The 204,490-nt window shown below is 50.8% G+C and overlaps 12 protein-coding genes and 2 long non-coding RNA genes across 89 annotated transcripts; 6 read left to right on the top strand and 8 right to left on the bottom strand.

Annotated features, from left to right (window-relative positions):
* Positions 1-5,816: 5,816 nt before the first annotated feature.
* On the top strand, positions 5,817-9,184 carry TUFM (Tu translation elongation factor, mitochondrial). The gene is made up of 10 exons (XM_003124515.5): positions 5,817-5,933; positions 6,037-6,231; positions 6,705-6,871; positions 7,084-7,188; positions 7,275-7,439; positions 7,558-7,690; positions 7,773-7,877; positions 7,985-8,136; positions 8,230-8,349; positions 8,820-9,184. Exons 1-10 carry the CDS (start codon positions 5,891-5,893, stop codon positions 8,991-8,993), a joined length of 1,359 nt encoding a protein of 452 aa, XP_003124563.3. The 5' UTR covers positions 5,817-5,890; the 3' UTR covers positions 8,994-9,184.
* A 2,052-nt stretch (positions 9,185-11,236) lies between these two features.
* On the bottom strand, positions 11,237-23,967 carry ATXN2L (ataxin 2 like). 50 transcript variants are annotated; one of them, XM_085017064.1, is made up of 25 exons: positions 22,775-22,884; positions 22,067-22,197; positions 21,876-21,912; positions 21,604-21,660; positions 21,452-21,523; positions 20,488-20,638; positions 20,020-20,144; positions 19,088-19,179; positions 18,529-18,729; positions 17,318-17,493; positions 17,040-17,147; positions 16,025-16,219; positions 15,867-15,938; positions 15,503-15,573; positions 15,016-15,311; positions 14,861-14,930; positions 14,192-14,338; positions 14,011-14,083; positions 13,730-13,917; positions 13,253-13,382; positions 13,037-13,158; positions 12,670-12,882; positions 12,337-12,526; positions 11,974-12,010; positions 11,237-11,861 (listed from the first exon to the last, which is right to left on the bottom strand). In XM_085017064.1, exons 4-24 carry the CDS (start codon positions 21,628-21,630, stop codon positions 11,979-11,981), a joined length of 2,751 nt encoding a protein of 916 aa, XP_084873190.1. In that variant the 5' UTR covers positions 21,631-21,660; positions 21,876-21,912; positions 22,067-22,197; positions 22,775-22,884; the 3' UTR covers positions 11,237-11,861; positions 11,974-11,978. The 50 variants fall into 50 exon arrangements, with proteins under 50 accessions (XP_084873190.1, XP_084873194.1, XP_084873171.1 ...); XM_085017068.1 differs by having other exon boundaries at positions 11,237-11,731; XM_085017045.1 differs by lacking the exon at positions 22,775-22,884 and adding an exon at positions 22,427-22,517 and having other exon boundaries at positions 11,237-11,731; positions 11,974-12,133.
* Positions 23,968-40,865: 16,898 nt separating this feature from the next.
* On the bottom strand, positions 40,866-62,786 carry LOC110260088 (eukaryotic translation initiation factor 3 subunit C). Of its 2 annotated transcripts, none has more exons than XM_021088039.2 (21): positions 62,677-62,786; positions 62,450-62,589; positions 60,363-60,428; positions 60,077-60,266; positions 59,264-59,389; positions 59,018-59,072; positions 58,799-58,908; positions 58,294-58,421; positions 52,468-52,627; positions 51,994-52,097; positions 51,409-51,550; positions 51,095-51,220; positions 50,883-50,976; positions 49,887-50,077; positions 49,448-49,672; positions 44,101-44,464; positions 41,744-41,903; positions 41,578-41,643; positions 41,402-41,489; positions 41,147-41,309; positions 40,866-41,050 (listed from the first exon to the last, which is right to left on the bottom strand). In XM_021088039.2, the coding sequence occupies exons 2-21, from the start codon at positions 62,548-62,550 to the stop codon at positions 40,968-40,970; spliced, it is 2,742 nt and encodes a 913-aa protein (XP_020943698.1). In that variant the 5' UTR covers positions 62,551-62,589; positions 62,677-62,786; the 3' UTR covers positions 40,866-40,967. The 2 variants fall into 2 exon arrangements, with proteins under 2 accessions (XP_020943698.1, XP_020943699.1); XM_021088040.2 differs by having other exon boundaries at positions 62,726-62,786.
* An 18,468-nt stretch (positions 62,787-81,254) lies between these two features.
* Positions 81,255-96,013, bottom strand: CLN3 (CLN3 lysosomal/endosomal transmembrane protein, battenin). Of its 12 annotated transcripts, none has more exons than XM_021085541.2 (16): positions 95,967-96,013; positions 95,657-95,779; positions 95,420-95,498; positions 93,482-93,578; positions 91,342-91,413; positions 90,605-90,684; positions 90,362-90,447; positions 89,252-89,324; positions 89,028-89,171; positions 86,656-86,768; positions 84,996-85,042; positions 84,843-84,911; positions 84,687-84,742; positions 84,460-84,553; positions 81,742-81,882; positions 81,255-81,635 (listed from the first exon to the last, which is right to left on the bottom strand). In XM_021085541.2, the coding sequence occupies exons 2-16, from the start codon at positions 95,700-95,702 to the stop codon at positions 81,516-81,518; spliced, it is 1,317 nt and encodes a 438-aa protein (XP_020941200.2). In that variant the 5' UTR covers positions 95,703-95,779; positions 95,967-96,013; the 3' UTR covers positions 81,255-81,515.
* Positions 96,014-97,661: 1,648 nt separating this feature from the next.
* Positions 97,662-103,703, top strand: APOBR (apolipoprotein B receptor). The gene is made up of 4 exons (XM_021088037.2): positions 97,662-97,767; positions 98,092-101,847; positions 102,535-102,800; positions 102,889-103,703. The coding sequence occupies exons 1-4, from the start codon at positions 97,711-97,713 to the stop codon at positions 102,956-102,958; spliced, it is 4,149 nt and encodes a 1,382-aa protein (XP_020943696.2). The 5' UTR covers positions 97,662-97,710; the 3' UTR covers positions 102,959-103,703.
* On the bottom strand, positions 103,566-109,424 carry IL27 (interleukin 27). Of its 2 annotated transcripts, none has more exons than XM_021085893.2 (5): positions 109,339-109,424; positions 107,104-107,252; positions 106,889-106,987; positions 105,600-105,758; positions 103,566-104,110 (listed from the first exon to the last, which is right to left on the bottom strand). In XM_021085893.2, the coding sequence occupies exons 1-5, from the start codon at positions 109,367-109,369 to the stop codon at positions 103,853-103,855; spliced, it is 696 nt and encodes a 231-aa protein (XP_020941552.2). In that variant the 5' UTR covers positions 109,370-109,424; the 3' UTR covers positions 103,566-103,852.
* A 221-nt stretch (positions 109,425-109,645) lies between these two features.
* Positions 109,646-132,402, top strand: LOC110260087 (uncharacterized). Its single transcript, XR_014840434.1, has 2 exons — positions 109,646-109,778; positions 130,476-132,402. It is a non-coding gene; the product is annotated as an uncharacterized LOC110260087 (long non-coding RNA).
* Positions 127,052-128,519, bottom strand: NUPR1 (nuclear protein 1, transcriptional regulator). The gene is made up of 3 exons (XM_021088038.2): positions 128,265-128,519; positions 127,691-127,840; positions 127,052-127,356 (listed from the first exon to the last, which is right to left on the bottom strand). The coding sequence occupies exons 1-2, from the start codon at positions 128,410-128,412 to the stop codon at positions 127,704-127,706; spliced, it is 285 nt and encodes a 94-aa protein (XP_020943697.1). The 5' UTR covers positions 128,413-128,519; the 3' UTR covers positions 127,052-127,356; positions 127,691-127,703.
* Positions 132,403-143,737: 11,335 nt separating the features above from the next.
* SGF29 (SAGA complex associated factor 29) lies at positions 143,738-176,819 on the top strand. 10 transcript variants are annotated; one of them, XM_021088033.2, is made up of 13 exons: positions 143,738-143,869; positions 147,354-147,587; positions 150,890-150,910; positions 151,021-151,069; positions 162,191-162,280; positions 167,349-167,424; positions 168,093-168,165; positions 174,115-174,179; positions 175,039-175,168; positions 175,243-175,389; positions 175,625-175,660; positions 175,766-175,928; positions 176,614-176,819. In XM_021088033.2, exons 5-13 carry the CDS (start codon positions 162,206-162,208, stop codon positions 176,728-176,730), a joined length of 882 nt encoding a protein of 293 aa, XP_020943692.1. In that variant the 5' UTR covers positions 143,738-143,869; positions 147,354-147,587; positions 150,890-150,910; positions 151,021-151,069; positions 162,191-162,205; the 3' UTR covers positions 176,731-176,819. The 10 variants fall into 10 exon arrangements, with proteins under 10 accessions (XP_020943692.1, XP_084873272.1, XP_084873276.1 ...); XM_085017146.1 differs by lacking the exon at positions 147,354-147,587; XM_085017150.1 differs by lacking the exon at positions 147,354-147,587 and having other exon boundaries at positions 168,093-170,137; positions 171,958-174,179.
* Positions 176,820-176,965: 146 nt separating this feature from the next.
* Positions 176,966-180,445, bottom strand: SULT1A3 (sulfotransferase family 1A member 3). 2 transcript variants are annotated; one of them, NM_213765.1, is given in 8 exon segments: positions 176,966-177,266; positions 177,366-177,546; positions 177,969-178,063; positions 178,173-178,299; positions 179,087-179,184; positions 179,271-179,396; positions 179,482-179,651; positions 180,369-180,445. In NM_213765.1, coding segments are annotated over 7 exon segments (888 nt in total). In that variant the 5' UTR covers positions 179,630-179,651; positions 180,369-180,445; the 3' UTR covers positions 176,966-177,153.
* Positions 180,446-182,145: 1,700 nt separating this feature from the next.
* On the bottom strand, positions 182,146-185,136 carry SLX1A (structure-specific endonuclease subunit SLX1A). 4 transcript variants are annotated; one of them, XR_002342910.2, is made up of 6 exons: positions 184,633-185,136; positions 184,044-184,095; positions 183,595-183,939; positions 182,613-182,740; positions 182,363-182,508; positions 182,146-182,279 (listed from the first exon to the last, which is right to left on the bottom strand). XR_002342910.2 is itself a non-coding variant. In XM_021088035.2 (6 exons), the coding sequence occupies exons 1-6, from the start codon at positions 184,818-184,820 to the stop codon at positions 182,250-182,252; spliced, it is 828 nt and encodes a 275-aa protein (XP_020943694.2). In that variant the 5' UTR covers positions 184,821-185,136; the 3' UTR covers positions 182,146-182,249. The 4 variants fall into 4 exon arrangements, 2 of the variants coding, with proteins under 2 accessions (XP_020943694.2, XP_084873277.1); XR_014840418.1 differs by lacking the exon at positions 184,633-185,136 and adding an exon at positions 184,423-184,538; XM_021088035.2 differs by having other exon boundaries at positions 182,363-182,447.
* Positions 185,137-185,195: 59 nt separating this feature from the next.
* BOLA2B (bolA family member 2B) lies at positions 185,196-185,957 on the top strand. The gene is given in 3 exon segments (NM_001435342.1): positions 185,196-185,339; positions 185,429-185,526; positions 185,816-185,957. Coding segments are annotated over 3 exon segments (261 nt in total). The 5' UTR covers positions 185,196-185,276; the 3' UTR covers positions 185,916-185,957.
* Positions 185,958-189,289: 3,332 nt separating this feature from the next.
* CORO1A (coronin 1A) lies at positions 189,290-194,772 on the bottom strand. Its single transcript, XM_021088028.2, has 11 exons — positions 194,662-194,772; positions 192,851-193,049; positions 191,564-191,686; positions 191,335-191,464; positions 191,063-191,247; positions 190,786-190,905; positions 190,477-190,581; positions 190,219-190,364; positions 190,057-190,114; positions 189,747-189,962; positions 189,290-189,498 (listed from the first exon to the last, which is right to left on the bottom strand). Exons 2-11 carry the CDS (start codon positions 193,046-193,048, stop codon positions 189,394-189,396), a joined length of 1,386 nt encoding a protein of 461 aa, XP_020943687.1. The 5' UTR covers position 193,049; positions 194,662-194,772; the 3' UTR covers positions 189,290-189,393.
* Positions 191,118-197,506, top strand: LOC146404449 (uncharacterized). The gene is made up of 2 exons (XR_014840435.1): positions 191,118-191,300; positions 196,494-197,506. It is a non-coding gene; the product is annotated as an uncharacterized LOC146404449 (long non-coding RNA).
* Positions 197,507-204,490: the final 6,984 nt, after the last annotated feature.

Genomic DNA, 204,490 nt, shown 5'->3' with positions numbered 1-204,490 from the left:
GCGGCTCAGGTCCCAAGCTGCTGTGGCTGTGGCTGGCAGCTATAGCTCCAATGGGACCCCTAGCCTGGGAACTTCCATGTGCCGTGGGTGTGGCCCTAAAAGACAAAACTAACCCTGAATGGACAATGATGACTGTGATGGATAGATTAGGCTGATTGCTAAACACTGGATTGCGGACCCATCCTCTGAGGTTGGGATGCGCTGAGCATGGCAGGTTTCCTTCAAAGGAAAACCCAGGTCTCTGACGGAAGGGTTGCACGTGGGATTCTCTTTCTAGAGATCATCTGGAGCCTCCACCGCCCCAAGATTTGGAGATTCCCTAATTTTGTCCTCTTTTCTGGGAGGTCAAATTCATCCCTTGGTGCTCTGGCCACACCTCCTGCCCCTCTCAATCACGCTTCCCTCCATCATCGCTCAGTCAGAACACCGGCAGCTAAAGTACTCCACCTTCACCAAGGTGCTGCCTGACTCGACACACACCTCCTTCCCCGAGTCTGCCAATCTTCCTCCCTCTGGTTTCAGGCTTCAAAGTGTAGCCTGTTGTAGGAAGCCATGTGTGGCCAATGCACGTAGGCTGCCTCTCAACTGCCTTTTACTTCGTACCTTTTTTGGGTTTTTTTTTTTTTGCTTTTTTAGGGCTGCATTCACGGCACATGGAGGTTCCCAGGCTAGGGGTTGAATCGGAGCTACAGCTGCTGGCCTGCACCACAGCCACAGCAAGAAAAAAGAAATCAAGGAGGACCACTGAGAAGAGGGTGATGGGGAGTTCCCATCGTGGCTCAGTGGTTAATGAATCTGACTAGGAACCATGAGGTTGCGGGTTCGATCCCTGGCCTTGCTCAGTGGGTTAAGGATCTGGTGTTGCTGTGAGCTGTGGTGTAGGTTGCAGACACGGCTCGGACCCCGAGTTGCTGTGGCTCTGGCGTAGGCTGGTGGCTACAGCTCCGATTCGACCCCTAGCCTGGGAACCTCCATATGCTGTGGGAGTGGCCCTAGAAAAGGCAAAAAAAAAAAAAAAAAAAAAAAGAGGGTGATAGAAGAGGTGACGTCTGAGGTGGGACCAGAAAGATGAGAAGGAACAAGCCTGGGGAAAGCTCCAGGGAAGCGCATTCCAGGGAGAAGGAAGAACACCTGCAAAGACCCTGAGGTACAACAGTGAGGCTGGGAGAGAAGGGAGGAGAAGCATCCTCGATGAGGGCCAAGGAGGTAGGCAGGGGCCAGGTCTTTGCGGGCCACAGGGAGGCGTTTGGATTCTTTTTTTGTCTTTTTTTGGGGGGGCGGGGGAGTGCCCTGGTGGTCTATGGACATTCCCAGGCTGGGGGTCGAGTCGGAGCTGTACCTGCCAGCCTACACCACAGCTGCAGGAACTCGGGATCCCCAACCCACTGAGCAAGGCCAGGGATGGAACCCACATCCTCATGGATACTAGTCAGGTCCATTACCACTCTCCTACCCTGGGAACTCCTGGATTATCTTTTCTTTCTTTTCTTTTCTTTTTTTTTGCCTTTTAGGGCTGCACCTGTGGCATATGGAGGTTCCCAGGCTAGGGGTCCAATTGGAGCTGTAGCTGCCGGCCTACACCACAGCCACAGCAACACCAGATCCCAGCCACGTCTTCGACCTACACTGCAGCTCATGGCAATGCTGTGTTGTTTCTGTTTTTATTTTATTTTTTTTCTGATCCACATTTTAAGGATTGATCTGGGAGTTCCCGTCATGGTGCAGCGGAAATGAGTCTGACTAGGAACCGTGAGGTTTCGGGTTCCATCCCTGGCCTCGCTCAGTGGGTTAAGGATCCAGTGTTGCCATGCGCTGTGGTGTAGGTCAAAGATATGGCTCCGATCCGGCACTGCTGTGCCTGTGGCGTAGGCCGGCAGCTACAGCTCCAATTCGACTCCTAGCCTGGGAACCTCCACATGCCGTGCGTGTGGCCCTAAAAAGATTGATCTGGCTGCTGTATGGAGAAAGGATGCGACAGTTAATGAGAATAAGGACAGAAGCCAGGAGACCCATTGGAGAGGTGGTGAGTGAGAATCCAGCTTGGAGCCACAGTGTTGACAGTGGAGAGAGAAGTGGTCCCACTGAGATGAACTTGGAGAGAGAACCAGTGGGACTGGGTAATGGATGATGCGGGGGGAGGGGAAAGGAGGAAGGTGGTGCCATTTACTTGGAGGTGTAAGGACAGTGTGGGAGAAACAGAGGGTCCTGTTTTGGATACATTAGGTTCACAGCATCTCAGAGGTAGCACTTTCCTGTTTGGAAGGCTCATTAATAGTTCAAGTATAAACATGCAGAGTGGCCTCCTGTGGCCAGGCACAGTGTATCCGGAGATAAAAGAAGCCCGGTCCTTGCCCTACTCAAGTCACTTAGTCTCAGACAAGTGAAACCAAGAAGTATATCAGGGTACCGAGTGCTGTAAGACAGATTTATCTGTTAGGATGTATTTGGCCGTAAGCAACAGACAAGTCTGACACAGTCTGGCTTAAACAATGAAGACATTTGTCAGAGTTCCCGTCCTGCTTCGGAGGTTAATGAACCTGACTAGTATCGACGAGGACTCAGTTCGATCCCTGGCCTCGCTCAGTGGGTTAAGGATCCCGCGTTGCCAGGAGCTGTGGTGTAGATTGCAGACATGGCTCGGATCTGGTGTTGCTGCAGCTGTGGTGTAGGCCGGCAGCGGTAGCTCTTATTAGCCTGGGAAACTCCATATGCCGCGGGAGCGGCCCTAAAAAACAAACAAAAAACCCCACACACTGCAATTGTCATTTCACACTGCAAGGAAACCAGGCTTCTGAGATCCTTTTTGATTCGCCCTCTTGTGGATTTTGGCTTCATTCTGGACTGAGAGCATGATGGGCACGGTAGGTCCAGGCTTCCCATCCAGACCCAGCAAGTGCAGAGTTAGAAGGAGGGCCATCTTGTCAGCGTCTCCTGCTCCACAGTGAGGAATCCGTTCCTGGAAGCCCTCTCAAGGCAGATCTCCTCTTACCAATCACAAGCCCCAAAGGAACCACACACTTAACCCTAAACAAACCCCCTGGCAAGGAGAATGGGAGCACCAGCAGTGGACTCTCCCTGTCAGGACTGATTCGTGGAACTGGGAAAAGGGCCACTTGAATAAAACTGAGGCCCCAACTACAGGAAGATGGAAAAATGGCTGCTAAGCAGGAGCTCAGTCATGGAGCAGAACGAACATGGATGGCTGGGGAGACCCAGAAGGTCATTTGGTTTCAAAAGCATCTTTTTTTTTTTTTACTTTTTAGGGGAGCACTCACGGCATATGGAGGTTCCCAGGCTAGGGATCAAATTGGACCTGTGCTGCAGGCCTACACCAGAGCCACAGCAACGCAGGATCTGAGCTGTATCTGTGACCTACACCACAGCTCCCGGCAATGTTGGATCTCAAACCCACTGAGCAAGGCCAGGGATAAAACCTCATCCTCATGGATGCTAGTCAGATTCGTTAACCACTGAGCTACGACAGCAACTCCCAGAGCATCTTTTTTTTTGGGGGGGGGGGTGGAAGTTCCTGGACCAGAGATCAAACCCGAACCACGGCAGTGACCTGAGCCACAGCAATGACAATGCTAGATCCTAAACTGCTATGCCACCAGGGAATACCTCAAGAGCATCTTTTAAAATTTTTTATTGCTTCTTAGGGCCACAACTGCAGCATATGAAAGTTCCCAGGCTAGGGGTTGAATCAGAGCTGCAACTGCTGGCCTACACCACAGCCATGGCAACACTGGATCCTTAACCCACTGAGTGAAGGCCAGAGCTCAAACTTGCATCCTCATGGATACTAGTCGGGTTCTTTTGGGAACTCCTAATTGATTCATTTTTTTAAGCTATTTGCCATACCAGTCTTTCCTTCAAACTAATACACATTAAAATAAACATGGCGCTGGAATTCCCGTCATGGCTCAGTGGAAACGTATCTGACTAGCATCCATGAGGATGCAGGTTCGATCACTGGCCTTGCTCAGTGGGTTCAGGATCCAGCGTTGTCGTGAGCTGTGGTGTAGGTTGAAGATGTGGTTCAGATCCTGCGTTGTAGACCGGCAGCTGCAGCTCCAGTTCAACCCCTAGCCTGGGAACCTCCATGTGCCGTGAGTGCGGCCCTAAAAACACAATATTAAAATTAAAAACAACAACAACATAGCACTAGAATAGAAAGCATTAGTTCAAGTACCATTCCTAAAAATCTCACATCCTGGTAGTGGCCAACAGTGTCTTAGGATAAATTCCCAGGAGCATAGTGACTGAGGTACGGGCTGGGAACCCTTTTAATACTGTACCAGCCCTTCTTAAGGAGAGCTGATGGGTTTGGAAGGACAGGAGGACAAACATCTTGGCATGTTTCTCATTATAAAAATGACAGTTAAATTACAGAATAGTACATTGGCTAAGTGCACACTTTCTTGGAGTTTAGTTCGGCTGGGTTCCTCAATCATCCTGATGCCAGTTTTCTCACTGGTAAAACAGAGGAAATAATATTCCCACAGAATAACATTTGGCACTTTGAATGTGAACCAATATGAAGCATTTTCACAGTGCCTGATCCATAAAAAAGCTCTAGATCTGAATTTTCCAACCTCCCCTAAGCCTAAGAAGGGTGTATATATGTATTATGAATAAATATAGCTTTCTTGTCTGTGCCCAGACACTACTGAATCATAATCTCCAAGGAGGAATTAAGGAATCTATTTGAAACAGACACCGTAAATTGAGTCTTGGGATCTGATGAGTTTCAGAAACATTAATCAAGGTTAAGCAGCTGCTATTATCCTTGCAAGGTGATGAGATGATGGATGTGAAAGTTAAAGGTCATTTGCTATCCTTGCACTCATTCATTCAGTCAACAGACATTTATTGAGCACTCACTGAGTGCCCCGCCCAGTGGTAGGTGCCAGGGACACAGCCGGAACAAGACAGGCTCAGGCTGCCCTCAAAGGCACCAGAGGCTGGTCCCTTACCTGGTCATCTATAAAACTGGGTGGCTGGGGGGGACGACGATCAAGGGAATTACTCCCTGGGCTGCTGAGAGGCAACAGGGGTGGACGGCAAACTGTCTCCGCAGGCTGCGAGCCAGGAGCGAGGGTCAAAGACCGTGGGACCTGGAGCCTTCTGGACCCCGTTCCCGCCTCCTACCTAGCTCCCTTCCTTTCAGACCCAGACGCCAGGATCTCTCTATGAAGCAGATACTACTACTTCCATTTTATAGATGAGAAAACAAAGAGTCAGCGGAGAGAAGGATCACACTAGAGCCCCAACCCCGAAAGACTCCCAGGATCGTCTTCCCCCTCAGAGTTGCAGGGCCTGGTCCTACCTCCAGCTGCGAGATCTGGCCACCAGATGAGTCGCCAGACACGCGCAGTGGGTGGGACTCCACGGGGTTCGGGGCCAGGACGTTCCTGGGTCAGCCACATCCGGGCCGCCGCCTCTGCCTCAAAGAGGGTCGAGACCGTCCTTACGTACCCAGCCTCGGTCTCCCTAACTCTCACGCTAAGTGCCCGCACAGCCTGTCGCCCTGGGAACTACAACTCCCATGAGCCTCCGGGGCGCAGGTGTGCTTTGCGGCGCTCATCGCCCCCCGGCGCCACCAGAGAGAACTGCGTGGCCCCTGAACCCGCGAAGGCCAGGGGCGCCTGGGAAACTTTCTTCATCCTTCCCCACCCCAGAGGCACCAGCGTCTTCCTGGACGTCTTCGGTCCCGAGCCCGGAAGTTGACAGGGAGGGTCATAGAGACTCGGGGCTAGAAGTGCCCAAACTTGCCCTCTCGGCCCTCACTTCCGCCGGAAGCCGCTTCCAGCCTCAATTGCCCTTTGCTTGGTGCACGCGCCGGGGTCCGTGCGCCGTACCCACTGTTCCCGGCGCTCGTAAGACCACAATGGCGGCCGCCACCCTGCTGCGCGCGACGCCCCTCTTCAGCGGTGAGGGGGCGGGGAGGGCGATGGCGGCCCGGGAGTACACGGGGATCGTCGGGAGCGGCCAGGCTCAGACCCGCGCCCTGACGCCAAGCTTCTGCCCCGGCAGGTCTCGGCGCTGGCCCAACATCACTGTTGCAGGGTCTGTTGCGGCCGCTGAAGGCCCCGGCACTGCCCCTCTTGTGCCGCGGCCTGGCCGTGGAGGCCAAGAAGACCTATGTGCGCGACAAGCCCCATGTGAACGTGGGTACCATCGGCCATGTGGACCACGGCAAGACCACACTGACCGCAGCCATCACGAAAAGTAAGCGGATTTGGGGCGGGGGGGTCGGGCATTCGGCAGCGCCCGCTCTGCAGGCGGGACGTGGCGCCGGGGAGGTGGGGCCCGCCGGAACGCTGCTGGAGGTGTTTAGCATGGGCCCCAGGAGCCTCACCTTGGGTGGGCGGTAGATTGCAAGACTGGGGAGACAAGACTTCCCGTCGAAATGAAGAACTTTGTGATGCATAAATGGGGGGACCCCGAATAGCCTCCCTCCAGCCCGGAGGAGTGCCCCGTAAAGCAGAAGCGTTACCTTAGAGACGTCCCAGGGCTGACCCTTGACGCCCTAAAAGGTGAAGTTATTTCCGTTCCCAGGAGTCGAAGACGAAGGTCTTGGAAGCTTGCTTTCTCCCAGGCTGTCTCCCGTTTGGGTGGGAGGGGCCCAGAGGTGTGGTCTGAGCCCTGCCTCTCCCTCCAGATCAGATCCTTAGCTGAGAGGTGTGTTCTCCTCCCGTTAGTTTTAGCCGAGGGAGGCGGGGCCAAGTTTAAGAAGTACGAGGAGATCGACAACGCCCCAGAGGAGCGAGCCCGAGGGATCACCATCAATGCGGCCCACGTGGAGTACAGCACTGCCAACCGCCACTATGCCCACACAGACTGCCCCGGTCACGCAGATTACGTTAAGGTGAGAGAGCTGCTGGGGGCAGGCCCTGGAACTGCTCCCCCGCGCACCCCCCCCCCCATCGGGAACAATGTTAGGCTTGTGGGGAGGAGGTTAAGAGAGCCAAGATGTGTGGGTTTGAGATCATGGATTTGGGGGCCTGGCCAGTGGAGGTGGCAGGGGGAGGTGGGACCCGAAGTCACTGAACTACAGTTTTCTCTCCTTTCCTCACCCAGAATATGATCACAGGTACTGCCCCGCTGGACGGCTGCATCCTGGTGGTAGCAGCCAACGACGGCCCCATGCCCCAGACCCGAGAACACTTACTACTGGCCAAGCAGGTACCCAGAGCCAGGGTATGCGCGGAAGGAGGAAGGAGGGGCAGAGCCCTCACTCAGAACCCCGCTGCTCCCTCTCCCGCCTGCAGATTGGAGTGGAGCACGTGGTGGTGTATGTGAATAAGGCGGACGCTGTCCAGGACTCTGAGATGGTGGAGCTGGTCGAGCTGGAGATCAGGGAACTGCTCACAGAGTTTGGCTACAAAGGGGAGGAGACTCCGATCATCGTGGGCTCTGCCCTCTGTGCCCTTGAGGTGAAGGCGGGGTCAGGCCGGGCATCCCGAGCTCTGCTCTGAGTCTGGGGAGTGGCTCTCGGCAAGTTAAGGGGAGCAGAATGGAAGTTTCAGGGTCCTGTCTACCTCTCGCCCGTAGCAACGTGACCCTGAGTTAGGCCTGAAGTCTGTGCAGAAGCTGCTGGATGCTGTGGACACTTATATCCCAGTGCCCACCCGGGACCTGGAGAAGCCTTTCCTGCTGCCTGTGGAGTCTGTGTACTCTATCCCTGGTGAGGACTCTGCTCGCTCACATTCCTTCTTCTCGCAGAAGCTTGCCCAGGGTCCCTGATGTCCTCTCCTGTCCCCTCCCAGGCCGAGGCACGGTGGTGACAGGCACGCTCGAGCGTGGTATTTTGAAGAAGGGAGACGAGTGCGAGTTCCTGGGACATAGCAAGAATATTCGCACTGTGGTGACAGGTACAGGAGGCCTTGGGCCCCTGGGGCTCCAGGCTGCCCTCTCCCCTTGTGGGCCACTTGCTCCTTCCTTCTGCCCCACACCCTCCCTCGTCTCTCCTCCCTCCTAGGCATTGAGATGTTCCACAAGAGCCTGGAGAGGGCGGAGGCCGGCGACAACCTGGGGGCCCTGGTCCGAGGCTTGAAGCGGGAGGACCTGAGGCGTGGCCTGGTCATGGCCAAGCCGGGTTCCATCCAGACCCACCAGAAGGTGGAAGCGCAGGTGAGGGCTCCGGGCGGGGCGGGGATGGGCCGGGCACCGTGGGCAGATGTGGTGCTTCCAGCCAAGCCCAGCTGCTCCCTCATTCTCTCACAGGTTTACATCCTCAGCAAGGAGGAGGGTGGCCGCCACAAGCCCTTTGTGTCCCATTTCATGCCTGTCATGTTCTCCCTGACTTGGGACATGGCCTGTCGGATCATCTTGCCACAGGGGAAGGTAGGGCACATGTGAATGTGGGTGACTTTTCCCTGGTGAAGAAAGGCTGGATGACCATGCAGGTGGCATTGGTGATAGAAAGGTCTGGATCAGTGGATTGAGGGGGAACGCGTCCTGATCCATCATTCACCCACCCGCAGAGATTTCCCAGGGAAAGAGTTCCCGTTGTCGGGAGTTCCTCTGTATTGTACCTAAGGGCTCAGTGAAGCCGTGTGAGCAAAGAACCTGTATGACCCCAAATCTCCTAAACATTTTTTTCTTGAGAATGTACCCGAGGACTTCTCATCACCAACGCATTTCTGCCTTTGCATATGCTGTTTGCATGTGCCTGAGAGCTGGGATGAAGGTCTCCCCAGAAAGAATCATCACCCCGCCGCACTTGCCCATAGCCTTTAACCTCCTTGGTAGCAAACAAACGGGGCAGGGAGGCGCCCTGAAGACCACGCCTGGTCCTTGTCTCTGCCCTCCAGGAGCTCGCCATGCCCGGGGAGGACCTGAAGCTCACCCTCATCTTGCGGCAGCCAATGATCTTAGAAAAAGGCCAGCGTTTCACCCTGAGGGACGGCAACCGGACCATTGGCACTGGCCTTGTCACCGACACGCCGGCCATGACCGAGGAGGACAAGAACATCAAATGGAGTTGAGTCGGGACCTCCGCCAGGGCTCTCTTGTGTTCCGGGCTGCACTGGCCCATGTTCTCTCCTACCTCTCTGGCGCCCCGGTCCCAGGGCAGAGGCTGCAGCCCAGCAGAGTTACAGCTAGACTGACACTTCCCCTGGCCAGAGGGCCACACGGCTGGCCAGGTGAGGTAGGTCAATAAACTGTTCTGTAAATAGCTGGCCTGTGTGTGTCTTGTGTCCTTTGTACACATTGGAGAGGATAGAGTGGGAAATACAAAATCCGAGGTGAAGCCCAGGACAGGTGAGCTTGTGAGATCCCTGAGCCGTCTGAACTGAGTTCAGCTCTCTATCTAGCCTCAAGAGGTCACTGCTGGTACAGGATGGAAAAAGCTCCAGCCTTCTTAACACCCCCAGCACTGCTGGAATAACTTGAAAAAGCTAAAGAAATCGAAAACCCGTCTAGTGAGTTTTGTAGGATTGCCTAGCAAAATGCTATATTTGACAGGCTCTGTGCTGGATATCCTGCCGGGAGGTCCAGGGAAAGTATTTGCTTATAGCCTGGGCCCAGTTCAGGTGCCAAACCCCACCCAGTTTCCTCTTTGAGTAGTTACTAGGCTGTTGCCACCTAGCCGTCCTCGCAGCTAGGTGACACTAGGGACTGTACCTCTAGATGCAGCACGCAAAAGGTACTTGATACATTTAAGAGTCTGTATGCTTGAAAGCTTATCAGTACATCACTGATTCCAAACAGGAGTGAGAAACTGTAGAATGTAGATTTCACCTTCAATGTCAGTACTGAGGCTTAAGGTCTGTTGAACACAGGAAGTAAAACACTGAAACTTTTCAAGACATTGAAATGACTGATCAGGATGCCCAAACGTAACATTTAGCAGGGGTTTCCCTTTCAAACGTGGATCCTGATACATGAGTATGTCCTGAATACCTACTGACAAGCAACTCAAAGAGAAGGGAGCTCTTGGGTGCAACCTGGGGGCTGTTTTGAGAAACAGCCTGATTGGTGACTGCAGAGCAGGAGTAAAAGGGCGGGCTTGAGGGGAGGACAGGAACTGTCATGAAAAAATGTCCTGTTCAAAGGTAAAGGGTAGGGTGAGCTCACTTGCTTTAGCCTCTTAAGTGCCCAAAGCGAGGCTGAAAGTTTTCACAGGGGGATTATACTCATCCATTGGGCTACTCAGTACCACCAGCAGTTACACCTCAGTACTGCAGAAACCCGTCTCCATCTGCATGCAAACCTCTGCTGTCAAAGGCTTTGTCCTGCTCCTGCTTCTTCCGTAGCTGCCTCTCAACTCCCACTGACCCCCTTTCATAGAGCTGTCCCTTGGGACCCCAAACCTGCCCAGCTTCTAACAGCCAATTGGCTGTTACAGACAATTCCCTCTTCCCCCTGCCTCTTTCAATGCTTCGGATGCTTTCTCCCTCACCTCCCCCAACATCTAACTTCCTGCCCTGGTCTCTGCAGATTTTCTCTATCTTCGGTCAGAGCTGGAATTCCCTGGCCTATTGCTGGACCCCAGTCCCACCCTCAGTCCTCTGTGGCTGAAATCATCTTCATTTTACAAAGACACCAAGGCCAGGTCAAGGATAGGAAGTCCAAACTCTGGAAATAAAAATAAGAAAACCCCACAAAACAGAATACCTGAAGCCTGTAATTTCTCCATCCCATCCTTGGCTCTTCTCTTCCCTGCTCCTCTCAACCTGGCCCAAGCCAGCCACCTCCCCACTATCTCTGTTTTTTAAAACCGTCGTTGACTTACGATGCTGTGCCATCTCCCCACTTCCGAGAGCAGCTCCATCTTTACAGCTCTCACTCACACCTAAGATCTCAGCTGTGCACCAGTCAGGCCTTCACTTCCAGGGGCCCAAAACACTAACGTACTTTTTAGTGTACAGAGGTGTAGACATAATTCATGAAGTTGCTTACATAAGACAATGCAAACTTCAGGAGTTCCCACTGTGGTGCAATGGGTTGAGGACCCAGCAGCGCTGCAGCTGCAGCTGCAGCTCAGATTCAAGTCCCTGGGCTGGGAACTTCTGTCGAGGATGAGACCAAAAAAAAGAAAAAAAAACCAAACAAACCTTCCCATCATGCTTCATGACAAAGCCAGACAAGGCCAATCCTGAGGTGAGGAAACAGCTCCTGAGACGCTGGCGACCTGTGTGGGCAACAGTCAGAGCCAGAAAGGCATCGGGCTGTAAAACGGACAGCCATGACCTCGCTACCCTCCAAAGAGGCAACTACAGGCAGGTTAAGTTAGTTTAAAATTTTATTTTTTTTAATTTTTTTAAATATTTTTATGTAATAAAAAGTAAAAGTCCTTGTTCAACCATCTGTCTGTCTGTCACGCAGATCACTCAAGTTAATGGGGAAGAAAGAACAGGGGGCCCAAGTCTGAGGTTATAAATAATAGAAAATAAAAGATCTTCTGTCTCCAGCGGGGGGATAGGTGAGAGGCTGGGAGGGCAAGATGGGGTGGGGATGGGCGGGGCAGAGCAGGAACCCCCCACCCCGCTGGACCCTGGCCCTGCCCACTCAGAGGCCCTTCCCATTCAAGGTGCTTGGCAGGAATTCCCCAGCTCCCGCGGGGGGAAAGGGGGGACGGGGGCTGGGACTGGTCCGAGCTGCTGGGGGAAGAGACATAGATCACTCTTCCCTCCACTCATGGAGGTCTCAGGTCGCGGCCAGGACAATCTTCAGTTCCCCGGGGGGTGGAAGGGGAGCTGCTGGGAGGGATGAGATTGAACTGGTTGGAGGGGAAAGAGAAGAGAGCAGGAGCATTAGAACCCAAGCAGCTGTCCCTTCATCCAATGCCGTCCAGTGTGGGGTGTGGGGGGAGTGTTGGCAGGAGCGGCCTCCTCAAGGTGTCTCATGGGCTGTCAGAAGCACAGATCAATAGCCGTTTCCCAGTGAGCCAGAGCCCTCACTCATGTGCCCAGCTCAGCCCCCCACACCCCAGCCTGGCCCTGTCTGCTGCGCTGACCTTACCTCGGCTAAGTCAGGAGACAGTCGGGGTCACTGAGAGCTGGGGAGGCAGTGGGGAGGGGGGCTGCTGGATCACAACTGAGCGAGGACGGAGGGAAGCAAAGGACAGAGCCAGGAGCAAGCCCCTGGCGGCGGCGACTGTGGCTTCTGCCCACCCTACATACTTCACAGACAGGTGCAGGTCGGCAGGCGCCCTGTGGGACAGCCCTGCCTCCAAGACCCCTCACTCCCCACCCAGAACCCGTGCATCCTGCCCCACCTGCAGCCCCTCAGCTCTTCCATGCCAAATTCCCCCAGCTAACGAGAACTCACGAATCCTGTCATCGGCTCCTCCTGGAAATCCAGGCGCCTGGCCAGGCTGCTCACCTTGGGGGTGTCCGATGTAGGGGTAGGGTGAGGGTGTGGAAGCTGAGAGTGCAGGCACCCCGCTCTGGGGCACCGCGCCTTGGGGGGGGCCCCCATGGCTCTGGGGTGGGTGCAGCAGCATCACCTGGGGCGGGTGGGGAGCCCCAGGGTGAGGGGGCGGGGCTGCTGTGATTCCAGTTTGGACATGGGCCTGCAAAGAACAAATAAAAGGAGCTGGGAGCACCACGGGAGCTTGTCGCGGGCTCTGCGGATCCTAGCGTCAGGAGCAGAGTGAAGAGGTGCCCAAGGATGCGGGATGGGGCAGCCCCCCGTTCGGGTGGAGTGGGCTCCTACCTGGGTAACATGGGCCATGTTGGTGAAGCCGTGGGGCAGCTGCTGGTGGGCATGGATGGCATACACGGCGGCTGGTTGGGGGAAGCTGCTCTGAGGGGACTGGGCAGAAGGTCCCGGTGGCAGAGAAGGCGGCGTGCCTGTCAGGGCCCCTGGGTGGTACAGGTTCTGCTGTGGCTGTCCACTGCCCAGGTGTGGGGCCTGCCCCGCCTGGTGCTGTCAGGGGGAGGTGAAAGGTCAGTGCCACTCCCTCCTCTGGGAGCCCTGGGGCCTCCCTGCCGGGGAACGAGCAGAGCCCGAGGCTTCTCCTTCCTTCTAGCTACCCATTCCCGTACCCCCACTCTCAACCTGGACCCCCCACGGCAGGCACCTGGACGGGACTGGGGGCCGCATGCTGGGACTGCGGCTGGCTCCCAGTAGGCGTGGTGGCCGGCTGCGGCTGGTGGGCATGGAGCTGCGTGGCATGGTGTGGATAGGACTGGTGGACAGTGGCTAGAGCAGGAGACGGAGAGAATCAGTGCCGAGCACATGGGAGAGGGCTGAGGAGCACAGCTGGGGGCGGGGGGGGGGGCAGTAGGGAACTCACCATAAAGGGCTTGGGGGGTGGGCTGCTCTGCAGAAGGGTACTGAGGGGTAGAGGATGACACAATGGCCTGGGGATGGCTCCCGGACGTCAGCATGCGTGGGTTGCTTTGCAGCATGGGGGCAAACACCGGCTGCATGAGGAGAGACGCGGTCGGCACGGGGGAGGGCTTGGAGGCACATCCTGCTGCCCAACAAGCTGCCCGCAGCACTGCTCAGGTCTCGTCACGACCCTCTGGCTTTACACTCACAATAACCCTGCCAGGTAGATGCGATCTTATCCCCAATTTTACAGGGAAAAAAACCTAAAGCTCAGGGTCTACCGCCTTGCTACAGGTCCCGCCAGAGCCAGGACTGAAGCCCATCGGACACGACCACCTGACCTCGGCCCACCTCTCTCACCATCCACTGAGTCTGGGAGGTGGAGAAGACCTGCTCTCATCCGGGGCTCCGCACCCCCCGCCTCCCGGGCCACAGTCACCTGCGAGGGGTAGTGGGCCATGGGCTGCATCATGGCCGGCTGGCCTGGGAACTGCTGGGGGTTGTAGGGGATGTAGGAAGAATACGGTGTGGCAGCCACCAGAGGTGGGCCGGCGGCGGCGGCGGCCTGCATCATCGGAGGGGCTGAGGCTGGCTGGTGTTGGTCCGAGCGCTGGGGAGGCAGGGAGCCTAAAGGTGGGGGGAAAATAGTGCAGAGCTCCAGCTCCATCTGCCAGGGAGCACTGGGCAGCCCTGCTGCCGGCCCCTCCTGACCCTGCTCACCTTTTGCTCCCCGGTACTTGCCCTGCTGTCCGGGCACGGAGTTGGACACGGGGTACGGATACATCTGAGGCGCCTGGGGACAGAGCACGGGCGAGGCCCAACGACCTGCTTACCAACGCTCAGAACAGGCGTGACATGGTCCCTCAGGCAGCCCAACCAAACCTGTGACCCCAGGGCTCACCTGGACAGCTGGTCCCATGTGGATCTGAGGTATGTAGGAAATGTACTGGGGGCTATACAGCCCGCTCTGGCCTGCCGTCAGCACCGGGATGGAGGGCGTTGAATGAGTCCGGGGCCCAGGAGAAGTTGGAGTACTGGTGGATTTATTCTGTAAGAGACAGAGAACGCATAGGAGCTATCCTGATGACCTCTGTACCCCACCCCAGCCCCACCGACAGCCCCGAGGGCTGTGCAACAAACACATCCTACACCTTTCCTTGGTTAAGCCTCCCATCGAGCCCTATGAGACGAGGACATGAGCGCTCCCAGCTCTACATGAGGAGACTGAGGCAGACAGGTGAGGCGGCTCGCCCAAGATCACAAAGCTGACGAGTACAGAGGGGCGAGAGCCAAGTCAGTGGCCCAAAAGAAGGCCAAGCTCCTAACCACCAGACTCAGATCCCCCTGAACCAAAGGCTACATACATCACAGGGAGAAACCCACAAAATAATCTGTCAGATGCATCGGGAACCCCTGCCACCCGCTGCCGAGACCTGCTGCGGTCCCTACACGCTCTTGTGACGTCTCCTCTCACGGCCTGACAGTTGGGCGCCTCCCTCCAGTGCTGAAGACCCTGCTCCCACGCCTCCCTCGTGGAAACCAAAGCCCACATTCCCGCCTCCCATCTCACCACAGAGAGCAGAGGCTTAGTGGGATTGAACTCCTTGGCATTGGGGTTCAACGTTGACTTCTTCACTTGTCTACGAGAGAAAAAAATCAAGTCAATTCCCACGGCTTGGCCCACATCACCCCCCAGAGCCACCCAGCTCCTCCCCCCTGACTCACTCAGCAACGGGGCCCTCGTCCTTGTCATCTCCCTTGAGGAGGCCCACTGGGGGGCTGCCGGTTTGGCTGGGGCAAGGTGGTGAGGGCTGATCTGGCCCCTCGGTGCCTCCTGCTGCTGGCAGGGGTGGTTTGTCCTCCTTATCCGATACGGATTCTGCCTTGGAGGAAACGGGGGACCCCATGGGCTCTGAAGCCAAAAGACCATCAACTTCCTTCTCCTTCCCTTTGGCCTCCTCCTTCAAGATTCGAGGAGGAAAAGGATCCAGGCTGGTCTCAGGAGAGCTACTGGGCTGAAGCTGGAAGGAGAAAAACACATAACACAACATACAGGGTACTGTCCAGTCCAGAGCCCAGGCTCAGCTTCCCTCCTACCCCCCTTGCTTGCTCTCACCTCCTGATGCCACCCAGAGCCTCTTCCATAAGTCTCCCCCAGCCCCCTTCACCTCCATCCTGCCAACGTCCCAGCTCATGCTCACACTTTTCTTACCTTAAATTGGGCCCCAAACTTTCTCAGTTCTTCCAGTTGAAAGCGTTTCTGTTCGTTCTGAAGGCCAGGGACTACGAGAAATAGCAAAAAAAAAAAAAAAAAAAAAAGGAAAAATACATATTTCTTTCCCTGAAGGTGGCTACACAATACTGACCTCCCAAAAGACAAAGCAACCAACAACAACAAAAAAAAGAGCTGTTCAGAATATTTAAAATCCTTTAGTTTCTGGAAGTTCCCCTGTAGCACAGTGGGTTAAAGATTCAGTGTTGCTGCAGCTATAGCACAGGTTCAATCCCTGGCCCAGGAACTTCCACATGGTCCAGGCACAGAAAACAAACAAAACCCACAAAAAAACCCACCTTACCTTTCCCAGCTATCCGGGACAGCTCCTGGGACTCCAGAGGTCTCCCGGGTTCCTTGGCCGGGAGTTCTTTTACTGAGCAAGAAAGAGGAGAGGCCTGAAGGCCCTTCTGTCCAGAACCACACAACACTGTCCACAGCCCTCAACCGCGTGGCTCTTACCATCTGTGGGGGTCAGTGAGATCTTTGGAGAAGCTGGTGAGATGGAGCCTACTCCAGGATCCCCAACTGTTGATGTCACGGGGATGGAAGCTGAAGAGGTTGGTACTGCTGAGCCAATGGGAGGCTCAGGACAGGAAGCTGAGATTGGGGCAGGGGCAGCAGACTTGGGGGAGCGTGGAGGGTACATCCGGCCCACTAAAAGAAAAGGAAAACGTATGTGACGGTCACTGCTGGTCAATGAGCAATAGGTGCTGGGGACCCACTAGAAACACCAAGAAATGCTTATCTGCAAAGTCACAAACCTAAATGCATAGAAGGGCAAGGCAAGTAAGGGAAGCAGCTAAAATGGCCTCATGGGTACCAAGAAAGCCTGGAATGCCGAAAGGGACAGTCACGACTCAGCTCCAGCCAAGCAGAGCTATGTGGCAAGGCAGGTTCAGTGTCAGCAGCAGAACTTTCTGCATCTTGAAAGAAGTTAGAAATTTTCTATGATTTCTCCTGTCATACAATGTTGGCAACTAATTAAAACAAAAGACATCTGCTAGCCAGACACAGCCCGTGGACTGCCACGTTGGAATTTCTGCACTAGAGAAACTGAAAACTTCTTTCCTTAAAAGCATCAATCTGGAGTTCCCGTTGTGGCACAGGGAAACAAATCCAACTAGGAACCATGAGGTTGCAGGTTCGATCCCTGGCCTTGCTCAGTGGGTTAAGGATCCAGTGTTGCCGTGAGCTGTGGTGTAGGTTGCAGACGTGGCTCAGATCCCACGTTGCTGTGGCTGTGGCATAGGCAGACGGCTACGGCTCTGATTAGACCCCTATCCTGGGAACCTCCATACGCCGTGGGTACGGCCCTAGGGAAGGCAAAAAGACAAAAAAAAAGGATTTATCCAAGCCTCCAAAACACCTTACAAATCTTGAAACTGTCTCCCATCCAAGCATTCCGTCAGCTGACGTATTTCCGTCCCTTACACATTTCTATCCACTTCTCCATACAGCACTGCTGGAATCTTACCTGCGGAAGGTGGAACAGAAGCTTCTCCAGAAGGCCTGCTGCTGGGGGAAGACAGAGTCTTGGCACCTCTCAGAGGCCGCTGTGCCTTAGGGGACATGCGGGAAGGGCCTATTTTTTTTTTTTTTTTTTTTTTTAAAGTGGGGAAAAAAAGGGCAGAGTTTCTGCTGTTACATTACCATCAACGCACCTTCCTTCCAACCCATCTAAACCCTTTTTTAAGTATCTTTCCCACCTTCTTACCACCCCCACCCCCCACAAAAGTCCGCTTCCTAACTCACCTCCATTGATACCACGTGTCTCAGAACCTGGGCCAGGGCTGCTACTGTCAAGATGGTGAGGGCCGCGAGGTGGCAGAGAGCTCAGGCCAGGCCGGCCGCCTCGAGAACTACTGCACCGAACTCCTCCCCGGGGACCTTCCCGCACTCGCTGGGGTAGAGGTATATACTTTCCCTCCCTGGGGAGAGTTCAAAAAACATCATGTAGCCACAAAACATACATTTCAGAGCCCTCTTTCTAAGGTCCACCCTTTTCTTCTCTTTTTTTAAATGGCTACACCCACAGCACATGGAAGTCCCTGGGCCAGGGTCCAAAACCGAGCCACAGCTGTGGCAACACCAGATCCTTAACCCACTGTGCAGGCTGGGCATCAAACCCTAGCCTCTGCAGTGACCCAATCCACCGTAGCCAGATTCTCAATCTACTACATCACAGTAGGAACTCCCTAAGGTCCACCTCTTGTGCACACACACACGACTGGCTTCAGCTTTCTGCACTATTTCATTTGAAGAACTATCCTGGTTACATGTTCTGTGGCTCCAGGATCATGACCCCGCGCTGCATCAAGCTCTGATGCGACCAACCCAGCCAGTGCTCCATAATCCTATCCCTCCTGACCTAGAAGGTAGTACCACACCGCGGCTTAAGGTACAGCTTTTCACATGCAACACACTTTGATTTCATTTTCACAAAGAGCAAGATATACATGTGAGTGAATAAGAGAAAATAAGAATATGTATCAAAAAGCTGGGAGGAAAAAAACCCCTGCCTTTGAATCTTTAAGCTTTAGCCTTGTTGTCCCTGGAAAATAAATGAACAGTTCTAGGCTTCAACCTCCTAAACCTAAAAACTGAGAATAATTATGTTGTAACCTATAGGATTCTAAGGCTTCAACAAGAGCACATCAAGTTCTCGGCCCAGGAGTTCCCATCGTGGCTCATTGGTTAACGAATCCGACTAAGAACCATGAGGTTGCGGGTTTGATCCCTGGCCTTGCTCCGTGGGTTAAGGATCCGGCGTTGCCGTGAGCTGTGGTGTAGGCCGGCAGCTATAGCTCTGATTAGACCCCTAGCCTGGGAACCTCCATGTGCCGCGGGAGCAGCCCTAAAAAAGGCAAAAAGACAAGGGGAAAAAAAAAAAAAAAAAAGTTCTTGGCTCAGGCCCTGGCCCATACAGCGATCCCGACACAGAGCAGCCCCCCGCCAGAAATCACCTAGACGCCAGGCTGGGGCTCTCCCGCCCTGACCCCTGTCGCTGAACTGCACTGTGCTTCTCCTCCTCGGTGCGCCCGTCATCGTTCTCCATGGCGATCCGCAGGCGGTACTGGGGGCTCGATTCAATCTCTCGAGCCAACTGGGCTGCACGCAGCTCCCGCTGACGAAATTCTTCCGAGTTGTCCTTCTCTAGGGGCACCCTGAGAGGACCACCGCCATCCCAGTGCCCCAGGACAAGAGCGGGGGCAAAAAGAAAGATATTTCCATTAGTCCTACCACCTAGGTTTGTGGGCGTTTAAACCCTTCGACAGCTCAGCATATAGTGCACTGGCCTCTAACAGGGTCCAGGGCAGAGCAGCAAGGGACCGGGTGAACCCGAGGGACACTCGAGACGCCTCGGAGGAAGCAGTTCACAAAGCGGATGAGGAGTGGGGAGAGGACAACGTGGACACCCAGAAAAGCGTGAACAAAAGCTCTGTTCCCCCAAGAGACCCCGCCTTCTGTTGGTGACCCCACACCACAAGCTGCACCGTGTGAGAACTACCGAAAAACACTCACGTGTAGGAAGAGAGACTGCTGTCATAGGTGGTCTTCACGCCGTAGTTCTCCTCGTTAAACTTGAACATTTCGTTGGGGTCCCATCCATTGGACTAAGGGAGGAGGGAAAACGTTTCAAAGTCCAGCAAGGAAAGCAACCACCTCCTGTCCCTCGCCTCTATCAGGTTGAAAGATTAAACATCTGACCAAATCCAGAGGGGAAACATGGAAACATGGCAGGTGGGAACATCGACGAGGAAGGACTACTGACTGCAAATCAGCAAGAGGCCAGGAAAGAAAAAGGTCTTAAGACATAACATCCACTCTCAGGTTTCTCTCCCAGAGTAATTCTGGCCTATGTGCATGGGGATACACGTTCAAAAAGTTCAACAAGGTATCATTTCTCGTACCTGAGTGGCAAAAAAATACCATTCACTAAGGAAAGAGATTACTACCATTTGTTCTGTGCACATATAAAACTATATGTACATGTTTATACAATAGAACAATACACAATAGGTAAAAGCAATGACTACACCCATGTACCAACACGAAAAATTCAAAAACAAGCAAGAAAGAAAATTTAGATATGGTAATGTAGTGAAACTTCTAATGACGAATTTTAAAGGACTCAAGGCCCTTGTTTTGTGGGAGGGAGATGGGCCTACACAGTACTCAATCTCATCCATACCTGCCCTTATTAAGACTAGAAAAAAATCGACCTAAAGCACATGTTAATAGTTGACAGTCACAGATGGTGGAAGAACAGGTATTTTTGCTGTCTTCTGTCCCTTTCCATTGGAATCCAACTGGAGTCCATAGGGAAAAGTAAAGGATGCTTCCCCTGGCCCACCCCATTCACTGTGGGTTCTAAGGATGATGTCACTGACAACCACCCACATTCTGGCAGCAGAGCGCCCCAGCTCTCAGGCTCTGGGGGAAGAAGACTGTACCATGTCAGACTCGAGGTCGTAGTCATCGCTGTTGCTGTCGCCCCCCTCCCAGCGCTGCAGCACCTTCTCTTTGTGCTCCCCATTCACCTTGGAATTCATGGCAATGGCTGAATCAGTGAACTTGTCTGTTGGAGCAGATTGAAGATCAAGAGTCAGGTGATATTTCATAGCCTTTCCTCCAACACCCCTCACACCGCCCCATCCGAGCAAAAAGTTTGTATGTGTCAAGAGTCTGGAAGGTGGTCTGCAAACAAGGCAAGGGAAGTACAAAGAACCACAACACAGGCTGGAATTCATTCCACTGTATCTTAAAACGTCAAGACACACCCTCGAGAAGAAACCCTAGCCATCTTCCTGAGAAATAAAGGAAGGGGATACAGAGGAACAGGGAGAAGATTCACCGTGTAACTGTTCTCTGCTCTTTACCCAAGAAATGGATCTGACCTAACAGTCTGGCCCAATAAATACCTTTAGTAGCATAATTGAAGTCGACATTTCGGAAGTGGACAAGCATGACATCACTTGGCTTAAACACCATGGTGTCCACAATGTCTTCCCGACGAGGGCCACCTGCTGGCTCAGATGCTTTCCGGTGCACAGCGTCTACTGCCAGTTCAAACTATAAAAGTTCCATTCACCAACACACATGAGTCAGTATCAAGAAATGTAAAGGCAAAAATAGGACTACTTTTATCTTATCCTTTTTAAACTTTCCCCCACACACCTTCTCACAGGAACTGTCTTCTCGACATCAGCCATGGAACTTATTCAGCAAAAATCTTTACAAAGTCACATTTTAAAAATTTGAGCATTTTAATATCCAAGAATACCAGCCCTCAGAGTTCCCACTGTGGCTCAGTGGTAATGAACCCAACCAATACCCATGAGGACAGGGGTTTGTCCCTGGCCTCCCTCAGTGGGTTAAGGATCCGGCGTTGCTGTGAGTTGTGGTGTAGGTGGAAGATGAGGCTCCGATCTGGCATTGCTGTGGCCAACAGCTATAGCTCAGATATGACACCTGGCCTGGGAACTTCCAAGTGCTGCAGGTGTGACCCTAAAAAGACACCACCCCCAAATTTCAAACCCATGTCTTTTTTTTTTTTTTTTTTTTTTTGGGCCATGCCTGCAGCATCTGGAAGTTCCTGGGCCAAGGATCGAACTCTTGCCACTGCAGTGACAATGCCAGATCCTTAACTGTTAGGCCACCCGGGAACTCCTTGAACCCATGCCTTTTAATTCCATGTAGCACTATTCTGCAACAGGCACAAAGTTGGCCAACCCCACTCATTTTACATCTTCAATGAGCCTATTTCATTCTCCTCCTCTTCCTCCCATGCCAACTCTAAAAAGAAACTAACTCGACACTCCCAGGTGGTCTAGTGGTTAGCATTGGGCGTGCTCTCCAAAAATAAGCCAGTTTGAGTACACTGACCTTTGAGCTCAGTGTCTTGAAGATACCTTCATAGGTGGTACCATTCTTCACCTTTACATCACAAGTGGAGCCCTGAAAGAGCGGGAAAATAAGGACGAGTGCCTCCAGCAAACGGATGCATTACATTCCTAAGAGTTTAGGTACCCACTTACCACAACAGCTGTAAGGAAATGCAGCATTCTGGAATTGTTGTAGACACCCTCAAACACCTGTCAGTAACAAAGGAGAGACAAATAAAGGAACAGCCAGTCAACATCTCACCTTCCTTCTAAATGCCCACAGTCCACTAATATCCACCTTGTATGTGCTGGGCCCCCTGCTATTCCCAACCAATCTGACTACTGTTGCACCTTATCTGCCCTACATCCCCATCCGTGCATCTTTTAGGTCTCTGTGCCTTGGGTGAGGAGGAGAAGGCACTCACCGGTGACTGTGGGGGTCCCTTTCCTGTGCTTTGTCCTCTATAAGAAAAGGAAACAAGGAGCTAGTTATTTCATGCTCAATCCTTTTTGTACCATTGATTTCAAAGGACCTGGTATGTTAGAACCATATATCATGTAAAGATAATCACTTAGGCTACAAACCAATTAATCAACACTACTTTCAAGATCTCACCTTCAGAGCAAGAAGGACATTAAAAGCCATTTCCTCCAATTGCCAGCAAAACAGACCTCAGTCATCAAGGGTTGTCAAAAGCCAATTCAACACAACCGTTTCACTTTCTCCAAGAGGGCCAGGGCTGCATGCTTCCAACAGACAAATGCTATAATATTTGATAACTAACAGCCCACCCCAGATGTAAAGATAGAAGCTCACAGAGTGTAGATTTGCAACTACCTAGATCAGGCATGCATTTATTACCTCCCCAACAGAAAAGACCATCATTTCCCGTAGCCTTGCGCCCTAAACCCTGGCAGGAGGGGTACTCCCTCTACAATCCACCCTCTCGATCTCTTTACTCATTCAGCCTATTACCCACTCTGGAAGGGGTCACCAATCGCCTGGTAACCCTGCTCCTCGCTGGCTGATGTAACCGTCGGTTGAAGAGGACGATCAGGGGGCCGTTGGCGGGGCTGGGGGACAGCGCAGCCGCAAAAGCTCTCCACCGGGAGGCCTCGCCCGGTCTGCGCCTGCGCACTAAAGCCCTAGGGCCTCTTCAAAATCCCCCCTCCCGCGATCACAACCCACTGCGCCTGCGTGTACCTCCACTCTCAATTCTATAAACCCACAAACAGAAGAAACACAGTGGGGTGTCCACCACTCATCCAAGAACACCCGGCGAACCCGTCCAAGCACACTCACGGCAGCTGCCCTCTATGTTACCCGGGGCTCGAGAATGGCCGGGTCATAAGACTGAGCATCCGCGCGCACGTACGGGAAGCGCGCGCGCGCGCGCGCGCTGGAGGTTCCCGGCCCGCAGTCCTCCCAGTTTTGTCCCTCCTTCCGTCCCCCCCGCCCACTCTGCTCCATTCCTACTGGCCAGACTGGGAAGGGGGAGGTAGCAACTGGCTCCCAAGTCCCTCCCTCCCCATTGGCCAAACTGTGGGCCGCGCGCCCCCCTCCATTGGCTACGGCCAGGGACCCCTTCCCGCAGCTGACTCCCCATTGGCTGAAGCTCCGGACCGCGAGACCCTTCGTGGTAATGGAGCCGGGGACCCCTATCACCTCTTCACCCCCCCAACTCGTTCCGACGCCGCTGGCGGGATGCGCCCTGCCTGCCCTTAAGGCCCAAGCCCCGAGCAGTGACTGGTCGCTCAGAGCTGAGCGCGCACCCTCAATGTCCCGGTGGCTAGCCGCGGAGGCTTTCCTCCGACCTGTTAGAACCTGAAGGGCCCACCCCCAGCTCCACGGGATTTCCCCACTCCCCCTGGCGTCCCTCAAAGGTGGCCAGAGGCTAGAGGTCTGCCTCGCGCGGTGTACAGGTCTCGGCCACCTTGGCTCCGGCGCCCGGAAACCCACACGTTCTCACCTGGCGCTGCCGATAGCCGCTGCCCCTGGCCTCTCCTGATGTTGCTGCTGCGGCGGCGGCGGCTGTGGCGCCAAGATGCCCTCGGTTCCCCGGCGGAGTCCGCTCCCGGCAGCGGCTGCAGGCCCTAGGCAGGGGGAAGCGGCCGCGGGAGGCCCTGGGGGAGCCGAGGTGGAGGCCAGGGGCCCCGGGAGGCCGCCGTTGGGAGGGCTGGTGCCCCCAGGAGGCCGTCGGGCCACGGCCTGTTGCGTGGGGGGCGGCTGCTGGGGCTGGGAGGTCTGTTGTGGCGGCTGAGGCTTCAACATGATGGCAGCGTCCGGAAAGGGAATTAGGGGGAAGGGAGGGAGAGAGGAGGCCGGGGCTGGGGCCCCGCCGGAGAGCGCGGGAAGCGAGGTGGACTGGGAAGCTGGGGACCCGCCGTTGGCGGGCGGGGGCGAGCCCCGCGGTGTCGGGGGTGGATAGAGAAGACCGCGGCGCGAGGAAGCGCCGCGAGGCGGAAGGGGAGGGGGTCTCGCGGGCCGGAGGAAAGCGAGAGGGCGCGAGCCGGCTTGGCGCGCGTGCGCGTCGCCGGGGAAAAGGGAGGGGGAGGAGCGCCCGGGCGGGAGCTCCCGAAGGGGGAGGGGCGGGGAGGAGGGAGCGTCGGCGCGAGATGTCCGAGCGCACCGGGGCGGTTAGCTCCGGGCGACAGAGGAGGGAATAAAGAAAGGTGAATCTCGCGCCTCTAGCCTTTGGAGTGGGAGAGGAGCAGCGCGGGCGCTCACGCGCGCCAAGGATTTAGGGTCTCTAGATCTCAAGCAGCCCAGAAGACTGCCGGCCGCTGTCGCTTCACAATGAGCGTGTGAAGCGCTGGGGGAGGAGCCGAAGCAGCAGAGAGGAAGGAAGAGCCGGCCGCCCCGCCTACGCCGCCGGCGTAGCGTCGGGATGCCTCCGCAGTCTTGTGAGAAGTCACGACGTAGCGTGCAGTTCTTCCGCCATTCGGGGGCCTGTGGGCGGAGTCTTGAGTGCAAAAAAAAAAAATCCCGAGAGTAGACCCGGGACTTCGCTGAAGCTGGTGGTAGTTTCGTGGGGAGCTACTCTCGGAGCTTATCTGATTTACATAAAAGCCTGATAGGCGTTAAAGATAGCAGTTTGGAGATAAATATCTGCCTAATTCTAAATTATATTATATGGTTTTCAATATAGTAATTTCTCCACGCCCTGGAACGGGACTCTTAAACTAGCAGCAAAGAGACTGTCTGAAGGCCAAAGTTCCTAGAGTCTAGTTCAAAATCCTCCACCCCACTCGACAAGGAAGGTAGCCTTCATTCATTCAAATTAGTTGGTCATTAGGACATTAGGCTAGGTGTTTTCGATATAACTGTAATGAAATTACTTCCTGCCCTTGTCAAGGAGTTTAAACTAGTGGTAGATTCAGACAATTAGATCTCTTAGGTGAAGCACGGGGCACTAAGAGTAGATAGGAATGACATCTAATTCAGCACTGGGTGATGGGTTTCTAGGCAGGGGGCATAGGATGTGACAAGTTAGGAAAACTTCAGCATGTCTGGAGTATGAAATTAAAGAGGGAGGAGGTTGAAAAAGGAAACTGGAAAATTAAGTAACGTGGGACCAGATATTAAGGAGACATGAGCATAATCCTCAAAGCAGTGGCCACAGCAACACCAGGCCAGAGCCACATCTGTGAGCTACAACACTGCTTGCAGCAACGCCAAGTTCTCTAACCCACTGAGTGAGGCCGGGGATTGAACCAGCATCCTCATGGATACTAGTCGGGTTTGTTAACTGCTGAGCCAAGATGGGAACTCCCACTAGTTGGATTTTTAACCTGTTGAATCACAAGAACTCCCAGATTTACATTTTTTTAATGAACTTTATTTTTTTTTTAACGGCCACACCTGCAGCATATGGGATCAAATCCTAGCCACAGCTGCAGCCTACGCCACAGCTGAGGCAACGCCATATCCTTAATCCACTGTACTGGGCCGGGGATAGAACCGGTTCAATTTTTAAAAGATTACCCTTTGCAGTGTGGAAAATAGAGTGGAGGAGTGATGAGTCTGTGGTTTCAATCCCAGATAAACTTCCAGTGTCTTTCTCTCTCTTCACTCCAGACATCAGCATTGGGACTCTTGCAGCTTTCATTTCTCCCCTAAACAGGCACACACTTCACTCAAAGTCTGCCTTGCTCTTTGGGTAGTGTTCCTTCATCCCGCCTGACTCCTAGCTTTGAGAGTGTTAGGTTCCCTTCCTGTGTGTTTGCCCAGCAATTTTCCCAGCTTCATTCTATGAGTGGTTTTCATTCTGTCTTCCTGCTGGTGTCAGCTCCTAACAATTGGAATCTTGCTCTTATTCACAGCTCCTTCTGCAAGACCTAGCACCATGCAGGCAGTCAATTAAATACCTGTGAGGTGAATGGATCCAGGACTATGTCTCCTGGATGTCTAAATAACACAGTCCAGGAGTTCCTGTCTTGGCTCAGCAGAAACGAATCTGGCTAGCATCCATGAGGACAAAGGTTTGATCCCTGGCCTCGCTCAGTGGGTTAAGGATCCGCATTGCCATAAGCTGTGGTGTAGGTCACAGATGTAGCTGGGATCTGGCGTTGCTGTGGCTGTGGTGTAGGCCAGAGGCTAAGCTCCAATTGGACCCCTAGCCTGGGAACCTCCATATGCTGTGGGTGCGACCCTAAAAAGACTTAACTAAATAACACAGTCCAGTTTTTTCCTGACATGACCTATACCACCTGATGCTATGCCACCTCTCCAGCTGGCCTCGTTATGGGCACTTCTGTCTCGCCCACCTCATCCTGCTCCCAAACTCTGCTAAGTTTCAGCCTCGTTAAACTCTCATTTATACAACATACCTTGACTTTATTCAACTCTGCCTTTATACGTGCTATTTCTTCACTTAATCCTCATTGTTCAAGCTCAGGTGTCAGGCCTTTGGAACTTCTTGTTATTGACTTCCTACTTCGGGCTCCCAGAGCACTGTGATAGTTTATTTCTGGTTTTTTTTTTTTTTTTTTTTTCTTTTTAAGTCTTTTTAGGGCCACACCCATGGCACATGGAGGTTCCCAGGCTAGGGGTTGAATCAGAGCTGCAGCTGCTGGCCTATACCATAGCCACAGCAACTCAGAATTCAATCACATCTGCAAATTACACCACAGCTCACAGCAATTCTGGCTCCTTAACCCACTGATCAAAGCTAGGGATCAAACCTGTGTCCTCATGGATACTAGTTGGGTTTGTTACTGCTGAGCCACGTCAGGAACTCCATGTTTTCTGTTTTTTTTTTATTTGTTTGTTTTTTGTATGGCTTCCCTTTCCCTTGGAGCCTGAGGTCAATAAAGTCAGGGACTATATTTTACTCATTTCCCTAACCTTCTTGTATAGCTCAGTGGCTGGCACACAGTCGCTCAATAAATTAATAAATGAATGAAATGTTGTCTTATTATATGCAACTTAGAAATTACATTACTTTGATTTGCTAAGGAGTGATTTCCAGATATATTGTTAAATGAAGAAAGCAACGTTCAAGAGTATAAACTGTGTTACCTTTTGTGCAAGGACGAAGGGGGAATAGGAAAACAGAAATGTATCTGTAAATTCTTGCAAAGAAAAACACAAGAAGGATAAAGCGAAAACTCATAAAAATGGTCACCTGTGAGGGGCAGGGGAAAATGAAGGGTCCTTGGTTTTGGGGTTAATTTATTTATTAATGGCCTTTAATTTATTTTTTAATGGCCTTACTTATGGCATATGGAAGTTCCCAGGCCAAGGAATTAATCTGAGCCACAGCTGCAACCTACACAGCAGTTTTCAGCAACACCAAATCCACTGTGCCGGGATGGGGATCGAACCCAGGCCTCCACTGCAACTCCAGTGGCTGTTGCAGTGGATTCTTAACCCGCCGTGCCACAGCAGGAACTCCAGATTACATCCTTCTTTTATTTATTTTGCTTATAGGGCCACACCCACACCATGGAAGTTCCCAGGCTAGGGGTCCAATCAGAGCCACAGTGGCTGGCCTGCACCACAGCCACAGCAACGCAGGATCTGAGCCACGTCTTGGACCTACACCACAGCTCATAGCAACGCCAGATCCTTAACCCACTGATTGAGGCCAAGGATCGAACCCGAATCCTCATGGATCCTAGTCGGGCTCATTAACTGCTGAGCCACGAAGGGAATGCTGCAAACCTTGAATTCATAAGCCAGTTAGCCCTAGTGGTAAGGGCATGGCAATTCTGAAACTATTTAGGATTGAGAATATGAGTAAACAGGTAGGCATGGTTGAAGTCCTGTCATGGCTCAGCAGTAGCAAACCTCACTAGTATCCATAAGGATGCGAGTTCAATCCCTGGCCTCGCTCAGTGGGTTAAGTGTCCGGTGTTGCAGTGACCTATGGTGTAGGTTGAAGACGTGGCTTGGATCTAGCGTTGCTGTGGCTGTGGTGTGGGCTGGCGGCTATAGCTCAGATTCCACCTTTAGCCTGGGAACTTCCATGTGCCACAGGTGTGGCCCTAGGGGGGAAAAAACCCACTGGGGATTGAAATGGAAAGCATCAATATAAAATTTATGGGGGAAAAATCAGATAGATTTCTATATACCTAGTTCCTAGATCCGGCTTTCTAAATACTCCAGAAAGAAACCAGGGCTCCTTGAAGAAACGGCTGACTCCATTTTGGGCAAGAGCAAGGAAGGTACTAGATGAGCCTGGGACATTTTGTTGTGCCAGAAAATAAGTGCTAAAAAACTTTATAAGGGTATCAAAGAAATACAGATGCCAGTTTGAAAAGGCTCTAACTCAACTCCTAGCCTGGGAACCTCCATATGCCACGGGAGCAGCCCAAGAAATGGCAAAAAGACAAAAATAAAATAAAATAACAAAATAAGCCTGATTAATTGTGATGCCACTCATGGATTACTAACATCTCCTTATCTCCCACTTTCAAGGAACTTGGCATAGCGCTCAAACCCAATGCCATGACCAAGCCAGTGCCAAGATTCCATCTTTGTGGATACATCTCCTGGAACCCCTCTTGGTACTAACTCTAAATTTGTCAGGATCCGATCATGAGGCAGAAGCCACACCAGTAATATAAACAGGTAAGCTTATGTCTTTGGCCGCACCTGTGGCATACAAAAGCTCCCAAGCCAGGGATCTAACCCACGCCACGGCTGTGACCTGAAACACTGGATCCTTAACCCACTAGACCACTAGGGAACTCCATAACAGGTAAGTTTTTGTTTTTGTTTTGTCTTTTTTAGGGCTGTGTTCATGGCATGTGGAAGTTCCCAGGCTTGGGGTTGAATGGGAGCTGCAACTGCCACCCTACACCGCAGCTCACGGTAACACCAGATCCTTAACCCACTGATCGGGGCCAGGGATCAGACCTGGGTCCTCATGGATACTAGTTGGGTTCATTACCAATGAGAACTCACTAAGAAAGTTTTAACACAATGAATGAAGAGCTATTTTCAGAGGATTAGTATTAAGTGTGAATAATAACTTAGTTATTTTTTAAATAACTAAGGCAGAGTTCCCTGTGGTGGAATGGGATCAGTGGCATCTTGGGAGATTGGGATGAAGGTCTGATCCCTGGCCCAGCCCAGCCCCGTGGGTTAAGGATCCGGCAGAGGTCACAACTGCAGCTTGGATCTGATCCCTGGCCTGGGAACTCCATATGCCGTGGGGCAGCCAAAAAAGATAAATAAGTAAATAACTAAATAAATTCCAAGAAAGATAAGTAAGTAAATAAATTCCAAAAAAGATAAATAAGTAAATAAATAAAGTAAAATAAAATAAAAAATGCCTAAGGCGGTAAAGGAAACAAACTTGAAAGAGGGTTGCCTTCCCCAAGGCTGGGTTTCAGATGGCATTGGAGAGATGTGGCTGCAGCCCAGTGGATGGTGGAGAAGTCTGCTAGGTTGCCTGCTGCCAGAGCTGGTCCACAGCCAGCTGGCTGAGGCTGGGGGCTAGGGAATCAGAAGCAGGACACCCTCCCAGGGCGGAGCCAGTGTGCAAAGGCTGTCAGGCTGGGATTCATGCACTGGGACTGGCCAGCTGGAAATTGAATGCCACTTGGTGTCCTGCGGGGAGCTGTCTGCCACAGTCAGCAGGGAGAAAATCCACAGGGGAGATAAGGAAAGCCCCTTCTTTCTGCAGCGTCTCCCCAGCGCCCTCTACTGGCAATGAAGAAATGTTTACCAGTTCCAACTCGGGTAGCTGAGACACAATACACTGCTAACTGGCACACACTGTGCTCTTCTTCAGGACACTTTGAAGAAAAAAAAAAAAGTCAATTTCACTTTAAAACGTCCTTTTTGAAGCAGTAAAAATGATCAGTTTTATGAAATCTTAACCCTTGAAGACATATCTTTTAAATATTCTGCATCTCAAAATGGGAAGTTCCCGGTGTGGCTCAGTGAACTGCAAACCTGACTAGTATTCATGAGGATGCAGGTTCGATCCCTGGCCTTGCTCAGTGGGTTAAGGATCCGGCGTTGCCGCGAGCTGCAATGTAGGTTCCAGATGCGGCTTGGATCTGGCTGTTGTGGCTGTGGTGTAGGCTGGCAGCTGCAGCTCTGATTAGACCCCTTGCCTGGGAACTTCCATGTGCTGCAGGCGCAGCCATACAAAGAAAAAAAAATGGGAAGCACAGATAAAGCACATATGATACATAACCAACTACAATGGATATACTGAGGAAAGGCACTTGTGAGATGGAATTGCGAGCTGAACCAGCCATTTTTTTAAAACAATACCATTTTTACTTAAGACTTATCTTTATGCACCAGTGGAAGAATTGAAAATAGGCAGCAACAGCTCCGATTAGACCCCTAGCCTGGGAACGTCCATATGCTGCAGGTGCAGTCCTAAAAAGACAAAAAAAAAAAAAAAAAAAAAAAAAAGGAATTGAAAATAGAATAGTTGTTGTCTTGGAGCATCTCATCCAAACTTTCTCAAATATTATCTCTTGGAGTTCCCAGTCGTGACTCAGCAGAAACGAGTCTGACAAGTATCCATGAGGACGCAGGTTCAATCCCTGGCTTCACTCACTGGGTTAAGGATCCGGCATTGCTGTGAGCTGTGGAGTAGGTTGCAGACATGGCTTGGATCCCAAGTTTCTGTCACTGCGGCATAGGCCAGCAGTTACACCTCGGATTCAACCCCTAGCCTGGGGAACCTCCATATGCAGCGGATGTGGCCCTAAAAAGACGAAAAAAAAAAAATCTCTTGTCTCCCACCTTTCCACTTGCTGCAACTTCCCTGAACTCTTCACTAACTTTTCCGTGTGGTTTTTTACCACCCTGCAGTGTCTGTGAACTGCTTTGTACCGTCTCTGAATTTCAAACACAGTATCTGCTGCAGGAGATGCTCCAGGGCTGAGTGGATCACGTGACAGGTAGCGTCAGCCCCTTGATCTTAGGGCTGCAGTATCGGGCTTAGAACCGCCCCAGGACAAAGGTGCCTTCCAAGCCTGTTTGGGGAATCCAGCGCTGACCACTCCCGAGTGTTCCTTCTCATCCCACAGCTACCAGGTCTGAAGGCCTCCTACTGCATAGAAACCTTTGGAGTGGTACAGAAGAATGGTATTCTCTCGGGTCTGGGAGCAAGGAGTTGGGGTGGGAAGCTGGAAGGAATGTGAAAAGGGAAAGAAGGCTTTTTTTTTTTTTGCTTTTTAGGGGCGCACCTGTGACATATGGAAGTTCCCAGGCTAGGGGTCCAATTGGAGCTACAGCTGCCAGCTTGCACCACAGCCACAGCAACATCAGATCCGAGCCAAGTCTGCAACCTACACCACAGCTCACGCCAACGCCAGATCCTTAACCCACTGAGCAAGGCCAGGGATTGAACCCGCAACCTCACGGTTTCTAGATGGATTCCTTTCCACTGTGCCATGATAGGAACTCCCAAGATGGCTTTTTATTATAAACAATTCATCCATTCCTTTGGGACCTTCTATCTAAGATGCAAACAACTCAGGGAGAGGCAGAATTTTGTAGAAATTGAGAGCAGGGAAGAGAGGGACCTAAAAGCTTGGGATTGGTCAGCCCCAGGAAATACCTCATCTTGGGCACAAGGTGGGTTGGAAAGATGGAGACTTCGGCTCTACTTAAGAAGACTCAGGGAGTTCCTGTCACGGCTTAACTGTAGCAAACCTGACTAGGATCCTAGAGGATGCGGTTCGATCCCTGGCCTCGCTCAGTGAGTTAAGGATCCGGCATTGCCGTGAGCTGTGGTATAGGTTGCAGATGTGGCTCAGATCCTGAGTTGCTGTGGCTGTGGTGTAGGTCTCAGACACAGCTTGGTTGTGACTGTGGCGCAGGCCAGCAGCTGCAGCTCCAATTTGACCTCTAGCCTGGGAACTTCCATATGCCCCAGGTGCTGCCCTTAGAAGACAAAAAAAAAAAAAAAAGAAGGCTCAGAGAAAGGGAAAAGAAACCAGAGGGATTATGCGAATAGAGGGAAGCCTTCTAGTGACCCAGAGAGGGTCTCGAAGAGCTGCTCCTCGGGTTAGAGCCCATGGAATTCTTTGACTGAATTCTGGGTTTCAATAGGGAATATTCGCCTGAAATAGAACTTGAAGGGGAGGCCTAACTACTTTTAGGATTTTTTTTTTTTTAGGGCTGCACCCATGGCATATGGAAGTTTCCAGGCTAGGGGTCCAACTGGAGCTACAGCTACCAGCCTATACCACAGCCACAGCAACATGGGATTCAAGCCGCATCTATGATCTACACTGCAGCTCATGGCAACACTGGATCCTTAACCCACTGAGCAAGGCTAGGGATCCAGCCCTCATCCTCATGGATACTAGTCAGATTCCTTTCTGCTGCGCTGCAATGGGAACTCCCTTTTTAGTCTTTCTTGCAGGCAGAAATTGTCTATTTTGTATGAGAAAATCATTTACTTTTGAAGGATAATTTCACTGGATACAGAATTATAGGATTTTCTGTCAGTGTTTAAAATATTTTATTCCAGAGTTCCCGTCGTGGCTCAGTGGTTAACGAATCCAACTAGGAACCATGGGGTTGCAGGTTCGATCCCTGGCCTCGCTCCGTGGGTTAAGGATCCGGCGTTGCCATGAACTGTGGTGTAGGTCGCAGATGCAGCTTGATCCCACGTTGCTGTGGCTGTGGTGTAGGCCGGTGGCTACAGCTCTGATTGGACCCCTAGCCTGGGAACCTCCATATGCCGCCGGAGCGGCCCAAGAAATAGCAAAAAGACAAAAAATAAATAAATAAAAAATAAAATATTTTATTCCACTTTGTGCTTGTATGATTGTGAAGAAAAAGTCATGTAATTCTTATATTTGTTCGTCTATATGTATATGGAAGGTGTTCTGTTTCCTCTGTTTTTCAGTTTATTTGTTTTTTATGGCCCTATCCGTGGCATATGGGAGTTTCCTGGGCCAGGGATTGAATCCAAGCTGCAGCTGTGACCCCAGCCACTGCAGTCAGGTTCTTAACCCACAATGCCATGGTGGGAACTCCTTTTTTTTTTTTTAACCATCTTAATCATTTTTAATTGTACTGTTTAGTATTAAGTACATTCACATTGTTGTGCAACTATCACCACCATCCATCTCCAGAACCCCTTTCATCCTGAAAAACTGAAACTCTGTACCCATTAGGGCCGCACTTGTGGCACATGGAGGTTCCCAGGCTAGGGGTCCAATCAGAGCTGTAGCCGCCAGCCTACACCACAGCCACAACAATGGAGGATCCGAGCTGCATCTGCAACCTACACCACAGCTCATGGAAACGCTGGATCCTTAACCCACTGAGCGAGGCCAGGGATCGAACCTGTGTCCTCATGGATCCTGGTCAGATTTCTTTCTGCTGAGCCATAATGGGAACTCCAGTATTTGTCTTTTTATGTCCGGCTTATTTCATTTAGCAAAGTGTCCTCAAGGTTCATCCGTTTTGCAGCATCTATCAGAATTCTATTCATTTTTCTGGCTGAATAATATTCCTCCATCTTTTTTTTTTTTTTTGTCTTTTGTCTTTTTTGTTGTTGTTGTTGTTGTTGCTATTTCTTGGGCCGCTCCTGCGGCATATGGAGGTTCCCAGGCTAGGGGTCGAATCGGAGCTGTAGCCACTGGCCTACACCAGAGCCACAGCAACGCAGGATCCGAGCTGCGTCTGCAACCTATACCACAGCTCACGGCAACGCCGGATCGTTAACCCACTGAGCAAGGGCAGGGACCGAACCCGCAACCTCATGGTTCCTGGTCGGATTCGTTAACCACTGCGCCACGACGGGAATTTTGCTCCTCCATCTTATATAATACATTTCATTTACCCATTCATCTCCCTGTGGTCACTTGGAATGTTTCCACATTTTGGCTCCTCTGAATAATGACGCTATGAACATGGAAACACAAACATCTCTTTGAGACCTGACTTTTGTTGGGGGGCATATTCTTAGAAATGGAATTGCTAGATTATATGGTAATTCTGTGTTTAACTTTTGGAGGAACTGCCATACTGTTTTCTGCAGTGGCTCCACCATTTAATCTTCCCACTAGCAATGCATTTTACCAACGCACTGTTCCAAGTTCTCCACATCCTGTCCAACATTCGTTACTTTCTGGGTTTTTTGTTTGTTTTATCCCTTTATTTATTTATTTATTTTGGTCTTTTTGCTATTTCTTGGGCCGCTCCCGAGGCATATGGAGGTTCCCAGGCTAGGGGTCTAATAGGAGCTGTTGCTGCCAGCCTAAGCCAGAGCCACAGCAACACTGGATCCAAGCCGTGTCTGCAACCTACACCACAGCTCACGGCAACGCCAGATCGTTAACCTACTGAGCAAGGGCAGGGACCAAACCCGCAACCTCATGGTTCCTAGTCGGATTCTTTAACCCCTGCACCACAACGGGAACTCCTGTTTTATTTTTAAATGAGTCATCCTCATGGGCATGAGGTAGTATCTCACTGTGGTTTTGACTTGCATTTCCTTAATGATTAGTGATACTGAGTGGCTTTTTATGTGCTTATTGATTTTTGTCTTTGGAGAAATATCTACTCAAGTTCTTTGCTGATTTTTATTTTTATTTTTTGAATGCTTGGCTTTTCACTAGAACATTTTCTGGAAATTTTATTATTTGGCTGTGCACACTGCATGTGAAAGTTCCTGGGCGAGGGATAGCAGCAACCTGACCCACTGCAGTGACAATGCCAGATCCTTAACCTACCGAACCAGATGAGAATTCCTTCTTTGCCCATTTTTAACTACAAAAAAAAAATTTTTTTTTTGAGCTGCATATATGGCATATGGAAGTTCCCAGGCTAAGGGTCGAATTGTAGCTGCTGCTGCCAACCTATACCACAGTCACAGCAATGCTGGATCCTTAACCCACTGAGCGGGGCCAGGGGTTGAACTCACATACTCATGGGTATTAGATTCATCACCACTGAGCCACAACAGGAACTTCTTTGCCCCCCCCCCTTTTTTTTGTCTTTTTAGGGCCGCACCTGCAGTCAAATCAGAGCTATAGCTGCCAGCCTAGGCCACAGCCACAGGAACACAGGATCTGAGCCGAATCTGTAACATACACCACAGCTCACAGCAAAGCCAGATCCTTAACCCACAGAGCAAGGCCAGGGATTGAACCTGCAACCTCATGGTTCCTAGTTGCATTTGTTACTGCTGAGCCACAACAGGAACTCCTTTGCCCATTTTTATTATTTATTTATTTAATTATTTTTTGTCTTTTTGTCTTTTCTAGGGCCGCTCCCATGGCATATGGAGGTTCCCAGGCTAGGGGTCTAATCCAAGCCATAGCCACCAGACTACTCCAGAGCCATAGCAACTCAGGATCCGAGCCTCGTCTGCGACCTACACCACAGCTCACTGCAATGCCAGATCCTTAACCTACTGAGCAAGGCCAGGGATCTAACCCACAACCTCATGGTTCCTAGTCAGAGTCATTAACCACTGAGCCACGACGGGAACTCCTGCCCATTTTTAAAGGTAAACATTTATGCCTATAAATTTCCCCCTTAGCACTGCTTTCATCATGTCTCATAAATTTTAATATGTTGTGTTATCACTTCATTCATCGCTAAGTTTCCTAATCTCTCTAGTGATTTCTTATTTTACCCATTGGTTGTTTAGCAGTGCGTAAACTATTTCCAAAATTTTGTGAATTTTTCATTTTCCCTCTCTATTGATTTATAATTTTATCCTATTATGGTTGAAGAAGATACATTGTATGATATCCACCTTTTTTTTGGTTCTGCATGTAGCATGCAAAAGTTCCCTTAACCCACTGAGCCACCAGGGAACTCCTGATATCAACTGCTCTTTCTCATTCATCTTGTTTCCCTGTGTTATTTACTCATAACTGGTCCCTGGAGGCATTGTCTTGTGATCCCTAGATTAGAAGGAAGGGACATCTCTCCCTTAACCCCCAGTAAGATACTGGGAAGTGAAACATCATTCCTAAAGGTCTCAAGGGAACAATTCTTCTGTTAAAAAGAATGTGACTCATGGAGTTCCTGTGGTGGCTCAGTGGAAATGAACCTGACTAGTATCCTATCCATGAGGACACAGGTTCAATCCCTGGCCTTGCTCAGCTCAGTGGGTTAAAGATCAGGCGTTGCCATGAGCTGTGGTGTAGGTCATAGACACAGCTCAGATCCTGTGTTGCTGTGGCTGTGGTGTAGGCAGGCAGCTACAGCTCCGATTCAACCCCTAGCCTGGGAACCTCCATATGCTGCGGATGCAGCCCTAGAAAAGACAAAAAGACAAAAAAGAAAAGAAAAGAAAAGAAATTGCCCTGGAAAAGATCCACTGGCTGCTCCTCAGAGGTCAACCAAAGAGTCATGTGCCAAGTCCCTCCTGTTTGGTCCACCCCAATTGGAGAGTTATACAGGATGACCCCAATTGGTAATAAATTAATATACATACATCAGGAAAAAAGGCACTAAAGTGTTGTGTTTATTTCCTCTGTTTTTTTTTTTTTTTTTTCCTTTTTAGGGCCACACCCTCGGCACATGGAGATTCTCAGGTTAGGGGTTGAATTGGAGCTAAGGCTGGCGGCCTACACCAGAGCCACAGCAATGCAAGATCTGAGCCACGTCTGCAATCTACACCACAGTTCATGGCAACGCCGGATCCTTAACCCACTGAGCGAGGCCAGGGATCGAACCTGTAACCTCATGGTTTCTAGTTGGGTTCATGTCTGCTGCACCACGACGGGAATTCCCAGGAAAAAACTTTTTTGTTTGAATTACTGCTCGGGTTGCGTGTATGTGTTATTGGTGGGTCTCCTGCCACACCTCTAGACCACATGCCCCTTCCTATCATATTCCACACCTCCTGTGGGCCCAGAGCTTGGACTGACCCCAAGTGGGTTTGACATTTGTTTTTTCGTTTGTTTTTTAATTTATTTATTTTCCGCTGTATAGCATGGGCATCAAGTTACACATGTATACATACTTTTTCCTCCCATTTTTGTGTTGCGATGTAAGTATCTAAACATGGTTCTCGATGCTACACAGCAGGATCTCATTGTAAATCCATTCCAAGAGCAATAGTTTGCGTCCATTAACCCCAGGCTCCCAATCCCTCCCACTCCCTCCCTCTCCCCTCGGGCAGCCACAAGTCTTATTCTCCAAGTCTATGATTTTATTTTCTGTGGAAATATTCATTTGTGCTGTATATTAGATGCCAGTTATAAGTGATATCATATGGCATTTTTCTTTCTCTGACTTATTTCACTCAGTATTAGAGTCTCTAGTTCCATCCATGTTGCTGCAAATAGCATTATGTCGTTCTTTTTTATGGCTGAGTAGTATTCCATTGTGTAAGGGGTTTGACATTTCTTGGCAAAGTCCTTAGCTTAATGGTCACAGCCTTTCTCTCTGATTGACCTAGACACACCATGTGTTTTTTTTTGTTGTTGTTGCTTTTTAGTGCCGCACCCGAGGCATATGGAAGTTCCTAGGTTAGAGGTCTAACCAGAGCAGCAGCTGTTGGCCTGCACCACAGCCACAGCAACGCAGGATCCGAGCTGTGTCTGCAACCTACACCACAGCTCATGGCAGTGCCAGATCCTTGACCCAATGAGCGAGGCCAGGAATCAAACCCACATCGTTATGGATCCTAGTGTCGGGTTTGTTAGCCTCTGAGCCATGAAGGGAACTCCCGCCATGTGGTCTTTAGAGCAAAAGTCTAGGCTGTGAAGCCACTTCCTACCTCTTGTTTTCAGGATCCAGAATTTGTTTCTTAGGCTGAGATGCGTCAGTCTAAGAATTGAGATGGGACAAGGGCTAGGAAATCTTGTCCTGTTTGTCTTCTGGTGTGTGCCAGCCCAGGAATTGTGGCAGAGATTCTCGGAGAGGCATCTTTTTGTTTTTTGTTTTTTTTTGTCTTTTTTTTTTGTCTTTTTAGGGCTGCACCAGCAGCATATGAAGGTTCCAAGGCAAGGGGTTTAATCAGAATTGTAGCCGCCAGCCTACCTCAGAGTCCACAGCAATGCCAGATCTGAGCCGCATTTGCGATCTACACCACAGCTCACGGCAACGCCAGATCCCCAACCCCCTGAGTGAGGCCAGGGATTGAACTCGAAACCTCATGGTTCCTAGCTGGATTTGTTTCCGCTGCACCACAATGGCAACTCCCTTGGGGAAGACATCCTTAATGCTTGTAACAGGCTGAGTTTCTTTCCTACACTAGAAGGGAGACAGTCATGGAGTCAGCATTGCTGGGAGTCACAGGGGAATACAAAAACTCCTGGGAGGAGTTCACACTGTGGCTCAGTGGTAACAAATCCGACTAGTAACCATGAGGACGTGGGTTCGATCCCTGGCCCTGCTCAGTGGGTTAAGGATCTGGCCTTGCCATGAGCTGTGGCTGTGGCATAGGCCAGCAGCTGCAGCTCTGATTTGACTTCTAGACTGGGAACCTCCAGAAGCCTCAGGTGCAGCCCTTAAAAAAAAAAAAAAAAAGAAAGAAAGAAAGAATAAAATAACCTCCCCCCATCCCTCCCTATCTTGGGGAAATAACTTTCACTACATTTAATTTCCTCATTTGGCAAATGTGCACAGTTGACTAAAACACCTGAAAATCCCTTTAAGTTCTAGCATCATGCATTTCCTTTTCCCCATTTTGGGCCACTCCTTGGTATATGGAGTTCCTGGGCCAGGGATCGGATCCAAACAGCTGTGGCAACACTGGATCCTTAGCCTGCAGTCCCGGGGCTGGGACCGAAACTGTGTCCTGGCGCCGCAGAGACGCTGCAGATCCTGTTGTGCCACAGCAGGAACTGTCCTGTATTGTGTTATCATGCAAGGTCACTGTATTTTATTAAGTGCCTTTCCTGCATCAGTTGAGCTGTTCACATGTTTCTCTCTGCTCCATGAATGTCGTGTTATTACATTGAAGCCTCTTATGCCCGAACCACCCTAACATTTCTGCAGTGTCCATTCAGTCATGATGTATAACCCTAGTATGCTGATTCAGTTTGCTCATATTTTGATGAGGATCTGCTAAGAACTTCTTTCTCAAAGTTTTTTTTTTTTTTTTTTTTTTTTTTTGGCCAAGCGTGTGGCACACGGAAGTTCCCAGGCCAGGGATCTAACCCACACAAGTGACCCAAGATGCTGCAGCGACAATGCTGGATCCTTAACACATGGAGCAAGGCTAGGGATCAAACCCTGTGTATTTTGTTTCTGCAAGTCCGAAGCATTGAGACTTCATGAGATGGCCCTGGATTGAGTCTCTAGATGACCTCCTGCACATACTCCACAAACACTTTACATCAACCACACTATTCTTTTTTCCTTTCATGCTTCACACATGCTTTTTCTTTTGCCTACATTGATGCTTTGCAAATGTGGTAAAAGACCATTAAAAAGAATTTCAAATCTACTGTGGATGAATACTTTTTTTTTTTTTGTCTTTTTGCCTTTTCTAGGGCCGCTCCCGCAGCATATGAAGGTTTCCAGGCTAGGGGTCTAATCGGAGCTGCAGATGCCAGCCTACACCACAGCCACAGCAACTCGGGATCCGAGCCTCGTCTGCAACCTACACCACAGCTCACAGCCACGCCGGATCCTTAACCCACTGAGCAAGGCCAGGGATGGAACCCTCAACCTCATGGTTCCTAGTCGGATTTGTTAATCACTGAGCCACAACATAGATGAATACTTCTGAAAACACAACACACACAAATTACACAAGTTAGAAAAATGATCATGTGCTTATGTATCAGAGCAATGGCACAGCTTCTCAGGGCTTTTTTTTTTTTTTTTTTAAGGGCCACACTCATGACATATGGAGGTTCTCAGGCTAAGAGTTGAATAGGACCCATATCTGCTGACCTACACCACAGCCACAGCAACAGGGATCCAAGCCATGACTTTGACCTACACCAGAGCTCATGGCAATGCTGGATCCTTAACTCACCAAGCGAGGCCAGGGATCAAACCTGGATCCTAGCCAGATTTGATACTGCTGAGCCACAACAGGAACTCCAGGGCTTACTCTTAATCACGGTGCCTGTTTTGTTATAACACGCCAAGTGCGGATCCAAGGATGAAACGTCACACACATGGGTCTAGACTAACGCTCCCTGCCTGGTGCACCATCACCCATCCACTGCAGCGTCCATTGCTACCGCCTCCACTATGCCCTCCCTGACATTTTTTTTTTTTTTTTTTTTTTTTTGTCTTTTTTGCTATTTCTTGGGCTGCTCCCACAGCATATGGAGATTCCCAGGCTAGGAGTCTAATTGGAGCTGTAGCTGCCAGCCTACGCCAGAGCCACAGCAATGTGGGATCCGAGCAGCATCTGCGACCTACACCACAGGTCATGGCAACGCCGGATCGTTAACCCACTGAGCAAGGGCAGGGATCGAACCCACAACCTCATGGTTCCTAGTCGGATTCGTTAACCACTGAGCCACGACGGGAACTCCCCTCCCTAACATTTAAACCCCAGTCACATCCTGTTCAATATCATCGACCACCTTAAAAAACACATATTTGTTTTTTTGACATTTCTTGGGCTGTTCCCGTGGCATATGGAGGTTCCCAGGCTAGGGGTCGAATTGGAACTACACCCACTGGCCTACGCCAGAGCCACAGCAATGCAGGATCTGAGCTGCATCTGTGACCTATGCCACATCTCATGGCAATGCCGGATCCTTAACCCACTGGGTGAGGCCAGGTATCGAACCCAAAACCTCATGGTTCCTAGTCAGATTCGTTAACCACAGCGCCACGACAGGAACTCCAAAAATACCCCTCTTATAACTTATTGCATGTTATTACAATTTTCCTGTCAAATGTCACAGGGCAGCAGGCGCCTTGAAGTCAGGGAGACATGCAAGTCATCTTTGCATCCTGAGCCTTGTGCCTGTCAGGTGGTAGAAGCTTAGAAACCCAATTGGCAAAGAAATGCATCCAACACACATCTGGAGACGAGCAGAAATGTGGCAACTCTAAATAGACCTTTAATGACTGGGGCGTGGTTTGGGACCTAAAGGCAGAAGGGTCTAGGGCACTGGAGACGGAAGTCAAGCGACCAGGAGGATCAGTAGGCTGTCTGAGACTGCTGCTGGCGGTAGCCGCCCCGGCGCATGTAGCCCTCGTTTTTGCGGTAGCCGTCCTTCTGGTCTGGAGGAGAGAGGCGGGGAGGGCAGGGGTGAATGCCAGGGGAGAGGCAGAGGGGGAACAGGGCCCCGGAAGGGCAGAGGGGATGGAGGTGCTCACCTCGGAAGTAGCCGCCGTAGGTACCCTGCTTGTGGTCAAACACCCGCTCGTTATTTTCCACCAGGCTGCCCAGCTTCTCAGCCAGCTGCAGGGCCAGGTTCTGCTGGGCCGTGGGCTCCGTGCGGTGCATCACCACCGTCTGTGTCGGCTGGTCCAGCGAGGCCTACCGGAGTGAGGCGGAGGAAGGCACAGGTCAGACCCCTCCACTCCAAACTCCCCGAGAGTCCGCCGGCCGCGGCCCCGCCCGGCCCTCACCATCAGCTCCTCGTTGATGATCATCTTGCTGATGATGGAGTGCACGGTGGGCAGGTCCAGCTCGAACATGTCGGACAGCGTCTCCATGCTGCGGAGGAAGCAGGCCGAGAGCACGGGGCAGTCGGGACCCTTGTCCCCACAGCTGGGGCTCCTGTGCCGCCCCGGCCCCATCCTACCTGATGGAGTCGTAGACGCTGCTGTAGGTGAAGAGGTAGGTCCGCAGGGACTCCTCCTGGATCTTCCTGCGGGAGGAGGGAGGAAAGCAGGACATGTTCAGGGAAGCAGTCCCTGAAGGAAGGGGTCTCGTCTTCCCCACCCACCGGGGCCCCCCTCGCCGCTCACCTGACCAGCATGGTTCGGACTTTGTCGGCCTCCGGGAAAAGGTCCCACACTTTGCCATTCATCTTCTCGTTGATGATAAAACTATGGCAGGTCTTCCAGTCACCCATCTTCATGGCCTTGGAGGCAGCGACCACATGTTCCCTCATTGACTCGGGGGGACCTGAAAGGTGGGCAGTGAGGCAGGGCCTGGCAAAACCTGGGACGAGGGCTCCTGCCCCAGAGCGCTGTTGCAGGAGGAACCCAGGCCAGGAGAGCAGACAAGCAGACTGAGCCGCGCTGAGCTCGCTGTGAAGCGGCCAAGTGACTGTACAAGTCACTTAATGTTAGAACAAATCTATTTATGGAGTTCCCGTCGTGGCGCAGTGGTTAACGAATCCGACTAGGAACCATGAGGTTGCGGGTTCGGTCCCTGCCCTTGCTCAGTGGGTTGACGATCCGGCGTTGCCGTGAGCTGTGGTGTAGGTTGCAGACGCGGCTCGGATCCTGTGTTGCTGTGGCTCTGGCGTAGGCCAGTGGCTACAGCTCCGATTCGACCCCTAGCCTTGGAACCTCCATATGCCGCGGGAGTGGCCCAAGAAATAGCAAAAAGACAAAAAAAAAAAAAAAAAAAAAAAAAAAAGAATAAATCTGTTTACATTCAGACTAAACCAGTCCCATGATGTGCCGCAGGGGACTGGTGAACTGAAGACGTTGATAAAAGGCAGTGGGTACCTTTATGCCTATTTTCCTAGGAAAGGGTCCACAGCTCTTATTAGATTCTTACAAGGTTTACAGACCTACTTTTGGCTCCACTGCAGGCAGTAATAGAGAGAGGCAGGGAGGTGACCCAGAGAGTCCTAAGACATGCTGGATACACACATTTGCACTGGAAGTTTCCCAATTAAAACAAAAAGTAGGCTGTTCCCTTCATGGCTCAGTGGTTAATGAACCCGACTAGGATCCATGAGGATGCAGGTTCGATCCCTGGCCTCGCTCAGCGGGTTAAGGATCTGGCATTGCCATGAGCTGTGGTGTAGGTTACAGACGTGGCTCGGATCCTGCATTGCTGTGGTTGTGGCATAGGCCAGCAGCTACAGTTCCAATTGGAACCCTGGCTTGGGAACTTCCATAGGCCGCCCCTGAGAACGGCCCTAAAAAGCAAAAACAAACAAACACAAAAAATACCAAAAAGTAAAGCATCACTAACTACACAGCCCAAACAAAATTTGCCAAGAGTGTACCTGCACTTAACAGGACCACATACACACACACAACTGGCAGAGGACTAATGAGTGAGGGGATATGGCTGTAGACAGCAGGCTTTGCTCACTCGCCAAGTCCTTCTGTGCACCAGTCTCATAGGAAGGGCACAGTTCAAATTCTCTTCCTGGTGAAATCACAACTTAACGCACCTCTGGACTGAAGGTCCAGATCTTTCAAAAGGGATCAAAAGAACCACTGTTAGATTCTTGAACGCCAAAGGTCTAACTGGTTAGCAGAAAAATAATGTGTACGAAAGGGAAAAAGAGGAAAAATGTCAAAGAGGCACATATTAGCTGTGTTGTGTTAATCTCGGATAAAGTCACTTAACTTCTGCCCTTTCGTTCCTTAATCAGGAAAAAGGGGGTAGTAATAGTATTTGCATCTACTCCCGAAAAACAAATGCAATTTTATAAAACAATTATAACAGGCAGAAAAAAATACTATGAAGTTTCTATCAACTAAAAAAGGATTGTTGAGGAGTTCCCACTGTGGCTCAGTGGAAAAGAACCGGACTAGGATGCAGGTTCGATCCCTGCCCTTGCTCAGTGGGTTAAGGATCCAGCATTGCCGTGAGCTGTGGTGTAGGCTGCAGAGGCAGCTCAGATCCCGCGTTGCTACGGCTGTGGCGGCACCTATAGCTCTGATACGGCTCCTAGCCTGGGAACTTCCACATGCTGCAGGTGGGGCCCTAAAAATTCCTAGGAAAAAAACAAACAAACAAAAAAAACAACCAAAAAAAAAAAAACCCCCAAAAGTTGGAATCGGAGAGCCTAACTTCGTGACGAAGGAGGCTGGACTTTATTCAGTGAGGGACTTGTGAAGGTGCTGGGGGTGTTTAACATCCTACTCTTGGAAGATAATGCTGCCAACTACGGACTGAAGGAAAGAAGAAAGGACAGAAGGCAGGGAGCTTAACCTGAAAGCAAAGACAGCGTGTCCCATGGTCAGAGACTACGGAGACTACTGAGTAAAAACGAGGCTTTTACACCATACCTGGACATGCCAATAAATCAAATGGAGCCGTCTTGTGAGAAAGTGACCCCCCCTTAGCTTCTCAACCTTCAATCAAGGAACAAACAAGCAAAGTCGGCTGCACTCCAGAGCCCCACACTCACCCAGCAAGGGCTGTCGCTCGCCCACCCGCAGCTGGTGATGGAACTGCTTGCTGATCATGCGTCTGCGGGCATCGCTCTCGTGGGCGGCCATGTAGGGGATCTCCAGCAGCATGGCCGACACCAGGTACACGCACTCCAGCAGCTCCAGGTTTATGTGCAGGTGGAAGGGCACCTGCCGGCGCCGCTCCACCTTCTCCTGCTCCTGGTTTCGCTCCTGCAGGCTGCGCAGCAGCAGGCCCTGGCCTAGAAGCTCCTTGGCCCGGCCGCTTGACTGGATGTCCAGCAGGGCGTTGTGGGCATCCTTGGTCAGGCCCTGGCGGAAGGCACAGATGCCCAGCTGCACCATGGTGCGGTTGTACAGGATCTAGGGGCAAAAGGCAATGCAATCAGTGGTGACAGCCACGAGGCAGGTCTTTCATTCATTCAACAAAGAGACATTGAGCTCTAGAACAACACAGACCAAGTTCCCCCTTCTGTGCAGCTTACACTTTATGGACAGGGGTGTGGAGGACAAAACAACCGTAATATGTAGGTGGCAACTTATACTACAGAGAAAAGTAAAGCAGAACAAGGAGGAGGGAGTTTGTATGGTGCTGATGGTGGAGGAACTTGTAATTTTATGTTGGAGTACTACAGAAAGCCTCATTTTGAAGTTGTTGTTTTTTTTTTTTTTTTTTGTCTTTATGTCTTTTGTTGTTGTTGCTGTTGCTATTTCTTGGGCCGCTCCTGCAGCATATGGAGGTTCCCAGGCTAGGGGTTGAATCGGAGCTGTAGCCACCGGCCTACGCCAGAGCCACAGCAACACGGGATCCGAGCTGAGTCTGTAACCTACACCACAGCTCACGGCAACGCCGGATCGTTAACCCACTGAGCAAGGGCAGGGACCGAACCCGCAACCTCATGGTTCCTAGTCGGATTCGTTAACCACTGCGCCACGACGGGAACTCCTGTTTCTTTCTTTTTTTTAAAGGGCTGCATCTGCGGCATATGGAAGTTCCCAGGTTAGGGGCTGAAGCAGAGTTACAGCGCCAGCCTATGCCACATCCACAGCAACACCCAGAGTCAAGCCTTATCTGTAACCTATGCCACAGCTAGCGGCAACGCTGGATCCGTAACCCACTGAGTGAAGCCAGGGATCAAACCAGCATCCTCACGGCTTGTTTACACTGAGCCACAATGCAAACTCCTAAGGGGATGTTTAAAAGTAAATACCAAGAAATGGCAAAAAGGCCCCGGGGAAGAACTGTATTCAAGGAACAAGGAGCACAGTACGGCTAAAACTGGTAAAAGATGCCATCAGAAACTGGAGGCTGGGCAAGCACAGGGCCTTGTAAGCCACATTAAGGATTTTAAGGTGGGGAGTTCCTGTCGAGGCTCAGTGGTTAACGAATCCAACTAGGAACCATGAGGTTTTGGGTTTGATTCCTGGCCTCGCTCAGTGGGTTAAGGATCTGGTGTTGCTGTGAGCTGTGGTGCAGGTCGCAGACTTGGCTTGGATCCTGTGTTGCTGTGGCTCTGGTGTAGGCCGGCGGCTACAGCTCCGATTAGACCCCTAGCCTGGGAACCTCCATAAGCCACGGGAACGGCCCTAGAAAAGGCAAAAAGGCAAAAAGACAAAAAAAAAAAAAAAAAAAAAAAAAAAAAAAAAAAAAAAGGATTTTAAGATGGGAAACCAGGAGTTCCCATCGTGGCTCAGTGATTAACGAATCCGACTAGAAACCATGAGGTTGAGGGTTCGATCCCTGGCCTCGATCAGTGGGTTAAGGATCCGGCATTGCCGTAAGCTGTGGTGTAGGTTACAGACGAGGCTCGGATCCTGTGTTGCTGTGGCTCTGGTGTAGGCTGGCAGCTATGGCTCCGATTTGATCCCTAGCCTGGGAACCTCCATAAGCCCCCAGAGCGGCCCAAGAAATGGCAAAAAGACAAAAAAAAAAAAAAAAGGAAACCAGAGGAAGACTTTGATAAATAAGTGATATAAAGTGACTGTGTTAACAGAGTTACTCTGGCTGCTGTATTAAGAACAGCCTGAGGGATATGAGGGCAGAAGCAGAGAGAAACCAGGAAGATGGTGGCGGCTTAGACCAGAGAGTAGCAGTGGAAGTGATGTGGATTTTATTTTATTTTATTTTTTTAAGGGCCACACCCGTGGCATATGGAGGTTCCCAGGCTAGGGGTCCAAATGGAGCTGTAGCTGCTGGCCTAGGACACAGCCACACCAATGCCAGATCTGAGCCACATCTGTGACCTACACCCACAGCTCACAGCAACACCGGGTCCTTAACCCACTGAGCGAGGCCAGGGATCGAACCCGAAACCTCATGGTTCCTAGTCAGATTCGTTTCCACTGCACCACGACAGGAACTCCCAGATGTGGATTTGAAACACAAATGGCTAGGCAATCAGATGTGGTATGTGAGAGAAAAACAAGAATCAAGGACGACTCCAAGGCTCTGGTCTAGGCTAGGGAAAATCGGACTTGTCAATAACTAAGACAGGGAATATTGTAGGTACTGTGGATTTTGGTGAGGAAAAAAGACCAAGTCTTTACTGACAACAGAAATACAGAGGTCAGTGTCAGTCATGAACAAAGAGCCTTAAAAAATAATAGTAAGCAGAACCCAGCAATATATAAAAGAGTTAACACAGCATGACCAAGTAGGAGATATCTCAGGAATGAAAGGCTAGTATAAAAATCTAAAATTATGGTTATTCACCATATGAACAGAATAATGGGGTATTAACTGCATTATTTTAATAGATGCAGAAAAAGATTTTACAAAATTCAACATCTACTAAGGATAAAAATTCTCAGCCAACTAGCGTCAGAAGAGAACTTCATCAGTCTGAGAAAGTATACCTAGAAAAATACTACAGGTGACATTTTTTTGGTTTGTTTTTGGTTTTTTTGGGGGGCCACACCTACACCATAAGGAAGTTCCCAGGTTAGGGGCTGAATTCGAGCTGCAGCTGCCGGCCTACACCACAGCTCACAGCAACATCGGATCCTTAACCCAATGCGTGAGGCCAGGATCAAACCTGCGTCCTCATGGATGCTAATCAGATTCATTTCTGCTGAGCCATGATGAGAGCTCCACCAGTTAACATTCTTAATGGTGAAATGTTCACTGCTTCCCTGCTAAGACTGGGAACAAGGCAAGTCTGCCCTCACTACTATTCAACACCAAGTATTAGAGATTTGAGTCATCACAATATGGCAAGAAAGAATTTAAAAAATCATAAAGATTGGCATAGTAATAAAACTATGTGCAGATGATTAATTCAATAAAACATGTTAAGGCATCTATAAACACACTAGACCCAATAGAGTTGTGCTTGTGACCACTGGGGATTGGTTCCAGGACCCCCCCATGGACACCAGAGTCTGTATTTGCTCGAGCCTCTTACATGAAACAGTGTAGTATTTGTATGTAACCTACAGCGCATCCTTCCATATAGCAATCACCACTAGATTACTCATGACATCTCAAATGATATAGATACTAGGTAAATAGTTACCAGTCAAGGCAAATTTGTTTTTTGTTTTTTTTTTTTTGGGAACTTTAATTTTTGTCCCCCAAAATATCTTCAATCTGCAGTTTGCTGAATCTGTGAATATGGAGGGCCGGACTGTAAGCGAATTTAACAAATGAAGGATTCATGGACAATATAAAAAAATTAACTAGGGGAGCTCCTGTTGTGGCCTAGTGGAAACGAATCCAACTAGGAACCATGAGGTTTGCAGGTTTGATCCCTGGCCTCACTTGGTGGGTTAAGGATCCGGTGTTGCCATGAGCTATGGTATAGGTTGCAGATGCGGCTCGGATCCTGCGTTGCTGTGCCTGTGGTGTAGGCCAGCGGCTGCAGCTCTAATTTGACCCCTAGCCTGGGAACCTCCACGTGCCTCGGGTGTGGCCACCAAAAGCCAAAAAAAAAAAAAAAAAAAAAAAATTAACTGGGAGTTCCCGCTGTGGCACAGTGGGTTAAGGTCGCTGTGGAAGCATGGGTTCAATCCCTGGCCCAGCACAGTGGTTAAAAGGATCCAGCATTGCCATAGCTGTGGCTAGGGTTTAATCCCTGGCCCAGAACTTTCGTATGCCCTAGGTGTAGCCAAAAAATAAATTTTTTTTTTAAAATAGGAGAGGGGTAAAAGTTGTACAGACATGTCATGAAAAACACATACAAAGGGCCAATATTTTAAAAGTAGTCAATTTCAAAAATTACAGAAATACAAACTAACAGCAAAATGAGATACCACTAGACAACAATAAATATGGCAAATATTAAAACGACAAACAACTAAATATTCATAAGGAACACAAACATTATTAGTAAGAGTGTAAAATGGTATAATCACTTCTGAGTTTCTTACAAAACTCAACATACACCCACACTATGATGTAGCAACACCACTCTTAAGTAGCTGCCCAAGAGAAAACATACATCCACTCCGACTTGTATATTTATATATATGTGACCCCAACAGCTTCATTTATAACCCTCAACTGGCTGAGGTAGCTACCAAGAAGAAAACCATTTAAGAACAATGGAATAAAAAAGAACAAACAGTAATGCTATTCAAAAATCACCACTAGTGGAGTTCCTGTCGTGGCTCAGTGGTTAACGAATCTGACTAGGAACCGTGAGGTTGCGGGTTCCATCCCTGGCCTCGCTCAGTGGGTTAAGGATCCGGCATTGCCGTGAGCTGTGGTGTAGGTTGCAGACGCGGCTCTGATCCTGCGTTGCTGTGGCTCTGGTGTAGGCCGGCGGCTACAGCTCTGATTGGACCCCTAGCCTGGGAATCTCCATATGCCACAGGAGTGGCTCAAGAAAAGACAAAAAGAAAACAAAACAAGTCACCACCAGAGAGGCTCACTAAATGTTTTACACATAAATATCTCATAACTGTTTTAAACATGCATTTGCAGGATCTACTCTTAGACAGAGCTTGAATATTCCTCTATAAAAATGTGCTCGCAATACTGCCACATACAAAACTGTATGTCCCAACACACATCACACTGCCTCTGGGTCCCTGTCTCTCCTCTCAGTTTAAGTCTCTTAAAATGTCTTTTCAACTTTTTAAATAAGACAACCTCCTAATGCTCCTAACCAGACACACACAAGGTATAATACATAGCTAAACCCAAATCTCTGCCCCAGAGGATTCTGTTAACATGCAGAGGAACAAAGAATGCTGCTGGCATCTGGGAAGGACCAAGGGTCTCCCTATACTGCATTAGCCAGACAGATGGCTGATCTGATTGAGTCGCTTTGCCTCAACAGAGACAGGACAGGGGCCTGGCCCTCCCTTTACCACCAGGGCCAGAGCGCCTCCTTCCCGTCCTACCTGTACGGGCGGGTCCGAGTGCTGAATGTTGTCTTGGAGGTGGCTCATGAGCATGAGGTCCCGGGCCTGGTACCAGCGGGAGTGCAGGGCATGATGGTAGATGTGGCAGAGGATGGCGCACGTGCGGATGCGGTCCGTGCGGTCCTTGGCGTAGATGTATTTGCACAGTCTCTCCATCAGCACGGCTGAGTCCTCGCCCTCATTTTCGGCCTGGTCTTGCTCAGACTGGAGGGGCAGCAGGGGGTGAGGGTGGGAGCGCAAAGACAATGGTTCTAAGGGGCTCGGACTCCTTCCAGCCTCATTCTAGTCCCTCTGTGTTTGTCCTCCTGCCCTCAAGGTCCCCAGGGGTGAGAGATCTGCCAGCAGTCTTACAGACATGCAGGACTGATGGACACACCCCCTCGCCTCGGGCACAATGGCCCAGCAGCCAAGCACGCACCTTTGAGGAGCCCTCAGGCGGGGTAAGCTGCCGCTGATGGGCTTTGTAGTCAAACTTGTAGTAGGTGTGGAGAATGCGCCTCAGGTAGATGCGGCAGATCTCCTCGGTGGTGCCCTTCTCCTCCAGGTAGCGCTGCACACGCTCGATGATGGCGCACACCTGCGCCTCGTCCTTCAGGTGCTCCACGTACTCTGGGGGGCAGAGCACCCACTCTCCGCTCAGCCCCGCGCCCGGGCTCGCCCAAGCACACGCGTCTCATCAATCCAATTCCCTCTGTGTTTTCTGTACCCACCAGAGACGCTGACTCACTGCACCCTGAAAACATCCTCCTCTCCTGGGACTCGTCAGGCTCACTCTCTAGTCCCCCTCCGTCTGCCCCCGATGAACGCCCCCTTCAGCCCCCCTCACCCAATTCGGATTGAACCTCCAACAGGCCCAAGCCGCAGATGCCTTCTTTAACCATTATTGAAAGCGGCCACCACTCCAGTCACCCTGTCACAGGCCCCTATTTGCCCTTCTAATGCACACTTTACGTAATCTACAATTACTTTCTTCCTTTATTTGAACTTTCTCCCGCACCAAAAACGTAAACTCCCTGACTGTGAAGGCCCTAGGCGTCTTGTTCATCACTATGCCCTCGCCCTCAAGGCAGTGGGCACTCACATGACACTGCGCAAATGTCCTCTATTTCCCCAGCCTAATGCCTCTGATCCAAGCTCCACAAGCCAAGTGGACAGAGATCACATAATGACAGTTCTCAAAACAGCAGACAATAGCATCCCCTGGGAACATGTTAGAGATGCAAAATTTGGGGCCCCACCCAGACCTACTGAAACAGAAGCTATGGGAGTGGGACCCCGTATCTTAAAGAGGCCCTGAGGTGTGAATGCTGGGTAAGAAAGGGCTGGCTTTCCAAACATTCTCATTTAGTATAATACTTGGTCTGAATCCCTCACTGTTCCCCTCACTGATGCCCATGGTTTTGCTCGAGCTCACCTTGGGAATGAGGATCGGTATTTTGCATTATCTTGGTAAATTCTTCATCCATTCGTTCCACCAGAGTTAGGATACAGCCACGGACACGCAGCGGCTGAAGAAAAGGCAAAGGAGTACATCAGTTAGTCCAGATTTCAGCCCCAGACGTCGACCCTTCGTCTCCAAAGCAGGTACCAGAGACCTCCTATTAGCCTGCCAAACCCCTTCTTTACCTGGTCAGCATTATGCAGGTTCTCACTCTCTTCCAGAATGTTCTCTCCAACAAAGATATTGGGGTTTGCAAACAGGATGTCCATCAGCTCATTGATGCAGTCCAGGCACTTCTGCCACATCTCGGGCTGCCAAAAGATCAGAGGGCAGTCAGAGTTGTGAAGGTGCGACAAGCAGATGCCTCCAAAGAGTCCGTCACCAGGAATCCAAGGGCCTTCAACACCAAGACTGCTTTCACAGCCCTTGCGTTTTAAGACACCAGGCACCTTCCCCCGACCCACCAGCTCCACCCTGGGATGCCCATCACTGCCCTTACCTTCATGTACGTGGCCAGGTTGGGGTTGTAGTCATAGAGAGAGGCGATGATGTTGAACTTGATCTTGACGATGACCCCCTCCCCCAGGTTGTTTTCAGAAGCAATCTGAACCAGCAGCTGTAGCATCTCAATCTGCACTGCGCTGGAGGGGCACAGAGTTGGGTGAGGCATTGGAAACAAGCTGAGAAGCTTCTTCCTGTCTCCAGCACACCCTCTTCCTATGAGTAAGGCAGCCTCATTCCCGATACCCTCCCCTAGCCTCGCCACCTGTATACCGGCTTCTCCTTTATAAAGTCCAACAGAAACGACCCATAATGCTTAATACCATCCTCGCTAGTCACTGAATAACTAAAGATGAGAATTATTCCCATCTTACAAATGGGAAAACAGCCCCCAAAGGTTAAGTGACTGATTTAAGGTCAAAGAGAATGTAAATAGCAGGGCACGGACTGGTGTTCCAAGCACACCATTCTTCCTACTGTGGACCTCCCCAGACAGCTCTATTTCCCCACCAACCTCCACCCTGTGTCTCGAGAAAAAGAGCTTTCACTCTGTAATCCCACAGTCCAGGCCCAAGAATCTTACCGATCAGTTCCCTTCTTCCCTCTGGCCTGTAGGATCTCATTCAGTTTCTTGATGACAACAGCATGGGTGATCTCGGTTCCCTTGGCAAACATTTTTGGTTTCTCCTAAACAACAAACACCTTATCATGTGCAAGTCAACAAGGAACGCATTCTTTTTTTTTTTGTTTTGTTTTTGATAGGGCTGCACCCACAGCATATGGAGGGTCCCAGGCTAGGGGTTGAATCAGAGCTACAGCTGCCAGCTGACGCCACAGCCACGTAGGATCCAAGCCGTATCTGCCACCTACACCACAGCTCATGCCAATGCCAGATCCTTAACCTACTGAGCAAGGCCAGGGATGGAACCCGCAACCTCATGGTTCCTAGTCGGATTTATTTCTGCTGCGCCATGGCGGGAACTCCAAGGAACCCATTCTTGCTTTTAATTTTTTCCCCAAATTGTTTCCCAGTTCATTTGAATTCTCAAATCCTCACCTTAACCAGGGGCACTCCACCTCGGACCCTTTCCCACTCCCCGCCTTCATTGTCCTCCTCTTCCTCATCCAGGCGCTTGGATTTCCTATCGTGCTTCTTCTTGGCTTTGTCCTCCCGTTTCTTCTCGGCCGCCTTCTTGTCCTCCTCTGTGGTGGGGGCCCTGCCAGGAGACAGGGGAGATGATGAAAGATCAGCCCTCTCTCCACCTCTGAGGCCTTTTCCTCCTGTGAACTTCCTTTTTTCCTCCAACTAGTCCTGGGCCCAAGTCACACTCTACAAGAATGACCTATGGTTAACTATAACCATAACCAAAGCAAAGACTACTAAGCCAGACCACTTATCAAGGTCTGTCACTACACTACACTGAGACAGTCTTATGAAGGGAAAAGCATGGCCTGGTCTAATAAGATAGAGGTGCTGACTAGGCCACCGCAGACACAGAAAGAGCCTGTCATTTTGCTCCACAACTAAATTCTAAGGTTTTCCAGAGAATCAATAAGCAACATAATTGTTTAGTACTAGTTGCTCTGTCCAAACTAATCTTTTTCTTTTCTTTTTTTCGGCCACGATCATAGCACTCGAGAGTTCTCAGGCCCAGGATGGAACCCACAACACAGAAGTGACAACACTGGATCCTGAAAAGCTAGGCCACCAGGGAACTCCCAGACTAATCTTTTATCTTTTATTTTTTCAAGTACTGCTCTATTTTATTTGGCTGTGCCTGCGGCATATGGCAATTCTTGGGCCAGGGACTGAACCCATGCCACAAGCAGCAACCCAAGCCACTGCAGTGACAATGCCAGATCCTCAACTTGCTAAGCTACCAGGGAATTCCACAGACTAATCTTTTTATCGGCAACCAACCAATCTATTTAAAACCAGTATTTGGAAAAAAAAAAAAAAAAAAGCGGAAAAATTCTTTGTGTTCCTGAGGCTGGCTGCTTTCCTTCAACTTCCTCTCCTTTCTTAGGACAACTGATTAATATAAATTCTCACTTCATGAAATTCTAACTGAAAGACCTAAGACTTGGCTTGAACTCTGCCCCACAACAGATTATACCTGGTATATTCATTCACATATTAGAAATCATCAGAAAACTAATGTTTATGTCTTCTGCTATGGACCTGACAGATGCACACCTCTCTTCTAGAAGGACAACACCAGATACACCTCTACCTAAATACACAGCTAAGAAACTGAAGACACGAGGAGACACCAAGAGAAGTTAACCCTACAACTACGCCCTACCCCTCAACCACAACCACTGACCTACAGCCCCTAGACATCCACCTTGCTTTAGGATCCTAACAATGGACATCCAGCCCCACCAGAGATCCCTCCTGAGATTCAGTTCTAAAAAAGGCCTCCAGAAGCAGATAACTCTTAGAAGCAGATGGCATCTCTGCAAGATTCCATAGATCAAGCCCATCAGATATAGACAACTTCCTCCCCAAACCTTCCGATCAGGATTCATAATCCAGACAACCATGTGTTTTATTACGAGTATTCCTCCTCTTTTAACTTCTTTTAAATCAGTTAAACATTATCCAAGTTTCAAAACAAAAATCTTGGTTGCTCACTGTTAGAGGAGACTATCAAGAGAATGTGCCCACAGGCTGCCTTGAGAGCTGGTTGACTCAAGAGCTGGAGCTAGGGTACTGGAGGCTCCTTACTCCCTCCCCTCCTTGGTACACTGCAGCTCAACAATGCCACCTTAGGAGCCACTTCAAGGATGCAGCCTTGGGAGAGCAACATATTGAGACCATCTGGAGTTTCCATCGTGGCTCAATGGAAACGAATATGACTAGTATCCATGAGGACGCAGGTTCGATCCCTGGCCTCGCTCAGTGGGTTAAGGATCCAGCATGGCCATGACCTGTGGTGTAGGTTGCAGATGTGACTTGGATCTGGCATTGCTGTGGCTGTGGCGCAGGTCAGCAGCTACAGCTCCAATCTGACCCCTAGCCTGGGAACCTCCATAGGTCTCAGGTTTGGCCCTAAAAAAAAGCAACAAAAACAAACAAACAAACAAACAAAATACATGTTGAGACCATCTGGACTCAGTATGTGAACCAACCCCATTACAGCCTCTACACAAACTGTTAAGATTCTGGCAGATGGGTCTGGAGGCTACCCAAGACAAGTGAGTTCCCTTCTTATTACACCTGTCACCTACCAACCTGGAGTAGCCTGCCTCCTTCTTTGGTCTCTTCTCAGTGTATGGAGCCAGTTTCAGATTTTACTAGGGAGCTCCCAAGGTTGCAAACCAATCCTCCCATCTGATTAAGAGCCCAGCACAGTAACTTATCAAAAAGGGGTCCAAGATACTAGATTCCATTGGTTTGTACTTCAGAATTACTACCCCAACTACAAATTTAGAAACACAAATAACTGATCTATAATCTATCTCTAATATGGTCCAAATAACAAATAATTTAAACATTTTAGCTACAAACTAACATACATTCCTTATAAGAACCCAAAATAGAACTTACCTCCAATACTAGTCAGCCAAGGCTAATAAATAAATTGCACAATAAATAACATCTTATTGTACCTGGATAAATACTTTGGAAAAAACAAATCAATTAAGAACAAAGCCACTTGATTAAAAGTTCACTAAACTGATTCTTTTTTTTTTTTTTTTTTTTTTTTTGTCTTTTTGTTGTTGTTGTTGTTGTTGCTATTTCTTGGGCCGCTCCCGCGGCGGCATATGGAGGTTCCCAGGCTAGGGGTCCAATCGGAGCTGTAGCCACCGGCCTACGCCAGAGCCACAGCAACGCGGGATCCGAGCCGCGTCTGCAACCTACACCACAGCTCACGGCAACGCAGGATCGTTAACCCACTGAGCAAGGGCAGGGACCGAACCTGCAACCTCATGGTTCCTAGTCGGATTCGTTAACCACTGCGCCACGGCGGGAACTCCTAAACTGATTCTTAAAGACATTCTCCTAAATAGGCCGACCCTGATTAGAAGATTAAACCAAATAAAGATCCTAAATGGGAGTTCCCTAGTGGCCTAGCAATTAAGGAGATTAAGGATTCAGTGTGGCTACTGCTGTGCCTGGAGTTGATCCTTGGCCTGGGAGCTTTTTGTATGCTGTGGGCACAGCCAAAAACAAACAAAAAAACCCCTACAAAACCCTAAGTGTTTCTTATACCTGTGACTGTCCTCTATTTTCTGCCCAAACCCACGATATAATATCCAGGAGGTATAAAGTTGCTACACAACCTTATAATCCCACATCAAAGAGACTGAAGCTCTTGAGATTAAACTCATTCCTTCATGTGCCTGTTCTGACCAAAAGATCAAAGCTGAGAAATTCTGATGAGAGAAGGAGTACAGACTGGCTGAATATCCATATTAAGGATGAAAAAGGATGGAGATGGTAAAAAAGGAATACTGGCAGTCACTATAAGCCAGTCATAAACACACACCTGTCATGTTTCTAAATCCATTAACAACTGAAATTGCCCTGGCTGGCTTAGAAAGCTAATAAATTCACACACACAAATATGCAAACGGAACCCCATGTTCTCACCACTACCTGTGGTCTTCCCCTCTCCCTGCTTCTCTTACATAAACTCTCAATCTTCAAAACTTGTTATACAAGTAAAGTACCACTTCTAAATTATTCTTGACACTACAAGGCCATAAACTCTTAAGGTCAGTAAGGCCTTTGAGGATCCCACTGTTAACTCAACTCTTGACCTCTGAAATTTTAACTAAACCTAAGTTTAGATTTGGGGTTGGGAGTGTCAAGTGGGGTTAGGTATACGAAGTACAATTTCACAGATTAAAAAAATATATCAGGAGTTCCCATAGTGCCACAGTGTAAGCGAATCCCACTAGGAACCAGGAGGTTTTGGGTTTGATCCCTGGCCCTGCTCAGTGGGTTAAGGATGTGGCGTTGCCGTGTGCTGTGGTGTAGGTCGAAGACGCGGCTCGGATCTGGCATTGCTGTGGCTCTGGTGTAGGCTGGCAGCCATAGTTCCGATTGGACCCTCGCCTGGGAACCTCCATTAGCCTCGGGTGCAGCTCTAAAAAGCAAATAAAATAAAATATAAAAAATATATATCAAGTGCAATCTCTAAGATGAAAAATAATGAAGATAGGACTAACCTTAAAATAACAGTCCAAGTGGAAGAGAGCCAAAGCTCTCCCAACCAAATATATGAATCCATTTATATAAAATTCTAAAAAAGGCCAACTTAACTAGTGATAGAAGGAGTTAAAAAAAAAAAAAAAAAAAAAAAAAAAACCCAGTGAGGGAAAGCAAATCAGTGGCTACTGAGGGAAAGTGAGGCAGGAGGGAAGGTTTACAAAGGGGCATAAAGAAATTTTTAGGAGTGATGGATTTTATTTATTCTGATTGCAGTGATGGTTTCATAAGTGTAAACATGTCCCAACTTATCAAACTGCTAACTTTATTTCTTTAGGGCTGCACCCATGGCATATGGAAGTTGCCGGCCAGGCTAGGGGCTGAATCGGAACTATAACTGCCAGCCTACACCACAGCCACAGCAACTCCAGATCCAGGCCGTATCTTGGATCTACACCACAGCTCACAGCAACGCTGAGTGAGGCCAGGGATCAAATCCAAATTCTCATGGATACTAGTCAGGTTCGTTTTCCCTGTGCCACAACGGGAAACCCCCAAATTGCTAACTTTAAATATATATGCAGTTATTATGGCAATACCTCAATACAACTATTAAGAATTTTTAAACAAAAAGATAAATAGAAAGCATATTAATGAGATAGTAAGAACAAGACCAAATACATTAATAATCACAATAAATGTAAATGAACTAACCTGCATAGATTAAAAAGCCAAAGAGATCAAGTTTGGAGATGGGGTGATGGTCGCACAACCATGTGAGTGTACTGTGTACTTAAAAATGATTAAAATGGTAAATTTTATGTTATGTGTGGCACCATTAAAAAGAAAAAGTAGAAATGTTCGTGATTAAAAAGAAAAAAAAAAAAAAACCCAACTGTGTTTACAAGAGACACTCCTTTTCTTTTCTTTCTTTTTTCTTTTTTTGTCTTTTTCTAGGGCTGCACCTGCGGCATATGGAGGATGCCAGGCTAGCGGTCTAATCGGAGTTGTAGCCGCTGGCCTACACCAGAGCCACAGCAACTCGGGATCCGAGCCCCCATCTGCAACCTACACCACAGCTCACGGCCACGCCAGTATCCTTGATGACGGGCTCAAACACCACCCCATTTTACAGATGAGAAAACTGAAGGCTAGAAAGGTTAAGTAGCTTATCAAACATCACCGTTAATCAGCATCAAAGAGAGAAAAACACTTAGTCCACATGCAGGAAGTAATTTCATGGTTAAACATTTGGACACTGTAGCCTTCAAATCCCATCCTCAGGGCACATTAGCTGCAAGACCTTAGCCAACTAAGATACTTGACTCTGAGAGCCCTGGGTTGGCCTCCACAACCTAAAAAGACTGGGGCGGGGCAGGGGGAAGGGAGGAATAGGGGAATAAGAGATACAAACCACTAGATATAAGCTGAAAGGACAGCTTGTACACACAGCCACAAGGATAAGCCACAACATGAAGAATATAGCCAATATTTCATAATCTACAAACGAAGTATAACCTTTAAAAATTATGAATCACTATGTTGTATACTTAAAACATATATTGCACAGCAACTACAGTAAACAATTTTCAAATGCAAAAATAAATACTGAAGTGGAATACATAAATAAAAGGACTCCACGGAAGGAGCAACAACTTTCAAGATGATGAAAGGCTTCCTAACTCTTCCCACTGGAGCCCGAGACACCATTCCTTTCCTTACTTTTTAAGGAATCTGGAAGCCAGCACAGTCTGTTTCCCTTCTTCCTCCTCTGAGTCTGAATCAGAAGATGTGGAACCTGTGTCCCAATCTTCATCATCTTCTGAATCTTCGGAGTCCTCATCTTCATCCTTAGAGGGAAAAAGGTCAGGAGAGAGACGATGGGAAGACTGACTGGCTTTCTGCTCTTTCTGCTGACACAGGTTTCAGATATTCTCAGGGGCAGAATCAGGCTATGAGGAGCTGGACTGGGCCCCAAGACCCAGAGAGAAGTGGGGACCTGCTCCAGGGACACACAGTTCCCCGGGGGCAGAGCTGGGCTCAGACTAGTTCTTTAGATGCCAGGTCACTCAGTGCTCTCATCTAAGAGGCAATCTGTTCCCAGACCAGACTTGGCTAAACATGACCCCTGCCAACCACAGGGACCTGGGAGTCTTTTCTTCTCCCAGGAGACCCAAGAATGGTTCACAGCAAACAAACCAGCCCTCAGTCTAGCTCTGGCTCTTACCTCCATTTTTTTGAGGAACTTCCGACTCTCCCCAGAAGGAGCTTCTGATTTCTTCTTTAGGAAGGTGGCAGCACTGACCCCATCATCGTCCTCATCCTCATCCGAAGAGCCTGGTGGGAAAGGGGAAAGAAAAGGGTGAAGACCTGAATGGCCACCGAGGAAACCCCTAACCTTAGACATCCAAATCATCTGCAATGAAGGGTCTCCCCCCCCTCCTACCTTCTGAATCTTCCTCATTCTTCTCAGCATCCTCATCCGCAGACTGCTCAGGGTTCTTGACAAGAGAGAAACGAGAGAACGATTAAGGATGTCTGCCAACCAGTATCCCGTCTCATCCCCTCCGCCCCACCGAGCTTTGTCATGATTCTTTCTCCAGTCATGCCTCCCACTTGCAAATGCTTCTGATGTCTCAGCCATGCGATCTCAGCTCCCACACGTCAGCAAGTCGCTCTCCAGCACCCCCACCTGCTTGTAATTTGTAATATGGGACTCAAAATCCCGGTTGTATTTTCGGATCTTCTGGCGCAGGGTGCTCAGGGCCTTGGCGTTATTCTTGTTCATCTTCTTCTTCCCTTCCTTATCTTCCCACAGCTGAAGGAACGAACAGGAAAGAAAGGGCCAACAGGGACCTGAGATTAAGGAGTGTTCCTTGAACTTCAGGCTTCGCCATGACTCTTGAGTCTTGGTATCTATACACCATCTGTATCACTTACCACCAGCTCTACCTGTTAACTTATGTGGTGTTTTTTTTTTTTTTTTTTTTTTTTGGTCTTTTTGCCTTTCCTAGGGCCGCACCCGAGGCATATGGAGGTTCCCAGGCTAGGGGTCTAATTGGAGCTGTAGCCACCGGCCTACACCACAGCCACAGCAACGCGGGATCCAGGCCGCTTCTGCGACCCACACCACAGCTCACGGCCATGCCGGATCCTTCACCCACTGAGCAAGGCCAGGGATCAAACCTGCAACCTCATGGTTCCTAGTCAGATTCGTTAACCACTGAGCCACAACGGGAACTCCTAACTGTGTTTAATGATCCTTTATGTATACCACGAAAAGTACCAAACCACACAAGAGATATAATTCAGAAGTAAGCACAATTAAAATCCATAGCAGAAAAACAGTCCTTCTCCTCATTTTGTCCCCTGGTTTTTTAGGTCCTGGGAAACTCTATCTGGCAAACAACTCAGAGAAAGCATGATCTCCCGGTGTGGGATAAGAGAAAGCCCCAGGTCCACGATCCCCTTCTGGATCCCCACCCTGCACCCACTCAAATCACACCTCATTAAGGTAGTCCTCCAGGTCAGCCAAGATTCGGATATAGAACCGGGGGACACCTTCCTTGTCCACAATGCTCTTCGCTTTCCCATATGCTTTTCCCAGGAGCTCAAACTCTTCCAGGCACTTGGTGACATCCCGAATCTTCATGGCATTACGGATGGTCCGGATAAGGTTGGTCAGTTCCTCAAACCTGGTTTGAGAGCCCAGTACCACATTGGACTTGCCCACCATCAGCACTGTGTTTTCCAGAGAGACTCCCCATCACCCAGCTGCCCCACGGCCTCACCTCTTATCCTTGGCGCTTCGGACAACTCTCTTGGTATCTTCTTCATCTTCACTCAGCAACAACGGTCTGTTTGGAAGGAAGAGACACCATTAACTAGCATTCTTAGCTCCAATCTTCCCAAAAGATTTCTACTCCAAAAAAACAAAAAAAAAAAGGAGTTTCTATCATGGCACAGTGATTAACGAATCCAACTAGGAACCATGAGGTTGAGGGTTAGATCCCTGGCCTTGCTCAGTGAGTTAAGGATCTGGTGTTGCCATGAGCTGTGGTGTAGGTCGCAGACCCGGCTTGGATCCCACGTTGCTGTGGCTCTGGCGTAGGCCAGTGGCTATAGCTCTGATTAGAAGCCTAGCCTGGGAATCCCCATATGCCGCAGGTGTGGCCCTAGAAAAGACCAAAAAAAACAAAGACCAAATGATTTCTGTTACTCTTCTTGGATGGGGCAGGTAAAAGTGAATCACTCAGGCCCATTCCAACCACACTCACCTTGTTTTATTCTTCCTCTTCGTAGCTTCATTGTAGGGAACTAACAATCTTTTTTTTTGCTTTTTAGGAATGTGCCCGTGGCATATGGACGTTCCCAGGCTAGGGGTCCAATTGGAGCTGCAGCTGCTGGTCTACACCAGAGCCATAGCAAAGCAGGATCCGAGACAGCTCATGGCAATGCCAGATCCTTAACCCATGAGCAAGGCCAGGGATCGAACCTGTGTCCTCATGGATGCTAGTCAGAGTCATTAACGGCTGAGCCATCACGGGAACTCCGGAACTAACTCAATCTTTAAAGCACACTTCAAGTAAGGCCTTTTGTCAGCTGTTGTAATGCATACAAAATGACCATTTCCAGCCTCTCACACAAGCAGAGGTATTTACTATGTCAGAAAATTAACCATGTAAAGACACAAACCACTAAAAACTACTAAAAGAAGGTGAGGAAAAGGCTACAATGAAGGGAAAGGAAAGTGATATCTGAACTAAGTCCTAGGAAGCAGTATTTCCCAGACTGTGAACACCCATGAGTAAGAAAAGAGTCTCAATGGCTTTAACACCTCCATTGCTAGTATTTTTCCTTAATAAATAAACATCAGACCACAGACAGCATTCAACTGGCAACAATATCTTTTTTTGTCCGTCTTAGTAACTTTCCAATTATTTCCAATTTTGTAGCAAGTGAGGTTGGTTTTTCCACTTAAGACATGAAATCATATTCACATGGTACGTGTGTGTATCCTTTTTTTTCTTTTTAAAAAGTGAGTTTTATGCTGAAACAAGACTTTGAAGTGGTAGGAATAGGAATTCCCATTGTGGTCCAGTGGAAACAAATCCGACTAGGAACCATGAGGTTGCGGGTTTGATCCCTGGCCTTGCTCAGTGGCTTAAGGATCCGGCGTTGTCGTGAGCTGTGGTGTAGGTTGAAGATGCGGCTTGGATCTGGCATTGCTGTGACTCTGGCGTAGGCCTGCAGCTACAGCTCCGATTAGACCCCTAGCCTGGGTACCTCCATATGCCTCGGGTGCGGCCCTAAAAGGACAAAAGACAAAAAAATAAAATAAAAAATAAATAAAATAAATAAAAATGAAGTGATAGGAATATACATTCTTAATCACAGGTATGTGCCAAAAAAAACAAAAAAACAAAAAAAACTGAAGGTGGCATTTGTATGACACAAGTTTGAGAAGCAACATTCTACTGTTCCAAAAGGAGAAAAAAAGTAGTTTGCAGAGATGGGAGAAGGGTATGTAGGTGGAGGTAAACAACAGGGAACTACTAACAGATGTTTAAAAACTTAAGAGCCACATCAAAGAATTCTTAATATCTGAGGTTTCTTGCTAAATGCAACAGACCCAACCAGTGGGAAAACCTCTCCTCCAAGACTCTATCCTTTGCCCGGTGGGTGGATTCCCACAATTCACAGCACCCTAAGCCGTTAAGGTTGTCCCTCCAACACTGCTCCAGTCTCTTAAACTCTGAACATCCTTGGTACCCGCTCTCACCGCCACCACCTCCATTCCCCTCCCACATACACGGCCTTCCATAGCCTGCCGCACCCCCCCCCCCGAGTGGTTCCCATGCCGCAGGCCCCTACTCACTGTTTGCCGTAGTTACCCCCAACAGGTTTGGTGACAAGCTCCTCCCCGGACAGGGACGACTCGGACTCGCTGTCCGAACCGGTGGTAAAAAACCGCGACATGGCGACGGCGCTGAGAAGCTGCGGCGGACGCGGCTGGACCTACGGAAAAGCCCGAAAGTCACGGGCCACAACAACGGGCCCGGGCCGCCACTCCCCGACCCCGACCCACACCGTCCCAGCACGCACCCTGACTGAAGTTTCGCTCCTCCAAGCACGAGGCCCAAGAAATAGTTACCAGCTGAGCTCGCGAGTCACACCGCGGAGCCGGGACCGCGGAAACGCGCAGAGGAGAAGGCGGGACCCTTGCGTCACTTCCGGGGGACGCCGACGAACTGTACTGCTTGACTACAACTCCCAGATGCCCTCGCGCCACGCAAGGGGCGGGATTCGGCCTGATGTAACCTTGGCGGGGAGGACGCCACCTAGAGATTCTCCCAAGCGACCCGCTTTGCTGTCGGGTTTTATTGCTCACAGATGCCAACCATACCTCTGACCCATGGAGTAAGAATCTCAGGACCAGGAGTTTCCTTTTTTAACGTCCACGCGATGCTGATAAGATACAAGGTTTTGGAGCTAGGCTTCGAGCAAACTTTGAATCTGACTTTGTATTCAAATCCCATCTCTGGAGTTCCCTGTTGTGGCGCAGCGGAAATGAATCCGCCTAGCATCCATGAGGTTGCGGGTTCGATCCCTGGCCTTGCTCAGTGGGTTAAGGATCCGGCGTTGCCGTGAGCTGTGGTGTAGGTTGCAGACGCGGCTCGGATCTGATGTCGCTGTGGCTGCGGTATAGGCCAGCAGCTGTGGCTCCGATTTGACTGCTAGCCTGGGAACCTCCATATGCCGTGGGTGTGGCCCTAAAAAAAAAAACAAATCCCATCTCCAACACTAGTGTGTGACACTTAGGCAGATTTCCTAACCTCTGTATGATTCAGTCTCCCCAGATAAGGACCATAATAGGACCTACTTCGTAGAGTATTATGAAAATTAAGTGACTTAGTATATGTGAAGCGTTTAGAACAGCGCCTTGTACAATATAAGCATATAATAAATATAAAGCTAGTATCATTCATTATTCCACAAATGCTTATTTACTGAGCATTTGTTATGAACCAGAAATGTTCTAGGCACTGGACGCAGCAGCAAACAAAACAGAAAAAGTAGCTGATTTCACAAGGAAACTCCTAGGTTCTAGGAATAAGGAGAAAACCAGTGTACTATCAGCAAAGAGAGCAATGTATTAACAGTATAGAAGTAGATAACTCTAGATCATGAAGATACTTGGAGGCCTATGGATTTAAATCCAGGTGAGTTGGAGAAGCTATCAAGCAGTTTTATTGAGCTAGGACTGTTTTACATTTTTCTTTCTTTCTTTCTTTCTTTCTTTTTTTTTTTTTTAATCTTTTTGTCTTTTTGCCTTTTCTAGGGCTGCTCCCAAGGCATATGGAGGATCCCAAGCTAGGGGTCCAATGAGAGATTTAGCTGCTGGCCTACACCAGACCCACAGCAACGCCAGATCCAAGCTGCGTCTGCGACCTACACCACAGCTCATGGCAATGCCAGATCCTTAACCCACTGAGCAAGGCCAGGGATCAAACCCACAACCTTATGGTTCCTAGTCAGATTCATTAACCACTGAGCCATGACGGGAACTCCACATTTTTATTTCTTTATTAATTTTTTTACCGCTGCACCTGCATTATATGGAGGTTCCCAGGTTGGGGGTCGAATTGGAGCTGGAGCTGCCAGCATACATTACAGCCACAGCACGTCGGGATCCAAGCCATGTCTGCGACCTACACCCACAGCTCACAACAACATCAGATCCTTAACCCACCATGCAAGGCCAGGGATCAAACTGGAATCCTCATGGATCCAACCTGAATCCTCATGGATCCTAAGCGGGTTCGTTACCGCTGAGCTATGACAGGAACATCTTGTTTTACATTTTTAAATGTAGTTTCATTCATTCAGCACTTGTCTCATAATGTTGAGCATTGGAGGTACCACGCTCCTCTAAAAGAAAAGTAGGACTTAAAGAGACTGGGCAAAGAAGGAGGCCGTTTTATGTAGGTAGAGGAAACAGTATGAACAAAATCCTAGAGACAGAAAAATTCAGGGCACATTCAGCAGCTGGTATATTGGGGTTAGAACGTGGCAGGGCCTTTCCGCACATCCTGGACTGTCATCCCTCTCTTCCGTCTTCCCTGCTTTTCCTCTCTGTCTCTCTTTCTCTCGTCTCTCCTTCCCTTTCTCGCCACGGATCCACTTGAGGCTGACATCAACCTCATTATCTCCCAAAACAGAAAGGGATGCCCTGAAATTGCCAGGGGAGCTTGAGTAAAGGGTAAAGGAGGTTGAGTGATTTGCAGATCATTGTCACTGAAGATGAAGAAATGCAAATTCAGACTTAAGTTAAAATGACTGATTTTAGAGTGATTTCTCGTTACTCCCAAGACCCTGATCATTTGCAAAGGAAAAAATCATATCCAAACTCTTTATTTTTTACTAATCTTTGGCTAAGTCATTTTGAAAATTTTCGATTTAACAGGGAAGGGGCTTTTTCAGCAAACTTTTTATTGAACTGTAACGTAGAGTCACATGAGCGACAGATCAGTAGTGCACAGTTTGATGAGTTTCCACAAATCGAGCTTTAAGAAACAGAACATGGAGTTCCCGTCATGGTGCAGCAGAAACGAATCCATCTAGAAACCCTGAGGATGCACGTTCGATCCCTGGCCTTGCTCAGTGGGTTAAGGATCTAGCGTTGCTGTGAGCTGTGGTGCATAGGTCACAGAGGCGGCTCAGATCTGGTGTTGCGGTGGTTGTGGTGTAGGCCAGAAGCTGTAGATCTGATTCGACCACTAGCTTGGGAACATCTATATGTCTCAGGTGCAGTCCTAAAAACCAAAAAAAAAAAAAAAAAAAGAGAGAGAGAAAGAAAAAAAAAAAAGAATCAGAACATGCCCAGAACCCCCCACCCAAACTCCCTTTTTTTTTTTTTTTTGTCTTTTTGCTATTTCTTTGGGCTGCTCCTGCGGCATATGGAGGTTCCCAGGCTAGGGGTCCAATCGGAGCTGTAGCTGCCAGCCTACGCCAGAGCCACAGCAACGCGGGATCCGAGCCGCATCTGCAACCTACACCACAGCTCACGGCAATGCCGGATCGTCAACCCACTGAGCAAGGGCAGGGATTGAACCCGCAACCTCATGGTTCCTAGTCGGATTCGTTAACCACTGCGCCACGATGGGAACTCCCAAACTCCCTTCTTATATCCCCCTTCCTGTCACTACCCAGCAGGCTACTTACATTTTGTGAAAGATTCAGACACAGAGACAAGAACAGAGACATTTTAATGAACATCTATGGGAGTTCCTTTTGTGGCTCAATGGAGACAAATCTGACTCTAGCATCCATGAGGGCGCAGGTTGGATCCCTGGCCTTGCTCAGTGGGTTAAGGATCTGGCGTTGCCGTGAGCTGTGGTGTAGGTCACAGACATGACTCGGATCCCACATTGTAGGCCGGTGGCTACAGCTCCAATACACCCCCTAGCCTGGGATCATCCATATACCGAGGGTGTGGCCCTTAAAAAAAAAAACAAAAAATGAACATCTATGACCGATAATCCACCAAGCATTGTCAAAACTTAATATGATACTACATGTCACATTTTGCTGTGGCTTTTTTTTTTAAGAAAAATTTTATTTTATTTTATTTTATTTATATTTTTGGTAATACTCATAGCATATAGAAACTCTCAGGCCAGGGATCGAATCCAAGCTGCAACTGTAGCAATGTCAGATCCCCAATCTACTAGGCCAGGCCAGGGATTGAACATGTGCCTCCACAGCAACCCCATCCACTGCAGTCAGGTTCCCAACCTACTGTGCCACAATGGGAACTCCTACAGAAAAAATTTAAATATACTTGGGACATTCTAGGTAAAAGGAGATCTTTTTTTTACTTTTTTTTTTGCTTTTCATGGCATATGGAGGTTCCCAGGCTAGGGGTCCAATCAAAGCTGTAGCCACCAGACTACACCACAGCCATAGTAACACTGGATCCAGGCTGCTTCTGTAAACTACAACACAGCTCACAGCAATGCCGGATCCTTCACCCACTGAGCAAGGTCAGGGATCAAACCTGCATCCTCATGGACCCTAGTCGGGTTCGTTAACCCCTGAGCCACGAAGGGAACTCCAAAGGAGGTCTTAATGAACAAGTTTCACCAGACATCCACAAATATCATTAAAGCACCTACCGTGTGCCAGGCCCTTTCACGTGCTTCTCTCTTTATTTGAAAATAACACATGTACATGATTACAAAAATGTAAATGATACAAAAGAATATGCAGGAGTAAGTAGAAATAAATCTGACTAGTATCCATGAGGATGTGGGTTCGATCCCTGGCCTCGCTCAGTGGGTTGGGGATCCAGAGTTGCATGAGCTATGGTGTAGATCACAGACGCGGATCAGACCCCTTGTTGCTGTAGCTGTGGTGTAGGCCAGCAGCTGTAGCTCTGATTCAACCCTTGGCCTGGGAACCTCCATATGCCACAGGTGCGGCCCTAAAAAAAGAAAATAAGAGAACATACAGGGGTATGGAAATTCCTTAACTTCTCTCCTTAGGGGCAAATACAATGATCAGTTTATAGTGTAATCTTCCAACTACCAGTTTATAGTGTAATCTTCCAATCTGGAAGATGTGTCTTTATTATGTATGTATACCAAAACGTGATTGGATGTGGATATATGGGCGTATGTATGTATATAAGGATTATATAAAGCTCTATCTATGTATTGGCTGTCTATATGGGATATTGTACATCTCTCTTTATATATTCTTAACTATATAATTCTTTTTTTTTTTTGTCTTTTTAGGGCCGCACCCTAGACGTATGGAGGTTCCCAGGCTAGGGGTCCAGTCGGAGCTGTAGCCAACAGCCTACAACCACAGCCACAGCAACTCGGGATCCAAGCCTCATCTGCGACCTACACCACAGCTCCCAGCAAGGCCGGATCCTTAACCCACTGAGCAAGGCCAGGGTTCGAACCCGCAACCTCATGGTTTCTAGTCGGATTCGTTTCCGCTGCGCCATGACGGGAACTCCTTATCTATATAATTCTTAAACATGCACATACATCTATATCCTTTTACATAGCTATGTCTATGTATAAGGAAAGAGGTCAAAAGAGCTACCGATACCTATCTATAAACATCTATCTACTTACCTAGAGACAGATGGAATAGTGTGTGTGTGTATATATATATATATATATATATATATATATATATATATATATATATTTGTGTTCAGTGGCTGTGGTGTAGGCTGGCAGCTGCAGCTCCGATTGGACCCCATTATAGGTCATTACAAGATATTCAATATAGTTACTTGTGCTATACGGTAGGATCTTGTTGTTTATCTATGTATTTCTTTTATTTTTTACTGCCCCACCTGCAACGCATGGAAGTTCCTGGGCTAGGGGTCGAATCAGAGCTGCATCTTCGACCTATACCACAGCCTGTGGCAATGCCAGATCCTTAACCCACTGAGCAAGGCGGGGGTCAAAACCCACGTCCTGGAGTTCCCGTCATGGCGCAGTGGTTAACAAATCCGACTAGGAACCATGAGGTGGCAGGTTTGATCCCTGGCCTTGCTCAGTGGGTTAAGGATCCAGCATTGCCATGAGCTGTGGTGTAGGTGGAAGACACGGCTTGGATCCGGCGTTGCTGTGGCTCTGGCGTAGGCTGGTGGCTACAGCTCCAATTTGACCCCTAGCCTGGGAACCTCCATATGCCGCGAGAGCGGCCCGAGAAATGGCAAAAAGACCAAAAACAAAAACAAAAACAAAAAAAACCCACATCCTCATGGAGACTAGTCGGTTTCTTAACCTGCTGAACCACAAGGGAACTCCATTGTTATTTATGTATTTTATGTACAGTAGTGTGTACCTGTTAATCCCGAATTCCAAATTCAGCTCTCCTTCCTCCCCTTCATTATTTTTTTTTTTTTTTAGGGCCACACCTGCAGTATACGGAGGTTCCCAGGCTAGGGGTCTAATCAGAGCTACAGCTGCCAGCCTATACCACAGTCACAGCCACAGCAGAACCAAGCCACATCTTCGACCTACACCACAGCTCACGGCAATGCTGGATCCTTAACCCACTGAGTGAGGCCAGGGATCGAACCTGCAACGTCATGGTTCCTGGTCAGATTCGTTTCCCCTGCGCCACAATGGGAACTCCCACTTCATTCTTTTCTTTTTTTTGGTCTTTGTGTTTTTAGGCCTCATCTGGCGCATATGGAAATTTCCAGACAAGGGGTCAAATTGGAGCCCTAGCCGCTGGCCTATGCCACAGCCACAGCAATGCCCGTAGGAGTTCCCGTAGTGGCGCAGTGGTTAACGAATCCGACTAGGAACCATGAGGTTGCGGGTTCAGTCCCTGCCCTTGCTCAGTGGGTTAATGATCCGGCGTTGCCGTGAGCTGTGGTGTAGGTTGCAGATGCGGCTCGGATCTCACGTTGCTGTGGCTCTGGCGTAGGCCAGTAGCTACAGCTCTGATTAGACCCCTAGCCTGGGAACCTCCATATGCCGTGGGAGCGGCCCAAGAAGTAGCAAAAAGACAAAAAAAAAAAAAAAAAAAAAAGCAATGCCAGATGGGAGCCACACCCATGACCTACACCGCAGCTTGCAGCATTGGCGGATCCTTTAACCCACTGAGTGAGGCCAGCGATGGAACCCCGTGTCCTCATGGATACTAGTTGGATTCTTAGCCCACAGTGCCACAACTGGAACTCCAGGAATACCTCTTTTTTCTTTCTTTCTCTCTCTTTTTTTTTTTTTTAGATCTTTTTAAGACCACACCTATGGCATGGAGGGTTCCCAGGCTAGAGGTAGAATCAGAGCTGCAGCCTTCAGCCTACACCACAGCAAAACCACTGAGCCACGATGGGAACTCCCATGTCCCAACTTTAGAGAAGCGGATGTTGATGTCCTAAGAGACTAAGCAACTTGCCTAGGATCACATCGATAGCCTGTATTTTAACCCAAATTTATTTCACAGCCTTCTTGACGTCAAGAGAGTTGCTGTTTTAGAACGAGACACTAACAATTTTTTTTTTTTGTCTTTTTGTCATTTCTTGGGCCGCTCCTACAGCATATGGAGGTTCCCAGGCTAGGGCTCCAATACGCCAGAGCCACAGCAACGTGGGATCCAAGCCGAGTCTGCAACCTACACCACAGATCACGGCAACGCCAGATCCTTTAACCCACCGAGCAAGGCCAGGGACCGAACCCGCAACCTCATGGTTCTTAGTCGGATTCGTTAACCACTGAGCCATGACAGGAACTCCCCTAACAATTTTTGAGTTAAGACAACCTGGTGTTCTGAAGAGGATGAATGGCAATGATGCAGAAGAGTGAAAAAAAGCAAAATACAAAAACCCTAAGAATATCTTCCTTTGTGAGCATAATTAGGCTCCCTAACTGGAGCCAAGCAGAAGGTGGGTGTTTTTAATGGGTGACTTTTGTTAATGCCTAGATTTTGATGACTTGAGGGCCAGAAGCACACCCTGGAGGAACTTTGATCAGTTGGCATCCCCGGTTCCTGGGGGCGTCACATTACCCTTATCGGATTGCTTCTCTGTAATAATGCAACCAGCAAGCAGAAAGGTGATTATCATTACAGGCATTTGAAGAGCAATTTCAAATGCATAAAAGCATCTGAAGCTCATAACCAACTTGCAGGTAGGCAGGAAAAGCAACTATTAGTAACCTCATTTTGTAGATGAGAAAACCAAGACTCATAAAGGGCAGGCAATGGTCAAACTAGGGACAGAGTGAGGTCCTAAAATGAGGTCCTCTAATGGAGAGGCCACAGAAGACTCTACAGGATGTATTTTTATTTTATTTTATTTTATTTTATTTTTGTCTTTTTAGGGCCACACCTGTGGCATATGGAGGTTCCCAGGCTAGGGGGTCCAATCAGAGCTGCAGCCGCCGGCCTACGCCACAGCCATAGCAACACAGGATCCAAGACATGTCGGCGACCTACACCACAGTTCCCAGCAAGGCCGGATCCTTAACCCACTGAGTGGGGCCAGGGATCGAACCTGTGTCCCCATGGATACCAATAGGGTTCATTAACCACTGAGCAACAACGGGAACTCCTGTTTTATTTTCTAATATTGACCACAGTGGGATACATCATAATTTGGAAGGGGAGTGGACTGAAAGGAGGCAGAGAACAGAGCACAGGGGCAGGGGAGGAGGTGGCAGTGAGATTCCTCTCGGGGGAGTTCCCGCTGTCACTCAGTAGGTTAAGGACCTGATGCTGTCTCTGTGAGGATTCAGGCTCCATCCCTGGCCTCACTTGGTGGGTTAAGGATCTGGGATTGCTGCAAGCTGCAGTGTAGGTTGCAGATGCGGCTTAGATCTGGTGTCTCAATGGCTGTGGTGTATGCCTCAGCTGCAGCTCTGATTTGATCTCTAGCTCAGGAACTTCCATATGCCTCAGGTGCATGGATAAAAGAAAAAGGGTTCTTTTCATTATTATTATTGAAAGACAACATACATACAGCTGAGTGCACCAACTGTCTTGACTTCTACCATCATCTATTAGTTTTGCCTATTCTTGAGTTTCATATAAAAATAGGAGTTCCCTGGTGGCTCAGCAGGTTAGGGATCCGATATTCTCACTACTGTGACTTGGGTTTGATCCCTGGCCCTGGAACTTCTCGGCAGCCAAAAAATAAATAAATAAGATATGTCCTCTTTTTTGTCTGGCTGCTTTCACTTGTATAAGCTGATCGCATATTTTGAAATTAAGCCCTTGTTGGTGGGTCGCATCATTTGCAAATATCTTCTCCCATTCTAGTCCCATTCCCGTCTGGTCTTTTTTGTTTTTGTCTTTTTAGGGCTGCATCCACAGCATATGGAGGCTTCCAGGCTAGGTATGCAGCTGCCACAGCAACACCAGATGCAAGCCATGTCTGCAACCTACACCACAGCTCATGGCAACACCAGATCCTTAACCCACTAAGCAGGGCCAGGGATCGAACCTGAGTCCTCTTGGATACTGGTCAGATTCGTTTCCTCTGAGCCACAATGGGAACTCATAGACTGTCTTTTTATTTCTTTTATGGTTTGGCTTGCTTTCAGAAGCCTATGAGGTTTCATCCATGTTGTTCCTGAACCAGAAGTTCCTTCTTTTTGATTATTGAATAATCTTCAATTTCATGACTACATCAAACAATGTATTAATTTTCCTGTTGATATGGATTGTTTCCAGTGTGGGGCTATTATGAATAAAGCTTTTTTTTTTTTTTTGGTCTTTTTGCCTTTTCTAGGACCACTTGCACGGCATATGGAGGTTCCCAGGCTGGGGGTCGAATCGGAGCCGTAGCCACCGGCCTACGCCAAAGCCACAGCAACAAGGGATCTGAGCCTTGTCTGCGACCTACACCACAGCTCACGGCAACGCTGGATCCTTAACCCACTGAGCAAGGCCAGGGATGGAACCCGAAACCTCATGGTTCCTAGTCGGATTCGTTAACCACTGCGCCACGATGGGAACTCCTGAATAAAGCTTTTATGACCATTTTTATACAAATCTTTTTGTGGACATAAATATTTATCTTCTTGGGTGGGAAACCTGAATCATAGAATAAGTATATTTTCAGCTTCAGTAAATACCACTGTGCTCCAAGTGTATTTATAAAGGAAAAATAGAAAAATTTTTTATCAGAAATGTGTATTTAAATATGTAAATGTTGAGACATGATTTCCCTAGGAAATATAAAGAACAGAGATTTGCATCTATTTGTAATGACATGATTTGGATTTATGAAATTATCATAGGAAAAAATGTTGGATTTTTTTCCTTTATAGTTGACTTTTTTGGGGGGGAGTCCTTTTAGTATCATGGATACTAGTCAGGTTTGTTACCAAAGAGCCACAATGGGAACTCCTATAGTTGACATTTTGAAATAAATATATGTATGCATACTTAGCACTTTTATATATGTTTACAATCACAGTGAATGAGGCACTGGGTGTTGCTTTAGTGAGGGGATTTTCCAAATATAGCATAAAAGCTCTTGGTAAATGTCCAAACAAAACAAAATACAGTCTTCCTTCAATGAATGCGATAGCTGAAATCCTGGAAAATTCATGTACATTAAAGCCAAGCAAGATATACATCAAGTTCACATGTAAAATGGAGTTAGATGTCTGGGGTGGGGGGATTCTGAAAAGCCACCAGGTGCAGGAGAATCACTCTTCACAAAGGACCATGTCGTGCATGGCAGGATGGCTTGGCCTTCACCCTCTAAAGGGCTCTGTCCCATTTACATTGAGAATCAAAACCCCATAAACTTCCTCGGCGTTCTCGTCATGGCGCAGTGATGAAGGAATCTGACTAGGAACCATGATGTTGCGGGTTCGATCCCTGACCTTGCTCAGTGGGTTAAGGATCCGGCGTTGCCGTGAGCTGTGGTGTAGGTCACAGACGTGGCTCGGATCTGGCGTTGTTATGGCTCTGGCGTAGGCCGGCGGCTACAGCTCTGATTGGACCCCTAGCCTGGGACCCTCCATATGCCGAAGGAGCAGCCCAAGAAATGGCAAAAAAGACAAAAAACAAAAACAAAAACCCATAAACTTCCTAAATGACCATCGGGGGCAGTACCACCCCATTTAGTACCACTGTTCAATTTTTTTTTTTTTTTTTTTTTTTGCTTTTTAGGGCTGCATCCAAGGCATATGGAGTTTCCCAGGCTAGGGGTCAAGTCTGAGCTGTGGCTGCCAGCCTACACCACAGCCACAGCAATGCAGGATCTGAGCTGAGTCTGCAAGCTACACCACAGCTCACAGCAACGTGAGATCTTTAACCCACTGAGCAAGGCCAGGGATCAAACCTGCATCCTCATGGATGCTAGTCAGGTTCGTTAACTGCTGAGCCACAACAGGAACTCCCAAAACCTCTTCTGTAAGAACAATAACCTTTCATGGCTTATTATATTTAACTAATTACTATTGGATACAATTAACAGTTCAGTTTTTTCAGTCATACTAACCATATTTCAACTGCTTAAAAACCACGGGTGGCACTACTGTACAGCACAGGAAAATCTACTCATGGTTTGAAATAACCTATATGGAAAAAGAATGGATATATTATATGACTGATTCACTTTGCTGTATACCTGAAAGTAATACAACATTGTAAATCAACTATACTCCAATAAAATAAAATTTAAAATTAATGTTGCAAAAACTACCCACAGAGAAAAGCCCAGATCCAGATGGTTTTACTAGTTAATTCTACAAATATTAAAGAATTGATACCAGTTGTTCACAAATTCTTCCAAAGAATAAGAGAGAACATTTCCCAACACATTCTACGAGGCTTGCATTGCCCTGATACCAAAACCAGACAAAAATGACACAAGAAAAGAAAATTATAGACCAGGAGTTCCCATCATGGCGCAGCGGAAACAAATACGACTAGGAACTGTGAGGTTGCAGGTTCAATCCCTGGCCTCGATCAGTGGGTTAAGGATCTGGTGTTGCCATGAGCTGTGATGTAGGTCGCAGACATGGTTCAGATCTGGTGTTGCTGTGGCTCTGGCATAGGCCAGCAGCAACAGTTCCGATTAGACCCCTAGCCTGGGAACCTCCATATGCCTTGGGTGAGGCCCTAAAAAGACAAAAAAAAAAAAAAAAAAAAGAAAATTACAGACCAATTTCTCTTATGAATTTATCTTTTTTTTTCCTTTTCTAGTGCCAAAATCTCGTCCCCATGGATGCTGAGTTTGTTCCACTGAGCCACCAGGGGAACTCCTAATGCCTTATTTCTAATCTGAAATAAAAGGCAATCCAATTAGAAAGATTTGCAGAGGATGTCATCTTCTACATAGAAAATCCTAAGGAACCTACAAAAACCTATTTGAACTAATAACAAGTTCAGCAGGGTTGGAAGATAAAAAAATCAATAGATAAAAATCAAATGTATTGCTATACTCCCATAATGAACAATCCAGAAATAAAATTAGGAAAATAATTCTGCATTGTAAATCAACTATAATTTAATTTTAAAAAAAGAAAGAAAAAGGATATTAATTCCATGTACAAAAAAAATAAAATACTTAGAAATAAATTTAACAAAAGAGATGAAAAATGTATATGATGAATACGGGAAAGCATTGTTGAAAGAAAAAAAAATCGAAACAAGTGAAGACATCCCATGTTCATGGATCAGAAGAGACAAGATTGTTAAGATGGCAGCACTTTCCAAATTTATACTCAGATCCAGTGTAATTCCTATCAAAATCGTAACTGGCTTCTTCACAGAAATTGACCAGCTCATCTTCAAATTCATAAAACAATCTTGGAAAAGCACAAAATTGGAGGATTCTCGCTTCTCAATTTCAAAAAAAACACTCCAAAATTACAGTAATCAAGACAATGTTGTACCGGCATAAGAAAAGACATACGTCAATGGAATCAAACTGAGACTCTAGAAATGAGCCCTGACGTTTACAGTCAACTGATTTTTCAATAAGGTACCAAAAGAAATCAATAGGGAAAGTCTTTTCAACAAGTGATTCTGGGACCACTGGATACTCACATGCAAAAGAATGACCCTGGACCCTGAAGTGGGGGTCCCCGAGACCACACCCACTTTCAGTGATTTGCTAGCAAGACTAACAGAACTCAGCATACAATTGTACGCATAGCTATGATTTATTACAGCGAAAGGAAATGAAGCGAAACAAGCAAAGGGTAAAGGAAAGAGTATGGGATGCAGTCTGGGAGAAAGCAGACCCAAGCTCTCAAGGGTCCTCTCCCAGTGGAGTCACATAGGATACATGTAGCTCTGCAAGCAATGAGTTGTAACAACGACTATGAAATGTTGCCAACTAGGGAAGCCTGTTAAGAGTCAGTGCCAGGGTTCTCTAAGGGGCCAGTCACACAGGCACTCTAACTAGCATGCACCAAAATTCCCGATTCTCAGAAGGAAAGCAGATAAACCACACTGTTCGTGGAACCTGTTTAGGAGGTGAGAGTCATTCTCATTCATTAATGGTGGGAAACCTCCAGCCAAAGGTCATTCTTGCAAGCAGACTTTGTAAGTTTAGCAGTCTGTTATGCTAACTTTTTTTTTTTTAGGCTTGGGGTCACATCAGAGCTGTAGCCGCTGGCCTACACCACAGCCACAGCAACGCAGGATCCGAGCCACGTCGGAGACCTACACCACAGCTCACAGCAATGCTGGATCCTTAACCTACTGAGCAAGGCCAGGGATCAAACCTGCATTCTCACGGATGCTAGTTGGATTCATTTCTGCTGAGCCACAGTGGGAACTCCTGTTAACTCTTCTTTTGATTTATTATTACTGTTATTATAATTATCATTTTGCTACTTAGAGCCGTACCTGCAGCATATGGAGGGTCCCAGGCTAGGGGTGGAATCAGAGCAACGGTTGCTGGCCTACACCACAGCCACAGGAATTCGGGATCGGAGCCGCGTCTGCAACCTACACCACAGCTCAAGGCAATGCAGGATCCTTAACCCACTGAGGGAGGCCAGGGATCCAACTCGCAACCTCATGGTTCCTAGTCAGATTTGTTTCCTCTGCGCCATGACGGGAACTCCCTATTATTATTTTTAAAAAAACTTTATTGGAGTAACTCTTTTCTGGACAGATGCATACCTCACATTATAAGCAAAAACAAAAGAAAACACCCCCCCAAAAAAATCCTCAAAAATCTCAAAATGGATCAAAGACCTAAAAATGTAAGAGTTAAATATGAGAGTTAAAACTATAAGCTCAGAAGAAAACAGAGAAGTAATTCTTCTTTGGACCTTGGATTTGGCAATGTCTATTTATTTATTTATGTATTTATTTTTCTTCCTTCCTTCCTTTGTTTTTTTAGGGCCATACCTGCGGCATATGGAAGTTTCCGGGCTATGAGTTGAATAGGAGCTGCGGCTGCTGGCCTATACCAAGCCACAGCAATGCCAGATCCTAGCCGAATCTGTGAACTACACCACCACTTTTGCAGCAGTGCTGGATCCTTAACCCACTGAGTGAGGGCAGGGATCGAACTCGCAACCTCATGGTTCCTAGTCGGATTCCTTAACCACTGTGCCACGACGGGAACTCCTCCCTCCCCCATTTTAATGAGCAATATTTGACATACATTGTTGTATAAGTTTACGATGGCTTGATTTACATATATTGTCAAATGATTGTGATAGTTCAGCTAAAAATAGAGAAAAAATTTTCTCCTTGTGATGAGAACTCAATAATTTCCCCATATTTCATACAGCTGTGCCAGCTACAGTCTTCATGTTGTACAATGTGTTCTTGGCACCCACTGATAACTGGAGGTTTTTGTTTGTTTGTTTGTTTGTTTGGTCTTTTTAGGGCCTCACCCACAGCACATGGAAGTTCCCAGGCTAGGAGTCCAACCAGAGCTACAGCTGCCGGCCTACACCACAGCCACAGCCACACCAGATCCAAATCGTGTCTTTGACCTACACCGCAGCTCACAGCGACACCAGATCCACTGAGGGAGGCCGGGGATCAAACCCGCAACCTCATGGTTCCTAGTCGGATTCATTTACATGGCGCCACAATGGGAACTATGAGGATATCTTTTCAAATTAGTTTTTTTTTTGTTTCCTTTGGATGTATTTCCAGGAGTGGAACTGCTGCATCATATGGTAGTTCTTTTAATGTTTTGAGGCTCGTCTATACTGTTTTCCTTACTGGCTGGGGAAATTTACAATCTCACCAACAGTGGGCAAGGATTCATTTTCTCTATATCCACACCAGCATTCATTATCTCTGGTCTTTTTTTTTTTCTGTCTTTTTAGAGCTGCACCCGCAGCATATAGAGATTCCCAGGCTAGGGATTGAATCGGAGCTGTTGCCACTGGCCTACGCCACAGCCACAGCAACGCCAGATCCAAGCCTCCTCTGTGATCTACACCACAGCTCACCACAATGCCAGATCCTTAACCTACTAAGAGAGGCCAGGGGTTGAACCTGCATCCTCATGGATGTGAGTCAGATTTGTTTCCATTGAGCCATGATGGGAACTCCTCTGGTCTTTTTGATGACTATTCTAACAGGCACGAGGTGACAGCTCATTGTGGTTTTGATTTGCATTTCTCTCATGACTAGCGATGTGAAGCATCTTTTCAAGTACCTGTTGGCCTTTCGTATATCCTCTTTGGAGGAATATCTTTTCAGCTCCTTTGCCCTTCTTTAAATTGGGTTATTTGCCTTTTTTTTTTTTTTTTTTTTTTTTTGCTATTGGGTTGTATGATTTCTTTATGTTTTTTTTTTCTTTTTGTCTTTATTTATTTTCTGCTATACAGCATGGGGACCTAGTTACACATACATGTATACATACTTTCTCCTCCCATTGTTGCAATGTAAGTATCTTCTTTCATCTTTTTTAAATTTAACTATGGTTGACATACAATTTTTTTGGGGGGGCCTTTTTAGGGCTGCACCTGCAGCATATGGAGGTCCCCAGGCTAGGGGTTGATTCGGAGCTGAAGCTGCCAGTCTACACCACAGCCACAGCAACACCCAATCTGAGCCTCGTCTGTGACCTACACCACAGCTCACGGCAGAATTTTTTTTTTTTTTTTTTTGTCTTTTGTCTTTTTGTCTTTTGTTGTTGTTGTTGTTGTTGCTATTTCTTGGGCCGCTCCCGCGGCATATGGGGGTTCCCAGGCTAGGGGTCGAATCAGAGCTGTAGCCACCGGCCTATGCCAGAGCCACAGCAACGCAGGATCCGAGCCGCGTCTGCAACCTACACCACAGCTCATGGCAACGCCGGATCGTTAACCCACTGAGCAAGGGCAGGGACCGAACCCGCAACCTCATGGTTCCTAGTCGGATTCGTTAACCACTGCACCACGACGGGAACTCCAGAATTTTTTAATGTAATAAAATAATCAAATAAAAGCCTAGCTATTGGAGTGTAAAACGAACATTCAGTTACCCCCAAGATTAGCCCATCTCTGCCAGTGATGCTTGTGGCCCATATGCGGGGAAATGACGACATCGTGGTTGACAGTATGAACTTTGGAAGCGGAGAAATCTGGTTTTGGAGTCCCAGCTCTGCCATCAGTAGCTCTATAATCTTGGGCAGGTCTTTTTACCTTTTTGCACCTCAATTTCTTGATCTGTCAAATGGGAATAACCATAGTACCAACACATCAAAAGGTGGTTGTGGAAATCACACGAGCTCCTGGGAAAGCAGAACAACTCAGTAAATTAGACCGCGCTGTGGTTTGAATCCTGCCTTTACCTTTTATATCGCATTATGCCAGTGTTTTTCAAACTTTAGTGTGCACCAGAGAGCTTGTTAAAATGCAGATTTCTTGAGTTCCCATTGTGACTCTGTGGTAATGAACCCGACTTGTATCCATGAGGATGTGGGTTCAATCCCTGGCCAGACTCGGTAGGTTAAGATCCAGTGTTGCCGTGAGCTGTGGTGTATGTCACAGATGCAGCTCGGGTCTCTCGTCGCTGTGGCTGTGGGGTGGGCTGGCAGCTGCAGCTCCAAGTCAGCCCCTAACTTGGAAACTTCCATATGCTGCAGGTGCAGCCATAAAAAAAATGCAGATTTCTGGGTTAATATCCAAAATATACATTAACAAGAACCTACTGTATAGCACAGGAAAATCTACTCAATAGTTTGTAATAACCTATCTGGGAAAAAAGAATGGCTATATTTTTAGGTATGACAGATTCACTTTGTTGTACACCTGAAACTAATAAAACATTGTACATGAAGTTCCTGTCCTGGCACAGCAAAAACAAATCTGACTAGCAACCATGAGGTCTTGGGTTCAATCCCTGGCCTCAATCAGTGGGTTAAGGATCTGGCATTGCCGTGAGCTGTGGTGTAGGTCAAGTCAAGGCTCAGATCTTGCGTGGCTGTGGCTGTGGCTGTGGCGGGCAACTGCACCTCTGATTTGACCCCTAGCCTGGCAACTTCCATATGCTGTGGGTGTGGCCCTAAAAGGCAACAACAACTATATATATATATAATTATTTATATATTATTAATATATGAAATAGATAACATATATATTTATAAAACGGTTTGTGCATTTTATTTATTTATTTTCTGTCTCTTTGCCTTTTCTAGGGCTGCTCCCGCGGCACATGGAGGTTCCCAGGCTAGGGGTCTAATCAGAGCTGTAGCCTCTGGCCTCTGCCACAGCCACAGCAACACGGGATCCGAGCTGTGTCTGTGACCTACATCACAGCTCACGGCAACGCCAGATCCTTAACCCACTGAGCAAGGCCAGGGATCGAACCCGCAATCTTATGGTTCCTAATCGGATCCGTTAACCACTGCACCAAGATGGGAACTTCTGTGCATTTTACTTTATTTTTATTTTTTTATTTTTTTATTTTTTTGTCTTTTGTCTTTTTGTCTTTTGTTGTTGTTGTTGCTGTTGTTGCTATTTCTTGGACCGCTCCTGCGGCATATGGAGGTTCCTAGGCTAGGGGTTGAATCGGAGCTGTAGCCACCGGCCTACGCCAGAGGCACAGCAACGCAGGATCCGAGCCACGTCTGCAACCTACACCACAGCTCACGGCAACGCCGGATCCTTAACCCGCTGAGCAAGGGCAGGGACCGAACCCGCAACCTCATGGTTCCTAGTCGGATTCGTTAACCACTGCGCCACGACGGGAACTCCTGCATTTTACTTTAAATAAGACTATAAAAAAGACTGGATTCTTGGGAGCTGTCTTGTGGTGCAGTGAGTTAAGCATCCAGTAGCTGTAGCACAGCTTTGATTCCTGGCCTGGGAACTTTCCCAGGCCACCAGTGCAGCAAAAAAATAAAAATAAAAAAAAGACTGGAGTCTAGTGAAAAATGTGCATGCTGAAATATTTAGAGGGAGGTGCATGGCACTCATCTCCTTAGTGTGAAATGCATCACAAAAATAAGTTGAATTGAGGAAAGGACAGATGTGCACGGAAGGCTGGATGCATGACAAAGCAACTGGCAAAACAGTCACCGTAGAACCCAGCTGGTGCCTACACCTGTACTCACTGCGCAAGTTCTTTCAACTTCTCTGTAGGTTTGGAAACTTAAGTGTTGGGGAAAAAAAATGTATAGAGATTGTCCTACACAGTGAATGAATGAGGAAATGACTAAGTGAATGAATAAGCAAAGCCTCCAACACTAGACAATTTGGAGTTCCCTGGTGGCCTGGCAGGTTAAGGACCTGGTGTTGCTGTTGCTGTGGCTCTGGTTACTGTGGTGGCGCAGGTTCGATCCCTGACCCAGGAACTTCTGCATGCTGTGGGTGCAGCCAAAAAAAAAAAAACAAAAAACTAGACAATTTGCTGAAATGCTTTCTTTACACGTTCCTCTATGTATTCCAAAGCGAGCTTATTGCTTTTCTTTTTTTTTTTTTTTGTCCTTTTCTAGGGCCGCTTCCCGAGGCATATGGAGGTTCCCAGGCTACGGGTCAAATCAGAGCTGTAGACTCCGGCCTACGCCAGAGCCACAGCAAATCAGGATCCGAGCCACGTCTGCAACCTACACCACAGCTCACAGCAATGCCAGATCCTTACTTAACCCACTGAGCAAGGGCAGGGATCGAACCCGCAACCTCATGATTCCTAGTCGAATTCGTCAACCACTGCGCCATGATAGGAACTCCTTACTGCTTTTATACTATGTTTTTTCAGGGAGAAAAATGGCACAAGAGTCAATTGATAAAATAGGCATTTATTCCCAGGGCATGACACCAAGAAATTCCCCAAACCAGCTTGGGACTGGGAGAAAATTGCTGCTCCTCCATCAGAGGGGAACAGGGCCTCAGCACTTTCCCACATTCCCGCCATGCAGGGAGGATCGGGGGCAGAGCTCCTGGATGGGCTCCGGGCTGTGGGCCTCGGGTCAGTCCGACCTGCCCACTGCTCAGTGTGGGTCCAGGTCAATGTGTCCTATGTCCCAAGGAGCTAGAGGGTCAGGAGAGGCGGCAGAGGAAGTCGTGCAGAGGCAGGGCCAGGAGCCCTGAGAGCGAGATCCCCAAGGTGTCGGAGATACAGGCGGTTGCCATGGCAAATTCCCGATGCTCATCACTGGTCTGAGGAGGGTGGGGAGCAGGGTTGAGGCTTCAGTGCTACACACCCCGGCCTGGGACTCTCCCAGGGAGGCCACCCACCCACAGCCCTGGCCCGTTCAGTACCGACCTCCAGGGCAATATTGTGAAAGGTGTTCACGTAGGCCGCTCCTCCCAGGAGCCCCTCATACAGAATGATCAGGAAGACGAGGTAGATGCTGGGCAGGAAGCTCAGCCACACGTCCGCCAGCAGGAAGGCCAGGTTGAGGCACTGTGGGTGCACGTGGGGGAATGGGGAGGGTTAGGGGGGTGGGGGATGGGAGGTGGGTCCACCTGGGACCAGAGGCACACAGGAAGCCATCCTGTCCTATGGCCCTGGTCCTAGTTTTTTTGTTTGTTTTTTTTTTTTTTTTTTGCTTTTTAGGGCTGCACCTGTGGCACATGGAGATTCCCAGGCTAGAGATTGGATCAGAGCAGCAGCTGTCGGCCTACACCACAGCCACAGCAACGCCAGATCCGAGCCTCGTCTGTGACCCACACCAAAGCTCATGGCGACACCAGATCCTGAACCCACTGAGCAACCTCATGGTTCCTAGTCAGATTCGTTTCTGCTGGGCCACAACGGGAAATCCCTGAAGGTTTATTTATTTATTTATTTATTTTGCTTTTTAGGGCTGCACCCTCGGCATATGGAGGGTCCCAGGCTAGGGGTTGGATCAGAGCTGCAGCTGCTGGCCTACACCACAGCCACAGCCACACAGGATCCAAGCCAAGTCTATGACCTATACCACAGCTCATGGCAACGTCTGATCCTTAACCCACCGAGCAAGGCCAGAGATCGAACCTGCAACCGCATGGTTCCTAGTCGGATTCATTTCCGATGCGCCACGACGGGAACTCCTGAAGGTTTATTTTAAAGACATCTTTTTTTTTTTTTGTCTTTTTGCCTTTTCTAGGGCCTCTCCCTCCCTCGGCATATGGAGGTTCCCAGGCTAGGGGTCAAATCAGAGCTGTAGACACCGGCCTATGCCAGAGCCTCAGCAACTCAGGATCTGAGTCGCATCTGCAACCTACACCACAGCTCCCAGCAACGCCAGATCCTCAACCCACTGAGCAAGGCCAGGGATCGAACCCACAACCTCGTGGTTCCTAGTCGGATTCGTTAACCACTGAGCCACGGGAACTCCTAAAGATGGCTTTTAATACACCCTCCTGGTATATGGTGTGGCCATAAAAAAAAATTTTTTTTTTGACTGCAGCATCTCAGTCACTGCAGAGGCTTGGGTGTAGCCAGTTAAAGGATCCAGCCATATGCCTTTGTTGCGGCCATTAAAAAAAGACTAATTTGGAGATTGCCAAGGACTTGCTTGGTTTTTTTTTGCTTCCTTTTAGGGCCTCCCATGTGGCATATGGAAGTCCCAGGCTAAGGGTCCAATTGGAGCTATAGCTGCTGCTCTATATCACAGCCAACTGAGGATCTGAGCCGCATCTGCGACCCACACCACAGTTCACAGCATCACCAGATCCTTAACCCACTGAGCGAGGCCAGGGATCAAACCCGCATCCTCCTGGTTACTAGTTGGGTTCGTTACCATTGAGCCACACCGGGAACTCCCAAGGACTTGCTTTAAAATATTTTTAGGTGTGACCCAGGACTCTGACATTTAGAAACAAATAAGAAAATATGAATGTTTAAAATCACGTTTTCTTTCCTTCCCCCCACTAAAATAGTGGAAAGTTTATCTTATTTTATTTTTTATTTAAAAAAATTTTATGGCTACACCTGCAGCATATGTAAGTTCCCAGGCCACGGACTGAATCTGAGCCGCAGCTGCGACTTACATAGCAGGTGCGGCCATGCTGGAACCACTGTGCTGGGCCAGGGATCAAATTGGTGCTGCCACAGAGATAAGATCAGTAATGTCTTGTGCCACCACAAGTTTATTTTCATAGTCACCTTCGGTGGCTGAAGACATGTGACTTTGAAATATGAATGCTGGTTCCATAAAACTCGTTCTGTTAGGACTGCTGGAGGGAAAGGTGTCTTTGTTCATTCTGACTTTTGCCACGAATTTGCTCACCAGGCTTGAGCTAAATAACCTGTTCACTACAACATCGCTGATTCTATTGTAATTAACCATCCAGGATAAAAGAACTGGACATTTCCTTATCATCGGAAATGTTATCTGAAAGCCTGTCTCTCTGCATGGCTTGGGCAAATAACCATTAAGTGTTCCAAGTGATTAAAGCACAATATAAAATCTTGTTCTTTCATTCTCCCTATCTCTATGTCTCACAACCACTTCGGGGGTTTTTCATTTTTTGATTTTTTTTTTCTTTCTAGGGCCACTCCTGGGACATATGGAAATTCCCAGCCTAGGGGTGGAACCCGAGCTGCAGCTGCCAGCCTACGCCACCGTCGCAGCCACACAGGATCTAAGCCACATCTGGGACCTACGCTGCAGCTTGTGGCAATGCCGGAGCCTTAACCCACTGAGCGAGGCCAGGAATTGAGTCTGAGTCCTCGTGGATAACAGTTGGGTTCTTAACCCACTGAGCCACAATGGGAACTCCTAGGCTGGGTTTGTAGAGGAGGAAAATGAGGTTCAGATTAGTTTAGGCGCCTGCCCAAAATCACATGGCTACTGAGTACAGAAGCTGGGATTTGGGTCCAGGTTTGCCTGGCTCCTGCCACATTTTATACACATCCCGGCTGGCTTTTGCTCCCTGTGCTTAGAATATGAGGGTGTGCAAAAAATACCCCCTGCTGAGGGAGGGGAGCATGGGGTTGGGGGAAGCTAGGAGCCAAGGTAGGTCTAGGAGCTGGGGGGGGGGGCACAGTCAGTACCTGTAGCAAGGCCAGGGCCCATGTGTGGCGGATGTGACAGCAGCGGAGAGAGGAGCGGGAGGCAAAGACGCCAGCCTGGTATAGCATCTGGTACCTTCGATGAGGCAGGGAGTGGGAGGAAGTGCTTCCAGAGCCTATTTGGCAGGGCAGCCCCTCCCAACCCCAGTGCTGATCATCAAGGGGAGGCTCCCCCAGCCCACCGGCTGTCCTGCCCCCCCCCTTCTCACCAGCGGTACTGCTGAGCATGACTCAGGAACGTGTTCCGGAAGAAGAGGAGTTCAAACTGCAGCAAAGACCAGACGGGGGACGGGGAGAAGGATGGGAATGTGGGGGTCCCCACCTCCATCACTGTTTCCACCCCCTCCCCGCAGCCCCTCACTCACAAGGCCCTGGTTGATGAAATACTCAGCAAAGTAAACCAGCACCAGGGGGACGATGTAATGCAGCAGGCCCTGGAAGGGTCAGGAGACGTGAGCAGGAGGCGGGGAGACAAACACTGGCCACAGGGGACACGCCCCCGCCACCACGGTCCGTACCTTGAACACAGTCCACCTTTCCTGAAGGGACAGGTGTGAGCCGGAGCCTGCAGGTGGGAGGGGAGGGCACAGGGAGAGAAGGGCAGGTGAGGTTGGCACATGACTCAGAAAAGGGGTGATGGTGTGCAAGAATCAGCCAACACAATAGTGTCAACGCACACAGGCCACTGGACTGTACTTAGAAGTGGGTACAGCTCCAATTTGACCCCTAGCCTGGGAACCTCCATATGCCACAGGGGCGGCCCTAAAAAGATAAATTAAAAAAAAAAAAAAAAAGGAACTAGATAAGACTTCTTTTTTTTGCTTTTTTTTTTTAAAGAGCTGCACTTGTGGCATATGGACGTTTCCAGGCTAGGATCCTGTGTTGCTGTGCCGGCCTACACCACAGCCACGGCAACACAGGATCTGAGCCGCATCTGCGACTTACACCACAACTCACAGCAACACCAGATCCTTAACCCACTGATCGAGGCCAAGGATCGAACCTGAGTCTTCACGATTCCTAGTCAGATTCGTTTGTGCTGCGCCACAATGCAGGTGAGACTTCTTCATGGCTCTTGACCGTGGCAGAATATTCTCCACTCTAGCCGCACTGGGCCCTCCTTTCTGTTTTTTGAATATTCAAGCTCATTCTTGCCACAGGGTCTTAGCACTTGCTGTTCCCCTGCCTGGAACCTGTTCTCCCCGATGCCTACAGGGCTGACTCCTTGTCATTCATGTTTCAGCCCAATGACCCATCCTCAAAAAAGGCCCTCACTGACCACTTTCTCTAGAACCCCTCTCCTTCCCCGCAGCTGCCATTCCCCGGGGCGTTGCTGTGCTATATTCCTCTACTACTTGGCAACGTGTGAAAACAACACGTTTCCAATTTGGCTGTTTGTTTTATAAGTGAGCCTCATTTCCTTATCTGAGTCACCACCCCACCCCAGTGATCAGAATGTGCCTGGTAGCCATAAGTACACAATGATTCTTTCTTTTTTTTCTCTTTCCTTCTTAGGGCCGCACCTGGGGCATATGGAAGTTCCAGGGCCAGGGTTCAAATCAGAGCTGCAGCTGCTGGTCTAGGCCACAGTCACAGCCCTGCCAGATCCAAGCTGCATCCTCGAACTATGCAGTCCTGGCAACGCCAGATCCTTAACTCACGGAGCAAAGCCAGGGATCGAACCCACATCACATCACAGAGACAATGTGCTTAAATGGCTGAGCCAGAAATGGGACATCCTTGCAAGTTCCCGTCGTGGCTCACTGCTTAATAAATCCGACTAGGAACCGTGAGGTTGCGGGTTCGATCCCTGGCCTTGCTCAGTGGGTTAAGGATCTGGCGTTGCCGTGAGCTGTGGTGTAAGTCGCAGATGCGGCTCGGATCTGGCGTGGCTGTGGCTGTGGTGTAGGCCGGCAGCTACAGCTCCAATTGGACCCCTAGCCTGGGAACCTCCATGTGCTGTGGGAGTGGCCCTAGAAAAGGCGAAAAGACAAAAAAAAAAAAAAAAAATGGGACCTCCCCAATGAGTATTTCTTGAACAGATGAGTGCGATTGGCTCTTGCCATAGCCGGCACACCCATCCACTTCCCCTCCCCTGTCCACCGTAGAGAGAGAAATACTGAAAGGCAGAGAGAGAAAGAGACGGTGACAGCTGGAAGGGGCTCCTGCGTCTCCTACCTGGCTTCAACTCGGGGGCCTCGCTATTTATCAGGGGCTGCCGGGCTGCTGTCTCTGCCTCCTCTTCCCCTCCAGGGTCCTGGGACCCAGGAGACGTGAGCAACAGGAAATAGCTAGGATCGGGCAGAAAGAAGATCACACTGAAAAGCCTCTGTCGGGCTGGAAAGGTAGCCCCTCTCGTTCTGACTCTCCTTCAAGGCACCCCCAACCAGAGCCAGAGAGCTCCGACTGTGCAGAAACGCTTCTTTCTCTGGAGCTAAAATGTACCTCTTGGGAACTCTGTCTAGTCACTTATGATGGAACACGTAATGCGAGAAAAAAGAATGTATACATGTATGTGTAACTGGGCCACCATGCTATACAGTAGAAAAAAATATATATATAAATAAACTAAAAAAAAAAAAAAGAAAAGAAATGTAGGTGTTCCCATCATGGCGCAGTAGTTAACGAACCTGACTAGGAACCATGAGGTTGCGGGTTCGATCCCTGGCCTTGCTCAGTGGGTTAAGGATCTGACGTTGCCATGAGCTGTGGTGTAGGTCGCAGACACAGCTCAGATCCTGTGTTGTTGTGGCTGTGGCGTAGGCTGGCAGCTGCAGCTCCGATTAGACCCCTAACCTGGGAACCTCCATATCCCACGGGAAGAGGCCCTAGAAAAGGCAAAAAAAAAAAGACAAAAAAAAAAAAAAAAGAAAAAAAAGAAATGTACATCTTTGCTGGCTCTTTTTTTATTTTTATTTTTTTTCTTTTTCGCTCTGTGGCATATGGAGGTCCAGGGATCAGATCCAAGCCACAGTCGTGACCTATAACGCAGTTGTAGCCATGCTGGATCCTTTAACCCACTGCTCCAGGATAGGGATCGAACCTCCATCCTGGCACTGCAGAGACACCACTGATCCCATTATGTCATAGTGGGAACTCTGTTCCTTGTTGGTTCTAATCCATGGGGCTTCATTTTGACTCCTGGCTCACACCAAAAGAGTCAACTCTGTTTTCTCGTCATTGTTATTCTTTTTTTTTTTTTTTTTTTTTGTCTTTTTACCTTTTTTTTTCTAGGGCCGCTTTTGCGGCATATGGAGGTTACCAGGCTAGGGGTCTAATTGGAGCTGTAGCCGCCAGCCTGAGCCAGAGCCACAGCAACGAGGGGTCCAAGCTGCATCTGCGACCTACACCACAGCTCACAGCAACGCCGGATCCTTAACCCACAGAGCAAGGCCGAGGATCGAACCCGCAACCTCATGGTTCCTAATCGGATTCGTTAACCACTGAGCCACAACAGGAACTCCTGTCATTGTTATTCTAATAATCGCTCTAGCTACCATTTATTATGTGTTCCTCCTGTGCTAGGCCAGAACTTTCCAAAATTCAATCATTTATATTTTACCTTCATGATATTTGCCATATCTACATTCCTCCTGCATATATTATTTTTTACTAAAAAATTTCCTTTCAACTGATTCACTTTTTTCTACAAGGCCTGGCCCTAAACAATAATCTATGAAATGACCATTTGATAGACCAATTAAAATTTCTTCCTAACAGGAGTTCCTGTCATGGTGCAGTGGAAACGAGTCTGACTAGGAACCATGAGGTTGTAGGTTCGATCCCTGGCCTTGCTCCGTGGGTTAAGGATCCGGCGTTGCCGTGAGCTGTGGTGTAGGTCGCAGATGTGGCTCAGATCCTGTGTGGCTGCGGTGTAGGCTGGCCACTGCAGCTCTGATTAGACCCCTAGCCTGGGAACCACCAAAAGCTGCAGATGAGGTCCTAAAAAGAAAAAAAAGACCAAAAAAAAAAAAAAAAGTTCTTCCTAACACACATGAAAATATGCACAAAATGAACAAAGTCCGCCCTTGCCCCCTTAAATCACTGTGGGAGCCACACTATACTCAACGTTTCACATGTGTCACCACATGGAGAAGGAAGCAAGGAAAGTTACCCCCATCTGAAATGTGGTCAGAGAGGTAAAGTAACTTGTCCCATACAACACAGCCAACAAGGGGTGGCTCCAGAACTCAAACAGGCCTATCAGAGCCTAGAACCCATATTTCCTCCTAACACGGCTGTAGGGATCTGAAGACTGGAATCATGATCAAGTTGCCCCTCCTCAAGTTCCTCTTCCCGGAGTTCCCTCCATGGCGCAGTGGTTAACCAACCCGACTAGGATCCATGAGGACGCGGGTTCGATCCCTGGCCTCACTCAGTGGGTTAAGGATCTGGTGTTGCCGTGATCGGTGGTGTAGGTTGCAGATGCAGCTACAGCTCCAATTCTACCTCTAGCCTAGGAACTCCCCTATGCTGTGGGTGCGGCCCTAAAAAGCAAAAAAAAAAAAAAAAAAAAAAAAAACTCTTCCTCTGGGCCCAAGGCCACTTACCTGGCTAGCATCAGGGCGGGGATACCCAGCATGGACAGCAAGGTGTGCTGGGGGGAGAGGCCGGCCTGGGTGAGGCCCAGGTAGGACAATGCCCCCAGTAGCCCGGCTCCTCCAGTACCCGAGGACCACCAGGAGATCACGGTCCTGAGAAGGAGAACACAGCAGCACTAAGAAGGACCAAAGCCAGCAGTGGGACCCCCTCCCCGCACTCCTTGCCTGCTTACCTGGGGTAGAAGGAGGTGAGGGAGAGGAAGGTGACCTCCCCCAGACCTGAAGAGATGCTAGCCAAGACCACACCTGGGAAAGGACAGACACGGCTATGGCCACACCAGCCTTTCCCCGACAGCCCCAATCCCTTAAGGTGTCTGGCCACAGCCTCTTCTGCATCCTCTGCATTCACACGGAGGAGCTAAAAACAGATCCCCTGGGAGTTCCCGTCGTGGCTCAGTGGAAATGAATCTGACTAGGATCCATGAGGACACATGTTCGATCCCTGGCACTGCTTAGTGGGTTAAGGATACAGTGTTGCCGTGAGCTGTGGTGTAGGGCACAGATGCAGCTGGGATCTGGCATTGCTGTGGCTGTGGCGTAGGCCTGCGGCTATAGCTCCAGTGCAACCCCTAGCCTGGGAACCTCCACATGCTGTGGGTGTGACCCTAAAAAGACAAAAAACAAAACAAAACAAAACAAAACCAGATCCCCGAACAGGCTGGGCTCCAGATCTAAAGTAGAACCAACCCCCTCCTCTACATGTCTGCCAGAGGGGATGGTACCTCCACCCACCCAGTTAGCAAACCAGGAACAAGAAGTCATCCTTGGAGTTCCCTTTGTGGCTCAGCAGTTAATGAACTCAACTAGGAGTCATGAGGATGTGGGTTCGATCCCTGGCCCTGTTGCCATGAGCTGTGTGGTGTAGGTTGCAGACGCAGCTCTCGCATCCCACGTGGCTGTGGCTGTGGTGTAGGCCGGCAGCTGTAGCTCTGATTCAAGCCCTAGCCTGGGAACCTCCATATGCTGCGCCTGCAGCCCTAAAAAGCAGAAGGAAAAAAAAAAAAAAAAAAAAAAAAAGGCATCCTTGATGCCTCCGCCACCTCCATCACGGAGTCTTGGTCATGGGGACTGTGCTCATCCCAATTTCCATCTAAGCCATCCACGTCCTCCCACCCCCGCCCCCACCTGCCGCTCCAAGTTGACCTCATCTCTTGTCTCCTATTGCAACAGTCCTAGCGGGCTTCTGAGGGTTACAGAAAAAATCCCTCTCCGCTGGGAAGTTGGGCAGACCCTCCCCACCAAGGCTCTGCTGTGATTCCTCGGGGCCTTCACCTGACACTCACCACACAGGCTGGTTGCCACCGAATGAGAGAAGGCGACCAAGATGAAGCTTCCAGCGGCACAGATCCCACTGGTGAGAACCCGGGGGCTGAAGGGAGATGTGGGGGTCGGGGTGGGGGGCTCAGATGGTCAGCGACCCTGCTCAGCTCCCAGCCCTCCCGCCAGCTCCTCTGCCTTGCCCATCGCCCCGCTCTCGGATCCCACCTGCCTTTCCTCCCACTCCCACCCCCACCCCCTCCCCAGACCTGTAGGGCAGCAGATGGAGGCCAAGAGGAGCCAGCAATTTGATGATGAGGGTGGGAAGGATGTCTGCCAGGAGCACCGCCTGGGACCAGAGAACACAGTGAGACCCCAGACCTTCCCAGGGACAAGCCTCCCAACTGAGTGGCCAGGGAAAGATAGAAGCCAGCCAGTTAAACCTGCTACAAATACAGGCTCTGCAGCCACACAGAACTGCGTCCAGTACCAGGTCTGCCACTCCTTAGCTCTGTGTCACGGTAGACACATTCTCTGAGCTTTGATTTCATTTGCAAAATGGGGACCATGACAGCACCTAGCTCACAGGTGGATCAAATAAGCTAATATCTGCTGCCCAGAGAAAGGGCTCAGCAGGGAGTTCCCATTGCGGCTCAGTGGCAATGGACTTGACTAGTGTACATGAGGATGCAGGTTCGATCCCTAGCCTTGCTCAGTGGGCCAAGTATTCGGCGTGGCCGTGAGCTACAGTGTAGGTTGCTGACGTGGCTCGGATCTGGCATGGCTGTGGCTATGGCGTAGGCTGGGAGCTGCAGCTTCAGTTTAGAGCCTGAGAATGTCCATATGGCGAGGGTACAGCCCTAAAAAAAAAAAAAGCAAGCAAGCACTCAGTAAATGGCAGCCTTCATTATTAAGAGTCAGGGCAGTACCAGCCGGGTGCTCAGGGGGTAGGGGTGGGGTCTACAGACCCAGAGTAAGGGTAAGGGGAGGACCAGATGGTACTTACAGCCGTGGAGACAGAGTTACAGTCAAATCGAGATGTGCTGTTATGAGGGGTGGGTGTTGGGTCTGGGTCCACCTGATGGGAGAGAAGAAAATCTTGCACCCAGGGAGGCAGGAGGGCAGACCAATAGGGCCTGACTCCATTCCCAGCTCTGCTCTAACTTGAAGGATGGGCTCAGGTTAGCAGTAGCTTCTTCTTTTTTTTTTTATTTTTAGGGCCACACCCGAGGCATATGGAAGTTCCGAGGCTAGAGATCGAATTGGAGCTGTAGCTACTGGCCTACACCACAGCTCACAGTAACGCTGGATCCCCGACCCACTGAGTAAGGCCAGGGATTGAACCCGCATCCTCATGAATACTTGTCAGATTCTTTTCCACTGTGCCACAACGGGAACTCCAGCATTGGCTTCTTAAGACCTCAGTGTCTCTGGAGTTCCCATTGTGGCACAGTGGTTAACGAATCCAATGAGGAACCATGAGATTGCAGGTTCGATCCCTGGCTTCCATCAGTGGGGTAAAGGATCTGGCAGTGCTGTGAGCTGTGGTGTAGGCCGGCAGCTGCAGCTCCAAGTGGACCCCTAGCCTGGGAAACTCCATATGCTGCAAGTGTGGCCCTAAAAAAAAAAAAAAAAAAAAAAAAAGATGGCCCTGTAAATGGACTAGATTTGGGTAACACACTCAGGAACTTCGACTTAAATAATTTGAGTTTCTAAAAAATCTGATCTTGGACCAAATTCCCTGTTGGACCTGAAAGGCGGCAGCTGCTCCCCTTGGGTCTGCATCCTCCCGCTCACCAGATGAGAGGGTCTCAACCAGAGGTGAGTATACCCTCTAGGAAACATCTAGCAATGCCTGGAGACATTCTTGGCTGTTAGACAACTGGAGGGTAGCAGATTGGCTATTGGCATCCAGCAGGTAGAGGACAGAGATGCTGCTAACATCGTACAGCACACAGGAAAGTCCAACAACAAAGAACTGTCCAGCCCCAAATGTCAGCAGTGTGGGGGTTAAAAAACCAGGCCTTAGACCATAGTCCCATTCAGCCAACATTTGAGTTTGCACAGCTGCTACTAATTGATTCTTTTTTAAAATGATTTTTTTTTTCATTATAGCTGGTTTACAGTGTTCTGTCAATTTCTACCATACAGCAAGGTGACCCAGTTACACATACATATATACATTCTTTTTTTCTTACATTATCATTCTCCATCACAAGTGACTAGATATAGTTCCCAGTGCTACACAGCAGGATCTCATTGCTTATCCATTCCAAAGGCAATAGTTTGCATCCATTAACCCCAAATTCCCAGACCATGCCACTTCCTCACCCTCCCCCTTGGCAACCACCCAATAGATTTTTTTCCTTTTTTTTTTTTTTTTTTGCTTTTTAGGGAACCTCCCCCCTCCCGCCCCATCCCCCGCCCTCTGCTGGCATAGGGAGGTTCCCAGGCTACAGGTGGAATTGGAGCTACAGGTGGAATTGGAGCTACAGCTGCCAGCCTACACCACAGCCATAGCAACGTGGGATCTGAGCCTTGTCTGTGACCTACACTGCAGCTCACAGCAATGCCAGATCCTTAACCTATTGAGCGAGGCCAGGGATGGAACCCGCAACCTCATGGTTCCTAGTCGGATTGTTTCCACTACGCCACGATGGGAACTCCCCCCATTGATTCTCAAAGACCCTTCCTGCTCTGAGGTCTGGGACCTTCAGCCCTCTTGCCCCACCCCTTAGCCATCTCATTCTAAGAATTTTTCTGGAGTTCCCGACGTGGCGCAGTGGTTAACGAATCCGACTAGGAACCATGAGGTTGCGGGTTCGGTCCCTGCCCTTGCTCAGTGGGTTAACGATCCGGTGTTGCCGTGAGCTGTGGTGTAGGTTGCAGATGCGGCTCGGATCCCGCATTGCTGTGGCTCTGGCGTAGGCCGGTGGCTACAGCTCCGATTCAACCTCTAGCCTGGGAACCTCCATATGCCGCGGGAGCGGCCCAAGAAATAGCAACAACAACAACAACAAAAGACAAAAAGACAAAAAAAAAAAAAAAAGAATTTTTCCCTGGAATCTCTGCCCCAGGGTGAGTCCCTATCTTCCCAGAGGAACCAGACATGGTGGTAGTGGTGGCAGAAAGAGAGGGTCACTTACGTGGCTCTGGTTCCCAGGTGCTCTCTGGTGACTAAGGATGTCGTGGGCAGCACTGAGCATCACCACATAAGAGAAGTTGTTGCAGAGGCCCAGGAGCCTGGAGTGAGCAGGACAGATCCCACCCCCACCAAGTTTTCATAAGACATAACTGACATATTAGACCATAACCTTCTTTCAGGACTACAATCTATCCGCAGTTTTAGCACCAAACCTCCCCTTTCCCTGTACCTCCTTTTTTTCTATCACCAGACCCCCATCTCCTTGTAGTGTGAGGGTCAGAAATACAGACTTTGGGACGACAAACTTGGGGTCACATCTAATCGCCAAGACTTTTCCCAGGAGGACGAGAAAGAAGGCATCTGGATGACTTTCTCCTCCAAGCTCCCCCCATGAGTCAGGTCCTAGGGTATTTCTCATCCACTGATCCACTGTCTCTGATTGTGGTACAGCAGAAAGCTCCTGGGGAGCTTGAAACCCAAAGGATTATGCTCAGGTCCCACGCTGCCACTTCCTACTTGAGCGGCCTCAGTGTGCTGATGTGGAAAACAGGGATATAAATTTCTTTGTCTCAGGGAGTTCACGTCAGTGGTTAATGAATCTGACTAGGAACCATGAGGTTGAGGGTTCGATCCCTGGCCTTGCTCAATGGGTTAAGGATCCGGCGTTGCCCTGAGCTGTGGTGTACGTTGCAGATGTGGCTCGGATCCCACATTGCTGTGGCTCTGGTGTAGGCTGGCAGCAATAGCCCCGATTAGACCCCTAGCCTGGGAATCTCCATATGCCTCAGGTGTGGCCCCAAAAAAGGCACAAAGACAAAAAAAAAAAAAAAAAAAAAAAAAAAAAGAGAAAAAAAGAAAAAATTTCTCTTATCTCAGAGGGCTGCAGAGATCAAAATAAGATAATACCCTTTAAGATCCATGAAGGATCTTGTTTCCTTACTCTCATCTCTCAGAGCTGCCATCAGTGATGGGAAGGGAACTGGGCCCAGCACCAGGACGTCATGTGTCCTTTTCACAAGCCTAGGAAGTGGTACTGCTACTCTTCCCATTTTACTGATGAGAAACTGAGGCTCAAAGAGGGAGCCTCACTTCCAATCCAACCTACTGCCCAAGTCTTTGATGTTTAGGTTCGTGCTAGAACTATTCCCAAGGCTCAGTATTTGAATGATTTTTAGGAGGTAGATGGGAGACATTTAAAAAATAGTGATGCAGGAGTTCCCACTGTGGTGCAGTAGAAATGAATCTGACTAGTATCCATTGAGGATTCAGGTTCGATCCATGGCCTCACTCAGTGGGTTAAAGATCGGATGTTGCCATGAGCTATGGTGTAGACTGCCAGCTGTAGCTCTGATTCGACCCTTAGCCTGGGAACTTCCATATGCCTCAGGTGCCGCCCTTAAAAAGAAAAATAGTGCTGCATTTATTTAAATGTGCATTAAGAAAATACTGGTTTTCCATCCAGAGTAGTGATCTAAAGTTTTCTTTTAAGGAATTCTCTGGTGACTCACTGCATTAAAGATCCAGCAGTGTTGTCACTGCTATGGTAAAGGTTTGATCCCTGCTCTGGCAACTTCTGCATGCCACGTGTGCAGTCAAAAAGGAAAAAAAAAAAAAACCAAACAAATGAGAACAAATACCCCCCAAACCAGTAATCTTAACATTTTCTTTTAGAAATAAACATACTTTCAAATTTAAAGCCTGAGTTGGTTGAAGTAACCCTACAGATGATAGGAGGGTGTGGCCAAAAGGTGAAGGTGAAAAGTGAATGAGTGAAATTTGGGAAATTTACACACTGCCTCAGGGCCAACCAAATGGTTCAGCAAATATTTTGTGGATTCAGCTCCTTTTTCGAAGCTCCACTCTTTCTTCCCTCTTTCCTCTGGTCGCTTCCTTCTTCCCGCCCCACTTTTACTTCTGCTGCACTCTTCAGGCCACTCACCAGAAGCCCACCGCGTTCTTCCAATGGGCGCCCTGACGGTCCTGCAGAGGAGGCCGAGGTGCCGGGTCGGTCTCCTCCCCTGGAAGGGGGAGGAGAAGAGGGCATGACCCCCACCCCACTCTCAGGTGCACGGTGGCCCCACCGGTGTTCTCCTGGGGCCGACCAGCGCCCAAACCTGTCAGGTGGGTCGCGGAGACAGAGGTAGTCAATCCCATGAGGGTGGGCGGGAATACTCACCCTCCGAATCCGAAAGGCGCTGCCGCGAGCCCGCGCAGCCTCCCATGGCATCAAGTTGAGGTCCCCCGAAGGGTCCAGAGTCAGCGAGAGTTCAGAGTTGGCCCTGATGGGGCGGATGAGGGGCTGTGACAGGTGAGAAGGATCAACGCCCCACTGCCGGTCCCAGCTCCGGCTTCTCCGCTGCACTCGCGCCCGGCGAGCCACGGCCCTAACCCCGGGCTCCATCTCGCGCCCTCGAACGCCCCACCAAGACCCACCGGTCGGACTCTGCCTCCGCCCCGTCTAATGCAGGGGGCCCTGCAGCCTGTACCTTTAAGAGCAGCTAAACATTCAGCACCCAGGAACGGCGAGTCACGTGACAGCACCGGTGTGTTCCCTCATCACGTGCTTGAAGGACGGCCCCACTTCCGGGTCTTCTCCCTGTCTTCGCCTTAGACCTTCCCAGCTTCCGGGCGTGGGACAGAGAGAGACCGAGGGAACCCTGGAACCACTGCTTTAAAACTGGAGTGGGTAGGATCAACAAGAAGGGCCATGACGTTAGTTAGCGAGCTCCCAAGACAGTGACCGTATCGTGCCAGCACTAATAATGGCTGCGAACGGCTTCGGCTCCTTTTCATGGCCTGCAATTGCCAGAAACAGCCATGGCCACCCGGCTAGCTTGGACTGTTTCTGGCTGAGAACAAAGACGGCCAGCTTCAGGTCATTCTTATTTCTGTTGCCTTTAGATTGCTTTAGAAACTGAAAATAAAGATAACACCCACCTAAAAAGATTTCATGAATTATCTATTGGAGTATCCAAGGCTGTAAAGAGATCCCTTTTCTAAAATTATCTTAGAACCAAAGTAGTTCAGCCCTGGTTTTACAGATGAGAAAGCAAAAAGAGAAAGTCACTGATGATCATTCAATGTTAGATCTAAAGGTGACCTTAGAGACTCTTTCAGCAATAAGAAATAGAGCACCAGAGACAGGCTGAGCAGGCTGCTGGATTCCTGCCTGCATCAGAGGTGCTTAGACCCAATGATTCTAAGGCCCAGATTCTGACTCTGTCAGCTCATCTAGTTCCTCTAATTGGAAATTTGGAAAGGGAGGCTTAGGGAGGGGGCTGGAGGAAGAGGTGTAGCTCGAGGTCACTTCACATAGTCCCAAATAAGGAGCGATTAGTCTCTTACCTTCCTCCAGGTGATAAAGCAGCATCCTGAATTTTCTTCATCACGTCCTTCCCCTGCCGATCTCTTCTGTGAGCTTCCAGCAGTTGGTGCCCACCTGTCCCAGCTCTTTCTCACCACCAGGGCCTCAGAGGGCTGTTTGAAATGTACCCACTTTGGTTTGCTTCCCAGATCACTCAACCAAAGACAAATGGGAACCTACTACCCATGCAGGGCTCTAGAAATTCAGCAACAGGTCATACATGACCTCCGCCTTTGAGGAACTCAGAGGAGGGTGGGAGGTAGACGTAAATAACCGCAATACAAAACTTAGCCAAGTGTTGTTTCGCAAGAATGACTACAGGTGAAGGAATAGTCATTGGAGTCACCAGTGCAGCCCCTTCTTCCTCTTAGGGAAGAATTAATGACCCTGAAATGAGAAGCCAGAGCGCTTAGCAGCCCCCTCATCCCTCCTACTCCTTGTCCTCAAGCAAAACAGGAACCACAAACCCCAGCTTCCTCTCACAGAGAGGCTGTGGCTTAGGGGGGAGACGGAAATGGCTGAGGTGTAAATACAAGACCTGAGTCACTTGAGCTGCAATTGACAATGCCCCTCCCCCTCCCCAATTCTAAAGTCTCCAGCTCCCACTTTTCCCTCTCAATCCTCCTCCCTTGCCCTTTCCGCTCCACAGGTACCCTTGAGTCCCCTGTTTGATGTGCACCCATTTCCCAGCCTGGACTGGAAGCAGCTGTGGGCATTACGGAAAGTGGGCAGGGCTTGGGGTGGGGATGTGTGAGGGAGAGACAGGGGAAGAGGAAGTGTCTTGGGTCCTGGGGAAGCCTGGCTTGTCTTGGTGGGTGGGGACGGTCACTGTCAGCCTTCTGGACACACAGACAGAGACAGACAGGATGGATTTCCTCCGGCTACATCTCCCTGGGCTGCATCAGGCCTTGAGGGGGGCACTGGTGAGAGGGGCAAAGAGATGCCACAGACTTTCACCCTGCTTCCTGGGGACCTGCCTTCTTTTTCTCCTTTGAGCCTTTTCCCAGAGTCAAGGTTCCTGCCCCAGGGAACCCAATCTTCTCTGGATTTCAATCCCCCCATCTCTACAAACACATCCACATACCCTTAGTCTAGGCCCTTTCCTACTTCTTCTGCAAATCCTGCCCTCCTTCTCGTAGATCCCAGAACGCCCTTCTCCTTATCCTGAGTTCCTCTGGCCCAAGGCTCCCAGGGAGAGGGCTGGGCCTCCCCTTAATGCCTTTGTTCCCACCCCTCTTTTCTTCTAGGATTCTTTCAGCACCTTTGTCTCCTACCTTCTAGGAGATGAAGTCCCCACAGCAGAGAGGAGGGAGGCATGGGCAGTGGAAGAACTGGGGGAAGTGGCTGCAGGAAGGCTGGGGAGGATGGTAGAGGAGGAAGCCCAGGAGGCCCTGGAGGGCCTTGGAGGCAGCCAAAGCAAGGGGGAGAGAGGGCTCAGAGGGCCTGGAGAGGCTGGAAGATGCCCGGAGGGTAGCTCGGCTACCGAACAGACCTGGGGTGGGGGAGAAGGCAGCTCCCATGGGGCTCAAGCAGATAGGCAGGACACTGGGGCCTGGGAGGCAGCCAAGGCCACCAGATGCCAGGAGTTCAGTGTCCCCTTGGAGGCCAGAAAGAAGCCTGAGGCAGGGTCTGAGGCTGGTCGAGACAGGAGGAGCCAATCCCAGGAGAGCCAGGAGGCTGATGAGCAGGAAGTGAACAGAAAGGAGACACCGAGAACCTGGGAATGGGAGGAAGAGGAAGAGTTCAGAGCAGCAGAGCCAGGGGTGGCCAGAGGGGCGGAGTCAGAGTGGACCTGGCATAAGGAGCCTGAGGGGAAGGCCGGTGCTGATGGGCAAAAGGTGGCGGGGGACGACGATGGGTCAGAGCAGGTGGTCAAGGAGGCAGCTGCAGAGGAGGTCTGGGGGCCTGGGGCCAGAGGGGCTGGAAGGGAAGAAGAGGTGGTTGTGGTGAGCGGTGGCCAAAGCACAAGGGCACAGGGGACACAGGAGGCAGGGGCAGAATCTGAGGATGGGGGAACCTCAGGCAGGGAGGAGCCTGGGACAATCTCAAGCAGAGAGGAGGCCGGAGCAACCTTGGGCAGAGAAGAGGCCGGGGCAACCTCGGGCAGAGAGGAGTCTGGGACAATCTCGGACAGAGAGGAGGCCGGGGCAACCTCGGGCAGAGAGGAGGCCGGGACAACCTCGGACAGAGAGGAGGCCGGGACAATCTCGGACAGAGAGGAGGCTGAGACAACCTCTGGCAGAGAGGAGGGCAGAACAATCTCGGGCAGGGAGGAGGCCGAGACAATCTCGGGCAGAGAGGAGGCCGAGACAATCTCGGGCAGAGAGGAGGCCAGGGCAATCTCGGGCAGAGAAGAGGCCAGGGCAGCCTCGGGGAGAGAGGAGGCTGGGACAATCTCGGACAGAGAGGAGGCTGAGACAACCTCCGGCAGAGAGGAAGCCAGTACAACCTCAGGCAGAGAGGAGGCTGAGACAATCTCAGGCAGAGAAGAGGCCGGGGCAACCTCGGGCAGAGAGGAGGCTGGGACAACCTCAGGCAGAGAGGAGGCCAGGACAACCTCCGGCAGAGAGGAAGCCAGTAGAACCTCAGGCAGAGAGGAAGCCAGTACAACCTCAGGCAGAGAGGAGGCTGAGACAATCTCAGGCAGAGAAGAGGCCGGGACAACCTCGGACAGAGAGGAGGCTGAGACAACCTCAGGCAGAGAGGAGGGCAGGACAATCTCGGACAGAGAGGAGGCTGAGACAACCTCAGGCAGAGAGGAGGGCAGGACAATCTCGGGCAGGGAGGAGGCCGGGACAATCTCGGACAGAGAGGAGGCCGGGACAATCTCGGACAGAGAGGAGGCTGAGACAACCTCAGGCAGAGAGGAGGGCAGGACAATCTTGGGCAGGGAGGAGGCCGAGACAATCTCGGGCAGAGAGGAGGCCAGGGCAATCTCGGGCAGAGAAGAGGCCAGGGCAGCTTCGGGCAGAGAGGAGGCTGGGACAATCTCGGACAGAGAGGAGGCTGAGACAACCTCCGGCAGAGAGGAGGCCAGTACAACCTCAGGCAGAGAGGAGGCCGAGACAATCTTGGGCAGAGAAGAGGCCGGGGCAACCTCGGGCAGAGAGGAGGCTAGGACAATCTCGGACAGAGAGGAGGCTGAGACAATCTCAGGCAGGGAGGAGGCTGACCTTCTCGCAGTCAACGAGACAGAACATGGGGCATTCCCAGGAGAAAGGACCTCCATGGGGACTGGGAGAGCCTGGGCCCTAGAGGAGACCTGCAAGGGAGACCAGAGGTGGGAGGTGGATGAGCCCAGAGAGGCTGAGGTGAGCCTGTTCCCCGAACAGACACAGGCCCTGGGAACTGAGGGAGTGTTAGAAGCAGCTAGGGAGCAGAGAGCAGGGAGCGAGGCTGAGGAAGGCCAGGGGTCAGAGGGGCTGCTGGGGGAGGGCCTGGAGGTCCAGGCAGATCAGGCTGAGGAAGAAGCCCCAGGGAGGCAAGATGCAGAGACTGGGGCCTCTCAAGCCAGCCTCCAGGAGGTGGTGCAGGCAGAGGAAGCCAAGCAGCCTGAGGAAAGTTGCTGGGCCGCAGAGGCTGAGCTGCTCCAGGACGAAGTGGCAAAAGAGGCTGAAGGTGCAGCTGACTCGGAGAAAACCCCAGAGGCCAGGCCCCAGGAGTTCAGCAGGGAGAGGGGAAAGGAGGAGGCTCAGATGGGGGTAGAAGCACTGGAGGCAGAGTGGGGGGGCCTTGAGCACGAGGTCACAGAAAACCAAGAACCTGAGCTGGTAGGAGGTCCCCAGGCCCCAGGGGAGCAACCTGAGGGAGGGCAGGTGGGTCAGGAAGAGCTCTGGAGTATTCCAGCCCCGGGCAAGGAAGAGACAGAGAGGATCCTGGAGGAATATTCTAGGAATGCAGGGGATGTCGAGCCCAACAGCTCAGTGGAGGAAGCCTGGGGAAACAGCCAAAGAAGGGATGAGGAGAGAGGGAATTCCCAGGAGGAAGATGAGGATGCTGAGGATGGGATGGAGGAGGCTGTGGGAGGCCAGGCTGTGGCTGAGGCTGAAAGAGGCCGAGAATCTGCGCCACCAGACATCCTGGAGGCAGCCGAGGAGTGCGTGACAGCAAAGGAAGCCTGGCATGGAGCAGAGGAGGGCGAGGCCCTGGGAGCAGAGAACCAGGGGCTGGGTGGAGGGCATGGGCCAGCAGCAGGGACCAGCCCGTCCCCAGGAGAGTCAGATGCTGGAGATACCAAGGAGGGGGAGAGGGAGGCAGCCGTGCCCTGGGGGGCAGACAGAACATTCGGGAGTGGCTGGAGGCTCCAGGACAGCAAGGACATGGAGGCAAATTCTTTGGCTGCCCAGAATGTGGAGGACAGGGCCGCTTTGGATGGAAGAGCGCCTGGGGCTGGGGAAGGGCCTGAAAGAGAGGCCAGGGAAGCAGGTGGGAGAGGCTGGGACTCCGAAGGGAGAGTGGAATCTGGTGGAGGTGAAGAGCTGGTGGAGGCTGCAGAGGGTGAGAAGCAAGGCTGGCAGGAGTTTGGCCTGGAGGGCTCCGCAGAGAAGGGGGTGCCTGGCAGGGGTGGCCAAGTAGAGGCTTTTGAGGCCACGGAGGGCGAGCCTGACCGGGAGCAGGTGGAGCCTGGGGCGTTTGCAGTGGCAGAAGAAAGCTGTGGGCTGGTGGATGTTACTTCAGGCTTCCAGGCGTGGAGGGCAGAGGGCCTCCCAGGAGGCCAGATACTCTGGGAAGAAAAGGCTGGGGGCTGGCAAGTGAGGGAACAGGGGCCAGGTGGTGAGGGGCAGCCTGGGGACCAGCCCCCCGAGGGAGAGGCACAAAGACCTCTTGACATGGAGGATGTCCAAGACCAAAAGGCAGAGGCTGAGAATGATCCAGAAGGCCTGGAGGATATGCAAGTCCAAGAGGACCAGTGGACAAACCAGGACCTTGCAGAGGCCGAGCCTGGACCGTGTAGCGAGGCTGCAGGGAGCGCCGCAGGGGATGCTCACGGCACCTGGAGTGAGGTGAGGGCTCTGGGTAGCATCGAGGGCTGGACAGAGTAGAACCTCAAAGCCAGCCTCGTGGTACCTCTTTCTCTCTTTTTTTTTTTCCCACTTTTTTTTTTTTTTTTTTTTTTTTTGCGGGGTTGGGGGGGCACCCCTGCGGCATATGGAAGTTCCGAGGCTAGGAGTCAAATGGGAGCTGCAGCTGCTGGCCTACACCACAGGATAGCAGTGTAGATGGGATCTGAGCCACAGCTGCAGCTAGGCTGCAGCTTGTGGGGATACTGGAGCCTTAACCCATTGAGCGAGGCAGGGATTGAACCTGCATCCTCATGGATACTAGTTGGGTACTTTTTTTTTTTTTTTTTTTTTTTGTCTTTTTAGGGCTGCACTCGCAGCATATGGAGGTCACCAAGTTAGGGGTCTAATCAGAGCTGTAGCTGCCAGCCTACACCACAGCCACAATAACACTGGATCCAAGCCACGTCTGCGGTCTACACCACAGCTCATGGCAACGCCGGATCCTTAACCCACTGAGTGAGGCCAGGGATCGAACCCACCACCTCATGGTTCCTAGTCAGATTCATTTCTGCTGCACCACAACGGGAACTCCTACTAATTGGGTTCTTAACCCACTGAACCACAATGGGAACTCCCCCCCCCCAAGCGGCCCCCCCCGTGGTATCTCAAATGCTGTCTTCCCTGTAGGCCCTGCTCCCTGGGTCTCGCCTGGATGTCTCCATCCCGAGGAGCCGGGTCTTTCTCTCCCGAAGCGCCTCACAGCGCCGCTCCCGGCCCTCTTTCCGGCGGTCCCTGGCCCCCGAGCAGCAGGAGGAGCCTCCCAGCCCCCCACCAGAAGAGGAGCTGCCAGCCTCCAAGCAGAGACTTCTCCAGCCAGAGAACACCCCAGAGCCAAGCCCCCCAAGGTCCGAAGGGACCCCGTTGCCAGCTAGGAGAAGGCCCCTGGGACAGGGGTAAGCACAGGGTGAGGAGACAGGGCTGGGATGGGGGAGGCAGGTAGCCCCTGGAGACTAGCTCCCTCGGTTCATCTTCTACCCGCAGGTTTGGCCTCGGGCATCCCGGCATGATGCAGGAACTGCGGGCCAGGCTGGGCCAGCCAAAGCCCCAGTGACCAGGACTTGAGACTCTGGGGGGGGGGCCACACCCTGAGCAAGGCTCCAAAGGCTGTGTGGATCCCTGCTCAGCCTGGCTCCCTCTGCCATTTGTGATGCATCCTTCCCACCTTCTGGGCCTTAGTTTCTTGGCGTGGCCTCCACGGAGCAGAAAGAACCAGATCTCTTCAAAAACCATGAACGCAGGGAGTCTGACTCTCCAGTGTGGCTGATGGACCACGGCTCCGCCTGGAATCACCTCTCTCTGATGTCCTGCCTTGACCACTGCCCCCAGCCTGTGTCAGGGGCCTGGAGGGCTGAGAGGGGACAGAGACAGGTCCCCAGAGGAAGGGGTCAGGAAGCCCAGGGGAACTCCATTTGTAAGCAAAAGCTGATGGGAAGCCGACCAGCCGTCTTGAGCTTCCAAAGTGGGAGCTCAGACTTGGAAGTCTGCTGGTTACTATGGCAACCACCAGCTGAAGTAGCCAGAGTGGGGGGCAGGGGATGCAGGCCAGGAACCCCCCAAAAGTAGGAGCAGAGGAGTCCAGGGTGATCAGAAGCTGCAGACATTCCAGGCCCCCCATGGGTGTCAGGCACCCCTTCTCCAAAAAGAAGCCGAGGCAGAGAGAGGGTGAGAGTGCTTTATTAATGCACCCAGCATGGCTGCCTAGTCTGAGGATGACTAGCAGGCCCCCCAAACAATAAATAAACCATCATTTCCCTGAACAATAAATAAATATCCAAGAAATAAATATCAGGCAAGGACTGGAGGGGCCTTACGTTATTGAGTGGCGTCTGGGGCGGGAGATCCGGGGAGTCCTGCCTTGTCTATGGCAGATGAGCTGGAAGGGGTCCTGGTGGCCCAGACTCCAGTCCTCGCGTGGGTGGAGGGAAGGTGCTGAGACGTCATTCCATCAGGGTGGGGAGCTGGGTGTTGGGAACCCCAAGGCCGGGGCTGGGTTCCCGGCCCGGGAGAGCAGCAGAAAGTCCCTCATGGCCCGAGACAAGACAAGTTCCAAGGAGTGTAGCAACTGGTAAGTGTAGAGGAGCCTCGGCCAGGACACCTGCGCTGCCGGCTTCGAGGGACCACCCGGAGCCCCTGGGAGCAGCTCCTTCCCCGCCTCGTTCTCCTCCTCCTCCTGACCAGGTAGGTTGAATCCAGCAGCCAGCACCTGTAAGGAGAGGCTCCTGGGTCAGAGAAAGGCCAGCCCTCGACCCCGAAGGAGTCCTTGGTTCTTTTCCTTTCTTTCTTTTTTAATATGGAACACTTCCAGAATTCCCATCATGGCACAGCGGAAACGAATCCAACTAGGAACCATGAGGTTGCGGGTTCGATCCCTGGCCTCGCTCGGTGGGTTACAGGGGGCCAGGCTAATCTTCTCTGCGTCATTCTAATTTTAGTATGTGTGTGGCCAAAGCCAGCACGTGTCCTTGTTTCTCTATGTGTCCTGTGCAGGATGACCTCAGAGACCACAAGCTCATGATTTTTCTGGACACCCCCTATTTCACATCTTTCATGAGGTCATCATTTCCTGTGAACTGACTGATTATCTTTTGATATTGTTGTTCAAGAAAATAGAAGTCTGGAGTTCCAGTGGTGGCTCAGCAGTCATGAACCCGACTAGTATCCTTGAGGACATGGGTTCAATCCCTGATCTCGCTCAGTGGGTGAAAGATCCGGCATTGCCGTGAGCTGGAGTGTAGGTTGCAGCTGTGGCTTGGATCCCACATTGCTATGGCTCTGGCGTAGGCCAGTGGCTGCAGCTCCAATTTGACCCCTAATCTGGGAACATCCATATGCCACGGGTATGGCCCGAAAAAAAACAAAAAATGGAAGGAAATCGGAAGTCATAGAGCAAGGTGTCTGCTCACGCAGCTGGCTCTCTGTCATCCAGGATTGCCCTGGGGCTTTGCGGTCCCCAGAAGTTCCTCTCTTAAGTGTTGTCTTAGGACCAGAAATGGGCGGAAAGGTGACAGGGTTAGTTTTTACACTGCTTTTTTCTTTTTCTTTTTGTCTTTTTGCCTTTTCTAGGGCCGCTCCCGCAGCATATGGAGGCTCCCAGGCTAGGGGTCGAATCGGAGCTGTAGCCACTGGCCTATGCCGCAGCCACAACAAGGCCAGACTGAGCCGTGTCTGCAACCTACACCCCAGCTCACGGCAACGCCGGATCCTTAACCCACGGAGCGAGGCCAGGGATCGAACCCCCAACCTCATGGTTCCTAGTCAGATTCGTGAGCACTGAGCCACGACGGGAACTCCTACACTGCTTTCATTTTCTCTTCTCCTTTTATTAAGGATAAAATTCCAATTACCCTTGGAAATGTTCAGGAGGATCTGATGATATCAGAGGATGAGGGAGAAGGGAACCTACTTTGCTGTAGGGTCTGCCGATGCCAGGCGCTGTCCTGGGTGCTTCAGAGCTGCTCTCTCATTTGAGACCAAGACCCCAAGAGAAGGCAGAGCTTTAGGGGGCAGAGCTTGGACCTGGTGCAGCTACACACACACACACACGCACGCACGCACGCACGCACGCACGCGCAGGATCTGGAGCATCTCCTTCCAGACTACCTCTGGGCAGGGGGTGTTTTAAAAGGGAGCCAGTGAACCTCCGTATTGTGTGTTGGTCTCTGGGGGGTCGAGGAAGGGGGTGGACACTCTACCTGGAAGCGGAGATGCTGTTGCAAATCTCGGAGATCCAGCCTTATGGCCCACAGCTGCATCCTCTCTGAACTGGTCCAGAACCCCTGGCTCCCCAGCCCCCCCAACAGGGTATGGAAGGGGCGAAGTGTCATGGAGAGGAAGCAGAGTCGTTCTGGGTCCTGTGGAAGGGGAGAGAAGGCATCAGGAAAGGCCTGCAGGCCAAGGATGACCCAGCTCAAACCCAACCTCATCTCTATTTGGGTTCCATCTCCAGCCCCGACTCCCGTCCTCATTCACCGCCATGTGTATTCTCATCCTGAGCCCCATCTCCATCCCTGCTTCCTTGCTATGCTCATCACCATCCCCATCTCCACCGCCTCTGGTCTCTAGCCTGTCTCCTTTCCCAACCTCATGTTCAGTCTCGGGCCCAGGCTCATCTCAATCCCCCAACCCCGCCTCCATGCTCCTGTCACTCTCCACACACAGCTGCAGGCCATTCCTTTCTCTACCAGCCCAGCCCATCTCCGTCTCCTCACTTGATTTCAGCCTGTCTCCCACTTCTTCCCCATCCGTATTCCCAATCCCAGTGCCACCCTTCTTCCACGTGTCCAGCCTCGTCATCACCATCTCTCCATCCCGTCTCCAACTCTCTCCCACCCTCATTCCCTTCCCGTCCTCCCCAGCAATCCCCATCCTTTCTCTGCCCCCCACTTCATGTTCACCCTCACCCCAACCTTCTTCCCGTCCTTAGCCTAACCCTACTCTGACTCCTCCTACTGTGCCTCCTTCAGATTAATCTCTATCTCAGATCCCCTTCTATTCCCCACCCCACCTCTTCCCTTGCTCAGCTTCACGCTTACCCTCTTCCTAGAGCCATTTCTTTATTCCAACTTTTTTTTTTTTTTTTTGCTTTTTTAGGGCCACACATGTGGCCTGTGGAGGTTCCCAGGCTAGGGGTCAAATCGGAGCTGTAGCTGCCGGCCTACATACACCACAGCCACAGCAACGCCGGGTCTGAGCTGTGTCTGCAACCTACACCACAGCTCATGGCAATGTTGGATCCTTAACCCACTAAGCGAGGCCAGGGATCGAACCCGCAACCTCATGGTTCCTAGTCGGATTTGTTTCCGCTGCGCCATGACGGAAACTCCCCAGCTTCATCTTTATATTCAATGACATCTCATCCAGATTCTATCCTTTAATTCATCCCCAAATCCATTTTCAATGCAATCCTCGAGTTTCTCTCCATCCACCCAGCCCAGCCGTATTCCCAGTTTGCCTGCCCCCTCCCTCCCAGCCCCCAACTCACAGAGAGGCCACGCCAAGCCTGGAAGTTCAGGGAAACGTTGGGGAGCTGCTCTCCTAGGGGCAGCAGGTCCAGGTTCACGCCTGGCAGGTGTGATTCAGCCTATGGGGAAAGGTCTGTTAGTGGGGGCCCGAGGAGATCGGGGAGGGGGGGTCTTCCCAGCCCCCACAGCCAGCTGCATCGGGGAGACTCACAAAGTGGCGGGCCTGGACCCGAACCTCAGACAGCAGCTTCCTGGCGAGATGCAGGCTGACCTTGAACTCCCTCTGCAACTCCTGCAGGCTCAGGGGGGGCCTCCCTGGGGGCCTCGGGAATCCCCAGACACCAGCTCGAGCCAGGAGCAAGGAAAGCAGCAAAAGGCTGAGCCCTAGAGAGATGGGCAAGGATGAGTTAGATGAGCGGAGGGCTTGAGAAGAACTCAGGAGGAGAAAGAAGGGACCGTGTCTCTTCTGAGCCTGTGCCACAGGCAAGCGCGTGTGTGTATCATCTCACTGACCCCTCAAAACCGCTCTGAGATGGAAGCTATGAAGGCCACCGTAAGTCACCTCTGTCCAAGGACAGGAAAATGCCCTTCCCCCAGGTGACACTGCATTGCATGGAGGCCCTACTTTTGCAAACGGATCTCCGGCTGGATCTCCATCCCCACCAGCTCCCTCAGCTAACTCCCTTTTTCAGCGACTAAACAGCACGATTGTATGTGGCCGCAGGGATGCTGTCATGCCCCCTATTTTGCAGATGGGGAAAGTGAGCTTCAGTGGGGTTGACCCGCCCAAGGTCACATAGCCAGAGGATGAAGGGACTGAGGACTGGATTCCAGATCTGCCCAAAGGCAGAGCCTGGGTGCTTCTGCCAGGGAACGCAGAGGAGGTCACCACCACCCCCCGGAGCGGGCACCGTCTGTTCTGCCAAGGAGTCCTCAGGCTTAGCCGGGCAGCTCTGATGGCCTGAACCAGGGCCTCGGGGGTGGACTGGTGATGCTAAAAGCTCTCTCCCAGGGAGTCAGGAGGACAGATTGGTCCAGCCTCCCCTGAGGCCCACGGGTCACTTTGCAGGGGGGGAGGGACAGGAGGGGCCAGGAAAGGAGAAGGACGCCTGGCATGGGAGGCCGAACCTCTGGTTTTCATTTGGGTTCTTCCTTTGAGCAAGTCACACCCTCTCCCCGTGCCTCAGTTTCCCATCTGTAAAATGGGGGAGTCAGATCAGCTGATTCCTGAAAGCGCTTCCTGCCCTGTCTTTCCTGGAAAGAGGGAAGAGAGGCAGTGTGGCTCTGGGAAGAGGGCCGTGTTTCTCTTTCAGGGAGAGGAAATCTAGCAATCACGGGGGGTTATGCAATTCTCCATGAAACACAAACCAAAACCAGCCCCGAAGTTCAAGTCTATTCCTGCTCACCCTCCTCTCCATGCCTCTAACCCTATGGCTTCTTGATCTCTTGCCCCGGGCTCTGCTGGAAATGACCCCTCCATAGACACTACGGGGAGCTTCTGGATGCTTCCAGCTCCCTGCCCCGCTCCATGGGCTACCAGACGTGGTGGGCCGTGTGTGCCACGGCTAGCATTCGGGTTCCCTGACTTGGGACCACTCTGGCACCCTGGAGACCGAAAGCAGTGTGGGGTTCTCCCTAGCTGTATGGGTGGGTACTGCCCTCCCCCTCCCCACCCTGCCCCTACCCTGGGGGACGGTGTTCCCACCTCGAACTGAGCTGTACCATTTCCCTGCTTCCTGCCTGGGCTGTGGAGCCCCTGGACCCTTCTCTTGGCTTCTCTTTCCACCTCTGCAGGCAAGCCTGGGTCTTGCGTTCTGGACTTGGAAGGTTCCATCTCCACCCTCCAGCCCTCGGTCCCTACTCAGCCCCCTGCCATCCGCTCCTCCGCCCATAGCTCTGGTTCCAGCCTCTGAGCCCTTCAGTCACCAACCCCAGACTGGACCTCCTTCGAAGCTCCAAACTCCAGACTCTTGCCCCAGTTAAGCTCCTGACTCCTTGCCCCCAATGTCACCCCCTCGGGCCAGCTCCGCCTGCCCTGCTGTTCTTCCTCTGGCCGCCCTGTCTTCAGCCAAGTGGACTGGCCCCTGCTCATTCACTCCAAGGAAACTCCTCATTTATCTGCCTGGTCCCCACCCTGGTCACAGCACCTGCCCCAGCTCTCCCCATTCACACCCATCCAGTCTTCCCATTCTCAGCCCAGCCCTCACCAAACCTCCAGCCTTCTGCCCCTGTCCCCCCATGCATGCCAGCCACCCCACCTTATCCTCTCCCCAGCCCTGGCCTAGCAATTACCCCCCTGCCCCAGCCCCTCTTCCCCATTTATGTCTGACTCTATCCCATTCTCCCGTCAGCTGGGTCCCGTGTCTTTCAGCCCTTGGCCCTGAGCCACAGAAGTCAAAGTCACCCACCCTCTGCCCAGGCTCCGCCAAGTCCCCCATCCCTCTACCCCCAGCCCTAGCCTCCAACTCACGCCAGCCAAGGTCGTCTGCCATCTGGCCCATGGCGGGGCCCAGCCTCTTTGGCCAGCCATCTCCCGGGCAGGGGGAATCTTATACTGGGGGCTGCGCCCAGTTTCACTTTCCGTGCTGCTTGTACTTTCGGCTTTGTGTTCACTCAGTCTTCCCTCCTCGCCACCCCTCGCTAAAATGGGGAAATGTAATTTCCCTTCCCAGAGAGGGTGGGAGGTGCAGTGGGGGAGGCGGGAAGCTGGGGTTTCGATCCATCCCAGCTTCTGACCCCCGCTGGGCTCCCAGGCCCAGCCCTCCCCTCACTTCCCCACTCTCGGGTGTGCCACCCCACACTGCGTGCTGGTAGGTCCCAGAGACTCGAACCCCCTCCCGTTTCTCTGCTTTGTCATTGTCATCCTAGCGCCATCACCAGCTCACTGTCCTGCAAAAGATGGATGGCCAGGTAAGGGGATTGCCCATCCGAAGGGACTGGGGGTTTTGAGTCATCCTTACTCTCTTCTGGTTTACCAGATGGCTGAGGGAGGGAATGCCAGGGAAGTCAGGGCTCGGTGGGTGGCTGGGAGGGGGGCTTTGTCTGGGTCCGGACAGAGACAGGGTTTGATCTATAGCAGCCAGGGTCAGGGATGAGAACAGGTGCATTCAGGGTCATGCTCAGCCTTCAGCCAGAGTCAGATCCAGGATTACTGCTCAGTCTATAACTAGGATCAGGACTTGGTCGAGGGCTGGACTCCTCAGAGGTTTGTCTGAGCCAACATCCTGGCTCTGCTTATGTTTGGGGTCAGAGCTATCAGTGGTTAGGCTCTGTTCAGACAGAGCACAGACCTCAGTCTGCGGCCAAGCTTTCTTTTTCTTTTTTCGTTTGTGTGTGTGTGTGTGTGTGTGTGTCTTGTTAGGGCCGCACCCGCGACACATGGAAGTTCCCAGGCTAGGGGTCAAATTGGAGCTACAGCTGCCGGCCTACACCACAGCCGCAGCAATGTCAGATCTGAGCTGTGTCTGAGACCTACACTGCAGCTCACGGCAATGCCGGATCCTCAACCCACTGAATGAGGCCAGGGATGGAACCCGCATCCTCAAGGCTACTAGTTGGGTTCGTTCCCACTTGAGCCACCACAGGAACTCCTGTGGCCAAGGTTTCAATTGAGCCTGTGACTCAGGTCAGAGCTCTGGCTTGGGCTGGGATAAAAGCCAATGACCAGGGTCAGGGCTCAGCTTGTGGCCAAGTCGGGGTTCTGTGAGATCAGGATCAGGGCTCAGCCAGGTCCCAGAATTGTCCTGGTGCTTCTGTTCTGTAGACAGCGGTCAGGGGCCAGGCTACCGCTCGCCCTTCCAGCATAGCCCCACCCTCAGCCCCACCCTGGATTTCCCATCTTTAGGGAGAAGATGGGGGTTTCTTGGTCTTCCCCCAAGACCACGGCTGCCACTTTCCTTTTAGGACCCATGGGGTTTCCCTGCTGGGTCCCAGCTCTGAGACAGAAACCTAGGGGGCTTCCCCTTCCTGTACCCTGCCTCCTCGGCGGTGCCTGGGCAGGGCCACCTGGGACCAACTGCCAGGGAAGTACCAGCACCCGCCAGGGGAGCAAGCCCAGGGGGCTACTGGAGGAGAAGGAAAAGGAAGAGCTGCTGGCACCTGCCGAGCCAGGACCGGTTTCCTTTGCAGCGCCCCCCAGTGGTGCCAACCGGTTCTCCCCGTCCCATGCAGCTGGTGCTCCCCGCTGTGGGTTCCATCCATCCTGAGACGGGTGGTGGCAACAGGCAGAGGCCCTGGCTGGTCTTCCTCATATCCCCAAGTCTTGCCATTGTCCTGGAGGCATGGCAGCCCTACTCACCCCTCTGCCCCCCACCCCCACCGCAGCCACTCCTGCTGTCATCCAGAACTGCAGTACCTCGCCCTGATCTTGGACCCCATCTCCCACTCTCTGGCCACAACCTCCCAGCCCTCGCTGCTTCTCTGCTCTTCTCAATCGGGCTGCACTCGAGTCCTCCAGCCTCTCCCCTCCCTCCTGCCCTCTTCCTGCTCCACCGACTGCTTCTTTGCCTTTGCACAGCTGGTCTCTCTGCCTCAAATGCCCTTGCTGCCTCTTCTCTGGATGGAATTCCCTTTCTCCAGCTTTCTCTGTACCTGGACCCCCTGGCACTGGCATTCTGCCCTGAATGGCTCATTCCTTCCCGCCATAAATCTCGCCTCCGATGGACTTTTCACATTTCTTTATTTTGCCCACTCTATCCTGGCTCAAAACACTCTAGCCGTACTGGCCTCCTCATTGCTCCTAGAACATGCCAGGCATGCTCCTGCCTCAGGACCTTTGCACTTCTGCCAAGGACTCTCTTCATAGCTGCAAAGCTCACTTTCGCCTTACTCTTCTGCTCAAATGGCCCCTTCACAAGTGGGCTTTTCGGAGTTCCCGTCGTGGATCAGTGGTTCAAGAAACTGACTAGTGTCCATGAGGACTCGGCTTTGATCCTTGGCCTTGCTCAGTGGGTTAAGAATCTGGCATTGCCATGAGCTGTGGTGTAGGTCACAGACGCGACTCAGATCCCGCATTGCTGTGGCTCTGGCGTAGGCTGGCAGCCGTAGGTCTGATGAGACCCTTAGCCTGGAAGTTTCCATATGCCACAGGTGGAGCCCTTTAAAGAAAAAGAGATTATTGAATACACCTGATTTCTGCCACAAGGGTCTAACTCCGCTCAGAGTTGGTGAGCTGTAAATTGCCCGGATGGAGCAACAGGTCTGGGACTGGCCTGAGCCCTGAGGTCTCACAGTCAGCTTTCTCCCACGCTGGCGAAGGCTCCAACCTTAAGGGGTGTAAGGAGGCACCTGGGCTGCTGGGCATGATCCTGGGCTGATGATCTTAGCAGATGGTTGGCAGAAATGAGGGTAGGGCTGGCCTCTGTCCATAACCTTGGAAGATGGACCTGGGCCCATTTCTGCCCACCTGGGGCTCAAGCGCATCTTGGCTGGTGGGCTAAAGTGTGGGCTGAGGCCAGCAGGAAGCGGAAGGGATGTGGTAAGAGGTGAGAACTCCTGGAAAGGAAACCAAGAACCTCGGGCTGTAGTCTCGAGTGTGCAGTCGAGCTTTCTGGGGACCTCAGGTGAGTCACTAGCCTGCTCTGGACCTCCGTTTCCTCATTGAAAAATGATAACAGGAGTTTCCGCTGTGGCACAGTGGGTTAAGGATCTGGCGTTGTCTCTGCAGTGGCTCAGATCGCTACTGAGGTGCAGGCTTGATACCCAGCCTGGCGCAACGGGTTAAGAATCCAGTGTGGGGAGTTCCTCTTGTGGCTCAGCAGTAATGAACCCAACTGTATCCATGAGGACACAGGTTCGATCCCAGGTGTTAAGGATCTGCTGTTGCCGTGAGCTGTGGGGTGGGTCGCAGATGCGGCTCGGAGGCCGTGCTGCTGTGGCTGTGGCGTAGGCTGGCAGCTGTAGCTCCTATTCGACCCCTAGCCTGGGGACTTCCATATGCCTCAGGTGGGTCCTTACAAAGAAAAAAATTAAAAAGACTCTCGTGTTGTCCCAGCTGGGGTGTAGGTCACAGCTGCAGCTCAGATTCCATCCCTCGTCTGGGAACTTCCATAGGCCACGGGTGCGACCACAAAAAAAAAGTGACGACAATTTTCAAATGCTACCGCTCTTCTAACACAGAGCATGATTAAAGATCGAGAGAGAAAGGAACCAACCCGCCAATTTTCTGATGATTTTCCAAGCCCTGTTACGGCTCTGACCCTCTGGGGCACTCCATGGGGTTGCATGGGAATCCTGAGTTCAGGAAGCAGAAGTTCGACGCTTCAGATGTGACATCAGGCTGGAATCAGGGAGGGGAAGTCATGTTCAAGGTCACACAGCAGATGAGGAGCAGAATGAAGACTGGAACTCGAGTCCCTCGTTTTCAGCTTGGGCTGGGGAGGGGAATCCCTGGGCCCGGTGATGTCAGCTTCAGGGCTTGGAACTAACCCTGGGGTGAAACCAAAGATGGGCTTGGGTGAAGGCGGGAAGCCTGTGGGCGGGGGAGGGAGGGGAGGCCAGGCTGGAACGGGGGCCATGCCCCTGAGGCTCCCAAACAGAAGCGGTGAGACCCTGAGGCTAAGAACAGCGCCCACCTGCTCCCGGGAGGATAGAGGAGCGTTAGGCCCTGACTCCCAGCCCCGTTGACTAAACGCATGCGCCCGCTTCCACAGCACATCTCAGGCCCCCCAGAGGTTTCTCTACACGTCACTCTCATGGCAGCAGCAAGGTGGCTTGGGTGTCCCTCCTCTTCCCACCTGCCTTGGGAGCTGCCCCTCAAAAGCAGTGACTCTTGGAGTTCCCATCGTGGCTCAGTGGTTAACGAATCTGACTAGGAACCATGAGATTGCAGGTTCAATCCCTGGCCTCACTCAGTGGGTTAAGAATCCGGTATTGCCCGGAGCTATGGTCGTAGATGCGGCTGGTATCCCACGTTGCTGCGGCTGTGGCGTGGGTCGGCAGCTACAGCGCTGATTAGACCCCTAGCCTGGGAACCTCCATGTGCCATGGGTGTTGCCCTAGAAAAGACAAGAAGACAGAAAAAAAACCCCAAAAAGCAAAAGTGGTGACTCTTGAGGGACTCCTGACCCTGGTGGCAGGGCGGGGAGGAGGCTGGCAAAGGAAAAAGGGCTTTGATTCCTCAATCCCATCTCTTTTTTCCTATGAGGGGGACACTGCTCAAGGCCACTGCAAGCAGGTGGGCGTGGCTGAGAGAAAAGGGGTGCGGGGGCACCTTCCCTGGACAAGATGGTCATTGCTGGGTGTTCCATGCAAGCGACACATAAATGCAGGGCTGTGAGGGGAAGGTGGGAAGCCAGGCCTGTCGAATGCCAGGAAGGAAGATTTTGAAGCCCAGGAGGCAGGGCTGCAGAGAAAAAACACCAGCTGGGGTGGGGGGTAGGGAGGGGGTGAAAAGTCCCCGTGCAAGTCCCGGCTCCGTTCTGCCTGAACACACCCGGCTTCAGTTTCCCCGTCCATTAAATAAAGCCCATGATCCCAGCCCTGACCACCTCTCAGGGGCGATCTGAAGGCAAAATTGGGGATATACGGAGCTTCAGGGGGGTCAGGGAGTCAGACAGACCTTTCCTAGTTCCGTCCCCTCCCAGGTGATCTTGGTCAAGGCAGGAGACCTCCCTGTGCTTGGCTCATCTCCCAGGTGGGGGCGCTACTCCTACCAGCCAGGTAGGACAGCTGTGAAGAGTGTGTTGATGAGGCCACTGAGAAGCTGTGTGATCTTAGGCAAGTTATTTAACCTCTCTGTGCCTAGGTTCATTATCTGTGATGTTAGGCAAATAATCTAACTACAGGAGACTGGTGGGAGGATTCAGTGAGCCATTGTTTGTAAAGTGCTTAAAACAGGGGCTGGAGCATGGTCAGGCTGTAGGTTTTGGCTATGACTAATGGAACAAGGCCTGACCCAGAAGGAAGTGCTCAAGAAAAGTTAGTTGTCAGGAGTTCCCGCTGTGACGCAATGGGATCAGCAGTGTCTTGGGAGCGCTGGGACGAAGGTTCACTTCCTGGCCTGGCACAGTGGTTTAAACTGCAGCTGTGCACCGTTGTCACAGCTGCAGTTTAGGTCACAACGATGGCTCAGATCTGATCCCTGGCCCGGGAACTCCATATGCCACGGGACAGCCAAGGAAGGAAAGAAAGAAAGAAATTAGAAAGGAAGGAAGGAGGGAAGGAAGGAAAGAAAAGAAAAGAAGAAAGGCTAAACTCTAGGGAGTTCCCATTGTGGCTCAGCAGTAACAAACCCGACTAGGATCCATGAGGACGCAAGTTTGATCCCTGGCCTCGCTCAGTGGGTTGAGGATCCAGCATTGCTGAGAGCTGTGGTGAAGGTCACAGATGTGGCTCAGAACCTGTGTTGCTGTGGCTGTGGTGTAGGCTTGGCAGCTGTAGCTCCGATTCGACCCCTAGCCTGGGAACCTCCATATGCCGTGAGTGTGGCCCTAAAACGACAAAAAAGGAATAAGAAAGAAAGAAATACCAGTTGTCACTAATAAGCCAAGGTAAGCATTGACGGTCAAAGACAGGTCAATTGGAGGAAGAGGGTGAGGAAGGAACAGAAGAGGCTGTAGTTAGAGCTTAGAGCTTAGGAAGTTCCGTAGGTACTGGGACCTGGTTACAGAGACGTGTGTCAGATCAGAATGTGGGCCAGGGAGTTCCCTCGTGGCTCAGCTGGTAACAAACCTGGCTAGTATCCATGAGGATGCAGGTTCGATCCCTGGCCTCACTCAGTGGGTTAAGGATCCAGCATTGCTGTGGCTGTGGTGTAGGCTGACAGCTGTAGCTCTGATATGATCCCTAGCCTGGGAACTTCCATGTGCCATGGGTACAGCCCTAAAAAAGCCAAAAAAAAAAAAAAAATGTGGGGCCAGAAGCAGAGCACTCAGGGATATGGCCAATGGAGCCCTGGGCCACAGGGCAGACAGCCCAGATCTGGGACCACTGACTGAGGGCTCACGTTCTAGGTTGCCTGGGACTTCATCAAGCCTCCCTATGGAGAGAACATGGAACAGAAATAGGCTCTGCCCTGAGCCCCGAGGCAAAAACTACCAGGTGTCTGAGGGATGCAGGCAGGCCCCAGGCAGACACCAAGTCCTCCAGCAGCCCTACACTCCAAGGCTGACACAGACCCCACGCCAATCCCAGGACCTCCACGGGGTCTCAGCCTCCCTGACCACCATGTCCCCTGCTTGTTCCGAATGTGGCAGGTGGAGCCCCCGGGTGTATGGACAGTTCACTCCCCAGAAATGGGACTCACTCACAGCTTCTATTTATGTTATTTTATTTTTTGTCTTTTTGCCTTTTCTAGGGCCGATCCTGCGGCATATGGAGGTTCCCAGGCCAGGGGTCCAATCGGAGCTGTAGCTGCCGGCCTACACCACAGCCACAACTGCTTCTGTTTTAATGTACTATCTGACTGATGCAAAAGAATATGTAAAATGTATGTGTATCTGATCAGCCACTATCCTTCCATCTACCTCAGTCAGTTTTTGTCCTGGGTCCCAACAGTCTATCTGCAGTCTGATTCATCGATTCCCAGGCCTCCTCCTTTCACTCTGAATGAACGCAGAAACCCATTCAGTGGTTTACAGGGCGCTCATGATCCCTCCCACTGACCTCTTCTATTCTCTCCATGGCCTCCTGGCAGCCCCATAATCACACCAGGCACACCCCCTGCCTCAGGGCCTTTGCACCTGCTGTTCCTCCTGCCTAGAATACTTTTCCATCTGTTCTTCAAATAACCCGTTCCTTGTCCCCCCTTCAGGTCTCAGCTTCTCATAAATGCCTTCTTCACTCAAAGGCTCTGAGGACTGTCAGCTCCCATTTCCACTTCCACTAAGACTCTGTTACAGTCCTAAGATAATAGATGTTAGTTTCTTAGCCTTTCCATTTTTCTACACATTTCAGACCCTTCCCAGACCTCTAGGGTATTCTCCAGACTTGAGCATCTACCAGGCATCTCAGTCCTGCGGGCAATATTGGTCTCCTTCTATATTTCTTTTTTTTTTCTTTTTTTTTTTTTTTGGCCTTTTCTAGGGCTGCTTCCCGCGGCATATGGAGGTTCCCAGGCTAGAGGTCCAATCAGAGCCGCAGCTGCCAGCCTACACCACAGCCACAGCAATGCCAGATCCGAGCCACATCTGTGACCTACACCACAGCTCACGGCAATGCCGGATCCTTAACCCACTAAGCGAGGCCAGGGATCGAACCCGCAACCTCATGGTTCCTAGTCAGATTTGTTAACCACTGCGCCATGACGGGAACTGCACCTTCCATATTTCTGCTTTGAGGGAAGAGAGAGGAAGACAGCATTAGGGTTGAGTGCAGAGGTGTGGGAACCCTGGGCCTTGCCCACAGAGGCAACCACCTCGCTGAGCAGACTGACCAGATGTGAAACCAGAAAGAACAAGATAACGCAGAGCACTTTGGAACTTACTGGGAGCCCCTGGCAAGCCGCGTTTCAGTCTTCACTTCTTCATTTCATTCACTTGCAGAATAGACATAGCAACACCTTCCTTCCAGAGAAATCGGGCACGTGAACGCGGGCTCTGATGCTCTTGACACTGCAAAGTGCTATTAATATTGAAACTTCAAAAAGAAAATACTGTCAACTGGCCAGGGGGTGAGAGGAGGAGGAGAAAATGTCACTCAGGCTGCAGGTGACACCTGTCATTTCCACCCGTCCACCATTCTTTTATTTTGAAAAATTAATTAATTTGGGGGGAGTTCCCATGGTGGCTCAGCGGAGATGAATCTGACTAGGATCAGTGAGGATGCAGGTTCGATCCCGGCCTCGCTCAGTGGGTTAAGGATCTGGCACTGCCATGAGCTGTGGTGTAGATCACAGACACAGCTTGGATCTGGTGTTGCTGTGGCTGTGGCAGAGGCCAGTGGCTACAGCTCTGATTTGATCCCTAGCCTGGGACTCTCCATATGCCTTGGGTGCGGCTCTAAAATGAAAAGCACAAAAGTAAATAAATAAAAATAAAAATTAACTAAATTTTATTCTTCCTATTTATTTATTTATTTAGTCTTTTTGTCTTTTCTAGGGCTGCACCCTTGGCATATGGAGGTTCCCAGTCTAGGGGTCTAATGGGAGCTATAGCCGCTGGCCTACCCCACAGCCACAGCAATGCAGGATCCTTAACCCACTGATCAAGGTCAGGAATTAAACCTGCCACCTCATGGTTCCTAGTCAGATTTGTTAACCACTGAGCCATGACCGGAACTCCTAATCTTCCTTTTTAAATTAAAACATATAATAAAGCATCTGTATTTTCCTTTGGGGAATTATCCCTCCTCTTTCTCTGATGCTGACAACCCATTCAGGATGCCCCATGCCCCTCAGTTCAGTGACGGATTTGAGGAGGGGTACATGGCACACTGAGAGTCCCTGGACTTGCTGTCAGGAAGAGGCTTTCTCTCTGCAGAGATGACTAGCTGGTAGGATGTGAAGCTGAATCTGCCACGGGGGAAGACCTGCCTCAGACTGGAGCCAATGCTTTGGAAAGTAGAGCTGAGAGTTGGAGAGGGAGCCCACAATTTTGAGGATGACTTGCTTTCAGCTCCTGGATCCAGCTATTCCTGAAGCAATTGATTCTGAAATGTTCTGTTTCAGGAGCCAAGATCCGAGCTGACCTACAACAGAGCTTACGGCAAGGCCGGATCCTCAACCCACTGAGCAAAGCCAGGGATCGAGCCAGCATCCTCATGGATCTAGTCAAGTTCGTTACCACCGAGCCACAATGGGAACTCCCAGACTAGATTTTTACTTATTTATTTTTCTTGTTAGATATGTTCATTTTTATTATTATTATAGCTGATTTACAGCACAGACAGATTTTTTTAAATCATGACCAAGTCAAATAGTAGACAAAGAGTACTGTTTCAGAAGCCGGTGGAGAGAGCATTTTAGGAAGAAAGAACAGGAGTTCCCTTTATCGCTCAGCAGAAACGAATACAACTAGGAACCATGAGGTTGCGGGTTTGATCCCTGGCCTCGCTCAGTGGGTTAAGGATCCGGCATTGCTGTGAGGTGTGGTGTAGGTCGCAGATGTGGCTCGGATCTGGTGTTGCTGTGGCTGTGGTGTAGGCCGGCAGCTATAGCTCCAATTAGATCCCTAGCCTGGGAACCTCCATATGCCGCAGGTGCAGCCCTAAAAGGACAAAAGACAAAAAAAAAAAAAAAAAAGGGAAGAAAGAATAGCGTGAAAGCAGAGTAACTACTTGGTCTATATTTACTGAGCAACCCAGCATGTCCTAGGCATTGTTCTGAGCATTTGAGATACAGCAGTGAGCGAAGCCGATAGAAAATTCTGGCTTCATAGCGATTATACTAAGTGGAATAAAAGTAAAATTAAAATTTAGCTGGAGTTCCTGGTGTGGCTCAGTGCATTAAAATCCAACAAGTACCCGTGAGGATGCAGGTACGATCCCTGGCCTCGATCAGTGGGTTAAAAGATCCGGCGTTGGGAGTTCCCGTCGTGGCTCAGCAGAAATGAATCTGACTAGTATCCATGAGGACGCAGGTTCGATCCATGGCCTCGCTCCATAGGTTAAGGATCCAGCGTTGCCATGAGCTGTGAGGTAGGTCACAGATGTGGCTCAGATCCGGTGTGGCTGTGGCTGTGGCATAGGCTGGCAGCTGCAGTTCCGATTCAACTCCTAGCCTGGGAACTTCCCTGTGCCATGAGTGCAGCCCTAAAAAGAAAATTAGCAAAAAACCCAACAAACAAAACAACAACAACAACTCTCCAAAGTGTTCTCCAGAAAAGAAGTAACAGGATACGGCTGCACAGCGCTGGTGTGAACATTCCACGAAGGGATTCATTTTATTCCTTAAGTGTTTTGCCAAACTTGGAAGGAGGACGTGTTCCGTCAGAAGGACCGAACAAGAGGTTAGGGGTTATCTTCCGATTTCACAGCATCAGCTGCTTTTGTAATCAGAAAAGCAACGAAAACCTTGTTTTACAAAGAAAAGGAGGTGCTTCTGGGTGATGGAGCCCCGGGTTCTGGGACTAGCCTTCAGGGAGGGGTCTTGTCTGTCAAGGCTGGCTGCTCCAAGAAGGTCTCGGGGGAGTGGGGTGCTCTCACTTCTATGATGGCTCCCCGGGGACTCTCTGAAGACCACAGAACTCTCTAGAAAGCTTGGGTGTGGGTGTCAGCACACCTGGTTTATTCCTGGCTCCCCCTGGCAGGTGGTGAACCCATGACCCAGTCTTTTCCCTCCCACAGGCCTTTGGTAAATTCGATGCAATAATAAAAATTGCTGTGGCTGTAGAATATATATATATATATATATATATTTTTTTTTTTTTTGCTTTTTAGGGCCACACCTTCAGCATATGGAGATTCCCAGGCTAGGGGTCGAATCAGAGCTACAGCTGCCAGCCTATACCACAGCCCCAGCAACGCAGCATCCCAGCTACGTCTGCAGCCTACACTGAGTGAGACCAGGGATCGAACCCACAGCCTCACAGACACTATGTCACGTTCCACAATGGGAACTCCCTGATGTTTCATTTTTACTTTTATTTGTTTATTTATTTGTCTCTCTCTCTCTCTCTCTCTCTCTTTTTTTTAAGGGCTGCACCTGCAGGCTAGAGGTCGAATCAGAGCTGTAACTGCCAGCCTACGCCACAGCCACGGCAACCCCGGATCTGAGCTGCACTTGCAGCCTATGCCACCTGGAGGCAACGCCGGATCCTTAACCCCGTGAGTGAGGCCAGGGACAGAATCTGCATCCTTACAGAGACAACGTCATGTTCTCAACCAGCTGAACCACAACAGGAAAACTCCTTACTATGCCTTTTATAGCAATAACTCACTTTGTTATACCAACAGTCCTATGCTGAATGTTATTGGCACTCTTGTTTTACACGAAGGGAAAGGGATGCAGAGAAAGGTCAGGTAACTGGCCCAAGGCTACACAGATGGTAAGACAGCTGAGACGTAAACCCATAGAGTCTGGGCCCAGAGTCCATGCCGTCAGCTACCACTCCACCTCCTCCTTCCTCTTCTGCTTCTTCTTCTTCTCCTTCTTTTTCGTTGTCTTCTTCTTTTTTTTAGGGCCACACCCGAGGCATACGGAAATTCCCAGGCTAGGGGTCAAATCTGAGCTACAGCTGCCAGCCTATACCACTGCCTCAGCAACACCAGCGCTGAACCACATCTGTAACCTATGCCATAGCTTATGGCAACACCAGATCCTGAACCCACTGAGTAAGGCCAGGTATTGAACTCATGTCCTCATGAATACTAGTCCATGAGGATGTTACTGCTGCGCCACCACGGGAACTCCTCCACCTCCTTCTTAAGTTCTTTTCAAGTATCCTGCTAAGTGCTTGAAAAACACCGTTTCCTTGCGTTCTCAAAACCATTCCAAGAGGTGAGTGTTCACAGATGAGAAAATTAAGATGCAGGATAGGGAGGTCCCTTCGTGTGGTTCAGCAGTTAACGAACCCAGCTAGGATCCATGAGGATGTGGGTTTCATCTCTGGCCTCGCTCAGTGGGTTAAGGATCCAGCATTGCCGTGGGCTGTGGTGTCGGTCGCAGACACAGCTGGGATCTGGCGTGGCTGTGGCTGTGGTGTAGGCTGGCGGCGACAGCTCTGATTCATCCCCTAGCCTGGGAACTTCCACATGCCGCAGGTGCAGCCCTAAAAAAGCAAAAAAAAAGAAAGGAAGGAAGGAAGAGAGAGAGAGAGGAAGGAAGAAAGGAAGAAGAAAGATGCGGGATAAACAATGACTTGACCCCACTCCCAGCCAAGTTTGCAGGCAGGATCTGGACCAGAGCCTGGGGGACCCTAAGGCTGGGCCCGTGGCTATTGCAATGTTGTGGGAAGAAACAACTAAGTAATTATGCTCCCAGATTCTGGAGGTTGGGAGCCGGAGGTGGCTTGACTCTGCAACATCTCAGGCCTCATCTGGGAAGACGAAGCTGCTGGTGGTAACCTGACAGCTGGGGCTGAAATACCTGCAGGCTGCCTTCACGCATGTGTCTGGGGGTCGGGGATGGCTTTCCGCTGGGACTTCAGCTGGACTGGAGGCCCGTACACCAGCAGCAGGTGACCTTGCTGTGCTGTCTTCCGGGGGCGTTCTCTGGGGCTTCCTCACAGCAGGGTGTCTGGGGTTCAAGAACCACAGAGAACAAGGTAGAGGGCACTGGGTGTTTTTATGATGGCACCACTTCCGCAGCCACAGTGGTCATCAAAGTCCTCCCAGGCTCAAAAGGAAGACAGTTCTGTGCCTGCCATTTGCTGGGGAAGGGAGGGTGACCAAAACCACACTGTAAGGAGAGCCACCTTACAGTGGTGGTGGGACTTCTTGCTATGATCATCTTTGATAAATGTGATTCTCAAACTTCAAGTTAGAGTCACTTTGTGGGTTTTTTTGTTTGTTTTTTCTTGGTATTTTTCTTTTTAGGGCTGCACTCGCGGCATAGGGAGGTTCCCAGGCTAGGTGTCCCATGGGAGCTGTTGCCGCTGGCCTAGGCCACAGCCACAGCCACGCCAGATCTGAACCGCAACTGTGACTCACACCATAGTTCATGGCAGCGCCGGATCCTCAACCCACTGAGTGAGGCCAGGGATCCAACCTGCAACCCCATGGTTCCTAGTCGGATGCGTTTCCACTGAGCCACGGTGGGAATTCCAGAGTCGCCTTTTAAAATCCCAAGTGACCAGGCTATACCCCAGACCAATGAAATCAGAATCTCCCGGAAAGGGAGCCAGGAATCAGTATTTTTTTTTAAACTCCCAACTATTACAATGAGGTCTTCTCCAGTGTATGCAAAGCTCCTGGCAGTATCTGGCTCATGAACAACAGTTTTTTTCCCCGAGTGTGCATGTCTAGGACTCTTCTTTTTTTGGCCACACCCATGGCACACGAAAGTTCCCTGGCTAGGTCATGGGTAGTGCACAGGTAGACTAAAAAAAAAGGTGTTGTTAAGTGTTTCTTTGTGTGTATGTGTCTGTGTATGTGTGTGTTTAGGGTCGCACCCAGGGCATATGGAGGTTCCCAGGCTAGGGGTCAAATTGGAGCTGTTGCTGCCGGCCTACACCACAGCCACAGCAACTCCAACTCGGCATCTGAGCCGCATCTGTGACCTACACCACAGCTCATGGCAATGCTGGAACCTTAACCCACTGAGCAAGGCCAGGGATCGAACCTGCATCCTCATGGATGCTAGTCAGATTCATTTCTGCCAAGTCACGATGGGAACTTACCAAGTGTTTCTTTTTACAGTTGTCTTCTAATTATGACAAGTGATTGTGGGCTTCCACTTTTGATGATTACAAGTCTCTTTTTAAATACATTTGAGTAAAAAAGATAAGGTAATTTTTTTTATTTTAAATTTTTATTTTTTTATTTCGGCCATGCGCTAGGCATGCGGAAGTTCCTGGGACAGGGATTGAACCCACACCACAGCAGTGACCTTAACCTGTTAAGCCGCCAGGGAACTCCAGAAGGGTAATTTTTTTTCTTTTCGAGCCAGGCCAAGAATCGAACCCTTACCCTAGAGGAAACTACATCAGGTCCTTAACATGCTAAGCCACAATGGGAACTCTCAGAAGATAATTTTTATTTTTTTGCTTTTTAGGGCCACCCCAGCGGCATATGGACGTTCCCAGGCTAGGGGTCAAATCGGAGCTACAGCTACCGGCCTATGCCAGAGCCACAACAACACAGGATCCGAGCCACATCGGCAACCTACCCCACAACTCACAGCAACACCAGATCCTTTACCCACTGAGCGAGGCCAGGGATCGAACCTGCAACCTCATGGTTCCTAGTTGGATTTTTAACCACTGAGCCACGCCAGGAACTCCTGTTTTTGTAATTTTTTTTTTTTTTTTTTTGTCTTTTTGCTATTTCTTGGGCCGCTCCCGCGGCATATGGAGGTTCCCAGGCTAGGGCTCTAATCAGAGCTGTAGCCACCGGCCTACACCAGAGCCACAGCAACACCAGATCCAAGCCGAGTCTGCAACCTACACCACAGCTCACGGCAATGCCAGATTGTTAACCCACTGAGCAAGGGCAGGGACTGAACCCGCAACCTCATGGTTTCTAGTCGGATTCATTAACCACTGCGCCATGACGGGAACTCCTGTTTTTGTAATTTTTAAAATGCTGAGTAAATAATGTAGCTCGAAGGCACATAGGGCAGAAATCACAAAAGTGCCGTGTGAAGGGTAAAGCTGGGAAGACCCCGAGGCAGGTAATGGATCCTGGTATGTATGACTGTTATTAGCATCACCTTTAAGGAGTGCTGGTTGAAAACCACCTTTGCGTGATTCTGAAATTTAAAAGTGTGCAACTGAGAGCTGTCCTTTGCGAAAGGAGTGGGTGAACGAGGACCAGCTAAAATTGAGTCCCGTACCGACTTTCTCGATTCTCTGCAAGAGCTGGTCATCTTTTGAATCATGGCAACCTGGTGGGAAATTTCCGTAAGCCCCTGGGGGGATAGAGAAGTCAGTCAGCTCTCCAGTTCTTAAAAGGAACCCAAGAAATTGGGAAAATAGGAATTCCCGTTGTGGCTCAGCATTAATGAACCTGACTCGGATCCATGGGGATGCAGGTTCGATCCCTGGCCTCGATCAGTGGGTTAAGGATCCGGTGTTGCTGTGAGCGGTGGTGTAGGTTGAAGACGCGGCTCGGATCTGGTGTTGCTGTGGCTGTGGTGTAGGCCAGTGGCTACAGCTCCGATTCAACCCCTAGCCTGGGAACCTCCACATGCTGTGGGTGCGCCCTAAAAAGACAAAAAAAAAAAAAAAAAAAGAAAAAAAGAAATGGGAGAAATAGATATTACATACAACCAGGAGATGACAAAGAAAGAGTGTAGGAAAAGAGGGGGCAGAACAGAAAAGGGAGTTCTGGAAGGTTCTCCCGCCGACTTGATTCCTCGTTCTCATATGAGTTTCAAGCCAGTCTCTGGCCCCTCTCCTCCAGGGCTTGATTTCTCCTTCTTCAAAGGAGGAAGAGGGGGCTCTAACCCCCTGAATCCTTTCAGATCTGAACACGCTGTCTGGTTCCTGGAACTGCCACTTAAAGGCTTCTGAGGCAGAGGCTGTGTCAGGAGACGGCAAGGCCAGGAAGGTCAGTTGGCGGCCAGGAGGGAGGGGAAGTGTGGGGCCTCCTGGCAAGTGTCAAAGGACCCATTACCCAGGGAGGGGCCCCGACCAGCTAGGAACGAAACACTTCCCATCCTGTTTTCTCCTTCGAAGTTGACAGAGGAGAGGCTGGTCTCAGCCATGGACAGGTGGGGAAACTGAGGCTCAGATGGAGTAATTGACTAGAAGTTAACTAGCCTCTAGGATGCCTCATTATTGGCTGCAGTGTTCTCAGGCCAGTAGTCAAAAAGGGGAAAATTCTGGCTTTGAAAACCAGACAAACCCGATTATTTATTTATTTATTTATTTTTGTCTTTTTAGGGCCGGGGTGTGGTATATGGAAGTTCCCAGGCTAGGGGTCGAATCAGAGCAACAGCCGCTGGCCTACACCACAGCCACAGCAACACGGGATCTGAGACTGGTCTGCCACCTATACCATAGCTCACGGCAACATGGAGCCTTAACCCACTGTGCAAAGCCTGGGATCGAACCCACGTCTTCATGGATGCTAGCGGGGTTCGTTAACCGCTGAGCCATGACGGAAACTCCTGTTGCTGTGATTTTCTGAAGCTGATGCACCAGATCCGCCCTGGGCAGAGAGCTAGTGCTGAGTATCACTCCTGCCATTTGCCTCCTGAGTCCAAGAGCTGACACTGGCCCTAAGGGCTGGTTCCAATCATATCAGGGTGCCATCTGTCCCTCCTTACCATGCATGCCTTCAACCAGATAATACAGCAGGCATCTAATACACATGAACTGAATGAATAAATAATCTTTTGTGGAAAGGAGGGTTTGAAGGGAAATCTGAAGGAGCTGTTTGCCAAAATGACTGTGACATCTGCAATGCCGAATCTGTAACCCACTTAGCGAGGCCAGGGATGGAACCCGCATCCTCACCGACACTGTGTCGGGTTCTTAACCCGCTGAACCACACCAGGAACTCTTCATCACACCTCTTATTTGCCCCAAGTTCTTCTCAAAGTCTGGCTCCTAGACTGATAACTCTAGGGAAGAATCTTCCTCCGCAGCTGACCTCCCAGAATTTTGTCCCTGCAGCCCCCTTGTCAAAGGGACACACCTCATACATGAGGACAATAAGAATCCTTGAATTTGAGCCCCTGGGCAATCCCTTAATGTTTTAAATCTCCATTCTCTCCATTTTGCAGGTGGCACCCATGAGTAATATTTACTTCAAAAATGGTTTTATGTGATGACAACAGAAACAATAAGATTGTTATTCCAAAAATGGAGATGGAGTTCCCGTCGTGGCTCAGTGGTTAAAGAATCTGACTAGGAACCATGAGGTTGTAGGTTCGATCCCTGGCCTTGCTCAGTGGGTTAAGGATCCAGCGTTGCCGTGAGCTGTGGTGTAGGTTGCAGACGTGGCTCGGATCCCGCGTTGCTGTGGCTGTGGTGTAGGCCGGCAGCTACAGCTCCGATTAGACCCCTAACCTGGGAACCTCCATATGCCGCGAGTGGGGCCCTAGAAAAGGCAAAAGGACCAAAAAAAAAAAAAAAAAGAAAAAAAAGGAGAGGAGGAGTTCCCATTGTGGTGTAGCGGAAACAAATCTGACTAGTAACCATGAGGTCTCTGGTTCAATCCCTGGCCTTGCTCAGTGGGTTAAACATCTGGCATTGCCATGAGCTGTGGTGTAGGTCGCAGACGGCTGGCATCCCGTGTTGCTGTGGCTGTGATGTAGGCGGGCAGCTGCAGCTCTGATTAGACCCCTAGCCTGGGAACCTCCGTATGCCACGGGTGCAGCCCTCAAAAAAAAAAAAAAAAAAAAAAGCAAAAACAGAGAGGAGCTGGGGAGAGGGCTTGTTTCACAGGCAGCATTACAAAGAACAGAGGAAATTCCCTCACACTGCATAAGAAACCACAGAAACACATGCACCCAAACATGCAGACAAAAAAAGAAAAGAAAAAAAAAAGCTCACCTTAAATTAGAAACAGCCCTTCCCAGACGCATAACCAAATACAAACACTAACCAAAATTGCTCTCTCTGGTTCATGCAAATGCAGATACACATGTACCCAAAAAAAACCCCACGAAAATAAAGAGGACAAAACACACACACACAGGCTGCAGCTGCTGTACTTTGTTTATTGTCACTGTCACCCTTGGGAAGCTCCAGCCTCTTTAGCATCTTTCTTTTTTTTTTGTTTGGGGTGACCCTGCTTTTCTCTACCCCCTGCCTCTTGCTCCCCAACCTGCCCTTTTTCTCAGGCTGGGGCGGCTTCCCTGGCAGCCCCTCGAGCCTCAGTCACGTGGGGTAAGTCCTGGGGGTGGAGGGGCAGGGCGGCCAGCAGGCCTGGATCCCGCCCCCAGGCACTGATTCCTCCGCAGTCCTGTCTCCATTGCTGTGGGGTGTCTGTGCTCTGGCCTCACCTGGCAGAAGGAAAGCAGATGGTGAAAGCACAAAGGCCCGGGTTCTAATTCTGGCTCTCCTGCTCACTCACCCGTGACTCCAGAGAAAGATCTTACCCTCTCTGGGCCTCGGTTTCCCTCTCTCTAAACCAAATTTTGCTCCAGTTGGAAAGGATCTGTTTCCCTCTTTGCTCTGGCCACTAGGGAACTCAGAGTCCAACATATGTCTCATTTTATTCTATGTTGGGACAGCAATTGTTTGATCCCTCCTCCCTGCCCACCCACGCACGTTCAGGCCTGTCCTTTCCTAGCAGAGGGACCTCTACTGGTACTCAGGGAGCCCCTGATTCCTTACCTCGAGTTCTGTTTCAGGTCCGTGCTGCTCGCTTTTTCCGCTCCGTGTTCTGGATCTTGGTCACCAGCTTCCTCTCGTGGCCACCAGGGCTGGGGCGGTTGGTGTTGGCAGCAGCCTCTCTCTTGGTGCGACCTTTCCGGGCTCTCCCTCCTGGGAATCAAGACAGGGGTCCACGGTGAGGTGGGCAGAGGCGTGATGCCTCAAGGGACGGGCTGGGGGTCCAGCGGGCGGGGGTGGAAGAGCTCGGGTTAAAGTCAGGAGGCTGGGGGGTCATGACCACGTAGCTTTAGGGATGTCCTTGTCCCTGTTTCCCCATCTGTGGAAATAGGGTACCGCCCCCCAATCTGTCATTGCTCCAAACACTCTAGCAGAGTATGAGGTCCCAGGGCCAAGTAGGACGGGGATGCTCAGTGGATGCGGGGTTAGAAGGGGGCAACTTGAAAGATCAAGGGAACAGGCCGGAGAAGGGTGATGGGTGGGCAGGAGCCCAAGGAAGGATTCTAGTGTGGGGAGATGGGGTGTCGGACTGTGTTGGAAATAGAAGGACTGGGAAGGTGGCAGGGCCGGGACTTACCCAGGTAAGAATGAGCCAGGCTATAGAGGTCGTACTCATCCAGGTTGGGGTCTTCATCTTCTGGGCATAGGAGCTGCCTGGGGGGGCTGGCTGCTCGCGGGAAGGTGGTCATAATGTCTCTGTCTCTGTCTCTCTCTTCCTCGCCCATCTTCTAAGGCTGTGTTTGCATCTGCTTTCCTGACACCTCCTAGTTCACTGGCCCCGATTTATAAGGCCACGTCTCCTCCTCAGCCCCTAGTCTGGCTCCAGCCCCTCAGGCTCTGTCTGATGCAATCTGGCCTTTTCCCAGAACCCAGCCAAGTAAACACCAGTCACGAGAGGGGAAAGGAGTCATCCCCTCCCCCGTGAGCCCCAGCCCCCCTGCCTCCTCCCTCTCACCGGGGCTCGCCCAGCTGGGTATTTTTCCACAGAGAAGAGCCTCAGGGCTGGGGGCTGGGGAGGAGGGAGGAGGCGGAGTCTGGCATAAACAGCCCTTGGGATCTAAACCAGCAGGGAACTCAGCGCCTCACCTGGTTGACTCCTCCCTGGCCATCGCCTGCCCTCTGCCACATGCCCTTCCTGGGCTGGGGGGTCACGGCCACACAGCTGACCTCCACCCCCATCCGCTTCTGGCTCAGATTCAGGACTGGCGGCAGAACATGGAGTGAAGAATGACCTGGGAGAGGACACAACACACGCTGTGCTCTGTCATGCGTTCTGACCCTGATCTCAACCAACGCCCACTTTTTCTTGTATTTATGTAGTTTCTTTTATAATTTTTTTTTTAGGGCTGCACCCGTGGCATATGGAAGTTCCCAGACTAGAGGTCGAATCAGAGCTGCAGCTGGCAGCCTATGCCTCTGCCACAGCAACACCAGATCTGAGCCGCCTCTGTGACCTACACCACAGCTTACGGCAACGCCAGATCCTTAACCCACTGAGCGAGGCCAGGGATCGAACCCAGGTCCTCATGGATACTAGTTGGGCTTGTTACCACTGAACCACAATGGGAACTCCCCCTTTTACTTTTAAATAAGAAACACCTTGGAAAGCCCCCTTAACATCCTGAACTGGGGGTCAGTAGATGATCTCCCCCTCCTGAGATGGGGGCTAGCAGAGTGGTTAAGAATGCAGATTCTGGAGCCAAATGACCTGGATTCAAATCCTTGATCCACTACTTCCTGTGCGACCCTGGACAAGTCACTTTACGTCTCTGGGCCTCAGTTTCCTCCTCTGTAAAAGGAGGATGATAGTTGTATCCAGGTTATAGAGTTGGGGTGACGTTCAAGATAATCCACAGCAAGGCACTTGGAACACTGCCTGCTACAGGGTTAGCTGCGTGGCATCTGTTGATCACACAGTTTCCAAACAGCTCAATATAATGCTCTCCTGGAGTTCCCGTTGTGGCTCATGGGTTATCGAACCCGACTAGCATCTGTGAGGATGTGGGTTCCATCCCTGGCCTCGCTCAGTGGGTTGAGGATCTGGCATTGCTGTGAGCTGTGGTGTAGGTTGCAGACATGGCTCGGATCCCGCATGGCTGTGGCTGTGGGGTAGGCTGGCAGATGTAGCTCCTATTGGACCCCCAACCTGGGAACCTCCATGTGCTGTGGGTACAGCCCTAAAACGCAAAAAAAAAAAAAGTCAATTAAAAAATAACATAAAATCATCCATATTTCAAATCATGACTCTACTGAGGTAGAAGGCATTATGAAGTAAACAGATGTTCGTGCTCATTTACTGTGAATGAAAGGAAGGGGTTTAGATCAGTAACACCTGAAAGTGGAATTTTCCACTCTTGGCTGAAGGCTCTGACGGCGTGGGTCACATTGACCTAGAGAGTCCACACCCTGGCTTGTCCACTCCTGCTTTAGCTGAGGCTAGAGCACCAGCTCCCAGCTCTCCTGGCATAGCCATCAGGAACAGAAAAGGAGGCAGCTTTTTACTTTTTTCTTTTCTTTTTTTTAAACTCTGTGGTTTCCAGCGCGAGAGGACTTTCTTCTCAGCCCAGGGCAGGTGTTAATCCTCTGCTCCTCCCTTGCCCCCCTCTCCCCTCTCCCTCTTGAGAGCCCAAGGAGACACCGCTCCATGTCAGCATTAGTTACCTAAACCCCATTCTTCCCGCAAACCCTTTAATAACCCGGTCTTGTCCTCTGTTGTATCAGCAGGGGCACTTCTGCTTGCTTTGCTCCCGGGCCTGAGCCAGCATTAAATTTAGCTTTTGTTTTCCAGATGTGGGTGATCTGTGAGTCCTTTAACACCCAGGAAATGAAAGTGAAGACAAGAAGACACTTGAATAAAGACAGAGTGGGGACAATGATGACAGACCAGCGGATAGGAGAAAGAGGAGAAAACAGTAACTTAAAAAAATGATGAACACCAAGGCAAATGAAGGTGGAGGAAATGAGAAAATACCGGGTTCTTGCAAAGTGATGGGCGTTATCCCTAAGTATAGGAGCAAAAGAATCCAATCATGACATGGTAAATAAGTTTTTTGGGGGGTTTGTTTTTGTTTTTGTTTTTTTGTCTTTTTGCCTTTTCTAGGGCTGCACCCTCAGCATATGGAGGTTCCCAGGCTAGGGGTCCAATCGGAGCTGTAGCCGCCAGCCTACACCACAACCACAGCAGCATGGGATCTGAGCTGCATCTGTGACCTACACCACAGCTCACGGCAACGCCGGATCCTTCACCCACTGAGCAAGGCCAGGGATCGAACCCGCAACCTCATGGTTCCTAGTCGGATTCGTTAACCACTGAGCCACGACGGGAACTCCTGTTTTTGCTTTTTAGCTTCCTGAACATTTAGCAGGACAGTCAGACACCTGCGGGATGTCGGGGCAATCCTGCAGAATGAGGGACTGTCCGGCTCCAACGGGCGCAGTCTCTGCGACTGCGAACACACCCACAAATTCCCAAGCTACCTCTAGGGGGCAGTCTTTCACTCACTCACCCCTGTGAGCTGCATTCCTGCTTACCAGATGCAAGATCTTTTTTCTTTTTTCTTTTTTTATTTGGGGGGGGGGGTCGCTTTAAGGCCTCACCTGTATCATATGGAAGGTCCCAGGCTAGGGGTCGAATCAGAGCTGCAGCTGCTGGCCTACACCACAGCCACAGCAATGCGGGATCCTTAACCCACTGAGCGAGGCCAGGGATCGAACCTGCATCCTCATGGATACTAGACGGGTTCATTACTGCTGCGCCACAACGAGAACTCCACCAGCTACAAGATCTTGAGCCCACGTCTGAGCTTCAGTCTGCTCATCTGTAAAGGGAGAATGGCGACAGCACCTGTGGTATAAAAGGGCTTCCTCCAGAGCCACCCAGGGCGCACTGCTGCTTTCCTTTTCCTTCTTCTCCTCCTCCGCCTCCTTCTTCTTATTTTGGCGGAGCCGGAGGCATGTGGAAGTTCCTGGGCCAAGGATCAAACCCAAACCACAGCAGTGGATAACTGCCAGATCCTTGACACGCTGCGTCACCAGGGAACACCTCCCCCATTCTTCAAAGAAGGAAAACAGAGGCTCAGAGAGTGACTCAATCAAGGTCACAAGGCTGGTGAGTGGCCAAGGATTCCTCCCACGGTCTACCTGATCTTAGTTTCAGGGCTCATTCGAAGCAATACAGCTGACCAAACACTGGCAAAGATTTCACAGCTGTGTGTATGGAGGCATCTGTTGGGGATTCATCCTTCCTGCCTTCCTTCCAAACAGCGTCTGCTTGGACCCGGTCAGGACCGAGGATGCACAGAACTACATGTACACCTGCAGCATATGGAAGTTCCCAGGCTCTGGGTTGAATTGGAACTGCACCTGCCGGCCTACACCACAGCCACAGCAAGGAGGGATGCAAGCCACATCTGCAACCTACAGCACAGCTCACAGCAATGCTGGGTCCCGGACCCACTGAGCGAGGCCAGGGATCGAACCTGCATCCTCATGGATACTAGATGGATTCATTTCCGCTGCACCACAACAGGAACTCCCTGTGGTGAGAATTAAAGGGCCAATTCTTACAAATGCTTAGCATAGTACCCAGAATGTATTAAGTGTTTAACACATGTTATCATTATTGATGAGGGCAGGCATCACGTCTCTGTTATCACTTGTTATGCCTGAAGCCTGGCACACAGTTAGCCCCCAATAAATGACTAGTTGAATACATAGCACTGCGTTGAGATCGATCCTGCTTTTTCAGCTTCCAGATGCTCTGTTATGAGGGAACTGAGAGGCCCAGTCCTAGTCCTACAAAGAGCTATAAAGACACATGACTGTCCTCCATGGAGCCGGGAAAGGAGGTCTCCTTGACCTTGACCGTACTTGTTTCTTGTGCCGGAAGAATGAAGCCCGGATCCTGGGGGCAGGGGTAGGCAGAGGGAGGGGCCAAGAGAGAATGGACTTTTGGGAACCCATCAGCTGGACCAGCAGGGTCCAAAAGATGACTCAACAGGGAAAGTCAAAAGGTGTGTTTTCCATCCTGTAGCCTCCAGGTGTGATTGGCCCATTAACCACCTGCCAGTCACAAGGAAGTTTATTTTCTTTCTGCTGTGACTATATCTTCATGACATTCAAGGAGATTGCCAGGCATGCCTGTTACAGTCCGGCATGATCAGCCTGGAGTAAACAGTGTGCGGGAGCTCTCAGGAGGGCACCTAACCCAGCAGGGGATGGGGGTGTCGGGGTGGTGGTGGAGAAGGTTGGGGAGAGGATCAGGGCAGACTTCCTGGAGGCAGTGACGCTTGACTGTAATAAAGACAGGAGTTAAACCATTCAAGTCCAGAAAGCCTGGATAGCATGAGGGAGGTTCAAAGGATCAGGAGCTTCCCTCCAAGAGAATCAAGGTGACCCAGGTGACATCACTGTATATCAAGTGGGCTCAAGAAGCTTCAATGATGTGAAACAAGAGACATCTATCTGACTTTATAGCCCCAGTCCAGAGAACCCCTCAAACTTGGCTGCTGTGCTTGGAATTATTCTTGGCTATGTGATAATCACCTTGAGTATACACGGATGCAATATTGATAAGAATTTTTTTTTGTTTTTAGGGCCACACCATATGGAAGTTCCCAGGCTAGAGTTTGAATCAGAGCTACAGCTGCGGGCCTACACCACAGCCACAGCAATGAGGGATCTGAGCTGTGTCTACACCACAGTTCACGGCAACGCCGGATCCTTAACCCACTGAGCTATGCCAGGGATCGATGCCCCATTCTCATGGATACTAGTCAGAATCGCTTCTTCTTCTTTTTTTTTTTTTTTTGTCTTTTGTCTTTTTGTTGTTGTTGTTGTTGTTGCTATTTCTTGGGCCGCTCCCGCGGCATATGGAGGTTCCCAGGCTAGGGGTTGAATCGGAGCTGTAGCCACCGGCCTACGCCAGAGCCACAGCCACGCGGGATCCGAGCCGCGTCTGCAACCTACACCACAGCTCACGGCAACGCCGGATCGTTAACCCACTGAGCAAGGGCAGGGACCGAACCCGCAACCTCATGGTTCCTAGTCGGATTCGTTAACCACTGCGCCACGACGGGAACTCCCAGAATCGCTTCTGATGTGCCACAGTGGGAACTCCCAATAAGAATGCTAAATGCACATACCCACTGAGAAGTCGCCTACAGAAATACTCCCAGCATTGGAGTTCCTGTCACGGCTCAGCAGTAATGAACCCAACTATGATTCATGAGGATGCGAGTATGATCCCTGGCCTCACTCAGTGGGTTAAGCATCCGGAACTGCCATGAGCTGTTGTATAGGTCACAGACATGGCTTGGATCCCGTGTTGCTGTGACTGTGGTATAGGCTGGCAGCTGTAGTTCCAATTCAACCCCTAGCCTGGGAACTTCCATATGCAATGGCCCCAAAAAGCGAAAGAAAGAAAGAAAGAAAGAAAGAAAGAAAGAAAGAAAGAAAGAAAGAAAGAAAGAAAGAAAGAAAGAAAGAAAGAAAGAAAGAAAGAAAGAAAGAAAATGCCCCTAGCCTTGTTTGTAGTTGTGAAAAACAGGATGCAACATAAATGACCATGCATAGGTGACTGACTGATCAACATCCTTCTGTGAAACATTCTGTAGCTGTCAAAAAGAAAAAGCTATAGGAATTCCTGTCATGGCTCAGCAGATAACGAACCCGACTAGCATCCATGAGGACTTGGGTTCGATCCCTGGTCTCGCTCAGTGGGTTAAGGATCGGGCATTGCCGTGAGCTGTGCTATAGGTTGCAGACTCAGCTCGGATCCCGAGTTGCTGTGACTGTGGCGTAGGCTGGCTCCGTTTGGACCCCTAGCCTGGGAACCTCCGTATGCCGTGCATGAGACCCTAAAAAGACGAAAGAAAAAGCTACATTTCTAGTTCCGAGGGGAGAAAGTTTTCCATAATGCATTGTTTTATTTTTGTTTTTATTTTTTGTTTTGGCCACGCCTATGGCATGTGAAAGTTCCTGGGCCTGGTATCGAACCTATGGCATAGCAGTGAACCGAGCTGCTGCAGTGGTAATGCCAGATCCTTAACCCACTCCACCACAAGGGAGCTCCCATAATACATTGTTAAGTGAAAAATAGTAAGCTATAGAACATTATGTATACTATAATCCAAGTTTTTGCATTATAGTTATTGAAATGGTATAGCAATAAATAATATCGTTTTCAGCATAATACAGACATCACACGTTTCTCCTGGTAACTAAAGAAGACAGATGACCAGATAAAACTATAGTAGAAGATTCAATTACTTTCTTTTATTTTATTTATTTACTTATTTTTCCTTTTTAGGGCCGTACCCGCAGCTTATGGAGGTTCCCAGGCTAGGGGTTCATTCGGAGCTGTAGCCGCCGGCCTACACCAGAACCACAACAACGTGGGATCGAGCCGTGTCTGCAACCTACACCACAGCTCACGGCAATGCCGGATCCTTCACCCACTGAGGGAGGCCAGGGATCGAACCCACAACCTCATGGTTCCTAGCTGGACGTGTTAACCACTGAGCCATGACGGGAACTCCAGAAGATTCTAGAATAAACAATTCTACTACTGGATGTCTCCCTAGAGATCAGCTAAGCCAACCCCATTTAACTGAGGAGGAAGTAAGGACCAGAGAGGCTAACATTCTTGACGCTACAATGTTAGGGCACTAACTCTATGCCAGGCACTTGCTTGGTGCTGGGATTCAAAAGGAAGCAGAACACGGATCCCACACGCGACAGGCACATAGACAGGCTAGTGTCCCACATGTTGTCATGCCGTGTAATAAGTAATGTGGGGAAAGCACATTCAAGCCGCAAGGTGAACCTAATCCAGATTTAGGAGTAACTCCCAGGGAAGGTCATGTATTAGCTGACTTGGAAAGGAGGAGAGGAAAAGTCAGATAGACCAAGAAGTCAGGGAACAGTGTCCCAGGAAGTTTCGAGGGGGGAAAAAGTGTCATGCGTGTGGTTAACCAAAGCATTTGGAGCACAAGGGAATTCTAGTTCCCGACTTAGGAGCCAGGGGTCTCCTGCCTCCCAGTTCAGTGCTATTTAAAAATACTACCAGAGTTCCCCTCAAGGCACAGCGGAAATGAATCCGACTAAGAACCATGAGGTTGTGGGTTCGATCCCTGGCCTTGCTCAGTGGGTTAAAGATCTGGCATTGCCGTGAGCTGTGGTGTAGGTCACAGATGTGGCTCAGATCCTGCGTTGCTGTGGCTGTGGTGTAGGCCAGGAGCTACAGCTCCGATTAGACCCCTAGCCTTGGAACCTCCATATGCCGCGGGAGCGGCCCTAGAAAAGACAAAAGGACAAAAAAAAAAAAGAAAAGAAAAAAAATTTTTTTAAATACTAAGTCTGTCAACAAGTATATGATGATTCAGCACATCTATCAATTTTCTCAAATATGAAAATGAAAAACAGGAGTTCTCATTGTGGCTCATCAGGTTAAGAACCTGACTAGTACACATGAGGGCATGGGTTCAATCCCTGGCCTTGCTCAGTGGTTAAAGATCCAGTGTTGCCATGAGCTGTGGTGTAGGTTACAGCTCCATATGCTGTGGGTACGGCACTAAAGAGACAAAAAAAAGTGGCATTCTGATGAAAGTCAAGAGCATCCTGGAGGTCCATCAGGGTGATCCTTGAGTGCTGCTTGGTGGCTTCTTAACCTGAAGCATCCATCACTCCATCCTTACAGAGGAAAATATTCCAGTAATCTTTTGTTGGGTATGACCAGGGCCTTGCAGGCTGAGCAAGTGGTGGGAGAGCAGGACACGGCTGTGGAGCCCCCTGCTCTTCTTCAAGGGCAGGACCTAGTGCCCCTCGCACCGCGGGGTGCCTGCCCCACCCGACACCCCAGGGAGACCCTGCCCCCTCACTCCTCCACCTCCAAGGCAAGCCTGAACCAAAGAGGTTGCTGTGCAAGCACATCTAAAATCCTTTCTTTCTTTCTTTCTTTCTTTCTTTCTTTCTTTCTTTCTTTCTTTCTTTCTTTCTTTCTTTCTTTCTTTCTCTCTCTCTCTCTCTCTCTCTCTCTCTCTCTCTCTCTCTCTCTCTTTCTTTCTCTCTCTCTCTCTCTCTCTCTCTCTCTCTTTCTTTCTTTCTTTCTTTCTTTCTTTTGCTTTTGTGTGACATGTGGACGTTCCTGGGCTAGGGGTCAAATTGGAGCTATAGCCGCCAGCCTACCCCACAGCCACAGCAACACCAGATACTTAACCCACTGAATGAGGCCAGGGATCGAACCGACGTCCTCACAGGTACTAATTGGGTTTGTTACCACTGAACCACAACGGGAACTCCTATAATCCTATTTCTGTAAGAAAAATTAGTTTAGTTATTGAAAAAACACACAGCGTTGCCATGAGCTGTGGTGTAGGTTTGCTGTAGGTCACATGGCTGGTATCTGGCATTGCTGTGGCTGTGGTGTAGGCTGGCAGCTATAGCTCCAATTTGACCCCAAGCCTAGGGACCTCCATATGCTGCCTGTGCAGCCCTAAAAAGACTAAAAGGGGGGGGGGCAATGGGATGTGTATTAAACTCTCCATAGGGGTTATATCCTCAGCTGAGATTATAGAGAACTTTGACTTTCTCCATTATAGATTCTAGATCTCAGCAATGTTTGACCTTTTCATGTGTATAACTGTTTTAGAAGGAGAGAGGAAAAGGAAATTTTTTTTTTTTTGTCTTGTTATTTCTTGGGCCGCTCCTGCGGCATATGGAGGTTCCCAGGCTAGGGGTTGAATCGGAGCTGTAGCCACCGGCCTACGCCAGAGCCACAGCAACGCGGGATCCGAGCCGCGTCTGCAACCTACACCACAGCTCACGGCAATGCCGGATCATTAACCCACTGAGCAAGGGCAGGGACCGAACCCGCAACCTCATGGTTCCTAGTCGGATTCGTTAACCATTGCGCCACGATGGGAACTCCAAGGAAAAGGAAATTTTTAAGAGTTAATTTATTGCGGAGTTCCCGTTGTGGAGCAGCGGAAACGAATCCGACTAGGAACCATGAGGTGCCAGGTTCGATCCCTGGCCTCGCTCCGTGAGTTAAGGATCCAGCGATACCATGAGCTGCGGTGTAGGTTGCAGACATGGCTCAGGTCTGGCATGCCTGTGGCTGTGGTGTAGGCTGGCAGCTACAGCTCCAATTCAACCCCTAGCCTGGGAACCTCCATATGCCGCCGGTGCAGCCCTCAAAAGACAAAAGACAATAAAAATAAAAATAAAAAATAAGAGTTAGTTGATTTCATACCCTTCCCCCACAGCTGGGCTCCATGCACACTGCGCCACCTGCTGGTCATGATATGGCTTCTTTTGTCTGTGACCAGGGAAAATACCATACAATGTGAATGCAGTGTTGCAGTATCAATACTACATGTAAAAAGCCAATTCTTTTCTTTTTTTTTTTCAACATATTTGAACATATTTTTTGCAATATGTAAAAAGCCAGTTCTGGAGGGAGAGAAGGCAACAAGGGGAGAAAGATGCGAGCACTGCCCTTAGCTGTGGAACTCTGTGTCAATGGAGGAATTTGTAAAGAGATTGTTAGGAAAGTATGGTATATAATAACTCTCTGCACTTGAACCCAAGAGACTTTCGATAAAGATTGCTGTGACTTTTGTTTGTTTGTTTGTTTTGTTTTTTAAGGATGCACTTGCAGCATATGGAAGTTCCCAGGCTAGGGGTCTAATCGGAGCTACAGCTGCCAGCCTACACCACAGCCATAGCAATGCCAGATCCTTAACCCACTGATCGAGGCCAAGGATCAAACCCGCAAACTCATGGTTCCTAGTCAGATTCTTTTCTGCTGAGCCACACGGCAACTCCTGCTGCATCTTTTTGGAAAGTCAAGGCTCTTTGGAAAAGCGTCTCACGTGTGATGCTCTGAAATGATGAGACTTAAGGATGAGGACGGCCAGATTTCTTTGCCATGCTATAGCTCTCTCACAGGGAGGGACTGTGCTGCCAGACAAAGAGAGTGTTCTGGTCAGCTCCACAGTTCTACCTCTCTATGGCTCAGTGGGCTCCTGGTTTATACCTCAGTCTCTTGCGAGTCGCATCAGTGTGAGTCTATCCTGGGAGGTTGCTGACACAATGAAATTTCTAGTCCTGCAGGGCCGAGGGCTAAATTCTGTAGCAATCACCCACCAAGATGCTGCCCCCTCCGTGGTCCTCCTTGAGCGGAAATAACGTCTCCTCTTACACTTTCATCTAACAAATATGTATATGATGGGCCAGGCACTAGGCTAAGTGCTAAAGGTACATGTTGGACTTCAAGGTCCCTTCAAGGACATTGAACTCAAAGCCTCTGGCCAAGGCAAGAATTATCAGACCCTTATCATCGCCCCACCCAACTCACAGTAATGCCCCTCCCCCACCTTGAGCAGCCTGGCCTCTTTCTCCCCGTCCCCTCCTAGAAAAAGTACTTGACTAACTCCTCACCCTCCCCATAGGGGTCTTATATGCCCCCCAACCAACCAGCAAGTGTATCCCAACCAATCAGTAGGTCAGCAGGTGTGTTGCGAGACCCCTCCTCTCCCTGGGTTATAAAAACAGACATGACCACACTCTTGGTGGTATCGGCTCTCCCTGATTATCAGGAAGTTTCTCTCTCTCTCTCTCTTTTTTTTTTTTTTTGCCATTTCTAGGGCCACTCCCACGGCCTATGGAGTTTCCCAGGCTAGGGGTCGAATCGGAGCCATAGCCGCCGGCCTACACCAGGGCCACAGCAACACGGGATCGGAGCCACCTCTGCGACCTACACCACAGCTCACGGCAATGCCAGATCCTTCACCCACTGAGCAAGGCCAGGGATCGAACCCGCAACCCCATGGTTCCTAGTTGGATTCGTTAACTACTGAGCCACGACAGGAACTCCAGTCAGGAAGTCTCTTATCTCAACAGACTCTTTCTCTCCATTTCGCCATGCTCAATAAACTCTTCTTTCTTTTCCCTCCAATATGGGTCGTGAAATTCCTTTCCAATCCCCGTGTACAGACCACGACAAGACAGTGATGAGCATAAACAGATCTGAACCTCGCCTTGATGAGTTGATCATAGAAGAGGTGAGGGTTAGGAGAGCCATCAATCAAATTATATCACAAACAGGTAAAAGTGTGACATTCGTGTTGCCGTCATCATCAGAGGAGATCTCCATGGTGCTTTGAGAGATTATGACAGACGGATTTGACTCAGTCAGGTAGATGAAAATGAGTAGGAGATATGGAAGTAAAGAGAGGAGGGAAATGGAGATCCCATCATGGCTCAGTGGTAACAAACCCGACTAGTATCCATGAGGATGCAGGTTCGATCCCTGGCTTCGCTCACTGGGTTAAGGATCCGGCGTTGCCATGAGCTGCAGTGTAGGTTGCAGAGGCAGCTCAGATCTGGTGTTGCTGTGGCTGTGGTGCAGGCCAGCAGCTGTGGCTCCAGCTGGACCCTTAGCCTGGGAACCTCCATATGCCTTGGGTATGGCCCCCAAAAGCAAAAAAAAAAAAAAGAAAAAGAAATAGAATGAGATTTGTAGCATGATATCACTTAGGTAAATTAAAAATACATGGACACTGGAGCTCCCATTATGGCTCAGGGGTTAAGAGCTCGACTAGCATCCATAAGGACGCAGATTCAATACCTTGGCCTCGCTCAGTGGGGTAAGGATCTGGCATTACCGAGAGCTGTGGTGTAGGTTGCAGATGAGGCTCAGATCTGGCTGCAGCCTTGAAAAAACAAAAAAAACAAAAAACACTCACACTAAACAACGCATGTCTTATAAAGACAGTCCCACACACACTGGGGACACACACTGAGGAATGTACGTGAGAGGAGTGGAGAAAAGAGATAAAAGGCCATAAACATATAAAACAAGAGAGAGGCCAGGCAGAGCCCAATGATAACAGTGTGGCATAAAGTGAGAAATGAGAAGTTCCCGTCGTGGCCCAGTGGTTAACGAATCCGACTGGGAACCATGAGGTTGCGGGTTTGATCCCTGCCCTTGCTCAGTGGTTTAAGGATCCAGCATTGCCGTGAGCTGTGCTGTGGGCATAGGCCGGTGGCTACAGCTCCGTTTCAAGTCCTAGCCTGGGAACCTCCATATGTGTGGGAGTGGCCCAAGAAAAGGAAAAAAGACAAAAAAAAAAAAAAAAGTGAGAAATGAGTAACTCTGCATCTGGGTTTTTTTGTATGTTTGGGTGTTTTTTTTGTTTTGTTTTGTTTTTTTGGGTTTTTTTTTTTTTGTCTTTTTGGGGCAGCACCCATGGTACATGGAGGTTCCCAGGCTGGGGGTCGAATGGGAGCTACAGCTGCCGGCCTACACCACAGCCACAGCAGTGTAGGATCCGAGCCGTGCCTGCGACTTACACCACAGCTCATGGCAACGCCGGATCCTTAACCCACTGATCGAGGCCAGGGATCAAACCTGTGTCTTCATGGATGCTAGTCAGATTTGTTTCTGCTGAGCCATGACGGGAACTCCTGGGAATTTTTTTTAAAGAAAAGATTTGGTAGTTGTTTGGGCAAGAGTAGAGGCACCCTGGACCAGTGTGAGTGCGGTGGCCACAAAAAGTGGATGGACTACGTTATATGGACGAACACATGGAAAGCATTTCAACGGTGCCTGATGTGAGATAAGTGTCCAACAAATGTGAGTTGTCATTTTTATACTGCAGACACAGTGATGAATTGAATATGGGAGGGAAGGGAAGGAGTGAGGTCAAGGGTAACTCCCTGATGCTGGCTCAGCCATTGTTGCCAAGTGGGAGTCGAGAAAATGAAAACTGAGGACGGGAATTCTTCCTTGTGGCTCAGCAGGTTAAGAACCCAGCAAGCATCCGTGAGGATGTGGTTCCCAGCTTCGCTCTGCAGGTTAAGGGACTTGGCGTTGCCGCAAGTTGCAGCATAGGTCGAGGATGTGGCTTGGATCTGGCATTCCTGTGGCTGTGGTGTAAGCAGCAGCTGCAGCTCTGATTTGACCCCTGGCCTGGGAACTTCCTCATGTCATGGGTTCAGCCCTATAAAGACCAAAAAACCCAAAAAAACCCGCAAAAGAAGAAAAACGAAGAAAAACTGCAGACAGTTGATTCTTTTGAGAAATTTGGATGTGAAGACAGAGCTATTTCTTACATATGGGCAACACTCTAAAATACGTAAAAGATTAGAGTTCCCCTTGTGGCTCAGTGGTTAAGGAACCCAACTAGGATTCATGAGGATGTGGGTTCAAGCCCTGGCCTCACTCAGTGGGTTAAGGATCTGGCATGCTGTGGCTGTGGCTGTGTCTGTGGCCGGCAACTGTTGCTCTGATTTTTTTTTTTTTTTTTGGTCTTTTTGTCTTCTCAGGGCTGCACCTGTGGCATATGGAGGTTCCCAGGCTAGGGGTTGAATCGGAGCTACAGCTGCCGGCCTAACCCACAGCCACAGCAACGCCAGATTGGAGGCGCGTCTGTGACCTACACCACAGCTCACGGCAACGCCAGATCCTTAACCCACTGAGCGAGGCCAGGGATAGAGCCAGCAACCTCATGGTTCCTAGTCGGATTCATTTCCGCTGAGCCACGACAGGAGCTCCTGTTGCTCTGATTTGACCCCTAGCCTGGGAATTTCCACATGCCGTGGGTGCAGCCCTAAATAGCAAAAAAAAAAAAAAAAAAAAAAAAAAGAAAAGAAAGAAAGAAAGAAAAAGAAAAAAGATTAATCCAGTGATACATGTTAACTGATACATAGTTATTGCAGGAAACTTCAGAAATTAAAGATAAATTCAAACAAACAAAAAAATTGAGCCCCAGGAGTTCCCTCTTGTTCAGTGGGTTAAGGATCCAGTGTTGTCACTGCTATGCCTCTGGTTACAGCTGTGGTGCAGGTTGGATCCCTGGCTGGGAAACTTCCACATGCCATGGCACAGACACCCCCACCCCAAAACGAGCCCCAAATCTCCCCTGAGGAGAAAATAAAATTGACATTTGCCATTCAGGAGAAATAGCTTATGAGACTTCATTTTTTAAAAAAATTTTATTTTATGGCTTCTCCCGCAGCACATGGATGTTCCCAGGCTAGGGGTCCAATTGGAGCTACAGCTGGTGACCTACACCACAGCCACAGCAACACAGGATCAGAGCCGCTACACCACAGCTCATGGCAATGCCTGACCCTTAACCCACTGAGCAAGGCCAGGGATCAAACCTGTGTCTTCACAGATGCTAGTCAGATTCATTTCAGCTGCGCCACTACGGGAACTCCTGAGACTTCAATAAACACGAAAATGCGAACTCCTTGCTTCTGTAAACCCCATAAAACGCAGGATATAGAACTGAGACTGGGTAGATGGTCATGCAACTTACTGAGAGACCACAGAAAGAAGAGTAAGTTTGATGGTAAAAAATGTTGCATTAAGTTTTGGGCTGAAATGGTTTGTGTTGAAGTCTGAGACTCTAATATGAATTTTAAAAAATAGAACGCTTATTATATACCAGCCACTATGGGTGTACATAGGTGAATAAAACAGTGGATCCTAACCTCCCTGAGCAGGCAAGTGTACCAAACAAACGTAAAAGTTGGTATGGGTTATGTAAGAGATTACAAGATACTAGGATGTAAACCGTTGTGGTTAAACATTTGCTCACAATGACAATATGTTCCTGACAATACTCTCTAAAAGAATGATATCTGGGTTTACAGATCTGCTTATTTCTATTTATTTTTAACATTTTTTAAATGAACTTTAATTTTTGAAGCAGTTTTAGCTTTCCAGCAAAATTGAAGGAACAAGTACAGAGTTCTCATATGCCCACTGCTCCCCCTTCAATCAACAATCTGCTCGTTTAAAAATTTTTTTATTGTTTCATCGAGGTTTTGGTAATAGGAGTGGATACTGAAAACACGCTCTGGTTGGTTAAAACAAGGTTCAGCTGAAGAGGCGGAAACTCTGTGTCCAAGTAAAAACTACATTTCCCAAGGAGCAGCGCGGCACGGGAAGAGAGCGCACGCGTAGAGAGGAAGACAGCGCACGCGTAGAGAGGGTCTCGCGCTGCTCATAAAAGGGAAAAAGCGTGCGTGGTTCTTGAGCCGCCGCGAATCTTCGAACGTGAGCGCGTTGTTATCCGCAGACTCTGAAAGGCATTCGAGGGAAGACGCGCCTGCTCCCGCCGTCGCAGTTTCCAGCGCGACTTGCTTATTCCACCCGTGGCTCTGTAGGTGGGTATACGTCGTGGTCTGAGGCACTGCTTGGCTCCCCGCACCCCCGCTCGGAGAATGGCGGGAGCGGAGGGCCGGGGGGTCCCTGTTCTCGGGCGTCGCTGAGGCAGCTCTTGAGAGGCAGTGCGCACGCGCCCTGGACCGGGAGAGGCGGGGCGCTGGGAGGGAGGGCTGGCGCCGACCTTCTCTGGTAACTGACTGCGCCTGCGCTCGCCGGCTGGAAGAGGGTGGGAAGCCGCTGCACGTGGAGCTTGGCTCCGTGGCTGGGAGGGGTGGGTACGCACCCCAGGTGCGAGAGAACAAGGGCAGAGGATGGGGCCCGCACTTTGGCAGCTTTCATTATTTGCTGAAGGTGTGCTTAGTTTAACAACCTCATTCTTCATATTCCTCCAGGTGCTTTCTCATTTCACTGCAGCCAAAACTTCATTCTCTACTCATTAGCCCCTTTTCTCCTTCAAACACACTCCAGTAAGGCCTTGGCTCTCACCCCTCCACTGAAATGGAAATGCGTGCTTCATTTGCTATGCGGAACATTCTCGTCTTCAGCTTCAGCTCTTTCTGGTTTCTCCTCTGCTGATTCTTGCTCTAACTTACCCTCAGTGGTTGGTTGTACTGCCCCACAGCCTCATCTTTGATCTCTTTTCTGTGCTGTTTCCTAGGCTTTAAATACTCTCTCTTTTTTTTTTTTTTTTTGTCTTTTTGCCATTTCTTGGGCCGCTCCCGTGGCATATGGAGGTTCCCAGGCTAGCGGTCTAATCAGAGCTGTAGCCACCGGTCTACGCCAGAGCCACAGCAAACGTGGGATCCGAGCCGCGTCTTCGACCTACACCACAGCTCACGGCAACGCCGGATCCTTCACCCACTGAGCAAGGGCAGGGACTGAACCGGCAATTTCATGGTTCCTAGTCGGTTTTGTTAACCACTGAGCTACGGCGGGAGCTCCTAAATACCATCTCTTGTGTTTAACTCTGAAATTCTTGTCCTCAACTCATTGCTCTACCTGAAATTTTGAGTTTTACCATTCACCTTCTTCAGTTTTCCAATTTTTCAAACACCTTGAGTTATACTAGATGTCTTTTGCTTCCCCTCTGTCCTCTTTCTCCATCAGTCAGTACATGTTTATCTGTTTATATACTTGTTTATGTGGCCACACCCACAGCATTCCTAAGTTCCCAGGCCAGGGATCAAATCTGAGCTGCAACTGCCAGCTAAACAGGATCTTTTAACTCATGGCTCTGGGCTGGAGATAGAACCAGCACCTTGGCAGCAACCTGAGCTGCTGCAGTCAGATTATTGTTTATTTATTTGCTTTTTAGGGCAGCAGGTGTGTCATATGAAAGTTCCCGGACTAGGGATCAAATTGCAATTTCAGGTGCCAGCCTATGCCACAGCCCATGGCAATGCCAGATCCTTAACCCATTGAGCAAGGCTAGGGATCAAACCTGAGTGCTCATGGATACTAGTCTTGTGTTGCCACTGAGCCACAAAGGGAGCTCCCTGTAGTCCGATTCTTAACCCACTGGGAACTCAGACAGTCCCTCTTCAGAGCATGTTAACAGGAACTGATTTGTTTTCCAGGATCAGGGAGAAGATACTGAACAGTCCAGCTTCAGAACTGTTGCAGTGTTTCTAAGTTCAAAGACCGTTTTAGGAGGCCTCCAGGGAGTACCCTGGTGGCCTAGTATTTAAGGAACTGGTACTGTCATTGCCGTGGCTCAGGTTGGATCCCTCTGCAGGTTACAAGTATGGTGTTAAAAAAAAAAAATTTCCAGGATTCAGTTCAGTTCTGCACTTGCTTTTGAGGACTTAGTAGGTGCCAGGCCCTGTGCTAATTGCTGGGAATATAAAGATGAATAAAAGTGCATCTCTCTCTTTTCAGAGATCTTGGTGTGGCAGGAGAGACAAACAATATGGTAGTCTCTGGGTGCATGTGTGACAAATGCAGGAACAGATGTTTGTGTCCGGTGCTTTAGAAGTTTCTGGAAGTTCTGATTGCCCATGGCATCAGGGCAGATTAGAGGGGCCTGAGACAGCCACATCTCCCTGCCAGTTGTTTCTGGCTAGGAGCAGCTTTGTCCTTGTACCGTAGTATGCCATACAAATACTGTCGTGTTCTCTGTGTGCCCTGGTGTGGAAAAGCTTGGCAGGTAGTGCTGAAAAAGTGTGAATTTTGCTGCCATTTGATTTGGGCCCTGAAAAAATGAGTAAATTTGAGAGATCCAGAGGCAAAAATGGAGAAGGATCGAAGGGCAGACATAACTGAAACATACAGGTCTGCTTGTTTGAGGCAGGGGCCCTGAGTATTTCAATATGGGTATCGTAGGGTAAGGTCAGTAGAGAAGGCTGTTTGAGAGGTGCCATTCAGGATCTGAAGCAGTGCCTTGAGAGTGTTTTGTACACCTCAGTGTCCGTTTTTATGAATACCTCCCCCACCACAAGGCACCCTGTTCTCAGTGGGTAGGTCTATTAGCATCCATAGTTTTAGAGATTAACTTTCTGGAGTTGTCTAGAAGTCGAGACATGTGTCAAGTCAAAGTCCTTTTTTTCTGATTTCTAAATTTATAGGAGTTCCCATCGTGGCACAGTGGTTAACGAATCTGACTAGGAACCATGAGGTTGCAGGTTCGATCCCTGGCCTTGCTCAGTGGGTTAAGGATCTGGCGTTGCTGTGAGCTGTGGTGTAGGTTGCAGACGCGGCTCGGATCCCGCATTGCCGTGGCTCTGGTGTAGGCCGGTGACTACAGCTCCTATTAGACCCCTAGCCTGGGAACCTCCATATGCCATGGGAGCAGCCCTAGAAAAGGCAGAAAGACCAAAAAAATAAAATAAAAATGAATCTCATTTGGGAGTTCCCATTGTGGCTCAGCAGTAACAAACCCGACTGGTATCCATGAGGATGCAAGTTCAATCCCTGACCTCGCTCAGTGGGTTAAGGATCCGGTGTTGCTGTGATCTGCAGTGTAGGTCACAGATGCAGCTCCGATCCTGAGTTGCTATGGCTGTGGTGTGGGCCGGCAACTGAAGCTCAAATTCGACCCCTGGCCTGGGAACTTACATATGCTGTGGGTGGGGCCCTTACAAAAAAAAAAAAAAAGGAAGAAAAAGAATCTCATTTAAGCTTTTGATGAGTCATCTGCTTTGGAAAAAATAACCACTTCAGGATGTGTGGTCCCTGTGTCTGTGAAGTGGAAGGTACAGTGGTGAACACTGAACCCTTGGGAGTCAGTTGATGATACTAAGGGTTCTTTGAGCCCATAAGGCTTAGGTTATAGTTAGATTGCCGTTGAATCCCACCTCTACCACTTATTATTTGCATGACCTTGGTAAAGTCATTTTATTACTCAAAAGAATCGAGTTTCCTCAGTACTAAATGAATGGTACTTTGTGGGTTGATAATCCACATGTGTGAGTGCTTAGCACATGGCAGGTCCTCACTCAGGAACAGGTGCCATTGTTACCTTTATTGTCTCTCTCTCTTTTTCAGATGGCACAGTGAATCACCATCTTACTGGTGATACTTTTGGTATAGTCGTAATAACCTAGCAGTTGATTGACAGTTTACAGTAGACAAAATGCTGCTTCTTCCATGATCTCTTTTGCTGTTGAATATCTGAAGTTGTGACGAAACTTGGAGATGGGAGGATAAGCATAGATTTTTGGAGTGCCTGCTCAGCTACCCATACCCATCTGAACTTCATTTTCCCCAGCTGTAAGGAAGGTGGGCTTGTGAACCTTCTTTTTTTTTTTTTTTTGGCCACATCCAAAGCATGCAGAAGTTCCCAGGCCAGGGATCGAACCTGCACCGTAGCAGTGACAATGTCAGATCCTTAACCACTAGGCCACCAGGGAACTCCAAGAAGGTGGGCTTGTAGCATTGCTGTAGGTTAAATTAAAACCACCTGTGGGAGTTCCCATCGTGGCACAGTGGTTAACGAATCCGACTAGGAACCATGAGGTTGCGGGTTCGATCCCTGGCCTTGCTCAGTGGGTTAAGGATCTGGCGTTGCTGTGAGCTGTGGTGTAGGTTGCAGACGCGGCTCGGATCCTGTGTTGCTGTGGCTCTGGTGAAGGCCAGTGGCTACAGCTCCGATTAGACCCCTAGCCTGGGAACCTCCATATGCCAAGGGAGTGGCCCAAGAAATAGCAAAAAGACCAAAAAAAAAAAAAAAATCACCTGTGTAAGTTTCTGTACAGGAGCTTGGTAGGTATGAAAAGAGGTGAGGGGGAGTTCCCGTCATGGCTCAGTGGTTAACGAATCTTGACTAGGAACCATGAGGTTGCAGGTTCGATCCCTGGCCTTGCTCAGTGGGTTAACGATCTGGAGTTGCCATGAACTGTGGTGTGGGTTGCAAACGCAGCTCTGATCCTGCGTTGCTGTGGCTCTAGCGTAGGCTCGCCGCTACAGCTCCGATTGGACCCCTAGCCTGGGAACCTCCATATGCCGCAGGAGCGGCCCTAAAAAGGCAAAAAAAAAAAAAAAAAGAGGTGAGGTGTGGGGTGGGTAGAAATCTTTGCCTTAAATTAAGAATTTCTTTAGAAACTAGTTAATGTTGATTCTTACTGATGGTGGCTAAATTGAGGGTGTGGATCTGAATGTGGAGTCTTAGATGCCTTGCAAGTCACTCCTTTCAATCCTCAAAACAAAGCTTTTATTGTCTTAAGTTTTATGGGATTATTTTTAGAGTGGTTTAAGTATAGGATGCTTGAGTTTGTTTGTATGAGGCGTTGACTACTAGTTGAGGGTCAGAGAATAGTTTTAGGCTGGGTGTTTAGCAGTTAATATTCTTCTACCCTGCAACTCTGTCCTTAAGAATTACCTCCCTTTTTTTTTTTTTTTTTTTTTTTTTTTAAGCTTTTTAGGGCTGCATGTGCAGCATATGGAGGTTCTCAGGCTAGGGGTCTAATTGGAGCTACAGTTGCTGGCCTGCACCACAGCAACAGCAACATCAGATCTGAGCCTCATCTGCAACCTGCTCTACAGGTCACCCCAGCGCCAGATCCTTAACTCACTGAGCAAGGCCGGGGATCAAACCTGCAAACTCATGGTTCCTAGTCAGATTCGTTTCCATTGTGCCATGATGGGAACTCCAAGAATTACCTCTTTTTAGTCAGACTTCTCAGTTGTGGGTAACAAAAAGGTAATCCAAACTAGCCTAAGTAAAAAAGGAGTATCTACTGACTTTAACTGCAGCAGTATTTCTAACTGGAGAGTCCTGGGTTTACCAGCTTCAGACATGGCTATATCCAGCAGCCTACACTATATCATCAATATTTTCTATGTTTTTCCTCCCTGCAGTTTCTCTTTCAGGCAGGCAAAAGCCTCCATCAGTTCCAGGCTGCTCTCTTAACCAAATGAAAAAGTTATCTTTTTGCAGATAGTTCCAGCAAAAGATCTGAAATTGATTTTGGCCAGACTTGGGTCGCATATCTCTTCCTGAATCAGTCATAGTGGTCAGGGAGCATGTAATCATTTAATGGGCCCAAGTCCCATACCCAACCTTGGAGCCAAAGTGAGGGATGGTTTCCCAAAGAGAAATTAAGAGTGCTGTTACCAGACCTAAATATTTGCTTAAGAAAAATGAATGTATGACAGGCTCACATATGATTGCTCATGGCAATTTTATTCATAATCGCCCCAAATGGAAATAGGTGCTATTTGAAGAGAACAGGTTGAACAAACTAGTTTGTTCATGCAATAGTAAGCGACCCAGCAATGGAAAGGAACAGGCTCCGGATACACACAGCAACACAGGTGAATCGCAAAACACATTAAGTGAAAGAATCCAGATACTGCAGAGTATGGGTGGCATGATTATGTTTCAGTGAAGTCCTCAAACAAGCCTAAATGGTCTGTAGCGGAAAATAATGGAGCAGTTGTTCTGCTTGTGGGTAGAAATAGAAAGCGTGGCCTTCTAAAAAAGAAAAAGAAAAAAAAAAGTATGGGAGTTCCTGTCGTGGCGCAGTAGGAACGAATCCGATCCATGAGGACGCAGGTTCGATCCCTGGCCTCGTTCAGTGGGTTGAGGATCCGGCGTTGCCGTGAGCTGTGGTGTAGGTCGCAGATGAGGCTCGGATCTGATGTTACCGTGGCTGTGGCTTAGGCTGGCAGCTGTGGCTCCAGTTAGACCCTTAGCTTGGGGACTCCCATATGCTGCAAGTGCGGCCCTAAAGAGACAGAAAGAAAAAAAAAAAAAAAAGTATGGCCTTCTAAGTCAGTGGAAAGAAGAGGTGCTAGGACCTGGAAAGTTTAGGATACTGGGCCTTGCCTCAATTCATAAGAATGTCTGAGACCATGCAGGAGTTGCATAACCTCTCCTGAGACTAATGCAAAGGTCAGCTGGGATCCTTGGGCTCTGCTTCCAGGCAGCGCTGGCTGAATGTTCAGTTTCCTCCCAGCTGGGAACTGCCTGGCCTTGCAGTTAGATGTGGTCCTGAGTCCACGTCCACGTTCCAACTTGTCCCTAGTGTTCTCAGGGCGGAGAGCCACAGAAAGCTTTGCCTCTGCTGAGTATCTTTTTTGGGGAAATCCAAGTTCACAAATGACTGGATCCAGAGATGGCAGTTGTTGGTTGGAAAATCAGAAAATGAGGTGGTTCTCCCAGGCAGGGTGCTACCCAGTAGGCAACGCTCAAGCACAAAGAGGACCCAGGAATTCCCACTAAAGCTCAGGGGGTTAAGAACGTGCGGGTTCGGTCCCTGACCTCACTCAGTGGGTTAAGGAGCCAGGGTTGCTGCAAACTGCAGCATAGTTCAAAGACGTGGCTTGGATCTGGCATGGCTGTGGTGTAGACTGGCAGCTGCAGCTCCGATCTGACCCCTAACCCAGAAACTTCCATCTGCTGCAGGTGCGGCCCTAAAAAAGAGAGAAAGAGAGGGCCCTTAAATGGTGTGGGCAGTGGTTGCTCCCAGGTTTGGGCTGCATCAGTGTTTTCTGTTGCTCATGCCTTTGACTGCTTTGCTCAACTTTTTTTTTTTTTTTTTTTTTGCTGCACCTGCGGGATGTGGACGTTCCTGGGCCAGGGTTGGAACCCAGGCCAAGTGGTGAGTCAAGCTGCTGCAGTGACAGTTCTGGATCCTTAACCCCCTGTGCCACAAGAGAACCCCACGGTTTGCTCAACTTAACACAGTCCCTGTGTCTATTTTCCTGGCAGTTCCCTGACCCACATCTACAGACAAGGAGGAGACCGCTCCTACTGCCAAGTGAGTGCTCTGTGCCAGGCACTGCCTAGCACCTTATGTATGTAGTCAATTCTCACGTCGGTGCTCTGGTTTTTGTAGAGACTGAGGAAGGTTAAGGAACTCCCCAGGGTCAGAACTTGATAGCTGTCCGTCCCCAGTCCTCTCCTTGGAACACTCCTAAAATACACCTGTCAGTGCATTGCCCTGATGGTGGTACTGCAAGTGATCACGAGGGGATACAGCTAACACACTTAGAACCATTCTGTATCTTTTCGACTCTCAGTGAAGTATTTGACACACCACATGAGGAGTTCCGATTGTGGCTCAGCAGAAACAAACCTGACTAGTATCCATGAGGATGCAGGTTCAATCCCTGGCCTCGCTCAGTGGGTTAAGGATCCAGTGCTACCTTGAGCTGTGGCATGGGTCACAGATATGGCTCAGATCCAGCGTGGCTGTGGCATAGGCCAGCAGCTGCAGCTCTGGTTCAGCCCCTAGCCTGGGAACTTCCATATGTTGCACCTGTGGCCCTAAAATGAATAATTGACATGAGGTAGTCAACACATTATTATAAAATAGATTTTGGGTTAGGTGATGTTGCCCAACTGTAGGCTCGTGTAAGTGTTCCAAGCACGTTTAACGTAGATGAGGCTAAAATCTGATGTTCGCTAAGTTAGGTGTGTTAATTGCCTCTTCAGCGTATGATATTTTCAACTTCCCGTGGGTCTGTCAGAACGGAACTCCGTGGTAAGTCGAGGATGCTCGGTAGATTGCATATGCAGAAGGGGACACACAAAACAAACATCATTTTAGGTTGTTAGGATTTACTTAACAATCTAAATGGGGTGGAAATAGAGGCGTGAACAGAGTGCTCTGGAGAGCCAGGGGAGTGTCTGCCTGGATACCGCAAAGAAGAGGGGGCATTGCAGTAGGCACATGCTGCCCTTTATGTCAGGTCTTGGGAGGGGCATCAAGGTGGCGGAACCTCGGAGAGCTCAGGACTGACTACTTCCAAAGGTGGCAGTACTTTGTCGCATCTTAAAATGAGGTTCTCCCAGTAGGCATAGTGAGCCTCCAGAGTCCTAGTGCTCATTTCAGTACCTCAGAATGAATTCACGTCAGAACAGGAAGGAGCTGAGATGAGAGCATGTACAAGTCACAAGTCAGGGATGACACGCGAGGGCTGCCTTTGCCTGACACAGTCTCTCATCAAAAATGGGGCCCTCCTTTCCCACTGCTGGGTTGCAGGACGGGGCCCTGCCTGGCTTGGTATTTGACCTACTCCTTCCCCTCCACATCAGGCAGATCAGCGCTTTCACTTTGTTTTGCTGAAAGTTCTCCCTTCAATTTCATGTGTCTGTCTGTCTCTGCATCTGCTAATTGCAGGTTTTATGAGATGCATGCGTGCTTTTTCCCTTTGTATATAAATGGGATCTCTGGAGAAATAGCCAAGAAACAACTGTGGTTGCCTCAAGGGGTGGGAGATTACTTTGTATTTCTTTTAATTGTTTGAAAATTTTTTTTTAGTATGTGCTTATATTATCTACCTAGAGGTGGTGGTTGTTTTCCTTAAGAGAAACAGGCTGTGTCTGACAACAGTGAGACAGAGACGGAATGAAGTCGAAGTCATGTGATGAGAGCCTAAACCAAGGCAGTGATAGATGAGAGGTGGCTGGATAGGAGAGAGATTACTGAGGCGAAATCAGTTGAAATGGAATGGAGATTGATCAAGGATCTGGGGGGTTGGAGAGGAGCAAGAAAGAAGAAACCCCAGAATTTCCAGCTTGAGAAGCTGAGTGGCCAGTGATGGGCCCTGTTAACCCACCTCCAGAAGGCAGGGGCGTGGGGGACATCATGGTGGGCTAATCGTGGGGGAGCTGTGGAGCCCTGGAGAAAAGTTAGAGTTGATGATATCATCGCTGTGGAAGTTTCAGAATATGGGGGTTTGAAGCCGATGAGGGTGCTCGGAGTGCTTAGAGAACAAGAAGAGGATCCCGGGGTGACCTTCCACTGAGGTGGAGGAGGGGAGCAGTGGAAAAATCTGAGATACTGGGGACCTGGGAACCCAGAGAACAGAGCTTTGAGGAGGAGTGGGTGGTCGGATATTCAGTGGAGTGGAACGTTCTAGAAGCTGGCAGGAGATCATGGGAATTGAGAGAGAGCCAGACTGCAGTGGGTTAAAGGGTGCATGGGAGCGGACATGAGGATGGGGGTACTGTGCCAGCTCCATGCTATGTCCAGAGGATGCTCTTAGAGATTGGGCACGCTAGGGGAGAAGACAAATACAAAGAGACTTTCCATACGGTTTGGTAGGCACGGTGGTAGAGAGATGCCCGAGTTACCTTTCCCCAGATCATTCTGGTTTTGTTAGGTTTCCCGCCAGGGGTTATTGTGTTCTTCTTTGCTTTGTACACATAAGCACATCTCTTGCCTAGGTGGAATTCAGTTTCATCTTGAGCATAATAAATACCTTCAGTCATGCCGATTTTTTAAACAGTTTTGTTGATGTAATTCACCTACCATACAGCTCACCCACTTAAAATGTGTCATTCATTGCATTTTGTTTTTTTAGTATATTCAGGGTTGTGCAGCCATTGCCGTTATCTAATTTTAGAACATTTTCTGGACCCATTGATTTAATTTTTTTTTTTTTTTAAGCATTTCCATTGTGACTCAGCAGGTTAAGAACCCAGCTAGTATTCATGAGGATCCGGGTTCAGTCCCTGGCTTCTCTCAGTGGGTTAAAAGATCCGGTATCACCTTGAGCTGTGGTGTAGGTCAAAGACATGGCTCGGGTCTGGTGTTGCTGTAGCTGTGGCGTAGGCTGCCGGCTATAGCTCCGATTCAACCCCTAGCCTGGAAACTTGCATATGCCACAGGTGTGGCCCTAAAAAGGCCAAAAAAAAAACACCCCCACTTAAGTTATGGAACATTTCTAGCATACATACAGAAGTAAAATCATATAAGGAATGTGTGCTGAGCAGAGTGATTTGGGGTCTCCCTTGGTAGATGAGTTCAGCCAGCTAGGGGAGGCCATCTGGGCTGAGTCAGTGCTGTGTGGTTCCTACTTGATGATGCAGGAGCCAAGGAAAAAGCTTTCTCTTAAAAAAGTTAAGAAGCATTGAGGACTATGTCTAGATACTTACATCGCAACACAACAATGGGAGGAAAAAGTATGTATACATGTATGTGTGACCTGCTGTACAGTGTAAAAAAATTTTTTTTAATAATTTTTTAAAAAGTTAAGAAAAATTGGAGTTCCCGTCATGGCTCAGTAGTTAACGAATCCGACTGGGAACCATGAGGTTGCGGGTTCGATCCCTGGCCTCACTCGGTGGGTTAAGGATCTGGCATTGCCGAGAGCTGTGGTGTAGGTCACAGACACAGCTCGGATCCAGCGTTCCTATGGCTGTGGTGTAGGCTGGTGGCTACAGCTCCGACTCAACCCCTAGCCTGGGAACCTCCATATGTTGCCTGTGCGGCTCTAAAAAGACAAAAGACAAAAAAAAAAAAAAAAAGAAAAATGGGAATTTTTTTTTTTTTTTTTTTTTTTGCTTTTTAGGGCCACACCCGCAGCATATGGAGGTTCCCAGGCTAGGGGTCTAATCGGAGCTACAGCTGCCGGCCTACACCACAGCCACAACAACACCAGATCTGAGCCGTGTCTGCGACCTACACCACTCACGGCAACACCAGATCCCCAACCCACTGAGCAAGGCCAGGGATCGAACCCGCAACCCCATGGTTCCTAGTCGGATTCGTTTCCGCTGTGCCACGACGTGAACTCCTGATATAGGAGTGCAAAATGGACCTACCTTTTGGCTGGGGGTCAGGGCAGGAGAGAGGTGGTGAATGAACTTAGTAAAAAGGCGAAGACCTATACAGGTCTAGGTAGGTCCCAGAGAAAGTAAGAGAAAAATGAGGCTTGCTTAGGATTAGTCAGACAAGACCAGGCTTGAGCGAGTTGTTGAAAAAGCATGTATTGTTTGTATCTTTGGCAGTGGGGGGGTGGGGAGACCCCATGTGAGTGTGCGCAGCTAAGACGGGCCAGAAGGAATGTCAGCACATAAGCACAGATGACGCTGGGTGGACCCCACCCCTCACTCTCCTGTCTCTCCAGATGCAGCCCTGTTCGCTGCTCCTTGGACTTGCTCTCAACCTGCCCCCACCCCTCAGCCAACACACTCGCCTTTCCCCCGCCTGCCTGTCCTTGGTCCGCCCTCCCTCCGCGCCGGCTCCGGTCACAGCCCCGCTGGCAGGAAAGTGCTCTCTCCACTGGCTACTCGCACACACCCGCCCGCGCCTGCTGCCTCCTGTCTCTCCCACTGAAAGTGTTTTCCCTGAGGTCCTCAGTGACACCCTTGCTCCCGGATGCCGGGGACAGCCAGCCCCGAGTCCTCTTCTGTGGTGTTGGGTATTGTCAGTCACCCCCTTGCGTCGGCTTTCCTGCTTTGACAGAGATAGAGATTTGGAAAGTCATCGCACAGACGGAGGCGGGGGCTTACCTAGGAGTGCATGGTGGGGCTGGTGGCCAGGCCTGAGCCCCGATGAGCGCCAGCATTTGGGGGACAGGCAGGAGGGGGGCCAGCCCAGGAGACCCAGGAGCTGAAGCAAGGGGAAGGCCAACCATGTGGGAGGCAGGCCCTTAAGCCACAGGAGGGGGCACAGGTGGGCACCCCAGCTGGGACGCTGACAGGCCAGGTCAGATAAAGCAGGAAAGGATCCAGTGCTTTGGACGATAGGGGTTGTTTGCTCCCTCAAGAGCATTTTTGCTGGCCTGGGGAAGACAGAAGCTAGATTGGAGCAGGTGGTGAAATGGGGTGAAATGAGGGTGAGGAAGTAGAGGCACCTGAATGAACAGCTTTAATTTTGCTGTGAAAGGGAACAGAGACGGGTGGGTAGATGAGGTGAGTGTGGGGTTTGGAAGCTCTTATGGTTGATTTTTGTTTGTGTGTTTGTTTTTGTCTTTTTGCCTTTTCTAGGGCCGCTCCCGCGGCATATTGAGATTCCCAGGCTAGGGGTCTGATCGGAGCTGCAGCCACCGGCCTACACCAGAGCCACAGCAATGCAGGATCTGAGCCGCGTCTGCAACCTACACCACAGCTCGGGGCAATGCCAGATCCTTAACCCACTGAGCAAAGCCAGGAATCGAACCTGCAACCTCATGGTTCCTAGTCAGATTCGTTAACCACTGTGCCCCGATGGGAACTCCTCTTAAGTATTTTTTAGATGGGATCCCCTAAAGTGTGCTTTTTTTTTTTAAGGGGCCACACCTCCATATGGAGGTTCCCAGCCTAGGGGTTGAATGAGGCTGCAGCTGCCAGCCTACGCCACAGCCATGCCAGATCCGAGCCATGTCTGTGATCTGCATCACAGCTCATAGCAACACCAGATCCTTAGTAACCCACTGCAGAAGGCCAGGGATCAAAGCCTCATCTTCATGGATACTAGTCAGATTCGTTTCCACTGCGCCACAGCAGGAACTTCTTAAAGTGTGCTTGTTGGCTCGTGAAACATAGGAAAGGAGACCGTCCAAGAGGAGACGGGGTTCAGAGCAGAGATGTGGGAGGGGTTCGTCTTCAGGAAACACGGGGACAGTCGTCCCTCTGGAGGGCAAAGCAGAGGGGACGGGGGCTGCTCATAGTTTTTCTGGTAGGAATAAGGTTTCTGGCTTCTCTTCTGAGCAAAGTAAAACCTCGGACGTCAGTTAAGGGGACCCAGATCTGGGTCTGAGGCCAGGAGCAAAGATAGTGAGGAGAGAGAGGATTCGAAGTGTCAGAATCCTCAAGGAAGGTGACTGATTGACCTGGCAGCATGGTGGGAGTGCTTACTGCCAGTGTTTGTGAGGGACGCTGTAAAGTAAAACCCACCTGTCCGGTTGGGGAGCTTCTTCCTGTTTTAATACACACAGGTTTGGGAATATAGAAGTCAGATAGTTTTGATCAGGATTCTGCTTTATGTGGCAGGAGAGAACAGCCTTTTCTGTGTTAGTCTGTTCCTTCCCAGGATCTTCCCACTTGATTCATCTTTGTTTTTTGGGTTTTTTGGTTTTTTTTTTTCATTTATAATGACTTTTATTTTTTCCATTATAGGTGGTTTACTGTGTTCTGTCAATTTTCTGATGTACAGCATGGTGACCCAGGCACACATACATAGATACATTCTTTTTTCTCGCATTATCAGGCTCCATCATAAGTGGCTAGACGTGGTTCCCAGTGCTACACAGCAGGATCTCATTGCTTATCCGTTCCAAAGGCAGTCGTTTGCATCTGTTGGATTCATCTTTGGTCCACACCTTCACTTGGTTGTGGATCAGTGGGACTCTCCTCCTTCCTCTTCGCTCGCTCAGCAGAGCATCCCTAGCGTCAGCAGTTCCCAAGACTTCAACGATGACCTTTATGCTACCCACTCCCCGTCTCTAAGCTCTGGATCCCTTATTTTGTGTGGTTCTTATTACTGCATCTAGACTTTTTTTCTTAAGGGAAGGGACATGGCCTTCTCTATATTAAAATACATTCTGTAAAGCTTTGGTGGTGAAAATGGTGTCATACATGTGAGAAAAACAAATCTGTGTCACAAGCCGTCAAAGAAAAGTAAGATAAGTTGGACTTTGTAAAAATTGAAAACATGCTTCAGAGGATACAAGTCAACAACAGTAATAATAAAAATGGGCACAGGGCTGTTCTCCAGAGAAGATACACAGATAGCCAAAAAACATGTGAAAAGATGTTTAGCGTCATTGGCCATCAAGGAAGTGCAAATCGAAACCGCTGGTTACCATTTCACACCCGCTAGGATGGCTGTAATCAAAAAGACAGGGGAGTTCCCTGGTGGTCTAGAGGTTAGGATTCAGCACTTTCACAGCCATGGCCCAGGTTCATTTCCTGGTCTGGCAGCTGAGCTCCCACATCAAGCTGCTACATGCCATGGCCAGAAAAAAAAGACACACAATATCACATGTTGGTGATATTGGTACAGGTACAGATATTTCAGAACCTTCACACTTTGCTGATGGGAATATAAAAGGGTACAGTCCCCTTGGAAACAGTCTTGTAGTTCCTCAAAAGGTTACACATAGTTGTCACATGAACCAGCAAGTACACTGCACGGTACCTACCCAGGAAATGAAAACATGTCCACGCAAAAACTTGTCTACAAGTTTTCACAGCAGCATTTTTCATAATAGCTGAAAAGTGAATACACCCCAAATGTTCATCAGTTGATGAATTAATGCACAAAATGTGGTATATGGGAGTTCCTGTCATGGCACAGTGGAAACGAATCCAACTAGGAACCATGAGGTTGCAGGTTCGATCCCTGGCCTCGCCCAGTGGGTTAAGGATCTGGTGTTGCCCTGAGCTGTGGTGTAGATGGCAGACGCAACTCAGATCTGGCGTTGCTGTGGTTCTGCGTAGGCCTGCAGCTGTAGCTCCAATTAGACCCCTAGCCTAGGAACCTCCATATGCCACGGGTGTGGCTCCAAAAAGACAGAAGACAAAAAAAAAAAAAAGTACATGCAAACATGGAATATTCAACAATAAAAAGAAATGTGCAGAGTAGGGAAATCTTAAAGAGACAGCAAGTAGATTAGTGTTTGCCTAGGGCTGAGAGGGCTGGAGATCTATTTAAAACGTAGAATTCAGTGGTTTTAGAATATTCGGAGTTAGGCAGCCATCACCATGATCAATTTTAGAACATGTCACCACCTGGCCAGAGAGCCCCATCCGCATTGATGGTCACTCCCCTTCTCCCTCAACCCTCGTGCCCAGCTTTCTATGGACCTGCCTTTTCTGGATGTCACATTATCAGTAGAATCCTATACTATGAGGTCATCGTGTCTGGCTTCTTTCACTTGGCATGGTGTTTTCAGGGTTCATCCACATTGTAACATGTCTCAGTGCTTCATTCCTTTTTATTGTCCTAATGTGGACAATACCACACATTATCCATCCATACAGTTTCTCCACTTCTTCACCGATACTTGTTATGTCTTTTTTCATTATAGCCGTCTAATGCCTGTGAAATGGTATATCCTGTGGTTTTGATTTGCATTTCCTTGATGGCTGATGACATTGAGCCTCTTTTCATGTGCTTATTGGCCATTCCTATATCTTCTTGGGAGAATTGTCTCTTCAGATCGTTTTTGTTTATGGTCTGAAGTTGGGGTCCAAAATCTTTCTTTTGCATGTGGACATCCGGTTGTCCTGGGAACCTTGTAGAAAACCAATTGACCATGGATATGACAGTTTGTTTCTGGTCTCTTAATTCTGTTTCCATTGATCTTTGTTTACCTTATGCCAGTACCACACCGTGTTGATTACTGTAGCTTTGTAGTAGGTTTTGTCATTGGTAAAACTTTTTCAAGATTATTTTAGCAATTCTGGGTCCCTTGAATGGTCACATAAATTTTAGGATGAACTTGTTAATTTCTGCAAAGAAACCAGCTGGAAACCTTAGGACAATTTCGAGAATTAAGCTCTTTCAACAATATTAAGGCTTCTGATCTGTGAACATGGGCTGTCTTTCTATTTACTTAGGTGGTCTTAATTTTTTTAAACAATGTTTTATAGTTTTCAGAGTAAAATTGTGTACCTGTGAAATTTTACGTATTTTATTCTTTTTGATGCTATTTTAAATGGGATTGTTTTCTTTTCTTTTCTTTTCTTTTTAGGGCTGTACCCGAGGCATATGGAAGTTCCCAGGCTAGGGGTTGGATTGTAGCTGTAGCTGCCAGCTTACACCACAGCAACTCAGGATCCGAACCGCATCTTCAACCTACACCATGGCTCATTGCAACACTGGATCCTTAACGTACTGATCGAGGCCAGGGATCAAACCTGCAACCTCATGGTTCCTAGTCGGATTCGTTACTGCTGCGCCACGACAGGAACTCCTAATGTTTTTGAAATTAGTTCTAATAGTTGTTCAGAGGTTTCTTAGGGTTTTCTTTTTCTTTTGGGGGGGGGGGAGGGATCTTTTTCAGGGCAGCACCCGAGGCATATGGAAGTTCCCAGGCTGGGATTGAATCGGAGCTACAGCTGCCCGTCTACACCACAGCCACAGCACCACCAGATCCTTAACCCACTGATCGAGGCCAAGGATTGAACCCACGTCCTCATGGGTACTCGTCAGGTTCATTACCATGGAGCCATGATGGGAACTCCTCTTAGGGTTTTCTATATACAAGGTCATGTCACCTGAAAATAGAGATAGTTTTACTTCTTCCTTTCTAATCTTGATTCTTTTATTTCACTTTATTGCCCTCGCTGGAACCTCCAAAACATTGACTTGTTGCCGATCTTACGGGGAAAGCTTCCGGTCTTTCACCAATAAGTGTGATGTTTGTTATCTGTGGCTCTTCATAGATGCCTTTTATCAGGTTGAGGAAATTCCCCTCTATTCCTGGTTTGTATATTACTTTCTTAATAAATAAGAGACATTTTAAGAAAATACGGATATTTAAATACATAGCATTGACAATTCATGGTTGGGAGGAGATTCTTTGTGAATCTGATCTTTGTGGATATGGAGGTATATTAATTGAAGAGCATTGTGTAAAATTTCAGCATCCTAAAAAAATTCTTTTTTTCCAATTTACTTTTTTTTTAGCCACACCCAAGGCATGAAGAAGTTCCCGGGCCAGGGATCGAACTCAAGCCACAGCAGTGACAATGCTGTGTCCTTAACCTGCTGAGCCACTTGGGACATGTCCATCTTTACCTAGTTATAGTATCATATGTCTATCTTTACCTAGTTATAGTAGCTTACTTTTAAAATTACCTTTATTGTCTTTTATTCTTTTCCTGATTACTTATCGCATTTTATTTTCATCAGTATACATTCATCTTACCTTAAGTCAGATGTTTTTAGTAGTTAATTTCTCTTCCCTTGGCAGTAACAGTGCAAGTGTCTTCATATAAAATCTTAAAAAGGGCGTTCCCGTTGTGGCTTATCGGGTTATGAACCTGACTAGTATCCATATGAATGCAGCTTCAATCCCAGGTCTTGTTTGGTGAGTTAAGGATCCAGTGTTGCTCGAAGTTGCAGTGTAGATCGAAGACATGTCTCGGATTGTGTGTCGCTGTGGCTGTGGTATAGGCTGGCAGCTACAGCCCTGATTTGACCCCTAGCCTGGGAACTTCCATATGCCAAAGATTCAGGCGTAAAAAGCAAAAATAAAAGGGGAGGGACCAGAATGCTTGAATCATTTATTAGGACGGTAGCAGCTGAGCTGGGGCTAAGGTGTGCTGCTTTTGGAAGGTACTTAATAAGTACTCCTGACTTGGTTGAACGTATCAAATACAAACATCTTCGGATTGGGGAGGAATTTTAGGACAGCTTGCCACTTTAGGGCGGTTGTAACAGGTGACCATAAACTGGGTAACTTAATGCAAAAGAAACATATTCTCTCGTGGTTCTGAAGGCTAGAATTCCAAAATCAAGGGGTCGTATTAGTTCCACAATCAAGAGCGGGTTCCTCCTTGGCTGCTCAGAAGGGGAGCATGTTACATGCCTCTCTCCCAGCTTCTAGCCGTTGCCAGCAGTCCTTGGCATTCCTTGACTTGCAGCTGCCTAATGCCATCCTCTCTCTGCCTCTGTGGCTCTCCTCCCTCTGTGTTTGACTGTCTCTCCACCTGGCATTCTTTGTGTGTGTGCGGGTCTCTGTGTCTCTTCTCTTACGAGGACACCAGTCATACTGGGTTAAGGCTCACCCTGCTTCAGTATGACCTCATCTTTAGTATACATCGTAGTTACATCTGCAGAGACCCTGTTTCCAAATCAGGTCACAGTCACAGGTACCAGGGGTTAGGACTTCTGTGGTTTGTTTTGGTTTTGGTTTTGGTTTTTTTTTTGTTTTTTTTTTTGTCTTTTTTAAGATGCGCCCTTGGCATATGGAGGTTCTCAGGCCAGAGTTTGAATTGGAGTTGTAGCTACTGACCTACACCACAGCTCACGGCAACACTGGCTCCTTAACCCACTGAGCAAGGCCAGGGTTCACACCTGCATCCTCATGGATGCTAGATAGATTCGTTCCCACTGAGCCACGAGGTGAACTCCAGGATGTCAGCGTATCTTTCAGGAGAACAGTCTAGCCCACGGCAGCCGCTGACAAAGTTCTCTTGTGCTCCCCCTCCTCTCCAGGCGCCCTCGTACACCATGGCCCTCGTGTCTGCTGATTCCCGCATAGCAGAACTGCTCACAGAGCTCCATCAGCTGATCAAGCAAACCCAGGTAAAAAGCCACTCCCTCCTGTCCTAGAGGGGGTCACAGGCTGGGATGCCGAGCTGGGGGGGTGGGGTTATGTTTAAAGAGATGGACAGGCAGGAACCACGATGATGTAACGAAGGCGAGAGGAGGAGAATGTTGGTATGACAACCGTTCCTGTTGGATTTTCTGTCTCATGCAGGATTTCATGATTCCTTTTTTCAGTAACAGCTATATTGAGATACGCTTCACATACCGTACAGCTCAGCCACTTAAGATGTATGATCCAGTGGTTTTTAGCATATTCAAAGCGTTATGCAACCATCACCATAATACAAGTGCAGAATATTTTCATCACCTGACAACAGTGCCGCATACCCAATAGCCGTCACTCTCCTTAGCCCTCTGCCGCCTTGTTCCAGGTAAACAGAGACGCTCTTAACAGGTGAGATCTTTCAAGAGCTGGTCCAGGGCCAAGGCTTTTTTGGAATGTGCAGAATTTGAAAACCAGGCCTGCTGAATTAATCTTTAACTGCACTGGCCACGCCCCTGGCCCTTACCTAGTCTGATACAACCAAACAACCCTATTTGAGTACCTACATTTAGTATAACATTTATATAACAGATATGGCAATAGTATAAGTATGAATTTGCCTAACATTTGCAGGAGTCCTTTTAGGATAGAAATAGACCAAAGGGAACAACTCATCTGTCCTATAGACCATTACATACTTTTTTTTTTTTTTGTCTTTGTCTTTTCTAGGGCTGTGCCCATGGCATATGGAGGTTCCCAGGCTTGGGGTCAAATCGGAGCTACGACTGCCGGCCTGAGCCAGAGCAACGAGGGATCCGAGCCACATCTGTGAGTTCAGCGTAGAAATTAGCTGATGGTTAGTTAGATCCAGTTCTTCCTCAGGCCAGTCATCTTCCATCAGCAGTACCTTCTCAGAAGACCTTGACTCACTCTCCCAACACATTCCCATTCGGTCATCAGTCGCAGTATTATCATATAACTTAGTTACATAAGGTAGTTGACTCTTCCCAGCAGTGCCAGTGGGTCGCACCATATTGAAGTATGATCTGGTAAAACTCAGTTTCATTATGGAACAAATCAGGAAGAATTACAGAGCTGTTTGTCAGGCATTCCCTACAGAATTGGCCCTGCCTGTTTACCAGATGTCATTATGGACAGGTTTTATTATGGTTGGCCACGATTCGGCTGTTTCTGGGTTCCAAGGCAGCTGGGGATAAAGCGTCTTAGCTCAGGCTTGTATTGAGACTGGCTGCCATCGTGTGCTATTACACAGCTGAGTCCGCCTCCCTCTTATAGGTGTATTCAGAGTACAAATCCTACCTCTGCTCACTGGGTGTCAGGATGTGTCTTATTTTTATCTATTCTTGGGTCAAGGGTAGTCATGGTGCATTGATGTGAATTACCAGTGCCCCTTTGAGGGCTTCCATAGGTTTGGAGGTCCATAAAATTCCCATAGGCGTGTTCCCTTGGGGTTTAGCAGCTAGATGGGGGGGAGCACTGCTCATGGCTCCTTAAGCCTCCATCTATATTAAAATAGTCAAGAAGCCCAGGTGGGCCAAGGTGCAAGCCTTTTCCCAACAACAGAGGCATCCTAGCGTTTCCCCAGAACTCTCTGTTGGGCTGGCCTGAACCACTCCCCTAAAGCTTCACTATCTTCCCAGGCTGACTCCCATCTCTCGCCTTCTTCCTGAAGAGAACTCACTTCTGTTTGTTTATTCTAATTAACAAATCTTTTCTCCCTGAATGTTGTTTTTCATTAAAAGTGAGTTCAGCTTGCCCCACAATGGCCACACCAATTCCTGTATCCCCTAAAGCCCTTTCCTGTCTGTGGGCCAAGGTTGCCTACTCCACCTTGCGTTTTGTTATCTCTGTACTAAAAACGGCCCGGGTACAGCAGTGAGGAGACGGCATTTTGTACGCAAAAACGTTGTGCCTCATACTGGGTGGTCATGCCTAGATGTAATTTAGCCTGAATAGATTGTACCTCTCAAAACCTTCCTCATCGAGGGGTGGGGGAGTGGGGGGAGAGGCTGCTCCCCCGGGGAATTGGGACCCGCCATGTGCTGTCAGAAACCCATTTTTTTCCTACTCCTTTTAATAGCTTTTCCACAAAAATAAGGGTGATGGGTATTTGTGCAAGCATGCATTGCTGTATTTTAACCAGGGATCCTCATATATAACCAGGGATCTTTCTAAGCATTCTTTTTTTTTTTTTTTTTTTTGGCCTTTTGGGGCCACACCCTCGACATATGGAGGTTCCCAGGCTAGGGGTCCAATAGGAGCTGTAGCCGCCAGCCTACATCACAGCCACAGCAGTGTTGGCTCCCAGCCACGTCTGCAACCTACACCACAGCTCACGGCAATGCCAGATCCTTAACCCACTGAGTGAGGCCAGGGATCGAACCCCCAACCTCATCGTTACTAGTCAGATTTGTTTCCTCTGCACCACAACGGGAACTCCCTTTCTGAGCATTCTGTCACCTGAATTTATAGTTGCACAGTGATCAGTCCACTGGGAATCACCGTATAGTTCAGTGGTCCAGTAGGGAGCCACTCCTGGAAATTCCTTTCTAAAGGATAGCCTTCATAGTGGATGTAGCCTGATAAATAAGAGTCAGAAGGTTTTGGCTAACTGAAAACCCAGTTTGAAAGGTTCCACACTGTATGATTCCAATTATATGATAATATGTTAATGGCAAAACTATAGAGAGAATTAAAAAAATCAGTAATTGGAGTTCCCGTCGTGGTGCAGTGGTTAACGAATCCGACTAGGAACCATGTGGTTGCAGGTTCGGTCCCTGCCCTTGCTCAGTGGGTTAATGATCCGGCGTTGCCGTGAGCTGTGGTGTAGGTCGCAGACGGGGCTCGGATCCCACGTTACTGTGGCTCTGGTGTAGGCCGGTGGCTACAGCTCCGATTGGACCCCTAGCCTGGGAATCTCCATATGCCGTGGGAGTGGCCCAAGAAATAGCAAAAAGACAAAAAAAAAAAAAAAAAATCAGTAATTGCTCTGGGCTTGGAGGGAGGGAAGAAGAGATGACTGGGGGAGCACAGGGGATTTTTTAGGGAGGTGAAGCTTCTGCGTGATACTGTAATGGTGGATATATGATGATGTCCCTTTGTCAAAACCCATAGAACTGTGTGACACAGAAAGTGATCATGTAATCTATAGACTTTAATTAATAATAATTATCGATATTGGTTGAGCAGTTGTAACAAATAACCACACTAATGCAAGGTGTTGATAATGGGCAAAACTGTGCAGGGAAAGCAGATATCATGGGAGCTCTGTCTACTCTCTGCACAGTTTTTCTATAAACCTAAGACTGCTCTATAAATAGTTTGTTGGTTTTTTTTTTTCTTTTTAGGGCCGCATCCGTGGCATATGGAGGCTTCCAGGCTAGAGGTCCAATTGGAGCTGTAGCCATTGGCCTACGCCACAGCCACAGCAATGCCAAATCCAAGCCGTGTCTGACCTACTCCACAGCTCACGGCAACGCCAGATCCTTAACCCACTGAGTGAGGCCAGGGATTGAAGCTTCGTCCTCATGGATACTAGTTGGATTTGTTTCCACTGAGCCGCAATGGGAGCTCCAAGGGGTTTGTTTTGTTTTGTTTTATTCTGTTTTTTGGCCATGGCCTGCAGCAGCTTGAGTGGGATCTCCATTCCCAGACCGGGGATTAAACCCAGACTGCAGCAGTGAAAGTGCAAAGTCCTAACCACCAGAGAAACGGGGCACTACCAACAAATAGTTTATTAATAAGACTTTAAAAACAAAGAGGAAGTTCCCATTGTTGTGCGGCGGAAAAGAACCTGACTAGTATCCATGAGGACACGGGTTCGATCCCTGGCCTTTCTCAGTGGGTTGAGGATCCAGCGTTGCCATGAGCTGCAGTGTAGATCACAGATATGGCTCAGATCCCACATTGCTGTGGCTGTGGTATAGGCCGGCAGCTGTAGCTCTAATTTGACCCCTAGCCTGGGAACTTCCATATTGCCATGGGTGTTACAATGAAAAAAGATTAAAAGGTGTAGTTACAATTTCTTCCTTAAGAATCATCCCTGCTTCCTGCATCTTCATGTGCAGCCCTGGTCTGAGGCCCACTGATGTGGGGAAGAATTGTACCAGCATCCTTCCCCACCCCTGCTTCCCCAGATGAATTGATCATAGATACGGGTGTTAATTTCTAGACTCTCAAGTCTCTTTCATTAATCCAGTATCACACCATTTGACTACTGCAGCTTCGTGGTAAATTTTGAAGTTGAGAAATGTGAGTTCTCCAATGTTATTTGTGTTTTTCAAGATTGTTTTGGCTATTCTGGTTCACTTGAATTTCCCTATGAATTCTAGGATGAGCTTGTCAGTTTTTGCAGAGAGGTCAGCTGAAATTTTGATGGAGATTGCATTGAATCTATAGATCAATTTGTCTTTTTTGATAGGGGAGAGTCATTAAATGTATAACTTGGAGTTCCCTGGCGGATCAGCAGGTTAAATATAGGCCTTGTCCCTGCCATGGCTTGGGTTGCTGCTGTGGTGCAGGTTTGATCCCTGGCCTAGGAACTTCCACATACCATAGGTGCGACCAAAAAAATGAAAATAAAAAAACCCAGGAATTCCCGTCGTGACTCAGTGGTTAACAAATCTGACTGGGAACCATGAGATTGTGGGTTCGATCCCTGGCCTTGCTCAGTGGGTTAAGGATCCAGCGTTGCTGTAAGCTGTGGTGTAGGTCGCAGATGCAGCTTGGATCTGCTGTGGCTATGGCTGTGGCCAGCAGCTACAGCTCCAGTTGGACCCCTTGCCTGGGAACCTCCATATGCCGTGGGTGCAGCCCTGGAAGAGGAAAAAAAAAACTTAAGTATAACTTAAGCTTTAACTTCAATGCCTTTTTATTGCTCTTACATTAGTCAGAGGGGGAAATCCTTTTGAAATGATAGATTTGGAAGTTGGATTTACAAAGTGAGGGCCATATTTATGTGGCCTCTGGCCTGGGCTGCAGGGTAGTTGCCACAGCAGGATGAAGGATGTCCCTCATGTCCTCTTGACCTTGTCCTTGCAGGAAGAGCGTTCGAGGAGTGAACACAATTTAGTGAACATCCAGAAGACCCACGAGCGGATGCAGACAGAGAACAAGAGTGAGTAGCTGGGCTCAGGAGGGAAGGGGCCGGAGGAGGGTGTGTGGGCCGAGAAGGGGACCTGGCTGTCATTGTTGGCAAAAGGGACTTGTGCACGTATCTGCGTATCCACAGTGAACTGCTTCCTAGGCCTGAAGGACAGCTGTCCTGTAGGCTGGGTGACCTAAGATGACCCAGGAGACAGATGACAGACCACCTAGCACTAAGGAACCTTACAATCCCCCAGCCGTGGGGACTGGAAAGTCCTTGAAATGAAGTCCATCTTCGGGAAACCCCGCAGGGTACAGAGCACCCCAATTAGCTGTCCTTTTCTTGAGCTTCCCTCCCTGAGTGCCCTGCACATGCCCTGGGGTCAGGCTCCCAGCCTGGTGCTTTCCAACTCAGAGTAGCTTCGAGAATTGTTCTCTGTTTTCCCAAGTGCTGAGAAATGCTTTCTACATGTGTTGTACTCTGGCGCGGTTCGAACGCCCGCTCCCAGACGTAGGAAAAGGCGAACGCCACAGTGTCAGGTATCAGCCTCTGGGAGCACTTCTGAGCCAGCAAAGCTCATCTCTTGGCCCATGACCCCCGGGTGCCTCCCAAAGTCTGAATCTGTGGACTGGAATACAAGCCGCATTGCTTCCTGGCCCCCTCACCCACGCATCTTTCTCCCTGTGTTTATCCTGCAGTCTCTCCCTATTACCGGACAAAGCTGCGTGGCCTCTATACAACCGCCAAGGCCGACGCAGAGGCTGAGTGCAAGTGAGTACTGAGGACCATCCCACTGCCCTGCCATTGCCTCCCTGCCTCTCCCGGGCACTGGGCTGCAGGAGCCTGCAGGCCACAGCCCCCGCCCGCCTCTCCCCCCAGGGATCAGCAGATTCCGACACCCCAGCCTCTCTTTTAGGGCCCACCTTCCCTAGAGCCCAGCCTGACCCCTCTTCCCTGGCCCTGCTATTTTATAGATGGCAGAACAGCGTGGGTCAAATCCCAGTACTGCCATTCCTAGTCACACGACTTTGGGCAGTCACTTCAGCTGAGACTGTGGTTCCATCTTTGACATAGGGATAATAACTAATGACAGAATTATCAACGTAAAATGGGACAACGCATGTAAAGTGCCTGATACCAGTATTTTTTCATTTGACTATAACCTATGGTTATGCCTGGTGCTCTGCGGTCTCCATTTGGAGACACGAGGATAGTGGGGCTGCTGCCTTCAAGGGCAAGCAGCCCAGAAAGGAGAGACACCATAACAGTTATGGGACAGTGTGCTTGGTGGGCCAGCGGGGATGTGCTCCCTGGGCCCGGGGATCCGGGACTCCTACAGGGAGGAGGAGGAGGAACTTGAGCTGGGGTGGGGGGGCAGGTAAGTCGGTCCGGGCAGAGGACAGAGTGTGCTGGGGCCACAGAGGAGCAGCTGCCGGGCACGAGCATTTGGGGAATGAGAACTAGTCCTGTGCGGCTGCAGAGGGAGGGTGGGAGGCGGGGGGCCTCCGATACCTGACCTTTATCCTGGAGGCCTGGGTAGCCAGAGGCATAAGAGGAGGAGAGAGACCCCTGGCTGCTGCGTGGAGAGCAGACTAGGTTAGTGAGGATGCCAGGCAAGAGATGGAGATGAGGTGGCGCCGAGACAGTGGCAGTGGGAATGGAGAAGCGAGGGCAGGTTCGAGGGCAGTTTCTGAGGTCAATTCGGGGGACCATTAAGGAGAGAAGACGAAGATTCTAAGGTTTGTAGTTTGGACAGAGGGATCTAATGAGGCTCCCTATGCCGGCTTGAAGAGCAGAACAAAAGGCTCAGGCCGACCGGCAGGGAGGAGACACGGTGAATTCTGGTTGGAGGTGTTCCTTCTCACCTCTGCAGCCCACCCTTCGCCAGCCCTCTCTTCTCCCTGATTTGCGGGTTCCTCATGTGGCCATAGTCAGGCCCATTCCCACTAGCTGGACTGGAGTTTGGCTCTCACAGGTCAGAGTCCTCCACACTCATTTGAGAGGAAAAGGCAGGCTTTCCCTTCCCAGCTTCACTGCTGGCAGAGTGAGGCGGCTGCTTCTGCAACCAGTTGCTGTGGACTCTTCTCCAGCATTGACGTAACTCTGGTTGTTGCATTGCTACACTAAAGCTTGTTTCAGCTCTGCAGGTCCGTTACAGTTCTGCTGCCATTTCAGTTTTTCAGACTCTCAGACCTTAATTCAGACTCTTCATACCTTAATTCAGTAAACATTGAGTAAGGCATCCTCACCTCCAGATACCACGTTGGGGGCAGGAGAGCGGGTGAGGCAGATAAGATGCCACCCCTGCCCACAGGGAGCTCCTCGTCTGGGTGGGAGAACACAGTACTGTGTGTTCCTGTGGCACCGGCGCAGGTACTGCGTGACGCTTCCGCTCACCTTCTCAGTAGATGCATTAAACCCTCAGGAAACTCAAGAGGTGCCAAGAAGAACTATCCCGAGCCCTGAGATGCATTTGCCGTTCCTTCTGCCCTAAGCCCACAGCTGCCTCCCAGCTCCTGCTTTTGCAGAAAACAGAAAGGAACCCCTGTGTCTTCATTTAACAGTGATCTTTTTTGTTGGCAGCAGAGGTCAAAGGGAAACAGATCATAGACCTCACTTTCTGGGTCCCAGTGGGGAACTGGTAGCCATTCTGGGTGGAAGCAGTATATTTTCTTTCTTTCTTTCTTTCTTTCTTTTTTTTTTTTTTGTGCCATTTCTTGGGCCCCTCTCACGGCATATGGAGGTTTCCAGGCTAGAGGTCCAATCAGAGCTGTAGCCACCGGCCTATGCCAGAGGCACAGCCATGCAGGATCCGAACCGCATCTGCTACCTACACCACAGATCACAGCAACGCCGGATCCTTAACCCACTGCACAAGGCCGGGGATTGAACCCGCAGCTTGTGGTTCCTAGTCGGATTCGTTAACCACTGCGCTGCGAAGGAAACTCTTTTTTTTTTTTTTTTTTTTTTTTTAAGGGCCACACTTGTGGCATATGGAGGTTCCCAGGCTAGGGGTTGAATCGGAGCTACAGCTGCCAGCCTACACCACAGCCACAGCAGTGCAGGATTCTGCAACCTACACCACAGCTCACTGCAATGCTGGATCCCTAACCCACTAAGCAAGGCCAGGGATCCAACCTGCGTCCTCGTGAGTATTAGTCAGATACATTTCTGTTGAGCCATGACAGGAACTCCTGGCCACAGTCTTTAACAGCCTGTCTCAGCGTTCCAGTTAAGGAAGGTAGTTTGAGGGGTGGCTGAGCTAGTGCAGGCAGACTTCCGCTTGAACTTTGCGAGAGCCTGAATGTTTTATGGGCTAAAATGTCAAATGCCTGCAGGAGAGAGTAAACGCCTTATCACCTGGGCCATCTTTCTGAGCCAGTTGCTGGGCCCTGGTCAGCAGGCTGTTCACTGGCAGCCACCTGTGTCCCAGGTGTCGTTCCATGCTGCTGACCCGGGGTAGTGCTCTAGTTTTGACCCATCATGGGATGTGTCAGCTTGGAAGCCGGAGGAAGGTATTTCTCTCTCCTCACCCCTGACAGGGACCCACACACACACACAGACCTCTTAAAGGTGCACAGAGAGGCCATGTGCCCGAGAGGCTGACATCCACTAGCTTTGTTTTTGTTTTGTTTTAAGGACCACACCGCAGCATGTGGAGGTTCCCAGCTTAGGGGTCTAATGGGAGCTACAGCTGCTGGCCTACACCACAGCAACACTAGGTCAGAGCCCCATCTGCGACCTACACCACAGCTCGTGGCAATGCGGGATCCTCAACCCACTGAGCAGAGCCAGGGATCGAACCCGCAACCTCATGGATGGTAGATTCATTTCCGCTGAGCCACGACGGGACCACCTATCCTATTTCTTTTTAAAAGTTCACCCTCATCAAATATTTCCACCATGAACTGGTGTGCTGCGGTACTGGATGACTTTAAAGAGCCCACACTCTTTAGCCCCTAACTAATGGTCAAGGGGAGGTGCCAGTTTTCAGGGGAGGGGGGTTAAGGCTCAGGGTTTCGGCTGCATTCAAAGGAATGTCATTCAGAAAGTGGTCTTTGCTTGGCTGTCCCAGGTGAAGCAGACTTCCTGGGGTAGCACCAGCCCTGAGGGTTACAGCCGGGCTGGCAGGCTGCCTCTCAGAAGGCAGGGACCCCTGCTCTGCTGCAGGGTCATCCTGGATGACCTGAAGCATCTATGGCTCCAGATGGAGACATTTCAAAGAAAACTGCTCTTTAAACGGAAATGATCTTAAAACATTATTTCCTCGGATCTCTGTGGTGGAAGTGCAGAAACTTTAGGGAGTGAAATATTACATTCCTCTCCTAGAGATTCATATTCCAGTTAAAGTATTAAAGGCTCTGCCAAGTTCTGCAGTAACAATTTGTTTAGCTCAGTGGTTCACAGACTTACTGGCAGTAGAATACATTTGCACACCGGTTCTCAAGTCTGGCTGCATCCCAGAGGTTCTGATTTAATTGGGGTGGAGTTCAGGCCCTGGTATTGATTTAACCTTTTATTTGTCTTTTCTCTTTTTAGGGCTGTACCCAAGGCAATATGGAGGTTCTCAGGCTAGGGGTCCAGCCTATGCCACAGCCACAGCAACGCGGGATCTAAGCCACGTCTCTGACCTACACCACAGCTCACAGCAGCGCCAGATCCCCGACCCACTGAGCAAGGCCAGGGATTGAACCCACATCCTCATGGGTACTAGTTGGATTAGTGTCTGCTGCGCCACAACGGGAACTCCTTGATTTAACTTTTTATATAATTTCAGACTTAAATATAGTTTGCCGCCTTTGCTTTATCATTCTGTATGGCTATTCACAAATCTTTTTCTGAACCTTTTATGTTGCAGACATGAGGCATGATGCTGCTTGACCTCTAAATACATGTCAGCATTTCCTAAAAATGAGAACATTCTTAACCACAGTACATTTCTCAAAATCGGGAATTACGCTTGTATGCAACTATTAGCTAATCCACAGATCTTAACTCAGATTCATCACTGTCCACTGGTGACCCTTATAGCAAAAGAACATTTTTTTAGTGCAGATCAGCATTGAGTTTAGTGTTCATGTCTCTTTAGTCTGTTTCAACCTGGAACGGTTCCCAGGCTGTCTTCTTTCTTTTCTTTTCTTTTTTTTTTTTTTGCTCTTTTTAGGGCTGCACCGGTGGCACATGGAAGTTCCCATGCTAATGGTGGAATCAGAGCTGTAGCTGCCACGTTACACCACAGCCACAGCAACGCCAGATCTGAGCTGCGCGTGTGCAGCCTACACCCACAGCTCATGGCAACACGGAATCTCTAACCCACTGAGTGAGGCCAGGGATCAAACCCTCGTCCTCACGGATACTAGTCGGGTTTGTTAGCGCTGAGCCACGATGGGAACTCCATGTCTCTGGCTTTCATGACTTTGACGTTTTGCGATCATACGCCAGTGTAGAATGCCCCTCAGCTGGGTTTGTCTGATGTTTCCTCGGGATCAGAATCAGGTTTCACGCTTTTGGAGGTAATAGCACCAAGTGATACTGCCCTTGGCCAGTGTTGGAAGGCAGAGGACACTGCCGCGCTGGTTACGGTGAGCTCCTCCAGGTTCCTCCTGTGTCCAGTGATGGCTGTTTGCCGTTGTGTGATAAGTATCTCATGGGAGATGCTTTCATACTGTGTAAATATCCCATGTCACCATCCCAGACCCACTAGTTCTGGCCGAGAGCCACTGCATTAATGTCTTAGAGAACACAGCTTCGGACACGCTCCATGAAAGGATGTCCTCCAGACAGGCCCAGCAGCAACCATCAGACTTGCCCCCTGGCTTTTACTCCTCCTCTGCTTTCCTGGCTGCCTGCTCGCCCCGCGCCCCAGTGCCTCACCCACATCAGCCACGTGTCTCACACCAGCCGCGCTGAGCTTTGACACGTCAAGGCTACCGGGCAGGGTGTCCGTCCTCCTCGTGGTTTGCCCAGTTCCCTCTGCCAAGACTTCAGCCCGGTCTTCCGGCCTCTCCTGACAAGCCCACAGGAGTCACACACTCAGGGACTCCGTTCTGTGACGCTGTGGGGGGGTGTCCTCAGAGGTCTCTCTCCTCCTAAACCAAGGCCTTCAGAGCCATGTGGGCGGTTGTGACAGGCATGCCGGAGGGATGGGTGGGGGAATGAACAACCCAGGGTGGGTGCTCTGCTGCTTTTTGCTGGCGAAGTGGTCTAGGGGAGAGTCCCCGGGGTTTAAAGGATTGCGCCTTCTTCCCACCAGGATTTGGGGGCACTTCTGCCAGGTTGCTTAGGTCTCGGCCACTCTAAGCAAACTCCAGAAGTTTCCTGGGCTGCCGCCTTTCAGGGACAAGTTCCATCCACCCCTATTCCTGCCCTGGGCCCGGACCCCCCAGCCCTCTGGAGGGTCTCATCTTACATGTCCCGCTGGGGCAGACTGCACATTTTAACTTCTGTCCTCTGAACAAGACATTGCTCGAGGCTGCGGGTGCCCAGCAGCCCGTGTTCAGGATCTGGCAGGTGCGCTTGGGGAAGGCGGCGGCGGCTTTGCTTACCTCTCCGGGACCCTCCCTGTCTCGCCAGTGCTTTTAAGATTAAAAAAACACATGCTCAGGGTCTTCTAGTTTCCACGGCAGGGTTGGCGTGAGCTAGCCAGCCTGCTGCGAGGAGGAAAGGAAGTCTGCCTTGTGCTTCATCCAGACCTCTTCTCTCCCTTCTGCCCACCCTCAGCATCCTCCGGAAAGCCCTAGATAAGATTGCGGAAATCAAGTCTCTGTTGGAAGAGAGGCGGATTGGTGAGTTAGAGACGACAGAGCCGGCGGCGGCAGTGGAGTGAGGGGTCCTGAGAGCAGCAGTCGTGTCTCCCTAGGGGGGCCTGTAGCCCCAGCCCAGTGTGACGAGCCCGTGAACTTCTGACAGAAGCGCCCGGGGCAGCCTGGGCTGGGAGGATGGGCATCATCCGTGGTGCTCCCTGGGGACCACAGTGCCTTCTCTGCCCCCTCCTCGAGTGTGTTCCTCTCCTGCCACCTCCTCCCGATTCTTGCTGTGGTGAGAACCTGGGTGTCTTGAAGCCATTCCTCCAGGCCTGGCACTGGCTTCCAGGTCTGTCTGGCCACCTCGGCTTTCCCACCTCCCCTGCTCTGTCAGTGAACCCCCGGAGGGAGAGTCCTTTGCCCTTCAAAAGTGTTGTCACACGGCCAGCCGGGTTTGTCTGAAGTGGCCGGGTGTGTGCACTCGTGCCTGCGGAGGTCAGGAGTCCATCCACACGGGAGAGTTTTTTTAACTTTGTTGTTGAATTAAAATATACTTCATTTCTGTGTTCATATCGAAAAGAACACAATGAACGGAGAGCTCACTGCAGTTTTCACTTACTGAACTGACCCTCACCCAGAGCAGGAACTGGAACATGACCAGCTTCTCAGAACCCCAGCTTTTGCCCTCTCTAGTTCCTTCCCCTTCCAGGGCCGCCCTGGAGCTGGGTGGTCTCTCACCCTCAGGATCTAGCGGAAGAGGCGGGGCGCCACTTGGGCCCTTGCTTTGAACTTGGGCGGTGGGGCTTCAGGCTGAGCCCTGACAGCCCCATGCAGGCAGGCGAGGGTGGGCCCCCGGCGGCCCCCTGTCCCTGCCAGCTCAGGGCTCCCTTCCTCCCCACAGCGGCCAAGATCGCCGGCCTGTACAATGACTCGGAGCCCCCTCGGAAGACCATGCGCCGGGGGGTGTTGATGACCCTGCTGCAGCAGTCAGCCATGACCTTGCCCCTGTGGATCGGGAAGCCTGGTGACAAGTGAGGGCAGGACGGGGCGGGGTGGGAGGGCAGGCCGGCGAGCGGCCAGAACTAACATCTCATTGCACCCTTAGGCCCCCACCCCTCTGTGGGGCCATTCCAGCTTCTGGGGACTATGTGGCCAAACCTGGAGATAAGGTGGCTGCCCGAGTGAAGGCCGTGGACGGGGATGAGCAGTGGATCCTGGCCGAAGTGGTCAGTTACAGCCATGCCACCAACAAGTGAGTGGATGCCCAGCCCTGGGGCTGCTCTCCTGTCACCACACCCGCCGGGGCTGCCAATGGTACCCGTCTGCAGGGTGGGGGAAAGCTGCTTCCCCCGGGGGTCTGCAGGGATGGTGTGGGAGCAGCAGGCTCCCGGGCTCCTTCCCCTCCCAGCCGCCGCCTCCCCTTCCTGACGGCTTCCCGCCCGGCTGCACAGCTCCCTGCATCCTGCTTTCCTTTTGTTCACCCACAGGTATGAGGTAGATGACATTGACGAGGAAGGCAAAGAGTGAGTGTGCTGGCAGCGGGGTGCCCTGGAAGCCTGGGGGGCAGCCAGGCTGCTGGGATGGGGTCCCCACCTGGCCGGGGGCTGACCTAAGGCCTCGTCCCCTAGGAGACACACACTGAGCCGCCGGCGGATCATCCCACTGCCCCAGTGGAAGGCCAACCCGGAGACGGACCCCGAGGCCTTGTTCCAGAAGGAGCAGCTGGTGCTGGCCCTGTATCCCCAGACCACCTGCTTCTACCGTGCCCTGATCCACACACCCCCACAGCGGGTAAGGCGTCTCCCCCGGGTCCAGGAACTGGAACCGGCTGACCTGACTGGCCACAGGGTCATCTTCCCACTGCTTTCCCCCTCATCCTCCCTCACAGCCTCTCTGCCCTTTCTTTTCTGCTTGGTCCGCCCTGGGACTCCCTGGGGCAGCGCCAGCCCACCCCTCCTCTTTGCAGCCCCAACGGGACCTGACCCTTCCTGGTCCAAGCTCGCTTTTGTGTTGAGATGGGAAGGCCCAGGGCCTGGCTTGGGACCCTGGACCCTTTCCTTGGCTGACCTGCTCTCCCTGATGCTCTTGACCACGTTGGGATGCGCTGGTCACCCATCACCCAATGGCAATTTAAAGGCTGTTCTCCCCTCTTCCTCCAGGACCCCTGCCTGCTTTCCTCTAGATCGTTCTTGGTTCCTTTAACACAGGCTCCCCGCAAGACAGCGGACCCTCTAGCTGGCCTCGCCCGTTTAGGTCGAGAGTCTCCCTTCTCCCTGCTCCTCGTCCCCTGCCCGCGGCCCTTTGTTGCGAGGAAAGAGCTCGGTGGTAGCAGGGACCAGGTTCAAGCATCCAGACTTCTCCAGTGACAAGGATGGGAGAGGCTGGGGGCCCATACACCAAAGGTTCCTATCGGTCTAGGCTTGGGGAGCCTTGCCTGCAGGTCTCTGACGAGTCCGATGTCTGTCCCCGCCCACAGCCCCAGGATGACTATTCAGTCCTGTTTGAAGACACCTCCTATGCAGATGGTTACTCCCCCCCGCTCAATGTGGCCCAGCGGTACGTGGTGGCTTGTAAGGAGCCCAAGAAAAAGTGAAGCAGCCAGTCAGACTCTCAGTCGCCTGACACCCTAAATCGGGGGATGCAACACAAGATTCTGTGACCAAATAAATACTTTTCCTCGTGTCTCCCGGGGTTTACTTCTCCAGAACCCCTTCCCCTCCCCATACAGGGCGAGCTGCAGGCCTCTTGGGGGTCGGCCTCATTTGCTCCCAGCAGGCATTTACCCTTTTAGCTCAGGGTTGCTCTTTGCTTCCAATGAAGGCTCTCTATTGAACACACATCAGATTTGATTTATTCACCTTTTTGGGCCACAGCAACAGCATGCAGAAGTTTATAGGCCACACAGCAGTGACAACACATGATCTTTACCCCGCTGAGCCGCCAGGAAACTCCCAGATTTTATCCTTGAGGCTCCAGCCGGGCTTGCTTCACACCCCTCCTCCGTGAACGCCACCACTCACAGCTCCGAGCGGAAGCGGAGGTTACAGCCTGCCATCTTCTCAGCATAGTCGGCCTCAAAGCGCTCGTTCTGGGCCACTGTGAAGGTGCTTTTCCAATCTCCAGTGATGCCTGGGGAGGGGGCAAGGGTGGGGGGTAGGAGCGGGGTCTGGGCCACAGAGGAGGCCCCAAGTCCGGCTCCAGCTGCAGCCCTTGACCCGTGGCTCTCACCTTTCCTCATGAAGGCCGAGATGCTGTGGTCCAGGAGGTCGGAGGGGAGGGTGCGGTAGTTGGTCATGGCGTTGTTCTTCATCTCCTGGAAGGACGTGTGCTGGACGATGTCCTCCACCGTCTCCTCTGGCAGCGAGCGCCCCACAAACTCCAGGATCTTCTGAATCTCCCTCTTGGGGTTCTGGGACGGCAGAGGGGAGGCTTGTATTGCTCTCTGAGCCACCAGAAGGGACGCCCTGCTCTCGCCTTGTGGGGCTCTGGCCCCTTCTTCAACTTGGAGACCTCACACTGTGTTCCTTGGCTCTCTTTTTGCCTTCCACCCGTGACCCTTGAGTACAGATGGCTGGTTCCTTTGAAGTGAGAGGAGGCACAGTCCTCTTTCGTAACTGAAGCAAGGGCGGTAAACAGCTTCTGGGGCCTGCTCGTGTTGCTGACTCAGTGCTGGGAGAGAAGTGGGGGGGCGGGGCTGGGGGCGCTCAGTCCTGCGCAGGGAATCCAGGACTGGTCTGGGGGAGGGCACGCTGGGAGGGCCTTGGCACGTCGCCACCAGGTTTCTGCCTCCCTACGTGTGTCATGGCAGGACCCAGAAGCAGGGCTGCTCACCTCCTTCATGTCCTCGTAGAAGAGATAGAGGACAGGGTGGGTGTGACGCAGCTCCCACCACTCCTGCACGTGCTGGTACCAGGACCCGTAGGACACTGGGGAAAAGCCAGGGGACGTGGACACAGGGGTGGGCATTTGTTTCAGCTGGTGCCTTACCCCCCCCCCTGGCTCCGCCCCCACCCCTTCCTCCAAAGTCAGCCCCACCTTCTCCGGCCATGAAGTCTTCCAGGAAGCTGTCCCACGTGCCAGGGTTAGGGTGCACTTTGGCCATACGGTAGAAGTGGTAATAGGAGACGGCCACGTCCTTTGCGTTGCGGGCGACGTAGACCACCTGGAGGGGCAGAGGACCCCCGCCCCCGGCACTGTAACCACGCGGCGTGCCAGGCGTCCCACCCTTCACAGCATCCCTCCAAGGGAGAAGGGGGCCTAAGGCGGTCTTACTGTCGACCTGCAGTGTGGGCGCCACTGAGCTGGGACTGGAACCCTGCTCTGATGCTGCAGTCTGGAACTGTGGTTGTTTTTTTTTTTTTTTTTTTTTTTTTTTTTTTTTTTTTTTTTTGTCTTTTGTCTTTTTTGTTGTTGTTGTTCCTATTTCTTGGGCCGCTCCCGCGGCATATGGAGGTTCCCAGGCTAGGGGTCGAATCGGAGCTGTAGCCACCGGCCTACGCCAGAGCCACAGCAACGCCGGATCCGAGCCGCGTCTGCAACCTACACCACATAGCTCACGGCAACGCCGGATCCTTAACCCACTGAGCAAGGGCAGGGACTGAACCCGCAACCTCATGGTTCCTAGTCGGATTCGTTAACCACTACGCCACGACAGGAACTCCTGGAACCGTGTTTTATACTAATCTAATCCCCTCAGTGCTGCTCTGCCCAGGTTTGGAACAAGGCTGGCGGAATTCTCCCAGCCCCTCCTCCACAGGCCCCTGAGCACCCAGACTCTGCGCACAGGAGTCTCAACTTCGTGGGTCATCTGACCACCCCCACCCCAACCAAAGCATCAGGCCGGTGCCCCCAGTTAACATGAGACCAGGCTGGAGGAAGTGAGGAGATCTTTCCAGAAGGCAGGGCCACAGCTGGGATGACCCCAGCAGCCTCCTTCCTCTGCCATTCACCTTGACCTTCTGGTCCAGCAGAGTCTGGGGTAGCAGGGCCAGGGGCAAGTGTGTCTTGAGGAGCCGTGGGGCTGGTGTATCTTTCAGCAGCTCAAAACCTAGGCCACAGGTAGGAAGAAGTCTGCTGAGCTGGAGCCCCACCCTGTCCTGCCTCCCTCCACTCTGCTTGCTCCCAGCCACATACCTGTGGGACACCCGGGGATTTTGAACTCAAGGAAGGGCACCCGCACAAAGATGGGGGCTCTCTGACACTTCTGCAGGTCACCACCCTGGTAGATTAGGTCCAGGATCTCGCTCACCCAGGTGGTACCTGGAGAGGGAGGGAAATGGGAGGTGAGCAGGACTGAGGTGGGGTTTGCAGTCCAGGAGAAGGGGGGGGTGCCCTCATCACCTACCAGATTTGGGATAGGTGCTGATCAGCACGTCATCGGGCCAAGCTTGGAAACTCTCCAGTGGCCCCAGTGCCTCTGCAAAGTACTTGATGAGAGGGACCCCCTTCACGTACTCCAGTGGCGGGCGGTAGGTGTCCTGGACCGGCTCCATGCTGCGAGCTCACTCTCCTCCCCTGTACAACATCCCAACAGTGCCTTTTACTGAATGCTCGCTTCAGGGTGAGGAAAGTGAGGCCGAGGGAGCCCAACCAAGCCTTGCGCGCACTCACGGAGCTAGGGAGTGATATGGTGGGATTCAAAGCCAGGTTCAGTGCTCAGGCAGTGGCTCAAGACTGGCTGCATTTTTATTTACCTGCAGGGCTTTTAAAATCCCAAATCAACTAAATCATTCTGTGGGGATAGGCCCACATACCAGTTTTGTGGCAGCTCTCCGGGGGTGCTCCAGTGTGCACTTGAAAAAAATCACTACTCCAGGGCCTGCCTGTCTCAGCCCCCAGCTTTCTCTGACCAAGCTTTTTCTGACCTGCTTTGGCTCCAGGCCTCCTTGCTGTCCCCTCCTTGAACTCCTGGGCCCCTGGGAATTTTGGGTAGAAAATTCCCAAAGGCCAGCTGGGGCTTTGACCCTGCTTGCCCAGCCTCCCACCCCAGCTTGGAGAGAAACAGCCAGTTGAGTAACAGCTTGTTTAGGGGGCCACAGTCAATGAGCCAAACTGGTGACTCAGCGGAGGGAGAGGGGAGGGGGATTCAGGCCGGGCTGGAGTCATCAGATGGAGCAGGCAATCCACCATCCACAGGGAAAGAGCCGGAGCAGACAGGATGGAAGCCAGAGGGGAGCCCGCAGCGCCAGGTGAGGGAGACCCAGCCCAGCCCACCCCCGAGCTAGCTCTCACCTGCCCTCTCTGGATCCTGGCCTTGTGACACCTCTGTGTCCTGTGGCTTAGAGTGGGGTATGGTGTGGTCACTGCACAACTGATCTCTGAGCCGAAGCTTTTATGGGTCCAAAGTGGGAGGGCTCTGGAGCCACAATGGGATGTGGCTGTCATCCAGGAAGGAAAGGGTGGAGTTTGGGGGGGGGCGGGGCCCCTCTGCTACTCTCCTCAGCCCCAGCAGGAACCAAGTTTAGCCGGGCCTGAAAACCCAAGATGTGTGTTTACTATGTAGAAAATAGAAGACCAAAACAAGACAGCGGGCACAGTAGTTTTGTGTTTTGGTGTTTTGACCAGCCCTCTAAACTCCAGGCCCGCAAGGGGAGTGTCAAGACAGCTTGCTTTTTTTTTTTCTTTTTGCTTTTTAGGGCCGCATCCACCCTATGGAGGTTCCCAGGCTAGGGGTCCAATCAGAGCTGTAGTTGCCAGCCTACGTCACAGCCCCAGTCTCAGCAACATGGGATCCAAACTACATCTGTGACCTACACTACAGCTCACAGCAATGCTGGATCCTTAACCCACTGAGTGAGGCCAGGGATGGAACCCGCAACCTCATGGTTCCTAATCGGTTTTGTTTCTGCTGCGCCAATACAGGAACTCCAAAAGACACCTTTTTCTAACGGACCCCGTCTAGAAAGGGCAGAGGATTGGAGGGGAAAGGTAAGATGCTCAGCCTCTTGTTGGCTCCAGGCCAGCCTTGAAGATGCCAAGGGTTCAGGCCAAAGGCAGCCCAAGAATATCTGGCTCTGACCACAGGCCGGTCCAAAGGGATGTGCATAGGCAGGGTGATGGGCCGGGGGCAGAGCCCAGCAGGGGAGGCTCTTTTTGAGGCAGCATAGGATAGAAAAGAGCCAGAAGGGAGTTCCTGTCGTGGCTTAGTGGTTAATGAACCCGACAAGAAACCATGAGGTTTCGGGTTTGATCCCTGGCCACGCTCAGTGGGTTAAGGATCTGGTGTTGCCGTGAGCTTTGGTGTAGTTCGCAGACGCAGTGTGGATCCCGTGATGCTGTGGCTGTGGTGTAGGCCAGCAGCTGTAGCTCCAATTCGACCCCTAGCCTGGGAACTTCCATATGCTGCAGGTGCACCCTTAAAAAAAAAAAAAAAGAAAAGAGCCAGAAGGCCGAAGTTGAATAACCCTAGGAGTTTCAAGGAGCTGGATCCCGCATTGCTGTGGCTCTGGCATAGGCTGGTGGCTGTGGCTCCAATTAGACCCCTAGCCTGGGAACCTCCATATGCTGCGGGTGCGGCCCTAAAAAAGACTAAAAAAAAAAAAAAGAAAAGGAACTGGGCTTAGAGAGCCACAGGACACTCCCCCCCTAAGAAAGGAGAGTGCTCCCTCAACTCCTCCTCAACTTTGCTATTTTGATTTATTTATTTAGGCCATGCCTGCAGCATGCAGAAGTTCTCAGGCCAGGGATCGAACCCACGCCATAGCAGGGACCTGAGCCATAGCAGTGACAACACTGGATCTTTAAAGCCACTGAGAATTCCACTGTCTCAATATTTGGATTAAAGTCAAGAGTCAAGCTGGGCACTGGGGCAGGGTGGGTTCTGTGTCAAGGGTGTGAGTCTCCCAAGCCCTCAAAGAACTGTGTGGCCTCAGAGGCAGGCTGGGGAGAGCTGGGAGGCTAGTCCATGCTGGGGCCAGTCCCCCCCCTCCCCCCCAATTCTCCTCAGGCCCTAGTGACTAACAGGGCCTCTGCCTCCTACCCCACCTGCCCCCCAGGAAGCACAAGAAGGTACTCTTAACTCAGACTTTTTATTGTACTCTAGTAAAAACTTCCCAGAGCCACGGTGGGGGGGGAAATGGGTAAAGGGTGGGCGGAAGTTGGGGACGCTGAGGATCAGGTCTCCAGCATGTCAGTCCAGTGTTCCTGGGGAGACAAGAGGGTTGGTCAAAGACAGACTAGGAGACGGGGTGTGGGGTAGGGAGGCTGGGGCCCAAGCCACCTCTCACCTCTTCTAATTCCAAGTCCTCTTCCTCCTCGGTGCCCATCTGGCTCAGCCAGACCAGGTCTCCCCACAGCACTGAGTTCTTACAGCTACCAAGAGGTGTGGTTGGTATGAGACAGTCAGGATCACAAGCCTCCTCCAGGCCAGGACCTGGGTGCCAAGATGAGGACTCGGCTGCCCCAGGCCTGGACTTGGACCACTGGGCACCGTCTTCCCAGAGCTACACCAGGCTGGCGGAGGGGTGCTGGACTCACCCAGGGCATTGGCCCTCCAGCGGCAGAAGCTGCCCTGGCTCCTCCTGCAGGAACTCTTCTGCCAGGCAGATCACATGCGCCCTGAGGGAGCAGCCAGGGTGGGGGCAACACAGGGGACCCTCTTCATCCTGTCAGAGGTGGCAAGCAGGTAAGAGAGAAAACAGGGAGTAGGTATATAGCCAACGGTCACTCAGAGTTTCTAGACACTTCCATAAAACAATCCTAGGAGGCCAATGATACGATTATTTGTATTTTATAGATAAGGAGACAGGCATGGAGAGGTTAAAATACTTGCCCACGAGGACTGAGCTGGCCAATTTTTTCTGGGTGTTAGCAGTGATTATGGCCAGGGCAGCCAGAACTAGAACTGTTAGGTCTCAAAAACAAGAGAGGAAAGGAGTTCCCATCCTGGCTCAGTGGAAACCAATCTGACTAGCACCATGAGGATGCAGGTTGATCCTTGGCCTCCCTCAGTGGGTTAAGGATCCGGCGTTGCCGTGAGCTGTGGTGTAGGTCTCAAACGTGGCTCAGATCCTTTGTTGCTGTGGCTCTGGCGTAGGCCTGCGGCTACAGCTCCAATTGGACCCCTAGCCTGGGAATCTCCATATGCCACGGGTGCAGCCCTAAAGAGACCAAAAAAAAAAAAAAAAAAAGAAGAAGAAGAAAAAGGATGACAGGAAAGTACACACGAAAGAGTGGCAGTTTTAGATGGAGAGCAAGCAAGACCTCACAAAAGAGAGGTGGCACTTTATCAGGACAGAAGGTCTAGGGAAGAACCTTCCAGTCAAAGGGGAAGGGCAAAGCCCTGATGGGGAGCAGACTGGCGTGGAATGGCGACAAGTACAATGAACCCCATTTTTAGAGATGGGGGCAGAGTGGACAAAGTGTGTCAGTGGGCTGCTCAGGCCCTCAACAAACAGCTTGATCCTAAGCCCTGTGAACCCTACACCTCCTGACCAGGGGACCAGATGGAGCGGCTCACCTGGAGTGCGCAAGCGCACACGGTGCACAGAGCCTCCGCGGCGTGCTGCGGCTGGGACTCGGACTCCATGCTGGCCAAGGGAACTGCGCCGCACTTCCGGGCCAGGGCCCGGGGCGGCGGAGGCCCGAAGGCCAGGGGCACGTGCGGTGGCGGTGGCGGGCAGAGATCCTGGCGGAAGTCGGTGCGCAGCCAGCGCAGGGTGAGCGGGAGGCGCGCCCACGGGGGCACGCGCAGCATGTGTGCCAGCACGCGCAGGTGGAAGGCGAAGGCTGCCTCGCCGCGCAGGCGCGGACCCAAATGGGCCAAGCGGCGCGAGGCCTTCGGGTGCTGCCAGGCCCATTCGAACTGCAGGTGGGGGGTATGGAGCTTCAGGGCCGCCCAGGGAAGGCCTCAAGCCCTAGGCACCGCCCCTCAACCGCGTCCTCCCACCTTCCCATCTCCTTTCTTACCCGAAGGGCGGCCACCGCGGAGGGGAAGCCGTGTACTATGAGCACCATCTCCCTGGGGATGAGAAAGTGGGCGCAGCCTGTGAGATCCCTTCCCCATCTGGTGTCAAACTGAAAGCCCTAGTCATAATGCGCCTCCAGTCCCACGCAAAAGTGGATCACACCTGACCTCAAGCTTAGCCCACGAGGCCCTACCCTGTCTCCTCGCACCTGCTAACCTTAGGTTAACCCCCAGGCACAGGTACTTAACTGCCCTTCTCAGTTCCTCTCCCTTCCAGGCTTCCTCTGTTCCAACCCAGCCTTGTTCACCAAGCTCCCTGTCGCTGGACCAAACCTAGATCATCAATCCCCTGCCCACCCAACCCCGTCCTCTGAGACCCACAGCCAAGTTTCACAGTGCTCCTGCGCTCCATCCCCGCGATAGGCCCTCTCTAGTCCCTAGGACCCCGCACCCAGACCCTTGGGTCAGCCTCCATGCTGGCCCCGCCCACCGTCACTGGCCTGGCCCCGCCCCTCGCGACCGGCCTCTCCCCCGCCGGGCCACGCCTTCTCCAAGAAGCCCTCCTCCTGACTTTGGCCAGCTCCCTCTTACCAAGGCCCGCGGCCACTGGTCCGCCAGGCCCCGCCTTTTTTACGGCCCGCGTTGTGCTGCTGCTCCCGACGAGCAGGGTTGACTGTGAACCCCACGTAGACGCGACCTCGGTGTCGAGGGTTCAGGCAGTAGAGCAGGTAGACGCCGAAGAAGCGCCCGGCCCTCGCCGCGCCCCCCGCGGGGCCCATTGGAACTTGCTCTGGCCTGTGACCCTGGAGAGAGCAGGCTTGCCAGGGCTGCCAGATGCTTGTCTAGGAAAAAGCGCTTGGGGCGATCCCGAGTACCCTAAAGGCCACAGCAGTGCAGGCTAGTGCACCCTCTCCTAGCTGGACCTAGGGTATTCAAACCGGCGCACAGAACCCAAGCTGCTATGCAGACGGCAGGCACCAATGGGCGTCCGCTGGGGCCGATTCGGTCCTTATGCAGACTCTCATTGGCTGACAGATGTTAGGAGCAGAACCCCCCAGGATTGTTGGAAAACCGGGCTTGAGAGAGGACGGAAGTGCTGAGTTTACCGACGCCTTAGTAAGGGCGGAAGTAGAGGTCTCAGCGGAAGTGGCGCCAGTAAGGGCGGAAGCAGTGTGGCCGGGGTCCGGGCTGGGGTTCCGTCCCCGCTGGGCTGCTGCCCTCGCTGGGCTGCTGCAATGGAACTCAGCGCCGATTACCTCCGGGAGAAGCTGCAGCGGGACCTAGAGGCTGAGCACGTGGTGAGTTCAGCGGCCTAGACTTGCCCGACGAGGGCAACAGGGCTCCTGGGGGGCGACTTTGGCACCACCCGCACCATTCTGCCCCGTAGGAAGTGGAGGACACGACTCCCAATCGTTGTGCGTCCAGCTTCCGAGTGCTCGTGGTGTCGGCTAAGTTCGAAGGGAAGCCTCTGCTTCAGAGACACCGGTGAGACCCCTCGGGACACCTCACTCAAAGCAATCCCGCTTCCGGGACCACATCCCTGGCCACTCCCCAAAACCTGACTCCCTCACGCCCGCCAGTGTGGCCCAGAATCGCAAACCACGACCCCAGGGATCCCACCTTTGTGGCCTCTACTTCAAATATTAAGATCTAAGCCCGCTGCCTCTCTAGTTTCCAGGTGCTGAGGGCACCTCCACTCTCCCGGCTCACTCTAGCTTTGGGGACCGCGACCCAGGCCCTGACGTGCCTTTTTCTAACCCCATCTCTCTCCCAGGCTTGTGAACACGTGCCTATCGGAAGAGCTTCCGCACATCCATGCCTTTGAGCAGAAAACCCTGACCCCAGAGCAGTGGGCCCGTGAGCAGCAAAAATAAGGAAACCAGACCCGCACACCTATTAAATTATGAATCAGGGCCAGCTTCTGTGTCAGTGTGGTGTGTGTAGGAGGGTGGGAAGCATGCAGAGGCTGAGTCTAGGGCCTGGCTTCTCCCTACCTCTTACTCTCTCCATTGTTTTACTTTGGGCAACTCCCTCTCCACACATAGGCCTCTGTGTCTATAAAGTGAAAGTTCTCTCTTTAAAGTCCCTTCCAGGGTGGGCCTCACAGGTCTACTCTGTAATTCTTGGTGGCCTCCCTAGGGGTACTGCCACTACCCACCCAACTCCCCCACCCCCCGCCCCATTCATTGATCATTGCTGGGGGTTCCTGCTCTGTCCTCCTTCAAGATGAACAGATAAGGAGTTCCCATCATGGCTCAGTGGTTAATGAATCCGACTAGGAACCATGAGGTTGCAGGTTCAAACCCTGGCCCCGCTCAGTGGGTTAAGGATCCAGGGTTGCCATGAGCCGTGGTGTAGGTGGCAGATGAGGCTCAGACCCTGCGTTGCTGTGGCTCTGGCTCAGGATGGCGGCTACAGCTCCGATTAGACCCCTAGCCTGGGAACCTCCATATGCCGTGGGTGTGGCCCTAGAACAGACAAAAAGACAAAAAAAAAAAAAAAAAAAAAAAAAAAAAAAGATGCATAGATGAGAAAGTGCTCAGGGTTTCAGGGTCCTAGGCAATTTAACAAATCTCTCCCTGTCCCCCAAGATAACCCCAGTGTCAGAGGCGTAACAGAAGATCCACACTTTCTCTGGCAGTTCCCCCAGCCCTTCACAGCCTCAGGGACCTGGTACCCCAGCAGGGGCTTCCCAACATCTGCAATGCTGGTGTTTTCTGGGCCACTGCAGAAGGTTCAGTGACCCTTTGGCCCTGGCCTTGATGTGTCTACAGCTGCCCCTGGGGCGGTGGGGAGGTTTCAGGAATAGAGGGCTGGGCGGGGCATAGAGGTAGGGCTATAGCAAGAGAATGAGGCCAGCCAGAGCCACAGAATAGGGGCAGGTGATGTCCTAGTGTCAGGGGTTTTATTTTGGTTTTGGGGGGTTTGGTTTGGTTTTGCTTTTTTAGGGCCACACCCGCAGCACATGGAGGTTCCCAGGCTAGGGGTCCAATTGGAGCTGTAGCCGCTGGCTTACGCCACATCCACAGCAACGCCAGATCTGAGCCGCATCTAGGACCTACACCACAGCCACAGCCATGCCAGATCCTTCACTCACTGAGGGAGGCCGGGGATCAAACCTGCATCCTCATGGATGCTAGTCAGGTTCATTTCCGCTGCATCACAACGGGAGCTCCCCAGTGTCAGCCTTAAACACAGGTGCCAGGATTGGTTAGGCCTGGCACAGATGAGGCCCCCGAGACCCAGGAGGGATGGCAAGTAACTCAGCTGGGACCAAGGCCTTTTGAGGGGGAGACATTACAGAGTTCCACCATCCCACCCACCCTATTCCCCTATTTTCAAGGCCAGTTTCCTTAAATTACTGCCATTCCTCGCTTCCTGCCCTCTTTCCTATCAGAGGGAGAATGTTAAAGCTGGAGGTCATGGAGCTTAGGTGCTAGCCCTTCTGGGTCTCAAGGATCTGTTCCTGAACTTTTTTTCAGCTTCCCTGGGCCGGGAGGAGAACGAGTGACTGCTCACAAGTCTTGCTTCGCTAGGAGGGCCCATTGTCCCCGGGAGCTGGAGGCTGAGACCCAGGCTCCAAATGTTCTCTCTGCACGACACCCCTGATTGGATCCACCCCCTGCATCCACATCCAGAGCTGGTGTGGCATTCCTCCCCATTCTGTAGATGAGCAAACTGAGGCCTGGAGAGAAGTGACTTGCCCACAGTCACATGGCTTGCAGAGAGGTTGAGACCCAACTGGACAGACAGGGACATTTGTACGGCATGCCGAAGGGAGGCGGGCCTTTGAGTGGGACGTTTAGTCCTCGTTGTGGTCCCTGCATGGATGCACGAAGCCCTGCTATGGCCTGGACACTCATCCCTAAGAGTGTCCCAGCTTGGTGGGGCGGGGTGTGGGGGGGTGTCACCTGCCAAGTTGGCCATCAAAAATCCACTTCCAGGAGTTTCCATTGTGGCACAGCAGTAATAAACCCAACTAGTATCCATGAGGACACAGGTTTGATCCCTGGCCTCACTCAGTGGGTTAAGGATCCAGCGTTGCCATGTGCTGTGGTGTAAGTCCCAGACACAGCTCACATCCCAAGGAGCTGTGGCTGTGGCATAGGCCGGTAGCTCCGATTGGACCCCCAACCTGGGAATTTCTATATGCTGCGGGTGTGACCCCAAAAGCTGTGTATCTACTTCCAGGAGTTCCAACTGTCACGATAGGATTGGCAGCATCCTGGCAGAGCTGGGTGGGACAGCAATTCAATGCCGTGCTCGCCTGTGGGTTAAGGATCTGGCGGCATTGCTGCAGCTGCCGCTTAGGTCACAACTGCAGCTTGAATCTGATCCCTGGCTTGTGAACTTCCATACACTATGAGTCTGATCTTTAAAACAAAAAAATCCACTTCTAAGCCCTCTCACAGAGGCCAGGCCCACAGACAGGGCTTGAGGCAGCAGCACTGTGCAGGGAAGTCTCTGAACTAGAAGGGGAGTCTTAACCATGACTCGGGATCTGCCCCTCAGCAGACCCCTCTCCTGCTCTGTGCCTCAGCTCCCCCACCTGTAGGCTAGGGTTGGCCCGTTGCTTTGGTTCTAAGCTTTCTTCTTACAAAAGGACCCCTTAGGGAGTTCTCCTTGTGGTGCAGTAGCTACGAATCCGACTAGGATCCATGAGGATGTGGGTTCGATCCCTGGCCCTGCTCAGTGAGTTGAGGATCCAGCATTGCCGTGGGCTCTGGTGTAGATCGCCAACGCGGCTCAGATCTGGCATGGCTGCGGTGTAGGCTGGCAGCTATAGCTCCGATTGGACCCCTAGCCTGGGAACCTCCATATGCCAGGGGTGCGGCCCTAACAAAAAGCCCCTTATTGTGACCCCTTGGACCTATAGTTTGAGAGAGGCCATGTGGTGCTAGTTTCATTTCCCCCGCAAGCAGCAGTGTAAGTACAGTTGCATGCAGCCTGCTGTGGCTGACTAGGAAAGGCAGATTGGGGGTAAGTGTGAGAATGCCTGAGGCTCCAGGCTGGAGCCCCAAGCCGCTCAGACCCACCAGCTGGACAACAGTAGGGCTCTCAACCCACATCGGCGTGGCCTGGCTCCCACTCGCCACGGTCTGTGCCTGTCTGTGGTCCAGGGCATTTGGAGGCATCTCCTGGGTGCCTGCCATGGGTCCGTTTCATCAAGGCTACGGAGAGAGAAGCTCAAGGACAGGTCAGTTCAGTAGACCCTGCATCCAGTGACCAGTCATCAGAGTCTGAGCGATACCAGAAAATAAAGCCATTTTATTATTATTTTCTTATCTACCCCTGCGGCCTGAGGTGTGGGAGTGGAGGGAGTGAGATGCCATCGGCCCCGCTGCTGGTCCTCTACTTGGCCTGGACTGTCTCCTCCAGCGTATCCAAGCGCTTCTGTAGCTCCTGCACCGTGGCCTGGAGCTTCTTCATCTCCTCCTCCAGCCGGGATATGGCATCCTGGGGGGATCCAGGGCTGCGTCAGGCCCAGCTCCTTCCTGGCTGCTAAGCCTCCTCCCAAGAACCCCAGGGCTTGGGCCCTTCTGTCTCTCAGCCAGAGAGCCGCAGGCCTATAAGCCTGAAACCTGTTTTCCGAGGCTGAGTCTGGGCTGCCCCAGCCTCCTTCCCCTGGGTCAGGGACCACATCGGTAGCAGCCCCTGCCCTACCTGCCCCACCTTCCCATCCTGATTCCCAGGCTGCCTCTCACCGAGCTGGGAGCACCACTGGCCTCTGGTGTCGTCCTCCTGCGCCCAGTGTCCAGGCCCCGGTTGACCCTCAGCTCCCGGCTCTTTGGGGGCACATAGCCATCCTTGAGGGAAATGAGGAGGGGCCCGGCGTCCCGGCCCCCCAGCCACTCCTCGGCCGTGAGGGCAGCATCAGGTCCCGCGGTGGGCGGGTACAGGTCCTCCTGGAACAGGTCCGACTGTGGGGCAAGGCCAAGGCTGGTTAAGAGGATGCTCGTGCCGCGCCAGCACCCGGTCCCTCCGAGAGCCCGGGGAGGGGCGCGGGAGCATCACCTTCCTAGGCACCGTCATGGCAATGGGCTCACACCTCCGCTCGTGCAGCTTGTAGAACCTGTGGAAACAGGCGGGTGAGCAGTGCCCACAGCATGGCTGCACTGGGACCGAAGGGCAGCGCTGCCCAAGCAGCATGCTCAGGTCAGGGACCGGGGCAGTCACCTGGCAATCTCACACTTGTTCACCTCCAGACCACGCTTGGGCATGTAGCCCATGCCACGCTGAGACTCCTTGGAACTGAACATGGACAGATAGTGCAGGAACGGGGCCTCGGAAGTGATCTCGAAGTACCGGATAGAGCTGTCACCCTGCAGGTGGTGGGCGCGAGGGAGGATCAACTGATGCCTCCAGCCATCACGGTCCTTTCCAAGTCCCCCCCGCCCACCTCGCTCCCCCCGACCCCCTGCCCGCCTGGGCCACCTTGCCACAGAGGTAGACAATGTTGGTGTCGGGGTCAAAGAAGGGCAGCAGGACGCCGCTGCTCGTGTCCAGCTCCTGCAGGGACAGCGGCTCCTCCAGGTGTTTCTGCAGAGACGGGTGGGAGTAACAATGAGATGGGCCACGTTGGGAGGTGCAGTGATGGAGGGGTGGGGTGGGGGGCTCAGAGGCCAACCAGCAGAAACCCCCATCTCACGGTGGGTCAACTGAGGCCATGGCCATCCGGCCAGGCACGTGGCAAGGCAGGGACCAAGCCTTTAGGCTTGGCTCTGCTCCCCACGCAGCACTCACCGTGTCCCACAGCGCCACCTGCCGCTCACTCATGCGGCTGAAGCCGGTGGTCAGGATCTTGCCATCGGACACAAACACAGCTCGCACGGGCCGGGTCCCCTCGTGGGGACGGTCCTTCTCCTGGAAGGAAAGGGAGGGGGTCGGTCAGGCACCTATCCGCACACGCACCTTCAGGGCCAGGCCCCAGCTGGGAGCTAGAGAGGGCCGCCTCTAGGGGCCCAGGGGGCGATGGGTAGGCGGGGGCAAGCCCCCGGGGTCAAAGGTCACGGCCACTCACCGCTACAATGGTGCCTTTGCGGGGCTCAATGATGCGAACTCGCTTGTCCCGGCAGGAGGTGCAGATGAGGGCGCCGTCTCGGCTCCAGTCCACGCTGTAGATTGTGTCCGGGTGCACGTCCGAGCCCAGCGTCAGCACGGCCGCCCCAGTGCCCACGTCCCACACCAGGATCACGTTGTCACAACCTGGGCGATGTCCCCAGTATCAGAAGCCTTGAGCCTCCCACCCTCGCTGTCAGGTGACCACCCTCCCGGGTTCTCCCCCACAGGCACCTGCACTGAGCAGCACGTTCTGGGCCGTGGGGTGCCAGGCCACGATGCCCACGCGCTTGGTGTGGCCCTCCAGGGTGACGACAGGCTCCCGCAGGGGCAGCGTCAGGCCCCCGTCAGGGATCTCCCACACCTGCAGAGAAGGGGCGAGTGAGTCCTGGGGGCTCCCAATGTCCGATCCAGTGCTGAACTGCCCCCCACTCCCCCACCCCAGCACCACCCCCCCACTCACCATGACCGTGCAATCTTCGGAGCCACTGGCAATGACGTTATCATTGTGCGGGCACCAGGCGATGTCCAGCACGGGCGCCGTGTGGCCACAGACCATAGGCGCATTCTTGTCCACACGGCCAGTCTAGAGGACACAGCAGGGCCTCTGAGGGGGGTGCTTTTGCCCTCCAAAGCCCATCCAACCCCTACCTCCCCAACCCCTTCAGAGAGGTACAGAGGGGAAAGCTGTGGGGTCGCCAGGTGACAAAGCAGGGCCTAGAGCTGGAGGGTTGGGACAGCTCAGCAGGGCTGGCCACGGGGAGGGCAGGATGCATATGTGGGGCTCGCCTTACAGTCAGACCCTGGCCAGGCTGCTGTCATCTCTATCTCAGTTTCTCATCCCTTTCCCTGTGGCCCAGGACCCGCTCCCCCATCCCAGCTTCCCCAAGTGAGGCTTCCCTGGGACTAACAGGCCAGGGCCCTGGGCGGGGACAGGCTTGGGGGCATGGGGGCGTTGTCTTGAGGTTGGGGTTCCCTAGGGGAGTGTGTGGGAATGGAGGGGCTGTGGGAACGGGTCCTCCCAAAAGGACAGGGACAGGGGGACGTCTGTCATAAGTGGCCCCCAGGCGGGAGCAGAGGTTTGGAAACGGCCACTTCCGGGGACAGCTGCTGCAGCAGGGCTTCCTGTGTGAAGAGCAAGCCCAGCTCTCACCACTTCCTCTTCTCTTTGTTTCCATCGGCCCTTTTAAGGTAACAACGCAGGGCCCATCTCCCCTTCCTGTCTCACCCCTCGAGAGCACAGGAGTGTGCTGGGGGTGGGGGGTCAGCAGACAGCATGAAGGAGGGGCAGGAATCGAGGGGGGACTGGCTTGGGGGCAGGGGGAGGGGGCTTCTGGATCATCCCTGCCTGGGAGCTGGGGGTCCGAGCTTGCTGGGTTCTTAAAGGCTCAGATGGACCCCCACCCAGCGTCCCTGCAAACCCTCAGAGCACTGCTGGGCCTGCCCAGACCCCAGCCCAGCCCTCTCTGTGCTCCCCAGGGGTGCAAGCTGCAGGCTGAGACGTGGGAGGCCTGGCCCCGGGTCTGCAGGACTCACTCTATGACCCTTCCCGTGTCACCTCCCCAAAGAGCTTCAGCTCCCACCCAACCATTGCATGTAGGAGCTGGAAGAAGGGTGAAGTTCAGCTGATCCAGCTCCATTGTACAGACGATAGCACTGCGGCCCAGGAAGGTTTGGTGACAGTCACCTAATCAGGACCCCCGAGAGGCCACTGGATGACCAGAGGCCACCTAGGACTCCAGGCGCTCACCTTGCTCAGGGGCAGTACCAGGAAGGCCCCGCCCCCGCTGGCCTCACAGATCAAGGCCACGAACTTGGGGTTGACAGCACAGAAGCCACTGTCCCAGGTGGTCTGTGAGACGCGCACGTCCTCATAGCACTGGTCGGCCTTGGCTGGCTGTCCAAACACGTGGCGGAACTTGCTGGAACGGACCACCTGCCGGCTCATCCTGGCGGGCACACAAGTAGAAGGCTTTTCTCCCTTTGGGTCAACGCGGACCTTACACTGGTCCCCTTCTCCCCCAGGACACCCCTGGGCCTGGCCTTCATGGTCTCAGCTAACTTCCCCAGCTTGTCTCCCCGGCGCCCTGCTGCTGGCCTCTGTAATTGACATCCCGCTACCCTCACAGTGGCCTTGCCCGACCCCCCTACCTCTGGCTGACCTGCAGGGCCCACCCACCGCAGCCTGGCTCCTGTACCCTCGGCCTCGGGGGCAGAGCCCGCTGTGGGGTGGCCCCTGGTGCCGGCCGATTTGTCCCACTGAGTGGCTGACAGACACAGAGTCCTTCATCCCCCGCTGGGTCACACTCCGGGCCTTCGGTGTGGACAGCTTGGAGGGTGGGGTCTCTCAGTCACAGGGTCCAAACTTCACACCCTCACACCCACGTGGGGAGCCTCCTAAAGGCCAGGCACTCCCAACCTCCAGGCTCAGGGCTGGACACACAGAGGGATGTGGCTTGTGGGTTTGCCCAGGAGGCACTTCTTCAGTGGCTCAGTGGCCCTCTGGGCACCAGAAACAGGCAGATGGCTGGGGCCCGAGCATCTCCTCTTCCATACACCTCTCTGCTTCCTGCCTGGCCTGGTTCCTTCCCCAGCCCCTCTGGAACCACCCATGGGAAGGGAGCAGCCGGCACTCACTTCTTGGAGTCGGGCTAGGACGGTTCCCCCACCCCACGGTTGCTGGATGGTCAGTGCGCAAAGCCAAGGGGCCTGCCTCTGGCTGCCCACGCTCTAGGCCGGGTCCTGGTGCCCAGCAGCATCACCTTCCAGCTCAGCGTGGGGACCTGTGCTGCCCACTCAAGAGCACCTTCCGGGCCTCTCCTCCATCACCTCAGCTTCACCCTTTCACCCTCTGCCTTCTGGCCTAGCCCTTTGGTGTGTGGGGGGGCTGCTCCAGCCACCCTTGCCCACCCTGCGACTCTCCAAGGGGCTCCTGGGTCCACCTGCCCAGAAAGCGGGTGAGGAACCTGTGTGTGGGGAAGCCCGTCTGGGGACAGGGGGGGATCCCTCCCAAATGAGAAGCCTGGATCTGGGGAGCCAGGAGCCCCCAAATTGGAGGTTGGGAGACAGGAAGCCAGCGCCCCACCCTGCCTCCTCCCCCACCGCAGGTACTAGGCCCGGAAACCACGGAAAGGGGAACTTGGGCTTTTCTTGTTTTGCTCTCAACCCCTTCCTGTCTCCCAGCTCAGGGCAGCTGCTCGGTGCACCCCACCCTGCCCCCCTCCCGCCCCCAAACTCGCCCAAAGATGCCAAGGGGAGTCTGGCCGGCACATGTCCTGACCCCCGGGCTCCCCCACCTCCATCATGGCTGCGGTGGCCCCTCGCCCTCGTCCCCTCACCGCGCCCTCCCGGACACACGGATGGACCCGCCCACGCGCACCTGCACCCTCAGGCGAGTCCCTCCACGCGGGGCGTGGAGCGGCTCTGTCCCCATCGCCGAGCCAGCTCGCTTTGACAGTCCGTCCGCCCCCACAGCCCGCTCCTGCCAAGCCCTCGCCTGCCCCACAGGTGGCCCAGAGCAGCGATGCCGAGTCCCGCGCCCCCGTCCCCGGGGGGTCTTACCTGCTGCTGAGAGAGGAGTGACCCCCCAAACGGAGGAGGGAGAGGAGGAGGCGGAGGAAGGAGCTGGAGGAGCCGGAGACTGCCCGCTGAGGATGCTCTCGTCAAGACAATGAATGAGAAGCGGCGGCGCCCGCCTCCTTAGGGGTGGCAGCGCCCCTTTGGGCGGAGCTCTTAAAGGGGAGAGCCCTTCGCTCCGCCGAGGCGCCGCCTCGCCCAGCGGACCGACCGCAGCCTCCCCTCCCCTCCCCTCCCTCCCTCCGTGGAGAAGCTCCGCGCCTTCGCTGCCAATGCCAGACCAAAACAGATGCTGCTGGCCAGTGGCTGCCAATCTCATCTTTTAATGTCAAAATGCAAAAATAACCTGTTCCTTCATCCCTGCTTCAGCCCACCCCTAGCCTACTCGCCACCCTTTCCCTGGCCATCATGGAAGAGTCCATCAGTGCGCCCCCCGGCGGGCCCGGGTACAGGCCCCCCGTGCCCACCCCCAGCCAAGGCTGTCCTGCCTTCTGTCGCCCCCACGGAACAGAGCTGGGGAAGGGACAGGAGGAGGGAGAGCCACCTGCAGGCAGGAGACCTGGCGTCTGTCCTGGCCCCTGCATTTACAAATGGGTGGCCCCGGGAGAGTCTCTTACCCTCTCTAGGTCTGTGTGCATCTAGGAGCACCTCCGCCCTGCCTGCCTCAAGGGGGAAAATGGAATAATTGGGCTCTTCTTTGGGCGGGGAGGGGTGGGAGCTATAGAGGTGAAGGAGTCGGAGTTGGGCGGCTAGCGGAGGGCAAGGCACAAATAACAGCTCTAATGAGCTAAGTAGAAGAGTTGCCACTGTGGTGCAGTGGGTTAAGAATCCTACTGCAGTGCCTTGGGTGGCTGCGGAGGCACAGGTTCGATCCCCAGCAGTGGATTAAAGGATCCAGCTTTGCCTGCAGCTGCTGCAAGAATTCAACCCCAGGTCTGGGAACTAACAAAAAGAAAAAGAGCTAAGTAGGAGTTCCTGTCGTGGCACAGCAGAAACGAATCTGACTAGCATCCATGAGGACACAGGTTCAATCCCTGGCCTGGCTCAGTGGATTAAGGATCCAGCATTGCCATGAGCTGTGGTGTAGGTCACAGATGTGGCTTGGATTTTACGTGGCTGTGGCTGGGTTGTAGGCCAGGTGGCTACAGCTCCGATTTGACCCCTAGCCTGGGAAGTTCCACATACCACGTGTGCAGCCCTAAAAAGACCAAAAAAAAAAAAAAAAAGCTAGAGGAGGAAGCCTGGGCTTCAGACTCAAGAGGAAGGAGTTGGTTCCCAGCCAAGAGACTGCCTCATAGAGGTAGAAACACCGGGGGCAGGGAAGGCCTGCTCTAGAATCATTGCTTTCTGAGTTCGAGTCCTGGCTGTCACACCTACAGAGTGATCTTGGGCAGGTTCCTTAATCTCTGTCAGCCTTAGTTTCTCTGGCTGTAACAGCCTCACACCTACCATGAGATTATGGAAATGGATCTTTTTTTTTTTTTTTTTTTTTTTAATGGCTGCACCACAGCATATGGAGGTTCCCAGGCTAGGAGTCGAATCTGAGCTGCAGCTTCCGGCCTACACCACAGCCACAGCAACTCGGGATCCAAGCCGTGTCTGTGACCTACACCACAGCTCATGGCAACACTGGATCCTTGACCCACTGAGCGAGGCCAGGGATCGAACCTGTGTCCTCATGGGTCCTAGTTGAGTTCATTCTGGCTGAGCCCTGACGGGAACTCCGAGGTTATGGAAATGGAAAGCCTTCTGCACCTTATCTGAAGTATAGCAAGTGCTTCATAAATCTTACCTCTCATCACTGCTACTTTTTACAGAGTATTTGGGCTGAACTTAAAAGGCTGAGAAGGAGCCAACAGGTGTGACCGGAGGACATCTTGTCATCTGAGGGGCCATCTGAGCAGCAGCCATTAATGTGTTCTATAAGCGACTGGTTCAAACCCTCCCTCCGCCATGGACTGGCTGTACCATCTTGGGCAAGAGGTCTAACCTCTCCAAACCTCAGTCTCACAGTTCCCTTTGTGGCGAAGCAGAAACGAATCCAACTAGGAACCATGAGATTGCACGTTCAATCCCTGGCCTCGCTCAGTGGGTTAAGGATCCAGTTTAGCTGTGAGCTGTGGTGTAGGTCACAGAGTCAGCTCGGATCCCACGTTGCTGTGGCTGTGGCGTAGGCCAGCGGCTACAGCTCCAATTCGACCCCTAACCTAGGAACCTCCATATACCGCAGGAGTGGCCCTAGAAAAGGAAAAAGACAAAAAACAAAAAACCCTATGGGTTGTATTTCACCTGAGAGCCTGCTCCTGGATGAGACTGGATGGTGTGGGCAGGAGCAGAAGTGACACGAATAATAGCTGGCATTTACTGATTGCCTACTATGTGCTGGGCACTGTTCTAAAACACTATAAATGCAGAGTTCCCTGGTGGCCTAGCAGCTAAGGACATGGCATTGTCATTGCTGTGGTTTGGGCTCCATCTCTGGCCTGGGAACTTCCATATGCCTCGGCCCTGGCCAGAAAAAACAAACCAAGTGTTCCCATCATGGTGCAGTGGAAACAATTCCAAATTGTACCCATAAGGATGTGGGTTCGATCCCTGGCTTTGCTCAGTGGGTTGGGGAACCGGCGTCGTTGAGAGCTATGGTATAGACCAAAGACGCAGCTCAGATCTGGTGTTGCTGTGGCTCTGGTGTAGGCCGGCAACTACAGCTCCCATGAGACCCCTAGCCTGGGAACCTCCATATGCTGTGGGTGCGGCACCACAAAAACAAAAACAAAAAACAAAAAAAGAAAAGGAGAGGAAATATATTAAAAGAGTCCTAAGAAACTAATCAACCAACTGTAATATGTGAACTTTCTTTGACCCTGATTCGAACACATCATCTGTAAAAGGTGACCTTTTTTTGGCCATGTTTGCAACATGCAAAAGTTCCTAGGCTAGGGATTGAATTGAAGCCACCGCAGTAACCCAAGCCAAGCAGTGACAATGCCAAGTCCTTAACCCATAGTCCACCAGGGAACTCCCTAAAAGGAGATTTTTAAGATTAGATTCTGGTCACTTAAAACCAATGTCCTGACTAGTCCAAGCAGCACTTGGGTCTAAAGTGCCACACCAGCATCCCGTCACTGAAGGGTCTCAAGAGATCCACGAGGTGTTTTTGTTTTTGGTCTCTCTTTTACAGATTACCAGACCGAGGCTCCCAGAGACAAATGACCTACCCACGGACACATGGGATCCAAATACAAATTTGTTTGACTCTGAAACCCATGGGTCCATTCAAAGTGTCTGGTCGACCTCTCAAAGCAGAGGTACACCCGAAAGCAGATAGCAGTGGGGTCAGGAGAGCAACCCAGGTCCGAAGATGGTGGTGGAACAGGGGAATGGCATGACACTTAAACTGGGTCTTAAATAAGAGTTTGCCAAGCTGACAAGGTAAGGGAGAGAGAGAAAAGCAAGGAACAGCCAATTTTTTTTTTTTGTCTTTTTGTCTTTTCTAGGGCTACACCCTTGGCATATGGAAGTTCCCAGGCTAGGGGTCCAATCGGAGCTGTAGCCACCAGCCTACACCACAGCCACAGCAACCTGGGATCTGAGTCGCGTCTGTGACCTACAGACCACAGCTCACGGCAATGCCAGATTCTCAACCCACTGAGCGAGGCCAGGGATGGAAACTGCATCCTCATGGATACTAGTCAGGTTCATTAACCACTGTGCCACGACGGGAACTCTGGAATGGACAGTTTTAAGGCAATGGTAAGCTCTGCACCATGGCTGGAGCTCAGGGGCTTGGAATGAAGGGGAAAGGGCTAAAGCTTGAAAAGATCAGCAGAAGGCAGACCATGAGGGACCTCAAATTGCGTCTTCTTCAGGAGTTTGCGCCTGTAGACAAGAAGCCCACTGGAGTCTCTATGTAAAGAACTGATAGGGTCTCTTGGTTTCATTTGTAAGAAGTTACATTGGGAGCCTGGACCCTGCCCCTGTGGCCCCCAGGCCTTCTCACAGTTGTGGTCCTCCATCCACCTGCAGCTCCGCCCTGACCCACATTCAGGAACCTTAAGCGGGAGGGAGATGAAGACGCCTCATCCACAGGCTGGTCACTTCTTTTTTTTTTTTTTTTTTTTTTTTTTCTTTCCTTTTTTTTGTCTTCCCCACAGCAGATGGAGTTCCCAGGCCAGGGATCAGGTCTGAGCTACAGTTGTAACCTATGCCCCAGCTGCAGCAACACCAGATCCTTTAATCCACTGCATGCACCGGCCTCAGATCAGATCTGGTGCCACAGAGATGCTGCTTATCACATTGCACCACAGTGGGAACTCCCACCAGCCACTTCTTATTAGCATCTACTCAGGCTGCCTTCCTCACCTTTAGGAGATGCTCCTTTTTTTTTTTTTTTTTCCCTTTGTCTTTTGTCTTTCGAGGGCCACACCTGCGGCATATGGAAGTTCCCAGGCTAAGGGCTGAATTGGAGCTGTAGCTGCCGGCCTACACCAGAGCCACAGTAATGCCAGATCCAAGCCAAGTCTGTGACCTATACCACAGTTCACGGCAATGCCAGATCCTTAACCCACAGAGAGAGGCCAGGGATCGAACCTGCGTCCTCATGGATGCTAGTTGGGTTCGTTAACCACTGAGCCACGATGGGAATTCCGAGATGCTCCTATTTTATGGAGAAAAAGACACGAGAACTCTTTCAACCCCTCTGCTCCCGCCACCCCCCCCCCCAGCTCCTATGAGCAACCATATGGTCACCACAGAAGACGTGTTCTCCTGGGGCCCTGGGCTAGTGCCCTTCCCACTTCCTCAGTGACCTCACTCCACCCCTTGACCCCTTGCTCCTGCATTGCCAAGTTCTCCTGTCTGCAGACCCTCTCTGTTCAGTATCAGAAAAACAAGCTGAGGTCCCCTGCGTCTTTGAGGGAACCTCCCTCAAGTTGGCAACCTCAAACCACTTCCCTATCTCAGTTGTAGCATTCACAATCAAGTTTCTTGAAAGAGCTGTTTACACTCACTGTCCCGCTTCCTCATCTGCTGCTTATTCTCATGAGTCTGGCTTCTGCTCCCATCACTCCACGTAGACACACTGCTGCCACGGCCACCCATAATCTTCTGATTATTACATCAAATAAGGACATTTCGGTGATCATCTGGTGCCACGGACTACTCCCTCCCTTTGGAATCTTTCTTTTTCTTTTCTTCCCCCCCCCCACCTGTGGCATGCAGAAGTTCCTGGGCCAGGGATTGAATCCACCACAGCAGCAACCCGAGCCACAGCAGTGATCATGCCAGGTCCTTAACCTACTGTGCCACAAGGGAACTCCTCTGGAATTTTTCTTTGATGCCTGGGCCCTACTGTCTCCTGGTTCTCTTCTTGGCTCTGCAGCTTTCTCTCAGTCCCCTGCAGGGTATCTGCCCCCCACCCCCCACCCTGGCCTTTGTGAAACATACTGTATGTGGGATACTCCCTGGCACACCCCCTCTTCTCCTGGTCCCCTAACTCCCCACACTGTCTCTTCCACATCCACAGCTTCAGTTACAAATTTTGACATTCCCTTGTCTTGCTGTCCATCATCACCCGAGCTCAACATGCTCGCTCATTCCCCAGGTCCAGGGGCTGAGCGCTCCAGTGTCTCCAAGGGGAAGAGTGGGGGTGGGTGTTCGGGCCAGGGGAACTCTACGGACTGGAGGGACTGCGGCTGCCCTAGCCCTTTGTCACCAGGCAGGAATGCAGGTCCTGTATAGCTAAACCTTCCAATTTTTCAAGACAAGTTAGATATATGGATTTTCACATCAAACCAATTCAAACGTTTCTAAAAATCAAAGTTCCTGTCGAGGCGCAGCAGAAACAAATCGGACCAGGGGTCGTGAGATTTCAGGTTTGATCCCTGGCCTCGCTCAGTGGATGGAGGATCTGGCGTTGCTATGGCTGTGGTGTAGGTCGCAGACGAGGCTTGGATCCTATGTGGCTGTGGCTGTGGTGTAGGCTGGCAGCTGTAGCTTCGATTGGTTCCTAGCCTGGGAACCTCCATGTGCCGCGGGTACAGCCATAAAAAGACCAAAAAAAAAAAGAGGAAGAAGAAGAAATAAGGATATTCACCCAAGAAGGGCCACATTGATTCATTCCAACCATGCTGCATTTTTGGAAAACTACACCATCCACTGATCCACTTCCACCACTGATCCACTTCCATTTTGGAATTGTCCCTCCAACCGCATCACACGTGATATCCACGCAGAATTTTATCTTAAAGCCTCCTCAGCCCAGGAAGGGTCTTTCCTAGTGATACAAATCTCTCCTATAGCCTTGGAAGCTCTGCAATAAAATCCCAGAACATGAATACTGCAGCCTACGCCACAGCGGTGGCAACGCCAGATCCTTCACCTGCTGTGCCACAGCGGGAACGCCAGCTCCCTCTTTTTATGGGTAATGAAACCAAGACCCAGAGACCACAGTTAATTAAGCAGAGTCGGAACAAAATCCGGGGTGTGCACTCCCCCAGTACAACGCTACCAGGTTGGAGACGAGATCCTTGCCTCTTTTTCACACACAGCTGCATCTTAGACACAAAACAAATACATACCACGTCGTCAGGCGTTTTCAAAGACCCATCAGGTGTTCTGCTTCCTTTTTTATGGTAAATAAAACCAAAAACGGAATAGAAAAAGGGGCGCACTTGCTCTTGGGTATAATAGATTGTTTTCACATCATGCGTGGCTCTTTCTGAACTCATTTCCTTTCATCTATGTCCAGGTTTTACTCTCATATTTATACAGCATCAGAGCATCTAATTCAAACTACAAGCCCGGAACTTGTCTCTTGTTTTTGCCATTATAGTTGATTTACACTGTTCTGTCCCTGTCTACTGTACAGCCAAGTGACCCAGTCGTAAGGAATTTGTGTTTATTAGCCAGGTCTCTTGGGTTGCAAGTTACAGAAACCTAGCTTCAATCGATGTGAGCAAAAGCAACCACAACAGAAAAGGAATTTAGGGATCACACAACTGATAAGTCCAGACTGGATCCAGTTGGCTCCAATGATGCTGTCAAGAGTATCAGAATTCTCAGACGTGCCCTTGTGGCACAGCAGGTTAAGGATTCAGTGTTGTCGTTGCTGTGGCTCAGGTTGCTGCTGTGCTGTGGGTTTGATCCCTGGCCCGGGAACTTCTATTTGCTGCCGGTGCAGCCAAAAAAAAAAAAAGGAAAAAAATTGGATTGGTGGTTGGCAGGGACATGGGGTCTGGACAGAGGATGGGGAGTGGTTGCGAATGAATTTTTTTTTTTCTTGGAGATGAAAATGTTCTGGAATTAGCGGTGATCGATGTATAACTTTGTGACAATGCTAAGGACTAAAAATTGCTGAATTGTACACTTTGAAAAGGTAAACTTTATATAATGTATATTTCAATATATGTTATAAAATACATATTTCAATAAAACTGTTTTTTTAAAAAGATTATATGTGGCCTTACTCTATTCCTTTTTTTTTTTTTTTTTTTTTTTTGGTCTTTTTGCTATTTATTGGGCCGCTCCCGCGGCATATGGAGGTTCCCAGGCTAGGGGTCGAATTGGAGCTGTAGCCACCGGACTACGCCAGAGCCACAGCAACACGGGATCCAAGCCGTGTCGTTGCAACCTACACCACAGCTCACGGCAACGCCGGATCATTAACCCACTGAGCAAGGCCAGGGATCGAACCCGCAACCTCATGGTTCCTAGTCGGATTCGTTAACTACTGCGCCACGACAGGAACTCCTCTAGTCCTAATTTTAAGGTATTATTTGCTTTATTTTTCTACCATTCGGTGAGAGAATAGGGCTCTCTTGCTATCAACTTATTTTATTGCCCTTCTAAAACATAAATCTTTTCTTGGAGTTCCCGCTTGTGACACAGCGGAAATGCATCCAACTAGTATCCATGAGGATGCACGTTTGATCCCTAGCCTCCCTCAGTGGGTCTGGGATCCAGCCTTGCCGTGAGCTGTGGTGTAGGTGGTAGAGGTGGCCCGGATCTGGCATTGCTGGAGCTGTGGCTGTGGCGTAGGCTGGCAGCTGTAGCTCCTATTCAACCCATATCCTGGGAGCTTCCATATGCTGCAGCTGCAGCCCTAAAAAGCAAAAAAAAAAAAAAAAAAAAAAAACCTTTTTAAAACAAGAATTGTGAAATATGTTTTAAGAATTATGAGAAATATGAATAATGATTAGTGTAGGAATTTCATGATATTTCACTCATTTTCCTCTTTAATCATTTTAGGTGAACCTTACTTTTTTTTTCTTTTTTTTTTTTAAAGTTTTATTGAGGTATAGTTGATTACCAAAGTTGAGATCCTTTCTGCTGTACAACAAAGTGATTCAGTTACACAAGTACATACAGACATTCTCTTTCAGATCCTTTTCCCACATAGATGACCCCAGAATATTGGGTAGAGTTCTCTGTGCTTTACGGCAGGTCCCCACTGGCCAATCATTCCCTGTGCTTTACGGCAGGTCCCCACTGGCCAATCATTCCCTGTGCCTCAGGATCCACATGCCCATCCCAAACCCCCAGTCCATCCTCCCGTCCCACCTGCCCCCTTTGGTAACCATGAGTTTTTCAAAGGCTGTAAGTCTGTTTCAGGTGAACCTGATTTCCAATGAGATCTGTGAGATTTTCCCATTCAAAATTTCTCTTTTGGGAGTTCCCGTCGTGGAGCAGTGGTTAAGGAATCCGACTAGGAACCATGAGGTTGCGGGTTCGGTCCCTGCCCTTGCTCAGCGGGTTAACGATCCGGCGTTGCCGTGAGCTGTGGTGTAGGTTGCAGACGCGGCTCGGATCCCACGTTGCTGTGGCTCTGGCGTAGTCCGGTGGCTACAGCTCCAATTCGACCCCTAGCCTGGGAACCTCCATATGCCGCGGGAGCGGCCCAAGAAATAGCAAAAAAAAAAAAAAATTCTCTTTTGGAGTTCCGACTAGCATCTGTGAGGATGCAGTTTTGATCCCTGGGCTCACTTCGTGGGTCTGGGATCTCGCATTGCTGTGGCTTCGGGGTAGGCTGGCAGCTGCAGCTCCGATAGGACCCCTAGCCTGGGCATGCCCATAGACCGCAGGTGCAGCCCCCCCCCCAAAAAAAGCAAAATTTCTCTTTTGTTCCTTCCAACTGTAAAAAGCTGGTACAGCGTTTGGTTTTTGAGGGCGTCCACACAATTTTCTACCTTCCTTCTGCAGAAGTTTAAAAAAAGCTCAAAACAGCAAAAGCAGGACTTATGGGTATTTTGAGATCAAAACATGTCTTGGAACTTTGCTCATATTTCACCACTACTACCCTGCAATATTTTGTATTGGCTTTGCCAACTTTCCTAAAACTGGGTTTCTCTTGAAGCTTCTACTTCAATGACGCAACTAAGAAAATGGAATTATGAACTTAGAATAGATTTACAAGGAGATCCTGCTGAATAGCATTGAGAACTATGTCTAGATACTCATGTTGCAACAGAAGAAAGGGTGGGGGAAAAACTGTAATTGTAATGTATACATGTAAGGATAACCTGACCCCCTTGCTGTACAGTGGGAAAAATAAACAAATAAAATAAAATAAAAAATTAAAAAAAAAAGAAAATGGAATTATGTTCAGAGCATGGCCTTGACCCTCAAATGATCTAGATGTGGAACTAACATCAGCTAACCTCCCTCTCAGGGTCAGGGCGATAACTGAAGAAGGGTGAGAAGAGGGACTTTGGCAGCTATGTGAGTCTGAAGGTCTTTCACGAAATATCCAGATGGTACTCCTGTCCTTGGCATTTGAAGCATCTCTTTTCGTTTAGCCACAGAATAATAAATAATT

Source organism: Sus scrofa, chromosome 3 (genome assembly GCF_054392235.1).
Source record: "Sus scrofa isolate SSC_HxYL_T2T_F1_AM1 chromosome 3, Sscrofa_HxYL_maternal_Yorkshire_Landrace_v2.0, whole genome shotgun sequence".
Classification (NCBI taxonomy): domain Eukaryota; kingdom Metazoa; phylum Chordata; class Mammalia; order Artiodactyla; family Suidae; genus Sus; species Sus scrofa.
This window is presented reverse-complemented; position numbering and strand designations above follow the sequence as displayed.

Excerpts from the sequence above, each read along its gene's own strand:
- TUFM (XM_003124515.5), top strand. The coding sequence starts at position 5,891 with ATGGCGGCCGCCACCCTGCTGCGCGCGACGCCCCTCTTCAGCG. Across the intron at positions 7,189-7,274 it reads ACTTACTACTGGCCAAGCAG|ATTGGAGTGGAGCACGTGGT; the intron begins GTACCCAGAGCC and ends TCCCGCCTGCAG. Across the intron at positions 7,878-7,984 it reads TATTCGCACTGTGGTGACAG|GCATTGAGATGTTCCACAAG; the intron begins GTACAGGAGGCC and ends CCTCCCTCCTAG.
- ATXN2L (XM_085017027.1), bottom strand. The coding sequence starts at position 23,722 with ATGTTGAAGCCTCAGCCGCCACAACAGACCTCCCAGCCCCAGCAGCCG. Across the intron at positions 21,524-21,603 it reads ATTTCCTTACAGCTGTTGTG|GGCTCCACTTGTGATGTAAA; the intron begins GTAAGTGGGTAC and ends CCGCTCTTTCAG. Across the intron at positions 14,084-14,191 it reads ACATGGGACCAGCTGTCCAG|GCGCCTCAGATGTATCCGTA; the intron begins GTGAGCCCTGGG and ends CTCTGTCCCCAG.
- LOC110260088 (XM_021088039.2), bottom strand. The coding sequence starts at position 62,550 with ATGTCGCGGTTTTTTACCACCGGTTCGGACAGCGAGTCCGAGTCGTCC. Across the intron at positions 59,390-60,076 it reads TGGAGGACTACCTTAATGAG|CTGTGGGAAGATAAGGAAGG; the intron begins GTGTGATTTGAG and ends TCGTTCCTTCAG. Across the intron at positions 41,310-41,401 it reads TCATCAACGAGGAGCTGATG|GCCTCGCTGGACCAGCCGAC; the intron begins GTGAGGGCCGGG and ends TCACTCCGGTAG.
- CLN3 (XM_021085539.2), bottom strand. The coding sequence starts at position 95,881 with ATGGAGCCCGGGGTTAGGGCCGTGGCTCGCCGGGCGCGAGTGCAGCGG. Across the intron at positions 93,579-95,419 it reads AAGAACGCGGTGGGCTTCTG|GCTCCTGGGCCTCTGCAACA; the intron begins GTGAGTGGCCTG and ends TGCTCACTCCAG. Across the intron at positions 81,636-81,741 it reads TTCACAATATTGCCCTGGAG|ACCAGTGATGAGCATCGGGA; the intron begins GTCGGTACTGAA and ends CACCCTCCTCAG.
- APOBR (XM_021088037.2), top strand. The coding sequence starts at position 97,711 with ATGGATTTCCTCCGGCTACATCTCCCTGGGCTGCATCAGGCCTTGAGG. Across the intron at positions 101,848-102,534 it reads CTCACGGCACCTGGAGTGAG|GCCCTGCTCCCTGGGTCTCG; the intron begins GTGAGGGCTCTG and ends TCTTCCCTGTAG. Across the intron at positions 102,801-102,888 it reads AGAAGGCCCCTGGGACAGGG|GTTTGGCCTCGGGCATCCCG; the intron begins GTAAGCACAGGG and ends TTCTACCCGCAG.
- IL27 (XM_021085893.2), bottom strand. The coding sequence starts at position 109,369 with ATGGGCCAGATGGCAGACGACCTTGGCTGGC. Across the intron at positions 107,253-109,338 it reads GGCAGACGACCTTGGCTGGC|GGCTCAGCCTTTTGCTGCTT; the intron begins GTGAGTTGGAGG and ends CCATCTCTCTAG. Across the intron at positions 106,988-107,103 it reads CCAGGAAGCTGCTGTCTGAG|GCTGAATCACACCTGCCAGG; the intron begins GTTCGGGTCCAG and ends CTTTCCCCATAG.
- NUPR1 (XM_021088038.2), bottom strand. The coding sequence starts at position 128,412 with ATGGGCGAGGAAGAGAGAGACAGAGACAGAGACATTATGACCACCTTC. Across the intron at positions 127,841-128,264 it reads CCTGGCTCATTCTTACCTGG|GAGGGAGAGCCCGGAAAGGT; the intron begins GTAAGTCCCGGC and ends CTTGATTCCCAG.
- SGF29 (XM_021088030.2), top strand. The coding sequence starts at position 162,206 with ATGGCCCTCGTGTCTGCTGATTCCCGCATAGCAGAACTGCTCACAGAG. Across the intron at positions 175,169-175,242 it reads ATCGGGAAGCCTGGTGACAA|GCCCCCACCCCTCTGTGGGG; the intron begins GTGAGGGCAGGA and ends TTGCACCCTTAG. Across the intron at positions 175,929-176,613 it reads TCCACACACCCCCACAGCGG|CCCCAGGATGACTATTCAGT; the intron begins GTAAGGCGTCTC and ends CCCCGCCCACAG.
- SULT1A3 (XM_085015828.1), bottom strand. The coding sequence starts at position 179,629 with ATGGAGCCGGTCCAGGACACCTACCGCCCGCCACTGGAGTACGTGAAG. Across the intron at positions 179,185-179,270 it reads AATCCCCGGGTGTCCCACAG|GTTTTGAGCTGCTGAAAGAT; the intron begins GTATGTGGCTGG and ends CCTGTGGCCTAG. Across the intron at positions 178,300-179,086 it reads TGCTGGACCAGAAGGTCAAG|GTGGTCTACGTCGCCCGCAA; the intron begins GTGAATGGCAGA and ends CTGCCCCTCCAG.
- SLX1A (XM_021088035.2), bottom strand. The coding sequence starts at position 184,820 with ATGGGCCCCGCGGGGGGCGCGGCGAGGGCCGGGCGCTTCTTCGGCGTC. Across the intron at positions 183,940-184,043 it reads CCGCGGTGGCCGCCCTTCGG|TTCGAATGGGCCTGGCAGCA; the intron begins GTAAGAAAGGAG and ends CCCCACCTGCAG. Across the intron at positions 182,280-182,362 it reads AGGACTTGGAATTAGAAGAG|GAACACTGGACTGACATGCT; the intron begins GTGAGAGGTGGC and ends TTGTCTCCCCAG.
- CORO1A (XM_021088028.2), bottom strand. The coding sequence starts at position 193,048 with ATGAGCCGGCAGGTGGTCCGTTCCAGCAAGTTCCGCCACGTGTTTGGA. Across the intron at positions 191,687-192,850 it reads TGGTACTGCCCCTGAGCAAG|ACTGGCCGTGTGGACAAGAA; the intron begins GTGAGCGCCTGG and ends TGTGTCCTCTAG. Across the intron at positions 190,365-190,476 it reads TTGTCTACCTCTGTGGCAAG|GGTGACAGCTCTATCCGGTA; the intron begins GTGGCCCAGGCG and ends CACCACCTGCAG.